The sequence below is a fragment of the Vanessa atalanta genome, chromosome 21 (genome assembly GCF_905147765.1).
Source record: "Vanessa atalanta chromosome 21, ilVanAtal1.2, whole genome shotgun sequence".
NCBI classification, from domain to species: domain Eukaryota; kingdom Metazoa; phylum Arthropoda; class Insecta; order Lepidoptera; family Nymphalidae; genus Vanessa; species Vanessa atalanta.
Window position 1 is genome coordinate 5,830,259 of NC_061891.1, and position 275,761 is coordinate 6,106,019.

The 275,761-nt window shown below is 32.2% G+C and overlaps 7 protein-coding genes and 1 non-coding gene across 10 annotated transcripts; 2 read left to right on the forward strand and 6 right to left on the reverse strand.

The window, feature by feature from the left end:
• Positions 1–2,224: 2,224 nt before the first annotated feature.
• Positions 2,225–7,465, reverse strand: LOC125072211. The gene is made up of 4 exons (XM_047682737.1): positions 7,391–7,465; positions 6,902–7,288; positions 6,754–6,808; positions 2,225–6,324 (listed from the first exon to the last, which is right to left on the reverse strand). The coding sequence occupies exons 1-4, from the start codon at positions 7,463–7,465 to the stop codon at positions 2,225–2,227; spliced, it is 4,617 nt and encodes a 1,538-aa protein (XP_047538693.1).
• A 4,868-nt stretch (positions 7,466–12,333) lies between these two features.
• Positions 12,334–21,036, forward strand: LOC125072265 (proteasome subunit alpha type-1-like). Its single transcript, XM_047682813.1, has 6 exons — positions 12,334–12,442; positions 13,120–13,370; positions 13,732–13,891; positions 14,074–14,283; positions 14,862–15,029; positions 20,203–21,036. The coding sequence occupies exons 1-6, from the start codon at positions 12,440–12,442 to the stop codon at positions 20,221–20,223; spliced, it is 813 nt and encodes a 270-aa protein (XP_047538769.1). The 5' UTR covers positions 12,334–12,439; the 3' UTR covers positions 20,224–21,036.
• On the reverse strand, positions 16,314–18,768 carry LOC125072264 (alpha-N-acetylglucosaminidase). Its single transcript, XM_047682812.1, has one exon. It carries the CDS (start codon positions 18,751–18,753, stop codon positions 16,444–16,446), a length of 2,310 nt encoding a protein of 769 aa, XP_047538768.1. The 5' UTR covers positions 18,754–18,768; the 3' UTR covers positions 16,314–16,443.
• Trnaw-cca lies at positions 19,699–19,770 on the reverse strand. Its single transcript has one exon. It is a non-coding gene; the product is annotated as a tRNA-Trp (tRNA).
• A 235-nt stretch (positions 21,037–21,271) lies between the features above and the next one.
• On the reverse strand, positions 21,272–152,907 carry LOC125072366 (ras association domain-containing protein 10). 2 transcript variants are annotated; one of them, XM_047682981.1, is made up of 7 exons: positions 152,745–152,907; positions 50,446–50,504; positions 36,803–36,837; positions 24,587–24,727; positions 23,614–23,738; positions 23,137–23,351; positions 21,272–23,021 (listed from the first exon to the last, which is right to left on the reverse strand). In XM_047682981.1, the coding sequence occupies exons 4-7, from the start codon at positions 24,720–24,722 to the stop codon at positions 22,223–22,225; spliced, it is 1,275 nt and encodes a 424-aa protein (XP_047538937.1). In that variant the 5' UTR covers positions 24,723–24,727; positions 36,803–36,837; positions 50,446–50,504; positions 152,745–152,907; the 3' UTR covers positions 21,272–22,222. The 2 variants fall into 2 exon arrangements, with proteins under 2 accessions (XP_047538937.1, XP_047538936.1); XM_047682980.1 differs by having other exon boundaries at positions 23,614–23,741.
• Positions 152,908–174,451: 21,544 nt separating this feature from the next.
• On the reverse strand, positions 174,452–237,395 carry LOC125072254 (protein kibra). 2 transcript variants are annotated; one of them, XM_047682792.1, is made up of 20 exons: positions 236,996–237,395; positions 228,550–228,659; positions 217,919–218,013; positions 186,261–186,369; positions 184,974–185,148; positions 183,645–184,490; positions 183,283–183,415; positions 183,055–183,157; positions 182,837–182,938; positions 182,534–182,635; positions 181,977–182,094; positions 181,237–181,414; positions 180,744–180,897; positions 180,414–180,502; positions 180,146–180,291; positions 178,801–178,911; positions 178,292–178,408; positions 177,857–178,006; positions 177,240–177,437; positions 174,452–177,066 (listed from the first exon to the last, which is right to left on the reverse strand). In XM_047682792.1, exons 1-20 carry the CDS (start codon positions 237,121–237,123, stop codon positions 176,727–176,729), a joined length of 3,504 nt encoding a protein of 1,167 aa, XP_047538748.1. In that variant the 5' UTR covers positions 237,124–237,395; the 3' UTR covers positions 174,452–176,726. The 2 variants fall into 2 exon arrangements, with proteins under 2 accessions (XP_047538748.1, XP_047538749.1); XM_047682793.1 differs by lacking the exon at positions 174,452–177,066 and having other exon boundaries at positions 177,857–177,866; positions 178,313–178,408.
• Positions 188,024–188,655, reverse strand: LOC125072256. Its single transcript, XM_047682794.1, has one exon. The coding sequence runs from the start codon at positions 188,653–188,655 to the stop codon at positions 188,071–188,073; it is 585 nt and encodes a 194-aa protein (XP_047538750.1). The 3' UTR covers positions 188,024–188,070.
• A 3,305-nt stretch (positions 237,396–240,700) lies between the features above and the next one.
• LOC125072282 (protein FAM114A2) lies at positions 240,701–248,084 on the forward strand. Its single transcript, XM_047682844.1, has 10 exons — positions 240,701–240,945; positions 241,223–241,393; positions 242,453–242,611; positions 242,985–243,195; positions 243,723–243,974; positions 244,408–244,533; positions 245,032–245,179; positions 246,213–246,404; positions 246,836–246,959; positions 247,909–248,084. Exons 1-10 carry the CDS (start codon positions 240,763–240,765, stop codon positions 247,981–247,983), a joined length of 1,641 nt encoding a protein of 546 aa, XP_047538800.1. The 5' UTR covers positions 240,701–240,762; the 3' UTR covers positions 247,984–248,084.
• Positions 248,085–275,761: the final 27,677 nt, after the last annotated feature.

Below are 275,761 nucleotides of genomic sequence, written 5' to 3' on the forward strand. Positions count from 1 at the left end.
TTCACACTTTCATTTTAATTGATTATATTGTTTTGAACAATATCTATTTTATACGAGAACTGGTAATTATTCTAGTGTACAAATTACTTACAAACACGTCGAAATTCGTGTTAAAATGATTGAAAACACAGTAAATGTTATTTGAGCAAACATAAACATTATTACAGTTTGCGTTAGGGAACATTAGTCCAAAGTACATCGAGAATACCGAATATTCAGAACATTTGCGAACGGGAAAATTTTCCAACTGTATGTGGTCACCACCACCCATAAATATTATCGCTCTAATAAATATAAGAAGTAATATATAATATAAGAGGTTTACAATACAATGGTTAATTCCCTACATCGCCAATGCGCCACCAACCTTAAGAACAAGGATGTGCCTTTGTGCCTGTAGTATGTATACACTGGCTCACTTATCACGGAAAAATATGTGATGAATGGATGGTACCTACTCAGACAAGCGTGCACTTTATACTCTAACGTTACTAAACTTAAATTTGTATTTTTGAGATAAAATAACGCATAAAATAATAACACAAGATTTACGAAAAAATAACTAAATTATTGTATATCCGACGGATCAGTACGTGTATAAACTTTCAAATTCATCAGACGTTCTGAATTTGGTGAAAATCACGTTGAAAATTCTTGTTATACGGACACATACAAGTTAAGATAATAAAAGCATGTTAATAAGTGTTATTCATATATTACATTTTTTGAATGAAATAAATGTAACTATTAAAAATATTTGATCTTGGAACTGTTAACTTGTTTTTTTTTAATGCGCGCAGCCTCTTTTGTAACTAAAATTTGACATACATATTTTAAAAAGTCCCGCTGAGTTTCTTTCGCCGGTTCTTCTCAGGTCAGGGTGTTTTCTTTTTCCGAACCGGTGGTAGTGTTTAATTTGACCATCAATAAGAAAGTGTAATACTTCTATATTGAATAAAGGAATTTGAGTTTGAGTTTGAGTTTGCAGAAACCCTAAAATTTTAATCGACCTTTGAAATAGTTAAATGGACTGTTCTTTCGACTGCTTTTTTGAAACGAATTTTAATAAATTGTAAATACTTAGACAACGTAAAAGCGTATTTTATAGGCGCTGTACCTTTTTTTAGCGTTAATGTTGTATAGATACGCGGCTTTACGTGACTGGAGTATTATAACGTGAATAACATCATTGCTCAGGATTCAGAGACATAATGATATTGTCGGATTACGTCACGTGTCAGTGAAGTGAATAGACAAGGATGATTCAAAGACGGAGTTAGGCCCTTTGTGATCTGAATTAGTTTCACTTGAGATATAGCTATATATTTAAACATCTCAACACTATAGAATGTTTATATGACAGATGTCAGATTTTTGCGTTAAAAAATCGTTATCTTCGTCTTGTCTGTTTGGCCACTATGTTATCTTAGTTAATAATAATATTTTTGTTTTGTTTATAGTCATACCGTGAATCGTTACATTAGTAACGTCAGTATTTATATAAATATCTGTAAGTATGATGTATTGTATAAGGATTTGTTTTAAATTTGCGCCTTGATTTTTGGCATTTTTAATATGATGACGTGCTTCGCCGCATGTTTGTTTGTTTGTGTAAGAAAGTTCTTGCCGCGTTTTCTAGGTCAAGCGAATAGGCCGCTTATCTCTTCTCCCTTTGAGGAGAAGGCTTGGAGCATATTCCACAACGCTGCTCCAATGCTGGTTGGTAAAATACACATGTGGCTGAATTTTGTTGAAATTAGACACAGGTTTCCTCACAATATTTTCCTTCACCGCCGAGCACGAGATGAATTATAAACACAAATTAAGAACATGAAAATTCAATGGGGCTTGCCTGGGTTTGAACCCGAAATCATCGGTTAAGATGTACGCGTTCTAACCACTGGGCCATCTCGGCTCTTTACTAATACTGGCTCGGTTGGTTTACTAATACTACTTAAATCTTATCGCACGGATTTTCAAACCAAACTCAACATCAAGATAACGAAGACTATCATGACTGCTAGAAAACAACAAAACCAGAGAAACATTACTCTCGTTTATGAAGAAAATTTTCAAAATTACAGCACTTGGTGCACTAGTACTTGGTGTTTCTGCTTGGGCCAAATGATGAACAACAATGGACTGTATAACTGTTTATTGGCACAACTGTGAGTTTACAAAAATGATGTACATATGTATACTACACACGGTGACTCCGGTAATGCTAATGAGCTAGCTCGTCTGTCGACCGCGGTGGGGCGCTCATCTCCCCCGTCCCGCGCTGATCCTTAACATGCCCCCCGACGTTGAAATCTTGGGTTTCAACAGCCTCATTGATTGGTAGTGGACAAATTTTATTGAATGCTCGTCTTGTCAGGCCTTTAGTGGTTTCTATGTCTGCAACACGATTAACTCCGTCAGGACCTGGGAACACTCGACGAACTCGTCCAAGGCTCCACTTCAACGGAGGCAGTGCATCATCCTTGATCACGACCATTGTCCCTTCCTTCAGATCGCCCTTAGAAGTCTTCCACTTGGTCCTTTGTTGAAGTTCAGACACGTACTCCTTCTGCCAGCGTATCCAAAAATTCTGACGTAGCTGTTCTACTAGTTCCCAACGTTGTAGTCTATTGGGATTTACGTTGATTAGGCTAGATGTAGGCAGCGCTGTTAAAGGACGTCCAACTAGAAAATGACCAGGAGTGAGAGGAGTAAGGTCGTTAGGATCTGAGGAAATTGGTGATAGAGGACGAGAATTCAATATTGATTCTATTTGAACTAAAACTGTATATAATTCTTCAAATGTTAAACGAGCGTTTCCTAATACTCTCAATAGATGGTATTTAACAGATTTAACGCCCGCCTCCCATATGCCTCCAAAATGAGGAGTATAGGCGGGTATGAACTTAAAGTCTATGCCTTCGTTTGCCATATACTGAACTAAATTTAGAGATTCTTGTTTTAAGAAATTCTGAATTTCATTTTTAGCCCCAACAAATTGTGTACCATTATCAGAAAATATAATGGAGGGCTTGGATCGCCGAGCAATGAACCTACGTAACGCAGCAATATACGTTTCCTTTGTTAAATCGGTAACCAATTCTAAATGTAATGCCTTTGTAGTGAAACAGACAAAGACAGCAATATACACCTTGATAGTTTTAGATCCACGTCCTTTCCTATCGGCAGCTTGTAAAGGACCGCAGTAATCTACGCCTGTTGTTTGAAACGGGTAACCTGGGTCGAGTCGCTGCTCCGGCAACTGACCCATGATAGGGTTAATCGTTTGAGCTTTCATTCTGAAACACTTGTAGCATTTGTGTGCGATCTGTTTAGCCATATTGCGACCACCTATAGGCCAAAATTGTTGCCTTAAAGATGATAAAAGAAGTTGTGGTGCTGCGTGAAACAATCTTAAATGTTCAAAAGTAAAAATTAGTTTTGTCAAAGGATGTTTGCATGAAATTAATACTGGATGTCTTTTATTATAGTCAAATTTTGAATTTTTTAATCTGCCACCTACCCTTAGTAGACCTGTTTCATCAAGAAACGGTGACAGGGAAATAAGATTATTTTTATTAGGTAAAGCTTGTTTATTGTACAAAAGTTTGTATTCGGGAAACGATTCAATTTGTGATTGTTTTAATAGTAAATTAAATGCGTTATCTAATTCTTGTGTATTCAATGGTCCAGATAATTTCTGGTTGAAATCATGAATTTTACAATTGTAAACAAATCTTAATGCAAAAGCCATTGTACGTTTAATTTTAGTTAATGTTGAAAATCTGTGAAAATCAATAAGCTGATTATTCTTGATTGCAATTGTTGATGCAACATGAGCTACAATTTCAGGTAAGTCATCTTTGTAATTTATGTTATTTTTAGGCCATTTACATTCCAACTCGTGCAAAAATGTTGGACCTGACCACCACAAATCCAAGGTATTTATTGATGCCAAGTTTATACCCCTTGTTAGCAGGTCAGCAGGGTTGTCATAAGTTGGAACATAACGCCATTCAAAAGTGTAAGTAAGTTCTTGTATTTCAGCAACACGATTCTTAACAAATAACTTTAATTTAGATGGAGGTGTTTTCAGCCAACCTAGAACGACAGATGAATCACTCCAAAGAATGCGTCTTTGCACAGGTAACCTAAATGCTTCTAATACTTTTTGTGTTAAACGTGCTGCTACAATCGCGCCACATAATTCCAGGCGAGGAATTGTAGTTGGTTTTAACGGTGCGACTTTACTTTTTGCGCATAGTAACCGTGTCATGATCTTGCCATCGACTGAAATACTTCTTACGAATGTACATGCTCCGTAAGCTTCCTGCGATGCATCACAAAATGTATGTAATTCAATAAGCGCCAAATCAGGACAAACAACGCAACGAGGTAAATGTAAGTCGTTTAAGAAATGGAGATCTGATTTAAATTTATTCCATTTTTGTGCAACATCTAACGGCAAAGGCTCATCCCAAGATATCTTCAAAAGCCAAAGATTTTGGAGAAGTATTTTAGCCTTGATGACAAAAACTGTAAGAAGTCCGAGAGGATCAAATATTTGTCCAATTGTGGACAAAACTGATCGCTTCGTGACCTGACTTCCTGATAAAATATTATGAGAAAAACACAATTTATCTGAGGATGATATCCAACCTAGCCCTAGCGTATTATTAGAATTTTGTCGGCCTAAATTAACATGCGTATTTGAATTTGAGCTTATATCGCGTAGATCTGGTATATTTGATTTAATTTTGCGTAAATTGAAATAACCTTTTGATAAAACTTCACATATGCTATCCCTGATCTTAATTAAATTATCTATTGACTGGGTACCTGTAACTAGGTCATCTACATAAAAGTCATTATTAATTATCTCGGAAATAAGATTATCCTCACATTCAAGTGCAAGTTGTTTTAAGCATCTAACGGCAAGAAATGGCGCAGATGCAGTCCCATAAGTAACGGTATTGAGTTGAAATATGCTAAGTTCTTTACTAGGGTCATCTCTCCAAATTATATTTTGTAAATGTCTCTGATTTTGATGAATTAGTACTTGACGGTACATTTTTTCAATGTCCGCAGTCATGACGTAAGAGTAATGCCGAAACCTAATAAGAATAGAGAATAAATCGTTTTGTATAGTGGGACCAACCATCTGAAGATCATTCAACGATACACCTGTTGTTGATGGCGCACTTGCATTGAATACAGCTCTCAATTTTGTTGTCGCGCTGTTTTCGCGTAACACTCCGTGGTGTGGTAGAAAATATAAATTATTTGTATCTAAAACAGGGTAATTTGGAACAACTGACATATGACCTAATTGCTCGTACTCAGTCATGAAATCTATATATAATTCTTTTAATTTTGGTTGTTTCTGTAATCTACGTTCTAATGATAAAAAACAATGTAAGGCTCGAGTATATGAATCTCCTAATAGAGTTTCTGGTTTTTTAAGTGGAATAGCTACCGAAAATCTACCATCAGGCATTCTTGTGAAGTTGTCTACGAAATGTTTTTCACATAACTTCTCTTCCATTGAATATGCAGGCTTAAAAGCATAGGGTGTTTCCTCAAGTGACCAAAATTTTGCTAATTGTTCTTGAATATCTGTACAATCATTTTTTATAAAGTTACATGTAATTAGACCAGTATTTTCTTTGTAAATATTATGTTTAAGTCCACTAGTGGGACCAGAAATGATGTAACCTAATTGGGTTTCTTGCAATACGGGACAGTTCTTACCTAAACGAATTTGATTTGACAATATTAAATTCCAGAATATGTCTGCTCCCAATAATAGATCTATGTCAATAGGATTATAATAATGTGGATCAGCCAATGTGTATTGTGATGAAATGCGTAAATCCTTAATGATTACTCTGTTGTTACATAAATTGGTAATATTTGGTAAAACAAATAATGATATGTTACTTTGAAATGACGAAACCTTTGAAAATATGATTGTGTCGCATCGCTTATTTACTTGCGTAATGGTACTATTTATTCCTGTTACTGATATTTGTGTTTTTTGACAATGTAGGTTCAACTTATGTAGTAATCTTTGAGTCATGAAGGATGCTTGGCTCCCTGAGTCGAGAACAGCTCTTGCTTCGTGACGTTGATTATCGCTACCTAGAATGTAAACAACTGCAGTCGAAAGCAATACTGGCTCTGTCATTTGGACTGAGAGCGCGGTGGCTTTGTCGACTGGCGGCTCAACATGTTGTGAGGAACCTATTTCTTTGTGTAATAGTGTATTGTGTTTTAGTGAGCATTTAGTACAAGAGCCCGATTTGCATTTATGAACACGATGACCTGGCCGTAAACAATTATTACATAACTTAAGCTTACGGGCAGATTCGATCCTATCACTGATAGATTGATTTAAAAAAGTCTCACAGTTGTATATCTTATGTGTGTTTTTACATAGAGGACATTTTGGTATGTATATATTTGTGTTTAATAATCCCTTAATTTGATCATTCCTATTTTTGTATTTGTTTATGTTGTTGTTTATATGTATTGTTTCAAGAAGGTCAGCTTTATTTTTTAAAAAACTCATAAAATCATTTAATGTTATTTTATTTAAAGTAGATTTACGCTCTTCCCAATCTCGAGACGTTTTAGGATCTAATTTGGAATTCATTAAATAAATAATTAATGTATCCCAATGCATTGTACTTTCACCTAATGTATGTAAGGATCTTAGATTTTTTGAAAATATATCAATAATTGAGCGTATACCTAACGCTGATTCACGCTTCAAGGGTTCAATAACAAACATAGATTGTACGTGGTTCTGAATTAGTAACCTTTCATTATTATAACGATCGCACAACAAATCCCACGCTATTTTGTAATTACAGGATGAAAACCCAATCGATCTTATTACCTGCGCAGCGCCTCCCTCCAGGGAAGCCCTCAAATAGTGAAACTTTTGTATGTCAACTATTCCTTGGTTCTCGTGTATTAGGGAAACGAATGTATCCCGAAACTCAAGCCAGTCCTCGTACCGACCGCCGAATTTAGGAAGCTGGATCGTTGGCAATTTAACATTATTTGTCTTCGTCAGTTTCACCATTTCTGAAGATCGCGAACTGCCTGAAATACACGAACGAATATCATCGTTATCATCATCCCCGGCATTTAGATTACGTGCGCTGCGATTACGTATTTGCTTTGCTTTGGCTAATATCATGTAAAACTGATCTTCAATTTCCTGCCTCTCACTGAACTGTTGAACATCATCATCGGTGTCAATTAAATATTCAATATTACTCTGGATTAAATCAAATTGATTTAAAAGCTGTTCCGTTTTTTTTATTCTAAGTTCTAGCTCAGTAACTTGCACGGCTGATAATAATTCTGGCAAAGAATTTACGTAATTAATAAACATTGTTAGCCGGCCTTTAACTGAGCCGCGTTTCTTTATAAGATCTTTAATATTTTCGGACATTATGAAGGCTATTATGGCAGGCGGTTGTTAAATTTATTTTAACTATAAGTTTTGAATTAATCAGTTACAACAATTACGATCTTGTACTTCTACAAAGAATAAATAAGTAATGTAAGTTATGAAGAGAAAATGACTATCTAAAATGGACTTTAAATGTATGACAATAAACACTAGTTGTTTACAATATTACTCTAATGAACTTCATATAGAAAAACAACGCCGCTCGGTGGCGATAGAACAAAAGATCCTTATCGCTTGGATCGTCTCAACTGCACTTAATACGCATCAATATGGGAAGATTAAATAAGTAAATAATATTACGTTGTGTATAAAATATTTTTTTTATAAGTAGTAAATTATATTTAGTTAATTTAAATCGATCTATGCGAGTTTCTGACTGAATATTAATAAATGAAATGACTTAATTTTAACTATTGAAATTACTAATGTTTGATTTATAATGCAAACTTGGATAATGGATAAAATCTAGGAATGTTAGGGATTAAAGGAATACAAAAGTTGGAACGTCCTCACAGATTCTCGCTCCTGCTGGGCTGCTCGCCGTACTGGTCAATGCTTGCTGCCATCCAGAACGCACCCAGTGTCCAGAACTCAAAGTTGGCTCGTTCCAGATCCCATCCGGCTCGTTTTGGACCAAAAATATGTTTCTGCTTGGGCCAAATGATAAACAACAATGGACTGTATAACTGTTTATTGGCACAACTGTGAGTTTACAAAAATGATGTACATATGTATACTACACACGGTGACTCCGGTAATGCTAATGAGCTAGCTCGTCTGTCGACCGCGGTGGGGCGCTCATCTCCCCCGTCCCGCGCTGATCCTTAACACTTGGTCTCAAACATAAACGTCAATCATTCACCTCTCATCAGAACCCAATCTTTTGGAAAGTTTTTGGCGACAACTGTCAAACTAATACTCCGAACAACTCTCCAAACGAATGTAACAGAAATATCTCGACGGAAGGAACTCGAATGAGAAATACTCCATACCCATAATCACCTTTCCGGTGACTGTTCATAACCTTAAGTCAACACAATGGGTCTCGCGCACTACTGGTAAGACACGACTAACAACAGGATCAACACCGACGGTCTCTTCGACATCAATCGAAGAGTTCTTCAAACGACCAAAAAGGATGAACTAGCCACGAACAACACGTCTATGGATAGATAGAAATGTAACAATAACAAAAAACCTTTAACCAAATCTATATTCTTTAAAACCTAAGCCTAATTATAAATTAACGTTATATTAACACTAAAGTGAGTAATCTCAGTAAAATAATTATACACGAACATGTATTATTATAGACTGTATTTATTTTAAGAAATCTGTTTAACGTGAATCTTCAAATTATCTTTATGTAATGTTTATTGGGCATTAAAAGGCCGGCAACGCACCTGCCAGCCCCCTGGTGTTGCAGATGTCCATGGGCGGTGGTAGTCACTTTCCATCAGGTGAGCCTCCTGCTCGTTAGCCACCTATAACATGAAAAAAAAAAATATGTCACTTAACAACAATACTGTACTGTATTTATATTACAACTGAAATAGCTTTATTAATTATTGGGATAGATTTTATTTAAACAAAAAAAAATACTTGAATATACAAGGAATATTCTGATATTTATTGTAAATTATGACAATTACTATACCATTATTATTATTACTCTGGTAAACAGTAAGTACCTATTAAAAAAATCTTTGAAATATTTACACGATATGTAGTAGAATCTGTGAGTGTGAATCACGCTTTTATTTTGTGTAAAATTAACTATGCTTCGTATCAATTAATTAAATTATATTTTATCATATTGCCTCGTATAATACTTTGGTTGATCCCGCGCCTGAACTTTTTGGACGCGTTGTCGGATTGTCCGTCTCATCGCAACACAGAATGCACATTTTGATCCGCACACAACTGTCTATTTAAATATGTATTGTTTATGTATTGTTTATTTTAGTATGTAATTTATGCGTTGGTCCATTCCACTGCGTATATTGCACACTAGGACACATCAGATTTATTACGTCATAATACCAAAGTATTTCTAGCTATGAGTCGGTTAAAAAACTAACAATAATACAACCCAAATCAATGAAATTATAGCTAATTAATCAGACTACCGAGGTTATACGTTTCGAATGTCAATGTCGAATTAAAATTTTACGGATTATAAACTTGCCTTTTCGGCTTCAATTTACTTCATTAGCTTAATGCTATCACGAAGTGTAGAATAACTCTGTGACGAAAAAATGAAATTGATAATGACTGGTCGTTTCTTCAAAAAGTATAGATGAAAGTTAATTTTTATTCACTTGATGGCAGGGCTTTGAGCAAACACTGGTGGAGTCATCATTTATTCAATCGTTGAATTAACTTTGTATTGCTATTTTGCGGAAATGTATGATCCAGTATAATTAAAGGAACGAGAGCCTTGACATGGAAACTGCACGTGATCAGCGGCACTTTGATGCTGCACGGAATTATTATTACTACTTAGTTGGTGATATTAGGTGACTTAAAAAATACTCTAATAAAGATGATTGTAGTCATGATCTTTAAGATGGTGTCAGTAAGTATTGTTCAATTTAAATGTCCAATGTATAATTGATTACATTATCCACACAAATTAATATTTTTATTGAAGATGGCTGCCTATAAAACTGATTTGATTTGAATGAGTGTAAAATCTGTGTTATCTTTATGTTAATATTTTAAACAATATCTATATAATTTTGTTGATGATGACTTCCATGCCATCGATGGTTATCGCAATTGAAGAATCACAGTTCTTCGAACATCAAAGTATCTCTTTTTTATTTTGGTGCTATTTTCGATGATATGCCGTTTAATACCCTTTTAGTAAACTGCATCTAGTTTTAGATAAAGAGGTAAACTCATCCAACTCTGGTTACATGGCGGCTCATTTCATATTAAAAAAGTCTATTTATGCGTTTTGTTCATACCATTCAGCCACTGCGCAAAAAAAATAAACTTAAATTTATCATCTATTATTTTAAGTAAAGTTTATACACTTAATGAAATATATATTTTTTTAAATAAATTATTTTATATTAAACATTATTATTAGGTAATATAGTATATATTACAAATTGATTATTATTGATTTTAAAGGTACAAGTACAACTTAGTTACAAATAAGGTACAAATAAAATCAACTGAGGGTGGAGTCGAGATTTTAATTAATCATAAGTAACATTAATAGATAATTAAATAAATATAATTTATAAATAAGTACAAATTTGTACTTAGAAACTGTTGTGTAATTTATTCAAATTATATTTATAGTAAATAATATATTTATTATATTATATAAGAAATGGTTTTTCAGTCTCATGAAGTCTCCTGGCAACACTGGGAACACTTTTTTGGCGCGCACGTGAACATTATATTTTTAATAATCCGTCGATCTTCGAAAATGCAATCTAAACTACTACGTCGTACAACGTACGTACTCCATTTTACAAAGTACATTCGAAACAACCAGATGTTTCAGCGCAGCTTGTGAATAAGGTGAAACGGTATTTTATTTTAGAACATAGCCTTTACGTATTATTCATAGCTCAGATTCGCTCGTATACAGTACAGTACGCTATCACCTACCCACATATTCAAACTTATACTTTAATATATTCGTTTATACAGTTTTGATTAATATTTATTATAACATAACTGTGATAGGTCTGCAAAATATTAGCAACAATGAAATAACGCTTGCCCATTCTAAGCTCCATATTCCTGAGTCACTCATTCATCGTCTCAAAATTGTTAATTTATCGCTACATAACAGATTATTTTACAGAGAATGTGCCCATGAATTACATTCTTGAATTCCTGTATAACCATTTTATTGTTAGACCACTGAGATGTAAATCTCAGACCACACTAGATATTCTATTCATGCATACAAAATTATTCGTTTGTGAGAGCCGCCATGCCGAATTCATAATACAGAAACATTTAGAATGTTCAGACAAAACCTAAATCAACAGTGTCATAACACAACTTAAGACATGTAGTAATTACACACTGACTTTAAGAACTAAAATATTTTCAAAAAAGTTAGATCTAATTATATTAAATTTATAATAATGAATTTTTCGAATATTAATTGAAGTTGAAAGACGTAATTAATATTGTTTTATCAAATTAATAACAAAAGAATTTAGTAATAGAATAATCTGCGAGGAAACGACCTTGGTAATGGACTAATCTTATTCTGAGTTTAATTAACTTAACAGAATCAGTATTAACTACAGGCGACTGATCTGTTTTAAAATCGGCTTACGGACTATTGCATGAAATCGGTATTACAAAATTTTATATTTTTTTTAGTTTTCTTTATTGTCAGTAGAAATGTATTTTATTTTTTAAATACTTACAACTATGATAAATACATAGATGTTGACCAATTTGATAACATATGTAATTTGTTCTTTAATTTTATGAAATAAATATATAAGACTAATCCAATAATACTTTATGGAAAAAGAATAATGAAAAATATAATATAATTGCTGTAAAAATAGTATAAGTGAATGCTTGATACAAGTTTTAAATACATAGCGCCATTTCATACTTGTGTTACCAGTGTTATTTGTATGAATTTAATCTATAATTTTATTTTGACTATAAATTAATACTCTAAATTTATTAATACAGTTGAGGTTAACTATGATTCTCTTAAGTTTAATCATAATTTGAATATAGTAATAATAACAGTAATTCCAAGTTGGAACATTGTTTTTGAACGAATGACAATGGACAATTACTGTAATATAGACTTTTGTTTTTCATAGACAAAATATGTCATTTTGACATCTTAATAGTCATCTTTTGTCGCGTCTCGTCGAATTTAAAACTAGTATTGAAAGTGCCGGATCGGTGTAAATTAAAATAAAACTTCTATTTATAAAAGATTAAAACATGGTAAGTATATCAAATATACAATAATGTTTATTACTACTAATACTAAATACTGATTAAGCATTATTTTTATAGTAAATCAAAAGTAAATATCATTCAAATATGCAATGTCATTTTCGTTACAATTCCAATAACTATTAAATTACATATCATAAATATAAATAGTAAAGCAAATCTTATCACTTTTAGTATATTAAAAGTCTATTAACTAAAAAGCAAAACGAACAAGAAGTGCTTTTTAAAGAATACGATTAACCTTAAAATTTATATACATTCAAGATTTTTGTTATAAAATCTTTATCTTTGTAGGTGTTTATTTGTATAAAAACATAGATTAAATGGTATTATAGTTATGATATTTAGATTTCGTATTTTTATTCAAAGTAAAAAGCTATTTTGAATTGTCATGTCACAGTATTGAATTCAATGTAATGCTACCACCGGTTCACATAGTGGTGACTGAGAAGAACCTGCAAGTAGTTACTATTTTCCACCATTTTATTTTCAGTGTTTTTGTCAGTAATAGTACTGTAAAGTATGTATAGATCCTACCAGGAAATCAACTAATATGAAGTCTAGGATTTTTTATCATGAATATAATCTTGTATATTTTAAGTAATATGCCTTATTTATCAATGTTTTTTTGACATGAATCTAATTAAATTAAATTTACATTACAGTTCCGTAATCAGTACGACAGTGATGTCACAGTATGGAGTCCTCAGGGCCGCCTTCATCAAGTAGAATATGCTATGGAAGCTGTGAAGTTAGGTTCGGCTACTGTCGGCCTGAAAAACAAGCAGTTTGCAGTGCTGATAGCTCTTAAGAGGGCTGTCAGTGAGTTGTCGGCTTATCAAAAAAAGATTATACCAATTGATGAGCATATTGGTATTTCCATCTCAGGATTGACAGCAGATGCTAGAATGTTAAGGTATTTCAAATTTGCAGTTTTCTTTAAATATTTAAATGGTCTAAAAAATGTGCATAGTGCATTTTTTTATATTATTTATAATTTATTTCCAATATAAAATAAAATGTTAGAGTAAACTTTATTCTGATGTTAAATGAATTTATTTATTTTTATCAAAGGACCTAAAACTTAGATTTTAACTAAATATGAATTGTTTTCAGTAATAGTAATAAATTAAAATATGTAACTACATATTTCTATCCGATACAGTTGTTACTGCAGTTAATTTTGTTATACTGATTCGTAATACATAATTACAAGCTTAAAATGATAAATGAATAAAAATGAAAGATTATTAAAATCAATTTTATATACATTACAGCCGTTTCATGCGTACCGAGTGCCTCAATTATCGCTATGCTCATGATTCTCCTATGCCAGTTGGCAGACTTATTGCTTTAGTTGGCAATAAAATGCAAATCTGCACCCAGAGATACGATAAAAGACCCCTTGGTGTTGGTCTATTGGTGGCAGGCTATGATGTAAGTGTGACTATTCAAATCTATTTAAGCATAGCAGACTATGTAAAGCTTAATAAACTAATTTAGAATATAAAAAAGTATTTCTCATATATTTTGCTTATCTCAAATTTTTTAGTATTATTTTAAATATTTTCATACTGCAGTATAACATGCTAAATATCAATATGCAATTAATTTTTCAGGATCAAGGTCCACATATCTACCAGACATGCCCTTCGGCAAACTTCTTTGACTGTAGAGCAATGGCGATTGGAGCACGATCACAGTCTGCCCGCACATATTTAGAGAAACATTACAACTCATTCCTTGATTGTGAACTCAATGATCTAGTTGCTCATGGCTTGAGGGCTTTAAGAGATACACTGCCAAATGAAGTTGATCTCAATCTTAAGGTATGTAACATATATTAGGGTGTACCTAACCCTCAAATAAATTGGGAATAAATTAAACCTGATGAATATCAGCTTGGGATTAGTAGCAGCTTACTTGGTGGTATGGCTTTGTGCAAGCCTGTCTGGGTAGGTATTGTCGACTCATTACAAATTCTAATGAACAACACCAATATTTAGAATTGTGCCAGTGATGAGTGAGTCATTGTCCTTGTTAGTGCCAGTGCCCTGGCTAGAGGAGATCAGTAACCATAAGATGGCAATGTACTTACCTATTTTTCAATGAAACAAGAATACGTCCAGTCTCATAGTGTACAAGTACCTGAATTTTTGCAAATCTGAGGTCCGTGATTAGAAAACCTTGTTTGCTTTAATGAAGTTAAACTTAAAAAATATATTTGTTAAATTCTTTCAAATTTACATCCTATCCCTTTCCAATCCAAGCATTCCGATGAAAGAGAAGTGTCAGCCTGCTGGATGGTTTTAAAAATCCCCCAAATCATGAGGAATTCATTATGGAGAGTTTAACAGGTTGGATAGTTATTTAAAACAAGTGAAGGATTGTAAATAATTATTTGCAGAACGTCTCCATTGCGATTGTTGGTCCGAAGACAGCGCTTCACGTGTGCGAAGAGAGTGAACTGACGCGCTACCTGTCGCTGGTGGAGGGCGAGGAGCGTCGCGGCGGCGGGGCGGCCACCGGCGACGCCGCGCCCCCCTCCGACGCGGGGGACGAGCCGCAACCACAGGTCACTTGCTAATTCATTTACAATATGCTACTAAAGCCGTAGCAGGAGTAAATACAAATAACCGACTTTGAAAATCAGGCACTTGAATAATTGATATTTGCTATTCACTGAGGATTCACAAAAATGCCGTTTTCAATTTTTGAAATGTCATTGGAACTTTAGTAGAATAGCATTTTATAATCAATAAATACTTCCTTATCAACAACTGTTTCTAGTGCGTTTTAAAAGCTATTATTGAATCACATGAAAAGTGTAAATCTAAGGATTGTTTATCGTTACTCCTTTTACGATTGGAATAGAAAATATACATGCAGACACTGTTATTACTAGGTGGCAGGGATTTATGCCAGCATGTCTGAGTAGGGACAACCCAATTAATGCATTCTATGGTCCAGCAACAATGCTGAGTATTGTTATGTTCCAGTGAGTGACTCAGTGTAACTACTGGCAGTAGTTACACTGAGCTTACCACAAGGGACGTTATATCTCTAGACTTCAACCATTTTTAATGTATAGGCACTTACCATCAAGTGACTTAATTCGCCTGTCCACCTATCAATACCATAAAAAAATATATCTATGTATAAATATTTAAAACTTGTAATAACAAATCTATGAAGATCTTAGACACAAATTATTCGTGTATCTGTTTTAGCTACAACAGTGATCTCTTGAAAAAAATGCACGAAATAAATTTAATTAAATACTTAAAATGATACTGCAACGTCATCATCATTATGATACTCTATAAATCATGATTATAAATAATGATTTAAAAGTTTAATATCAATTTTATTATGAATATGATGATATAATATGATTTAAAAAATAAATAAACAGTAGAGGAATAAATATTTGAGTATATTTAGTAAATAATTACGTCGAAAATAAACAAATATGAGCTATCTCATGCTAGAATATTTTATATACCTTGTGAGATATATGTGAAAGTGTTTGAATGCAATATTAATTGTAGTAAAGCTCTCTCTCGATGACTAAAACATGTTTGAATTTATTACTCACTTTACAAAAGATTAAGAAAACACGCAATGTTAGTTTCGATATTAATTTTAAATTATTTATTTCAATACTCAGAACAAAATAATTTCTTCTTGACCTTATAATATCACTGTCAGTGTAAATAGTAGGTGTATATTGAGTTTAAATTAACAACGGCAAAGAATCGTATATTGTGTGCTTTTATTTGTAAATTTTATTATGATTGTAATATTTCTATAATAGTTTAAATGACGTACAAAAAACGGAGAAAAAAAAATACAGTAATAAAATAATGAAATAATCTGTTTTTATTTTCTCTTGTAAAGTACTTGGACATACGACTTTTTTGCATTAAGTAATTTAATATATATGTTTATACAATTTCATCAAAATATAAACTTAAATTACAAGGTTATTAATCGGTCGTAGTGGACGTCCACATTGTAACTAATGGTGTGATTTCTTCGGAATCATCCTGTTGTGATATTTGCTTAATAATGTTCAAAGGTAGATCGTCCAGATCAGACACGTAAGCCCATTTCTGATACAAACTGACGGCAACTATTCTCGAATCGTTACCGGGTAATGGATCAATATTAATAGTAAGGAATTGTTCTTCAACCGAATATCTCACAACGCGCTGAGCGTTCCTTTCGTCGAACGTTTCATTTCTCAACTTTGCATCTAAAGCCATTTGCAAAAATCTCGACCATCTTGGCTTATAATAATAATGAAAAAGTTCCGCCCATTGTTTGCACGCGTAATCGGTTATTTCGCCTTTCGGTCCCCATAGCGTGATTTGATTACGTGCGTTTAATTCGTACAGATATGTCTCTTCAGTCGTTGATGCTATTTGTTTAGCAGATTCTAACCAATTGGTAATAGTAAAATCAGTATTTGTTGCTAATATGTTCTCCATGTCGTTCATCGCGTCCAGAAATCGTCCTATTGTAAAATTGAATATAAGACTGTTCGATGTTTTGTCTCTTAATAAATTCATGTATAATTGTTCAGCTCTGTATTGTAACCCTTGTCTTGTTACGTCAACGAGATCGTGTAAGAATCCAGGCGAATCACAAGCATTATTATCAACAAAAGCAAATAATTTGAATGCCTCAAATAAGTCACGACTCTTGTACCATGCCCAAGGTTTTATTGTGAAACTGGGTCTGCGTGTTATAACGTACTTCCCTCTTATTCTATTAAGACCATCAAAACTGTATACACTTTTCAGTAAGTACCTCCAAGCCGTAGCTGTTACATTGCATCCATAACGACGTTCGGCGTAATCGCCTACCCATTCATTTAAATCTTTAACGGGACCGGTACGCCAGGCGCTTTCTAACATCAAGTCATAAACTACGTAGTTTTGATTTATGCCTTCAGGAGTTATTCCTATGCCGATCATCGTGTTATTGACACGATTTCTTACTTTATAAACATCCCTGTTGATGGTTTGCATGTTACCAAACATACCTAGTGTACCCCCGAAATTATGGAGCATGCACCAAATGAAAGGCTGCCCGTAATACATTTCGTACAAATCGAATTGAGGCCATTGCTCCGATTGCAAATCGAGCAATAACATTCGTCCGTTTGGTACAGATGTCAGAAATTTCTGTACTCTTTTTAAAGGCCATAATAGAGGATTGTGAACGAACATCCAGTTTTGGAGTAGCCATACAGCGTCCTTATCTATTTCTGATATGGTGGAATATATTGATTTAGCCGTTTCTTGTACCAGCGACGTTGACCACGGTTCAATTTTAATTTCATTAAATGGATCAACTGCATAAATGTTTCCCGTGCCAGTGCTAGCTGTTATTTCCCTTAGAAACATTTTACCAATTGTTTTAAATTCCGGTTCTTTTGGATCTATAAACAAATTGCAGCAATAATCGGTATCAAATTTGTTCCACGTTCCGACGCTGTATAAAGTCAAATTTGGGTATATAGTTTGAAAAGCTCTGGGCACATGTCCGTTGAACGCAGGAAAAACTGGAACCATCCCAAGTTTGAACATTAAATCGACAATTTGGTCTTGTATCTCTTTCTGTCGATCATGCCAAGATTTAGGTAGGGGCCCGCCCCATCCATGTACGTTACCCATTCGAAGCCAAGCGAGAAAACCCGGTCCGGTGAAGTGTTCGTTAATATCATTTTCCGACATACCCAATCGTCTGTAAATTTTTGCCCAAGCAGCCTCCTGCGCAACGGGGGCCAATGCTAAGTTGATTCCATTCAAAGCCATCCACTCTATGTGGAGAGGCCACTCGGAATTTGGTTTCCACCACACGAAACTATATGATGAAGTACATACATTTTGATAGTAACGGAATCTGTCATTGGCCACAATAATCTCATCGACATCTGGCAAAGGATCTGGAATTACCACTCGCCGAGCCTGCCACGCGATCTGGCTCTTGCAGTATTTTTTTAAATAGTGGTTAAAACCCCACACGGCCGCTACTCCAGTGCTAGCCCTTATTTGAAGCTGTCCATTTATAGTTCGAAGTGCGAAAACGTCCTTATGATCATTGAACATAACAGGATTAATTTCCACTTGCACATTGCTCAAATATTTATTTATAATATTTAACGCGGCTTCTTGCTGCACTTTTGCCGATGTTTTCGTTTGTAATTTCATTGGATCTAAGTAGTCTAGATTTAAACTTATACCGCACGTTATTAAATTAAATACGAAGAAAACGCACAAGAGCTCCATCTTACGATGTGAACTCTAGACGTTCCATTTATGAATGATAGGCCGTTACTTTTATTATGACAAGTGACGCCGACCCTTGACCCTCGATAAAAGATAATTCGATGCCTGTAACGAGGAATTCATTGCGATAAACTGTCGGACAATGATGCTAGTGATTAACTTAATGTTGGTCTTTGTGCTATCTGTTTATTTAATTTGTTAAGTAAATAAGTATGTACGCTTAGATATCTTATTTCGTCTGTGGTAAACAATAAAAAAAAAGAATTTTAGTAAATATATATTTCGCACTGTATAGTTGTAACTGTATAGTTTTTACTTTAAAACACACTAGCGACCTGACCCGGCTTCGCACGGGTGAATTAATAAAGTCCTCTAAGCAAATATAAAAAAGGTATATTTATTTATTTATAATAAAACACGGCTTATATCTAATAGGGGTGGATAATTTTAAACACTGCGAATTATTTTTGGTCGCTACAAACGGACAAATTTAATCTATTTTAAATGCCCAAGGTATCTAACATATTATTTATTTTAATAAGGGTTAAAAATGTGAAAATGCCTTCGCAAATAACTTAAAATAATGATCATAAATTAAGATACTTATTAGGAGTGTTTCGTAGAAGATAGACCTACGTTTGTCTTCTACATTGTTTTGGTGTATCTCCTCAGCTGTAATCATGCAAGCGTACACAAACAGTTTTTTTTTTTTTTTTGATGAATCATTATCACTCTTCAACTATTGTGTTCAAAATATTTACAAATTATATTGTATAGCTTCCTTGCATATCGCTCCTTCCTTTTATGCTGATTTTTTATATAATTTTGTATGATAAAATGTATGTTGGCGTTTATAATATGTATTGCGTTAATAGAATATACATTTAAATAACCAACTTATAAATATTATCTGTATAGAAATAAAAATAAATCACATTTGAATCGTGACCCCGACGTGATTTGAACACGCAACCTTCTGATCTGGAGTCAGACGCGCTACCGTTGCGCCACGGAGTCGTTACAATCATATCTCTAAATAAGATAGTGTATCTGATTGTATCTATGGTATTATTAAAACATCGTTAGCTGTGTTTTGGTTTCCAAATAACGAAATAATTATATGTTTATTTTTATTTTGTAATTAGGATTAACTAAACATGAATTTGTCTTGTCTGATAGTGCCAAGTACTAATTATTTAGGTATTCATATTTACTAAAAATAAATGTCTTTGAAACGTTTAATTAATAATTTAATATTGATAATAATATTATATCGTAAAATTATAAGTGATTTTAAGAATACACTTATCGCCTCAGATACGTTCATATTTGAAATTTAATCCTAGAATTGATATTGAACTAGAAGAAATAGAATGTCACTTCGAAATGTTTTAGGTAATTAAACAAAAATGTTTCTTACTGTTTTATAAATAAGGATTATTGTTGCAGGTCGCGATGGACACAGAGTAGACACTGATCGCTTGCAGGAAAACGCAGATGGGCTTAACAGGATAATAGACGAAGAATTTACGACACAATTGTCACCAACTCTCTGTGTTTATATTCATAAGGTTTATAGTGTCGTTCTTCCTTTCCTTATTAACATGTCTAAAGATCTGCCTTGGCCAGTGTTTAAATTATCCTCTATTGCTATGTGATTAAGACTGAAATTCAATTGGCTATTATTTTATATTCAGATTCAAAATACTTCAAATAGTTATTCTTAATATTGCAAAGGAAATGTATTGTATAAAATTTATTTAATTCTTTTAGAAATAATGTAACTTTTTTAATAGTATGTGGTTCAGAAAAATATTGTACTCCTTTTAATTGTTTTCGTTGTTAAAATTGAAGATGATTTTGAGGTAATGATAAAAATTTACGAATCGTACGCCAAGCGTACTTGGGGTTCCGTGACACCCGTGGCTTTGGACATTTTATTATTGTTATTTGTCATAATATCTCTTAGAGTTAAAAAAAATCTGTGCAAATTCCAACTAGCTTATTGTAAATTTAAAGATACCCTGTGAGGTAGAGTCTCCAAATTCTTACAATCTGAATTACGGAATCCTAAAAAAGCGTATTTTGAATTTTTTTCATATAATAACAGTTCCTAGAATACTTGCTTCTACGTAGTATTCATTAAATATAATATCAGTTTTGTTCCAAGCGATAAAGTACTTTAGGCACTGGCCAAGGCGAAGAGAGAAAATAATGTTTATGGTATTAACCATCTTGTGTATTTCCTTTATTTTGTAACAAATTAAACACGTGTCTTTTTAATATTCTTTTATTTACTCTGTACATCTATAATATAAACATAAATGTTATAATTAACAATTATTTTATAGAAATGTTTTTTGGATATTTTATTAACAAAATTGCTTAAAAATAATTGATGATATGACTATAGCGTCCGATTCGTGAATGGATTAACGTTTACAAGAAAAAAATTAAAGTATTTTCATTTACTAAATTTATTTTTAATTATTCTTAAATCCAGTAGATTAATTTTTGAAAATGGAACCTTAATTAAGGAAAATATAATCGGCCAAGTTTTATAATATAGACATGATCGCTAGAATAATAATTTGTATACCATGAGATCCATGAATATTGCAATTTGTTTATTTATAAAATTCGCATTTCGAAGTTTCTACGAATTATTTGAACGTATTCCTATTTTATTCGACCATAGAAAAATAAAATGGAAATTATATTTACAATAATATTACGCTTGCATATATCGTAACAGCAGAGCTTTTCTGTAAGAACTAACATCGTAGCTCACTCGTAAAATGTGCCAACTGTAGAGGTATTCCGTAAGGAGAAACTCGAAACTCATCGCAGAACACGAACTTGAAATATCAGAATGTTATATGCGATAATTGATAATTGTAAAATTTGTCAACATATCACGAGTGAGATTACTTGAATTCAGTCAGTGAATTCTCGCAGAATTACACTGACTTACGTCAATCGCAGAATTACACTGACTTATGTTGTTTTCAATATCCTTTAATTTTTATTACTATTATAGACAACGTCGCATATCGTTTCTGAGATTTCATCAACGTGTGGGTAAGCTCACCACAAAGGTAAGTATCTATTTGTTCTTACAAAATAGTCCTATAGGTTGATTTTTTATGATGAAAGCATTTTTATATAGATCATGGAATTGACTAGTGTTTACTAATTTATACATGTTGTGATTGGTGGTTTTGTTTTATATTTTTTGGCATCGGAATCGATATATAAATATCTAAATCTATCTATACATAGTACATATAAACAAATCTATATAACATCTTAGCACCATTTTATCTTAAAGTAACTTAAATTATATAGTTAAATTTTGGGTCAATTTTATTTTGGGAAGTAATCACTCGATTGTATATTTACTGGAAGCTATTTATGGTAATTTCAAAGCATATCTTTGGGACTTTTAATCAGAAACATTAATCCTATGTCATACTAGAGTGTCCAAAACGTAATTATTACCATTGAAACTGAAATTCGGTTCGGTTGAATTTATTTGATCTAAAACTGGTATGTAGCTCTCTTGTAGAATAATCGGTTGTCGACTCGACGCCTCGTGCAACTGTCTTTCTAATATTGTATTTTGTAATTCTTCTTTTTCCAATTCTATTGTCAATTCGTCAAGAAGTTTCATTCTAAATTCAATCTCTTTGTCCGCTTTTTCTATCTCCATTGTGTTTGCTTGCATCTCTATCGTTGTTTTGGCTAAATCTTCCTCTATTTCGTTCATGAGCATCGTGACTTGGGATACGTTTTCGCAGCTATTGGCTTTGTTCTCGTCCATATATCTTTTAACTTTAGCCGTTAATCTTACAACTAATTCCTCTTCACGGTGCAATCTCTTGTTGATTATTGCGAGTTTTTCCAGTAGTTCAACCTCTTCTCGTATTCGAGATAATTCATCAGCTGATGCATCCGAATCTGTGTCGTTTGACGTTTGCATCAGTCTTTCTGAGTTAACTTGACAGATGTCGGTGAGTTCTTTTGTAAAGTAATGTTCTCTCATGAGGTGTCTTTCTCTTCTGGACTTATGTTTGGTGTGTCTTCTGGGTGGTGTTCCGCTGCCTACTCCGACACCACTATCGCTGTTTCCTGCTTGGCTATCATTCAGTTCACTGGATCTTCCTAAATCCCGAAGGTAGGATTCGAGGAGATAATTGGTTCCGTGTTTTTCCATTCGATTTTTGTGTGTCTGATCTTCTAGATGATCAATCAGTTTTTCTTGTTCTCTGTAATAAAAAAAAAATCATTTTAAAAACAATAAGGTGGTATTTTGGCTAATTCGACATTTTTTGCCCGAAGTTTGTGATTACATGATTGTTAAATGTGAAAACTGATGAATACCTTAGTTTATCCAGTTGTTGGTGTATGGTTCTACTCTGGTGTTGTATAACAGACACCAGTTTTGCTGCAGGATCTTCACTTTTTGATCTTGGCGGTGGAGTAGCAGCACGCACTCCCTTCTTCCTCCTTCTAGATCTGGCTCGACTGCCACCATCGCTATCGCGCCCTGAATCATCTTCCCCTCCGCTTGACAATCGACGAAGTGATAATCGAACCTAAGAAAGATTTAAATTAGTATTAATTATAAAAAAAATCCTTTAATTATTTTTTTATAAAAAGCGTTTTTTTTTTAAATCATACTTTTCAATGCTTTTTATTTTCAATTTTCACAGATGTAACCTACAGCCGTTGTGTTTGAAGTAATGGAAAATGTTTGAAAATTCTTTGTAATTTAAGTTAGGCTGTCCGTTGTACCGACATATCGTATCGTATTTCTTATGTGATAAGAACTTAAATCTAAACTGAACTAAATCATACCTCATGCCGAGCGTCACCCCAAGCTGCTAATACGTGTAGCACTGGTGCGTCTGGTGGTAGTGGTCGTTCTACACCTCGCCATCGCTCCGCTAACACCCACTCACCATGGTCGCTTAGACCTCCTGCTGCTGAAGGAAACGAAAAGATTTCATTATACAATGGAACTTTTTATAACTTTATACAGCAGAATTGTCTTAGGTAGCAGTAGTCCTCCAGTGCCTACAGTCAGTAAGTATCATAAGTTGTGAATATTTTTAGCTTTAGTGTGAGCAAACCTGGCGCACTGATATTAAGGCACTATATCTAGCGGTCGGAGATACTTAAATATTTTTATTATCTAACTTAATTAAACTTTTACTTCTGCAGGTTTAGTGACGTCCAACAGTTCAAATAATCACGTCCGCTTACCAATGTAAGAAAATGTAGGTATTATGTTTTAAAAATGGAATTTTAGTCGAGGATTCCAAAATAGATTAAAATCTAGCACGCTACACCATTTAGACGTATCGCGTGTTAGAAGAGATCGTCGATGCGAAAAAAGTACCTACACAGTGCTATCTGGACGCATACATTCACCCTTCGTGAATTTACAAATCACGCTCATATTTTTTTTGCATTGTGTCGCCCCTATTTACCCAATTGCATATATACCTATAACGAAAGAACGCTTTTACATGATTGTGATAATAATCGAAAAACGTCAGGTTGAGACTTTTATTTTGTTAAGTTAATTCTATAAACACAGTCAATATTTATGTTTGAATAAAGTCGTTTGGTTTATTACTCCTGCCTCCACGGTAACATTTACCTTTTGCTTTAAAGATCTATTTGATTGAAAAACTCAATCAATTTTACTGATCTGATCTAGGATTTGGAATGAAATAAGCCTTATAAACAAGCAACTAGATCCACGCTATTACATAAAAGTAAAGGCATTAGAAATATGATGATAGGACTCCTTCAAGGAATTTACCTTCAGGGGCGCCTTGCAAAGCTCGAACAATGTCAGCGCAGGTAGTATGTGAGCGAACACCTCTGACCCACAACTTCTGACCTCGAGCTAACACGCCAACCTCCTCGTCGCTGTAATCCGACGATGATGCCTCCATGACGCCTGAAATATTAAATTTTGTTTCAGTTAAACCGTGTACTGTGTTCTGTAATTAATAGATTTCCTGCTGACGGACTTTATAGTAAAATAACGAGTCCACACTCAAACGAAGATTAGGTGCGTAGTACCGTTTTTTAGTAAATATAAGTTTGCTCAATTTTATCTACATTATTGATTATTCTACTCTTAGTATCTTAAATGTTGGCAGAAAGAGATCTCCTATTGGGATATCCTTTGTATACCTTCAATTAATCAAGTTTGCATATTTAAATTTTTGTACTTACACTAAAGATTTTTGCGTAACTCAATTGAATAAATACGAGTAGGTACAAAAAACAACACATCTTCTACTCATTGGCTGGTAAAATTCGCTGATATATCTATTATTAAATAATTAAATATTACGTAGAATGAAACGTTTAAGATGCTATTAATATGCATCCATCCATTTCACTTACTCAAATTGTTCACGATGAAAAGCAGTAACATTAAAATACTTATATTTAAGTAAGTAGATAATCTTTATAATAGTTACAATGTAATTTAAACAATTGATTTCCATTATATTCTATAACTGTTATCAAATCGTTCAATTCATCATTCATTCGTTCTTGTTTTTAAGAAATACTAGACTAATTAATTGCAAGGTTGTACATCAACAACCTTGCAAGTAATTAGGTAGATTTAATTGTCTGAAAGAATGCTTTTGTGCTAATGTTACGTTATGTATTATATACATCACAAAGATCTTATTCAGATGAGAGTTGAAACGTGTATTTTCTTTAGTTTTTATGAATATTTTTATTAATATATGAATTCTATATTATTAACAAGGTTATGTATGTATACTAATATTATAAATGCACATGTTCCTCTGTTTGTCTGTCACGCCCTGTCACGGTGCAATCGAACCGAATTTGATGAAATTTCGTATGTAGCAAGCTGGAACTACACGGAAAATCATAGGCCTTTTATGCATAACGCCTGACCGACCCCTGAAACGCGTGAAGCCGCGGGCGACGACTAGTTATTATAAATATACGTTGGAAAATAATTTCCGTCTAAAATTAAATAATAAAAATAAGGGCCAAATTATTAAAATTCCTTTTGTAAAAGTATATTGTATATACTATATAATTTTAGTAGGTATATATAGAGTACATAATGCCATTGGTTTTAAACGCTAAGTAATCTTACAATGGACAAAGGAAAACGTTAATTACTGTAGAATGTATCTTGTTTCCATTAATGTTTGTGTGTCTTGGGTAAGTCGGAAAGAGGGGTGGGTCGCGCCGAGCCTTTCTATACCAATATTTGTCTTTATTTTGAAATCATTAAAGATGCATTTAATCGATAAAAAATAATAATATCATTTATTACAAGCTATACTTATAAAAGTTACATCAAAATCCTAACTATATTAATTCTAATTATAAGACTCCATCCCTTATAAATATACAAATAATCGAACGAGTAAAGAAGTAAGGATAGATGATTAATTTCAGATTACTAAAACCTAGTGGAAACTATATTAACGATTTTTATGTATTTGCTTACCCGCAATCGTTGCTATGGCAACCATGAAGCAAACACATCGCCACGTGCATTGTATAAGCGGGGTTGGACCGCGCCTGGCACAATGGGGGGTGGTGATTAACATAACGGCGTGGTGTTGCAGGAAATTGCAGAATTTCGAATGCAGATAATGCATGGACGTTTAAAATTAGAAAAGAGGTTTTTTCCGCAATGCGTTTTTAGTCTATGGTTGTTAATCTCTTTAATGGAAAGACTAACTTTTTTTTTTCAAATCTGTTATCAATTAAATACAAGCAATCGAAGTGGTCTATGCATAATATATTTTTACTTTTTCTTTTACCTAACGTGTTCATTACACTATATTGCTACAGATAAACAGAATAACAGAAAAGAACAAAAGAAAATAAGAATTCAGTGTACCAGACTAAATTTACCGTACAGTATAACAAGTCCTTATAGCGATGCGATAAGCCAAGAAAAATGTATAAATCCATGACATTCAACATAAACATGGGGGCTTTGTAATTTGAGTGCTCGATTCGTGACTAGTCACCATTAGGTGTTCCATCACCCCTTCCTCTAGCCACCCTACCCCCCATGACATTAAGGGCACGCCCAAATGTTTGTGTTAATGTAATTTCGGAACGGCGTTTTAGTTATTCTATGCAATATTCTGAAAGTTTTATTACTTATTTAATACATACAGACATTGTTCGATATATACATTTTAAACTTCATTTAATATTAAAGAAAGTAACCGATTTAGTAATAAAAATAATATATAAAAAGTAAATATATTTATTAAATACTAGTGTGAATAGTTTTTACCTTTAAATTCTGTTTTGCTAAGGGATTCAGATTTGCTACTAATAAAATGATGTGACTATTATACATATTTTCCTATGTTGGAATTCGTAGCCTTATTATTTTTTTATAAAGTTACAAATAACGGGTATCGATAAACCTTACATTGTAAATTGAACATATAATTTTTCCTGCTAGCAACATTGTTTTATCAGAACGAAAGTATCAATTTTGTAAACAGCATTTAGAGAAAATACTACCGAGGACCGTAAAGAAACGTGCAGTCTTCTAATTTGCTACATTTAACACATAAACAGTTCTGCAAAAAGTTAAACACTGCATCCTGTTCGAATACAACATTGAAACACTTTTGATTACATATTAAGTGTATTCAAGTTAAAATGTTGTACACGTAAATACCTATGTATAGTAATAATTCATCGATCTTTTCAAATGGGTAGGTTAATAGAGAAAGATTTAATTAACGTTATTTTAAATTGCATTATGTATCATGTTAAAATAGTGTTCATAGAAATGTCATTCAAATACTTATGGTGATGTATTGATATTTTTTAATTTATACTGACATTTAAAATATATAAATTCATCACCGCCCATAGGCTCAAGTACATCATTCATAATCATATGAAGCGGTATATTCGACACGCCCGAAAGTTCTGACGAAGGACTTTGTGTGAATTTTTATGTGTAAACACGATCTGAGGATTGAACCTAAGAACGTGTTGTGTGGCCTTATAAGTTAGCAACGAAGCAAAAACATAAATAATCATTCCAAAATTAAATTATATTTTCATAAAGAACTATTCAATAATATACTTTGTAAATAGTTAAATGATTTCAAGTATAATTCTGCATTTGCAACTTAAGTACTAACGATAAACGTCGGTCTACACTTACGAGAACTATTCACGGAACCATTTAACAGGTGCTTGTCACAATATTCTGACCAGATGTATGACAGAGCGGAGTAAAGACATGATGTGGGCACGGCTCAGTTTGTTCGAAGTGTTCACGAGACGCCTGCAGCCTGACCAATTCACAGTAGCTGTAGTGATGGGTTGATACGTTTATTATGTCGATAGCTATAATTTTTTTAATAAGAAAAAATTCGAAAACGAAGTTTTTACAATCTGGGCAAGGCTGTGTTTTTTCCGTTCTTACTGATGTCTATTTATTTATTTTGTAAGTGCAAATAAATAAATATTATATATATATATATATATATATATATATATATATATATATATATATATATATATATATATATATATATATATATATATATATATATATTATTATTTTGTAAGTGCATATAGTCGGGGTTTTTTGGGTTTTACTTTTAGCAAAGTTTGGCATTAAGGTCTTTAGTTGATAATTATATCTTCGACGATAAATATATATAATATAATTAACGATGTTATTTTGCCCTTGCACGAACTCTAGTAAAAAACACTTCCTTAAAATTTAACAGTGTATCGAATTGCTTAATTTTTTATAGGCGCATTAATTGTTAGATTCACGACCAAATCTAATTAATTATACCGCTATCGATATAAAATATAACATCACTAGTATCGTAACAGGCGAATTATCGGTAGCCCTTGCTCGCAGGCGTAATTATAAGCAACAGCGCCGACTACCGACACGCAAGGACGCTGAGAATTACCCGTGACTCATGGTTTTAACGAATGGCGAATATTAAATGTCGTTAAATCTAGTTTTTGAACTAGCTAAATATATTATACCACTTTTTTTACATTAGCAGCCTGTAAATTTCCCACTGCTGGGCTAAGGCCTGTTTGGAGCATATTCCACCACGCTGCTCCAATGCGGGTTGGTGCAATACACATGTGGCAGAATTTCGTTGAAATTAGACACATGCAGGTTTCCTCACGATGTTTTCCTTCACCGCCGAGCACGAGATGAATTATATACACAAATGAAGCATATGAAAATTCAGTAGTGCCTGCCTAGGTTTGAACCCGAAATCATCGGTTAAAATGCATGCGTTCATGGCCCAGCCATCTCGGCTCTCTAGACCACAAAGAAGACGATATAATTTTTTTTTCAAATTGATAAAAATAATTAGTATTTGTGACAGACAGACGCTTGTACTTACAATTGCGACGACTATGAGAAAATACAAATAATGTATACGATATATTTGTTTAGTTTAATACATTAGTTTTGTTTTTAATAGAGGTTGAATTGATTCGTTGATTATTTATTATTAGCTTAAGATGGATTTTTAAACTATTGTTGTATTATTTTAGTAGTTGTTGTAGTACGTTTTAATCGGATCGGTTTAACATTTCCCCGTAATACATATATGCAATACAACGGATCAACTAGACAAGATTTATGGAGATGATATTTTTAATTTTGATCTGTGCAAATAAAAATTATGTCTCATAAAATATACATTTACTCGGGTATGAAAAAAAAATCAATCATGAGCAAAATTATGTTGAATTAAAATCATAGCTAACCAAATATGCGCCTTGAAGGAGCGTATAGGAAATAGGTAATTCATTTTCCTTAACGAGATGTCTTTCAGTGGAACAGAACACGGTTCATATTCAAATAATAAGTATTTATTACAACATAGAATCCTTGATTTGAATATATAATTGACTCTTCGATCAGTTAGTCCGTATGTTCGAAGCAAAATAAATATGATGTCTGTAAACAAAGGCTACACAGTTTTTAATCATCGAGTTCGGTCGGTTCAGAAGCACTAGCTCGCATCCGGCCGTTGAGATGGTTAAAAAAAAAGACCACCACTAAGATAATTGAGTCTTAAAAAAGATTTATAGACTAAGATAATTTAAGATAATTTAACGAAAGAATCTTAAAGTATATAATTGAAATATTATTGTGTAATATTTGTTTTGTTGATTTTTTTCAATACGATGTCGTACACAACAATTGATTTCTCCCAATCGTAATTATCAAACACGAGAACGTAGATATAAAATGATTCAGGTCGAATGTTATATCTATTATACTTGACGTAATTCGTTTTTTTGTTATGAAAAAAAAAATGCAATAGTCACGTGATGCCTGGCGGATGTTATATATTTGTTGTTGGCGGATTTATAATTAAACGAAAAGATAATTTCGTTAATGAAATGTATTTTTTCCTTCATATTACAAATTTACAGTAGCGAAGTAGATAGGTCGCTGTTAAGGATGTTGCCTCCTTAACAGCGACCTATCTACTACAGCGACATAAGAAAGCGCTGCCTTTGTTGTTTGCCGTCGCGGCGGATTACGATTCGATCTTACCCCCAAGACGCGCCAATAGTGATATAACTCATAAAAAACGGCTGTTGGTGGAATTACTTTGCATCTAGTTAAGTCGTGCTTCGTCTGATTAAGTTGGTAGATTTTATATCTAATCATTATTGGTATTGATACTTTCTGAATCCTCTTATTTACTTGGTTATAAAATACAGAGAACTTACTGCCGTATAAATGTTACAGCATATAATACGTATTTTGTGAATTTTTTATTTCGTTTTATGTCTTACGTAATAATTGGAGCTATTTTATTATTTCGGTATAAACAATGATAAAACATTTTGGAAAAGGAAAATTAAATATTAATAATGCGGAATAAATATAGGTACCATAATAACGCTCAGATTTCAGCTTTGAACATAATAATTAATATTTTTTTTAGAGGCACGGATTTTGTTTTATACACATATAATATAAAAGTTCATCCTTGTATAGTATACTTACTTTTAGGTTCTTTGACTGTTCACTTTCCAAATTGTTTTTAAAACGACAATAATAGCTTCTTGGGAATTCATTCCCAATCATTTAAATAAAATAAAGATAAATTAACACGATCAATTTCATTATAAACATGGCTTACAAGAAGCGGTATATACTCTTTCCTAAATATACAATTAGAAGCTGATCTATCTCTTGTACTAGGTTTATATTAATTATAAATGTAACCATACTGTAGACGGACAAAATTTTAATTTTGTGTTAATCCTTATAAAATGAATATGAATAATTTAAAAATATTTAATAAAAATGACAATTAAACATTAGTAATTAAAGTTTATAATAACATAATAACTATTATTTGACATATCTACCTATTCACATCATATATATATAAAAATATGTAATAAACTTACACACACACCTTGTTAACTGAACTATATTATTGACGGTATATTCACTATATTTTTTTTATAACATAATTTTGAACCCTCAAGCACAACTACAAAATGGATTAATATCGATCGAGTTTTCTAAGAAAACGATTGGCGCGAAATAAATTATATACTCTGTGGCACGGGCCAACATTTTGCCTCTATTATCCTCTTCCAAGAACGATCGATTCCATTCGAAAGACCTAAAATTAGTAGGTTTGAATGAAACAATCAATCTTTGTAGTTAATGTTTGAAACTAACCTAACAATCATATTAGAACTCATTTTTCGAGGTATTTATTTAGCAATCTCGATTCAAATTACTATTGTATTTTTTTTTTATAATATTTAATTTATGTTTTGTTAAATACAGTTTTTAGTTAAATTTTTAATAGAAGACTGTATAAACTTATCTCAAAGGCTGAATGGATTAAGATGGTAAATAATAATGAAATGGTGTTTAACTGTCTTAATATAATATACAGTTCTATGACACCATATAATTTAAATAGCAAAGTACGTACGTCAGTTCATACGTAGTTTCTCCGTTATTCCAAACAAATGACAAACGATAATTTTTCACTTCACAATATGAGTGTGATTTCAGACTCACTTACAATGGTGTATAATATCAATGATACAAAATGTTGTAATCACGTATCTCTTGTTAAAATCAACAATTTGCCTCTCATTCTCATGAGTGTTCGTCTAGTAACACTCATAAAGAATAACAGTCGGAGGAATGCGCGAGTATTAACAAAACACAATGTCATTAACCTTTGTTTAACAATTTTTTGTCATCATTTGATGAGAGTCGAGAAACAATGATGTGACTAAACGTCATGTCTTTGGTTATTTGATATTATGACGAATTGTTTCGAATATTTCATTTTAAATGTATTTTAAGATTATTATTTAAATGAAAAAGTTTGTGTTTCGTCGTTAACTCGATCACGAACGAAACACGAGGAGACGTATTACAATGTAATTAATTTTAAATGTGAATTGCTTTGTAATAAATTTCAACATGACCGTTTTTTTTTTAAAAACACTTATAATTTTTAATTAAAAAAAAATATTCTGTCCCTCATAATTTCATTGATTGATAAAGGTATGAAGTGTTATTATATGTACAAGTAGTAAAATTACTAGTAGCTTAATCACAAGATAGTTTCCAATGCCTATATATTATAAATAGCTTAAGAATAAATTTAAATACTAACAATTTTTTACACAAAACGACACAATTCCATGTATTAAGGATATAAGTAAGTAGATAGGTATTTGACACGCAATATTTTATTCTTATACCAACATCGAAGCAATTATATTTTACGCATCAGAGAATGTACCTAACAGCGAAATAAAGCGAATTACACATAAGAATTATTAATCACATAACGAAATATTAAAAAATTGTAATTTAATTGTTTTGTTTACGTCTTTTTTGTGTCAAATTATATGCAAATTCGTTTATGAAACGTTTAAATGATTTATTTAAAAATTCTGTACAATTTATTTCGAGTAATTAAATATATTTGTGGTCACAATAGAATTAGTAACCTGTAAAAATCAAATAATAAATTTATTGATTTAATAAATCTTATCAAAATTATGATTGATTCCAAATTACCTGACGCGCATTAATTTGGAGTATCCACCACGTATATCCACTACAGGTAAACAGATACACGTGGAATTTCACGCGAGATAAGGAGGATGAAATGAAACAAATCCCAAATTAGGCACGTAGAGTCGATTCCGCAATATTTCGAATCTACGTATCCTATCCATTGGACGGTCACGGCTTTCATAAATTTAGTATAATTATTATAAACTACGAACTGTAAAATAGTAAACCCACCAGTTTCATATTATTTATTTATGGTTTAATTGTCACGTCAAATTAATAAAAAATAATTATAAACAAAAACATTGCAATGTTTTCAAGAGAATCGTCTCATAAAATACATAGAGAACAAAGGTATCAACGGTATTATGTAATCATGGTTCACTCATTACATATGGATTAAATGGGTATTGTTTCATCAGAATACTAGAGAGATAACTGTCAGCTTAAACGATAAAGCTTAAGGAACAAGCAATTAGCGTTTTTTTTAACGAGAATATCGGGTGATAGTTGGAAAATGACTTGACGGTTTTAGATTTACACGTACCTCTTAAGTAGACGCAGGCTGAAGTAATGTAGGAACAAACTGGCCGCTGAACAAAATTGTTAAATTTTAATAACTATAAAAAACTATATGTCAAATTTGCACGTACGAAAATAGCGTATCATCGTAAATATGTCAACATTTCATAAGTGAGGTACGAATTATCAGTAACAATAGCTTTAACGATGAGATAGTAATTGTTTTTGTACAAAGTTGGTACAAAATCGCTTTCCGCTTATAATTTAAAATACATATGCCAAGAATTATCCGCTTCTATGCGATGAAACAACGAAAAGGAAGCTTTTATCCATAGAGATGGCGAACGATACACACAGACGCGTTGCGTAACATTACGTTTTGTGATTTGCGAAATAGTCGATGTATCTATATTTTTTAAATACCGTCATTTTTGTAGCGGATTCGATTGTGAAATTAATTTTGAAAATGTGTAACGTTATATTATTGTATTATGTTTATATTGACATACCTTTATTTAAATACATTAATGTAATTTTAATTATTTTTCTATAGGACTTTGACGATTATGTAATTATACCTCGGTAAAAATCAACAATTTTAAATAAATGTACATGTTTTATATTTTGTATTGCATCCATGCACGCAAATACTTGGAGGTACCACCCACTGAACGGTTATTGTACCATCAAAAATCAATAACTTTTATGGCTTTGTGTCTCAAGGGATTTAGTATCGTATTACTCAAAGTTTTTGGTGCATTAATTATAAAGAATGTTTAATAATAAATCGGTAATAAATTTAAAAAAATACTATTACTAAATACTCAACTATTTTTATATAAACTTGGATTTATGAAATAAACTATCAATGTAACATTTTATATGTATCTCATAAGCAGTTATATTCACAGCTAAATAAGCAATAACTAAATACATAACCATTCCGAACATGGTCACCAATTAAATTTTATGATACTAACAACATTTGTATGAATTTTATATTTATTACTTAAATACATAATATGATTCAATTCAACATAAATATATTTATCAAGAACTTATATAATGTTATGTATCGTAACAGTAACTGAGGTTGTGAACAAAATGAAAGGATTAGTGTATTATTTTATTGCAAACGATATTGCTTCAAGGTACATAGATTACATCTAATATATGCTTTCATTTGCACATAGTTCCATATAAATAAAAAAAGGTTATGTCATTCAGGTCTCGTAAAATAAATTAATGAAAAATTAAATGAAAATTTCCGATATTATTTTAATGCAACATTTTATAATACCGTGTGTATTATTACGGAAGTCGTTCAATATAACTTGACAATGATATGACACGGGGCAAGTTCGTCACACAGGAAAGACTCAACATCGCGTTGAATTATTATTGCTATAATATCGACTTAATTATTAATAAACAGTATATATAGTACTAAACTATTTTTTGCTTTAAATATTAAACTACACATATTTAACAATAGTGACTAATGATGTCTTCTAGAACGTTTCCAGGTGAAACGGTGAAAAAAGCCCAATAACGCTTCATGTTGCTAGACCAACGAAGAATTATGTAATACGTGTATGTGTTATATAATCAGAATCCAGGACATTGGTAAAAAAAATATATTTAATAAATAAAATAAGATTTTTTTTTTATTTGTTGTAGGTACTTCTTCTAAGGTAATAATTAATTAACATTATTATTTTTTCAATTATTAATATATCAAATTAGACACTACCAAAAGTCGATGATGATTAATATTTCTAAGTCGTAGTCAAACACTTATCTTGTGTTTATTTTGTATTCCTAAATAAATTACAAACATACAAATCATTTTAACATCATTTATATAAAAATAATTTCACATTTAGCCTTCTGTGTGTGTTTTATTCTTCTTTTGTATTTCTTCTTCAGTCTTCTTCTATGTTGATCGTAACCACACTGAGCTAAGGCATCAGGAAATTCACGGGTAATTATATAACTCCTGTGAATTCTCCCAGTGCCAAGACCCAGCGCGATGAACGTTGTTGAGATTCTGCAGTATCCTCTACGCTCTTAAAAATGTTCAACAAAATATCGTACAACTTTCTAATAATCTTAATAATAGGAAGATTTAAAACAATCAGGCTTCAATTTAGAATATATTATATAAAACATTTGCTTTTAAACCGACTTCAAAAAGAAGGAGGTTATCAATTCGTCGGTATATATATTTTTTTATAATATTTCCATAGCCGAAATAGGTCAAATTTAATTTAAATCTTTTAGGTCTAATATATCATAGTTACATAAAGTTTTAAAGTAAAATTAATAAAATATTACTTAATAATAAATGAATTTTATCTTAAAACTCTATGATTACTTATTATTAATTTAACATCATATCTAATCATTGTATTAAATTTGCACGTTTTGTTACCTACGTGCCGACTGCCGCTGTCTCGCACGGGTACAATATATTCAAAGTCAAAGTCGAATCGTTATTCGATAAAGAAGCAAGACATTTACGTATTAATTGTAAAGTAAAAAAAAAATAAAACACCGTTTATTAATAAGTTTATTATAAAGATTATTGAGGTAGAAAATATTTGGTAGGTATTATATAACGTTTATTTATACGTATATTAGTGTATGTTTGTCACAGATATGAATAATATATAAATTGTTTTGAGTCATAATTTTAATGTAAAAAATAGACAAAACTTTTAGGTTCAATTTTAATTGCCATTTTTAAAACTTTACTTTACTACTGACAGTTATCCGCTCATCAAAATCGTTAAGAAGTTTAGAAGAAGTCGGAGATACAGACAGAAGCAAAAAGCGACTTCGTTTATACTATTAAAAGATAATTCAACAATATATTTCTAAAAAATGTTACAAATATAATTTGTAAAATACGACTGCTAAATTTTTTACAACTTGATTTTTTAGAAAAACTGTACTTCTTACAACCGTAATGCCGGTAAAAATTAGGTACCGGTCGGTCACACCACAAAAAACCGGTGAGAATAACGCAGCATTTAACTTTTTACCACCATCATATCAAATGGTGAACCGCAAATTTCCGTATCATCGCGATTACCGTTTTTCATATTTTATACTCTGTGACGAAGATATGTCAAGTCATGTCTCTAACAAGCGTAAAAGGTACATGTCGTTTTTTCTTTTATAATCTACCGATACCCAGATACCCAATTTAAATTAATAAAAAAATATATTTTTTGTTAATTCTTTTTGTTTTTTAATTTTCAATTAAGGCAAAGCCCTATCATTTTTATTTAGACATAATTCACGGAATCGTTAGTATAATAAATCGACTTTTATTTAAACGACTTATTAAAACTCTAATTGGGTAATAAAAAAAATATTACATACCTCATAAAGCAAACGAAGCGTTCATTTAACAAAATCTGAAACAAAATGTAAATCATTAAAAAGTTATCAAAGAAACGTATTCAATTTAGCGTCATAGTAATCACTATTGCTACGTATATTGTTACAAATTGACCTTTCAGAACTCCTTCGTGTTTGACTTCATAAAATATAAAGAATAATAACGATCCAACCTTTTCTGTCAATAATGACAGCATTATTGGCGGGAAAATAACTCCTATTATGATTTGATTTGTAAATTCACTAATAGTTATTTTATTATTATAATTTTGTATTCCCTTAAATTAACATTATTTTTATTTTAAAAATATGTAATTGATAGTGTATTAAATTAATGTAGATTTATCAGTCCTAAATATATTCAGTGTTTTAGTTAAATTGTGTAACACGTTGGTTACTTTGAAGTAATGCTTGGTATTATTTATAAGTGCTACTAAGACTTGGTAATTCCAGGAGCAAAACATTATTCTTTCAATGCCTAAAACCCGGACAAAAAAAACAAGATTTTCTAATGGCACGACATTTTCCACGCGTTTAAATAATTCCGTACATTCTTATACATGGCAAGGTTAAATAGCCTCAACAGTTATTGTAATAGCTACTCTATGTTAAAGATGTAAGGTTGATAATGCCATGTCACTGTATAGAATAGTGTTGTTACCCCCCGTTACCATGGCGACGTCTTTTTTAAAAGCGGACGTCGTTAATGTATACATGTCAAATGTGTTTGGATTGTTTTGCTTTTTTTTCGTTTTACTATACTTTTAGGCTAACGACGTCGAAAAACATTAAAACGATTACTTTTACATTTACTTGTTAAGGTTTGAGTGGGTTAGTGACTTTAGTATCATTATCGAAAAGTCTAGTGAGCTTATTGATGAAAGTAGTTTTCAACGAATAATAACTTAGGTATGTAAGAAAAAACGAAGCTGTCGATTTAAAAGGCGTCACCATTTTTGTACTTATTAACAATGTGAAGGCGTATATACATTTATAGATAAATATTAATTTGACTCCTAAAAGGGAACGATAAATTTACAAGAAAAATGTAAATACACAAACATTTTTATCAAGGTCTTCGCTATAACTGCTATAGTCCGCCATATTGCATTTTATGACGCAATAATCTCTCGTCACAATTGTTTTATATTACTTGCCTTTATATATATTGCCAGTAGATTATTTTAAAAATAAAAAAGTACAGCTTATCCAGAAATTTATCAATTATATATAATAAGAAGTAATAAGAAGCATAAGAATATATGTAATATATATGTACTGGTTAGACAATTTTATTAGAATAAATTCCAAAATTTTGAGGCTAACAGTTTACAGAAACATGTAAGATCTCTATACTGTTTTTGACAATATCACAGTCGGTTAGACATTAGATTGTATTAACGATTCGTGGTTGATTTTCGGCTTAATGGACATTCCGTAATAAAGAGTGACATTGCATTTGATGTAGTAAGCTCCATATTAGGCCCTTACCTAATGTAGGACGTCTGTCGGACAAGCTCGTTAATCTAACCGTCGCCTTATCTAGGGCATATATTTTATCTAGTTTTGTACATGTAATTATTATTTGCTTGTTTATAAATAATTTATGTGAATGCGATTTTGTAATCGTACTAAATGGTTTCATTTGGCAATTGTTGATGGTCTTACATTTATATAAATAAATGATTTTACAATGTTAAATCGGAGCGGTATTGGTTCTCGTGTATAAATAAGGGAATTCGTTGTAGAAGACGATGAGAACCTAAAAATTTATTATTAAAGTTTTCCTATTTTTAACCTGAATAAAATATTGTACAATAAAAGATAATTGTTTCGTTACTATTTCAATATCTGATGGGATATCAGTTTTAAATTAATATAGCTTTTATACTACAGTTGTTAGAAAACGTAGTTTTTTAAGTGCTTAATGGTGTTGAACATCGTGAGGAAACCTGCATGTGTCAAATGAAAGTAGCTATATGTGTTTCCTTTAACCCGCGCTGTAGCAGCGTGGTGGAATATGCTCACAAATATTTTCCTAAAAAAGTAAACAGTTACATTTTACGTTTTTAAATGATTTTTTATTTATTTATTTTTGATACTTGGTGTTAATTGCTAGATATATATAAGAAGGATCAAACCTCGGAAGAATGAATCTCAAAATTCTCACTCATTAAAAATGGCATAACTTTATAATAAGTAGCATCCTCTAACTATAGACGCTAAAGAATGTAAACCATTCCTTATATCGTAAATACCATAAGATATAATCTGTTATGTCCCTTATGCCTGTAATTAAACTAGCTTCCACCGAACCCTTCAAAATAGCAGAGTAATTCTATGTGAAAATACTTAAAACCGCCAATCACGTTCTTGAAATATCTTAAAGTGATATGCGGCATTGACTGTTATAATTCTAATTTCTTACATTTAAAGAATACAATACGTCAAAATTGCGTAACACCGTTCGTCGGTTACAACGTTTTTACAAGTAAGATACGAAGTGAGTTCTAACTGAATTGTACTGCAGAACACAACATGACAATTTTTGACAGAAGTCATGAATGTATGTGTGGTTACACACAGCCTAGCCTTTCACAATGAATAAGCTATAAACCGTACCGTTTGTATAGTACTGGAAAAATAATCAAAGTTCACAATTAAACATGTAGAAATATTAACCTTGGTTACATTTATTTTTTACTTCATTATCTGTAATTTATTGCTTATCTGTGTACAAATATCTAGTGAAATATACGTTTGCGTGTGCGCTATCTTTGTACAAGGATCTGTGCACAGACATGACAGATAATAATTAACTTAATTACATAGACTCATTACGTAACGTATCAATCAACTGCGTTTTTAAGTTCCCGAGGAATAAAATTGAGTTATCAGACATTTCCCGCCTTTAAATTTACAAGTGCGTAAAAAATAAACGCATATGAATGATCTCTTGTAATAGTTGTTAATGGTTTTTATCGTATTTAAATCTAAATGCATTCATTACTTTTATATTCAGCGCGAAAGATATTATCTGATATTAGATGGAGAGCTAAAAAAATACATTGTTACCTATAGATTTGAAACAGTATAATTATATAGGTATACAATACATGGTTGATAAACATCGACCATTAGTAAATACATATTAAAGATTCTAACAAAAATATGTTTTAAAAATTGGATGCTGTTTCTGAGTGGACATCAGAAACGTAAAAATCTGTAAAGATATTTAGATTTTGGATTAAACAATTTTTTTATAATTTTAAGAACAAATTTAGGTATATTCTCAGAATCAGTAGTGCCAATCAATTGTAAGAACAAATTCAAAACTTAGCGCAGATCGAACTCAGAAACTTACTTCGTAGCTCGTAAAATGTGAAAATTGTTGAGGTATTATAAGAAGATACTCGAAACTCACTCAGAACAAATTTAGTATATGAAAATGGCGTATCACCGTAAATCGTTCTCTATTTTTCCTGTTCGAGAACCGAAGTGAGTTCTGACAGAATAGTTAGAATACAATGGCACGCTATAAGTCAAATCCATTAATCATACAACAAAAACTCTTTCACCGTAAATCCGAACACTAAAACGCGGATTGCGTGTTAAAAATCATGAAAATAGCATAAAAGTGTCCACGTTTTCCCTCAACCCCCTATCAATAGGTTAACACCCCTCCTTGGGTGTGGTATGTGACCCATAAAGTAGGTCATTCGAACCCTATGCCCCCTCGGCTCGACCGGATGTTTTTATTTGGGTCAATCTATTTTTACTATGTTTGTGTAAGGTAATGGTATTGACTGTATTCTGTATAAAGAAAGCGTAAGGGTTTGAGGTGAATTTAATATTAACCACCAATAATATCGTCAATAGCAGTTTTGCTTACGTACGTATATTGCAATTAAAAATTAATGATCCTTCAGTTGTTTCAAAAAATACATACTAAGTACTATCTAGATTATAAAAGAAAGAGCACATGGAGGGCGCGGAATATTATAGTGAAGCAACAAAAGAAAATACAAAATCTCAGTAACGCGAAACGACGCGTTTTTCATTTATATTGACTTTAACAAATTATGTATTACTACACACGCTATCGCTATCTATTTGATTTTGATGTTGAGGGTGTCTGGCTATGTACACTATGGAATTAAAGAGGTATTCTGTAAAGAACAGAAAATCACCACAGAACTCGAACGTTTAATTTCAAAATCGACATTTTCCATAACAATTATAAGTAAGTCGGTTGTCAATATTTCGCGAGTGAGATGCGAAGGGACTGACAGAATCACACTGCTGGCTCAAAATTGCAAGATTCGACGCTATCGTCACATACATACATCACAAGTAAAGTTCCTAATATAAGGGATTCATTCGTGTTTCAATTTATATAATGGGAACAATAAAAATTAAAAAGTGACGTAGTCTTGTTTAATTACAATACATTAAAAATGTACTTACTCTAATATTACTTCTAATTGCAGCGAAATTCTCGTGTATTTTAAAATTCATGGAACTAACCGTTTTATTTTCCCAGCTCACGACTAACCCTAGTTTAATTAAATATAATGGCCGACCTTTATCGCCCCCATCTATTGCGCTGTAAAAAAAAAAAACGCAAATAATTCCGTAATAACGTTTTAAGTGACAATGAATATTGTATTTCACTATTCAAAGGAATTTAAGGTACGTAATACAATATACATGATATTTGCTAATAAGTATTGATTTTCATTATTTAGAGCATATCAACATAAATAAATATTTGATTATGTTATCATTTATAATAAAAAAAACATAACCAAAATGCAAATTAATTAATTTACGGTGATACGCCATTTTGATGTTGAGTTCCTTCATCTATATAATATAAATAAAGTCTTATAATTTACAGAATAATAACGCTGCGTTTTACCCGCTTATTTATTTACATCGATTTATTTAAATATAATCTAATGCATTTAAATATATTTTAATTAAATTCAATTTGAACTTGTTACATATATTGCTGTGAGTAATTTTATTGTTATTGTATTATCCTGTTTGATGTGATTTAAGTTTTAACCTATCTATTTATAAACATTTCAAATAGATGTCATTTAATCTAATATAATCATTATAAAAGCAAAAAATTTGAATTTATTTTACCAGAGAATATTATAAATGTTTGGCCAAAAAGAGTGTGCGATATTTCGGTACAATTTTAGTTGTTCGGAAATAAGTTAAACAAAAAAAAAAAAATACAAAATTATTGTTGGCATTTTACTTTCTGTTCGAAATTAACTTTAGCGTTATGTTACGACTTCGCTGTTTTTCAGCAATGCAGATCGCGTGTGGTTGTTTATTGATTATTTTATTTACCATGGTTAACTTTACCTATTCATGTTTTGTTTTTTATTGTGTAGGTAAGCTGGCGGGAAAATAGGCCACCTGATGGTAAGCCGCCGCCATAGATTTAAAGCTGTGAGAAATATCAAACATTGTTTTTAGTAGATTTTTGTTTTACTGATTTGAAGCAAATATAAGAGTGAGATTTTTTTTTATTAATTTAGTTCGAACAACTGTTGATATCAATTATAATATTATTATAATAAAAGTTTCATTACAATTTTATTCCGACCTCCTCCCATTCTCGCTCTTTTTTAAAGGTGGGTGTTTAAAAAAAAACTTTATTAGTGATTGCCAACATTAAAAAAACCTATGTTCCAAATTTCAACTTTATATATCCTGTAGTTTTGACTGCGTTAAAAGTCAGCCGTGGCAAACAGTTAGCGTCAAGCACGTAGATACCTTATGTTATATAAAATAAAATAAAATAAAAATAATATATGTATTTATGAAGACTACGAAATTACGCACAATATATTAAAAAGTTATAAAGATAATCTAGAAAATTTCCATTTAAAAATATTTTTTTTAAAATTCCAATCAATAAAATTAATCGTTTAAGAATTTAACTAATTTTATTGAACTACCTTATTCAGTAGCTTGAATGCACGTTTCTTAACCAAAGATTGCCGGTTAAAGACCAAACAAGTACCATTGAATTTAGAACTGGGTAAGCACCACGTGTGATTATAATGCATCTCGTTCAACACATCATAAGGAAACTGGAATGTATAGCATGAAATTCTGCGACACATGTGTCCACTAGTCGAATAGTTTGGTAAAATAAGCCACAAACATTTTTCCCAAGGCCTACCTCAGCAGTGGTTTAACAGATTGTTTTATTAAACGTAAATACAGAATTTTATTACACTTATAAATACAATTGACGATAACTGTTGGTGTAACCGCTAATAATATATTCGCAATAATAATACTTCGTCCTAACCAATTATTTATTTACGTCGGTTTATTTAAATTTAATCAATTGCATTTGAATCGTTTCCAATGTTATATATCGTATCATTTGAACCTATTTTAATCGCGATAAATCGTTTGAATATGCAATTATTTATGAAAAATCAAAGCATTTCTTATTTCCTAAAGGAAATAAGAAATGCTTTGATGAAAGAAATTTTTTGATATTAAAATATCAGGGTATTTTTGTGAGCCATAACAATCAGACGTAATTAGAGTGTTTGCAGAAATAATAAATGATGTCGAATGATTATATTTTATATACATAATGGCTGAACCTGCAATACAAGCATGATTACCTATATCACACAAACCGTCACCCCCCCTATTTTAGTCTTCTCGAAGGATGAAATAAAAGTCCATGTCCTTCCCCGGGACTCAAACTGTCTCCACACCAAATTTCATCTAAATCGGTTCAGTAGTTTAAGCGTGAAGAAGAACAGACAGGGTTTCGCATTTATAATATTAAAATGGATACAATATTTTATTGTTACCTTTGAACTGGATTAAACTGGAATGTACATTATACCTTTAAAATCAAGTCTAAGATTGTGCAAGTGACATTAACCTCCTGTAAAATGGAATATAAATAATATATAAATAACGCCTTGATTAATTATTGCTTCTGGTCAAATTATTACGGAAAGATACCATCTCGACGTTCATGAGTAATATATTTTTATCATTAATTATTGTTAACGCAATAAATGTTCTTTTATAATTCTATGTAGCTGTATTTATTTCGATAATGTATCAACGAACAATTAACCTTTGTCATAGTTTTTTTCCGCATGTCATTTCATAGATATTTTTTGCACGATAAGGCTTATTACAAACCAACTGCAATAAGAAATATTTGTTAACATGACATTGAAATCGATATTGACGTTTACATTATATATAAAATTACTAGTATCTGTAGTATTTGTAGCCTTCTCTCTGTAAGTAGTAAGTTGCTTGTTAAATACGCATCGTAAACAACTGTAACATACGTAAGTAAAACGTATCGTTAGTCAAATATGGTTACTGTGCATAAGTAAGTTCGGTTACATTAACAGCCTGTAAATTTCCTACTGCTGGGCTAAGGCCTCCTCTCCCTTTGAGGAAGAGGCATGGAACATATTCCGCCGCGCTGCTCCAATGGTGGATACACATGTGTCAGAATTTCGTTGAAATTAGACTCATGCAGGTTCCCTCACGATGCTTTTCACTATCAAGTACGAGATGAATTATAAGCAAAAATTAATCATAAGAAAATTCAGTGGTGCTTGCCTGGATTTGATCCCGCAATCGTCAATTAAGAATCACGCGTTCTAACCACTGGGCCATCTCGGCTCTTAAGTATAGTTAAACATTAAATATAGTTCCTATAAATAACAATATTGTCTAGAGTTTTTGACGCAATAAACTGGAATATCAGTTTTGTCGTCAGCGCGTAGCTAGCCTTAAATGACAGGTGCAATATTAAATTAAACTGCACATAAACGTGACATATAATTACTAGCTGACAAAGATACCAAGGAATTGTCAGAACTACTCGTCAATTGTCTAATAGTTTTTATTTCAATTATTATTATAATATTTACCTTTATATTAAATAAGAACTCGTCGTAAAAGTCGGGTTGTTCCAGTGAGCGCGAGGAGAACGTATGTGTGTCAGAGGTTTTTTTGACGTAGTTAGCTTTTCACGAGACGTTGTCTTCATCTCCGAGATTATGATGAATAACATTACTGGCACTTGAATGGCAGATTTACCATCCGGCCGTCCTATTCGCCGAAGGGATAAAGCTAGCCTTAAGACCAACCAGATAATAGAAACATTACGCAATTAGTGACTGGAAATGATTAATTGACGATTCGTAAGCGCTGCAAGTAAAATAGTAATTGAAAAACACTACAAGTGAAGTGAAGTGATTGTCAGCTCGAAAGCGAAACAAGTTATGAGAATTCAATTTGAGTAACTAGCCTTGCAATCGGGATGGCTTTTAATTGCAAACGTGTTTATTATTAACAAAAGATTTATTTTCAATTATTTAACGATAAAATTATATATTATTAATTTAGAATATATTGTTTAATTTTTTACTTGGTGTATTTAATGCAAGCCCGTCTTGGTAGGTACCACACACTCTTTGTATATTTTACCGCCAAGCAGCAATGCTTTGCATTGTTGTGTGTGAGTTTGAGGAGTGAGCCAGTGTTACTCTGTAGTAACACTGGCCTGTGCACAAGGGACATTAGATCTTAGTGCCTAAGGTCGGCAGCGCATTGACGATGGATGGATTGAAAGAGATAATTCATTACTAATATATTATTTTTTCCACCAATGTCAGTGGTCACCTCTTACCACCAGGTGGCCCATACATATTACATACATTATATTTAGACTACACTCTTATCTAAAAGCAAATAATATTAACAAAATAGTTTAATTAATTAACGAATGATGTCGTAATTTGAAAATGATTTATACAGGTCTGAATAAATTAATTCAAGTTAGTAATAAAAAGAAATCCAATCAAATCGGACGATGACCACGTTTCCTTTTTTTTAAATTATTTATTTACAAATTTACGAGCGGTCATAAATTAATTACGATCGACAACTACTCGTATAAGTGCACGCTTTACATCGTTACAGTCATTTGTCCATTACTAAATTTTGGACATTTATATTAAAATCTCCCTGTAAATGTACCATTGCATTTTAAACCTTATCATTTTATTTTTATAACGATGGAATAATTTTGTCGCTTATTACATTTTGCTGCGAAAAACCATATCTCCTGTCACCCATATTTAAACATATTTTCCATTACTAAATTTTGGACATTTATATTAAAATCTGCCTGTAAATGTACCATTGAATTTTTAACCTTATCATTTTATTTTTATAACGATGGAATAATTTTGTCGCTTACTACATTTTCTATCTGCGAAAAATCATATCTCCTGTCACCCATATTTAAACATATATGTATTTGTGTCTTGAATCACTCCGTGTCGTTGGTAAGACGAGAGGTAAACGGAATTAATTTCAATAGCTTTTTGTATTAATTAACACAGTTTTACATTCTTTATATGTCTAAATAAAAAAACAAACGAGCTAACTTTTTTTTTGGCTTTTATTTGTGCCGAGAGGGCACAGATTATTTCGCCAATGTCACGTGCGAAACGTTATTATCTTACGCGTGATGGCTACGCTTGACACTCGCTAAACCTTATACTATTTTACTAGTCTGCGTGAACTTGGTGGCTGTTGGTCACTATTTCTTAAAAGTACTATACCATATTCTTCAGAATGACTTTTATAATATGTGCAGCAAAAAATATTGCTGGTCACTGTATATAGAAAGAGATCGCGTACCGAGAAGGCCGTATAAGGACGCGCGGGTGAAATTTCGCTGTCTTTAGCGCGAACTTCAAAACAACTTAATAGATTAAAATCATTTACACAATATTGTTTTATCGAGATGACAGTCCAAAGATTTTCGAAGTTTCGATGGGTGACGCTTTCGTTTAGTTATTGCTACAATTTATTTGCCTATTGACCCGTATTTGCAATATGTTATTTTTGGTTTAGTGCCAAAAAAGAAGCTAACAAGTTGCATTAATACGGTTGGACCCGCGACCCACCTCTACTAATATTATCACTAAATGTCACTAAAATATTAGAAACGAACTATTTCTACAAGGAATTACTACACTGCAGCCATCAATGCCTTATCAACACGGCGTAATGTTCTATCATGATAAAATAAAACCAGATGTTTTCTATAAATACATTTACAGCCCAATCAATAATTTATTTATGCTATTTTATTATTTATTCTAATACTTATAAGAACGTTATTTGCAGGAAAAAATATTTTTATTGAATCATTAGAAATGTACATTGACGAGTTGTCACACCTGCTAAAGCAATGTTTATTTATAATCTGTCAAGTGATTACTTTCAAGGTTTGCGAACTGTTTCGGATAAATCGTATTCGGTTTTGTAAATATCGATTTAAAATACGATCCAAAGATTACTATATTTGGAATCGATTTTATTGAATGCCATATTATTTTTTATTAACTAAAGTATTGTTAACGGTGCATAGGAATGAAGACCAAAATGTTAAAAATGAAGCAAGTTGTTGAGCGAATATGAAATAATAATTAAACATAGCAATAACTTTGTATAAAATAATTATTTAAATATAACACAACCAATTTGAAACGTCAAAATAATCAACTTCTATAAGGACTATCTACTTATATAATACGTTCATAAGAATTATTTTAAACAAAAAAGTCGCGATTTTTTTTCAAAGGAAACGAATGATGTACCGCTTCGTAATTTGTTGGATACCAGCACAATGACGTAATTAATGGTAAATTGTACGATTATTTACTTAATTGCATTCTTTATTCATCCGTTCACCATTCATTTCATTCCTTACTTGCGTGTTTTAATAATGAATGCATATTTGAAAATTTATTCTAATATAATACCTCCCAAGAGGTAATATCATTTGACAAGACACAGCGAAAAATTTTAAACGACGTAAGAATATAACACTTGTATTAGTAAATGAGATGTAAACAGCAATATTTAGTAATTTTGTGTTCTGGTTTGAAGTGCAAATAAGGCAGTGAAATTACAGACACAAGTGATATAACATCATAGCTTCCAATGTTGGTTATTGGAGGTTGGCGTATTGGCGATGTAAGAAGTGGATAAGATTTCATAAGGCCGCGGCTGTCCATTTGCCCGTGCGCCTACATATACCAATAAAAAAAACAGTCCGTAAATTTACTACATGATATGTATTTTGAGAAAAAAAGACGTCTGTGTTTTTGATTGTTATTTCACCAAACAATAAAGTAGAGTAATGAAACAAACAAATAAGTGTAATGCGTTCTAATAAGGCGCATGTGTTCGTTGAAGGCTCTATTTAGTGTGGAAACACTTCGATGTGTGAACTCTTCATGTTATATAAAAAATACTTTGTTATTGAATTGACTAGTAACAAAAGAGCTGTGCGGCTGCTTGATAAACCTATGTCTTCGTAGCATCGATGTATGGTTTCATATTTCGGATTTCTCATTTTATAGGAATAACCAAAGGCAGCGATCGAACCTAGGAATTTCCTAACTAGGCTGATCGTGTATCGTTGAACTATTGTAACGTATGTTCATTATCAATTCTTTTTTATAATTGTTCTTTACAAAATAAATGTATTCAAAACACATTATGCAATAATGTAAACAAAAACACGAATGTTTTACATTAACATTTAAAAGAGGTCAAGCTGTAATAAGTACGTACATTAAATGTTTTTATTGCCAGCATAGCAGTAAGCTATAACGTGACAGAAGGCAGGTGACCAGCAGTTGTATTCGCATACCATCTCCCATTGAATACGTCAAGGCGGAATTGTTCGTATTATTTTGTTAAAGGTTTAATGAGCAAAGCAGTGAGCTCAATAGTATAATTAAATGCTTAGGGTACGCTCAATTCGTTGAAAATAAATTAGTAAGAGAAATCTTGGTAATGTATTTTCCTCAGCGTTTGGTTTTTTTTTTTTAAATCTACTTGATATTTATTTATAAAACAGTTTTACTTTAACCTCGCAACTTAATTTAAATATATGTGTATAAATAAACAATTTTAAATATACGTGTATCTACATAATGAATAGAATAAAATCTTCTGTTATACATGTTGCTGTAAATTTAAGGAAAACTCGGTAGTTAAACAAACATTTCACTTAACTTAACAAAAAAAATATATTAATTAAGACATGTTACACTTTACAATGGAACTCTGTAAACGGCTCTTGTAACGTAACGATCACTCAATCAATGTCACTAGTACAGGATGTTTCAAAAACAACGCAATACAAAACAAAGAGTGAAATAATTCATTCTATTTTATTATTGCATTGTAATAATTTCGTATAACACGAACAATCGTATAAGCTATCAGATATTATTTGTCTCGGTCTATTAATAATTAACAGTGAAAATACAAAGCGACCTTTGATGTTGCCAATCGGGTTAGGTTAGTGCATTCGTCAATCGTCGAAGCGATTTCGAACATCGCTTTCGCCTGAATTAATCATCTGTCAATTTGTTGAAAGAGATTGATCGCTGAAAAATAGGACTGTCGACCTCATTTCCAATCGCAAATTGTAACATAGAAATACTTTTGTCATTTCTGAAAAAGTAATCGCAGCCTTAAATAGTGCCTCGTGACAAACAGTATAAACAGTTTATGAAGTATTACTAATGATATTTTTGTCCTTTTTAACTATTGACTTTGTAGCTAACGAAACCCTGTCAATATATCGGGTTCACCTTATTTATTGATAAACCGAGCTTCATTAAGGCTCATTTCTATAACGATTTTTCATAAACATAATGGATAAAATAATACATAAATATTAAATGTAAAAAAAAACTTATTTATAAAGCCCAATTTTAAAAGCAAACCCAACTTTTACGTCAAAGTAGTAACCAAATAAGTATTGAAAAGCTCAATCCCAATGAAATGACACAATACAATAAAAAAAATATCATTATATGTTGTACAAATATAAACACCCTGTAGAATGATTGTGACGACGGAACAAGTTTTTATTTTGCCCACCCTGCCTTAACTTCGTATACGTTGACTTGACCACGGGCAATATTGAACAAAAAATTAATCATTTTCATTTTGCCTCTGTTTATTATAACACACACCTTTTTATCCACCACATGCCTTGATAAGTCAACGATAGATGCTAGCTGAGTCGTTATGAACTTGATAGGTGGCGCTGTTATCGAGTTATTAATTTTTTGTTATAATTCAAATATTTTTGTAGACAAATCGCGATATGGCGTGGAATTAAGGAATAATACCTATGATACACAACAATTTGATATGTTACAAATTTGACTCAGTAATGTATGGGCAAGTGGAACTTAACGGAAGATGATAAGTATGCATTTCGTATTCGAAAATGTACGCGAAAATTTCCTCATATTTTGTATCTATACCTAGCTTGTATTGAGGCAGCATAGTGTATATTTAAGACTTTTTTCTAAAAGCGAAGAGGATTTGACCCAGCATTGACTAATTATCAGCTTGTTCTTTATCTAAATATTATATGCTCTCTCTGATGCAGTGTTCGCAATCAGTCAGGAGAATATTATCATCAGAACATTTTTAAGAAAAAAAAATAGCCTCTTGATATAAAAGCTAATTTCGAAAATGTTACGACTTACCTCATCACGCCACTCAGGCGTAGTTATGGGATCATTTCCAAATTTAGTCCAGGAGCGATCTGTTAACAAAGAGGAATATTTTTAAATTACTGCCATGTTTCAGTTTGAATTATTTCATCAAATTAATTTCGCGAGAACCAAAATAGCATAATTTTAATTATATTTGTCAAAATACAAATAAAACAATAACTACATAAATACAACTAATTAAATTAATATTTTTCTAAAGAAGATTCCTGTTTGGTTCTCACAAAGGATCGATGATTGCTATTCGCTTGGAATCTCTATCATTTTTACCATAGAGTTAGCCACAATCACTCAATTAGTACAGTAACCTCCTTTTTACTATAACATTTAAATGTGTGGTTATATTCATACATAATAAGTATGAGCCGAATATCAGAGATACCAAACTCTACTTTATATATTTACTATAATATGTGTAAAAAAAGCGTGAAACTTTTTGTTTTTCAAAGTAGAATAGAGTCTGCCAAATACAAATACAGAGTGTCATATATTAACGGAAATTTTGTGATAAGGAAGCCTATTCCTTTCAACAATTGCTCCTTAAGTACTCTACATGGTTGGCATTAGAGTCAAGCAGGCAGCTGGTCATAAAAATCTACCTAATCACTATTTCTTGCAGTATTAGAACACATTGCGGCGACCCTGCATAAATGGGATAAGAGCAAGCGCACAGTAATGATAAATGACTGTGGAACTCTATCATTTACGTGATCTGACACTAGTTAGTTTCTTGCATCATTAAATGTTTCTAGTATAATTAATTACTAGCTAATGCGCGGCTAGAATTACAATGCGTCTTTTAATTTTTATATATCATGATCCGGTATGAATCGCTCGCTGCTTTTTGTGCATTCATAAAACTATGCCAGAAATATTCACACACGTACCAACAAAAACGTTTCTATACAATTGGATGATTAGTATTAAGATATATTTATATCTTACAATACAAAAACATCCGTATATTTAGATTATTTCCTAATACAAGAATATATATAGATTTTATAACAGTTCGTATAAATTTATCTCATACGGGACACTGATTGAATTAAATGTATTTCATTTGAAAAGAAGAATGATTACCGAATTTATTGCCGAGTCTTCTCTGTAGAATTTGTATTTTAAATTGGCGGTAGTTTTAGGCGATTCAAAAGTGCTTATAAAGGACTACCTGACAAGCGATTTTTTTTTGATACTGGAACAAAGAAAAAACAATATTTTTATGTGTATATGTTTGAATCTATATCTTTGTTAATAATTATTTTCCATTTCGTTAAAATTTAATGTATCTTAGAATTATCATAGTAACTATGTAATGAAAATGAAGTGGCATTATGCAAAAGGTAGTAAAAATTCATAATTACAGTAATTTATTTTATGAAATGTTAAAACCGACAATCGTAAAATATTAAACATCTGTATTAATTAATATTAAATGGCGTCCAGTTAGAAGGTGGGTAATAAATTTGAATGGATGTTATCCGTTAAGGTATCGTCAGTTAACGTGCTCAGTTAGGACATAACCTAGATTCTAGATCGAGACGTGCTGTACTGTTGCCAAAAATATAATAGATGTATTTTTTTTATATTAAGACTAACTTTGGTTATGAATTTTGTATAAAATTAAAAATATTCTAAATGAAAATATTTTAGAACACTCTAATTTAGAAGATATTTAAAGCAAATAACACGTTATTTAACACATAAGTTTATTTATAACCATATATGTAGTTATTATGTTTATTTTTTCAGTGTTATTAATATAAAAATATTTTTATAGTTTTTGGGATCTATTAAATAATAGTCATAAAATAAAGGTGGCACCTCTTGGACAATATAATATATAACTAAAAAATATTATAAGCCAATACCAATAATAAAAAAAAAAAAATGTAAAATCTGAAAAAGATTTATTTTCTACTATCCGTACCACAAACGTTACCTCCAGCACTCTACTAGAAATGCCAGCACTATTCGCAGGCTATTTTTTATCGTATTTAAGCTAATTAAAGTCGATTACGAAAGCTAAATCGGCCTGAATCGATGCTGGCACGCGAGCATTGCTATTTTATAATATACTTGTATCGATTTAACATCGATTGCGTAAAGAGAGTCTTGAGGACGTCCGTTTAATTTTTTTTTATATACAAAAGAAGTGTATATTCCTTGGAGTGACATATTTACGTCTCATTACTAAGATCGTCGTGTAAAGTGTGATTACGTTTGCCATAATTACGATGTTACTATAACCAATTTAAATTGATCTCTCTGAAGTAACGGTTGTAATACTACATACGTCTCATTTCTAGTTATAGAGTATCTAGTTGCACCAGAAGTTTAACGATGATATGAGATTTATTTTATGATTATTTTTTTAAATCATTGAAATATATATGAATGTAACAAATCATAATGTGGTTTTTATTTATGCTATGAATAATATTACCAAATATTTGCATTGCTCATATTTTGTCATACAAAAATGATGCTCAAATATTCTCACCAAATACAATGTTAAGAAGTTAAGCATATATAATGCGATTCGTTTTTATTATAACAATATAAGATTATGTCACTTAATATCATAAATAATAAAACTTTGTAATTAATTTTGATGTCTCATTTGACATAATATCTATGAATAATGACTTTGAATACAGCATCAGTTACAGATACTCGTTGATGTCTTTTGTACGTATCACATTATTAAGCAAATTGCCAAATTAAAATAACAAATTAAATTAAAAAAAATATATTTTTTATTTCACAAATCATATTATAACAAAAACTTTGTTTTAAAAATTCTAGAATATATATGGATGTGTATTAAGAAATGAATCAGGCAAAATATTTTTGTATTTAAAATGTCACGCTAATTGCTTCAACTTAACTCTTGTATCAAAATAATTAATAACAGCGCTAAAATACGTATAGCATTTTATTTTGTGTCACGGACACCAATCGTTAACAGTGATAGATTCAATTTGTTTATCGCTATCCATATAATCTAACTTGTCGTTGATTATAACATGTTTTTTTAACGTCGGTTAACGAGTGTTTTAATAGTCGCTGCATAATTATATTGTTGGTACATTATATAAAAGATTTGTTGTTTATAAATGTTCCAAAATAAAGAACCACCAGCAACCACTAAAGTGCCAAGGTGGCCCAGTAGTTAGAACGCATGCATCATAACTGATGCTTGCAGGTTCATGCCCAGGGAAGCAAGACAGAATTAATTTGTGTTTGTAATTCATCTCATGCTTAGCAGTGAAGGAAAACATATACGTGAGGAAACCTGCATGTGTCCAATTTCAATGAAATTCTGATACATATGTATCCATCAACCCGCATTGGACCAAGGTTCTTGGCTAAGCTCCAAAACCTTCTAATCAAAGGGAGAGGAGGCCTCGCCCCAGCAGTGGAACATTAACAGACTGTCACTTAGTATATCACGTGAAAGTTAACCGTAGATCGCTTTATCTATTCTTATGACCTTACAATTGTTGAATATCAAATTTTAAGTATGATTATAAATTTAATGTTTTAAATTATCTTTTTATTTGTGTTTGCGTATCCCATTGAAATGTAAAAATATTTTTACGAAATATTTAAAAAGCTAGTTTTATATTTGTAAGGCTAAAGAAACTGTTTCATATTATATATTGTGGATTTGTGAACATCGTTATTAAGTAAGCGTAATACGGTTGAAATGGGAAAGATGCTTGCATTTTTGACGTTTCTATGTCACAACTTAAGAAATAATTGTTTAAATATTTACCGTGTAAATAATTGGTATTTTTTTTTTTTATTGGAACCGTTTGTATTATTTTTTTAATTTAATTCAATTTAAAAGTAACAAGAGCGCTTAGAATGATTCCAGTAAACAACACTTTAAAAATTCTCACAGGTGTTTAGCCTACAACTTTAATGGCGAGAATACTTAAATAGGTTTCCATCTGATCTCCGTAACTCATCAGACGTAAATAAGAAGTACAATTAACGCATAGTATCACGCTTGTGTGGTGGTAAGCGGAACTGATACTCCGGGAACCAATAAACATTTAAAGAGACGATCTGTGTTGAAATACATCTTGTCATAATGAGATGCAAATATTTCGAAATGTACTTGAAAAAAAAAATTTTTATTTTAATGAAAACAGTTGTCCTCAATGTTTCATTTTTCAGTCGTTGAGAATAGGACTGATATATGATTGTATCTCAACACTGAGATATTATGTTATTTTAAAATACAGAACAATTTATTATATATTCCTGGTTTTATTGTCTCTACTGGTGACAAGAGACCTGGAGTTGGAAATGCTGTTGGCCTTGCCATCATTGACGGTATTAGTGTTTAATTTGACAATCAATAAATAATTATTATACTTCTATATTGAATAAAATAATTCGATTTTTCATGATTGATAATGATTAAATCATGATTTCTACAGTAGCTTGTTTTTTATAATTTTCATGTTTATTAAAGTATAGACTTTAAAGCAAATAATTCTTATCTCAGTGAAGAAAACTTTAAATTAATTATAAAAAAAAATAACTTTATACTGCATTGTGCCTTTTAAATACTGACACATTATATATAATCATCTAATCAATACTCTTAAACATTTTATATGAGATAAAATAAAAAGATTACCATAGAGTCGTTAAAACTCTACATTCACATAATCAACGATCGATTTATGGTCGAGACTCCAAGTGTACGGTACGATGACAAATGTATATGAAATGAGATATACAGATTTCGATAACTTCTTAATATGGTGCAATGAAAGATCTAAGATAAGATAACTGGAACGTAATTGGAACAATGTAATGCATTCGACAAATAAAGCGGACTTTGACATATTGAAATTGGACACGTAACATAAATAATCATTTTGTAACTATATCAAAACCATTAATTTACATATATAACAATTTTTAGACAAGGTTGTAATTAACAATTACTGTTATGTACGATGTTATGTAAACGATTGTTGTTGGGTCTTATATTTTATAAGGTTAGTGGTTAGTGCCTTAGGCTATCCGATTAGTGCTTATCACGACCGAAACAGTTTATATATGTTTATAAATACAAAATAAAAAATGCAGGTTCCGTTCGATTTTTATAAAAAAAAATTTTATTTTTTTACTAGATAATTCGCGATAAACCGTGCCATCGTATTATGAGGGTGAGGGCATAGAGAGTGGATCTGTGTTTTGGTACACACTTATGCGGTATAATATGTCCTGTGTAATTGGGTAGCCTCTCCTGAGTTTGGCCGCCGTGGCTAGTTAGGATATAATAATAAGGAAAATATTAGCCGTAGAGCCAAACACAAATATATCTCTATACGTATCACCCATCTACCAGGTAACATTTATTCAAGCTCTACGCAACAACACTTACTAAAACTACATTTTTTTTGGGTATAAGTGAGCAAGTTTAATTAAAAACACAAGAAACGCCACATAAAGCAATGGCAGGCATTAAATAGTTGCTATTGTATCTCTAAAGACTATATAATTATATTTAGTATTTAGTAAGCGTAGTCTGCAGGGGTCTCATTTGTAGCCTGTTTTGTTTCTGTACTTTGCTAATGAATCAACAAACGCATACCACAAATATCATTGCAAAATTAAATTGACAATAAAGGCGTGGCATTAAATTATTTAATAACAATACTAATAAAGATACAATGATTATTATTTATAACGACTTTATCTTGCCATTCGTGTAATGTATTGGCTATATTTGGAGTAATTTATTCGCTTATCCAATATAAACACATATTAAGGAATTTAAGTTATTCGAAACTTACACTAAGTTACATGCTTGAAATGTTTTTAGTTTAGTAGATTTATTTAGTTATATTTGATATAATTTATTTTTATAAAACCGACTGTTTGTTTGAACTATGTGGCTTTGTGTTAAATTCTTAGATGTGTCTTTTATTTTTAATTTTGATAAGTTTTAAGACGTAAATAGGAGGATAAAGTGGTACCTTATTTATAATATTTTATAGTCTATTTTCTTTCTAAATATATAAAAACAGTGAAAAATTCAAATCGAATTTCGAAAGCTTAAGTAAATGCAATATATTTTATCCAAGCATAAAATTTCGTAGTCAATTGTTTGCGGAAAAACTTATCAATGTATTGATACATAAGATGCACTCTAATGAAAGCGTGGGTAGTTCCACACAACACGAAATGAGAATTAGGATACATCGTAAATTAAATTGACCGTCAATAAACAGCACGTGTGTCGCCGCCTACGATAAAAAAAACACTAAAGGTACATTTACATAGGAAATTTAACGCAGAGTTTTATAAGTATAATATTCATAAGTAATATAAAAATTTCATAAGTAAGCTATCAGTAGTATTTTTTTCTAGAAAAAACTTCTTTATAAAATATATTCTTAGATATACATTTTATTTTTATTTAATTTTATACTTATTTTAATATTAAGGTCTAGATTAAATAAATTCGAAAAACTTATTTTTATGTAATTTAATCCATAGAAAAATATTTCTATGCAATTACAAACTATTTTATTTAAACCCATTTTAAAAAATTGTATACATTTTTAACATTATCAACGTCGATTTATAAGTATTTTAAATAAACTTTTTTTAGGTAAAAGATCCCAAAAGGAAAAAAAGAAATGGAATTTAAAAAATAATAATCCATATGACTATTTGTTTTTTAAAATTGTATCTGTATCTACTATTCGTTATAAAACGTAATCAATGCGTAAACAAAAATAAGCGTTATGTATGTAGTATGTTGTCTCACTTACAAATTTAATTTATCGTAAATTTAATTTATAAGCGAGCTAGACTATTGTCAGAAATAAATATCCTTATAAGTTATATTTTATCGTTTATTATTAGCACTAAAATCGAAATATATTATCTAATTTAATTTCGTTTGTCTGATTTTTGATTGTTAGCGAAATTTTGTATTCCATAGATGGTATTAAATTTTTTTTTTATTATATTATTGAGAAATATATTTATCTTAAGAAGATATAGTATTAAAATTTGATGACGTGATAGAAATGATAATTCTGAATATAACCATAAATTAAGCTTTAGTATAATAGTAATGTCGTTATTAAAGAAAAATAAAAAAAAGATCCGTATTTAATTCCAATTCAATCAATCAACGTAATTGGATGTTCATTTTGATGATTCTATTTTTAAACTTTCCTAACGTTATGAATGCTAGTTTACATGGAAAACTACTTCTAACATTTGTTATAACAACTCGGATAATACCATAAAGGACAGATTTATACATAAATATACTAGATTATCCTGGAACCATATAATATATATATATATATATATATATATATATATAATTGAAAAATAAACAGCCGCATAGGTCTGTGAAGAACGAAATAAATGAAAAAAAAAAGCAAAACGAACAGGTCTTTATTCATCTTTAAAGGAAAAGCCGATGAAATATTGTACAAGATTGTGCGATCAGCAGTTATCACTACAGACAACAGAAAGAACACTGGTATTGAGCGTACCGTCAATCGTTTTGTCTCTTTCTAGTTAGTAGGTATTACCTAGTCAGGGTTTGTTTCGTTTCGGCTCGGACAAATATTTTAAGGATTCTGAGTTTCTTATACAGTATTCTTAAAATCTAGTTCAAACTGGTTCGAATTTCATATTTAATATACATATTATCATACCATTACTTTTTTTTTTTAAATTAATTTATTTTGATTAGAAACGCAAGTAGCTTTACTAAACGCAGTTGAATTGAACACAGGAAACATTCCTGCCATTACGTCAGATGGTCATCTATGTTCACAGAGTAAGTGATAACGCTAAGTATACTGATATTAAACCCGAGGAAACTTCCGAAATGTATGGGAATTACGTTACTCATTTGTGTCGCGTTACAGAGGAGAAAAATATTTAGATTCAAGATTAAGGTGCAGTACCATCGTAGCTGTGAGATGTGAAAAAAAAAGTATTTATATTTATAAATTAATATTAGGTTTTTTATTTAACTTTTATTTGCTGTCTTGTAAGATATAACAACTATTATTTCATGAGATTAAAAAACTGTCCTGATACTAATATATACACGTACTATCTATTAAAATCATAAGGCCCCACTTTGCTATGCTGTAGTCGGGCAAAAAGAGTGCAGAATAACATAGTATGTCCACATATATTTATACACATATAAAAATTCAAAAGTAAGGAAATATTTGGTGTGCGTTACAATTTACGATGTATTTAAAAAGAAATATATATTTTAAATGACGAACGTTGTTATTTTAAAGCACTTTTTTCTTACTTTAACACTAGAAAACTTTACTATTTAAAATAATATGTAACTGCGCGATATTTTAGGGGCGTCGTAAATGCCATTTTAATTAATTTAATTTTGCCCTTTATGTATATCCCTGTGGGAAATAGGGCGAAAACAAAGGTAGGGCCGAGGTTAATTAAATTGCAAGTCTTGGCGACCCTTATTTATTTAACAGACTATAAAAAACGATCCCTTCGTTATATTCATGGGCTGACATTTTTTATAATATTGTGTTAGTTTTATATTTACTTGGTAGTTCTTTTTGTGATTTTTTTGTCCTATTATATTCTCAATAATTTTAGGAATATTACCCGCCTTATTTATATGCATATGCCTTATTTAGTAAATTTAAGTTATTACTACTGTAATTAAATATATATATATATTATTTTCAGTTTAATTTAGTAGTGTATTATATGCCTTTTTTATTATCGGATAAAATAAAAAATAAATTAAAAAATAAAGGTGCATAAAAACCGCGTTAATGGAACTCCCGCTTAACATAATATGGATGGAGGCATTAAACAAATAGTGTGTGTTTACGAAGCATGTTTATTTAAGTATTATGTACATAGAAATGTTAGTACACGTCAACGGTATACTTTACACTTTCCTATGTATTTATTTAAATAATTAACAGCGTGGTAACATAAAAAAAAAGCTGTACTCAAAGACTGCTTCTTACCGATCGCCACTCCGGAACCGGCGAATTCTGCGTAATATAAAAAATAATGATTAACACGACATCCAATAAAGCTGAAAAATTCAACGAATTTAATTAAATAAAATTGACCATACGAAATCTTATTATAAACCGAACGAATGCAAAAGGCGAAATCATTATAATAGAACGTATGATCAAGTAAACTATTTAAATAGTTAGGTAATATTCAAGAAAAATTCATAAACCTTATATAAATCGTGATATAAATTTAAACTTACATGGCGGATTCCAATTGCTGGTATTCCCAGCCATGACGCCCGTCGTCAGGTGTGCTACCACCTCGGCCTGCTGAGTTAGAATGGTGTGTGGTATTACAGCATGGGATCCACCATTACACGGTATCGTACCACCACCACCTGGTGGTTAACACCACGCATGCGTTGCAGGGTGGGGTTGCAAAATATTGATTATTTTCTACCCTTATTTCCATGATAGTCTGATAAGGGCCTATTCACAGCAATGGACAAATTGCTGGGGCGATTCGAAATACGTTGTATTAATTATGTACCACGCGGAATGATTGATTGAACATGTCTCGACTTTTCAAGAACAATCGTTTAGATCGATACTGTTCTATTTATTTTATATAAAGCATGGACTTAAATAATAGATTAGAACTACAGCAACGTACTCTCATAAATAACGTACGGTCAACCCGTATCTTGAAATTGATGAATTGCTTTCAAAAGAAAATTTATTTTCGAAACAAAAATCACGGAAGCTTGTTTAATGATTTAAAAACGTTAAATCATTATAATCTCAACTTTACACAAATATGATTTTATTAAAACGAAGGATGAACTATTGTAAAGATTGTTTCTGTAATTTTGTAATATGTAACTCTAATATATACTTTTAAGATAAACACGTAATAAATACATTGTAGATGTCTACTAGAATGTTCTAGAAGATTCTAGAACGTTAACTAATAGAAATAATACTTGGATTATTTTTTTATTAAGTCGCTTACAAATTATTTAATTCCACCACAGATATCTCTGTTTAATCAAAATTATTCGTTGTTTGTAATACAAAAATACAGTAGAAAATAATTATATGTTTAAGATATTTATGATAGATATTTTTTATATGTGATTATAGAGTGGAATAGTGGAATATTGTATAAAAATAAATTTCATGATAACGTTCAGCAACTTTGTCACTAGCAATTTGAAAAGTATTAAGCGCAATGCGGCACGGTCGATTTCGATTCGTATATGAAAAAATAATGTCAGTTTATATACATACTTAAAATAGTTACATACTGCTATATAAATATGTTTATATATGTTAATTTACAATACGTTATATTCGATAGACTTTGTCGTGTTTTTTAAAATTAATTTCTTTTTATTATTGAGCGTTATTTACATTTATTTTTACACATTCTTTTATTGGGGAATTACGAAATTTTTTTGACAGATTAATAAAATTGTTGCGTAATACTTTTTTTTTAAGTTTTTTTTACAAAAAATGTATTGCCACTACGGTATTAAGGTTATATATCACAAGTCTCTATATATAACAACACATCGATATTAATATGTTTTTATTATATAAACGATTTTTTTAATCTGTTTTATGTATTTTACTAACTTAGATAATTTACAAGGCATTGTTTCATAAATTTATATTAGAATAGTGTGCGTGTGAATGTAATATTGTAAATTATATAACCCGCGTTGTTTCATACTACATACATAGATATGTACTGATTATATTTTTCTTTAATACAAGCTCCTATATTACAATTTGTTTGATGAAATTCATTTAAAAAATTGAAACTTAAAATGCAATGCATGTCAGAAACAAACGTAGCTTTAAAAGCCTTTTTTACAAAGTAAACAGGTTCCATAAAAGGAAACATTTATTTACTTCATATCTAATATCAGAATTGTGTATGGAAATTACATTCAATAGAGAATTATTCGTCTTATAATTGCTAAGTTAGAAATTGTGTTTTTTTATAAAAGAAATCCAGAATACTAGATTGGATCTAGATAATAAACCATTCTATGTCATTCGCTCTAGTTTTTTAAAGTTTTTATATTTATTTAAATGCAGATAATAACTGTCATTATCATTGGTCGTTTCATTTGAGCCGTTCTATTTTCAAATAATTTTACTTTTTATAGCATTGAGGGTAATGCATATTAAAAAAATAATATTTAAATATAATTATACAAAAATATTCAACTAATTTCGATTTTTATGTAAGATTACTATGCGACTTCTATAATAATATTCCATACATAAGTATAACTATATTTATATGGCTTTTAAAAAGTAAAGGCTTATATTGATTATTATGTTTAGGATATTTAACATAGAAAATAATTTTGTTATTTTAAGCAATTACTTTAAGTTAATTAACGATGCGAACACAAGAGATTTGATTTGAGGACTGCCAATTCATTATCATTAAAAAATAACAAAGAGTCACGTCTAAATAACAAAATAATCTAATTAGTGTATTCTACTACAAAAACTTATAGAGAAATGTTATAACTTTAAAAATTATGGAGCATTAATAGAGGTCGAAATAAACAACACATTCATTTCAAGCGTTTCATTAATACTAATTGCCATTTACCCTCTCGAATATTTACCGATAATTTTGGAATTATTTATAAACGATTTAAATAAAGGCACGTGACAAAAAATATGGGGGCGTTTGCGTAGGTGGATTAACGTAGTACAGTTGTATAAATCGGATCAAACGTATTTATATATACTAATATTATAAATGTGTGTCCGTCTGTCTGTCTGTTACTCTTTTATGGCCAAGTTATTGAACCGATTGTGATGAAATTTGGTATGAAGCAACCTTGAACCTTACACCAACTCCAAAAACGAGAGCGAAGCCGAAGGCGACATCTGGTATATAATATGTCTTTAAATAACATTGTTGGAAAATTAAATATTACCCGACCCGAATTCGGAAATATATTTTTTATCCTGAGTGTATATTATGCTAGCTCTACATGGTTTAACAACGTCACGAAAGTCCAGCGAGGCCAGCCTTTAGCTTTTAACGACAGAAGTTACCCATATTCATTTAACATTAAATATCACCATCGATATCCAGTTCTACATGAATAAATGATTTCGTTAGAGAAATACAAATCAAATCGAAATGTATTTCTATTCAAGTAGGCTTTTACAAGTATTGTGAAGGCTTGGTATCTGTGAATCGGCAAAGTAAAAATTATCACAGACAATACAGGCTGTATTTATAACACAAATAAAATTAGGAAACTCCTTATACTATATATACGAACGTATTATTGTATAATTATTTTACTTAGTCGTTTTTAACCTCAATGACATAATAACTAAGGTACTAATGACCAAAACTAAAACCTTTTTAATAACCAATATACCAAAATGTATGAGGTTCAAGGCATCAGATAAAATAATTGAGATCTTTTTTGAATTACCATTAAATTGAGACCATAAAAAGCTTTTTGCATATTTAGGGTTCTGCAGTTATTTTTTAAAAGATTTCTAAATCAATTTTGAAACACGAAATAAAATAGCATTTAATGTTAAATTATATGGTTACAGTTTTTTCTATATATTTAAGAAAATAAAGTACGTGTGTCGTTTTAAAATACTGAACCAACCTTTAAAGCAATTTCTTACGTGATTGACTTTTACCTCGAATAAAAAGTACAGAATTTAAAATGATTAATATAAATATTACTCAACATTATTTATTGTGTGATTGTATTAAGTAATTCAATTAGATAACAGATGCAATATGGAATTTAATATTAATAAGGTTACTTGACTTGCTTGGTGAAATTGGTTTTTTTTTTTGTTTAATTATTTAACGTGATTTGGTTATTATCTGAGATGTATGTTTATTGGTGTTTCATATTTAAATAAAAAATCAAATATGAAGTGTTAATACATTTCTTGTTACTGTAGACGTTATTCAACAAGTAATAAATGATTGTAACACAGAGACAAGACATTATTAAATGATAACATTATTTATTATTACTATATTCCATGGATCGTTATTATTTAAATAAAAAAAATTGTCTATTTAATTAATATATTATATAATATTATTTTAATGTATTAACTCAATCAGTGTAAACATATAAGTTTATCACAAATAAATTTTATAAAAGATTAATATCACTAATTGTCATTGTATAGATTGAATATTCAATTTGAATGCACTTATATATTTAAATTTATAAACAAATTATTTTTATTCAAGTACGTAAAGATTTACGTAGCACATAATTGTGTATAATTCAAATATCGTAACTATTGACACGGGTTATTTAACAAGTGAATTGAAATGAAGTGGTACAATAATGTTAAATAAGAGTTTTTTAATCGTCTTGAAATATTATTACTTCAATTATAGTATTAAATAAATAATATATAAAATAAAATGCAATTAATGAATTTAATATATTTCATATTTACACAAAAGATGAGCCACGATGGTAAGACCCCACTACCGCCCCTAGACATTGGCGTTACAAGAAATATTAACCATTCTTTCAACCTTGGAAATAAGATGTTATGTCCCTTTTGTCTGTACTTACACTGGCTCACTCACCCTTCAAAGAACAACAAAGAACGACTTGCTCTTGTACTGCCTTTTTTTATATCGGTATGCCGACGAGCAAATGGGCCACCTGATGGTAAGTGGTCGCCACCGCCCATAGACAATGACGCTATAAGAAATATTAACCATCCCTTACATCACCAATGCGCCACCAACCTTGGGAACTAAGATGTTACGTCCCTTGTGCCTGTAGTTACACTGGCTCACTCACCCTTCAAACCGGAACACAACAATACTGAGTACTGCTATTTGGCGGTAGAATATCTGATAAGTGGGTGGTACCTACCCAGACGGGCTTGCACAAAACCCCACCACCAAGTAAGTAAGCCCTATCACCATCACAAGATTTATTATATATGTTTATACGAAATAATTATATTTTTCAAAGTAATGCCTTTTCTATAAAGCAAACCACTAAAATAACATGAAAAAAATACGAATAAGTATGTGCGGAATTCACATACCTAATGTAAATAGGAGATAAGAAATGCATTTCAAAAGTAACCTGCAAGTTAGTCTCATTCGTTGATTACAAATTATCTTATTAAGAAAACATTTAATCCAAGTAAAATCCCGTAGCCGACTTAAAAAAAGGGGGAATATTTTTAAATTGTATTGATTAATGATTAATTTACGCGGTCTCCTTTGATTATTTCATTTAAAATTCTTTATAAACGAAACGAAATGCGTTGAGTATTTTAAATGTGAATCGAGTAAGTGCCGTATCACTTTTTTAAGTAACTCATTTTGTATGTATATATATGTAATTTGCAATCATGTGACCTTCTTTAATATTTATTTCGTTATATTTTATACTTTTTTTGTAATGCTTGTGTTCGTTTTATTTGCGGATCTCGTTCCTAACACTTCTCAAATCATAGCATGAAATAAACGAAAAGGAGCGTTTAATCACAGGGAAGTTTAATAACTTTTTATTGACCTAACTAGAGATCTTCTGGCTTATAGTCTAGCTACTACACCAATGAATCAGCGATGATAACAGCCTGAGATTTTAAAGCGATCGTAATATTAGACGACCTCCGTGGTCTAGTAGTGTGTACACCGGTTTTCATGGGTACGCCACTCCGAGGTCCCGGGTTCGATTCCCAGCCGAGTCGATGTAGAAAAAGTTCATTAGTTTTCTATGTTGTTTTGGTTTTGGGTGTTTGTGGTACCGTTATTCCTGATTTTCCATAACACAAGTGCTTTAGCTACTTACATTGGGATCAGAGTAATGTATGTGATGTTGTCCAATATTTATTTATTATTCATATCGTATAGGTAGCTCGTGAGATGTTTAAGGATATTTGACACCGATAAAGTCGCGGGGAACAGCTACATTGACAGTTGGAGTGATTATGAACTGCAGAGATTAATAATAATTAAAATTATGCATGCACTTTGTTTACACAGAAATGGACACCCACAAAACGCGGGCGAATCCGCGCGTGGAAACTAATAAAATATTATAACAAATTGACGTTACCGAAGTCAACTTAATTATGTTACGTACTCAAGATAAATACAAACGTGACGTGTCTAAATTAATAAACTAAATTATATATCAAACGATAAAAGGCAAGTTTCGTTTTCAATAAGACCAAGATTTTGCATAATACCTACGTTTGTCCGTTACTTTATGTACATGAACTGGGTTAATTAATATATACGTATTGAGATAATCTTAAACGCTTTAGAAGCTGTGATCTCGACGTATTAAGACACCGGAGTGTAGTAATAGAATCAAATAGTTATGTTCAAATAAAATTAAATCGAACAAACAGAATCATAGCTTGGAATTATTCAACATTTAGATAGAAAGGTGTATTTTTTTTGTATCAATAGGCGAACGTGCTAAAGGGCTACCTGATGGTAAGTTATATAAGTTATGTTAACTATTTCATGCATCACGCTAATGCATCACCAACCTTGGGAGCTAAGATGTTATGTCTCTCATGCATGCAGTTACGCTGGCTCACTCACTGTTCAAACCCAAAAACAACAATACTTAGTATTGCTGGGTCGCGGTTTCTATCTGACGAGTGGTAAAAAATGGTTTAAAATGGTAAATTTTATACTACAGTGTACTTGTGAGTACGACAATCACATGCGAATTATTTCTTGTAAACGATACATTCCATTTTTACTTAACGCTATCGAGAAATACTTGACAATTCGATCATTAATCCTATCATCACAGAGCAGTCGCATTAAAATATTCGTCGAATAGTAAAAAAAATAATAATTATACGTTGACATAATAAATGACGATCGACATTATAAATTGAATAAATTTCATATACAAACTCAGATTTAACAATTAAATATTGTATATGTTTTTATTATAAAATCGACTAACTAATCTATTTAAAGCTAACATGACTGGTAATTACTACTGAATAATAATGTTTTAGTATAAATTCATTCGAAATCTCATCTATAATATCCGATACGATATCGTTGGCAAATTCGAATTATTTTAAAATCGTACGATAATATCGAGGACTCTTTACATAGTTACGACATTCTTCGATTTCATCATCAAACGCAAAATAGCCATGTAAGGCTCATTTTATAAGAAATGACTTATTATATATTTTTTCATATAGAGTTTTTTTTTTAATTTTGTAAGTATTGAAAACTTTGGTTTTTTTTTTGTAATACAGTTATATTAAATAAACAAGGCATTAATTAATCAAACTGAATTATTTTATAAGAGATATTATATATTAGTATTATTGTAGTACTATATAAGTTTTAATTAAATAATATATTCATGAAGTTTATAAACCTTATATTGAAGTATATTGTGCTTTGCGCCTAACATCATTAAGATCATAAAGATTGGACGCCTACTCTAAACGTCATAAGAATGAAGTCGGTCTCAAGTCTGAGATTCAATCAGCTGATCGTAGAAGCAAGCAAACTGAGATAGCTTATGAATTTCAAAATAAGATATTTAAGACGTTAATGAGATTATGAGTAGCAGATGACGAAACATAGTAGAGCTAACCTTTATAATTATTTGTCTTATATAGAATCTCCAATAAAAAATAAAACTTTTAACTAACCACATACAAATGTCATAAAATAAATACTATTTTTCAATAATAAGTGTTTTTTATTTGATTAAAAACTTTATATTACGTTATATTTAGTTATGTGGTGTTTGTTTATTTTAGGATTCTTATATTATTTTAACACCCGAAAGACTGACGCCTTTAATTGTGATTTTGCTAAAAAAATATATTTCCAAGAGTCCATTCATTTTAATTAAATATTCAGTTCCACGTATGTTTGTTATGTTAAGAACTGTTTACTTTTTCTAACTAATTTGGAATTACGTGTTCATACTCATTTATTTCCAGCAAGTTGTGTTCGCTTTTGAATAATTTGACATTATTATGTGCATGTTTTAATTTATTAAAATTAAAACATACACATAATAATGTATGTGTAATTTTATACACATGTGAGAATCGCTCGCGAACCAAATAAAGAAATAGTTAATTTGATTGGTGGATGACGTTCATCAAATATTGTTAATGTTATCTTGACTGAAGTTTAGTTGCAGCGGCTAATCTCAAAGTCTATTCCTCTGCGCAAACTAAGTTTGTGCAAAAACACAGATGCACAATCTATTTACTCACTCTCAAATGAACGTAGACAGATGAAGCCCAGAACGAAAGTGAGCGTTTCGCTGCCAAGCCTATTATTGAGAATTACTTGACAGAAACTTACTTACTTATAAATAATATAATCTTGAATAGTACCTTATATTATAATTTGCCCTAAAATATGGTCACTAGACAACGTGGCGGTTGCAAACAGTATCTAAATAACATTTACCACATTTGTAATGAGTTTGTCAGTATGACAATATTCCTTCATGAAGTGCGAAGAAAAGTCAGGAGCTATTAATAGTACTATCGGAGCAATAACTTAACGCGCTTATGACAAATTCATTAATACACGAACAGATAGCAATGAATATATTTATAATTTCACGCTAACACACAAATTATGTTGAGCAAATACGGTTCAATTTAAATATTAATTATTTAGTTTGAAATATCATTAGTAATGCTTAAACGTCAGCTTTTGTTTGTGTGAAAATAATTAATCTGTGAGGAACAAAAAGATACACTTGAAACATAGAACGATAACTTTGTTTTTTTTTCAGAATAAGTATGTATATGAAATAGGGATGGGAGGTAAGTGGACCACTTATTGGTATGCAGTCATCTCCGCCTATAAACATTGATACAACAAGAAATATTACAATTACTACATAGCCAAAGCAAAACTAACTATAGGATCTCACAGCTATGAGGTTCTATGTGCTTGTAATGACACTAACTCACCCACTGTTTAAAACTGTCTGTTGACGGTGAATCTTTACTCGAAATAGGTGAAGTGATGATAAAAACCCTTTTGATTGTTTATTGGCCTTCATCATTGGTCTTCAACCTAAATTATATAAACTTGTCAGTTACATTAATTTAATTGCCGGAAGATTATAGGAACGTAATAAACATACGACAAAAAAAAAACGAACACGAACAAGTCATAATTTTATTAGAAAAGCAAAAAGTAAGTCTATTCAATTAACTCTAAATGTCTTTTCTTTTGAGGAAAAGTTTTGGAGCGAGGATTATTCCTCCACGCTACTCCAACACGAGTTAGGATACATATGTGATAGATTAACATCCGCATACAGATTTCCTCTCGGTGTTTTTTTCCACCACAGAGGACAAGGTGATTTATAAAAACAATTTAAGCACATGACATTCAAGTCTGTTCGCCTGGGCCGTATCTCGCAAGATTCAGGAGTTCTAACCACTGGGCCATCCACAACAATGAGACTCTCTAGATTTATCTTATAAAAAGAATTTATTTTTTGCACAAAGTTGGTATTTTATATTACCAACTTAATAATAATTGGCCATACGTAAAGACTTCACAAGAGAAATATAAAGATTTATAATATACTACGGAACCTTCAGAATACACTCGAACTTGACTAGATTTTAGTTTTTGATATATTACACAGAAATGCCTATGGCGTAGATATCTAAAGCATTTTAATACACAAATTATCCTTCGATAACGCAAATACCTATCACTGTGGTATTATCTTACGATCGTGACTTGAGGGCAGCCGCCCACTAAAAGCGAGGCGATGAAGAGATTTTATATGGATATTGGGTAAAACTAACCATTACGACTTTACCTATATATGTAATATTGAAAAGCGCAACCGGATAAACTTCAAAGAAATCGCCTTAAGGCTATATTTACATTTCTACGATATTTATTTCAGTGACTTAACTCTTAAAGAAAATAAAGAATAATATTTTTGTATCAATTAATATAATGACTGGCCGCAGATCCCGTGGTCTTATGTTCAAACCCCATGTCGGGCCTACAAAAAGTTATTGGGTTTTTCTATCAATAATTTCTCAGTAAAAACTCGGACTGTGGAAGTTGGAAGTGTGTACACTCCCGTGTCTCGTAAAGGAAGTAAAGCCGTTGTTCCTGCACCCGAACTCTCACCGGTCATAACAGTTTTGCCGTCCCATCGGATTAGGAGAGTGAAGGTATCCACAATAATATGTCCTACGTAATTGACTGGTCTCCCTTGATAGTGACCGCCGTGGCTGAAATCGGTCAAGACGTCATCATCATTATCATCAATATAAATACATGTCAAAGGATTTTTTCCCAACATTACGTCACAGTATTTATTGAAACCATTAAAAAAACCACATATATATGACTGATATAGATATATGGCATTTATGTATTCATAAGTACAGTTACTTTTACCTAGTTACAATGTTGTGCAACATATCAATTATCGTGCACTATAAATTATATTATAGCTCTTTAATAGCTTATAATTACTGGCTTTAAGTGGATAGTTGCCTAAACGGATGGTTCAGTTTTTGCTCGAAAGCAATTTACACTGAACTTTATCGCTATAAATCTTTGGAAGTTGAGTGTTGCAACCGAACTAATCTATCGTTTGACGATGTATTTTAATCAAAATCTGTTTATATAACCAATTAAGCATTTCTAAATGTGACTTTTAGTAACTTGTAATGACTAACGAGATAACAGACGACATAGTTAAAATTCATGCACAATAATAGTTAATAGTAGTAACAGTCTATACCGTAAGGCGTGTGTATTTGTGTGTGTGTGCGTTCGGTATTTGTGGGAGATTGTTCAGATCTTTTTCTACTGTAGCACTGCAGAGCATACATATATGTTTATTCACATAATGATACAGAAGCAAAATGCTATATAATCCCAGATTTGTTAAGGTAGGTGCTTAGGCAAGTATTTCACGTGAGATATTTTTTAACTGTGAATGTGAATTTGAATTATTTAATCCAATCGAATACGATCCACGTATTTTATCCACCAGGACCAGACCTTTACGCCTCTTTTGTAAATGAAATAGTAACAAAACCTAATTAAGAATTAAAAAAAAAAAAAGATTCATTCATCAAAATGTAAGTATCAAATGATAAATCATTAAAACAGTTTTTTTTTTACTAGCGATCAATAAACATAAATCAAGTTCAACTCGCCCTACTTATTTAAATTAACTATTGTTATTTGTGACCGTCATATATATATTTGTAATACAAGTAACAGTTTTATATTGTAAAACATATATTATTGTGTGAAAATTAACATATATATACAAGCTGAACGTTTTATATGGTAATATATTTGTATGTCTACATTCTTGACTAATCTATTCAGAACACTTTAATTCGGTGGTACCATTTATGGAAAGCCGCCTGGATATATAACAGTCCCTAATCACATATACTTCGGCTAAACAACAATATCTTAGTATGGTTGTGTTCTGGTTTGAAAGGTAAGCATTACACAGATACAAGGGACTTGACATCTTGTTCCCAAGGTTGAAGGCGCATGAGCTTAATAAGGAATTGTTCATATTTCGAATTAATAGTTGCAAAGTATCCTCAACTGCGTCACCGGCCGGAGTATTTCTTACCAACTACTTACCACCAGATGACAATACATTTTTTAAATTAAATAGATCTATTTATATTATATTTTACATTCATACATTACACACATTAACAGCCTGTAAATTTTCCACTGCTGGACTTAGACCTCCTCTCTCTTTGAGGAGAAGGTTTGGAGCATATTCCACCACGTTGCTCCAATGCGGGTTGGTGGAATAAGCATGTGGCAGATTGTCAATGAAATTAGTCACCTCATGATGTTTTCCTACACCGCCGAGTACGAGATGAATTATAAACACAAATTAAGCACATGAAAATTCAGTGGTGCTTGCCTGGATTTGAGCCCGCAATCATCGGTTAACATGCACGCGTTCTAACCACTGGGCCATTGATATTTTTGAATTCTAAGTGTATATTTACAGATGCAATTTATATGTACAATTACATTAAATAGCTACTTATGTATATTTTGTTAGTACACTAGATGTCTTGGTTTATGAATTAAAATCCCAATATTATATATATTTAGTATGCTACTTTCACTGGTGGTCGGGATTTATGTAAGCTAGTTTAGGTTGCTACCACCCACTCAGTAATCTTACCACCAAACAGCAATACTTTATAAATTAAAAGTCATAATTTTCATTGTTTATTACAAATACTGCAACTGGTTAGTACATTAAATTAATATTTGAATAATTGAATATTTTCCAAAGAATAAATACATGTTTGTAATATTTTTGCGTAGGATTTCACTTTCTTTAGGATTTTACACTACAATCGGCGGAAACGACGTCGCCCCACTTGTCAAAACTGCGTGACAGCTTTGCGAAACTTCGAGGCACACACCGCTGCAACTATGTGCCTTACGAACTCATTTATTTCAAATAAATATATAACCGGATATATGTAAGGGTCGTTAGTTATTATATCTCATATATGTATTCGTATTATATTATATTCATATGATAAGCAATTCTTTTAAAATTGACAAACGATCCTTATATGTTTTTACGATACATATATGAATGATAAGAGAAAAGAAATACTTCGTAATTACTATATCATGCAAGTAAAACCTTTTTACTATGTGACTATTTCTGAAGTGTCAGTTTGAAATTCATAGTAACGTCGCAGTAAATTTTGCCGTTCGTGTCTCTAAATGGAGGCTAGATGATTTTTATATTATTAAGTTCACTTACAATATCATACGAAAGTATCATAATATACAAGTGTACCTACTAATATTATGTAGAGGACATTTTCGGTTGATTTTTTCTCTCCCTATATGTAACTATCAATGTATTAAGAAATAAATTATAGTTTCAGTAATATCTAAATTACTAAATAATAAATATCAAATAATATATTGCTTATTATTTGACATTCGAATTAATATGCTGTCAAGTGTGAATCGATTGGTCAATGTGTATATCTCATTGGTTAAAAATATAAAATATCTGGAATATCTATCAAGAACCTCATTATTCTATTGTTTTAATATAGTACTTCACACGCAAAACAAATAAAACATTCAATGTAATATTGATTATTATTAAAAAAATTATGAGAAATGTATGTAACGACCGTGTGTAGGACTGACCGGAGATGCGCAAAATGCATCTGAGTTCCAGCGACGTGTGACGCTGACGCAATGATAACCACGCAAATTGTGTACGTGTATGTGTACTGCGATACGATTGAAAAATATTGACCAATCTGAAGTCACGAGCTTGAATATAATTATATAAATCTGAGGCTCGTGACTCCAAATAATATACAATGTTATTGCAAAAATATTTACAACAACTCAAGTTAGATGGAAATTTTTCATTTGTACATAAAACCTACAACTCCTTTATAAATAAAACTTACTTTTTTGTAAACACGTTATAAACTTTACGTTAAAATTTACTTCTGTTTTTTTTTTAGTATTGTATAATATTTATTGTTATACTTACAAAAATCGTTAAAAGGCTTCAAATTAGAACTGAATTTAAACTTGTATCGAATTAAAGTAATTGTCTCAAAGCGTTGAAACACAAATTACATTAAAACAGAGCGCGAAGTTACAAATTACTTTAGTTAATAGACCAGTGAAGTCATCATGGTAACCAAAATATCAAACACGGTTTTTTATGCCTTTACGTTACTAATATTTCAAGTGTTTGCTAGGCTAGGAAAAGGTATTAATCATTTTTTACTTTATATAACTTGACTAACATCTCACTTGATGGAAAACCCTTATTAGTCTTAGGATGGAACAGGATTGGTTAGAAAATAGAGATCCACTCTAACCTTACCGTTTTTTTTTTTTGTTATAGGGCGCAAACGGGCAGGAGGCTCACCTGATGGAAAGTGGTTACCACCGACCATGGACATCTTCAACACCGGGGGGCTTGCAGGTGCGTTTCAGGCATTTAAGGAATGAGTACTCTCTTCCCTTGAAGCTTCCCAAGTCGTATCGGTTCGGAAAAACCGCCGGCGAAAGCTGGTTCCACAGAGTGGTTGTGCGACGCAGAAAATGACTTTACCGTAACCTTCCTTATGATTTATGAATAGTTAGGTACTTAAAGATAAAAACGATTTACATCAAAATCAAAATACGAGTATACTTGATTTAATCAGGCTTTGAATCACTCTTGAATCGTCATTTTAAATAACTGTATCAAACGTAAAGCTACCATCGGTTCAGAACGGAGATTATACCGAGAACAACCGTCAAAAAACTCAGTAGTTACTATTTTCCAACATTTAAAATACATATTTATGTCAGTTAAATACAATAAATATAATATACCTGACTGCCTGCCTGACAGTCAACAAGTATAAGCTCCATGCTTTTTTATCATCTGTGTAATCTTGTGTTGAATGCCTTGATTAATGTTTTTCTTTGGTTTCATTTATGTCCTCATCTCATTTATTCGAGGTTTTTTCTGCATTCATTTTCCACCAGCGTACGAGTATGACGTCAAGAGTTTATAGCATTTGTTTCACTAAACAAAATTAAAAAAAAAAAAACAAAAAATACTCATAAAGTACTACTATAGGATAGCAGCTCATTTCTACTTTGAAACCTGCTTATAATAAAAAAAATAAAGCAAGCTATGATAATAACGAAAATAAACAAAATAACATTTAGTAAAAAATTACAGTTTATATTTCTCTTTTTAAATTCTCTCATCAAAACTCATTCTTTTTTAAATATATTTTTAATTAATTGATAATTTTATTCATTGCATCAATCGGAATTATAATTAATTCTGAATATATTTTTGCTTTATCATAAAATAAATTAATTGATCGTACGTCAAAAAGTTTTCGTGCTAATCACGAACAAAAGAAGACCGACAAGGGTTTAGAGAACAATTAGCACAAATTCTAGAACATAAATTTTGTTATAACGCATTCGAACTGCTGGGTTTATATTATTAAAGCAAATTATCTATAAAGGTAACCATCTCTATCGATTTATTGATCTGTATAGACTCGACGTTACAATGACTACATTTGATTGAACAATGATAAAATAAAAATGCCTTCTACAAACTGTTATTCATGCTAATGGATGTATTGTTTTCTATTTTTATATCAGTAATATAACGTGTATAAAATATATTAAAGTACGTCACGAAATATAAACTTAATTTTAAACATAATTTGTAAAAATATAGGTCGGTATATGTAGATGAAAATAAATTATATAGAGTTACTTTATTATGATTTGTTGTTTCATGTAAAGTAAAAAGTATTAATTCTAAGAGTTGATTATAGTTTTATGTCGTTATGCGAGTTATAAAAGTTATTCGATGTAGTGAAACAAAAAAACAATTTGAAAAGCCTTTTTGTCAAAATATTTCCACCTATTGGTGATTCGAATACTAATGGTTGCTCAATTGAACGATTAAGCCTAAAAAATACAATAACAATACTGTCGTGAGAAACGAAATATCTTTAAAATACATTCCATAACTTGGAATAGCATGGCGAATTAATCTCCTAATATCTCTTCTCCAAAAATAAGCCCTATAACAAGATAATACTTACGCTCTCTTGACTAATTTCAACCATCGCCATTTTTAACGTAGAGCGGGAAATGTTATAGTTCTCAAGGGCATTAAGCCCTACTATAACGACACAGGCGCACTCTCTAATCCCGTACTAATAATTCGGTGAAATGAAAATCCAGTGAGACCGAGATTAGAACGAGAGAGTTCAGGCGCAGCACCAACGGCTTTACGTTCTGGCATTAGTATTTCATTGATTGAATGTTGCGGAGACCTTGTTAATAATGGTATAATGACAATACCATGACCTAAATATCAGATTACGAGTTGAGATAATCGATTTATGTGATACAAATAATCTTTGTAATTGAAAACAACTTTATTTATTACGATTTCATTAATGTCAATGTCGTATTATGTTTAACTAAATCGTTGTAGTTTTAATAGTTAAAAATCATTTACAAATTTTAATGTCAAATTTTACTTTATAACTTTCAGAGTTATAAATAACGGATATATGTATGTTGTCTCTAGACACTGACAGAAGTATAAGAAGTTTCTTACATGGGTTTGGTCAATATGCCACACACTTGCACGGTATTGCCAAACCGAAGAGTACTTAAGTTGATGGTACCCCCTGACCCAGCTAGATGTACAGGGTTCGTTTAAATTAGTAATCATTATCTGGCTTTAAATTTCATGATCATTATGTATGACTTTATGATATTTTTTGGCGCTAGATATTCTTGTAGACTTTTTTATGCTAAATGTTTAGGTTATATTTTGATTCTTCAATAGAATTCCACAGCTGACTTTTAAAAGACATTTTATGGTATTATTTAACAGTTTTTATTTTTAACTTTAGTTTAATGAATACGATATTATTTTCTTTGATTACATTCTGTTTTTTACGTTACAGTAAACATCTCAGTTGAGTTAATAAATTCTAAAAAGTACAAAACACAGCGATGTTGAATAAATTTTAGACCGGAATCTGCTCTAGTTCTCTAATCTTGAAGAATTTAAAGCGACGAGTGAGGAATTTACAACGGCATACAAACTTTTTTCTGACTACAATTTGAACCATTTCTTGGTAGGGTATGTTCACAAATGACCATATAAACTCTTTGGATTTAAAAAAACAGAATATCAGAAAGGAAAATGAAAAAATAGTTCATTCTTTGACAATATGTATAATTCTTAAGTTTACACTTCTTCCATAGCTAATCATTGATATATTTTTTTTAAATAATGAATATTTTAAAAACAAGAATAAGTCAAATTTAAGAACAAAAATAAATGTTTGCATGTGTGTGTATTAATGATGGGCTTACGACTATGTACGTAATTGATATATAATTTTCAGTGTCTTCTAAGCAGCTAACAGGTCTACATTGTATTGCTGGATGGTTCTGTTCAATCCAAACACACAAATATACCCATCTGCTTTTCTAAATTTTAATAAAGAAAATGTGGTTTTAAATAATTATAAAAAATGTTGATAATTTATTTCGTATATTTAATTTGGGTTACAACCGCGTTAGCCAGCTCGTAGCCACGACAGATGCAACTTTATCAAATGTGGAAACAAAGCAAAGGTACGTTTTAGGTTGAAACCAAAAAAACAAAAATATATAAAAAATCCTTAAAAACTTTACTGTAATAATTGTTTCCATTTATACAGTATTTATATAGTAGCGTTAAGCATTGCTAAATTTATAATAAATAAATAATAATTTTACGCTGAATACGTTCTTATTTTGATACGTATTAAAGCGATATTCCTTTGCATGCCAAAGTTGCACGTGTGTACATCCAGAATGTTAACGATGTTTGGGATTCCCGGGATATGGAAAATGCATCGAATCGATTTAATTAACAACCGTCCTTTGTCTGGTTTTGAGTTGCTTATATTTCATTTATTCAAAGTTATTTCATTTAGTAATTGAAATACAAAACATAGCATGGGAATTTAACCCTTAATTGTAACTTGATTCTTTAATTTCCACAACAAATTAGTCTGAAGATAAAATAAGATATTTAATTATTTCGGTATAAGATTTTAAATCACAGAAACATTAATTATCAATCCCAAGAAATCCTTTACGTCCATTAGCAGATTTTCATATAACTTTTGATTGAAATAAATAGTCTTAGGACGTAGGATATCATTTTCGGAAATTCAGAATCCTGGAAATCAATTAAATTTCGTTCTAAGAGAACAGGAGACTTTATTCAGTGGACATTTATCTGCGTAACCAATGGCGTAATGTTTCGTTATGTAATGCGGTCTCTAAATCAAAGTTGATTCCCTATAAAGAGGCCTGTACATGAATTTTAAATCTTTCGAAGCCTTCTCATTAATAACACTTTGAGCAATAATACGTTTACTTAAAAATCAAATATACTTCAAGTATACTAGTACAAGGTAAGCACAAATTTTTTTTTTTTGATTAAATTCAATGTCGCCTTAAAGTTTTGGAATGTAGATTTTACTAAGAAGACTCGACCAGATATTCAATAGTTACTCTATTCTAATAAATAAATGTCATAGGTACGTTAATAAATAAAATTTAATGACTTGACTTTTACATAAAGTTAGGAGGTTTTGTGCAACCCGTTTGCGTATGTTCCGTTCCACCCACTCATCAGATATTACCGTCAAACAGATTGCTGTTACCTGTTACCGAAACATAATAACTAGTATTGACTATTTATTATGTTTCGGTTCGAAGGCAGAGTGAGGTAGTGCAACTACAGGCACCAGAAACAGATCATCTTAGTTCCAAAGGTTTGTGGTGCATTGGCAATGTAAGAAATATTCAATGTTTCTCATAGCGCCTATATTAAAATGTCTGACTGCTCATTTACCCGTCCTACCTATATCATAAAAAATATACATATGAATAATGTATGAAAATCAACAAATTCTCCTACCCTTTACTAACATCTATGTGTACAACATTTTATTGTGTAAACAAAATACTTATATTAGAATGTATGTCATATATAACACGAATACAAATTAAGTAGAGGAATAAGTATAATTTATCAATTACTTCGATGTAAATGCTTCTTAGGAGACTGAATTTGGTTAACATGAGTATTTTAGCATTTTATAAGCAGCGGTATCTTTGGAGTCGTTGATTTATTACCTAATGTTGTGATATTATAAATTAAAATATGACCAACGTCCAAACATACCATTTGCTTATAAATTTATCTAATATAATATTTATAATGCTGCAATTTTAGAATTAAAACATTGGAATAACTTATATTTGACTTCATGTTATTACAAATTCTCAATTTATTTGATTTCAACTGTAAAATATATAGACTAGAATGACTGTATATTCGTACGTATTCGTGCAGCTTGGTGGTAGGGCTTTGTGCAAGTCCGTCTGGGTAAGTACCACTCAATTATCAGACATTCTGCCGCCAAGCAGCAATACTTGGTATTACATTACGGTTTGAAGGGTTACTGAGCCAGTGTAAATACAGGCACAAGGGACATAACATCTTAGTTTCCAAGGTTGGTGCATTGGCGATGTAAAGAATGGTTAATATTTCCAACAGCGCCAATGTCTATGTGAGGTGGTGACCATTTAACATCTGGTGACCCATTTGCCGGACCGTCTACCTATTTGTATTTATCTTTGTTTTAATATACTTCAAGATTGTTTGACCGATTATCATCAAAGATAGCACAAGTTTTTATACTATTCACTATTGTAACTCGCCGCTAGATGGCGCTATTGCACATCGATTTCTATTCCGTCCAACTGATCATGAATATTAGTATTAAAATATACGCAGACAGTGCGGGTTTTGTTAATATAAATATAAATGGCTGTCGTGTCTTATTATTTATTAATGCACAGTCTAAGTCTAAATAAGTAGAGGTATTTAAGATGATTTTAATTTAAATAAGAGCGCTACCCCTTCGTCATTAACTTCATTCAATAGATCCGCTTAAAATTTAATTGGTTAGCTTTTCGCACATCAAGAAAAAAATAGAATATTTTATCATACACGTTTTACAATTATATAAACCTGACACTAAAGACAAAGCCGCTAAGGATGGTATAGTGATGTTGTCCTGACCGATTTCGGTTACAGCAAAAGAAGACCAACCAAATACGCAGGACATATTATAGAACAGTCGCACCATCTATATCCTCCCTCACATAAACCAATGTGACGGCAAATCCGATACTACCGGAAAGAGTTCAGGCGCAGGACCAACGACTTTACGTATTTTACTAGGCACGGGATACTCTTACAATTTTCATAGTTCGGGCTGAGATTTTTTTTTCGATAGAGAAAGCCAGTGGTTTAATTCCAATACCTAGTATCTGCTGCCTTACATCTAGCCAGTAGATCAAGGGAATCAAGGATTGTATATTAAACATTTAAAACAGCCCTTTTACAAACACTGCATACCTTCGGGTTGCAGCCGAATGGGCCGGCACGCCCGGGGAAGTACCACTCTCTCACTTAAAATCGGCGTGAAGTGGTAGCTATGTTACCGCGTTTCGTCTGGTATGTGAGAGTCCCGGAGGCCCGATACCCCCCCCCCCCCCTAAACATGATGGTTGTGCAGAATTTGGTTACATTACCCCAGGAGGGTACCATCAGCGACTGCGGTGGAGAATCCCTCTCTGGGCATCCATGCTCAGGACATACACCACCTGAGCAGGGATGCCCAGGCTGCCCTCCGAATTCTGGGGGGGGCAATTTTGCGCTCGCCACTGTTCGGGGCAAGCGGAGCAGGCATCATAAGGCAACCCCTACCACCCTCACTGTGGACTTCTGCAACATAAGGGGACTCAACTCGAACTTGAACGCCGTCCACTTTCACCTTGAGACGGCGAAGCCGGCCTTGCTCTTTCTTACCGAGACTCAGATATCTTCTCCTGCCGATACGACTTTTCTTTCCTACCCCGGGTATAAATTGGAACATTCCTTTGTACCACGAGCTGGGGTGTGCGTTTACGTCAGAGATGATATCTGCTCTCGACGCCTCGGCAGCCTTGAAGGACAGGACCTATCAATTATCTGGCTGCGTGTAGATTGTGACGACCATCCGCGAATCTACGCTTGCCTTTATAGGTCCCATAGCGGTAATGCCGAAACCGACCGACTGGTTGAGCACGTCCAAATGGCTACAGATTCCGTACTGCAGCAGATCCCATCCGCAGAGATCGTTATTCTTGGCGATTTTAATGCCCACCATGCCGAATGGCTTGGATCGCGCACTACCGATCATGCGGGTAGATCTGTTCTCGACTTCGCTTTAGCATATGATTTGACACAACTAGTCCCCTCGCCAACGCGAATACCAGACGTGGAGGATCATACACCTTCCCTGTTGGACCTTCTGCTGACTTCCCATCCGGATGGCTACCAGGTTATCGTCGAACCCCCTCTGGGCTCGTCGGACCACTGTCTCGTCCGAAGTACAGTGCCGGTTGCGCGTTACTCACGACCTCGTTTCGTGGGCTGCCGCCGAGTGTGGCACTACAGGTCAGCAGATTGGGATGGGATGCGGTCCTTCTTTGCATCCTACCCATGGGGGCAGGTTTGTTTCTCGCCGGATGATCCGAGTGTTGTTGCTGACTCTGTTGCCGATGTGGTACTTCAGGGTATGGAACTATTCATTCCGTATTCTGCGGTCCCCATCGGTGGCAAGTCCCAGCCCTGGTTTGGTCGTTTCTGCAAAACGGCTTCACGCAGAAAATGGGAACGCTACCAAGACTGGGCTAACGCATCAGCGTCTCGTGATGTAAATACCAGCGCAATCAGAAAGGAATATAACTCTGCCTCTAGGTCCTTAAAAAACGTGATTGCTAAGGCGAAGACGGAGTACATTGGCAGAATTGGCGAGAGACTGGTGCGCCTCCCTTCAGGAACACGTGCGTTCTGGTCTCTCGCCAAGGCTGTCTTAGGGAATTTCTGTCAGCCTTCCTTACCATCTCTGCACAAGGACGGTGAGTCATTGGCCCATACAGCGAAGGAGAAGGCTGATCTTTTAGGCTCTCTCTTCGCAGCGAACTCGACTCTGGATGACCGAGGAAAGTCACCACCAACAATCCCGCGGTGTGATACCACGATGCCGGAGGTTAAATTCCGGCAAAGTGCAGTTCGTAAAGCACTTCTTTCCTTGGATATTCATAAGTCGAGTGGACCCGATGGCATCCCTCCAATCGTGCTACGGACTTGTGCTCCCGAGTTGGCGCCGGTCTTAACGCGTCTTTTCCGGCAATCCTATGCATTCGGCGTCGTCCCGAACTCCTGGAAGACTGCTTTGGTGCATCCGATCCCTAAAAAGGGCAACCGCTCAGACCCGTCCAATTATAGGCCTATAGCCATCACCTCCTTGTTCTCCAAGGTAATGGAGTCCATTATAAACTGCCAGCTCCTGCGGTACCTAGAGGAGTACCAGCTGATTAGCGACCGCCAGTACGGTTTCCGTCGGGGTCGCTCAGCCGGTGATCTTCTAGTTTACCTTACTCATAGATGGGCGGAAGCAGTTGAGAGCAAAGGGGAGGCATTAGCAGCCAGTCTGGACATAGCGAAGGCCTTCGATCGCGTGTGGCACAAAGCGCTTCTTTCGAAGCTTCCTTCCTATGGGCTTCCCGGAAAATTATGCAATTGGATTACCAGTTTTTTGGCAGATCGGAGCATCAAGGTCGTTGTCGACGGTGCATGCTCTGACTTAAAATTCGTCAATGCTGGTGTTCCACAAGGCTGCGTTCTATCACCCACTCTGTTTCTTCTGCATATCAATGACTTGTTGCAAATCAGTAACATTCATTGCTATGCAGACGACAGCACCGTAGACACCTCATACACCGGCCGTGCTAATATTTCTCGGGAAAACGTCGAAGAAAACCGGAACAAACTTGTATCTGAAATCGAGTCTTCGTTAAACAAAGTCTCGAACTGGGGTCGGCTAAACTTAGTTCACTTCAACCCCAAAAAGACGCAAGTTTGCGCGTTAACCGCTAAAAAAACACCATTTGTCGTATCTCCACGATTCGAGAACATTCCGTTAGCCGCTACAGCTAGTATCGGAATACTTGGCGTTGATGTTTCGAGTCTCGTTCAGTTCCGCGGTCAATTGGAAGGCAAAGCCAAATTGGCATCAAAAAAGCTTGGTGTGCTCAGCAAGGCAAGACAGTATTTCACGTCGGCCCATCGTCTAAGACTATACAAGGCGCAAATTCGGCCTCACATGGAATACTGCTCTCACCTCTGGGCGGGTGCTCCCCAGTACCAGCTCCTTCCATTTGACCGTATCCAACGTAGAGCGGCTCGAATTATCGACGATCAAGCCCTTTCCGATCTGCTTGATCCTTTGGCTTTGCGTAGAGATGTTGGATCGCTCTGCATCTTCTACAGAATTTATCACGGGGAATGTTCCGAGGAATTGTTCGAATTAATCCCGGCTGCTGAATTTCACCTTCGGACATCTCGTCAAAATTCCAAATATCACCCGCACCACCTAGATGTCCGAAAATCCACAACAGCGCGATTTTTAAGACATTTTCTGCCTCGCACAACCACTCTGTGGAACCAGCTTTCGCCGGCGGTTTTTCCGAACCGATACGACTTGGGAACCTTCAAGAAAAGAGCGTACTCTTTCCTGAAAGGCCGGCAACGCACCTGCAAGCCCCCCGGTGTTGCAGATGTCCATGGGCGGTGGTAGTCACTTTCCATCAGGTGAGCCTCCTGCTCGTTTGCCACCTTATGACATAAAAAAAAAAAAAAAAAAAAAACATAAGCAACATATTATATTAATTCTGTATTAAATCTCCACTATTTGTTGCTATTAAAAATAAAATTCTTTGCAAGTGTTTAAGTTATATTTTTAAAAATCAATATCGCCTTATTAATGGAAGACAACGATTCCTCAAGCGACAAACTTAAGAAATAATCAATCAAGCTTGATACAATACCACGACTGAGTTTGATTGCTTATTTATTGTTACACTGTGTGAGCGAACTCGACAATCGATTCACAAGATCGTTACACACAAACGTAATTACTATAATGCAGTTGTTTATATATAATTTTACAAACGGTAAAATCGATTTCGACTTCTGGTTTATGAGTGAGTATTTTGGTTAATCTTGTAGCGCTATTGTTATCACTGACTTGTAGTTTTTGATGTACAAATGTTATATATATCAAATATGGGCTGTGTAGGTCCAGTGGTGAGAACGCGCGAATCATATTCCATGATTATGGGTTCGAATTTGGATTAATGCCAATATTTATTTAAAATTATATTTATATCATGTTCAATTGGAAGGGAAAATACCACGAAGAAACCGAATTATATTATATGTGTCACTAACCCGCTTTGGAGCAGAATGGCGGAATAAGCTCCGAACCATCTATTCAAGGGAAAGGCCCAACAGTAAGATATTCAGCGACTGTTACTTTTTGAATTTACATAACTGAAGAATAAACTTCAAATCCTTCTGTTACAAATTACATTTTGCCGAATTCATTTACTTTTCAAGTCCGGATTTGTATTTTTTTCTTAACATTTTAGTTCAGTTTTAGCAGGTATCATGATGGCTGTCCATAAAAGTAGTTATACCACGGTGTATTAGGCATACATGGGTTATATGGACCGTAGTTTCATAGAATACTCGCGTGCGTAACAACAATCAGTAAAACTAAAACCTTGAATCTGATTACTCGAGATAGATTAAAATGAATAACTACGGGATAAAGTTTATAGATCAAGACTCAGTGATAAAACTATATCGTGGTTTAGTACATAGAGAATACTAGCATCAATAATAACGATAGTAAAATTAACAGGCTCACTGCTAATCATCTAATATGCTTAGCTTGACCACCCAGCCCGATACTTATAAAAACAAATTAGGTAAGAAAACTAGTTTTGTACGGATTCGAACCCGTAATCGTCTGGTAAGATTGATGTGTTCCAATTTCTTTCATTTTTTTTTCATGTAGTGAAAAGTACCTTAGAGAGTACCCGGGCCTCTGGGAGGGATGGGATGATGATCGCTGTGTCGATATTACTCTTAACTCTCTTCTGTTAACACTTTCTAGTACAATAAACGCCTACAGACGTCACAATAGTTACTTAGCTATTGTATATTGTGTGCTTTGCCTGAATGTGTTAATACTAGTAATATTTGTTTTCAATTCCAAGGTTCGTACTTGTCACTTTATTAACTCAAATAGAAAATCATTCTTACAGATGATTTAACTTCCCAATAGCTCAACTTATAGTAGCTGCCTTAAAATACTGGGGGCAACTAAACTTGACCACTGTAAAAAATATATATTTGATTCAATAAATAATTGCTGTTTTGAGTATATTGATGCGTAAATATTTTGTAAAAATGACTTAATTGCTGATTTCAAAACAAACAAAATTGTTGGAAGCAATGCTTTCTGTGCCGAAAAATAATTAATATCTCGTAAATAATATTTATAAATAGTATCTCGTAACTTAGTCGTTTTTATAAAACAGATGATGCTTCCTATATTGGTTTCCTCTGTGTAATTGTAATACTTTAAAAATATACATTTCCGTTAATAAATGTATTAACATTTTTATTTTAAAGATTTATATTTCAAACAACATAAGTAGTATTAATAATTTATAGAAAGTGTATACAGTACGAGTACGCCATATAAAATGACAGTTATATTTACACTGTGAGAATTTCCTTCGAAACTCTTTGCTTACTTTACTTTACAATAAAACATGAATAAGTAACACAAATTTGAGCATTATAAACTTTTACATTTTCCCGAGCCAAAACCCGTAGCCTTCTATTAATTTCCACGTATTTCATTCACTGAGCCATTACAGTTCAAATATTATGCTAAGCAGACAAAATTTTACCGTATGATTTTCCATAAAATTCTTTCAAACAATGAAATAGGAAGCCGTTTGTTAAGACGCCGAGTCTATAAGAATGAGGATTGAATATACGCACTTCGTAGGCAAAGAGCTTCATTAAAATGTTAAAGTTGTATTAAAATTATTTTAAATTTAATATGTGATCATGTCAAAATTCGAATATGTTCATAATGTTTCAATAGCAATTGGTAAAAACTCTATTTAAGTCATAATTTTTCTTATTTAATTAGTTTTTTTAATGTACATAAGAATTATTTACATTAAGGTCTTAAGTCTATAGTACAATAAAAATTGCAAGACTTGAAAAAACTTGAATAAAGGTAACTTTCGTCATAATCATTTCAAAAACTCAACTGAATTAATTATGACATATCAGTATTAGTTGTCACGTCACATTACATTAGTAAGAAATTACGTACCTATATTTATCATTATAAAAAAAATAGAATATATATTTATAAAATTACCACTACTTGATATTTTTTTTTTTTTCAAATAACTCGAATGTAGCTCTTGTACTATAATGTAGTCTACAAACGGTTAGTAGAATATTTGTCGCTTTAATTAGATACCGTGTTCACACCTCAACGTCAATGGGGCACGGCGTGGGAGCGATACTAGTCACAACTCACTGACTCAAATTTAAATACTAAGTTTATATGAATTGACTCGTGATTTTGAGTTTAACTTATGCATATATTTGGAGTACAGTGAAGTTCAGTATAAACTATCTGAGTAAAAAATTCCGTTTTATACTAAGCTCTATAAAAAAACAGGTAATATCATTCAATGGTACGTCGTTACAAGAAAATTAATTCATACCAAGTAATTCGTTAGGTCGTCAATGCGCCACTAACCACGGGATCTAAATGATAATATTCTTTGCATGGAGTGTATAGTTACCTTCGATAAGATATTATTGTACCTTGTGCCTGTAGTAACACTGGCTCACTCAACCTTTAAATCGGAACAAAACAATACTGAGTATCGCTCTTTGGCGGTTGAGGATGAATAGAGGATGCAAAGAGGATCTTGTAAATAGTCCTACCATCAAATAATACCTCAATTAATCGATATATGTTAAGTATAATTTAAAGTTTTGAATCTAACCAGCACAAGCTACTATCAAAATACTTACAATGGGTATTGAATATTCATGCAGAAGCCGGCTTGAATACGTATTGTGTTGTCTATGACAAATTGGAGACCTTATTCCCATAGTTCGTCCGTACGTACAATTGTTGTTGGTATAATTTGTACGCCATTGTATGTACGAATTGGTCGCGCAAGGTCGCATTAATCGGCGCTCGATGTTTGACAGTAATTGGTCGATGATTTTCAGTGTAAAAATGGTGTGTAGAATGAGTAAATTAGAACCACCGTTTCTCAAACGGTGGTTATCGCTAGGGAATTTGCGTTAAGTCAATGTCTAGGGTTTCTTTTTGGCTTTAACAGCTAACTTGGAAAGTTTGCTTAGGGTAATCCTCGATAAAACTTACTGAAAAAGCGATACGTTCATATATTAGACCTAACAACTATGGTTACTATGTAGCCATCAGATATACACCTCTTTGCCTTCTTTGTTATATTAAAAAGTTTTTGAGGCTGTGGTGAATACGTCACGAAAGTATCTGCGAGCGATTTGCTAATGTGACTGGGTGTTGGCTGGCATTCTAGTGTGCTTGGGTGCACTAGGCGTTCTGGAAACTGGTGAGTCCTACGTACCGTACCGTCCTCTCTTCTCGCTTAATGTGGGGGAATACGTAAGGCGTTTTCCGTCAATATAAAAATAAACAATAAAAGAAGCTGTGAAAAAAGATCGCGCGTTCAAAAATTGGTACTGCTACATAACGTGCCTCAGAAAACGCAAAAAATCTTACACAATCTGTTTCTTTAAGTAAATAATATATTTTTTCACACTTATGTATTATAACGTTCCCGTGTATGCTAGTGTTTGAGGTTTAGAACTGTGATTATTTAAATCTGGTCAGACGAATATTAATAATATTTTATTACCTATAGGCAAACTTTTTGTAATTTATTTAGCAATATTTACGGCACTATTTTCAAAATAGCATCTCAATTGCATTACATAAAATGACGGGTCAAAAATATTATTACTAAGGCAGTATTCCACTTTATATAATCGTGCATCGTAGACGATTTACATTCCAAATCTTACCATAGTAAAATTATGGAATACATCACGCGACGCCACAATGAAAATAATAGCTTTATTTTACAATGGCTATGAAGGAAAGCTATGACTAAATGATATTAAAATCTAGACTAGAATGTCTTATAATATATATTTTGATGGAAAGTATTTTCAAGCCATAATTTCTTTTGAATATCGAATTAAAACTGACTTGTCTTAATTGCAACCATTAGGAGCTGGTCACACTTGTATAATTGAACCTAATAAAAACTATAAGACAGTTTAGGTCAATATAAGAAGAATAAAAATCTTTGACATCTCTGTATAAATAAAATCGCTTCCGAGCGTCTCTACGCTTTGGTCTTTTAAACTACGCAAAGGATTCTTATATTATTCACATCAATAAACAAAATGATCCAAGCAGAAGGTTTATATGTTCACACATGCATATTAAAGTAGAGGAAAATTGAAAAAAATAAATTTTCCTAGCCTTTATGTTTGTTTTACAATGCAAAAACCGGGACGGATGACTAGTACAACAAAATTATAAGCCACTAGTTGTGGTCCGTGTTTTTGCTCGCGTCTTAGAGGTTGTCAAGTGATATGAAATAAAAAAGTAACCTAGTCAGCATAGTAGGGTCAATAAAAGAATCACCAACTTACCCAATACATTACCAATTATAAGATGGTAGGTTCACCGGTATGACTAATGTAATACCACTAAATGATAGAACGATCACCAAATTTATCAATATGCTACCAACTTATTTACCTGATGTACAGACAAAGATCACCAACATTATAAATATGCACCCAACAACATTATATAACGATCAGCAAGATGTACATATATTATCACCAACATACTTCCAACTGCGAAATCTATTCTAGTACTTCTATACATATTATCTCACTTTTCATACTCAAATTAAAGCATAAAAAATACAAGTTGGCGTCAATTTGAAAATGTGTAATCTCTGTCACAAATTTAAAGATTTTCTTTCGGCACAATAGCTTTAGTCTCGCTTCGATCTTCGCTCGCTTCCATGTGTACGATCCTTATGTGTAAATTTTCAAACCGATTTCGAAATTTCATTGTTACAGTTCAAGATGCCATGATTAAAAATAAGTAAGATTAAATTTCAACGAATTATATTTTCGCGTTTATATGAAATGAAATCGATTTACGTTTTTTTATAATTTGTTTTTTGTTCGTTCAAATCACGAAACTGTTACCGTGAATGGTTCGCATATTTTTTTTTTTTTTTTCTAAAAAGTAATAAAAACGTATAATATATCTACCGTTAGTTATTCTACAAATAATTTGATACAATTACAAGGATAACCAACATTTTTTAATAAACTACCAATGATCAAATCAAGGTAACTTGATATAATTAATAATAGCGTAATTAATAGTTAAGTAAAATTAGTCTTTAAGACACAGTAATTTGGACCATAATAAAAAAACCTAAAAAAGAAAAAAAAAAGTAACGAAGGACTTATGCCAGGTAGAGTGCACGAATTATATACGATGTTAATAAGTAATTAAATAATATAGTATCTGTTAAAATATAAAGTTTTTCAATTGAAATATCTTTTTTGGGTTAATTTCTCTTAACGTCTTTGTGCTTATAGATGTCTGAGAAATTTCAAATACCTCAACATCAGTACTATAATGTAAGAACTATTTTTACACGTGAAGTATTGACTTATGGTGAGAAGCTATTTTGATACTATAATTACTACAGTCGATGACGTATCTTTTGACATTTCATGATCGTGTTCCGTGGTGAGTTTGTTCATTCGAAATTTAAAAATTTAAAATTCGAATTTTGTCACGTATCAAAATTGTGAACATAGCAACACGTTGTGGATATCGCGGAACTTTACTGAATACTGGATTTGTTGCAGTCTCATTCACATGTCTTAAGAATCGAATGACGTGTGAATCATAAATTATTCCTAGCTTGTCAGACAAGTACATTTTAACGCTTTTCAGTATTGCAGATAATATATACTATTTAAGTATTGTACTATTAATAAAAAAAAGTTTAAATATTTTAATAACTTTTCACCTCATTTTTTTTTTTGTTTTTTTGTAATTTATTAATTTTAAATTAAATTTCTTATTGGAATTTTCCTCTAGTTTTATTAAAAATAATATAAAACAAATGTATGTCATTTAATAAAATTAAAATCGATTGTATCCATCAGTATCAAATCAACGTCTTCGTCACGGCATTTAAAGAAGGTATAAAATTATTCATTTAAAAGTCATACAAAAAACGTGGTCGCGACAGAGCGCTCAGTTTAGTATTTTTATCAATCTCTCAATATGGTCTTAGTTCCTTAAAAAAGTAGAACAATAATGATTTTACCTTAATTACAATAAACAGGATTAAACTGAACCAAGTTTTTGTTTTAAAAATTATTGACGTCTTGTTTCACATTCCTTTGTTAAGTTTAATTGCTTTTGTTAATGATTTTAATATACCATTCGTAATTATCAAGGACTCACTGTAATTATTATCAAAACATTTAAATTTCGATTTTTAAACGAAATTTAAAAATTACAGATAAAAAATCACTATTAATAAATCGTAATTTTTTTTTTAAACATACCAACTCAAGCAATATAACTTGCATAATTGGCTCAATGACAGTTTAAGAAATGGTATATACTTTTAAACTGTCAGCATCTTTAGGCGAAGGTGCTACATTTAGTGACATAAAATGACATTACCCTTTAATTGAATTTTATTCAAGAAAATTATATTTAGAAGTAGTCTCTAAATTATAAATAATTTTAATCCGTTAATAGCTCAGCCAGTATTCAAATCGTGTACAAAACGGTAGTCCAGTAATAGTTCTACAGGCTCACTGCCTTGATTTGTAATGTATAAATGTAATAATATATCGTATCTATGAGTAATCGTCTTGTGGCCAGACGACACGTGCTCCTCTTACTAATTAAACGTTGCCCGTATTATTTATGTTGTGGTTGGAAACGGAGACTATGATAACCACAAGCATTGGTTAGTTTAACGCACTATTAATCATTTTAACTTACTGTGGCTTTTCTTGTAGAGTTTGAAGAATGTATAATATCATCAATATAGATAGTCGGTTTTACGAGTATTATATATGTATATGCGTGGTTTGTAAACAATGATTGAAATTTTTTTGTAGTTTAGTTTAGTTTAGTTGAGCCGAGATAGTCCAATTGTTAGAACGCGTGCATCTTAACCGATGATTTCGGGTTAAAACCCAGGCAGGCACCACTGAATTTTCATGTGCTTAATTTGTGTTTATAATGCATCTCGTGCTCGGCGGTGAAGGAAAACGTCCTGAGGAAACCTGCATGTGTCTAATTTCAACGAAATTCTGCCACATGTGTATTCCGACAACCCGCATTGGAGCAGCGTAGTGGAATATGCTCCAAACCTTCTCCTCAAAGGGAGAGGAGGCCTTTAGCCCAGCAGTGAGAACATTTACAGGCTGCTAATGCTAATGCTTAGTTTAGTTTTGTAGTTAGCATTTATTGTGTTCAATATTTATCTTTTCCGCAGCGTTGAAGAAATAATCGTGAGGATTTGAATGTGTCGAATGAAAATCTGCCACCGGTGCCCTTGGAAGCTATGTGATTATATAGGTTAGCTTTAGGCCTTCTCCTCAAGAAAAGAGGAGGCCATAGCCCAGTAAAGGGATATTTACAAATTGTTTTTTTATCTTACTTACTTTGATATATAATTATTCTAACAGATTAAAAAGAGCCTCTGATTTTAATCAGTGGATATCATAAGAACCGGGTTAAGGGATTAGTGGTAAGTCCAAGATAAGCGTGATTACCACCGGTAAGGAATATTAACCACACCTTAAATCACCATTACGCAACCAACCATGAGAACTAAGGTGCTATCCCTTGTGCCTAAAGTTACACTAGCTAAAAATTATTTTTTTAATTTCAATAATAAGGACTAAATAGGTATTGACATTTTTATATAAAATGGGAATATATTAATAATAAATGTTTTATATGTATTTTTTAAACCTTTTTATATGCATTCTAAAATGTAATACTCGATTACAGAAATTCTATACCCAGTTTAAATACCGACTCTGCGTCGTAACTAATTTAATATTTAAAGCATAATAATAACTTTAAGTATCAAATAAATCCAAGAACAATAATAAATGTCAGTTCAGCAATAATTTAACAACCGTTATTTCCTAAAATATGTTCACAGATTAAAAATTAACAGTTCTAAAATAATCAAAACAATACATGCTTCTAATTCCCACGAAACTAGTATTCATATTAAGGGCAGACTCAAACTGGATCACAGGTTCGATTTAAAAAACTTTACTTAACGGGTATGCTTGTCCTATATGCTAAGGGCTGCTTTTTGTTCTATAATGGTACATTGTTTTTGTCTTAATGACAATTATAGGACGTACTATAGCTTCGGCAGACTTAAGACATTATTTTGATACGTTTACAGCTCAATAGTCGTGATATACGTCACATAAATTTAACTCTCTCTCTTTTATTTTTAAAATATATGCAAATCTAAAAATCTTAGAATTTATTCATCCATTGCCGAACGATATTAATCTTGCTTGTAAATGCTTGTCACTTGCATACAATTAAATATGAACTTAAACAGTGTTGGTATGACACTATTTAAGTTAATTTAAGATAATTCGATAATTTAAGACACATAGATAATATTTTACTTTTATTCTAATTGACAATGTCCATAAATTTATAAATTAAATAATATGTCGTGAATATCTTGAACAGACAAATTAAACTCGCGACAGTCGCAAGTCTGTGCGAGATCTTCTACATTGAGTTCAAGGATACGACCATCTGATTGTTTGTTGGGAGTTTTTTTCAATGTCTATTTTAATTCAGGTTTGAAATAAAAACTCATACCGTACTATCAAACATAGTACTGTTACTATTTATAAAACTAGAACTCTTTCAAATCGTCTCAAATAATTAATCAATACGATGACTGGTTTGCTATTATGTAAACTTAAAAACAGCATTAACCACGCTAGATACTGAAATCGGCTTAGTTTTCATAATTAGGCCGGCAAATTAAATTATGTTTCATTGCTACAATTAGTCTTAAAGTCTCTTATATTTATTAATACTAGTGGGTCGTAAGCGAAACATCGAATTTATTCAAAAGTTTTTTTAGGAATTTCGAAATATATTTTGTTTTATTTTTAATATCATTGTCATCCCATTTGGCGCCAAAATGATGAAACCTCATTTAAATGAAATTTATAATGTCAAATAGTATATCCTGTATATTCAGGACGATCAGTTGAAGTAGAGCGAAAAATTAATTTTGAAAACTTGCTACGGTATAAAATGACATTTTCCTACAAGTTGGAGTGATCGACACAGGGTTTAGGATCATAGGTTACATAAAGCACTATTCGGGATGACGTAAGAGAAAAAAAATTGTCAAAAAGTAAATTTTTGTAACAACAGGAATGAAAAAACGGTCACATGGTGTACATTTTCTGGAATAAAAGAAAAATTTCCATAACTTCAAAAATACATGACTTAAATTTTTTTTTTTTTAATTTTTTGATAACTGGTGCGGCATTACCTGTCAGGAAATTTCGGCTTGACGTCGACCTACGGGACATCCTGTATTAATTGAGTAAGAATTACAGTTTGTCTATAACAATTTACTTTAAATTTTTTCTTATATTGCCGTAGCACCGCTCTCTAACCGGCCAGTAACTTTTTTCCGCTCTCTTAAAATATATTCTTTATTATATTGAAACAATTTAGTAAATTGCAATCAAGAATCCTTTTTAATTTTCTGCACATCTACGGCTGAAGCTCTTCAAATTAAGAATATAATCATTTTTTTATGTGCTCTTATCGTCCTATAATCACGGGGCAAAAATCGCTTTACGCTATTAATTATTGTAAGGGCATCCGGCACATCCCTACTCATATATAGCCTTCTGTTGTTACAGAGCCAAAGACATTAATATTACCATAGACAAGATTTAATTAGACAGTTAGACATATTCCTAGCATTCTTTTTCACTCAAAGCCAACTCGAAAGCAACAAAGAGACTGATTCCACAGGACTACAACACTGTTTAGACATTTTCCTAACAAATGATATTATCATGCTGTTTGAAATAAAAACAATTCATGCAGGTACATTTAAAGTACAAGGTAAGTACATCACACATAATATATTCTGCCGCCAAGCAGCAATACTAAGGATTATTGTGTTGTGGTTTAAGAATGAGTGAGCCAGTATAACTAGAGGTACAAGGGATACATACTTCAGCTCCCAAGGTTGGTGCCGTATTAGTGATGTGAGGATACGTTAAAATTCTTTCCAGTCCCCCCACAAAATCGAAAAAGTTATAAATAATATGCGAATATAACTCCTCTTTCTACAGTAAGTCATTAATCAGTAAAATAGGAAATTACTCTATGTTCCCCACCCACTAGCATAGGGGTAATTTAAAACATGCTAGGATCAATAACACGAGTGTAAAGTAATTTATTTCCTATTCCAAAATATACTTTATCAACGAAACCGGAATCAAGATTTCGTTTTAGTGGTTACGTAACAGATAACAACACAAACAAAATATCGCATATATTATTGTAAAATAACAATTCTATAAACGATGATTAAGTTATTGTATCAATGAAATCCATCTAACATTATTTAGAACAAGTTTTTTTTTTATTTAATAATGGAAATACAAAGAGGTCTGTAAAAACTTCGTTTTGACAATAATATACCGCATTGAAAAATTTTAGTGCTTCCCGCCGTCTGTACGCTTAGATGTTCTAAACTATGCAACTGATTTTAGTGCGGTTCATATCAATAAACAGAATGATTCAAGAGGAAGGTTTGTAATTACGTATCTTATAGTAGAGAAAACCCCAAAATTTTTGAAATTTCCTAGCTTTAATCTTATCTATACTAATATTATAAATGTGAAAGTAACTCTGTCTGTCTGTCTGTCACTCTTTCACTGCCAAACCAATGAACCGAATTTTATGAAAGTTGGTATGAAGCAAACTTGAACATCAAGAAAGGACATACGCAAATTTTTTTGGCCTAACACATGACAATCAACCCCTAAAATACGAGCGAAGCCGCGGGCAACAACTAGTAGTAACATATAGACTGCGCACGTGTAAAATAAATGATAATTAAAGAAATTAAAAATAGACACTGACCTGAGAATTTATAAACCATTTAAAGATTTTTGTTATTCAATACAATAACAAATCCAAATGTACCTCATATACTATTCACTTACCTTATTCCTGTTGTGTTTGTATTATTGATGAGAAACGACTGACACACTTACCTGAAAACGAAATATTTGACAATTATTAATGGCTTGAAATATCAATACAAAATTATACACGAAGGTTTTTTTCATTTATATTTTTAGGTCAAAATAGAAGTTAGGTAGAGACTTTTAAATTAAATTAATCTTTCTTTTAATCTTAACTTTCAGTTAATTGACGTTTCTTAAGAATTCGTTGTATCTATAGTTACTTTATAAATGATATGAGTCTCCAAAATCTCTAAAATTCACTTGAAGTTTGTTGTAGTTGAAATATTCAAATTACATTTTATAGTGAGCGTCTACGTCGCGAATTTTTTTTTTTTTATGGCATTCGTTGGCGGGCGAGCATATGGGCCACCTGATGGTAAGTGGTCACCACCGCCCATAGACAAAGGCGCTGTAGGAAATATTAACTATTCCTTACATCACCTATGCGCCACCAACCTCGGGAACTAAGATGTTATGTCCCTTGTGCCTGTGATTACACTGGCTCACTCACCCTTCTAGCCGGAACACAACAATACAGAGTACTGTTATTTGGCGGTAGAATATCTGATGAGTGGGTGGTACCTACCCAGACGGGCTTGCACAAAGCCCTACCACCAAGTGTATACTTGGTAAATGAGTAAACTTCTAAAATTCAAATCAATCGGACCTATAGTTTCGGAGATCTCATGATGAGTCAGTCGGCGGTATTTTGATTATTATATACAATATAATTATTATAGTACATATAGATAATCTCACACTTGTATTATTGAGCACAATTTAGGTTGAATTCATAACTAATTGAAAAATAAAATATAACGGAATTTCTTTAACATGTGCCTAGGATTCAGAAGATTTGCTGGGTGAACCCTATTTCATATAACTGATTAAATCATATAATTGAATTATAGCTTCTCTTCCACATAACATAAGTGTGTCTAAACAAGAATTAATTAAATATCACTATGAAATTGGAACGAATAAAGTTAATAAGAATAAAAAATGTATCTCTTATATTCTTGACATAACTCTTAAGCCCAAACCAATAGTTTGATGAGAAACATTTAGTACAAGATAAAAGTAAACATTTACCTAACATATAAATACTGTTTAGCGATTTAATTAAACTAAGGTGCTCTCTTTCAGTCACCACTGATTTGTCATTCGAAAGTAAAAGACACTTGTTAAGTATTCACCCCTAAACAAGATTGATAAACAAAATCTATGTAGTATAGCTTATAGTATCCCTCAACAATAACCATTTTATATTTGAACTATGTGATACGTCGATACCTACGAAGTTGAAACAAATAGTAATTATGGTAATTAAAATTATTTTTAGACCGCCTTGAAATAGTGTTACCGGTATAGCACAGTCGCTATGGACAAAACCACATTTTTAATTAATTTGTTTTTTTCATTAATTCAATTTTATGTTGAGTCGAGATACTATAAATATAACAGATGGATTTTAATACGATACTTTAGGTTTTAATCGAATCGAATTATTTAATTTTACATTAATTTTTTTGCTAATAATTATTAGAAAAAGAAGATTAAAGATTATAATCTTGTGTTCGGTGTTGAAGGAAAACATTGTGAGGAAACCTGTATAAGTGAGATGAGTATCTATCACAATTCACCAATTTACAGTGAATTACCATTTTGTTTTCATGTATTAAATAGGCAGCCACGCAAATGGAAAAATTATGTTAAGTGGTCACCACCGCCCTTAAACATTGGTGCTATAAGAAATATTAAGCATTCCTTACATCGCCAATGCGCCACCAATCTTGGGACAATGTTATGTCCCTTGTGCCTGTAGTTCCACTGGCTCAGCCACCCTTCAAACCGGAATATAATAATGCAAAGTATTACAGATTGGCGGTAGAATATATGATGAGTGAAAAACAACAGCAGTAAACTTGAATATGCTCCAAATAAATATTCTCCTTTTGTATTGTAACTATTTACGGCTAAGGGGAATTAATTCTTAATTAAATAGTCACATGTTGCACTGGCAACATCGGCCGCGAAAGGTAGCGAGCGGGTACGACTAAAACTATAACTAGTACCGATTCAATAAAGCATACTTATGCAATAAATGAAGTTTAATTTATCCTTCAAGTAATTACAAATTATGCATTTTCGATTTATAACGCGTACTTCGAGAACCTAAAATAATATAAATAGAACTGCCTAAAATGGCTACATTTCGTAAAGTTGTAGTTGTTATTAACACAGTCAATATTGTATTATTATTGGCTTTACAATCGGTCATTGAAAAATGAATTGCACTACAATTAAGCACAATTACGTTATAGATATTAATCTAAATTAATATCAAACACAAACGAATTGATATATTACACTATTAAACGTAAAACTACCGCCGTTTCGATATGTAAATTCTACATAGAACCGGCAAGAAACTAAGTTAACTACTGAGTTTCCAGCGATTAAATTAAACACTTACTAGGTACTATTATACTAGTATTAAATAGAATCTAATTATTGTTTAATTTTTATTAAACAATAAAAATTAAACAATAATTAGATTTATATGAAAATCAACGAATACTATGTACACCCTTAAAATAGCATCAAAAAGTAACTTAGATTGTAATCGAAAATATTTGACAATTTTTTTTTTTTATTCTGCGTCAAACATGTTGTTTTTTATTCTCTATTAATATTGCGTTTGGTGACTAGTGTATTATAAAGTCGGTACCACACAAGTCAAGTGTCTAGGACCATAGTTCATGACTTGATTCGTGAGGTCGTTCAACTCTTGGTGCTAACGATTCGTGAATAGAGTACTAAGCACCATGTTAACTATAACTATTGGATTTCTAATTTATTAAGTGTATTATAAATTGCAATTATTTTTTAAAATACTAACTTTACTGGCTGATATTTTTATTTAGAATTTTACTATGATGAATTTTGCAACTTAATGTAAGTTTTGAAGATTATTTTGACATAATTATAATTTATACACTTAAAGAATTAAACTAAAATAAAATTACACAAAAACCATTTACATTACATACATAAGAATGTTTTTATTGTCCCAGAAAGTGTTAATTACCTTATGCATGTAAATTAGACGTACAAATTTTAGTGTTTTTAATTAAATTAGTTGTGATCAAATTAAAATTAGCTAAGAATATGTTTCTTATTGGTTGATACAACTGATGACGCGATAAGCGACCAATGAGCGATCAGTATTTAGCCACTAGAATTCTGACTTTGCTTATAATTCCAGAAAGTGCCTATAAATATTTCACGCTGCTTTGCTTGAATGTATACAAATAACATTTTCACGCTTAAAGAGTTACCGAATTATTTATATAGATAGTAGATTCGATACGCATGTTACTGAATTTATAATCTTAAAATTTCTGGTAGGTTCTGGGTTCCCACGCAATTAAAGTAAAATTTACTGTAGTAATATAAATGAAACGTGTGTTTGTTTGGTTGTAACGCCCAAGTAACTAAATAGATAATGTCGTGATAACTAAATCTTTATGTTTATTACGAATTTTGTTTATTTTTATTGTTTAATTAAAAAAAACATACAAGTCAACAAATCATGAACAGCCAGTTTAAGATACATATCTGAATTGATAAAATATATTAACACTTTAATTAAAACTATCACAGGTTCGAAAGAGAATATAATTAATTTATTGGATATAAAAAAAAAATGAAATAGTACATTTATAAGTCCAGTTGTATTTATTTAGTTTGAAGATTGCGTAAAACGGAATTAGCATCACTAATGCGTACCTAAACAGTAACGGTCTTACCTATAACAATACATTTCTGAGCGATTTTCGGCCACAGCGTGTAATCTCAATGATTAATCGCCTGGAAAGTAGATATTCTGCACCGTATATAAGTAGATGCACTCTATCTCTCTCTCTTTCTCTCTTAGTCTTTGGATGGTTCTCTATTCCATTCGTATAATAGTGGAATAAAAATTTAAACCTGACAAACCTTGGTAAATACTCAGTCTGTAAAATATTGTATCTATTAAAGGAAGGTAGCAGGTTTTAATAGTATTAATGTAGGTCGGCATTGTGGAATACGTTCTAATCTTTAAAAAAAGGAAACTGAAAATATAATTGAAACGTGCGCTTTCGCTCAAGAGTAGTACATTTACATTTTTTTATCCTATCAGTTACTAATCAATCAACGTGTAAAAATTAATAGTAAACGTTTGTTAATTTAAATAAAAGAATAATAATTCAAATTAGTCTGTTTACTTACTTAACACGTCTAAATTCCAAAATTAAATTTAAATATCCAGGATTTATTTATTTCATTCATTTTAAATAAAAATAATTTTGTGACTCACCGACTTGTTTGACACAAATTATAAATATAATTTAGAAGTCATAGATTACCTACTTTTTCAACTGCTGCTAATGTAAACAACAATTTCGAAAAGAACTTTTTTACTGTTTTTTATTTACGTTAATTCATATAGCTTAGTTATTTATGGCGCATTTTATGTGATTAACGTTTATTTAACATATGTGTTCCTTATTTTATTATGTACATTTCATGTTTCTTCATTCTGCTTCGTCATATTATGTATCAGACAAACGTACAATTTTGTCTATATTTTTTTCAGTGATACGCCCACTCATCAATTATTCTACGGCAAAACATCAATCATTTGTATGTCTGTGTTGCGGTTTTGAGTAAGTGGCTGGTGGTAAGCCGGTATAATTACAGGCACAGGTACCTTAGACCCATCTTACTTAGATGGTAAGGTGTGATATACCTCTTCCAGTGTCCTGGAAAAGGGCTTACCATCTGGAGGCTTATTTTCTCGAGCCTTTGAACACACATATTTTATATTAAATCAAACGTTTATTAAAATTTCATTATTTTTTAAGACTTATTAAAAATTATTTTAATCCGTTACATGATTATTGTTGTACATGATAGATATTTTTAGTTGCACCGTAGATTTTATCTTACTAAAATTATAAATCCGAAAGTTTGGATGGATGGAAGTTTGTTTGTAAGTCAATCACGAAAGAACGACTTAATGTATCTGAATGAAATTTGACACTGAAATTGATTATAGTTTGGAAATATACATTGAGTTATCCATATTATTATTTCGTATTGATCGACTTTAACTTTAATTCGGTATTATATTATATAATAATCTAAAATTATTTAGTTATATATGTAACCTTCTTTTTTGTATTCAAATTTATTTATCTTCGAGAAATTAAAAAAAATGTGAATGAATTCCTAAAAAGGTAAGTTCAATGTACAAAGCATTCAAACCCTTCGATATGCTCTATGAGCAAATCTGATTGTATTTTACAGAAATGTTTTCATAAAACGTATTTCATTATCGCCTTTATGGCATTACAATAAGGCTTACAATAACAAAAAAAAAAGAAAAAAATTACATAATTTACATATCAGACGGGTTATGGTAATATAGCCTTTATGACTTTACAATAAAGATTATTAAATCTTATCCAGTGCAGGAGGATAGTTCCCACTGTTATGGTGTGTGAACGCTTTGATTGCGAACATTATGGCTTCAGAGGCCATGAGATTTGTGGCTTACCATCTGGCATTTCCTTGTCTTTTTGTGAGCATTCCGCGAAAATTACAGGTAGTACGAAATTACAAAAATCTGAAGCGGTTTAATTCTCCGTATCGTTACCTCTACCGGGCAGTAGTTTTTTTTTTCTTAGACGATTGCAATAATGACAATTTATGTGGGAACATACATGACTGATCGTAACGCGGTCATGATTTATATAAGTCTTAAACATTATTCTTCATACATATTAATCAGTATTTAAATTATTACTCAATGCATATATATATATAATAAATATATATAGTATATATATTAGATTGTGTTATATTTGATAGATATTGTCATGGCGACCCTTGTGGTATATACGTTGATGTCCTGTAGCGCCAGATAGCGGACGATTACAACAATTACATAACATTAGATTACTTTAAATCTTCTTTGAAAAATAGACGTAGTAACCTCAAACAGATATACCCATATCCATTTTTAAATATATATATATATATATATGTATAAGATTGGTAAACAGGCGCTTAAATGGTAAATGGTCACAACACCCTTATAAATTGGCGTACCCTTATTAATAACTATTCTATACATAGTCAATGCGAGCCAACCATAGGAACTAAAATGTAAAGTCTCTTGTGCCTGTAGTTTGTTAACTGGCTCACGCACCCTTCAACCTTTAAACCAAAAATTCAAAATATTGCTGTTTTGCGACAGGGATTTGCACAAAGCCCTACTACCACGTATATTTACCACCCTACCATGACACTAAAATTTTTTTAGCTAACTTCTCTGGTGTACTAGCTCGTCTTCATCGAGGTATCAGTGACCCACTTTTAGTTCTTCCGTATTAGCAATACATCGAATATATTCAATCGTCTAACGTGAGTCAATAGAGAACCTACTTTAATACTATGTGAGGTATGACGTAATAGTTATGACGAGTATGACAGGCTTTACAAATTTTCATTGCGTTTCAAATCTACCTGTACTTTCTATTATTGGCCACTTGTATTTTATTGTATTATTTGAGAAAAATGTGAATTATTTCTGACTTTTATTTATATTACAAATATTTATGTACATAGGAAATTTTTACTTGTTTCTTTTGGTTTCTATGAAACCACTGTTATATAAGTTTTAAGCTAATGTACACAAGTATATAAATATCAAATATATATACGGTAAATTATTTCTTACTAAATAGAAATACTATATAAATATGGTTTCCATATAATGACCGCGTTCAACTGTAGCAAGTACATATGCAGAATTTTCTCGTTGAATCAGACATTGTCAGACAAAAGTAGATTGTCCCCAGTTTAGCTTGTGAGGTAAAAGCTATGAGTTAACTCATTACATGTATAAATAATTAAATTATTTCACGGCTTGTTTTGTAAACCGTTAAAAAATCATTATTTATATGCGGTAAAGGAACCCATGCAACAGGGTTTCCAAAGTGCAATTGTAAGTGCAGTGCAAAAAGTAACAAAATGCAATTTTTAGCTTAATAGCTTTTAGTTCCCATTAAAGACGGGTTATTTCGTCAATGACTTGCAGGATTCGAAGGAGATTGACAAAATCTTTAACAAAGAACTACACAAATATCAGAATATAAGAGTTATTAATAGGATAAATACTATTATATTGCTATTCGTGAAATTACAAGCACAGTCTGCGCATGTCGAGGGCATTAACTCATCAGTACTGGTTCATACAATACTATAACCAAGTCTAGAGGCATATGTTTAATACTATCCTAATGATCTATGTTTTAATAGACGAGTGAGTCAGTGTAATTAAAGGTAAAATATAACAATTTCGGCGGTACGGCTGACAGCGGTGTGAGGTGTAGAGGATACTTAATCGAATCCTGAGGGAAATATCACTAGGTGGTACTTCCTAATTAATTTAATTAAATTATAACTATAAATATAATCTTGGAAAGGGTTGTTATGTGTTGGTGAAAAATATTATTTTATTTTACGTCCCCGTAACAGAAAATATGAAAAGGGTTGCCCATTTCAATTATTAGAGTACAATTTTTACTAAAAGTCTCAACATAATTTTGACCTCTTTTTTAAATTTATTTATTTAAGTTTGTTTTACTTTTGTCTATATTTAATAGCGTGGTAAAAAAGCTGCTGCGAATGGAAGTAACCTTTCACATTTAAATTTAATGATTTCTGTAAAACAGTAAAATTGATTTTCTATGCGACTTTAATGGCCACAGTTCTTTCGCAATTTGCCGGATCGCTGAAGTGAAAACTAATTTGAATAGTCACAGAGACCATTTCAAGAACTCTATTGTACTCGACTGTATACCGGAGATGATAAAATACCAGCTTTAAGCAAATATCACCTTTATAATTGACGTTATATTCACTTTATTTCCTTTAACAGTCCATACAATGACATGATCCTCGGAACAAATACTTATACCATAATGTTCAGAATTTAGATGTCTTATTGAGGTATTAAATGTTTCAATAACTTGACTATATTTTATAAGTACTATTTATATACGATTATAATTTAATTGATGGCTTATTTTTGGCAGCTTACCAATGAGAAAATAATATGGAAATTTGTGATACTAACCAGAACTGGAGCAACGTTGCCGAAAGCGCAACGAATACTTTCTTATAGAGTGGTGGTCTTAAGCCTAGCATTGGGATATTTACGACCTGTTAATTTACTCAAATAGAAGGTTTAAAAAAAAGGAAATTTAATGATTAATAAAATTTAAAGGCATTAACGAGCTGTTTTTTTTTATTTAAAAAAAATATTATATTGGCAACTTTACTTACAATGAGTCGAAGCTTACTAGACTTACTAAAATTGTAAAATATTTCATTGGAAGTGAAAATGGTACTGGTTAAAAATCCTTACGTAAATTACAACCATGGAGCAAAATTACTAAACTATACACTAAAACCGTGCCCTTTGCTTCAACGGGTGGGTGATCTGAATGTAATTGTGACCTTTAGGTAAAATGCCAATAGAACCGATGTAAAATGGTTTATTTTGTTACAGCGAATCTTTAGTTTAATTTAATAGTATTACGAAGAGGTCATGTGGCCTTGGAACTGCTTAGAAGCTACTATTAAGATAATTATGTCATCATTGGCCTGTTGTTGTCACAGCTATTTAGGTTCAGCACAGTGCGTTTCTCCCTTCCACTTATTTCTTTATCCAACCTCAGATACTCCTTTGATTTCTTACAGAGTCCATTATTTCCTGCTTATGTCAAACTTTGTATAGTCTAGCCATTTCTCTTCAACTTTCCTCTAGATGTATGATGGATTAATGTCTTTATGGGTGGTTATCAAACATTCACCAGTTACTCTATATACAGATCCAAGGCTAGCGACGCATTTTTAATGTAAAAAATTAAATATGTTGTAGTAACACTGTCTCCATCTTAAGGTAATCGTTTATTAGGTTTCATTGTTACTAAATTTAAATGAAGCGATGTCTTAATGTCCCACGGCTAGACAAAAGTGACCTATCCTCTCTTAACAGATTTGCAGCTTATTCGATAATGTTGATTCAATATACGTTGGTAATTTGCAAATCTGTTTTCAAAAAATTGATTAAAACAAAATAATAAAATAGGTAATTTTATCCATCGATATCCAGACGAAGCATACACATCCCTATGCCACATGCTCATACTATTTTACACTTACACAAGTTACACTTAGACTTAATAAAGTATTCTAAAATAGTAATTAACTGTTTGATTATTCTGTTACAAAATAGAAGTATAATAAGTGAAAGTTCTTTTGGAAAGGCTATTATACAAATAATTATATTATCTTTTTGATATTGTAAGCCTTTATCGATGAAAGAATCTTCGAATTAAAAAGATCACTCAACAGCATTTTAATTAGTATTCAAGTAAGTGATTGTAAATTGTATAAAGTGAGATATTTTTGCTTTATTTTCGCATGAATCGAAAAATTGGTTGTTTTTACCTCTTTAGTGTAGTAGCTTATTTGGTTGCCTAAAGATTCTGAAGTACCGGGTTCGATCAATACGAAAGTTATTTAATTTTTTTGCCGAGAAGCTCTAAGTAGACTGTATAGCTAGCGATAGAGATAGATAGAGTGTACATTATAAGAATATATAAGACTTTGGCGCTTACGTCATTACTTTGTGAATTATTATTTAAAACAGTATGTGATAGATGTACTTTATAAATGATTATTGCTTGATTTCACAATCGAGTACTTAACCTCTCGAGACAGAACAGAGTTATTTCCACACAAACAAAACCACAGTAAAAGCTAGCTTATCATAAAATCGAGATAAGATCTCTTGCAATTTCTCCGTAACATAATTTACGTATTGTCCGAGTAAATCCTTAGGCAACAACGGTTCCTAACAATTAAAGACCTTAAGGCTCTAGGTCGTGAAGAGAGAGCTCGGGCTGAAATGTTTGAATACTAATGTTGTCAGGTAAGCACATTGTACGGTAATGTAAACGAGTAATGTATCGACAAAGAATCGATAGTATTGAATCGATTTGAATGCATTGTAAATAACGAATTTACTCGATATAAATTGTTACTTGAATTTTTGCGGCCATTGTAAATGTCATAATGTTTTACTTTATTTTCGTATTATGTAACTGAGATAGATACGGTATAGGTATTCCAGTTTTCATTTTAAGATGCATCTTGAGTTCCGTTTTTGTTTTAACATTTAAAATTTTATTAGTATGAATAATATTTGAGTTATTCATTACTATCCATGCACGGCTCGAATAAACATTATTTTTAGTCTAAATAGCTATGTATTATGTATATAGTACTATGCATGTTAATTTGTCGCACAAGGAACATTTACTGAGTTGTATTTACCCGTTTGGGTAGATACCACCCACTCATCATATATACTCCCGCCAAGCAGCAATACTTTGTATAGCTATGTTCCGGTTTCAAGGATGAATGAGCCAGTGTAACAGACACAAGGGATATAATAACTTAGTTCCCAAGTTTGGTAATACATTGGAGGTGCAAGGAATGGTAATAATCCCTAACGGCGTCTATGTCTATCGGCGGTATTGACCACTTACCACCAGGTGACTCATTTGCTTGTTCACCTACCTTTCTTAAAAAAAAAAACATGCTTATTTTTCCACCAATAAATGAAAGTAGCATTATTTGAAGTTTTTAGTTGTAAAATGTTTTAACAATAACCGTAAGAAGTTTCTACTCTAATGAATGAATGATTTCTAAATGCGTATGTAGCCATAGACAACGAAACACTCATTGTATGATTAGATATGATATGTGATGTTTATTTTAAGCATAAAGAATGAAATAGTGTGAAGAGATTTGCCGACATTGAGTGTCAGAGACAATTGTAAAGCCGCTGTATCGAATTGATTCAATCAGATGTTTAATGTTGGATGAATTTTATTAAAAGTTAATATAATCTCATCTAGAAAGTGTTCGAATAGGAGTAACTCTCTAACATTAAATAATAATTTATTCCACTTAATGGAATACTCCACATCTAAAATTGTTTATATTAGAAAAAAAATCTATTATAATTTGAAGCAACGAACTTTAAAAAAAAAAACAATATTTTCAATAAAGTCAGTAGTAATCACGACCTTCAGATAAAATAAATTTTACAAGAACAATAACCTCTGAAGTGTCTGTTTCGTTCACTAAGCATAGCTTCCACCCAAACTGAACCAGACGACTCATGAACTGACTCATTCATAAGTAAATACAGATTCGCAATCATACTTGTCAACGCAAATACATTAACCATCACACATCTTCAACTGCCTCATTGGTTTATTGGTTAGTTTATATGGCAAAGACCAAATCCAGGATAGGGCCAATAAAATGTCACATATTTAGATTTTACATAAAAAAATTCTCAGACACATACAAGATGTAGAATTATTTTAATTAATTATAAGAATGCAATGTTTATAATAATTATGTCTATAATTATAACTGAGAAGAATAATTTTTTGCTATACTTTAAACTTATACCAGCAGATGCATGTGTTTCGGAGGTTTTAGTATATAATATTATTATATAAATATCTACGCTTTGTAGTTTCACCGGCTTTAAATCAAGACTATTTATGTGATAACTATCAATTGAGTTGGACAAAAATCTATAGTGAAAAGTAAATTAAAATTTCGATTTTTATTTTATACCGAAAATATGAATCTACGACGCCGTTTCTCGTTTAAGGTTTGCAATAAGCAAATTAATAATTTCTCATATTTATTTAACATAATTATAAAAACAAAAATCACAGTCGCTTAACTCAGAATAGAATAAATAATAATTACCGTTTTTATCTTGAATTAGACAATAGATATTTTTTGTTTAGGAAAATTTTGTTAATTATTGCGGTGATATTGTCAAAATAGTTATTATATTAATTAAACATTCACGCTACATGTATGTTTCTAACCTTACCACAATAGCAGCTTGTGTTAATGTCCGCCGGAAGCGGGCGGGGGCGGAAGTGACGTCATGCGTCATGCGCGCGCGCCGATGCGTGAAGAGAACCTGTCCGCCATGTTTATCATTTTATCACTCCCTCGTAACGGTTTTTAGGGATTCGCAGCTGTTAAAGTAATTAGTTTTTATAAAAAAAAAATGGTAACGTTTTTAGAGATAAAAACTTAATAATTAAAGTCTTTCTTACTTAAATAATAACCTAAAGACCAAATGCACTCGACATTACACAAAATTATTTGAACCATAGATATTATTTTTCTACATATTTCGTTCTTTTAAGCCACGTCAAGTTTTTCTTTTGTTTTAATAATATTTTAATACGCATACAACTACAATCAAAAAAACTCCCGTGAGATTTAAGTAACGTTGAATATTACTAAGTAAGAACTTGTTAATAAAGTGGAACATATCAAATATATATTTATATTTACATCAGGATGTTCAGGATTAACGGTCGTTGTAAAAAGGAAATTGTTGACTTTAAAGTAGGCTCAACTTAATTTGTATATCGGATAATCTTATGATAGAGATTTGTATCGGCTATCGTAACCATGTTTTAATTATATCAATTAGTTTCTCCTATATATATATATATTAATCGTTGTATTTAAATTATACATAAGACGTGTTAACTACTGGTATATAACGACGTTTTACTTTTTGTACTCATCGTATATATAAAACGGAGACTCCGTTTTATATATACGATGAGTACATAATCCTACGTCACTACGCTCTTGTAAATAGGTAAGCGGATGACCAAATGGACCTGATGATAATTGATCACACTATATAAAAATAGGAACTACATTTGACAGAATTGATTGTATGATAAGGATTTACATCTTAAACGATCGATGTATCACGTAACCATCGAACCTCCGTTAAATTATCAATTCGATTCTATAAGGAACGAATTGTTAATATTCGACAATTACGCTTATAGCAGCCGGCGTGACCCATCGATTACGGTTACGGTAAAAATGTGCATGTTACAATGGTACGGATATAAGGCTGCCCAAAAACTGTGCGATTTTCATTTAATTAAAATTTATTTTATTGAAATGTAAGGGAGCCATAAGCGCTATTATATCATCCATTTACAATAATGTACTAAATGTCAAACTATTACCGTTTGAAATTCTGTATTTGCCTTTTCCTGCCATCGTCATTCATTAATAAACAAAACTGTTTGTGTTGTGTCCAGGTATGAACGGTAAGTGAGTCCGTGTACTTGGCATAAATAATTATTAAATGGTAAGTAAGAATTATGCCTCTTGCATTTTAAAATAATATAGAGCAGCAATCAAGTAGCCAATTTCTTGAAGCATAACTTTCGCCCAGGAATTAAATGATAAGGCTCCAATTTCAAGAAAATTGGCACAAAAACCTCTACGGCAAAAAAAAATAGTGTTTATTGTTTGTTTAAATTCATAAATATTTTATAATACATTTATTAATTATTATAAATAGTTTCTTCGATAAAATTTTCGTCCACGATATTTAATTTTTCTTATTGTTATAAACAACTTGTACCTAATTTGTATACCATAATAAACTCAGAGGGTGTTTATTATACGTTGCAAAAAGATCTTTGTCATCATTATTTTTTCATTAAAATTACGACAAAACACAAAAAGGCACCATAATACATAAACACTGCATTTTTCAAAACATTAAATACTATAAATTTATAATAGCCAAAAATCGCCCGTCAGCAGAATGCCTTATTATTTTTGGCTTCACGTTTATCAATATGCAAATGAGTATGGGCCTCCCGTCCCGTACACACGTGGCAATACTGATATATCTTCTGTTACTAACGATCTTGTTACCTTACTAAATTATAAAATCAGAATACGACAATCACTCAGACACTCAGCTTAAGAATTAAAATTGTAATGATGGTAATGTCATTCAGTTGCGCATGTCATTTTCGAGTTTGTAAGAGAGTTAGCACACATGTGCAATTGAACACATATGCACTCTGTATTATCATACTACTCGTACTGTAATCACACATACATAACATTAACAACCTGTAAAATTCCCACTGCTGGGCTAAGGCCTCCTTTCCATTTGAGGAGAAGGTTTGCAACACATTCCATCGCGCTGCTCTAATGCGTCTTGGTGGATACACAAGTGGCAGAATTTCGTGGGAATTGGACACATGCAGGTTACCTCACGGTGTTTTCCTTTACCACCGAGCACGAGATGAATTATAAACACAAATTAGGCACATGAAAATTCAGTGGTGCTTGCCTGGCTTTGAATTCGCAATCATCGGTTAAGAAGCACGCGTTCTAACCACTAGGCCATATGGTACTCCCATTGTGCCATCTCGGCTCTCGATGTAATTACACGATTGGAGAGAATTTTGATGTATCACCAACTGTTTTACTTGCTTTACGAAGCACGGGAATTTAGGCACGAGTAACTTTCAAACTTCAGGTTGCTGTTGATGGATAATATCTCAACAGAAATACTCAATACTCACTAGCATTTTATCGTCACGACCCCGGCTTAATACTGAGAGACATTATTGTCAGTCTGTAAAAAAGCGAATCAAAACTATATACCCAAAAACACTTTAACAGGAAACCTCAATTATAAACGTGCCTCCTAGAATAGTGTTCCCTAAAAGAGTCACGTAAGCCTTCTTTCTTAAAAAACCAAGAAGCGTAATAATAATAATATAACGTCTTTCAACTAAATAAAATAAGGAAAAACAGCAAAGATTACCCAACTATTATATTATTCTGTATGAAGTAACATAGCTACGTGTGGTCCCGCTAGGATAACGTGAAATGCGTTTTGGTATAAGTTTCAACATTATGCGTGTAATTTTATATTTAACTACTTCATAAATTTCAAACATTGCGATTGCTTAGAATACGAAAATATTTATACTTACATAACCATGTATTGGATTTAACAATGATGAATAATTCTGTCGTCCACATAACAGCGGCTGCTATTCTCAACGGAGACTTGTACGTTTTGTTTGTTATTTAATTTTTTCACTAAAATAGAATTTAATTAAAGTTTCTCAAGTACATTTGAATATGTGTATAAACTGATTTGTAAGCAATGTGTCGTGAAACAGATTTTTCTCATTTTGTTATAATTAAATTGCCTAACTAACCTAACTAATGACTGTCAAAACGATATTTTTAAAAATCAATTGTGTACTAATTAAATTCGTGATCATCACTGGATCGATTTTGATGAGTCATAATGTATTTTGTCTCCTGACAATGACAGGAGCCGCAGATATAACAATTAGATTGAACTAAATCATTTTAAAATATATTTTAATGAGCAATACTGAATCAATATGAGTAACTCGACTCGACTTCCTGTTGAACGCAAATTACCAACCTCAATCTAGCCATCATAATTACAAGAATTATCCCGACGAAATCTCATTAAAATTACCGTAAACATTAAATAACTTTGTAAGTGTATAAAGTGATATTTTAAATAACACGCTCGGTCTAGTAGTAAGCTTAAACGGGTACCGATTATAAAATAAAAGGTTCGAAATTCGGGTCGAATCATATTAATGACTTTGGGATTTTCTGCCATGAAATTATTTTTAATAGAGTGGAGTTTAGAGTTGTACAATATCCCTGTGCATCTGCAAGAAAGCCTCCGGTGCTTCGGTCGTGTAGCCTTACCATCGGACTCGAAGAGAAAGCGAATAAAGTGCACCTGTGTTCGTAAATACACTTGTGCACTAACAACAGCCCATGCACAGATAGTTTAAAAAATATATCGTTAAGTGTTGTTAAATATTGAAAGGATTGATTATAAATTAAAGCGTTATGTTTTATAGTTTTTTTTATAAAGAATTTCATTTATAACTTGCATTGATTGACCAATTAAAAAAAAATTGCTAATTAGTGCAAGATACAAGTTAGAACTAAGTATTTATTTCTTAGATACATACGTCTTTTTTATATGTAGGTACCCATAAGCTTAATGATTTTATTATACACTTTTACACTAAATATATAAATTTTGGTGTTTATTTTTACATAGTATAAAACAAAGTAGCTTCCCGCCGTCTGTACCTATCAATCTTTTAAACTATGTAACGGATTTCAATGAAATTTTTAATAAAAAACAGAGTGATTCAAGAGGAAAGTTTATATGTATAAAACACGCATATTATAGGGGAGAAAAATCGAGAATTTTTCATTTTATATTCTTTGCTCTTTACTCTAAAAGGTGCATATAAACTCTTACTGAATAGACAATGAATACAAGTTTAGTTTTCAATTATATTTTTTAAATAAAGAACATGTCAATGTCATTATAGGATTTGTAAATTAATTTAAATGCTATAGACCTACAGAACACATCACACAAAACCATTATTTTTAATATAACTCTGAATTTAATAACAAATACTTTTCTTTTATACATATATTATAAAATATAAAATAATTATAAAATAGTTGAAAGCCGTTTCGTGCTTTGCATTTTATATCTAAATTAATTTCCGTAATCTTAGATGGTTAGACCTCCCGAGATACAACTGTAATGCAATAACAATCGCAGTAAACGTTAATAACGAATGCGCCCGCGCATCATAGCTAACTTGTTCACTACCTAGAAAGGCTAGGTCATTTTTGGAATTCAATTTTAAATTTAAATTACTTTTTTATTCGTGTAGGTGATTGTTTTTTTTAATAAAAATACATTTCACAGATTGTTTGGAATAATTGAGCAAATGGACCGCCTGATGGGACCATTCTTTACATCGTCACCAAAACCATGGTTCACCAACCTATGATGGGAAGATCGTATGTCCCTTGCGCCCGTAGTTATACACTCCTGGGGTACCGTTCAAAATGGAACACAACAATACAAGTTTTGTTGTTTGGCGGTAGAAGAGATGAGAGTTCTAAATCAACTCAATAACTCAACGTTAAGACTTCGATCGATGTTGAAAACGCATATTCGACCGTGAACCCCTAGGCTATTATCGTTGTCACTCCTAATATTTGGGTGTTTGAATAGGAAATATTTTTTTTTTCATAAGCGCATGAAAATCCAGCGGTGCATACAGAACTTCGAATCCGAAATTTTCGGTTAGGATTCACGTGTTGTAAGCACTGGGGCCATTAAGGCGATTTATAATACTTTTTCTATATGTTTAAGATAGAAATAAACAGCATCTTGCTATTATGCATAATTGAATGTGAAACCAAACACATTTAAGGCTTATATCACATAATATTCAACTACATTTTATTACCAAGAATATTCTAAAATGACAGTAATTTTGAAAATCGAACGGTACAGTTATGTTTAATTCAGTATCGACTTTATAGTCTAACCTCAACGACTATATTTATATATTATCTATGCAAATTGTATTAGTATTTTTTTATTGATGGCAACATAGTGTCCTCTGTCTATAAACACTGTTATTAAAATCAAAATATACTTAGTTACCTTTGCCTGTCTTGACACCAGAAAAATTTATTACAAAATTATTTTTTTTGAATAATAAATATTATAAAAATATTAGCATCGGTCAAGCTATTTGTAGGTCCGAGCTATTGCATCTGACCGCACGCCGCGTTTTTATTATGCATGAATTCAAATACTTTGTCGTCTATATACTGAAACGACACATCACAAATAATATGATACTGTGAACCATTTAAAAAAAAAATTTTTAGATCTACAAATTGAACATACAACGTCCTTTTTTAATTCCATCTACGTAATATAAAGAACTATATCTCGAAAACATACTATGTAACAATTAAAAGCAAACGCCGCAGAAAGCCTTCGTCTGGATTAGGAATTATGCTGGATTCCATAAATATAACATGTATCTGTCCTGAGACTATCAATGAATAAAGTCTTAAAACAATAGATTTGTTTGCTTGCGTAAAGCAAAAACCAGTTGCGTGTAATGACCAATTACCTTATTATAATATATATATATCATTCTAGAAGGTTCCAAACACATTTCAAATCGTGAACCATTCGGGTAGTGAGATCTCTATATACATTTAAACTACTTATCTAAGTCTTCAAGACATATTGTGTAGTCACAAAAGATAATTAAACGTGTAATTCGGTACATTATCGGAAAAATTGAGTATCGATAATTTTTTAATAATTTCAAATATTATATTATTTACTAATAATATAACATTTTAAACAAACAGACATATTTCATGTATATGTAATTGGAATATCTTGTCAATTAAGCGCCTTATACACTTGCGGAAGAAACATAAAATTTTAATGTTATTATTCGTTGCAACCAAATCAGGCATAAAGTTATTATGCCATCCGTTCCCTCGTGAAAACTCATATTAAATATGTAAATCGTCAGTCCAAGATTAAACCCGTATAATTTGAAGCTCAGCGATGCCACTTCTATTAAACTCTTCGCTCTGTTTTCTCGACAACTATAATAACGGACTATTTTCTTACATGTAAAGTATTTCTGGCCATAAAACTTACAACTTCATTACAATGTTTGTTCGCGCTAAATATATTTACGTTCCATGTCAGAGTTACCAGTTTTTGTTACATCAAGAACGTCAAGGTAACCTTGTCAGAACGTCCAGTGGCATCATTAAAACTACCTGGGTAAATAAATTATCCGATATAAATAAAACTTAAAAAGATTTCGTAACAGATAATAAAATACAATTATTTTAATTGTCAAACATATATGCATATAAAACCTTTTTTTTCATTCATGTGACAGTTCGTTGTATAGTTTGTATGTTTTTATTACATTATTCTTGTTAGATTAGGGCGTTAATTTAAAAAGTCAACGACGTGACGTGTCTTGAGCGCGTTAAGCATTGGGGGTTAATGTCAATCAAACTCGCAACCGCAATAGCGTTCAATTGAAAGGGATCCTGATTTTGATAGTAACCCTCATTAATGTGTGACATTTTGATTTGTGTATCATTTTACTTGGGTAACTCACTAATTATCATCTATCTGCGAATTTATTTTTATAAAAGTAATACGTCACATTTTGATATGACATATTATTTTTATACAAAAATAAATTCAAAACAAAAATGAAATAAAATGAATGAGAATTATTTGTGAATAGTTTCCAAACTATAATTCGCTAAAGCTATTCAAATAAAACATAAAACTATACAAAGAAAACAATCGTTAAAAACGATCTGTTCTTGGAAATAAAACTGCGTTTTGTTGGTGATTTCAAAATTTGCGTAAGTTTCTTTAATGAGCTACAAGTACTGATGCAAATTTATCGCTGATATGTAAGTTTTTTCTAAATGAATCTATAAAAATCGCCCTTGACGATCATTGCATGTGGTTTTTATTGTAATTTTTTAAAATACATAAATTCAATAATAGTATCTTTGTTTCGATAAAATGTACTCTCATGCATATAGTGAATTGTTTACTTTGAGCCGAGAGCTGAGCAATGCCGTATCTTTGGATAATACCCGATGAGTAGATAGAAAATATGAGGCCATATATGAAAAAAGGGTAATATTTGGAATATACAGATCCAGTTTGAAAGATACAAGTTTAGTATGAAATTACTCAAAATACATTTTCATCGTTTCCTTATCGTTCTAGTCTATTTCCAGTAGTTGAAACTGCCAAAGACAATAATGCTTTAGACGAACATTAGCTGCACTTAATTTATTTTCTGTATTAATAATTCATAGCCGTGAGTTCGTATCCATAGCACTTAGCTTAATTTGTAGTTCATAATCTATTTCGTGGGATACAAGAAAACATCCTGCCATTTTGTATTTCCAGCCTGGCGTGGTTCAGATTCTCAACCACTTCAGCTCTTCAATTACGACTCTGTCAAAAGTAAATTAGGCTGACAAGTGACTCTAACATATATTTAAAGATCTATCTATCATCTAACGTTAAGTAGATAATGAATACTGCCTCGTCGGACTAGTGGCTGGTTATTTCCGACACTACTCATAAGCGTCTATCTTCTATTTGGATGGCAAAATTTTATGATGATGATTTTCAACAAAGGAAACCATTCCTTACGATAATAAGCTTAACCAGCACGAGATAAATAATATACTCAATTTAAGTAAATGACAACGCAGTAATGCTCACCTGGTTTAGAACCAGATATCCTCGGAAGATTCACGTCTTACGACCGCTTAATCATTTTGATGCGTTAAAATATAAATCGTTTAGTTATATTGGTAGCATAGGTAAAAATGAATATTATATTAATAAATATAATGAAATTATCGATTGTAAGCATGCAATTGTGTAAATACCATTTCGACATACGACCTTTTGCACAAACAGTAGCGATCGTTCATGACTCATAACTGATAAATAACGTAACAAAGGAAACGTACGTATAACATTGTTATCTATGTTTACTATTTTTTTTTATAATTACATATTTCTTTATGGTAGGTATAGGTGGCAAACGAGCTGGTGGCTCACCCGATGGTAAGTGATACCATTACCCATGGACACTAGGTGGCTTGCAGGTGCGTTACCGGCGTTTAAGAAATGTATACAATCTTTTCTTGAAGGTTCCCAAGTCGTATCGATTCCGAAAAACCGTCGACGATAGCTGGGTCCTATGGAACAGTAGTGTGAGGTACAAAATGCCTTAAAAACAGATTCAGACATCTGAATGCGGATGTAACTTCGAATTTTGACCCGATGTCCGAAGATTAATGACTATTCACTCTTGCCTTGAAGATACCAAAAGTAAAGCAACAGATGTTAAATGATCCCTTGCTCGGCTAAGTCCTCTTCTATCTTTGCGGAAAAAGTTTGGAGATTATTCCACCACAAGTTGATACAAGTGGAACAATTTCACTAAAATTAGACACATACAGGTTTCCGCACGATTCCTTCACTGCCGCACGAGATTAATTATAAACTATCAAATAACACATTAAAATTCAGTGGTTTAAACCCACACTCATCGGTTAAGATGCACGCGTTCTAATCACTGGACCATCTCGGCTCTCAAGTGGTAATAACAATTACATATAGGTACCAAAGTGTGTAATAATAATTACATATCAGGATGATTCTAACCGGTTCAAGCCGTACTCAATGGAGACTAGCGGACTGCCTAGGAGATAATATTGAACAAGTAGTGAAACGCACACACAGGTATTCTCTCATTACTAATTTGATGAGACGGCAATTACAACACGACTGGAGAGAGTTCAGGTGTTGGGCCAGCGGCTTTACGTCCACTGCGAACTACCACACCCTAATAACTTCCAAACTCTGACCAAAAAACCCAATATTGGGCCAATGTTGAAACAGGACGCTGGAAGCAGCCTTGTAGCCTAGCCTCTAGAAACGCAAGACAATTGAGATTTGATTACTAAAACAATACAACAAACTTTGAAAGGGATACTTTTTAATGATTTTCAGTCAAGATTAAATCCTATCGTCCATATGTATGTAACGATAGATTGTAACGATTCTAAAGTTTTACTTCCGATACGAGATTTAATATTTTTCTATAACAATAAAAGTACATTTTTCTAACATATCCCACTAAAAAAATGTCCGAGTCTTCATCAGACTAAAGAAAATTTAAAGTTTATTTTAAAATATTTAAATGCATCAGTGTATGTCTATTGTTGTCTGTCCATTAGTCACTATGAGTGAGAAACCGTTGGGTCGTGTGTTACCATAAAACGAAACTGACCATATCTAATGCTGTTTACATTTTAGTTGAGAGCCTTTTATTGTTAAAATGTTATCGTATAAACGCTTTCACGTAACTCTATAACATAATTACCGGTAAAGTTTTATTTGTATACAAATGGTTTTAAAACCTACAACGACGATACGTAAATACCCCAAGTGTTTTATCAGCGTTTCAGCGTTAGAGAGACTAGGTGTTAGGTACCTTCTGTCCTTTTCTGTACCCCTAAAACGTGAGTCGAAAATATCATGGTGATCAGTTGAGTATTGCTTTATAATATCAGTTAGTATGTGTGTGTGTGTGTGTGTATAGCCTATTAAAATATTTGTCAAGGATGCAAAGCTTGTGGCCACTAGAGCGAGTTGTAACAGTGGTTAAATATAGTGATATAATTCATTGAAAAATATATATTGGTGTTATTTTTTACAATTTAAGTAATTGGAAAATAGTAAAATTAATTAGTCTCCCATTTATCTATTATACAAATAAAAGGGAAATACAATAAAGTAATGAAAAGTTGTCCGTTAAATTGGAATATTCGAGAAAACGTACAGTACATTTTACATGGGATATCGGTATTAAGTGAACAAGTGTAATAATAATAACATGCACATAACATCTCAGATTCGTAAATATCTGTTGCCATCTGTCCATATAAAAATGTATTTATATAACGTAAAAGCCGTAAATATAACATATATAGATACCTTAAATTGAGTTACAAATCACTTTAATTAGATCGTAACTTTAATTATTTAATGGCAATCGTAGGATAGCCTTTTAATGTCATTCTTCTGGGCAAAGACTTATATTTTTTTAGCATTAGCAGCCCGTAAATGTCCCACTGCTGGGATAAAGGCCTCCTCTCCCTTTGAGGAGAAGGTTTGGAGCATATTCCACCACGCTGCTCCAATGCGGGTTGGCGGAATACACATGTGGCAGAATTTCGTTGAAATTAGACACATGCAGGATTCCTCACGATGTTTTCCTTCACCGCCGAGCACGAGATGAATTATAAACACAAATTAAGCACATGAAATTTCAGTGGTGCCTGCCTGGGTTTGAACCCGAAATCATCGGTCAAGATGCACGCGTTCTAACCACTGGGCCATCTCGGCTCTTCATCTCGGCTCGGTTCTTCAGACTTATATGTTCTTATTAAACATAAACGTATTGATATAACGACAACTTTAATTGTGTATATATTTTATTGAATAAGATTTAGTCGTTAATGGAAATCATTCTGTAGATTAACTAAACTGCTCGAAGCAAAGACAATATAGCTGACCAAAGGCTCCGAAGTAATCGAATTTTATTTTCTGTGTATGTAGTGTGTTAGTGTATATGTATGAATAAGCGTGTACATAAAGCTATAATATGTCAAATGCACATTTTCGTACGTTCCTAAACTATTCATTCGATTATAATGAAACTTTCTGCGCCTATTTTTTATTTATGTGTTTGTCTTTCAAAATAAAGGTTCAATATAAATTTAATTGTAATGTATTCACATACTATTTAATAAAAATGGTAGAAAAGTGTAACTACTGAATTTCTTGCCTTGTTCTTCTAGGTAGAATCAGCTTTCCGAACCGGCGGTAACTTATTCCAAATTTTTCATTCTAAAATTGCAGCTTTATAAATATTATATTAGATAAATTTATAAGCAAATGGTACGTTTGGACGTTGGTCATATTTTAATTTATAATATCACAACATTAGGTAATAAATCAACGACTCCAAAGATACCGCTGCTTATAAAATGCTAAAATACTCATGTTAACCAAATTCAGTCTCCTAAGAAGCATTTACATCGAAGTAATTGATAAATTATACTTATTCCTCTACTTAATTTGTATTCGTGTTATATATGACATACATTCTAATATAAGTATTTTGTTTACACGATAAAATGTTGTACATATAGATGATGCTTGGCGGTAGGGCTTAGTGCAAGCCCGTCTGGGTAGGTATCACCCACTTATCAGATATTCTACCGCAAAACAACAGTATTCTGTATTGTTGTGTTCCGGTTAGAAGGGTGAGTGAGCCAGTGTTATCACAGGCACAAGGGACATAACATCTTAGTTCCCAAGGTTGGTGGCGCATAGGTGATGTAAGGAATGGTTAATATTTCTTACAGCGCCTATGTCTATGGGCGGTGATGATCACTTACCATCAAGTGGCCCATATGTTCGTCCGCCAACCAATGGCATAAAAAAAAGAATTGAACACTACAACATAACGATTCAAAAGTGCTTTTATGAGCCTACTGTAATAAAGTATATTTTTAATTTTGATTTTGATAAAGTAACCTAATTCTCGTGCGAAGCCGGGCAACTAGTATGATATAAAATAAACGATATCACTGTACGTAATTCCATAGTAAAAACCATGACGTGACACTTTCCACGTAATTCTAACTCAAAGCAAACACGTTGTCAACTTTACGTGTGACAGTGATAGAGGAAGTATGTTTAAAATTACAAATAATAAACATAATTATGAAATATTTACTATTCTGAAGTCAACCACCATTACACTTAAACACATACCATTAGTTGTGGTTTATAAATCTTCTCTGATAACCACTTAAGTGGTACATACACTTAAACCTACTATGTCATGTCAATGGTGTCGTCATCGACGACCGATTTAGATTTTATACATGTAAGGTTAGCATCCACGTTGATATTTCGTTTATAACTTTGGAATAGTTTTATAATATTGAATGCAATTGATTAAATTTAAAAATCGATTTTCCGAGTGAAGGAAGTTGATAGATTCAATTGTTTCTTTTTAAGTTATTGTACTAGCGGACGATTTCGACTAGTGTTGTATATCGATAGTCCACTGTCGATAGACTATTGATAGACTATCGATAGATAAGGTGCTAGCGATATTATCGATAGTATTGCAAAAACTATTACTTTTAACTTACTATCGACTACTACTATCGATAGTCCAAAACTATCAATACTATCGATAGGATCAATAGTATCGCTGCTACTTATAGTATTGCTTACAGGAGCTAGCGATCGACAATTGATAGTACTATCGATATCCTGAATAGTTCTCGAGTTCTATCGATAGTCAAATTATCGATAGTTCTGCAACGCTGATTTCGACTAAGCGAAGAAAAGCATCAATACAACGGAAATTTCTACAATTTCTTTTCATACATATATATAGGAGTATCGAGTATATCATTTTATACGTATCTACAGTTCCATACATCTAAAATGATTAAATAATATGTATGTATTTTATACCCATTCTTAGTCTAGTTTTTCATCTGGCTCATTTGATGTATCGACCGTCGTTTGCAAATTATTATCTGAGTCATCCCATCTTACATGTGAGCGACATATTAAGAAATTATTTCTATTGTATGGTATTTTATTTCATTGTGACGTCAAGTGACTTTTTGGATATCACATATAGTTATCGTTGTGCGTGTATTTGTATATATGAGTAAATTTATATTCCCCAACATAATTTATTTTTCATTTGTTACTTGTAAAGGCCCTCAACAATAATCCTATTGTACAATATATAATTTTGTATGGTTCTATATATTAAATACATATATGCATTTTTATTTTCGAAGCATGTTCGCTTCTAAATTTTACTCGCATTTAGCTAGCGCCGTTAGCGATTATTTACCGAACAACTTAAAGAACTAACATAATAAAGGCTTGATTGACCACGAGGTCAAGGATTCGATCCAACTTGATCTATTCTGAGAGGCAGAGGTGTATCGAAAGCAAGGCTAATTTAATTTGTATTATATTTAGAAAAGTGTGTTTATGTAAATGACAATATCATCAATACAGTGATTCAAAATCAAAATCTGTTGAATATAGTTTTTTTTTTTTAGCATTAGCAGCCTGTAAATTTTCCCACTGCTGGGCTAAAGGCCTCCTCTCCCTTTGAGGAGAAGGTTTGGAGCATATTCCACCACGCTGCTCCAATGCGAGTTGGTGGAATACACATGTGGCAGAATTTCGTTGAAATTAGACACATGCAGGTTTCCTCACGATGTTTTCCTTCACCGCCGAGCACGAGATGAATTATAAACACAAATTAAGCACATGAATATTCAGTGGTGCCTACCTGGGTTTGAACCCGAAATCATCGGTTAAGATACACGCGTTCTAACCACTGGGCCATCTCGGCTCTATGAATATAGAACAGTAATATACTATTTAAAACGTCCTAGAGGCGATCGTCTAAATCTTAAAAAAACATATTTATACAGCAAAGAGGAGAAACTCAGGCTTTATCATCTACGAGATCTTACTACATGTTAGACCATCTTACGAGGCTGCATTGTGAGATTAATTATTCATTGCTTATAAAATTGTATGCATTTGGAAACCTTCAATTTATGGTTTTGAAAAAGCGAGTTGGATGTATTGATTCCAAATGCTTGTCAAAGAATTGGCAACGTACGATCTTTGACGGTGAAATTTAATCTAGAAAATGTTATGTGTTAGAAAGAATAAATAATCTGAGCAACTTCACCAACTTGTACTTCTTGGAAATATGTTTATATGTTATGGGTAGGCGGACGAGCAATGAGCCACCTGATAGTAAATGGTCACCACCGCCTATAGACAATGGCGCTGTATATATTAACCATTCCATCACGCCAACGCCACCAACACGAACTAAGACGTTCTGTCCCTTGTGCCTGTAATTACACTGGCTCACTCACTCTTCAAACCGGAATACAACAATCCTGAGTACTACTATTTGGCAGTAGAATAAACTAGTAGATCTTGAACTAGTACTCACATTTAAAGATTTCATTTTTATATGGAATTAATACAACGATAAAAATACACATTATTTCCGTTAAATTGACATAACAAACAGATGTCTGCTATTTTAAAGGCAAAAAACTGGAGATTTTGTTTGCTCACTCATTTAATATTCATCGGTTACACTCGTACACTACATACATACTAGTTTAAATATGAATATTATTTAATTTAATTTAACATTACATGTGTTTTCAAGTGGCTATCAAACCTCCTTTGCAGGAATATTAACACTTTTCTCATCTGTACTGTCTACAGTTTATTTATTTTTTAATCTCGTTTGGACTTCTTACATCGAGATGATGATGAGATGATTATTGAGGTTTCAAGCGGAACAAGCACCACTAAAATTGTATGTGCTCGTGCTTGGTAGAAGGATAATAAATGTCGGATGAAAATCTGCCACATTACACATTTTGGAACCACTTTTGTTGTAAATTTTCGACCATCTAGATGTTGCGGGTGAAAATAAGTGACGCTATGTCTGAAGGTGAAATTCAACTCCAAACACTCTCCTTACGAGAGGCCTTAGATTAAGAGAGACATTTACATACTATTATTTAACCTCAAACTTAAATTTTATTTCAATTATCTCATAACCAAAGCAAATATTGCAGTTAAAACCCGACATATCTAAATATCCAGCAGTAGGAAACTAAAAGATAAAACTTATGAGTAATGTTTAAACGAAAAAAAAAAAACAAAATTAAATCAAACCAAAGATATATTATCTGATACGACAATAAAAAGTAAAATTCATTATTCAATGATTTATATCATTTTTATATCTATACTATATACTTGACATTAATGTGGCAGTCGTGATTTTTAATTATCTTGTTGTAAAGTTGAACGTACAGTAAATTTATAGCGCGCGAAACAATAGTTGCTACAAACAGCTTTAAAATATATCTTCCGAACCGGTGGTAAATTTTTTGATAAGAATGATATTACACAATGATTTTGACTTTGACTTTGAGCTATATAATTAAGTACCTTATACTTTTATAGCTTTGCTTTGCTTCATAGTTTTGAGGTATGTTTATTGATTTATTCATTGCTTTAGTAATTAAAACATTATATAACATTTTTGGTGGTTTTGTAAAATCCTTTGAATAAATTATAATAAACAAAGACATTACGAAACGGTATAAAAATACACAGTGTAACGATGGTGCATTGTTTCTTTACAAAATTGTTTATTTATAATAATAATTCTAAAGATTAATTTTACCGATTTAGAAGTTTCAGTAATATATTTTCAGACCGAAAAATACTTTGTAAGTACCTCTATTTGTATTTGCAATTGATCTTTTTTTTATGGCATTGTTTGGCGGACGAGCATATGGGCCACCTGATGGTAAGTGGTCACCACCGCCCATAGACAAAGGCGCTGTAAGAAATATTAACCATTCCTTACATCACCTATGCGCCACCAACCTTGGGAACTAAGATGTTGTGTCCCTTGTGCCTGTGATTACACTGGCTCACTCACCCTTCTAACCGGAACACGACAATACAGTGTACTGTTATTTGGCGGTAGAATATCTGATGAGTGGGTGGTACCTACCCAGACGGGCTTGCACAAAGCCCTACCACCAAGTAAATCTTGGCGGGGATAAAAAATCTAACATCATATCAAAATTAAAACTTACTTTATTGAAGTAGACTCTTAAAAATACTTTTTGATCGTTGTTTTATAAGATTAAATTAAATTTATACCGCTTTGAAATGAAGATTCTATCAAAAAGACAGGAAACTCAGTACTACTTATCCTCCAGTGGTAGCAGCGCAGTAACTCAAAAGTCCAAACCTTCGTAGATTTCTATTCTAAAGTAATTTGCCTTCTTATTGAAATGGGCCACGGAATATTCCTTAGCTTTCATATACAAATAGCTAACGATAAAAAATATATGTATCGCATCTCTCGCTCAATCACGCTCTATACATTAAGTGGATACACATCCTAAACATTCGTATTTGAATTTTCAGTATATTATAAAATGTTATGGAAATTGAGTCATAAAATTATATACAATGCTCATGGGCATGTAAATAAACTGGTTATAGAAACAGAGAATACTTTCAATCATCTTGTCAGCTACATATCGTATTAACAGACACCTGACTCTATAGATACTCGTAGTAGTTGAAAAAGGTCTTAAAAACTACAAGAATCGTTTTATTTTAGCCTTTTTATTTTTAAGCAAGTTCAACAATATTTCGTCGTGCTTTCTCCTTGTGATATTTAATCGATGTATATTTTGTAATAAGAATTTCGAAACGTGACATAGAATTTCATCGTAAAATCATAGTAACAACAACGATATTTATAAGACAAAGACACGAAATAGTAGCTACATACTTTATAAGGCTGTAGATAAAGCCTTGGGATCCAATCTAGAACCTGACAAATGAAAAGTTATTATGTTCATTTGTCAAAGAAATCTTAGTATTTGATTCTTGGAAAAGATAACTTCCTAACTCTTAGGAAACAAAATACTCGTACCTGATTGGTCAATGCATGCGACGAGAGATAGGTGAGAGCAATCCACATGTAAGACAATCTGAAAAAATGATTTGTCAAATGAAGGTTACGCGCATTACTCAAAGAGCAAATGCTCTGGGAGATTATTTCGTGCCATGGAGTAAAGTAGAAGAAGTATTACATTACCACGCCTCGAGAAGCACTTAAGACCTTTGGTCATGCAATTGGCTTCTGCGCTATCATATCGGACTACCGCCTCATTGTATTATAATAGTAAATTTTAAGATTGTTGTTTTTACACGCACTCTTGGCTGTCTAGTCCATGATTGGTCGCCTATTGAAGTATCATCAGAAAGACTCCAAACGTATCAAATATATGCATAGTGTATTACGTGTCTGTTTTCAGAATTTTGCAATTTATCTTTATAAAACCTTCATTGATTTAATAATATAGACGAAGATTAACAATTGAACTCTAATATTAGTCAATAAAGTTTTTAATAAACGGTACTGGAAAACCAAATTTATTAAATAAAGCGTGCATTAAGTATTAAAGTCATTATCTTTATTGTAAGTTTTAATATCGAATAAAGTAAAATTATTATATAAAAACTGTCATAACATAGCATTTTACGATATTATGAGGAATATTAATATACTAGCTGTTTTATACAGCCGGTTCGCTGGGCGTTAAGTTAAGGCTTTAATGAGTATTAATTTTATTAATAATTAGACAAAATATTTAAATTGAGCCGAGATGGCCCAGTGGTTTGAACGCGTGCATCTTAACCGATGATTTCGGGTTCAAACCCAGGCAAGCACCACTGTATTTCATGTGCTTAATTTGTGTTTATAATTCATCTCGTGCTCGGCGGTGAGGAAACCTGCATGTGTCAAATTTCAACGAAAATCCTGCCACATGTGTATTCCACCAACCCGCATTGGAGCAGCGTGGTCGAAAATGCTCCAAACCTTCTCCTCAAAGGGAGAGGAAGCCTAATCCCAGCAGTGGGAAATTTACAGGCTGCTAATGTAATGTAATGTAGGCGAAATATACTTTTTTTTTGATGTAATGTACTTCCGTAGAAGTAGAATATCTACAGCAGTAATTTGTATGTGAGGATAAGAGAATTGACGTTTAAATTGGTAATTATAATTGTAAGAGTTACTCAATACTAATACATAATGAAATTCAGATTGGATGAAAAGTCGTCAGTTTTTGGCAACGACAGCTATTTCATATTCTGCGTAGTTCTAGTCAACTATTGTGCAGAAGGCTGTGCAAATATTGTCTATTCCGTCACTTGCATAAACCGATGCGACGTCAAGTCTGAAATGACCGAAAGAAGTTCAGGGACAGGACTTATTCCAGACACCGGGTCACTTAGCATTTTCCGACGGAAAATCCCAATATTTTTTAATTGGCTCAAACAGTAGATTGAACCGAGTTTGCGCACATACGACGCAGTCAATATTAATAGGTCTACTATTCTGAAGGAATTAATTCGAAAATCACACAGCGCGATCGTAATTTTTCGTCCGAAAGTTATACATATGTGACTTTAATTATAATATTTATAACATGTAAAGGACACTGTCACAATGATTATTAATAAAGAAAATATATTAAACTCATCAGGTATAAACACGTACTAATAACTTGGGTATTTTCTTATTCTTTAAAAAAAATCGACGTTTTAAACTGAGTTGTATTTTTTCTGTAGGTAGAGTCATAAATTATAACTAAATATGATACCACCATGCTTGCACTGTATACAATTAATTATTGAATTAGTGATATATTTAAATGTAGAAATTAATTAATTTTTATCGAAGCATTTATAAAATATTGATTCAAGTCTACCCAACTTGCAGAGAAACATCAACTAATTAAAACATTAAATTTATATAAACGATTACTAAAAAGTAATAGAACGATACATTTTATTACATATTTAAAAATAAACATAATACGTTCCTAATACATATTACACTAATTTGAATGATATAAATATTCAAATTTTAAAATATATTTACAAAAATTCACAAGCGGTAATTTTAGTCGCGCGTTGATGGTTCCGCAGTATTTTTATTATATTATCGTCGTTATTTCGTCGATCGTCAAGAAATACATAGAAAGCCATCGTAGTTTGGTGGAATACCAGAGGGATATTTGATTTCTTTAGTATATTCTGCAATATATTGAATACGGTATCTTTTGATATGAAAATTTAAAGATCGTTTATATGAAACACGGAACTTCAATCTTTGTATGACGCTGTAGAAAGTATACGATACTAATTTGATAACTGAGGCAGTGACTTAAATAGGTGTTTCATTAAAGATGAAGATGCATGGATTAATTATTTATTCAGGATTCCGTCGAATCGGTTTAAAATGCAGAACCATAAAATATGCTTTTTCTGCTTCACTTTAATTCTCTTATACATCATTTACATATAAACATTTAAATTAAAGCACATATATGATTGTATACTTACATTTCATAAAAAATAATATTTTTGTACAGTCAGTCTCAACAATTGTAAAAAATATTTTGTCAACGATTATTGACATAAGTTTAATTAATGTCGATAGTCAGCGAATGACTAGCTGCCAGATTTCTAGGCTTCTTATTTTTAGTTGGTATTCCGACATAGTTAAAGTCGATGAGTGCCCACTTCATTCGGAATGGGTAATAAATGGGTTCAAATTATAGCACATAAAATTACTAAGTCTACCCATGGAAACATTTATATCAGATAATAAATACCTCTAACCTAACTAACCTAACCTCACCAAAGTAGTTGAATATTTCAAACAGAAAAACAAACGGACGTATTTGGTACTCACACATTCAGACATAATATATAATATAGTCTACACTAACTTTAGATGTAACTCATTGATAAGATATTTATTTTATTGTTGACATAAATATTTATTATTAATTTTACGAGGTATATAAATATTGATTATTTTATGACTTGAATTTATAAATAACGATTTACATGTTTGTTTATATTATTAGTTTCCTTCGGTTTCGTCCGTAAAGGGGATGGGGGGTGGCAAATTGAATACTTAGAATTTAAAGCGTTATAAATAAATAACATATAAATTAAACTAACTCATATTAGCATTTGTAATTTAATAATTTTACTTAGGATGTATACATAAAAGGGCAGACAAACATTTTTATATATTAACATTATTTATTTAGTTACTGGTTTGCTTTTAATTATTAACCAACCGACTAATATCTAACAAATTTTGTTAAGTTTTAGACGGGTATATTACCGGGTATATTACTTACCAAAGTTATCTATATGTATTATAAAAATAAAACTATTGAAAATCCATAGTTTCTTTCGCCAATTCTTCTCAGGTGAGGCGTTTTCCCGAAAAATTGGTTACGAGGTGTAACTAAACCAACACACACATATATCTCTGGAGTTTAATGGGTCAACGAACTTTACACCTACCGTTCGGTAAAGTTACGGGTAACAACAATAAAAACTAACTATGACTTAAACATAACTGTATGTATACTACTTATACGCTTAATGGTATGATCGATTCATATGAAATTATACGCGCGTCTATCCGTTTATGTAAATATAACTCGTGACTACAAATACATTTGAAATGTCTGTGTGTACGTAAATCGATCTAGATTATATAGATTATTCCGTGTCTAGGAAACCGTTGGAATTTATACAAAAATGTATTTCTTTGTATATTATTTTCTGATTGCATTGCTGACTGTAACGTTTTTGTGCTAACGGTCGCAGATTTGATATCTATTTGTGTTCGTTTAATATGTTTAGTGTTATTTAAGCCTGAATACCAATCAATAGATATGTTGCTAGGGATGAGATAGCGGTTTGATAAACATTGGTACCTGGTTTCGTCGAAGCGAATCAATTGTAAATTTTCAATTATACGCCTCAATATATTTAAAATGTATATAAGAATATATTTACCAAATTAAATGAATATATGAATTTATTTTACAAATAAACAGTAAAAGTTTGTATTGAAATGTTTCGCGTTGGAGGGTGAACAAGTAAAATTACAGACACAAGAAATATACGTATAATATTTCAGATCACGTAGTTGACGGTGTTAGATGATTACTCTTATGGCACATGTGTCTATGGGCGAAGTTGACCACCATAATATCTCACGTCACACGTACCAGACGACGTGTTGTCCTTGACTTTCGTGTATTTTTTATTTCCCGGCAGCATGGTAATGTATTTTTTTGTGAATTTGTGGAGTGGATGTGCAAATACACGGATTTTATCCCGTGTATCAGATGTTACGTTTTGCTGACTCATTCTTCAAACCGGAATACAACGATACTAAGTATTGCTGCTCTGGGGTAGAATAATATAATGAGTGGGTGGTACCTACCCAGACAGGATTTCACAAAGCCCTACCGCTAAAGGCGATTTATCCATGGCTATTGGCCAATTTTGTATTGAGAATCATTGTTGACCATACAAGTAATAAAACTCTACGACGACTTCTTCACAGATTCCGAGTATGTGAGAAGTAGACACAAAAATCAAAAACTGTTTGACTGTATTTTTTCTTCGTTCTGGCGTAATTGAGTAAGAAACATCCATACATCTGAAATTTCTCAGTTATAATATTAGTAAGGAGAATAAATAAATCTTCCATTTCAGACACAATCTTAGTTTACTTAAAAGCAATAAAAAAAAAACAAGTGTATTTAATGGGAATTTACATTAAGCCACTCTCTAGTGCGATGCTTAACGTCCATACCAACTAAGATAACACAGTTTTATTGATTACATAAAAACCTTTTTGTTATTACCTTTGTACAAAGCAAATAAAAGATCAAATATGAGCAATTATTTTGAAAAGCCGTTAAAATCTTCGCTAATTGGGCAACTAACAATAACCAGGGTAGCAGGTAATTTCACACGTATAATAAGCCTTCATTTATATCTTCATTCGATTTTCAACCTTTTTCCAATATACATAAGGCCCATCGATCAATCAAAACTTTGATCCACATATGTATAAGACGATATTGTATAAACTAATGGGTGAACAAAATCGAACCTTATTCAATATGCAATAGGCTATATTTAAGGTTTCATTTTGAACCTTACGCCTCTAATCTTAAAAACCTCACTTACAATTTTCTATAATCGAAATGTCGTTCTAATTTAAACTCTATTTCATTACAAAAAGGTCCAAAATTTAACTTTTATAGCACGATAGAGTCCGCATTCAAGGCTGGGTTACACAATAAGCTTTATGAGTCACAGGTCACCGAATTTTTAACCCTGTACGTACTCTGTACTTACTTATGGTATATATTTCATGCGTAGGATAGATATATGTGATTCATTGATGATTGTCCACATTTGTACCAACAAATGTGGACAATGAATTGAATATGCCGAGAAATCTAGATCTCAAATAGGAATAAAAGTATGAGATAAGAAACATGGTAAATGCTTCTTTGGTTAAATAGTTTTTGAACAAATTGGTTGATACACAATTCACATCTACTTTGTTGTGGATTTCAGGTGATGTTCAACACCAAAAAGTTTAGCTTTTTCCGAATGTAGTGGTAATGTAGTAATGGTTAGTGATTCTTTTCACTGATCCATTTCACGGCTGGGCAAGTTGCCTCCTCTCCTATTGGGAAGAAGTTTGGAGCTTGTTTGGCCTCTCTCCTCCAGTGCAAAACAAATGAAGAATAATTTCATCCAGCGCGCGCAGCATTAGTCATCTAATCCCCAGGAACGATCTTTAATGTCAATGATTATTGCCCGAATATATTATCAAACAAATTATTTATTTCTTAATTTCATTAAATAAAACTATGTAATAAAAAAATATTGTAAATCTATATTTACAATATTTTTATTTCTTGTTTGTTTGAATGCGGTGATCTTAGGTTCTACCAGTCCGAACTGACAAAACATTTTAGGTTAGATGGCAAGTCTATTGAGAAAGGTTATAGTCCTACAAACAATTACAGAATTCATGGGACGAAACAATGAGGTTTGACGCGGGAGAAACCACACGGAACAGCTAGTATAAATATATTATAATAACGGCCAAACTAATAAACGTTGTATATAAACACAACGCTGTGTCTTCTTTCTTCCCGTGTCAAGTAACTGATGAGGGAAAGGGAAAAAACAGCTCAAACTGTTGACCAAATTCGAAACATATGCAAAAAAACCCTAGCAAATAGCGAAATCAAAAACCAGTAAAATTAAATTCAGGATACAGCTCATTACTGCAAATACTTTAGTCGCCGTGTAAATGTTAAATACTTGATGTAATTATAGTTTTTTTCCGAATTGTGTAAGATAAATATGTGGGCCGTTAAGATTGATCTGTCGTAATGTAAACTCATTTATGGGGACTGTTTATTACCCAACTTCGGTAGAGCTACGGAAAATAATGCGTTTATATTATTTATAGGTATGTTCCCTCGAGGTGGTTTTGAGAACTCGATATTAATTAGTATATTTTTACGACACCTAAAAAATCAGATTTACGTTTCGAGTTTTACCCTAATTCTGACATTAAACATATATTTAGAATTTCAGCAGAATACCTATTCTATAAATGATAAAAACTACTATACATACACAAGAATAATTTTGTATTTTCTTTAATTTGAAAAAAAAAACATGCAATCTATGTCAGAAATATAACTTATCAAAATACTTAATTAACTCTTAAGCTCAATTAGAAAGATATATTACCCCGTTTTTTAATTCTTAATATCATACAAAAATAAAAACTTCAAGTTTTATATTATAAGGCTATTGCATGGCTAAGTGAAATTATTCAACCCTTAAAGATTTAAGAAAACGATAGAAGAACGCGGTTCAATCGTCCCACTGACCCAGGTCAAAGAATAAAACAGTTAATTATTTACTTTTCTGCCTACTCTAAACGAACTCACTACAAGAAAATAATACATAATATTTTACCTTAATTTAATTTGGAAATTTGCGAAATTTGGTTGTTAATAAATTTATTTCACTTTTCTGTAATAGTTAGGTAGTACATGGTTAGGTACTTTCAAGTAGGCTATATAGGGTACTTTTGATAGGTCACGTTGCAGTGTTAAATTAAAAGCCACCCGACGGTTCGAAAAGTAGACTCTATCGAGACGAACCAGTAATAAACTATATCACCAGTAATAATATAAACTCAATTATAGAGTAATTCTTTATCAACGCATCAATTGCATGAAAAATCTATTCCAGCGGTTCAACTCACTTTCGATATAGAACTAAGACATAAGAGTAAGAAAATGTTATGTGAAAAAAGTACAGTGTACCATTCGCATATACATATATATGAATCTATATTCTGTGAATGGCCTACATATAGGGACCGGTGCAATATAGTTTAAATTTATTTATGGATAGATACAAAATCTTGATGTTCTTCTTAACCATTACAACTTTAGCCAAGGCCTGATCATTAATTTAACTTTCATTCGGCAGTTACCAGTTTAAACACAAAGTAACTGTCGACTTCTGTAATTACTCAAGGGCGTATTGGTTAATGATTAATTCATCGGTTTAATTATTCTCATTCTTAATTTATTGTAGAACTAATAGGTAAACTTTATAATTGTGAAATGTACTACTTTTTTTACCGTTTAATGGCGCTCCGTTCATATTAAATTTTTCTCCGACGTTTGTTTGGATACACATATGGTTAAATGTCTTCTGACACATGGAGTATTCTTCATGACACAGTGATTTTAGACACAAGTTAAGCACATGAAAACGTAGTTGCTTTTAAACAGTAATCTGATCTGATTTACATGTTCTAGTCGCTAGACCATCGTGACTGATGTTTTTTTATTGGTAATTCAAAAGAAAACCATTAAAGTCAATGGCATTTTTTTCAAGTAACATTACATTAAATCAACATACGTCGTTACAAGATGCTTCACGATTGCCCTCAAATATTACGAGCATCATCCGTGATATTTATTGTTGACACACGCATTACGGTATCTACCTCACTCGACCGATGAATATTTTAAAATATACAGAATTTAAACTGACAAGCCTAAACAGTCTGCATCCGGCCTAGCGATGCAATAGTCGCAGATTCGTTTCTAGTTCTTTGACATTTAACATCATTAAGATATTTATAAGCTTTATCTATGCTTCATGGAGTGATTCTTTTCCAAATCAATTACTAACATTTTGTTACGCACAAGCTGCACACGTGATCTGTACTTTAATTAATACAAGGTATTAGATAAGTTTATTTATTTTCGTTTAAAAAATGTGATATTTTCACAACGATATCACAAGTAAAAAAAATAATAAAAATTTAAACATTATTAGTTGAGTAGGGAAAAAAACAGTTTCTTGTCTGATTAAAGAACATAGCTCGAGGTGTCGGTGAAATTTTAAACCGCTTTAATTACGACTCGCTCGTAAATCGCTTCACATGATTCATGGAACGATGCAGTTAATCATGAATGATGTAGTCAAATGAATGCCAATCGCGTTTAAAATCTATCATAATCAGCATCCCAACCCAGGATTTATTGCCTTCTAAAAAATAAAGAAATTACAAGATCAAAAGCCGAAAAGTATGAAGATTAATATTATACCCCTATTGGGTTCATATTGAGGATGTAAATAGATCTAACGGTAAGTCGACACTAAAGCCCATAGAAATCGGACTTTTTGAAATATTAATCATTCTATACTCCACCAATGCATTGCTAGCCATGTGAACTAAAATTATTACTTTACTTATGAGTGTAATTACACTACAAGAATAAGAAACATCAATACTAATTTAATTTGCTGTTTGTCGGTGTCAAAATTAATCACCACCAATTTTATACTCTCTATTTTTTATTTTAAAGTACGGATTAAATTATTTTTTCGATTCAAAAGCATTTATTTTAAATCATAAATTTAAATGAACCCTATTAAAATCCGATGTCGTCACGTGATGTAACTTGATATATATTGTAAAACGAAATTTTTTAATTTATTATTTCTAGTGAGTTAATTTATTCTTAAATTATTCAAATAGGAAAAATAAATAAATTATATTTGACTACATACTGTTTCTGCCTTCTCGTGGGAATATATAACTTGCAAGCTATTTTACCCCCTTAGGGCGTCGAACATATCCATAAACTTGTTTCAATGTTCAATGCAAAGTTCAAGAGCACATAGATAAATACATTTATTTATTAAAACGTTTTCGCAACTTTAAAATATTATATAATTGTTTATAAAATTTAATTTATTTTCGAATAAACATTATAACATTACATGTAGCCGATTTTTGTCCCAGTGATTATGGGGCGATAGCTGCACATAAAAAATAGGTTATGGTCTCATTTTTACGAGTTCCAACCGTACATGTGCAAAAAATAAATTAAATAAAAAGGATTAGTGGTGGTAATTTACTACATTGTTACAAACTAACAAATAATTTCTTTTGAAAAAAGTTACTCGCCGGTTTTTGAGCGTCGCTATGGGCAAGACAAAAATGAAAAACGTAAACAAAATTAAAGTAAATTGTCTTCGACAAACTTAATATCAATATATAAATTAGCTAATAATTCTAACTGAATTAATGTCTACTATTTGATATTAAAAATTTCACTTAAATGAGGTTTCGTCAATTTGGTGCCAAATGAGTGACTTGCAGTTTACATTGAACGTCGACTTTAACGTAGGTTTAAACATTTCGACTATCACGTGACAATACAATTGCCAAGCGCCCGGCTTTAGCCGGTCATGTTTTGTTTTTTACGAGTGTCCGACCAAATGTTTACGTATTCGGTCAGTCTATTCTGTCCAGCTTTTTAAAGAGCTTTTTTTAGTATATTATACAGCACACAGATCGAGGAAGGAAATTTTAAATACTATAAAATTTATAACTAGCCGATTTCTATAAAAAGATGTACGAAAATTTGACAAAAGGTGTGATGCTTCTGTACGACAACGCTCCCGTCCAGACCTGGCCCCGAGTGATTTATTTACAAAAATGAAAAAAGAGCTAAGGGGTAAGAAATTTACCACCGGTTGAAAAGGAAAAAAAAATTGGTTTTTTTAATTCCCCCTATATGCCTCATTCCGCGAACATAAAAACGCTCCCTCGTATGTTGTATGTTGTTGTATGAGTGTATTTTTGATTCTAACGATTTTATGTTGTATACGATTGAGTAGACGTGTAAATGATATTATTACTATAGCAATTAAAACCATTTTTATAATACATTTTGTTTACCGACTGTAATGTAAAAATAAATCTAGTTTATGCAAATAAACTAAAAATCCGAGTGCTGATATCATTTTTATCTCATTGTGTAATTAGTATTGTCCCTACTAGTTCTTAGAGTATTACCAGACGGCGAGCCTCTTTTAGGCTCCACCTTGAAATTTGAGTCATCTCTGTCTTCAAATGACGAACGATTGTAGAGATCGAACTTCCTCTCAGGATGTGGTCGGTTGGATGCAGTCACTATCCAAGGTTGTCGTTTTCAACGACAAAACAATGTAGTAACATGCTTTTATAATATATGTCTGATGCCTGAGCCCCTTTGTCATGCAAACTTAAAGTAAATTGTATGTCCAGACTTTGATGTCAAACTTTTTTTCGAATACATACAGTCAGACAAGACTAAAGTTATCAATATGGGTAGTCCCGTAATTTATATTGTGTATAAAAAGTCATTTGAAGTTCTCTTTTTGCTACATGACAACAGCGCACCGACTTTGAAATTATAGCCTCGTTATCATATCTAATTAAAACTTTTTGGACAAAACATTTAGAATTACTTTTTAAGATTTGTGTCCCAATATTATTCTATAAAAATATAATTATTACATAACATAAATTAGTTTTATCATATATAAATCCTTTTAAATTATTTATTGAACAAGACTCATATGAAAACGCTTATCACCAACGACAGTTAGACGTACAATGTCGCCGTACTCATTTTCTCTTATAAATATTTTGTTGAAGTAGAATATCAGAAAGATACAACTACGACGATTTCTCTATAAGTAGATCAAAAACTTTGTGATGAACAAGAATATAAATACGACTAAGCTATTCATAACGAATAATTTTTTTGGACCTAAGTTAAGTTGTGTAAATAGAAAACCTTCTCTTGTATCCTATATTAAACCTATTATATGATTAATATATAAAACACTCAAAGGAAATTCATAAGTTTGTCTGCCAGCTATGTCTCGAAAAGCCGTTGGACCTGCGCTTGATTAACCTAAATCGTATCGGTATCTATGATTGCTGGTTCAAACCCAGGCAAGCAGCACCGTTGAATTTTCATGTGCTCAACTTGTGTTTATAATTCATCTCGTGCCCGCCCGTGAAGGAAAACGTCGTGAGGAAACCAGCATGTGTCTAATTTCAACGAAATTCTGCCATATATGTATCCATCAACCCGCATTGGAGCAGCGTGGTGAAATATGCTCCAAACCTTCTTTAAGTGCACACTTGTGTATGGCATCTTTTATACAATTGCCTCTTGAAGTTCAGGAGCAAATTTTATCATATATTTTCAAATTGACGAAGTTAAGCTCATTAATATTTTAAATGAGAATGGTTAGGAAATTGGTGGCTTCTAAAAAACTCAAAAAAGGTCAAGGTCATACTTTCGGAATTAATTGAGCGAATAAAGAAAGTCGATATCGAAGACGCTTAGTTACAATTTATTTTACTAGCATTATTTGCATCATACTTTTTTATAAGTACACTCAATACTATGGTTATTAAGCGAACACGTTTATTACAAGACTTTATGTTCAAAACCATAAATACTTGATGGTATAGATTTTCCAATGAACTGATTTGAAAACGACTTATATTTTTAATAAACTAGAACTAATAAATAATGTATAAATACGCAAAAACTCCACAATATGTATGGATGTAAATCGCTGTATAAGATCTTCTTGTAATGATGAATAGCATTAATTGAGAACCGAAGCAAAAAATGTATACAAGTGTTGAATAGTCTTACATTCATTAGATGCTAGCTAACTGTATTTAATATTTGGTAAACTGTCTGTCCATTTATATTTGAATTTAGTCATGGTCGGAGATAATGGATAAAATTTTAACGTCACATATAACTCAACGCATTCAACAGACCAAAGAAAGATCACAGAAGTGTATCCCAAGCGTCTTAAGACTTAAATTTTATTGTTAAATATTTCAAACTTAAAAACAAATCCATACTCAATAATAAATACATACATATTCTGATTGATAACAGCACATGATGTTAGGTAAAAATATACAAGAAACATAATTAATTTCAATGATATAACGCGTATGTTAATTAGAAGCTCAACTTGTTTTGATTCCGAGCAACGGTAGCGACTATTACCTCAATAAATACTTATTGGTACAATTTGCTATGTATAAAAATTAGCCGACATAGTATTTTAATATGTAGGGTTCCGTATTTACATTTCATTTTATATCGATACTAAAGAATGATATAATATGAACTGATAGGCTTATTCTGTAGGAATTTAAATCGTATCTCATGTGCATAATGCTGTAATTATTATAATTTATAAAACTGTTTTCCACGCGTGACATCAACCGCATGTAAGGGAGGTTAGTTGCTCAGTATTTTCCCATATAGCAAATTAACGTCATTCTCACAGTCATCCTGATGGAAATGTAAGTTATATAAATTGATTAGAATTAATTTATAAGGATTCATAATTTTACAAGGGAACCTTAAAACTTAGTAATAGTTAGTCATAAGAAATTAGTTTATCTTAATTATAGCACAATTACGATTAGTTAAAATTAATAAAATTGATATAGCCTAATGAATAGTCAGTGAAGGTCACGAGTTCAATTCCGGGTAACCACAACATTCAAGTTGTTATATGTATGTGTTTATTGATCACCTCACAGAGAAGCAACCAAGTAAATAGTATTCGCGCCACGCACACAGAAGTAAGAGAGAAGGAATAGGAGCGGCGTTGGAGAGGAGATATGACGTCATAAGATGCCATGCCCGTTGACGTTAAAGCTTATTAGACGACCTCCGTGGTCGAGTAGTGTGTACACCGGTTTTCATGAGTACGCCACTCCGAGGTCCTGGTTTCGATTCTCGGCCGCGTCGCTGAGAAAAAGTTCATTAGTTTTCCATGCTATCTTGGGTCTGGGTTTTTGTGGTACCGTCGTTACTTCTGATTTTCCATAACACAAGTGCTTTAGCTACTTACATTGGGATCAGAGTAATGTATGTGATATTGTCCAATATTTATTTTTTATAAGACGATCTTACCCCAAGATGTGCCAATTGAAATTACACAACAAAATGTTGAATCAAAACTCAACTCAAGCTATAATGTCAAATATTTATATATAGAACATTTAAGGCACGACCAAGCAAACCGTGGACTAGTAACTAGTGAAGAGTAAATTAAGATCACAATAGAACTTTCACCTTTGTGCGCATATCCACAATGACTCATTCCGCCCACAACCTTACTACGTTACAATCAATTTGTTCATAACAAATGAGGCTTGTCAAAACTTTGAGATATTTTTAAGAACTTAGCACGTTATTTCAATCGGTAATTAATAGACAATTCGATTTTTTTTTGACCCTAACATATCTTATGACAGTTTATTATCTATACTCATAAAGTATATCTTTTGAACTGTCAATTTTTTTTTTAATACTTTATGGTTTTGGCTGAATTAAGACGTGTCAAGTTTTTTTTTTTTTTTGGATGGTTCAGAAAAACATTAAAAAAAATACAAATGTAAACATCGAAGTGCTAAATCTACCTGGAACATTTTAGTAATCTCATTGAAAACTCTTTGATTCAAACATCAATTCCAAAAGCTATTTAGCTACTTTGTCTGCAACGAGGGTATTTTCAATCACAAAACGGATATTGTTGAATGAAAGTACATTTTCGTTGGATACCGTTAAGCACTGATCGACGTCTAGGCGATTTGCAAAGACATAAAATGTTAGTCAAACATACAAAGACATACTTGGAATTAAGATTAAATTGGAAATGTCATCGAAAATCCGACTTAAAGGTGACAGTTTTAACAATTCCCTATAACCATATATAATCTTCTCTTGGTGGTGCAGTCAAGCCCACAAAGACGCAATACTTAGTATGGATTTGTTCTGGTTTCAAGGATCAGTGACTCAGTGTAACAGGGCAAAACATCTTAGTTCCCGATATTGGTGGCGCAATCGCGAGGTAGGGTTGGTTGATGGTAAATATTACTTACAGCGCCAATTTCTATGGACAGTGAACAATACCATCAGGTAGCTCATTGGTGTTCTTCACTTATATATATTTATTATTATTATATATTTAGGAATAATTAAATTATATTCTCTAAAGCCGAATTTTTAGACTAAATTAGACATTGAGAAGCTCATACTTATTACTAATTTGATATACATTATAAAGTATCTCTGTCTATAATCTTGAACAAATGTGTTGTTTAAATAATTATATACTAAATTTAAAGATTTTAATATTATTTAATTTTTATGTTTAAAAATGAAAATGACATTTTCAATTAGCGAATCGGGAAGCAAGAAAAATGGTTATACTACTTTTAAGAAATCATCGGTGCTATTCATTTTGAAGATGTTAAAAATTATTGATTTTTTACATGGATACGAGATAGCGCATGTAAATAAAGATGAAGTTAGTTTAAATGACAGAACATTTCTTCATCGCAATGACGAACGAAACATTTTAAAATGGGATATTTGTTCAAGTTAAAGTCATTAATTTTAAAAGTATTTTCCAAATGCACCGAAACGTAACCGCTTTAGAACTCACCGCTTAGTGATTTGGCAGATATTATGTTCATTCTATTTATTATATTTGTCATGTTCTAACCACAACTCGCTGTTTGAAGGCTTATTACTTCTTCGTTGATATCGAAAAAAATGGAGAAATGTATGTAAAATTACAGAAAGGTGAAGTCGTAAGCTTCAACTGAAGGTCATCATTAATAAAAAACATTTACGTGATAATTTCTTGCCTTGTAATACCAAACGAAGTCGCCAGAAACGAAATGTGTTTGCGTAATTACAAGGACAATAAGAAAATAAAACATTCATTCACTTTTAAGGCAGTGGCTGACCTCTGTACGTTTGCAGCAGGTGCAATTTCTTGTGAACTAACGTCAACGATTTTTTGTCTTAATCGATGCACATGAGTAATTTTTACATTTAAATCTACATACGTTTGCATGTGAACCAAATGGCTGATTGTTATCGAGAAAACTCAGAAGTATATCTCGTCAAAGTCGCAGTACTAAGTTTATATCAAGTTGACTGCATCGCTGGCTTTTGGCTAGCTTTTAACTCTGAAGATCCCGAGGTTCTGGGTTATAATTCCGTCAATTAGGTCGATTCAACTTTTTGGGTATTTGCGGCTAAAATATTGTCCTTGGCAGTTCTGAGTAAGAAGGTTGGGTTAGGTTAGGTTAATAGTTTGCAAAATGCAGTTGATGTTATAGAAAGCTTGATAAGCTGTTGTCCTGCGAAGATAACATTTTGTATCTACAAAACATTAATAAGAGAAGGTTTAAACCAACAAACTCTGACGTATACATATTGAATCAAAGACTTTTCTGACAAAAATTCTCAGTAGCATTTAAGATGCTGAAAGTATCAGTTATGCGCGTGATCATGTTCCAGTCGGATTACCCATTGGACCATCAGAGTGATGAGACTGTATTTAATGTATGAACAAACATGTGTACGATAACATCTCCTGCGCACATAACTAGTTATCGAGATTTACCGGCACGACCAAAATTTTGGCTAGGAACACATTATTATTTCTTATTACATATACCGCAGTTAAGGGGTAAAGTGGGCAGCACGACCATGTAAACACGCACACTGTAACTGTAATTACGATACCGCAATGACCAGTAAAAATGGGCAGTATATGAAATGAAAATCATATCTACCATCTTTATCTAGGAGCCGTTTAGATTTTAGTTGTTTGATAAAAACAATAGTTTTGTAATGACTTTATATAGGATGATCTAAAGCACTGATTTGGATTTAGGCTACTTCCGAATGCTAAATCTAAACTGGTGCACTTATAATCACACGTATACGTTTTAGACTTTGTTAAGATAAATATGAATCACCATGTTTTCAATGCCGCAGAATCGACATATCCTTTCTGAGCAAGGTATCTAAGCTTACTACTAAAACTACTTCAAGTATGTATCTATTTTCACTTAGAATGTATACATTTATTTATTTCTGTTTGTTAAATTTTATTAATGGAAAAAGTTACTACTATTATTATTTCTAGTATGTCTTTATTTAATTAATAAAGAATAGTTCCAATTTTGATTATAATAATATTTGTTTTGGTACAATATTTTGGTCGTTTCCATCCGCTGTTCGGGTCACGTGTTGAATTTATTTATAATATATAATTCAGTTTTTAATACATGTCCCTTATAAACGTTAGAAACAAGCGATCTGTTTTTGTAAATCATTAAATTTCTAACTCATGTCAAAAGTTGATATGGATATAATATAACTATGTCAGGTAACATTAATATATAATCGATTTTGTGAATTCCGTGCGATGCTTGCACGAATAGACAACATTTTCACATGTCAATTATGGACAGACAAGCCTCGTTACAGACTCATTATATCTATTTATTATTTCTAAAGGTCGTATTTTTATATTTATAGATACATATATATTGTACGTATCACATGGTCATCAGTGATCACTGATTTGAAATTGAATATTAGGTGTTTATTTACTTAAAATTTAACGATAGAATACATATTCATAATGGGCATTCATTGGTCGAATTTTAAGCTTAATTCATTGCTTATATGAATTAGACTATACAACAACAACGACAAGTAAAATGTCCATCATTTTTTTAGTCAAGTATAAAATTTTATAATATCAATTTAATATAAAGCTTACACGACATAAATTTTGTAATAAAGTGTGTTGACGTGGGTTTCATTAACATACACAATGAAGTTTTATTTAATTTAATAATAATGTATCCACAATAAACATTAAAAATTTTAATAAATCTTATTACATTCAAGCTTTCTTCTCTTTCTAACCTTTGATCATGCCAAATCTCTCACTAGTGCCCAAAATCTGCCTAAAAATGTACACGAAGTTGTCAATTCACATAATATAGATAAGTCTATATTATCTTGTAACACTTCACAAATATGTTTTAAACAAATATGTCAACTATATTACAGATATACAAATATCTATTGAGTATCTGTTTCATCATAAACCAGCACGCGACATCGCTTAAAGCTTACCTCGTAAAGCACCTTAGATACAAGCGTTGAATGACAAACATTTATAATTCTGCGCACGCGCCTACTGCCGCGACTCCTACGGACGACCAGCTATGAATAACTCACGCTTGACTGATTAAACCCGCACATATAGATAAGCGAAAGCGTTTATCGAGAAAAATAGTAAATTAGATAAAATTTGACATTGTAACGAGACTAGTCTGGGATCGACTCCGTGTTTGGTTTTACTATAGAAATCTTCTTATGGAACTTAATATCAAAATCGATTCTTTTGTTTTTTTTTCTTATTAACAAACAATTGAATGCCGTTATTAAATGATAAAACAATATAACGTAACCTATTTAAATAAGAAGATTCATATAGCAATACAATATTTTTTTGGTATATCTCTCTGTTACAGTATAGTTTATGAATGATACGTGTATCAAAAATTACAGAAATGTTTAATAAATATTTATATTATCACAAAAAAAACATTGTTAAAGATTTTCATAGCGTGTGAAAAAATCGCTTCTAACGTCTCCGCGATCGCTTAAGTAATATGAACAGAACATAAACTTAGATAAGTCAAATAAACTCGCGTCTCACCGAAAAATTTTGTTTTCGTTGTATCGAATTCACGTACCTCGGCTTACATTTTCAAGTTCAACAAAAAGTTATTTTTAAGTAACGTTTTTTTTACTTGTCTTTCTACACGTGTTACTTTTGTTATGTCGAGATGTCTTTCGTATTTGTTATAGAACTTGGAAATGAGTCGAGTCAATAAGTATTTTTTAAAACTATAGCAGTACCCAGTGCCAAGTTCCTAGGTTTAATTTTTAAGGTACTTATTTTTCAGTTTCACATTAAGGTTATTAGGATTAAAAATAATATGTATATAAATACAAATTATTCTTAGTGTGTTTGTTCTCTAAGCGTTTCTAAGCCGATTGTGATAAAACTTTGGTGATTTATGCCGTCTACGTCCAAAGAGGTTCCTGACCAAAGGACTAGATTTTTCTTTACATATTATATGTATACGTTTATTTTTCAATGTAAATGTTTAACATAGACTCTTATTATTCCCATGCAACGCCAGGATAGGTAGGTAGTAGAATATATACCTATATTTCTCGACGGATTATAGTGTCCGTGCCTTTTTAGGATTCTTTTGTATAATAAATACTGATATTTTATGGCTCCTTTGCAATAAAAATTAATAATATTTATGTAATTAAAAATATATCTCTCGGCATACTATATCCATAAAATGACAGCGTCATATTAAATTTATCGATTAAAATCAATGTTAAGTACTTTCGAAAATATACATCAACAATACTCAGTATTGTTGTGTTGGTTGGAAGGGTGAGTGAGCCAGTGTAGCAGCTACAGGCACAAGGGATTTGCAAATGGTATTAAAAAATAATAAGCTACAAATGAGCAAGCCTACATTTGAGCAAGCCTCCTCTGCTCTCGAGTAGTTTCGGAGCTTATTCCACAAATATAAAAACAAATTTGAACCCAATAACTTTCGTTAAGATTAAAGTAACCACTGAGCCATTTCGGCTCTATATTGATTTTCTCTTTAGTATATTTAAAGTACCACCAAAATAAATACATATAATTTAAAACAGTAATGGTAATATTTTTATAAATTTCATAATAATTACGATTACAATACGATCAGTAAATTATAATTCATTTGAAACCAATTAGAACTAAATTCTAACTGTCAATATGCGAATAAGATAGATTTTATCTAGATGCCGAGACATCGTGTTTTAACTGGAGTGAATAAAATTAATATAAATGAGCGTGATTAAATTAAAACTGTATTTAAATACTCACCATCACGTTTAGGAATGTAAAGTAAAATTATATTAATAACTGACGACCCGGCTTCATACGGGTGCAATACTGATACTAAATATACTACAGAATGTCATTATATACAAAGTTCATAGGTTTTTGTCATTAGACAATACAAAACCGCTATGGCTATGTCCCTGCATTTTAAATCTGTAATATCTTCGAAAATATTCATTTAAATTTCATGGTGCAAAGGGCCATATTGATCAATATTAAATGAACAATGTATTTAAGGATTGGATAAGAATTGGATAAGGATTGTATTGCTTAAAACTCTTCGAAAATAATCCATTATTTCTCGTAAAAAGTAAAGGATAAAAATGGTTATTGTGGGTTATCTCTAAGACATAGACATATACAACCGCGGACTTTTTTGAAGACCTTTTTAAGGTGTACTAATCTGTGGTACATTATTTTATCATATCATATTATAGCAGTATGTTAAATTATTAAGTTATTGAATAATAATATATTTAAAACAAATTAAGTGTTTTTTTTTTTTTTTTATATACATACATCTATTTTTAAGTGTAGTAGGATATTCCACTGGTAACAGGAGGTCTGGTTAATGTTTCACCCAGATAATCGATTCAATTCCAGGAATTGCGATTCAAGGGGATAATGGTACTAGAATTCTAGTCACTGATTTACGCGGCCATGATTTGTACAGTTTTCATTTTAATTTGTAAAATGTCGTTCTCAATCGAAATATTCTTATGTAAATTATTTTTTTATTGTTGTGAAAATAATAATTATTTTACTCTTTGTTATTTTAATCTATCAATGCATTTATCGTAATAAACGTACATTAGGTAGACAGGTATCCATAATTAATCAAAAACATATCCCTCTCCGAAACATTCGTACTGTTTATGTGTTTAGTTTTAAAATAATGTCACTTAAATTCAATAATTTATTGAAATTTAAATTTAACTAAAAAAAAACTAAATACATAATAAATTATTTACCCCAACGTCGCTCTTGCAGTCGAAACTCCAAGAAAACCAATAAAGTGATAACTTTATAACACCTTACGTCTTTCAAAGTCACGATAACCAATTGCTTTTCAAATTATCCCTGTGTTTATAAAAAAGAATCGTCGTTTAATGTCAAAAGAAACGCGTAAACATACCCAAATCTCGGAACTTAAGTCATCCTAAACGTACGAAATGTCAATATCTGAAAGCTTATAAGTTATAAATAAAGCGAACGTCGTAAAGTTATTTTTTATTTAAATATTTCTACCGATTTCGATTTCGAGTCGAATATAACAGCATTCAGGTAAAGCTATTAAAGATGCATATTCATTTATCGAACCATGTGATTTGCAAAAAGTTGACAATAGTCGATGTATATTTATGCTTATTATAAATACAAGAATATATTTTCAAGGTGTGGTAGGTCAGTTGAAAACGTGTCTCTAATGTCATATCTTGGCATAGAGGATGCCTGCAACCTTGTCCGTGTGATCGCTCAGAATTCGTTACACTTTTTAGACTTTTCTGACACAGAAAGAATAATATACTTTTTTTTATGATATAAAACGAACGAACATCGAACCACCTGATGGTAAGCTCTCACTGGTACCTATAGATAATGGCGTTGTAAGAAATACTTACCATTCCTTACAAACTAGGATTTTATGTCCCTGGTGCCTGAAGTTACACTGGCTCACTCACCGAACCGAACACAACAATACTGAGTACTGCTGTTTGACGGTAGGATATCTGATTAGTGGATAGTACCTACCCAGACCGGCTTGCACAAAGACTACCACCAAGTATAAGTTGGTCCTGATTATGAATATTATATAATCATGTTATTTGTCGAGGAATTTTCGACTTATTGGAGACTAAGGCCCATCATCATGAGCGTCGATCCTTGGATGGACATATACATACAACTATATTATATTATAACATTTGTATTATTTTATTGGTATTACACGCTAAAGGTATACTAAACCATCACAATCATTTTGTGTTGAGTTGAGTTTATGTATAGATCTTTTTTTCTTTTCTTGAGTTATAACGAATATGTGTGTTTACTAATGTCACCTTTATAAATTTGTATTTTATAAGTTTATTTGCTTTTTGTTTTTTTTTTATTTTTCTATTTTTATTTTGTATTGTTTGCAGTATACACTCTTTGTTTCTTTTAGGGTTGACTGGAAGAGAATGCCCTTTGGTATATTGTCTACCTTTGTATAATTTGTGCAAATAAACAAATACATAAAATTATAATAAAATCAGTCTCATTTTTTTACACTATTTTTTAAAATAAGATCTATTGTAGATAATAATAAAAAATAATAATAAGGTATGCTTAAATTCTATAAGAAAACAATCGATTTATTTTTAATTTTGATTTTTATTTATGGTTACTGTCGGCGATTTGGGGGAATCTCTAACGACACTTTATTTAACAAAATTAGTTAAGGTCATTAAACTCTCAATGGTACCTTCAATACCGATAAATGTGAAAGTCAGTCTGTTCCTTCCGTGAGCTTTTACGTTTTGACGCTTTAACCTTTACTCGTGAAATTTGGCACTTTTCAATTTTAAATTAGTACAAATTTTATACGCACGATAACATGGATTAATGTAAGAATAATTATCAACAAATAACGAAAATCTGTCGCATAAAACATCAATTGTAAATATTTATTTATAGACTCATAAAAATAACGTTCTAGTTTAATTTAATGGTTCAGACTAACAACAAAACCGTTTGAAACATTCGAAAGGTGAAAAATCAATCAAAAATTACTTAAATTCCTTTCAAACACTTATATAAGTTTCATTACAGTATGACATTTGGTGAGGTTAATTAAAAAAAAAAATCTTATACCTTTATAAGGTATAAGATAATTTTATTCACGAAAGCACGTGGTACTACTTATCGTGTTGGATCGAACATTTGACCCAATGATTTACATACACTACGACATTACACACACATACGAAAAATCAGCACACGTCTGATTAGAGGTGATATTAAAAAGGCCAAAATACTTTTATTACTTTGTTTAAAAATGGAAAAAAGATTAGAATCGTAAATATGTAAAATTTATTCACATGCCATTGTAACTTATAAATATAATTGTTTTTCCCACTCTGTATTGTTAAAAAGTTAATTGGAACCTATTAAATGTATGATATATATATAACTCAAAGCAAATCGGTCAAGTTCATACTTGTACACAACTATACGACCCGGTTTCGCACGAATATAATGTGGCATTATTATTATAATTACAGCCAGAAGGTAACAAGTTAAAACCAATGGCTGGGAGGGCAAGTTATAGTCTTCTATATTACAATAGGCAGAATATTATTACAAATGTATCCATGCATTTTGCAAAGTGCCTCATTTGTCCAGCGACTAACATATAAGACTGTGCATCCAGGGATCCTGAGGTCAAACCCAGAGGGATCAATGAAGATTTTAGATTTGTCTTACTATATATTCTGAGTAGAAATTATTATATGCCGGATGAGAGTGTTTACATGTAGGTAGTTTCTATGTCGAAAAATCAACGGTAATGCAGCTGCGGATTACACAATATACACTATGTAACATAAAACACCATGTCGTCCACAGATATTTTTTCTTTACTTTTTTTCCACAAATTATATATACTTGGTGGTAGGGCTTTGTGCAAACCCGTCTGGGTAGGTACCACCCACTCATCAGATATACTACCGCCAAATAACAGTACACTGTATTGTTGTGTTCCGGCTAGAAGGTTTAGTGAGGCAGTGTAATCACAGGCACAAGGAACATAACATCTTAGTTCCCAAGGTTGGTGGCGCATAGGTGATGTAAGGAATGGTTAATATTCCTTACAGCGCATTTGTCTATGGGCGGTGGTGACCACTTACCATCAGGTGGCCCATATGATCGTCCGCCAAACAAAGCAATAAAAAAAAATAAATAAAAAAAAAATAATAGAATTAGATTGTTTCATTCTACTTTTTTTTTCAACAAGGAATTTAAAATTTGACTATTATGTTTGTTAAAGAAGTTAAGCTGCTTTCACGTTCCATTTGAGTCGACCAGCTGCAAAATCAATTTGATACATTGACTGAATTTTATTTAAAAATAAAAACAAGACGAATAACTTTAATTTTTTTTCTTGAACAACAAATGTTGGTCAAATGAAATCGAACCGTGTGAACCCGCAATAACATGCACAACATGATCTACAAGTTTGTTTCCGTCGTGTTTATGTTACCAACTTAATAACGCATGTATTTATTAATATATATTTTTTTATATTTCACATTTATTGTAACTTTTTACCGACACTTGATGGAATTCTAGGCGTCCAATATAAATAATATAGACATTCGTCTCGGTCTATTTCAAGACTGGTCTACATTTCTATACTTCTAACGTTATCATAGTTTTTATTCGATTTTGTAGATAACTTTTTTACATGTTATGCCGTTATATAGACAACAAAATGAAGCACCGAGACAAGAATGAGGAAATGGGAAGGTTTTAAAGTCGTTGCGATAGAGGAAGACGATATAGAGCTTTAACAATGAGATCAGATGATACCTTCCTCGTATACACATTCGCTTACCATAACAAACTCAAACTCAAACTCCTTGATTCAACATAGAAGCATTATACTTATTGATAGTCAAATTAAACACTACCACCGGTTCGGAATAGGAAACACCCTGACCTGAGAAGAACCGGCGAAAGAAACATGAATATCAAATACGTCTTCTGACCAATCAAAGCTTACCTGATATAATATTTTCTTTAGCTACAGAAACTTTTAAATCTCGCATTATACACCTAAGCTGGACTAATTATACTTTAATTATATTTTCTATCAAAGAAATGCAGCCAGGAGCTTAAAGTGTTTTCGCTCTTGGGCTTCGGAAAGCAAGTTATATCATTGGTTCAACACTTAAACTCTCTCTTGAAAGCTTATGTTTTCGTGAACACTCGTATACAACAAAAGTTATATTTGACTAATTTTAATTAAGATTGGCCACTACTGCCGGATTCGTTGGTAACACATCATTAATTCCTCTACCAGATATGTAACTGGAAAATATGAATGATTTAAAACGCTAATAAGATTAAGTATAGAATTGTGTAATGTCTGTGAAGATGGAATGAATATTGACCTTTCCATTGACAAATATATTATTCAGGCATCTAGATCGCCCGGTAAGATCTTAGAAAACTTGTTTTATAAACACTTCGGAAAGAAGGAGAGAAGTTATTAATGCCGCCTTACATTTTAAGTATGGATATTTATTTGCTTAGCCGATTATGTAAAGATTAAGAAGATTTTTATTCAAATGTGTATTAAAAAAATCCAAGTCTATAGCTTGAAAACCAGCGGATTTTATGTCTTCTTCTATTTCATTTTGATCATAATTCTGATTTTATTGAACAGATAAATAGTTGAGTTTGGTCCCATAAGAACACAATTGAAATATTTTACAAATTAACATCGAAAATTAGAGGTATCCTCTCCTGTCGTGTTTATATTACTCGATGTTATCGCCTATTGTAAATTTATTTAAATGAATAAACATAAGGAGAAAAAAGTATATCTCTAAGGCTTAAAAAAAATTGTTTCTCTATTGGTGTTCCCATTAAAGCTAGCGTAGAAGTTTAAGCTGTCGTCAAAATTTTCTTTTATTTATACAATAGGTAAATGGCCGTGCGAATAAGCCTGATTGTAAGTGGTCACCGCTGTCCATTAACATCAGAAATATTAACCATTCCTTACATCGCCAATGATGCACCACCCTTGAGAATTAATATCACTCACCTTTCAAAGAAACTCTATGGTTAATTAGGTAAATATTTAAACTCCATATCGCCTTATTATCATTAGGACAACAAATTTACCAGAAAAAAATGGTGCGTAAAAAAGTTAAATTAATCATAGACTTTCATTTCAGTTTTTTCACGGGATTGTCGTTTGAATCGAAATTACTTCATTCAAGATCCTCATTGATTTCTTAAAACTCATTGCATTTGAACTAAATATTTAAATCATTAACGAGAAACGATTTGTTTATGTTAAGGACGTATGTATAATTAAATAATTCCATTTATTTGAACAATGGAATTGCATTCACGCCGTTAATAGTTCAAGAATAGTATTTATTACCTTTTTAATAAATATTTGATTTTGTAACTAGTAACTAGCTGAACCTGCGACTTTATAAAACTCTAAATATTGCACACAATCTGTCACCCCCCATTTTACCCCCTCGATGAGTGATTTAAACAAATGCCTATATTCGTCCGCTGGACTTAAACCATCTATATGCAAAATTTCATCTAAATCGGTTCAACGATTAAAGGTGACAAGGTAACAAAGTCACTTTCGCATTTATAATATTAATATAGATTAGTCTTTTTAATTTCTACTACTTAATTTCAACGGATTATATTAACTATCGTTATTATATTGTCTCTTGTTAAAGTTTTATGCAACCTATTACTTTGATAAATTGCACGAAATATTCGACATCATATAACGCCCGAGAAGTCTCATAATAGCACTTTAAATTAAACGTAGCAACACATAGCCTGGGAAAATTTAAATGACGCCTTAATAATCATTAAAGATTATTAAAAATTAAATTAATATAACGTTACTTATTCAATAAACTAGTTCGTTTGTCGCATTGTACGTACAAGTATAGTAGGTTGTAGCGCACCCACATTACTACACAGGAAGTGCGAGTTCAAATCCAGACGATAAGTTTTTCTTAACTGATTAGCAATTTATAGTCAGGGGAACCATAATTTATGATTTTTTTACGGACAAATATTTTAATATTTTTATTTTATTTGTAGTTAATTTATATGTGAGTGGAAGCGAGAGGTATACAATCAAACCTCTTTGTTTCCTTCTAAAAGATCTCAGCCTGTCGGGAACTGCAGTAAGTTCAAAAGAAAAATTTAGTTTAACCTCTAGATATTGAATAATATTTGCCCTGACAGTGTCAAATACAGTTTCTAATTTTGTTAAATAAGTAAATCTTATACATCAAATTCTTATCTTTCCTATGAATACATATCCTTATATAATAAACGAAAATGAATAATAATAACTTAAATTTAGGTATTTTTACTTTATATCATGTGCTAAGTAGTTGCTACTTGACTTCCGGTTATCCAGCCGGTTCTGGCTTGAAAAGTTTACTCAAATAGTATATATCGATTAAAGAGTACACAAACCTTTCCAATCCGAAATCTTAAGCAAGTTCAATTAACTTTTTCAAGTATCATATATTATATTTTAATTTTCTTAATCTTTGTCCTAGTTAATAAAATAAATCATGGTATCTCTAATCATCAGTAAACCTGTCGATCAATCGGTAGTACTTATACCATACAATTTATTACATGCCATGGATATGCGACAAGATCGTCTTAAAATATAGAACAAATATTTATTATTCGTGAGAAAATAATCATAAAAAAAACATGATTTTATATGTTGTCATGATAAAACTTTAATTGTATTATGTATTAACACTCACACATGTAAATAATCTTTTTATTTTCAATATTGTGATACATAAAAATATACACGATTATGTCACCATAAAATTTTATGGGGGATTCCTCATCGGGAGCATTCTTCTGTATTGTAACAGTTCAGATTCGAGATTTACATTCATGAGTGAGAAGAACTAAGTATTTCATTGAACAACCTGTAATGAAACAATCTATACGACATTGCAAAAACATACATCCCTTCTCCGATCCATACCGAAGATAATTTTAGTCGGTACTAATCCTATATAACTCGGTTCCCTAACACCAGGGACACTTTTCTAAAGGAATCACAGCGTAAAAAAGTTGTTTATAATTCAACTAAAATCGACTTGTTATTACTAATCAATACACCATTCATAATATTTCGACAGCTTATAATCTGTCTAGATTTACTGTATTATATATTATCTGGTAACAGTCATAATACAGTTAACAGAAAATATACGTCAGACAAATTATCGTACGTCTGCGCTACTCAGCATAATTCTAAGGGATTTTATAATAGATAAATCTTAAGTTGCACAAAGTATTCTTCCGGTGGCGGGGCAATGTGCAGACCTGTCTAGGTGGTACCACGCACTCCTCAGTTACTGCCAAACATTAAAAAGAGTATCTCATATACATCATATATAATAAAAATCGTAGTATATTAAATTATACAACAATAACATTGCTTGTTTATAATACTCACTGCTAGTTTGTATTTATTTGATTTGTAGCTAGAACAGTGCACGTGGACCAGATAATCTTGATACTGATTTGCGTGCCTGATATACATTCGTATCCTAAATATTTTATTCGGTAACAATATATGTCAATAAAATTATTTATATAACTAAGTAAGTAAATGTAGATTACCTTCTTTTTGTATTTTAAACAGGGAAGACTTATTTTTATAACGCCAAAAAACACTGGCGTTTGAAGAAGCGCAAACCCATCTTTATATCGTCAGTAGCTGATATATACAACTCGTGTTTGTAATTAAACTAAATTAACCTTCAGCTAAACCATCTTTCAAATGAGATAATATAGACTCGATGCTTACATCTACTACTACTACTACTAATATTATAAATGCAAAAGTAACTCTGTCTGTCTGTCTGTTGATTCACGGCCCGAACCACTGAACCGAATTTGATAAAATTTGCGATGAAGCAAGCTTAAACTCCAAGGAGCTATAGCTCTTTATGGTAAACACCGGCTGACCAACCCCAAAAATCGAGCGAAGACGCGGGCGTCAACTAGTATTTTTTATAATTCTTTTAGTGTATATAATAAATTGCTTTAAACTATAATAACACTCTAATAAATTTATTTGTATGTAATATTTACGCTTGAAATAAAGACTTATATTTCTTTGTTTACTCCATTCCATTCTTTCATTCATATATTTTCTTAAACAAAGATACAAAAACATTATGAGTCTTCTTGTAAAACATTCATAATAGGCAAATGCAAATAACTCGAACTGGTAATCAATTGCCCTCAACGTTTCAACGTTTCAACCATTGAGTTATTATAATCATTTTCTCCTTCGCATATTTATTTTTATTGTCTCATGTAAAATCAACTGTCATATTAGCATAATGTTTTGTTTCTAACATTGTATTTTCAATTTTAAATGTAAACAAGAATAATAATAGTGTAATTATGCACACGTGAATATTTTAATTTATATAAATAACGTCGTATAAAGAGTATGTATTATAAAAACGAATACACTCAATTTTTCTATGTTACTTAAAGTCTCGTAAAAATGAAGTATTTCTTTGTTGCCAGTTATTTTTTTTTTATTATAAATTTTCCTGTATTATTTTATTGTATATTGTTTTATGTTTGTCTTGACATCTAACTCTTTCGTATGATTTTGATTAATAAACTATTTATTACATCTACGAAAATAAATTAAAAAACAAAAATGTATATGACAGTTATATACAGATTAATGAAAAAAGTAATCTAACAGTATTACCATTATAAAAAATATTTTGTATGTCGGGGATGTTCTAAAGTCTATTTAATATGTTTGGTACAGTCTTACATATAGAACATTATTACTGCTAAAAGATGTCACTAGTAAAAACGGCGCGAAAAAAAATAAACATATTTTTTTATAATATGAGTAATTATGTAGAGGCTTCAATTCAACATTGTTATGAAAAACTTTGGCCTTGAAATAAATTGAGGCAAATTTAGATATTATCATGCGCCAGGTAACGTAAAGAGCCATAATAAACGTGAACTATTATAAAAATCACTCACCGTATTATATAAACACCCTATATAACTAAAATCTCATACACTTCACAGATCCCCAGAGCACAGAACACATAAGCACAGTAATATCACTGTGTATGATCACGTACACAATTTTCCGATTTACGAAAGATTTTTTTCACACGGAACGAACGCGCGGCCGACTCCCGCGCAGGTTGGAAAGCGACTGGCGCAAGCGCACGCATCACACCTGTCATTGTAAAAAACAATAGCAAATACAAACCCATAGTAGCGGTTATAGTGTCGACAGCTTTTATATTTTAGTTAAACAATAACCGAGGTGTCGTAACATTGACAGATCTGTGACTCCATAGTAGACCAGATACGATTATGTGTGCCGGTGCAGATATTTAGACTACATTCTACTCGCCGTTACCCATAACTTCGTTCACAAGGAAAGTAAAATAAATGTCATGTATTAGGAAGTCTGCCGAGATGGTCAAGTGGTAGAACCGATAATTGTGGGTTCAAGCTATCATGTGCTTAATTTGTGTATATAATTCATCTCGTGCTCGTTATTGAAGGAAAACATCGTGAGGAAATCTTCATGTGTCCAATTTCAAAGAAATTCTGCCACATGGGTATCCACCGACCTGCATTGGAGCAGCTAGGTGGAATAAGCTCCAAACCTTCTCCTCGAAGAAAGGGGAATAGTACAGCACTGACACACTTAACCTTAACTATTGACTATTAGTCTGACAAATGAATGGTATGTGTCTTTAATTCCAGGGTTCACTTTATATCCGAAGTTTACTACCTCGTAAGACTAGTACCGCCTGTACAACTCGATGCTAAATCCAACACGACCGCAGAGATTTCAAAATCAAAGAGCAACGACTCAATGCGCTTTTTAAGGCACGTGAATGATAAAAGTTCCAAACTCTTCGAATCTTTGAGCTACTTTCCACACGTCTAAGTTACAATTTTCTTGACAGAATGGGAGTATTCTGTATTTTTTACACCTAGCCGAAGTTTCAGCCCAAGACTACGGGATTTGATTAGTAGCTCGTTTTGTAAATAGATTATGAGCTTGCTAACTTTTTAAAACTCTTCTATTGGGATAAATTCGGCTGTAATTTGACTGTTACGTGAAATAGATCAGTGTGTCCGACTGAGTATCGACTGAAATAGGTACTTATAGTTGTAATACTTCAGATGTTATATCTAAACTGTATCCACTTGGACAGTCCAGTAAACTCTAGGACTAGTCCAAAAAAATTCAAGGTCTTTCAGATTGTTATGAAGCGCGCTACGCTAGGGAGTTTGATGAGGAAAATTCCAAATTGTTGTAGAGATGAACCATAGTAACCAACATTGATAAAATAAGCAGACTGTGTTCTAAAATGAAGGATCTATGGTCGATGAAGCAGTAGAGCTCTAAAGCAAACAGAGCGTAGAGCATCGTCCAGGTACGTGCACTAATGATAAAGTTTCATAACCTGACTAGATATGAAAAAATAGCTTCAAGATACTTGCCGAAAGGCTTATCAGAAATCGACTGACATTCGTTAAATTATATTTATAATTAGAACTGCTGCAAATTATAACACAAAATCTTTACAATTTAACTAGCTGAACCGGCGGCTTTACCGGCGCGAAATTTATAAAATACAAATTTCTAACCACCGTTTTACCCCCTTAAGGGTGAAGAAGTTTTGTAAAATCCGTTCTTACCAGATGTCTACGCCACATAAGGAACCTACCTACCAAAATTCAAATTGTAAGTGTTATAGTTTCTGAGATGTCGTGAATAATCCGTGACTGGTATTTCGCTTTTATATATTCTATAGATTGTCTCACCTTTAGGGCTGTCAATTTAAATAAATTAAATCAAACTATAAAACAAAAATCATTTAATACTTTTAAAAGAAGTTACAATCGAACCATGGGAATTATGTCTAGTGTAAAACCATATGAAGAATTAGAACCGGTGTAACTTAACCTATATAAAATCTACATCAATTTCCTGTCTTAAATGTTTTTCCTTTATAGTATCATACAATGTACCGTACAAATTACATAATGGAAATACTTGAAACAAATATAGTATTTATTACTCGTATAAAAGGACTATTTTAGCTTGAAGTTGATTTTGATTTGTACCTAGATTAGCAACTCATTAAAATGAGGATGTTATACCGTTAAAGGTTTAAATTAAATGATCTAATATTTTGATTTTATTAAAAGTTTTAATAAACACCTTCTATCGATTAAAATACCTTGAGCGCCCTTAAAGTATAATCTATTTGATAAAAATAAATCAGAACAAAATTCACACAATGAATTAAAGTGTTTTTTTTTTTATAAATGGAAATAGTTAACTAAACAATTTAAATGCATAATCTACTTTTTTTGCCATCGATAGACGGACGACTTATCGGCCACATGACAGTAAGTTGTCACCACTGCCCAAAGAGATTGGCGCCGTATAAATTTTTAATAGTTCCTTACATAACTAATGCGCCACCAACCTGGGGAACTGAGATGTTATGTCCCTTGTGCCTGTAGTTACACTCGTACTATGTTAGTAATATATTAAATAAGAGGTAGAAAAAAACTAAAATCACAAAAATTGTAAAAAATTACGTTAATATAAAACTTGATAAAACAACTTCATTCTGTTGATAGAAGATGCTCTCCGACCACAGCGCCACCTACCGGGTCCAATCTAAACCACATAACATAATATATATAACACTAATCTGTTTGTCTGAATACTATCGCAAAGCTTAGGCCATAAGACAAAAGCAACAAATCTATGCTATAATGCGGGTACATGGATACGGGATGCTTCTCCGGGTTCGAACCCGCAAACTTTGTTTAAGATTCAAGTGTTTTAACCATTGAGCTCAAAAACTTTGAAACATGAAAAAAATATATAAATATTTACGTATAATATGAGCTGACTTTAAAATATTTTCAGTTAGTGAAAACTTGTTTACTAAACATTTTCTTTTATCAATAAAAGTAAATTTGCAGCATGATATCATTAAACATCGAGATATAAGCAAATGTTATATATGATACAACTAGTTTTTAATCTAAGCGATCTTTCCGCCTGTTCAGCGCTAATATATTTAACCTCATGCCTTACGTTTTTTTCTCATGATTCTATAAAATATCTGTGAAACTGTTGTTCCCAATTGCAAATTATAAACGGTAATTTTCATTTAAAAAAGACGCTTTGGTATATATTTATTTTATTACGTATATATCTATGAAATCTTTATACGTATGTGTAAGAATTCCATGCGAAACATGCAGGTTTAATCACATTGTTTTCCATCACCGCCAAGCAAGATTAATGAGGAGCAAAACTTAGGCACATGAAAATTCATTGGCGTTCGCCCGCAATTAAGGGTTAAGATTTTTTCCATGTCTTGTAAATATCGGTATTAATATAATATTTTATATTTTAATGTGTAAGTAAATATCCAAACAGACAAATCTGAACGCAATATCTTCGTTAATATCTAACGTCACACGAGTGGGAAGAATAATGCCTCGTATTGTTTGATGACTCAACCCGAGTATAGAACCGAAACAGTGCATTCACCTTAAACACATAAGACTAGACTAGTCGGTTCCCGTGACTACGCCGCTTTGAATTTACATATTATGTTAACGCAACGCTTTTTATTTGTGTAATGTTTATTCGTAATATATTCAAGATTGCATGATTTATAAATGTCTAAGTTATTCAAGCAACGTGAAATAATAATACTATGTTTAGGTACTGTTCAGATGTAAAGCATTTTAACTCTTTCTAACATTCGATGTACTTTTGAGCGAGCAAGCCAATCTTATAGTATGTTTGATTGTCTCTGAGATGTTGGCGCTAAGCCCTTTTTAAATATAGTTCTCATCGGGTCAGTCATCACGAACAAAACGTCAGCTGTTTGATTGCCCGAAATAAAAAAAAAAAAAAATATATGTATGTAATTTTTTTGAGTACATTTTGACAGTGGTATATCTAAGATATTTTTGTCTACGAATAGTAAATAAAAATTTTTAATAATGAAATATCCATTTGAAGACCACAACTTATAAACCTAATCGATAAATTGAGGAAAATTCTCAATAATTTAGTTATATATAACATTATACTCGATCAACTAACCTAAGCAATAAAATAAATTACGTCAATGTTGAGTCTCTTAAAACTGAAAAACAAAAGAAAATCAATAACAATTATTGCTTTTATAGAAATCTATTCCGTTTCACTTTAGCAATAGTTTCTTATAAAGATTAAATTTTAGTAAAAATAGATCAGAAGCAAAAACAAAACACAACAATACATTATTATTTTCCTGCAGTCAAATTGTCTTACCAAAGAGAATATTAAATAATTATTTTTTAAGTGTATTCGAAAAATAAATTCAAACAAATGTTTTGATCGTTATTTTTTTATAAATAGATGATTTCTAATATTTTAATAATAGTTCATAATGAAAACATTAAACAAACCTGACCGGTTCTAATTCAGTTTTGTAACAAAGTAATTAAATTCATAGGATAAATGTATTGATGTTAAATTAAAAAACACATGTAATTTTATTATAGTTTTTATATCGAAAGCAATAAATATCAAAATTATATTATATGCCCGATGCGTAAGACCGGATGCGATGTCTAAATTAAGAAATAAAATAGGAGCCGCAACTTGGTCTGAATTAAGATATATAATGGCCGACTGATTTACCAAACATCCTAAGTTAGGTCTAACAAGATGAAATTTAGGAGAAGAATTTCTTATGAGCACTAAGACAGGATTGTTCCAAATTCATAAATGAAGGATGAAAGTTTGTATACTTATATATTTTTTTATTTCTTATGTTAGAAATAAAGAAATAGGTATTTAGGTTTCTTTTTAGGAGTAAGTCAGCTGTTGAAGCGTTTCTGGAAAGTTACAAAACCCAAAATCTTGGTGGAAAATGTATGCATCGAAGTTTAATATATTTCAACTAGAATATAGAAATCGATGTTTATGCTTCATAGGTCGACGTTGCAGTGTAATTTACAACTTAATCTGCTATATGATAACGTTTAGCTTATTACCCTTAACGTGATTTAAATGCAACCGACGGAAAATACTCCAATGTCTGATTTAAAAAAAAAACAGACAAAGGCCATTTTAAATAATCGCGGCGGGAATCGAATCTATGATTGTTTTCGCAGCAACCAATTGCAGCCACCGCGTCAACCAGTCGCCAGTTGTATATAACACTAAATTCTGAATACAATATAATAGCCATTTTGTAAAAGCAGTCATCGTCTATTAATCAAAAACTGGTTTAATAAATTAAATAAAAAAAACACCTGTCACACAAAAAAATAGCTCACTATCAATACAATAAGGTTCAAAATTGTCAAACCATTTCGATTATAGTACATGCAAAATATATAGATGAAGATAAGATTGACTTCTGTTGGTGTCTGATGAATAAATAATAGGTTATAAATTAACCAAGCAATGACAATTAATCATTGTATTCGAATATTATGTAATTCGAAAGTAAAAATATCAACATGATGTGATGTTGAATGAAAAATGAACAAAAATTTGAGAAACATTTATTTTGTAACATAGTGATGTGAATCTCATATCGATACTTACATTAATAGCAAATGAAATTGATATATATTACGATAATGTAAAATACCATATGAGATATCACATTATATTTCGATTTCATTATAAACAGACAGAGAATATATATATATATATATATATATATATATATATATATATATATATATATATATATATATATATATATATATATAGTTTATTTACTTAATATATGTTCAAAACAAGTAATCTTGTTAGGTTAAAATATGTGAATCCCGTGCAAAACTACTGATATTTTAATGACAGATATTAATTTACATAATTTAGAAGCCTTACTAAATTTAATTAGATTCATTTTATTATTCTAATTGTTTATTTGTTAATTGTGAATTAGAAAAATATATTTAGCAATTACCAGCCTTGATATTTGTTAGCCAAGCCAGATTAGCTTTAATAATTAAATAGTTCCATAAACTGTTGCTGTAAAACTTTAAGCGGCATTTATACACGTCTGCAGAGATTTTTACCGTTAATGTATAAAAACACCACTGAGTGTTAATTTAATTATTTTTTGCTGATTCAGTTAAGGTAAACATCATATTCGGATGAAATTTTTGTTCATATATATCCACTACCATTCAACGTGGTGGAATAAGAATAAAGAAGAGAATAAGTTTAGCAGAGAAGCGGCTTAAGGTTGTTAATCAACTTTTTCACACAGTCAACTATGCGTTACTATAAATACTCTAAAATCAATATGTAGCTTAGATTTATGTCTGCGAAATTAAATATTCGATTTTAAAAAGTGAAAAATAATTTAAAATTAATTAATAATAAATGTAGTGATAAAAATATAACACGTTATTTTTATGATAAATCATATTTAGTTATTAAGTCAAACATGAAACAATAATCACAGCTATTAAGGCATTCTTTGAACCACGCGAGCCTGTTTTCTCGAAATGGCTCAACAGAACCCCACGCGATTCGATCTGGTTTAACGATAAGGGAACTTAATGGTCATTTCTACTAAAATTCACAAAATATGAATGGTGATTTATTTAAGAAACAAAATTCTTATCATCCTTATAAAAAATTGACACTTAATTTAAATTTGAACTTAATTAATTCAAAATGAGTTTTTTTTTTTTATTCAGAACTATTTTCTTTTGTATTATAAGGATTCAAATATAACCTGTGTTAATACGCTAGCATTGAAAAGCGTTATAAATACGTTTACTTAGTATTTAATACACTATATTTATAATGTAAAGGAAAAAATATGAAATTATAATCTAGTTCGTAGCCATAGCGATATATGTAATATCGAATTGGTTAATTTTTATCCAAAACACGAACCAAGCTATCAATGACACAAGAAACACAAGAACGACTTCATGACGTCGCATCGTAAAACAAATTATCTAGACAATCATAATAAATTATTTGTATAACAATATATATATTTTATAACAGAATTATCTTTTGATTAATTTCTGTTTTAAAATATTAGTATTTTTTAATTCGCTAATAATTTTAATATTATTGAATTTTTAATTTTTAATATTAATCTCATGTTTTTCATAATACTGTTAGTTCAGTAGGTAGAGTTTTGTTAATTGGTGTTTTTATTGATTTTAATACGAGCTTTCCTAATTTTCACTGTACCTCCAAAGGAGCAAGGAAAGAGAAATAAAATGAAGGGGTACATCTCTTGGTAAGAAATTTGTTTTTGGATACCATTGGATTACCGTTGGATTCCATTGTGTCATATTTTACTTCTAGCAATCGTTGAGTCAGTGTTATTAACACATAGAACTTATCTAAAATTTTAAATCCAACGTGTGACAGCGAATCGGCATTGTGGAGGATTGTTCACAATGCTTCTGAGTGAAAGAAAACACATACCAGGAGGCAACCAACTGTTTCACTACATCTGCGGCAATTACCATTCATGATCATCATTTTCAAATAAGCGCTGCACTAGATTTCGTAGCAGCATCTCTGGGCTCATTTTACTATTTTGAAATATTTTAGATATGCCCTGACTATGTATAGCTATTCTCTTTATCCTTTGATCTCAACAAGTTCCTTTCAAACAAATAAAGAAAGAGAATTAACGGAACGAAATAACTACATACGTGTCTGACTATATAAATGATGTAAATCCTATACAAATAAAATACACATTTCATAATTCTAACTAATTGTCGAAATTGTCGAACCATGAATTCCCCGCTAAAATCTTTGATGAGGAATATCTGTGCATTTTAATTTTTTGGACTCGTAGGCTTAGACTGTACGTTGCCGGTCGGAGTGCCTGACTATTAAACTATTTTCAATCGAAATTACAGTATTACTCGGTCATTTTCAACTATTGTTTTTCTACAATGACAACTAATACCAGTTTTAATAGAGAAATCTATCGCTTTCGAACAGTATCCATCATTATCAATTTGTCCCATAATCTCCACGACATATTTAATATAACATTAGCCTGTATTACTTATGGCAACACAGTGTGTCTATTAAACGAAATCAACATTAACGCCTTGTTTGCTGTTACACGGTCAAAGAGAAAAAGTTATTTTAATTTTGTTGATTTAATTATTTTATAAATTTGACCTTTTAAATTATTAAAACGATCTTGATTGTTGAAGTTTATTTTAATCGCGAGTGTATTTTTTTTTTGTATATTTCACAAAGTACTAAAGCGCTAACGTAATTTTGTATAAAATAATAATAAATACATGTATTATTTTTCTCACAAATACTTTTACAAAACAATATTACTCAAAGTTACAATTTCTTTTATGAAATTTTTTTCTCAGTATTTTCTTTAGTGACTCACTGAGTGATTTGGGTTATTTTATATATTATTAAATTATAGTATTTTCTCAAAAAATGTCAAATAACATAAATATATAAGATACTATTAATATTTATTAGTAGGTTAAGTTCCAAACATTGTCTTCAAAAAATATACCTTAACCAAGAAGTGAAGAATTTACAGGCTATTTGTTTACTTTTTTACTATTTACTTTTAATATATATTATAATTTAAATAAGAATAAGAAGTATCTACACTAAATGAATATTTAAAATATTCGTATTCTAGTCTATTTGATCTTACGATTGATTAGAAGAGAATAATTTACGCTTCTTATATCGTTAAAAAAGATCCACTCTTTCAAATTGAGATATAAACTGTTGATAGAAATCTCAGAACCTCATAGTTTCCCAACATCCGCGGCAACTGTCACGGTCCGGCACAGACAGACCGACAGACCATATAATAATCTCGTTATTATTTGTTGGCGTTACGAGTTCCTTTGAATGAGGTAAATTATTTTGAATGACATACGTGTAACAAGTACATAAGTATAAGTGAGATATAACTAAATACATTCTCACTCATGTGAATGTGTTTGTTCGTTTATATTTTGTCGGATATTAGAGCAAGAGAGAGATAGTTTGTTTATCGACAACATCTCGATAGAGACCGAACGTACCTAAGCGTAATGTAAAAGTCGCGAACAATATATTAAAGTTTGTCTCTCTCACACTTCAATAAATATGTATTATGATAATATTTTTAAAATCTTACCCTTAAAGAATAAGTGGCTACTATCAACACAAAGGGCAATTCATTTATTTAAAAAAATGCTCTAATTTTAAACTGCAAAATGCCGTGTTCTTGATTTTGAATGAAGTGCTTCAAAACATCAGAAGAAAATTACTACTGTTAAACTAGAAGAGATACTAAGAAAGACCTTTAGGATCTTTAAAAAAAGATTTTTTTAACTTGAACATACGACCTTGCCACTAGAATCATTGATCCGTTCGAGCATTCGAAATTCGATTTGGATTTTAACATTGAAGAAATTAATTTAAAAAAAAAATTCAGCTGACTGGCACACCTTATTTAGGACATATTTTAATATAAATATATAACTATAGAATGGCGTAGAATATATAACTTGTAATTTCTACTAAGCATTTTTGTCTTCTAAGAAAAAATGACTGTGTTTTTCATAATCATGAACCTTAAAATAATTGTATTTATTTTAGAAATATTAAAATAACTCACTAAAAAAGGTCAAGATACTTAATGAAATCATAATATTCACAATATTACGTATGTTTTATAAAATACGATACTATGAGAATGGGGTTTACATAAAGTTACGACTTCAACCTGACGAAGGAGGTCCATTATTATTATTTGATCCCCCTTCAAAGGATCTACGCAGGACTAGGCACGTGCCGCGACAGGTGCTGGACCAGCTGTCGCTACCGAGCCGTGACTGCACTTGTCTTGTATTATTATTGAGACGGTTTAAGGAATTGTGATGATATCAAAAAGTTTTTTTACTTATTTTAAATGTCATTTGCCACTGACGGAATATCTTAGCTACGAGTATTATTATTTCCCATTGTTCTACTATAGATTTGATTTTTATCATCTCCGTTCATTGCATCTACAAATTGATGTAACGAGATGCATAAAATAGAATCATTACTTATGAATAAAGTAGACTAAAATTAGTTTTAAATCATTATACAGTATTAAAATTCAAAATGACACAAACTTCATTAATTTTTTTTCTGTTATCTCAACTTATAAACGATATATAAAGTATTTAGATATGTCGATTGTTTATACATAATATAATATAAATTTTAAAATATATAGGAATAGTTCCAATTATAAGATGTAAGTAACTACATAAAAGTTATAGATCTATTCAATGACGAAGTACGTGAAAATAAGTGAATTTTATAAAATAAACTTAACAAATCTTATTTGTTTATTTTTTTGCTGACCTTACTCTTTGTCTTCTCACTCACACTACGAAATTTTGTAAGCACGAGCGTCACTAACTCATACTAATTCAAGAGGATTATATATTAACACAGAGTTTTCCTACTTTACTACTAATACGCTACTTCAAGGCTATCAAATCTCATAACCATAAATCATGGTGTAATTGTTGACTGTACGTACTCTTCTTTATTCTGCGCCAGACACATCCAGGTTTTCCCAGTGACTGTTTCAATACCAACGATTAATCGGGCAACTAGTCTGCTAAGGGTTATCTGTTACTTTATAACAACAAAACACCTGTCACATACGTTACTAGAGCAGCTGCAGTTATCATGATTTAAATGATCACCCCTCGCCACTAGAATCAATGATCCGTCCGAGCATTCGTTCTTTGGACTTTTGGATTTTAGTATTCCGTCTTTCAGATTTCTCAAAATAACACATTGAAGAAATTAATAAAAAAAAAAATTGGTCCAATTGACTGGCATCACACCTTATCTAGGACATATTTTAATATATATAACTTGAAATTTCTACAAAGCATTTTTTTTATTCTTTAATTAATGACTGACAATCAAAGCATAGAATTTTGTATAAAAATTTACAGCCCAAGTTTCTCGATATGTTTCATTCCTTTTTTATGACTTATTATATTCTCATTTGTAAAGTAATATCACGTATCTTTATTCTAAAGTTGTTATGAACAACTAGTACTTAAACGAATCCCCCAGTAATATATCGACCACATGTCCACAGTACGGTATAATTTTAGCAAGTCATTGCAAACGGTTCAACAGTTCAGCTGAAACCATTACTGTACCAGTCTGTTCAAAGGCCTGAATGCACGATGAACGAACGCTGAACAAATTAATCAACTTTACAAAGATATTACAATCGATTAAAGTAATGAATGGATTTTGAACTGTATAGTTTGATTAGTTTTTTTTTTTTTTTTGACTAAACAAAGGTATGATACCTTGATAAGTTTATATCTCCAAACTTTTCTAGACCACTTGCCATGTTTATTGGTTTCCGGTAGATCGTCTGTTTATCTAAAATCGTTCTAAAAATTCAAGTTGTATTGCCAGTTATGTTGCCATGGAAGGGGCAAGACTGAAATTTTATAGACTCAAGTGAGAGACTCGATTCTTTTTTCGTTAAAATGGATCTTTTACTGGTCGTCTTCGACCATTCGAGGTAGATATTGACCACTTTGGGTTTTAGATAAAATATTTAATTAAGATCTTATTTGTATTATTATGGATGAGTTGTTATTCTTCTAACTTTTTACTTCAAATATTGGAAAAGGCTAATTACTGAGTTTATTTCCAGTAAATGTTTCCTTGTTTCATTTAGTTTTACAGCGTTTTTCTTCACCGTGAAACATGAGTTAAATTATAAATGCTTACAAATCACTGGTCCGGAATTCAACTCGAAATCTTCGGTTAAGGAAAGGTAAATATATTGTGACATTGGGACATTTCGGAATAATCTATTTTAATTGATGTTTATCCATCTGATCTGATATTCTACCGCCGGCCGCAAGTTCCCAAGATCGGTGGTGCATTGACGATGTAAGGAATGATCGATATCTCGAATACCGCCAAACTCTATCAGCGGTTCACTTACTATCAGGCAGTCCGTTTACGCGTCCAACTACCTATTTAATAAAAAAAAAGATTATTATTATTAAAACTCGATGACGTACAATTACTTTCATACGTATTAGGCATTTCGAATTCACCGCACTACATTATCATGAATTCTATAATGAGCTTATATCTAAATGATTATTATTAACTGTAAGACTTAAATTCTCACAAGCAACGATGTAAAATATGCATACAATAGGAAGAAATCGTCGATAAAACGCTATCGCATGCGTTAGAGTATAATGTCTCGCATAAGAATTAGTATCGCTTGTTTCTTACTAAAATCCGCGCTATGTGTGGTCATACTGTTGGCGTGCAAGCAAAGAAAAATCGATAATTGCTTTTTATTTAACGTTATATGTGTGTACTAGCAATTACAATAGCTTTTAGTACCTACTTCTAATGCTAGTTTTATTCTACTCTGGAGGGAAATTGGCTTTGGTTAAAACCTGTCATGGTTATGGTATCAAACATTATTATTTGTATTTCCTTGTTTCGGGTATGGGACTTAAATATTTTCTCTAATCTGCCGTCAACTATTCGAAAATTTAATAATATTTGTTTTTTTTTTTATGTTTACGAAATATATTTTGGAAACATTAAATTAAATCTACAATCTGTCAAATTATAAATAATAAATCTATTACAATGTGTCATTTACATCATAGGTATGCATAAAATGTATAGAGAAACGTATTCAAACTTCGCCGTTATCCTTTTTTGACTTAATATTTCAATATATTACAATAGCCTAGTAACATTGATTTTAACATCTATTAATAATTAGTAGGATGTTGCTTTAAATTTTTATAAAAATTTAGGAATATTGTCATATATCAATTATTATTATTTGTATAATCATAAATTGTAATCTAAAAATAATGATATTAAAACAAAAATTTGTACACAAATAGCTCAATGAGCCAATAATTAATCATCCGTTCCTTTTACTACCAAAGTTTGACGTTGTGGTCCAAAATATAAATCACAAACAAATCAAACAGCGCATCGCTATAAGTATGGCTGCGCCGCGGCTGGCGTCGACGGAGGTCGGTATTCAGGGCTCGTCCGCGCATGAGTTAAATGACATACCTGACTGCCATTGTGACACTAGGGCATTGTTGTCAACTACACGGGAAAACGACGGACAAATTATGTTTTCCATAATTTTCACTTTCTTTTATTTAAATAAAAACTGATAAACTTTTAGTTCGAGGTACTCTTTATGAAAAATACAAAATTAATATATAAAAAACTCATATCGGAAGATTTAACGTGTTTCGAAGAAGGTTTTAGTATAAAATATTATTAAATAAGTAGGTAACTGTGCTTTGCAATTTCATCCGTTTTAAAATTAAACTATTGACTAGCGTTAATTTCATGTTCTTATTTATGATATCGTTTTAATAAATATGACAATACAAATATATATTTCAAAAGAACCTCTATAAAAGTATGCGCTTATAAATACGATGAAATTGACATTTAACATATCAGGTCTCCGATTCGCAATGTAAATTCTAGGAATACAAACCAACCAGTAACGCAGTTAGTCTATAATTATTATTTCAATTCCATTTACTTGGGGTCGGTTTATAGTGTGTCTGTGTGTGTAGTTGCATGAAAAAATCATTTAGCAAACTTTACCATTAAACCCTAGTAGTACTTCCTTTGCTGATTTTTATTCATTTAGTTAGAAATTTAATGGTTTATAAGCAATGCATTAATTTGTTTAAAATAAAATGTTTGTATCAATAATTAAAACCTTGCATGTCTTTACTTATTTTTTATATTTATTATTTTTTTATAAAAATAGGTTATTGGATTTTTGAAAAAAATCCCCATTAACAGCCCGGAGTTTGGGAGTTGAATGTATGTGCCTCGGAAAGCACCCAAAACCATTGGTTCTGTTCTTAAAATCTTTCTGATTATATCGGATTTTAAGATAGATTGAATACAGAGTGCACCTTGTGTTTGCTCACACACTTGTGCACTATGATATGTCTTGTAAAGATGGATGGATCGAAAACAGTCAGAACGACATCATCATGCTTCTATAAGTACTCCGTATAAATTAGAACTTTAAATATAACAAAATAAAATAATGACTAACAACAACTATGCAGAGTGTTAATTGGTAAATAAATTGAAATGATTCGTTTATTTATAAGTTTCTACATCAATTTACAACTTACAAAACTTTACTAATTTGATTACAAAATTCCAAAACCCGACATATTCTGTGTAGTTTTTTTTCGTGATACGCAACAAACCTGAACCATTCTATCAATATTAGTCTGACAATTGCTACCTACAATCTGCTGCTTCTATTAAGTATAGATATCATGTAATTACGAGTATGCCACCTCGATGTGATAAATTTTCCCGGCGCAGTGAACAATACTCTATAACAAACTCAATAAAAAAAAACATATATGTTTGAATAGTATATACCAGTAGAATTGTCATTTCAAACGATTGAATGTCATATAAGTTTTTTTTTTAAATAATATAGTTAGGCGGACGATCTTATTGGCCACGATAGTAAGTGATCACCACCGCTCAAAGACATTGGCGTAGTAAGAATGTGCTACCAATCTGGATAACTAAGATTTCATGTGTCTTGTACTAGTAGCTACATTGGCTTGCTCACAGTTCAAACCGGAACACGTCAGTACCTATTCCTGTTTTGCTGTAGATTATCTTATGAGTGACGGGTTCACCCAAAGCCGTGCCAGTAAATGACAGCAACGCCATCTGACGACGAGTTTCAACATAGCGGATAGCATGAAAACCTTATACATGAAAAAAATATTTAATATCAAATTATGTGTCGTATACTTTAAAATTATTCGCCAGTAAAATTTCATAACTTACCATAAACATAATACCATACTGTCGGTCAGTAAAGCATTTCCATAATACCAATAGTGGGTATATTGCACGTTCCCCCTCACCCCACCACCCGGACATTTCCGGGCGAAGCGGCGCGTGACGGTAGCCAGTCACGCAACTGTATGGTGTGAGTCATAAGCGATAGCGACTTTACATTAAAACTTCTTATTTTAGTGTTGATGTTACTGAAAATTCTGTGATTACAATTTATGTTATATTTATGATATTTTATACGGAATTGATTACTTTATTATTTTAACGATATATTTAAAAAAAAAAAAATGAATTGTAATTATTTAAAGTAATTTTATCATACTTTGGATATTATTTTTACAGAAATTTTAATGTCGATGTACGAATTAAAAAAAAACGTTCTATATAGCGTTTCTAAATAAACTATTATTTATTAATTTTGCCGCAATTTTGAACCAATCTAATGCTATCCTTATGCTATAATAAATAGTGTTTTAGTTCACAAAATAAACAATTTGAATTTCCGAACATTCCGAAACTGTAAAGAAAAAAGCATTTTAAAGCGTTCCTTTTATTTTTATAGTTCATAAAATATTATTGTAATGTTATGCAGTACTTTTGTAAGTTAAATTCGCTTCAAAATCTACTCTATTTAGAGCTATTATCATATTTACGTTTTATCCATATCAACTATTTTCTGTTAAATAGCATATATGTATGTATATTTAAATATACGCCGTATGAAATATACGTCATATAACGCTGCTTAACGTCACGGTAGTATTTGACACACTCATTCATCAGTAAAAAAGCAAAGTCTGTACAAACTGTGTGATTCTATAATCATAGTCACTTCGTAACTCACTCATGAAATGTTGACAATCGATTTACGTCATACCAAACACTTTTACACGTGTATGTAGTGAGTTCCGAATTTCTGCTTACAGAATAACCTTTACTGAACGATTTCCGATCGTATCGTATTGACGTCCTATCTGACTATGAAAATAATAGAACAGATATTGCACTTGTGTGACTACACACGCATACACACACACAGGCACACTGGAACACTAAATACATCTTCTGTGCAATCGGCACAGCTTCAATTTGACTGGCCGAAATTGGTCAGGAGGATATCCTCCCGATCAATTTGTAAAAATGCGAGTTTACTCCAATTCAACAAATTATAATGAGAGCCTAAAATCAGAACAAAACCTATACTTCTACATGGCTTAGGTACAATTATGAAAGTAACATTGTCGGCCCATCTCGACACTCACCGGCGTTTTACCGCCGGCTCACCGACGATATGCTCCGCAGACGTGTCAGTATCATCGCTGCGCTGCGCACAAATGCAACTACGAGCTTTTAGGTGTCAGAGCAGACCCGCTCGCCGAAGACGACCGCGGAAGAGGAAGAAGCGCTACGCGCACCTTCTCCCCTCGCCTCAATAGGCGTCGCTGGTACTAGGGGGGGTCTCATTAAACCGAGAACCCCCTCTAGTTGTTGGAGGCCCGCATAGGCGGGCTGACTGTCAGGGCGCCACGGTAGCATGCGCAAGCGATCCTGTGGCGCCCGCCAAAAGACGAAGAGGGTACCGCTGGTTTTTAGTGGGTAAACCTGGTGTACCTGGGCGCACTCGGCGTCCAGGGCTCCAGGAAGTCCCCCCCCCTACTTTCCATCACGTGGGGGAAGCGCGAAAACTTATTGATATGTTTTATTACTTTTATAAAACAGTAAAAGTGACAATCACCAATATTTCAATCATCAATTAACTTTTATCTGAACAATTCATTTTTAATTTTGAAAGTTTTCGTTTTGGCAATTTTTTATTCCTGTAATAAAAGATCATGCACATAAAAATATAAATAAAACAATTGAAAATCATTTAAGTTTTTCTGAAAAATGATGGTAGGCGAAATTGTCTATAATAATGATTATGATACTTTAATAATTGATGATTTAAGTTATAGTGTCATCATAAATCGATTCTCAAAGATTTATGAATGAGATACGAAGTGAGTTTTTAAAGAATAATACTGTAGAATACATTTGTTGCGAGCTAATTATAACACAAAACGAACGCATGAACGCATGCATATATCATTATTTATTTAATTAATTATAAATTTTAGACACAATCAAAACTAACCCGCATCATCATCTTAAATTATTATTGTTGATTTGTAAATAATCATTACTCGTTATTTTAAATATTTGCTGCGTGCCAAGGAAAGCGAGACGATTTTTATATTGGATTTTTATTTTAAGCGGAACAAGCGTTTGGGCGAAACCAGGGTTCTGACCATGCCCCAAACACAAATTATAAGAGACCTTCCGGAGCGCGTCACCGATGGCCCAAGACTTGATTATCATCAGCAAGGCACCAAACGCGTGATGTTCAGGCTATTTGCACTCCTGGATATTGGTCTGTTGGGTGTTGAAAGTTTTCATAGTAAAGTGATTTATTTGTAGCCTTCTCATAAAGTGCTGTTTAATTCAATTGATGGCGACATTGCATGTTCGTAACATATTTTACGTCTAACTATTCCCCTAATTTTAAGAGTGTTAGGACGTTAGTCCTTACTTACAAAGGTTGTTTAGTGGATGTTAAACCTTGATTTATCTCATTTTGTAATTTTAGATTTGAAATTCGAAAAACGAAGACACTATATTGTTTAAGCAATCACACACTTATAAATACCTTTATAATATATCTATGGACGGTTAAATGGGCCCCCTGGTGGTAAGAGGTCACCACCACCAATAGACTTTGGCACTTCAGGAAATAGTAACCATTCTTTACATCGCCAATGAGCCGCCAACCTTAGGAACGAAAATGATATTTCCCTTGTATCTGTAGTAATACAAATCCATTCAAACTGGATCAGGACAACACTGTTGGGCGGTAGATTATGATTTATGTGTTGGCTGGGTGGTACCTTTCCAGACGGGCTTGCACATAGACCTCCCACTGAATAATAATTGATACTTGTAATTTGATACTGCTGGTAATTTAAATGAGCTGATACTCACATTACTTTGTATAACGTAAAATAGATATATATTTTACTGTATAACTTTTTTTTCGTTCCATCCATTTTTTCGAGTATTATTGAACAAAAAACATTTAAAAACAAACTTTAGCATTTATAATATTTTATTATTAAGTTATTAACATGACATTTGTTTCAATACCTTATGAATATTTTAAACAAATTGTCTCATACAAGTCGCGTGCCATCTGCTACATACGTTAACGTTTACTAATCCAGTAATATTCACGCAAGTACTAATAAACTTTCGATTACTTCTTATGAACAAAGATATTTGGTATTTAGTGCGCATTCTAAATTACAACATCAAAGATTTTTTTTTTTTTATACAATCCCGGTAGACATATGACTCCACTCCATCGTAGGTAAGCGGTAGTAGAGTCCAAACACGAAGTCGGCCAGTATAGCCTGGGAGAATGAACTGCACTAGCCGTCCTCGCCATGCAAGATGCCTATTCACGCCTCGTTTAATACATTATAATACGATTTATATATTTATATAAATAATTCTTATGTATGTGTTTATCTCTCTAAACTCCTAAACGGCTGGAACAATGGCACTTTTGGTTATGTGTTCGAGAGGTCCTTGGATGATTTGGACCCAGAAGGTGCGTATAAATACATATAACTGTACGTATAATTACATCACTTGGTATTAAGTCTATTCGTGATTGATAAGCTTTAAGTTATCTTATGAGATATATCTATAGATCTATGTTAATTAGGCAAATTCGAAATTAACGATTTAATTTATTTCACTGCCCTTGTAATTAAATTCACCCTAATTTTAACGGGAAAGATTAACGATAGGGTCAAAAAATTTTCCCCTTTTCTTAGAAATGGTGAAATAAAAAATGTATATTAAAAAAGGTTAGAACCAAGAGTTTCAAATGTAGGTTATATTAAAACATATCCTGTGCGTGAGCGCTTAACTACCTTAACTTTATGGTTACAACTGAGTCACTAAATGTAGGAGCAACCCTCAAGTTTTACTTAAAATACTAATACTTATGTACTTTATGAAAAATATATTATTAAACATTTATTTTTTTTAATAAATAATATTTTAAATGTTAAAGGTTCATTAAAGATAATTTGTTTCGTAAAGTTCACCCATAATTTTCTTTTACGAGTTTTTGCTTAGAAATATTTTTACAGTAATATGAACTAAAACAGAATGTATCACAGACAGAGTTTTTTTGTTCACATGTCATATTTTGTATACTTTATTTAATTTATAACTAAATGTACCACCTAACTTACCCACATAACTTAAAAAAACGTGTTGATGTAATCTATACTAATACTATAATGCGAAAGTAACTTTGTTCGTCTGTCTGTCTGTCGCTCTTTCACGGCAAAACCTCTAAACGAAAATTGATGATATTTGGTGAGCGGCAAATTTAAATCCCAAGCAATAACAAATAAATTATAGAACTTTTTATCCCTAACACCTAACGACCAAACCCTAAAACGCGAACGAAACCGCGGACAACAACCAGGATCATGTAAAAGTAGCATAGATAATTTCCGAGCGCATATGACGTCACAATGTTAAAGCATCTCGTGAACGATATATGCGTCTCAAGCACTTCCTTCAGTGACAATATGACGTCACAATCATTCCTAACGCTTTTAGTTGCCATGTTTAATATTTAAATAATGTGTTTAATCTAATAAAAAATATTAACAATTTAAATATTCCAGCCAATTGGCAATTGGCATACTATAGTGCTTACTCTATAAACAATACGGATATATGCATTTCAAAATAGCTTTAGTGGATGCACCATATAACAGTAAATTCTTCGAGTTTAGTCAGTAGGAGGTGTAATCTACACGGTTGTAGATTATAAGATTGCCCCTTCGCGTGAGTGGAGTCGGCCCCGCGCCATTAGCATTGTATAACGCCTTATGTAAGAAATTTGACTGTAGGTATGCCTTAGCAAAAACGCTTATGTGCTATATTGTAGTTAGGGCACCGTGCTGTAATATTTAAGGAACACATTTGAAATTCTATCGAAGAAGTTTTATTTATAAAAAGTAGTATATGATGTAATATGATGTTTTCTATTTTGTATTAAACTATTACATTTAAACTGATAATTAAATATTTTCAAATCTCATTTAAATAATTTATTATTATTATTAATTTAATAAACATTAATATCTAATTATCAGTCAGTACCTAACGTTAAAAGACAAAGTTGTATTATATACATATATATTGTTTGTAATAAAAGAAAGAAATATTGTCTTGTTCTTGTCTTAAATTTATTTTTATATGATTTATAATTTAGTCGAAATGGTCATGGCTAAGGCTTAAATCGTAGTTTAAAATCCAAGTTAGGTTTTACTATGACTGGCCTGCGAAAAACGTCTTCAGGAAACATACCACACACATATTAACCACTTTGAGAGAAGAAGGAATAGATCGTTTATGTTTAGATTCTCTATTTTTACTAAATTAAGTTTATATTTATACGGAATCCTTAAAAACAACGAAATCACATTTGATTTATGCTTTTTACTGCTACACATAAATTAAATATTGAAAGTTTTTGCTGTACAAATGGAATTTTAATGTCTGCAATGCATTCTCGTAATATTTGAAAACTTTGTCATTTAAATTGCACTTTAAATAGTTTTAAAGTTTTTTTTTTACGCGTTAGACACGCAACGATCATGTTACATAAGCGATTCATTGTGTATCGATTATTGTTGCGTAATCTTCTTGTTTTTTTAATAACTAGAATGAAGCGTGACACGATGGAATAAACAGTGTAACGAAAACCGAGGCCTCGCGATTACCTTTAAATTTTTAATTGTTAGATTAGCATTGCTGGCTTTCTAATCTATATTTCACGGTAGCTATTGAATGAAACAGGTATGACAAGTTTCACTTGGTGGTAGGGCTTTGTGCAAGCCATGGGTAGGTACCATCCACCCATCAGATATTCTACCGCCAAACAAATAATATAATACTTAGTATAGACGTGTTCCGGTTTGAAGGCACTGGCGTAGTTATGCCAATGCAGTCGCATGTCCCCTGATCCAACGGAGTCCCGGTGGGCCACAGAAAATACTTTTAATTAAAAATACTTCGGGCCTCATAAAAGTTAAAGTTGCAAGGAAAGTGTCCAACATTTCGGCATATGCGTTTGAAACCTATCGCATTGTCGATGTAAGGAGGGTTTAATTCTTCTTTCAAAGCTAATGTTTTTGCTTTTGGGTGATTGTGACCACTTACCATCAGCTTGCCCTTCCGTCTAGCACTAAATTTATTTATAATATTTAGTAACAGAAAAAAAAATCTAAAACGGAAATGTGTGTCTGTTTTCACTGAACCGAATTTGTTGAAATTTAGTTAATGATCAAGCTGAATGATGAATCCCAAGGAAGGAGATAGGGTACATTTTATACCGAAAACCAACGAACTCCCTAACACGAGGGCGAATACTAGTATATAACGTGAGGATATAAAATCAAACGATGCAATTATTGATTTATTATTTTTATTTTCACTTTTTATTAATATCAACCTCCTATCATCGGTGTTGGCGTCTTTACAAAATATAATCCCTTTCTTTAATGGAAGAATTAAAACATTAAATTAATTTGGCAAAACAATGTTCACCTTCGTAACAATTACAAAAAAAAAAAAAAAACTATGTATAAACTTCACATAAATGTTTATATAAAATATACATTTTTTTTTACAATAATGCAACATTAATTATTACAACTATCTACGGAGCCGTTGCTTCGTTATAAAATACTTAAAATACATCTAATTAATAATTTTAAAATCAGAATGCATATTTAATCTCGAATTATTTACACGCTTTCAATTTACAAGATTTACAATAATTAATCTAACTCACATCTTTCGTACGAGGTCGAAATATTGAGATGTCTGCCATCAGTACAATTTCAGATCAAATGTTCACACGATTTCATGGAATTATAATATAAAAACTCGAATAATACACAACGCAATTCCAACAACCAACATTTGGACGAAAAGTTGGCGAATAATATCTTAACTAGGAGGTTGGAAAGGGTTGGTCCCAATGACGGTTTAAATAAACAATTCACTAGGAATGAATTATGGCAGGTAAAAATCGGCCACACCCTTTTAAATAAAATCTCTACAGTAACCAAAAGAATACATTTTAGTATAAGCTGTCTAATGTCAAAATGAAATTGACATTTTGAATCTCAAATTTAATAGAGAATAGAACAAATACTACATAATAATTGTCGTCATCTCCTCGTGTGACCCACGACACAACGAAAAGCACAACAATCGAAGCCGTATATACAAAAGCGAACTTTTTGGCCTATCAAGTCATCTTATTCGGTGGAACCTACAATTCGTTATATACAACCGATATAGCCCGGTGGGTCTTTACGTATCTATTTACACTTCCACTATTATTAAAAAAAAAAAAGTTTGGCATTTTTTTTGTGACTCTCCATACACTACTTTGTACACCGATGTTTTTTGCCCATTATGGCACACGGTTGGCCGAACGAACAAGGCACCGAAATTTAAGGCACGTTTTTTTTTTGTACAATAATATATAAAAATGTATATAATAAAACTTACAGATCTGTTCGCTCGCAAAGGAAACCCCCCCTCCCCACACACACACCCGCTAAATTATCGGTATTAAAATGAGAAAAAAATGATATTTATTTAATAAATCGTTTAACTGATATACGGTCAAACTCAAAACCTACTTTATGAAGTTATATGACCCGAACCCATATATATCTTTTAAAAATTTCAAATAATATGATTTTTTTATCACCATTGGGTCTTACTATTCCTTGTCATCATTGTTAGTTAACGTTAATTATAAATTCCGTTAAATTTTAGTATTGCTTTTCTTAAACACACTATTATTTATAATAACATATATATGTATATGTTTTAAAGAAATATATTCTCAGTATATAACGATGGCTTCCTAATAAATAAATAAAGAAAAATTGGTTAAAGTGTGCGTAACATTACTAATGTCACAAAAAAAAACCTATTATTTTTACGTTGTCCGATAATCTAGCGTAGGGGGGTGGGGGGCGTCAAGCCTTCGTGTGTGAATAGATCTATATATCCGATCGATTTTCTACTGATTTCATTATGGCACCCCATTTTCATGTGTACGTACATGATTGTGGTTTATATATAATATAATAGATACATAATTATTACATTTCAGTCTTCAATCTAGAAATCTCAAAAGGCAATTGCAATCACAGTAAATAAGTGAAATTTTATTATGGTGCCGTATATTACGATCCTTTTACTAAACCTAATTGTGATATATAAAATATTTTTTTTTTTTGTAACGGCAACACAGATGTTTTTCTTTTTATCTTATCTTATGTATGCAACAAATTAATTTTGTGAGGTCTAAAGATCAAATTAGAGCAATTAAATTTACATTTTAGTTTAAATATTGAAATGTTAAATATTTCCTTCGCATTACTAACAAACGTGGGAAAAAAACAATTTTAAAATTTGATTTTTTTTGTTGAGGAGTTCAAATTAAATTATCTGATAATAACAAATATAGTTACATTTTAGTTAAATAATAAAATATTTAATATATCACAATTCGGTATACCTTAACAAATCGAATGTCCTAAGTAACAGACCACTAAGATACCTAACGTAACCGCACGTCTGTAGCCACAGTTCATACTGATCTTTCCTCTTAACTAATCTTAAATCTAAACAAATAACAGGCATAACTAGTTGGACACAATTGAAAACAAAAACTTTACAATCATTTTAATTAACAAAAAGGTTAATTATCTTTTTTTTAGAAAAAAAAAATCTTTTGAAATAGAATTAGTAGCAGCTTTTGGAAGACAATTTCATAAACATTATCTAAAAATTTCCATTGAGACTGCTTTTTAAAGCCATTTTGGCTGATAATATTTAGTTACATTTCCTATATAGTCCAACTAGTCCACTCAAACTTGAACACCTAGGACTCTGTCAACGACAAAGTCGTACCTCACATCCTCAGTCTTGGCTTCGTTCTTTTCCTCATTGTTATCTTCATGGATAGTCAAGTTAAATGGTTCAGGTATACACGGGTTTTTGCATTCGATAACCTGGGTCACTTGGTCTCGGTTATCGGTTTGGCTGCTGGCTGGTTCCCTGCGTAGTTCGTAGGAGGTTTTGGACGATCTTCCGTCTGGGGTCCGTCTCTCTTCGAGTTCCTCCCAGTCGTCTTCAGATAAATCACCTTCCTCATCGGGTAGAACTGGTACGGTTGATTTGGCGCGCGTGAAGAATGCCATCTTTTCTCTGTAATAATATAACGAATATGTTATTTATAAGCTAATTTGCTAAAATGTTGGTATTATTTTAATCGCATGTAATATTTATTAAAGGATTTTTAGTAAATAAGAAAAAATAAAAAGTAAGTGTCTGGCTCTAGTTTTTACATTTGACTAAAGAGTTTGCATATCGATTCTTACTTGAAAGTCACCAAATCCGGTTTCCTTCCTCCCTGCCTGGACTTCCGTAGCCGATATATCTCTCTACACGTACGATGAAACAGTCTGGACACTCTGTCTCCAGATTCCAGCGGCGCTGAGATTAGCCTCCGAAGAGTTTCGTCTTCAGCCACCCACGCGGCAACAGCTGGGTCACCGTGAGCGCAAGCTTCTTCTAATCTGTTGAGAGCATTTGAGAGTTTTACATATGTACTTATATGTATATATTTTTTGGTTTTTGTAAAAAAATAATTGTTAGGAAATTACAATTCAAAAAGTAACGGCCTGTGAGTGTTCTACCGCTGGAAAAGGCTTAAAGATTATTCTACTAGGTAGGTGGAAACACATGTGGCAGAATTTAATGGAAATCAGACATTTATGCAGGTTTCCTCATGATATTTTCCTTCATCGAGATGAATTATTGACACAAATTAAGCACATGGAAATTCAGTGGTGCTCGCCTGGGTCTTAACACGCAAATATCGGTTAAGATTCAAGCGTTCTAAACACTGGGCCTCGGCTCCTGAAGAATGACGGCGCTCTTTCCCACCAATCACGCTCCTGATTCGACAGCAACTCGACGAGGGCGGCGCGCTTACCTCTTCTTGAGGTGCGTGAGGTGCGCGATCTCGTGGCGCAGGTCGGTGAGGCGCGAGTGCTGCGCGCGCAGGTCCAGCGACAGGTCGAGCGACGTGCGCGCCGAGCGGCTGCGCGCCGCCCCGCGCCGCGCCGCGCCGCCGCGGCCCCATCTGCCCCGCGGGAAACACTCGGTTATTACTGCCGCTCGCCCGTTACTCCGGACACGAAAATCATTTCGCTATAGGATACGTTGACTCGTAAGTTGTATACATACGTATACGTTTCATCGTTGATTGAATATCTCGTCATTATTACAATACAAAAAAAACCATGTCCGCGTAAAAAAATTTACAAACTTTTTGATCCGTATATTAATATATATGTATGTAGATTAGACGGCACACCGACGACAAATTCGGAAGTGATCGCATGTTTGACTGCCAAAATCTACACACCTCAAGGATCTCCTTTCTCGGACGCTCCTATCGAACGGAATGCCCACAGGTGGGGGTTGTAGCGTGCCTCTTCGCGCGTACTGCGCCATGGACGAGTCAGACTCAGATCGGTTTAATCTGCGGAGCAAACATCATTTATTCGTCAAAAAATATATTTAAATCACACATTTCAGTCCATAGTCAAAAATAGTGTCTCGTCTCAAAGACTATCAATATGAAAAAATTAATATTTTGAAAAAAATGTAGCCAAAAATTTATTTAAGACTTCTAAGCTTAAAGTCATATTTGGTGGATTGTTAGTGACAGAATTATCTTCTCTTAGAATTATCTTAAGTCAAATCAATTATAATAAAAGAGAGAAAAAATTGTTTAAATAAACACTTTTTTCTTTAAGATAAGCAGATGCTTGGTGTCTAAATGTTGTGCCCATCCATCATCCATAAGTTAATTTAATATCAAATCATATAAATATATTGAATAGGTTGTAAGTAATATAAACACGGTCTCACCTGCAAATGTACTGGCCTTTGCTGATGCTTTGAGGTTGAGGCGAGAACGTTTGAGATCGTTTTATAGTCGCGAGCGACTCTTCAGGGTTTGAGCTAACTTGTTGACTTTTGCTGTAAAATAAATTATAAAAACGATTACATTTTAATGCGAATACAACGAAAATATGTTAACGATCACGAGCTAATTCAGAAAATAAACCAATTGATCAATTGTGATTAAATAATAGGGTTAGTATTAAGATTCAATCCATCAATCCAAAAATTCAATTTGAAATGTAGAGTCATGCGTTAGATAGTGTAATAGATACTGCGTACGAATAGATACACTAACATTGTGATTCCATGCCATGCTATACGCTCTCCATGCATATTTTTAAACATCAATTATATCAGCTAAGTAATTCATTACAGATGTCCCTCTTAATATGACAAAAAACAAAATTGTTAAACATCTTGTTAACCTTAGGTGATATTTAAACATTTTAAACATTTTTTTATAATAAGTGTGCACACTCTGATCAAAGGCTTTATCAGACACAATGCAAACATACCTACGTTACAATATTTACAGATATGTATTTTTGGACGGTATATAACTATTTCTCTAAGGCCATATCCACGTGAGGCTTGCCGTCGGCTTCCCGCCTCATTAAGTATCTGAAGGAAGCAGAAATACATTTTCTAGGGACCCCATAATATGGACCCTATAATCGGTACTAGAGCTGATCAAGTATCAAAATCGATCACTTTTTGTCACACTACATATATATTTTTTGATACACTTTGCATCACACAATGTATTTTCTGTGATACATGATAAAAAACATCTAATCAATAGATAAACTTATAAAATACAAGAAAAACCTGTAGGATAAAAATATCATTTATACGGTTTTTTTCTCGAATTACACGTACAAAATATGCTCAAATTTGTATACTTCCACCAATCCACCACCATTACACACCACCTTATTAACTAACCTAAATTATATTTAACTATTATTATTTGACTATACCATAGAATATACGATCCATAATAGTATTAAAGACCCGCTGGCAACGGGATGAGAAATGTGAGAGTGAGACAGCGTCATAGTGACGCTCCACGTATCGATGTATAAATAAAAAATGCAAAAGCACAAAAATAATAAGGGAAGTAATATTGAAACGCAATATAGTAACAAATAATAACATATATCTAAAATCCATAGAATATTAATAAGACTAATTACAATGATAATGACAAAAAAATTGCAATAGTGGTATTTATCGACAAGCGGCGTACTGCGGGCAGCGAGTCTTTAATACACATATATATCATCTGAAGCGAGAGAGGAGTACGTACCGTCTATGCAGTTGTCTTGCTCCCTCCGGACAGAAATTGCACTCAGTGTTTGTCTCTTTCTCGGCGGTGGCGGGATGTAAGTACTCGTCCTCCAACGTTATGTCCTCTTCAGGAATGTAATCTTCGAACGAATCTTCTTCAACGATCTGCGCGGGAAATTACTAATTACTAATATTTATATGAATAATAGCCCCATATCAGCCTGTACGCATTGGCTTGCTTTTAAGAGGTATACTTTAAATAAGTTTCGATTATTTATTTATCTTACCTGATTTAAAGGTTCCCTTGACTCCTCGTCTTCAGAGGCAGAGTTCTCACAGTCCACATTACATTCCGCACTAGTCATACTCTCTGGTCCTGTTGCACAACCAAAAAAAAAAAACAATGAAACACAAGAACTGCGATACCTAAATGCATAGATTGAAAATGTTTATTTTAATAATTAAAATTTAGTGTCATAATTTAATACCAATAGGAAAGACAGAAAGCTATTTTTTTTATTCCCAAAAATAATGTGTTACGATCGACATTTAACAAAGGGTTATTATAAATGTATATAATATGATACAAAATCCATTTTTTTAAATCGAACTCTTACCTCTGTTCCTCGTGAGAGTAGAGGTCTGCGAACTAATGACCGTAGATTCGTCGGAGCTCTCGTCTCGTCTCATGCTTCTAAAACTCAACACATTGTACCATTTCTGGGACACGGAATCCGGGTCGAAGTCCGCTAAGCTGACTTGCGTGCAACCCTGCAAAGCGATTTAGTCTTTAATATCATTACGACGATGGAAAAATTCGTCTTAATTTATAAAAATATATCAGTTAATATATCGCTCTCGCCTCTGTATTCATCACATGGCACTCAAGGCTGATAGCCGAATACTCGAATTTGGCTAGTATCATCATTTTAAATATTTTTTTGAATTGAATTTAAATGTCACATGGCTTAAAATATATATTAAAGGTAGTAATATGATTAATATATGATTTATCTGTAAATCGTTAATATCGCTTTTGCATTATAATTTAAATTATTATTTGGAAAAAAAAAATATCAAGGACATTTATCATAGTCAATATGTACTTACCAAGCATTCAGCTCCAGCAGCTAAATTCAGCTGTAGCGTTGCAGCCCTCAATGCCCTAGGTCCCAGAGATGCTCTCTGGTTTTTCCTCCACAGCAGAGTGGCACCCCGCCAAGCTAAAGCGGTGGTACTGAAAGCGATACCACCGCCACCACCCATCACGAGTGCGCCGCGGACTGCCCTGGAAAGTTAATAGTTTTACTTAATATTGTATCACATAATCATCACGTAACATCATAGAATTTATTAAAATATATTATAATTCATTATAACCGAGTGATTGATGATTACATATTATTTTATAAGTAAGAAGTTATGCAACTTTATGAACTTAATTAATTTATTAACTCTACATAAAAGAAATAATAATGGCTCTGACATCGTACCCTTTGGAACCCCTAAATTCAATTGGGTTGCAAACCAAAATATGTACCAATTATTCCAGATTTTGAAATTATGTGACTACATGTTTGACTTCTATTTATTATTTATTTATATTTACATATTGATACAAGTACAGCAGAGTTGGTCCTACGCATGATTTATTTTCGAACGGAGTAGATTTTCCGGAAGGCACTTGCTGTATCCGTACATACATTTATAAACTAAAAATATGTCCTTTCTAAAGCTTTCGATCAGGGAATCCATTTTAACTTTTTCGAGTAATGAGAATGACTTCGAATAAGTTCGCAATATGAGTTAACAAATAATATATCAATGGTCGATATGAGAATACAACTTACACTTCAGTTTCCATATCGATATACAAAGCGTGAAGATTCCTAGCTCTCAGGATGCCGATTTCGAGCGCACTCTCGTCGGAACAGTAGCGCAATTTGATCTCAATTTGTGCACTGTTCACTGTAACAATAAAAGTTAACATTAGAATTAAATAAATTTAAGTAAGTAATTACCAAAAGAGAATTAGTTAATTAATGTATAATTAAAAAATGAGCCGAGATGGCCCAGTGGTTAGAACGCGTGCATCTTAACCGATGATTTCGGGTTCAAACCCAGGCAGGCACCACTGAAATTTCATGTGCTTAATTTGTGTTTATAATTCATCTCGTGCTCGGCGGTGAAGGATAACATCGTGAGGAAACCTGCATGTGTCTAATTTCAACGAAATTCTACCACATGTGTATTCCGCCAACCCGCACTGGAGCAGCGTGGTGGAATATGCTCCAAACCTTCTCCTCAAAGGGAGAGGAGGCCTTTATCCCAGCAGTGGGACATTTACGGGCTGCTAATGCTAAAAAAATATCTTATTCCCTATAATTTAAGGCTTAATATGACTTACCAGCATTAGCTGCGTCTCCAGCCTGCGCGGCTTCGAATACACCGGAGTCGCCAGCCACCGACTCGTCGCTTACTGCTGCCGATACTGATCTAGTGTTTGTACCTATCATAGTAATAATATACATTATTATATTTATTATTAATAATAAATTCATATAAATATTATGATATATATCTATCTAATCTCTAAATTCACGACATAAATCGTTTTTAATGAAGAGTCTGCAGCTTTGAATATAGCGCCGAAGGTGCTCATATTCTATAAAATTAAATAAGGTTTAGAAAGCTCTACAAAAGTCCTCACCACTAGATGATGGAGTTCTCGGTGAGAGCGGTGGCGGAGGTGTTTCCGAAATGGGGGATAGAGGCTCACAGGGTCGTCCAGGACCTTGGAGTTGCACAGGAACTGAAAAAAAATTATAATTTTAATAATCATAGTACAAGCAAAAAAGACGAGTGATACTACTGGGCAAATGATGAAATAATTTAGAATAAGTTATTTTTTTTTATCTCTGTACTCACTTGTAGACAGCCCAGTGACTTCGTTAAGTCCCGTGGCGACGCCTATCCTCATTTCAGCGAGTTTCTCTTCGAGTTCTCTTTGCTGTCGTCTTTGCCTCTCCACCTGTAGATACATTTTTAAGTTTATTTACTTTACTATCATAAAAAGTTATTGAAAAATAACAAATACAAAGGCGTGTACAAATTCATGTTTAAAAATGTATGAATTGTATAAAAATGAATAAATACCTGATTATAAGATGGTGGTGGCGGTGGTGGGCTTGCTGATGATAAACTGCTTCTTGGAGATAAAGAAGGTTGAGATGGTGAACTACTTGCGCCCGGCGTAGCACTGTCTGGGAAGCTCGCACCGCGAAGTAATCTAAGAAAGAATTAAGACCTTAATATTTAATTTCTTAATATTTTAAATCAACAATATAATTCAAAGTTTCAAATTTCAAGTAACATTGAATTTACAAATTATCAAAAAAACATGCATTAAAAAATATAACATGTTTATTAGATAAACAAAAAATAAGAGCAAAAAAATAAGCAAAATAATTTGCTAGAGAATATTATTAAAAATAAATTAATCAACATGACAAGCTTACCTTTCCACTCGTCTATGTAGATCCACCATATCAATAGGTTTGTCAGCTTGAAAGGTACTTGCTATCTGCGGCCCACCGTAAATGTCTGTAAAACTGATACCCGAACTCAAGGACCCCTTACTACTCGCTGTTGAAAGGGACCCTAGACTCGAACTACTTGATACGGACAATGTAGACGCTGACAAGGTTTTCAACTGTCCTTCCAAAGTCGTCATGGACGTCAATGCATCTTTAAGTTGCTGTAACAATAACTGTTTCTCTTCGTGTAGCCTTAATCTGTCCGCTATACATTTATTCGACATCTCGAATGCATTCTTCAAATCTTGTTCTAATCTCTTGCATTCTGATTGGATGTCGCTCATTTCTTGTTTCGATCTCGTCCTCGGAGTTATACTCCTCAGTTCTCGTAAGAGCTGCTCTTTCTCTTGAAAAAGTAGAAGTCGATCTTTATCAGATTCCGCTTGACCCGGTTGGACTTTGTCCTCCAGATCAGCAAGCTGTTGCTGGATTTGCTGTATCCGTTTTCTAGCTTCATCGTATTGTAGGCGAACCCGCGCCATTTCAGCTAGTCTTGTGCCAATAGGGACTAAGTCCGCACATAAATCGGTTTGGGAGGCAGTGCTCAATTTTTCCTGGGGTAAGCTCAGAGTTGAGAGATCGGGCGAAGCATCAGCTAATTGTAGCCTCGTTAAATCATCTTTCAACTTAGCCAGCGATTGCATAAGATCAGCTCGCTCTTTTTCACCTGAGGTAAGAGATTTCTGAACGTTCTTCAATTCGGTCATTATCGCTTGAGCTTCGGTTATATTATAACATCCTTGCTGAGAGCTCAATTTTTGCTCCACTCTGAAAGAAATACATTTTATAGAGAAACAGTCCGTATCTGTCTTTCGATAGCCGTACACAATGGTGAACAGAAATAAAATCGGACACCCCGACATCATCAATCATAATTGACCCATTGACCTGAGGCCACTCTAATAAATCATGCATCAACGAGTAGATATCGAAACAGCTCGTACGTGACTTGGGGTTTTCTAGAATTACCAGAATGAGGTATTAGCAAATATTTATTGACGGTGAAAGAATTCGCGTAACTACTATTATTATTATTATTTTTAAAAACCTTTAAATATTTTAATTTGTGATTACTGAAAGAGATATCTATTTGGAATTGTTTTTTTTTTAATTTAAGATTAGGGATTAGTTGGTACTACTTATGTGAAAACAGTATAAAGATTTATCAGTATTTGATTAAGTCAGTTAAATTACACTATACTTAACTAGTTCTATAAAGTCTTAGCACATAATTCCAATAAAATAACTCACTCGGCAAGCGTGTCAACCCCTCTTCTGGCACACGCCACCTCTGCCCTGGCTTGTCTTAGCTCCTTCCTCAACTGCGCGACTCTACCGCGCGCCTGAGTGACCTCAGACCGAAGTAGTTCGGGATCATGACGAGACGTCGTTGATGTAGTCGTCACGGAAGTTGTTGATGAACACACTGTATGACAAATATTAATTATAATATTAAAAGATTTTAATTAATTGTAGACTTATGAATAATTATTTATATAAATACAATATAATATTGATAACTACCTATTTTGTTTTATAAACAAGATATCGTTCATATATTATCTATAAGAGATTTAAACACACAAAAAATAGACCCTATTGAAATATTACTAGCTTATATATTTGTCGACAATCAAACAAAAATCAAAGCATTACCAACGTTTAAACATTTTAATAAATATTAAATAATACTTCATAATAATTCCATTTTCAAACCGATTGAAATTACTTAATAAAAATAGTAAAAAATAAGTTTCGATTCAAACACACTTCGAGCCTCCGTGTAACTGACCTTTTGAACATGGATAATCGCATATCCCATTGTGCGCGCTGTATTGTATAGAATTGTATAAGGAATTGAATGCAGCACCGAGCCATTGAGAATTGTGTGGGGGACCAAAAAGCTTGATTCGTAACTTTACCTAAACAATGCCTTTTATTTGGAATTTCTGTGTGCGCGGGTAAGGTAAATCTTGAGCTAGCTTCATTAAGAGTTTTATTTCATGTCGTGAAAATATATCTAGCTATAAAAATAAATTATTTTAATGTTTCTTAAAGGATTATGTTTTAAATGTAATGCTGAAATGATTAAGTGGTTGTTAATGCTTGTGATATTAATGACACTATATTTGCGTAATATTGTCCTATTTTTTTTATTAAATGTGAATGTGCCGTCGGCGTTTATTATGCCAATCAATTAAGATGTATATGTTGTTTATTTAAATAATATTCAGAATAATTGGCTTAATGAAAAAACAGTAGTCTAAGAATTCTAGAGATTCTTACTTTCTAGCAAAGAAATAGGCAAAAGTTCGTTCAGACCTGTTTTTCGTAAGTATCGTAGTCGGAACGAATGCTGCTCTACTAGGTAATGAAAGTAGAACCAAAAGATCACAGATAAATAATTGGGGTGTTTGTTTTTTGTTATACATTACTTGCTCCATGGACAATTTTTTTTCATTTTACATTCGCGATACACTGTGATAAACTACTAGTGCCTACAACTATTTGAAGACATAATGGATTGAAGATACTCACGGCTTGTTCGAGACGCGGCGAGGGTGGACAGGGCATTGTTTAGGTGCTTGTACTCATCTTGAGCTAGACACAGCCTCTGCTTTTTGACATCGTACATCTCCCGCTTTGCCTGTTGACAATAAAAAAATGAAAATAAAATATATATAGAGTACTCGAGAAAATACACCATAACCATTATCGTGAACGCATCCAATTTGAATATATTCATGAATATCGCTTAGCTCGTATCTATCGTATTTTCATCATAATTATCCTGTAATCAATTTTAATTCGAGTCGGCGCAGTCCGTTTTTGTAACTGCTTGAAATAGGATTGGTTTGACTTTTACTGCCACCTAAAAAAGTTGCCTAATCTACATTCCGAACCGATGGTAGCCATACATTCCACAGACATGTATTTACTTTGTGGTAGGGCTTTGATCTTGCCCGCCTGGGTAGATTATATATACACTCATCAGCTATGTTACTGTCAAACAGCGTTACTTAGTATTGTTATGTTCCGGATTGAAGGGTGAGTGAGCCAGTGTAACCACGGAGCTAAGATATTATATACCTTGTGGATATAACACCTTAGCACCCAAGGTTGGTTGCGCATTAAAGCATTTCCTGCCAGCAGTGTTTGTAGAAGCAGTATTTTTAGATTAATAAAGATATTTTTTTTAATTATGTGCTGTTTACCAAGTTTACCAAGTTTCTTAGTTCCACAGCAGTACCGAAAGGGAGAGTAAGTCTCTGCCCAACTCAACTAGATACTACTATATTATACACTACCAATAAACACAAGGCAACTTATCAGATCTAGAAATTAAATACTTAAGAATCTACAGCAAAATTTCATACACATGTCACAACCATTTACAAAATCCGCGCCAAAAATCGCTTGCGGCAAACATATCTCTAAATACACTGGATAAATTAATATTTAAGTCACATAAGAGTGTGTTCATTTATAATTAGAATGATTCGTTATATAATTAAGATAGATATGTAAATATATATTCGATTACAAGAAAATAAACGTTATTGAGAAACGTGTTTTTCTGTACGATTATATATCTCAAAGACTTGTAAAAAAATCTTAGAAATTACAAAATACATAAAATTATTATACTTATTTCACGTTTTCTCATTAAACTGTTAAAAATTTGCCTAATAAATATTTATTTATAACTTCCGACGCAGATGTTAAAATATACAATTGGTTGGAATTTTAATATGTTTTTTGCAAATATATTATATTTTAATTCGCTGTAATACGATCTTTAACGGCGTATAAGTAAACACAATAACCATCACAAACTCGAGCGTAAAATAAATATAAATTATACTATTATATTCGTAAAATATTCGTAAAACTATATATCGTATGTCAATACGAAATATTGGTATGTAGAAAGTGTTGATTTTTCCTAAAGACGTGTTATTTTTTGTTTCGAATCAGTTCATTTCGTTCAAGTGTGTAATATTTAGTTAAAGAAAATACTACATTCCTCGGTAATATACATTCAAATCCCTGGTCACGATACTTCACAGGTACGTACGAAATTCATCGAGTCACCACTAAAATTAACGAATCATTAGAGCAGAATTCCACCAGGTATTTTTTGCGACCGACATAAATACGGTATTATACATACTGAGCAACAACTTTTTGCTCGGAATGCGTATAAAAAGTAACCTCATCACTCGTACACATATCCGGTTTTGCCTAAAGAAATCAAAATGTTATACAGGCCCCGTCTATAGGAGTATATAAAGATTTTGTATAACGGACTGAAATCGTATTGAGAATAAAATTTTATGTCATATATTTAAATATTTGGTGCAATTATATTTACAGTGAACAGCCTCAACGATCCCGTCATCCTGCCGGCGTGTTGAAGCCGGCTCCATGTGTGCGGTGGACACTGCGGGAAGGTTCCATTTCTGCTGAGAACTTGAGTCGCCACGTAACCTTGACCTTCGTAGTATGGTACTTCCGACACCGGCACTAAACGCACTTCCGCGGAACGAATTTGACGCACTGACAAAATGTTTTCATAGATCGCCTCGTCCTCGAGGTTCTGACCTTCCGGACAGAGTCGGTATCCGTACTCGCGACTGATCTCGTCTAAGTTAGCGTACTCGGGACGCTTTCGCAGCTCATCCAAGTTTTGATACTGGGGTTCATCACGGACGCATAGACCGGCAGGGCGAGCTGAGGTAGGGTCCACGCAGACTCCATACTCTGGCGGTTCATTGCGCACCATTCTCGCTATATGTCGCGCGCCGAAACATCCTCTACACCAGGTGTGAGTATCAACGGAAGCGGCACGGGCGCGGAAGGTTGGCTCGAGCTCCGGCTCGGGAGGCGGCGGTTGGGACCACATAGTGAGCGCCCGCCGCAACGGACACATCTTAACCCCCAAAAGGGCGCGCGTCGACTGGCGCGGGCGCGCGGTGCTCGGATGGCGCGCAGTGGAATGCGCCCGCGCCGCCGAAAGAATGCAATCTCGGGCGCATTTCGGAGGTCGATCTCTCCGAAGAGCCGGCGTCCGCGCCCGCTCCCGCCTCCCGGGCCGCGGCCATCTGTCGTAATAAGTTCGACGAAACGCGAGCCCGCCGAGGCCCGGCCCGGCCGACGCCGTAACGGACCCCTGTGACCTCGTCCCGTGTCCTCCGCACGCGAATCATTCACCACCTCACGAATTCCTGAACAATTTAATTTTAAATCCCGATATTAAATCAACCGAATACCCCTCAGTTTTTGCAATGCGACTAATTACCGGTCAGTAAACAATTGTCGTAATCGCTTCTGAACGTCGGCGACAGGACAGCGGCTCGGAATGCAAAAAAGCTGACAATTTCACATATGGCGGCGCGTCGCAATGAGGCGGTTACGCGCAGTTAGCGGGCGATTTTCTCAGATTTTCCACGTAAACAATTTACATGGCTTATTGTTGGTATGCGCGAGATGCGAGCACATCTGGCGGGTGCGTCTGCAGGTAGACGCGGGCATTTTTGTTCCGGAATTCCTTTACACGCATTTGCAATCCCGTCCCGGACCATTTCTGCAGCCTACTTGTTATAACGAGCATTCAAACGGTATTTTGACGAATAAATAAAAAAAAAAATACATTTTATAGAACCATTTAAATGTTGCGACAAAGAATATATTTTAATGCCTTCCATTTCATTTAATCATCTAAGTAAGACTATAACCAGAAGGCATTCTGACAGCGAAATACTTGGAATTTTTTTCTACCTAACAAACCACATAATTCCTTAGCTATATGCACTTACAAGTACATTTTTACGAAGCTATGTAGCGCATGTCGCCTGCTAGACTATGCCAATGATTATCTTACTTTAAACGACTCCTTAAATTGTCGAATTATACAACTATACTACATATACTTGTTATTTTATAGCGTTATTTGTAATTTTAAAGCGTGGTTCGAGAACATTGGTCGCGGACGAGAACAAAATTGTAAGTCGACTTCTAAAAGTAATTTAATTCATAACATTCAACTTTAACGAGTTTGTACAAACAGACAGGTAATTTGGCCCGGTGCCACGCTATGTTCGACTAATAGCTATATATTTTTTGTTAGCCAACTCGAACAGAAATTTACCTAAAGTGAAAATAATGCCATCCAACTGCGATCGACAGCCTACGTTCATGACTTGCTTGGAATTTAAACGGCCCGTGTAATATTTACGTATAACTTTTTTATAAGAATTTATCATTTTTCTATAAACATACATATATAAAAATACATAAGTCTTACCTTTAATGATGCTTAAAGGCGTTATGTTTGACAGAAACTTTGAATTTAGCTAAATACATTCGTATTGAGGGACCGCGTTTGTTTTTTTTACAAAATTTTCTTATTGTTGGAATCTGTAATGCCTTGGGGGTTTTAAGACACATCTGCCTCCCCTGGACCGGTTACATTTCAACTCAAAGTTTTTCCCATCTCTTTCTAACATCAGATCCTATTCCAATACTTCTTTCTCTTTCGTACTCGTAGCCCCACGAAACTAATTTTAGTTTTTTTTTTTCTCCTTTGCCTATCTACTAGAAACGGGTAGAGATTTTCTCCAGTAGCTAATAGTTGTATTATTTATATAAAGACAATTTATAGGAATAATATACCGAATGCGATAATAAATTATAATTTCATACTTTTATGCCGATCATATCTTATTAATACTATAACATAATTGAAAAGCTTTAATACCTGTAAATAATATGTTATTGGAGAGGAATAAGATATATATCATTGTAAGTTTCCAAAGAGAGCCAGGTAAGGTTATGTGCACAGCCCTTTCAAGTAAACCCGGTGTCATTTCTAAAAGAATATCTAGTAAGCCATAATTATATCCAACTCCAAATTTGTAAAAGCGTAGATCTTCCGAAACACACCGTCTCCTACAATAAAAATCCTGGCTTCGTCAATGCTCACTGAGTTGAGGCTTGCTTTCCTTTTGAGAAGGATTGACGTTTTCCACTACCATACAAATGTATCATTCAATTCATAAACAAATATCAATAACGTAAAATTCTATAGTAGCGCTTGCCAAACTTGAACTCGCAATATTCGATAACGATTCACGCGTATCAACCACTGTACCATCTCAGCTAAGTACACAATAAAGTTATTTTATACGTACACATATAATAAATAACAAGACCTTGCAAGAATTTACAATGATATATCTATAAATATTTCATTATAAATTTATATTATATAATCTCATTTGTTGTCATAAATATTCCACACTATTGTTAGTGTACATTACACAATAGTATGCTAGGAATGTTATGTTGATTAATATATAAACATAACACTATTACATGTGAATGTGACATTCGCTTGCAGTTGAATATTGAACATGAAAACTACTAAGAATTGGATAAGTTCATGTAATGAATCTAAATTGTACACCCAGAAAGTATTTATTAAAAAAAATATTATTAAATACAAACTTTTGTCTTACAAATTCGACGTAAATTAATTTAAAAATGTTATTCTATATATTAAAAACGACCTAGCAGTTGTTTCATATCCAAAATGCAGGTTGCCAGTGGTTTTTTTATTGCCCTCGGCATCGGCCAGCTTGGATGCGATTAAAATTCCTCGCTGGCCTCACGCCTGCCGGCCCTTAGGCCTCTGTTACACTGTTAGCCTGTCTGCCTAAATATACTAAATTAATCAAAACTACTAAATAATTACTGATAGACAAAAACATTTTTATAATTAAACTGCTATTGTATGAAAAATAATACAAGAAGAAAGTCTAGAAAATATATTTTAAGCCTGCCTGAAATTATTATTAAAAATATATTTCTAAATAATAAACTCTAATAAGAAGGCAAACCCTAATGTACGCCGTCCAAGTATAGGTACAATAAATAAATAAAAAGATTGACCATTAAAAAATATATAATTGTAAATGAATTTCTCTTCCAAAGTAATCTAGAAGTAACGGTATACCTTCATTATAATCTTACAAGAAAACTATAAACAGATAGAAATGATAGTATACATGAGTACTGCCAACGAGTCATCAAATAGAGACGGCGTAAATGACGAGTATAGATTTAGTTTCTGTTTATAATAAAAATAATGTAACATGCATTTGGAGATTAATTTCTATCTAAGAAACAATCTACAAACAAACGCATATGTTCATATTGCATGTTCTTAGAAGACCATGACTATAATAGTACATTGTCTGTGGAACCATGCATGGGAATCGAACCCGTAAACGTCGATCACTGACGGCGTAAGTTAGACGCGCCAACAATACAACCATCTGGCGTTATCAACTTCAAACGAATTTATCGAACATATTCCGAATTCAATTTGCTACACATTCTATCCATCAATTCAACAAAAGGCAATACAAATGATTTTCATATTAATATACTCCCGAATGCAGTCTAGCGTTACACGTGATTATCCCCCGAAGCATCGAGCAATGGAAAAAAAGATAAAAAAAGAAAAAAGTAAAAAAAATATGACAGAAGGCCGGGGCGGGTGAGGCGCGGGCGCACGAAACGTTCGCTCTGACGTTTTCGTTTTTTTTTTTTTTTCGTTCATATTATTATTGAGCCAACGAGCGCTCCCGGTGTTACGGAGAAAGAATGCGCCACAGAATATACTACAGAGAGACGCGGCATATATTATTACCACGCTTGTACTTTATAGTTTGCATGACAGCTATGGTAATTGAATTCGTAATCGTATACAATGTAAAAAATAGTATCGGGTATAATATATACGTGAATTTTAATAACTTGGAGAGTTTCACAATTAAGGCACGGTGTTAAGTTTATATTGAAAACTATGTCTTGTGTCTGAACACATAAATATAATGTACGTCTAGTGAGGATTAGTTGCGGTTGTAAAACTTTTTACAATCTTATTAAAAGTATTTTATGTACGTCGAGCGTGTAATGAACTTTACTACTGGTTTTCGTAGAGACGGAGTCATATAACAAATTAACTTCAAACCTCGTACAGTTATCGAATTCCATAAATATTTTATAGCAATCAACCTATCATTTATAATATTTATCAAATTCTGAACGGCCATTACAAGATAATTGCATTTTAAACTATATGAAATGACACCATTCGTTTCTCGCAATTAGAAAATATATTCGTAAAGTCATTTATTAATGTTATCGTTTACAAATTATACAATAAATCAACTGTACTGAAAACCAAGCAATACTCAAACTCCATGGTAAATATTTAATCAAATTCCTTTGTCTATTTTGGTGTATTCGAAAAAAAAAGCGAAGCTATGTGAATGAATATTTTGCTATTATTGGAATATGTTAATTAACCAGTTGGTCAATATTAAAATTACCTTGAGATTGCGAATATATAAAATTATTCGATTAAATCAAACGTTTAAAATTCCAGAGAAATATCGACCATTTAAAAAATAGCCACTAAGCGTATTTCTTATCTCATCAGTTAAAAAATAAGAGGCAGAAAATTCCGTAGAATCTTAAATAGCATATAATTACATATAAATAGCTTTATATGATATGGCGAAGTATCGGTATGATTCCATCGTGTTACCAGCTCTACCTGCCATCTACAACTATCTCAGGAATGCGGTGAAAAAAAAGGAAAAACCCTCGTGAGAATTGAATAAAAAACTATTCTTAGATCGAGTTGGGAATCTCTGCTTCTAGGAATTCGCGTGCCAGCCTTTCCTTTGTTTAGGGTCCCATAATGGTCTATTGTATGGAATAAGGTAATGCTTAAACGATTTTTGGTTATATTTTCGATTCGGTAATATTATTTACGATTTAATAATGCATGTTATGCGTTCTAAACAAAGATTTTTTGAGATTTTGATGTTTAATTATAATACACATTTATAGTTTTGAGGGTTACAAATTTTTATGTTGCTATGATATTACTTCATAAATATATATAATTTATAAAATATAGTATTAACCGACCAAGCGTAAAAATTCCGTATTTAATTGATATCACAGTTACAAGCAATTATGACATGCGTATTTTATTTATATCTATTTATAACAAAGCTGGTTATGTTTGAACGTACTAACATGAAATATAAAATCGAATTTTATAATGAATCGAGTTTTATTTTAGGAATTTACGCCCTGTTTATAAAGGAAGTTTGACATTATTACCATAAGGAGCATAGGAGTAATGACAAATTTAAACCAGTACGGCAATGGCTGGTTTTAAGGTATTTTGATGCACTTGATTATGGATATATTAAATTGGCTTAAGAGAAATTAAGTCGAGTGAGAACCACAGGGCAGAACCAGTCTTCCTATCCTTTTTTTTTATTTATAGCAGAGGTATGCGGACTTGCAAATGGGCCACCTGAACAAGTGGTCACCACTTACCACATTGGCGCCGTAAGAAATTGTAACAATTCTTTACATCGCCAATGCGCAACCAAACTTGGTAACTGAGATGTTGTGCCTTTTGCCTGTTACACTGGCTCATGTTTGTCCTCTAAACGCTCCTAAATTGTTTATTTAATTGTGATGAAACTTTGGTGAGATATTTTGGGTATATAATGGAAGGATCAGACCAAAAAATAATCTTTTAATATTTATAATTATATATATATATATATATATATATATATATATATATATATATATATATATATAAACTCTTATTCTACCCGTGCGAAGCCGGGACGAGTAGCTTACAGTTACTTATAACGAAACATATTTAATATAAATAATTTACATCTAACATTATACACGAATCTATTTGGAACTTAGATAAAATCGCAGCGGCTACAGATACTCATTTCTATACTAACTCACTAAATAACAAGCCGTTACATTCTAACAAGGGGCGTTTGTCCATGTCCCTCGAGGCTCTAGTTTTGTTAATACATCTATGTCTACTACTTGCAGACCTTGCTGTTATAAATTGAATAAATCATTGTGAATATTATTTATTGGTAAATTAATAGTAACAGTGTTACATGATTTGGTTACAGGCGATAAAAATACAATCCCTATAAATGTGATCAATTCGATACAAATGTTTTTTGTTTCATCCTTCTTTACACATATAATATTACTCATTTAATGTATGGGGATGCAGTTGTTACATCCATATTCCGGGATAAAAAGTAACCTATGTACTACTCCAAACTATAATCTATCTCTAAACCAAATCCCATTCAGATCCATTCAGCCGTTCTGGCGTGATTCGAGTAACTAATATCCATCCAAACTTAAGAACTTAAAATATTATTAACAGCGAAATAGCGTTTACATAAAATTCTCGTCTTAAACACAAGAACCTATATCATATAATTTCCATTAAACTAATGCAACCACACACCAACAAGTCGAACAGAAAACCGTTCATAAATATATAACCAAAGTTATGTTTAAATTAATAAAATTTAAAAACATAGCTTATTTTAAAACGTCTAGAAGTTATTTTCATTAGGGCCATGACTAAATTAATTATTAGATCATTTATAACAATTAGCTACACATTTAAGTTTAGTGCGCCCACGCATAGCTTGATAAATGACGGGTGTGTCTCTTAAGGAATGCACTTAAAATATTATAACAGTTGTATCCGCGGTTTCTTTCGAATACCTTTACTAATATCGACCCCCTCGGTTTTTACGACCAATATTAGTATATAATTAAAGATTCCTTGAATAACTGCATTATAAAAACAAAATCTAAGCACAAACCTTTGTCTGTGCAAAAACAAACGTTTTTAAATAATAACTTCAGAGTCATAAACTTCTTTATGGTTTTATATCACGTAATGTCTAATTTAGGAAAACAAAAAAGAAGGATATATCAGACAATAAAGATTATCTTTTGCAGCTAACATTAGTATATATAGTTACGTCGTTACATAACAATATAATTGAAAACAAACATCAAATTAAACAAATTTAACGGAATGAAGTATACTTTAGTTAAGATTAAAATAAGCTTTAAAGCTTAGCTTGTCAAAATGTTTGAACATCTAAATCCATTTAAAAGGGACTACGCGTATTCAGTTATTGTTATGAAATCACATAATCCAAGTGCGTTTGCTTCAAGGCCCGTATCGGAGGTCGTTCGACATCGCCTGCGCACGCGCACGTCACACTGTAAAAACAATCTCGGGTTACCGTGTAGGGTTAATATGTGGAAGGGTTTTGGAAGGACTTATAAAGGATATGATCATTGCATACCTGATATAATTGTTCTATATAAAAGGTGCCAACAAAACACTACATATATCTTTATGCACAGAACTATAATTAATCCTTCATTTTAATAGATTATAATCGTAATGACTATTAGTCAAATGACTAATGACTATTGTTGCTCGGCGTATGGAGGTATTTATTAACTCTATAAGCCTAGATTACTTTGTAAAAAGTAATCTAGGCTCAATCATAAAATTTTGAATTTAATAAATCAAACTTCTAGGCTACATTATCTGTATCCTCCTTGTGTAGTGGTTATTCTTACATATTATAAGCGGTATCTACAGGATCCCTTAGATCTATATTCTAAATATCCTTATTCTATTGAAAAAAGAACTTTGATCTCGTAAAGAATTTGTTTATTGTATATTATTGTAGGGTCACTTAGGTGACTACTTATATTGTCAGCAATAACATTCTTATGTTTTCTATTGTATCTGTTATGTACAAACGAAAAAAAATCAACTGCAATAGAATCTGTAATCAGCCTTATTTCAACATTAAAATATATCTCAAACACTCTTCAAAACAAACAACATACATTTCCAATACAACATTGAAATAATTGATAATAGATTATGAGATTTACGAGTTATGGAAGTAAGTGATAAATAATATCATCGATATAGATATATTGTTGTACCGACCGGACGTTGTGAGAGATCATCAGCGTGTGAAAACTTACTATTTAATTACTTATTGGGATTATCGGTAAGTCCCATACATAATTTAATTAAATGTTTGTGTTTTTGTGTTAAAATAGAAAACAAGAATATAATATTACGTTAATCTTTTAGATTTCTTTATATCATCTCAATAATAATTTAGAGTTTTATGCATTTTATAAATCAATTTCATTTTATCAATCAATCAAAACTATTGTATAGTCTACATGGCGATTTATAAAAAGTATAAAGCCATTGTTTTCGCGTGGTGACCCTAACGTTTTTATGAGTAACGCAAGCTGAAACAATGCGCACACGCCGAGGCCGCGCGGGTCGAGGACGCGCACCCCGTCCTTCGTCCCTCCCCCTCCCCACCACTCGTCAAGCCTTCGCCACAGAAAACCATTAACGACGAAGAGCTTATAACAAATGCACAATTGGAAAACACCAGTGTCGATTCTCATTTAATCAAGATTACATTTATTTGTTTTAATTATTATTTAAATTTATTATGTACGCTAAGACTCCAACTAAGATACCGTTCGAAATTTAAAATGTACTTACGATCACGAGCACAATTTTAAAACATAACGCTTGACCTCACGAATTTCGAATCACCCAAGAATAATCCCTTAATACCCGGTTCGGGCAATCACTCAAATACGTCACCCATCTCCTACCGTACCACATCGGAGTGTTATTCGTCACGCGATTATGATATTTGCGAGTACATAATACAGATCATTTTGTTATGCGTCTTTTTTTTTTTTTGTTTCTCCCTTTTGAATTCATGAGGATAGGAATCCGAGGCATGGAATGCGACTTTCACGATCATAAATTGTTGACAACTGACATGGCCTTTGTTAAGTGACATTCTTCGAAGGTTTTTTACCTTTATCTAAAAGCGATACTTTTATTTCAAGCGTTCAGAGATGAGTGGATGTTATGTTGTGTCACTTTAAATATTAGCATTAAGATTATCGTTGATGGTTCAAATTTATATATTATATGTGTTTACGTCATTGAGTTTGACTACGATGGTGAAGAACTCAGACGTTCCAAAGAAACGTGTTTCCATGGAATAAAAACTTTAGGTCTATAATGGTAATTATGTGTGTAATTTGAATGGCTTTATTTAGATTTCTATCTTTGAAACTTAAAATAGTCGTTCATACGGCGTTGTGCTAGAGAAGCGTTAGCATAACAACTTCGCTTTACAGAAAAACGTTATATCTATATATCTCGGTCATAATTACTACCAAGTTTATATATATTTTAGTAAGGCACTTCTAGCTATGTCTTCTTATTCCAAAACGTGTTAAGAGACATATGTTTATTTTTAATTGAATAAAATTAAGCTTAATACGAATAAAAAAGTCATAGAATTAACATAAGAAATACATTCCCAATTACGGTACGACTTTTTGGAGTTAGTATCTGATGGAATTCAACAAAAAGTGTACCTTAAACCTTACAGACAGCTCCATTAATTAATCTGAATGTATGTCCATCAGCCGTGACAACACCTATCTAATCTGTGCGTAGTACAGAAGCTGTCCCATTGTCCTTGTATAGGGAAAAGCATACCAAAATTTATTGGCACTTATCACTATGAATATAAGAGCTATATTCGATAACGTTACACCTGAGACGCCCTGTAGCTTAACAAATAAACTGGCTCCCGTCCGGGTGACATTCCTTACTTATTTATAACTATGGAAGGCTCCCATAAATTGTAGACTTTAAAATTCTAGTACTGGCAAAATAAATAGTAAGAAAAATTTGATATACTTTAATGCAAGAACGATTTCCATATAAGTACAAGAAATGTATGCCATTCATGATTATATTTACTTTAATGGATATTGAATATAGCTATTATATTGTTTTTATATCGCAAAGCAATACTTCAAAGTACAGGACGGAGGTAATTCGAAATTACAATCGTATCTATATAAAATAAAAATTACCGATACCAACATGTTTACTTGACTTTTGCAATAGATTTCGGGTATCAACTAATTATAAAACAATACGAACAAAGTCACGGACGATACTTGGTCCGAACATAAAACGGTCAATGTGGTTTAAGATGAAATGTGGAATGTTTATTATTGGTGATTCCACAGTTTACGACCGAGGTAGGGTCAACACAAAACATCTAACTTATTACCCATCTCATTTAACTATAAGATGGCTCAAATTTTATTACTTTCAATGAATTATCTGTTTTTTTCCACCGTAATTGAATAGTAATCGCTTATTAAGACGAATCCGGTAATAAGACTATGGAAAGAGGTTCAACTATATCCAGCTTTATCATCTAGAGTTTATTTTAAAACATAATAAGATTCTAAATTTAAAAATATGGTGAATCAACTTTTTATTAAACAAAAGAATAATATATCGTCTCATTAGAATTAAATAGAATATATAATTATATTATATATTCTATTTAAATATACATTTACATATATAATTTAGTGAATATTATAATCATACACATATAATTTTATATGCTGTAACATTATGCTGACTGTACAAGTATATGGCAAAAAGTCGTAAAATCCGTGTAATGCGGTGTCCACATGTTCTCAAAAAAGCATCCAAGGCACGCAGGAAACTGTACCCGTTCAAATATGCGAGACGCTATATGAATAAAATTTTAATTACCTCTCGACCGATCTAATTTCTCGTCTGTAACTGGCTTTATTTTTAAATATATTTAAATGTGGATAAATTATTTTTAAATTACAATTATATGGTTAAATTTTAATGAGATTTTTTTAATCTGTGGCTTTGTAACGAGACGTGAAAACGTTCGAGAGTTAGGTACAGATAATGTAGTAAAGATATAATATATAAAATTAAATATATTTTATATATATACATAAATTATATACAAGACTATTTTAGTCGTTGATCTTCATTTTCACATCGGAATTTATTTAAGTGATCTTACATTAAAAAACTAAGTGACATCCATAAATCTAAAAGTTTATCGTTGGAACGTAAAACGAGATATCTTGATATATTTCGATCATTCGTTTGTTGATCAACGAAAGGTCATATTTTAAATACACAATATATACCAATATAGTGGCGTTTGCGACTTTCCTCTAAAATAAATATCATCTTAATAACAATTAATAACAGAAACCATATTAATCGATAAGAACGTAAAAAAAAATACAATAAATACTTTCGAAATTTAAAACATTTTAAATAATATGTTCATCTTTTAATTTAACTGAAACACGATTCTCACCGGGACCGTCAAAAACGTCAGTTAATCGGACAATTTCGTCCACATCTCGACAATCATTCATCCGTAGTGTATAATTTATCAACAGTAGCACTGTCTGTTCGTTGTAATTATTTAAAATACCCTTAATTTGAATAAGAGAATACGAAAACGGAACTCGATATATATACTTTTTGTTAATCTGTTGAAACGTGAAAATAACTGTAATATTTATATTATTTTACTCTTTAAGATTTAAATAATTGCATTTTCAAAAATCGAATGATAATGATGTGTCGATTTTCGGTTACCATGACAACAATTATTGATTGCTACCAACCCCTAATCAAGATACAAAGCCACAACCGACGTATAAACGAATACAGTTATAAACCTAAATTGAAATTTACCATAAGCCTTCTTATTCAAATTAAATGAAAACTTGATTGTACTTTTAATAATAAAAAAAAACAAACATATTAACGGTGTACCAACCAAACGGCGTTATGTAAGTTTAATTAATCTTATTACAATCTGTACTAATATTATAAATGTGAAAGTAGCTCTGTCTGTCTGTCTGTTGCTCTTTCACGACCAAAGTACTGAACTAAATTTGATGAAATTTGGTATAAAGCAAGTTTGAACTCCAAGAAATGACATAGGCTTTTTATGCTTAAACACCTAAAACGCGAAGCCGCGAGCTATAACTAGTATTTTAAACGCTTTAACAGTTAAAATATGTACAAGTCAGCGATGGGTCGCTAATTTTATTCTACTATCGTCTATCTCGCTTTACCTGTCCGTCTGTTTCTAGTTTTGATCCTATGTCGAAACGACGACTAGCGGCAAAACTACTACACTTCTAGAAATAGTAACACTAATAGTAACACAAAACTATACCATGAGAATGTACTTGAATGATTAACAAAGTATAACCGAAGCAATCATAACAGTATTGAATTTTTGAATTAATATACATATTTAAGCCACAGTAAGTTCTTGTTACTTTTAAGCGCTAAAGCCTTTCTCTTTCAAAAAAAATGTTTTGTATTTTCGTGTCAAATTAACCACAGGCTAAATAAGAGCGCTCAAAATTTCGTATTCACGAGAAACATCTATACGAATCGAAATGCAAACGAATATAACATTTAGTTTCATCGTTTCAATGCAAATACAATTAATTAGATGCTGTTTTCGTTGAACATTCCTCGTCTATTCAATGAATCTATGATGTAAACATTTTCTGTTAAATATTTCAAGCATAAATTACGAAATACAAATGTCTAATTATGATCGAATCGAAATTCATAGAACGAATGTTGCAAAAGTTGTGTAACACTAGCCATTTTACATCGATTTCCATGAATTCTTTGACTGTGAAAACTATTCAATAACGTAACTGAGATAACTAAGTTTGATAGATAGGTTGATTATTGATAACGCCTTGAATGAGCTCGTCAGGATTGATACCCACTAATCAGTACCACACCAAACAGCACCACCTGTGTTTCTGGTATCCGGTATAAAGGGTTATTAAGGCAGTAAAATTACAGGGACAAGGGACATAACATCTAAGTTCCCATGGCGTGGATTGACAGTGTAAGTAATAACTAATTTTTCTAAGTAGTGGGTGGAGGTGATCTCTCACCATCAGTTTATCCAATTGCTCGTCGTAAGTAGATTTTAACCCTTAATTATAATACAGGTTAACTCATAATTCTTGTTTAAATTCGGGCGGTATAGATATACCACAGAACAAATATATGTACATATGTGTATTGAATTAAATATAATTGTTAAAAAAGTAATCATATAAATGAAATCCAACTAAAAAAGTTGAAAGGTCAAGATGACCAAGTGAACAGAATAAATCAATTAGATGTAGGTTCGATTTTGGCTTCATTAATTTTAGTGTATATCTTATATAAAGCATTGAATAGTTTACACGCTAGTTGTCTGATACGCTAATAACCACCAGTTATATATCAGCCTCTAGTTTGTTTTAACGTACTAGAAACAGTCAAATGTTTCGCTTGAAAATACCTTTAACCTTTTTAATATATTAAAGAAAAGAGTCAAGACGGCTTAGTGGTTAAAAATCTTGATTCTTAAGAGAAGATGGCTTCAATCAAACCTGAGTATCATAAAATGTTCATGTACTTAATTTGTCTCATCTCATTCAACATAGATTGAAATCACGTGACAAAATTCGTGACGTGATTCTGCATGTATAGGATGGAAATCTACCCCATGTTTAGCCACCAATTCGTAAGGAGCAGCGTGGTGAAATAAGTTCTAAGCCTAAGACGACTCCTAAGCCTATATAGATGAAGCTATTACTTGACTTTAAATAATATATCATTATATATCCATACCAACAATATACAATTCTTAACATAAAAACTGATTTCCTGACTAACTGGAAGGGAAACATAAAACAAACTAAATATCATAAAAATAATCGTCTCAACAAAAAAAAAACACTAATTTCTTAAGGTTTAAGTGTTTTAGGCGAAAAAACACAGACGCATACATACACGGCCACATCACACATACAAGAGCGTATAAAACACAGAACAAATTCAAAAACGTTTAAAATATCCAGTCCTGATTATAAAATGAACATTTAAAACGCTACCGGGCGGAGTTTAAAACGGAATTACTGTTAAAATACTCTTAAAATTCCAATATGAACGACCATACGAAGGTACGTCTCCTGTGCCCGGGGCGATGATGTCGTGTATTTTAAACAAAGATACGATTCGTTAACTGATTGTTACATGCATTCTTTGAAAGATTACTTTTATTGAGTTTCGAATGTATGTATATTAATTTCTTTGTTCGATTTTATTTCGTTGATAAACAACTGTTATCTTTATTTGTACGATCATTCTTATGTTCTTATAAAGAATTTAAACAGAACGATCGTATTGATCTTTGGCATAGACGACCTAAGACTAGAATATAGATATAGTCATACAAATCACTGGATAATATGGGAACCACGGGAAAATATACCAAAAAGTTTTTAAGTCATACGATACAAAAAATATTTATGTTAAACAATCAACGTTAGATCAAACAACCGCAATTATAGAATACCAGAAAGGAGACCATATAGACGTCACGTAGCAGCATCAAATAAAATCCGGTATAATTCGAATACCTTGCGTATGAGTCACAAGACTCAGGAATGATATAGAGGAATTAAAAGCAAAAACTTATTCTATGGCGAGTGCATGTAATATCTATAGACATTCCGAGGGTATGAGCCATGTCACACGTGGCCTAAACAATTATAGGATGCACGCACGTGAGCGACAATTTCATATGAGTGTTCAATTGAAATATTAAAACAAACGCACGTCATTCAAAAATGTCTATAAATTTACGACAAAATATGTTGAACATTTTAAGTACTTTATTTTCAAAAGTATTTATTTCCATTAAGGGTTTCCAAGAATACTTTAATTATTCTAATATACATATATAAAATGCAACTAAAATCAAAGCGCGTACGACTCAGTAGGTATTCCTGATGGCAGAATTGAAACCAATAAGGGCTACCACAAATAATCACTTTATGGACGCGTCACGACCGTGCAACGTGGCACGTTAAGATATCGTGACGTGATTTTTACAATGGGCGACATTGCAACGTTACACGATATCACAACGTGCTTGTATGTTTGTTGTAGTCCTAAGGCGTCAAAAACGATTAGGTCAAACGCTGCACAAAAATATGACCTAGAATTTATACATATACACAAATCACCAAAAAAGTTTCAATTTTTTTTTTTTATGATATAGGTCGACGGACGAGCAAATAGGCCACTTGGTGTTAAGTAGTCACCACCGCCTATAGACAATGCCGCTATAAGAAATATTAACCATTCCTCACACCGCCAATGCGCCACCAACCTTGGGAACTAAGATGTTATGTCCCCTGTGCCTGTATTTCACTACTCGTTCACTCACCCTTTAAACCGGAACACAACAATACTAAGCACAACGGCAGTAGCTGATTGGCGGTAGAATATGTGATGAGTGGGTGGTACCTACCCAGACAAATCGATATTGGCAGCATAAAAATATATTACATTTTTGTTACCTTTTAAATAATATTTATATTTTAACACCAATAAACACACGAAAGACATAAATGAAAAGATCAATGACGAATTGCATTTAAAAATAAGTCGCGAGATTGTACAACGCCTAATCTAAAACGGTATTCAAATATGAAGGGTAATGTCTGCAGACGTGTTTATTATTATAAGGCGCATTCAACCTGATAATTCTGTTCAGAAATGGTTAAAGATTGTTCAACACAAAACTGTTTTGAAAACTAATGTACATCCGTGATAATAAAATAAAACGAAGAATTTCATTTCTTTTAAATATTAAATCAGATATTATTTCCCAAATTAATATATTGTAAAAACACATAGGGTACTTTATACGCCTGATCGCCCCTCATAGACAGTCGAAGTCGCGGGCGGAGGATATATATAATAGATTATTTTAGATAAATATTCACAAAATTCTAGCCGAGACAGTCAGTCTGGTTGGCGATACACTAAACAATCGATTTAGATGCGTATTATAATATTGAATGAATACAAATGATTCTACAATAACGTTATATAAAACAGTAAAAAACATAAAACAAATATAAATAATCATTTTAGTAGCTAATAATGTCCCATTATTTATCGATGAATACAAAGTGATTTTTAATCGATATCGATCAAAATTGTATATAGGAATTAAATAGTCGTTCACTAATAAAGGCGTTTATTAATTTAATATATGTGAAAAAAAAAATCTCGTTTACAAGATGTTAAAATTATACATTTTACGGCGTCCGTCGATAATCGGATCAGTACACAATTATTATGGACGCGAAGTTTAAATCAATTCATGGGCGGGAAAGTCAAAAGAGGCCATGAATAAAAAATACGTATTAATTTATATATATATTAAAAAAAAAAAAAACGAATTAATCAAAAAGATTATAATCAAATATTTAAATTTGCTAATATCGTTCACGAACGCATCCAGACGGGGATATATAGTCGATTCTAATGACAAATGTGCGGTCGCATGTGATTTGTATCGATTATATTATGGTAATACGTTTGATCGTCTCGTTTAAATTCATAGCTAGTTTTAGTTCGCTGCTCTGTTCCCATGAGTTTCTGATTATTGTAAAGATTATTCTCTCATAAAATCTATGGCGACATTATTCAAACGTTTCCATTATCCGCTTATACGTGAATACGATACCGAATTCGTTTAAAAAGCAATAAACGCATTACATGCAAACTAAATAATTAATAAAAAATTCTACTAAAAATAAATTTATTTTTGTATAACTCAAAACTGGTAGTGTTTTAGTTTATCTGTGATACATTTAATAGTTTTCATGAAGCTTAGTAACGAAAGTAGCCGTTCCGTGGTTTTATGGGTCTGAGTGTTCCAAATAATTTATGGTAGAGTAAGATTATCCGTTGTGTTTAGAAAAGGCATTAAATTCAAAATGTATGTTTACCTTTCACCTAATGTAATAACTATCATCGTGGTTCGGGTTCATACAACTTATCGTGACGGGGGACTCGATACACTTTTACGTGTATATTCGTTTGAATGAGTACGACGAATACAATAAATCTATTATTCCTGCATAAGTTACACATTATTACACGTGGATAGATTATTTTATAACAATGGAAAATACTTTTAATCTATTAAGTACAGAAACAATAACACATTGTTTTCTAATTATTGTTGTTTAATACAAGCCAACAAGATATTCTCGTTTAACTATAAAATAACAAATAATGACGTTAAACAGTATTAATAACTCATTACAATATGACATAAATCTTAGAGTTAGTACTTTTTCGTTGATTTTGATACAGGAGATGTAAATTAAATTATTTTTGACATTGCATATACCCAAAACAGAAATAAAATTTCGATAATCGTTGCGTAAAAGTTTAAAAAGTCCCCGAATAACCAACACCGCAACAGCATTCTTAGATGCCATTATTCTTAAACGCGCTCTGAAATTCCAGTTGAAACTTAAAGATTTGTGAGGTAAAACGCTGAACCGATACAAATTACACCGATAATGATTCAGAGAAAACAATGCCAGTGATAAATGGGCCGAGTTATTTATCGTATTGTAGATTCACATGGAATGCGGCCGCCGTACATCGCCCCGGCCGGCGTATGGGCGTTATAATGTACCAAAATTTAAGATATTCACTGATAATTTATATTACGGCTGGCACGGTTATTGTATACAGAACCGTTGATCTATTTGTACGAACAAACTCGAAATTTAACGTAGAACTCGATAGTGAAATGTCAGAAAATGATATGCTGCATCAAATATAATACATAATTTTTTATAATATTGATTATGATACGTGTAGGATACACGCATCAAAATTACTGAATAGAAGACTCAGAAGAAGTATTTAATATTTTACCAGATTCAGCATCGTGCCAAATATTATTGTTAGAAAAAAACTTAACTGAGATCTTATATATCTAAAATGATGTATTTGTTAAAACTATTAAATTATTGATATTATAAATATTAATGATATCAAAAACTGTATCCACGATGTAGTATAGGATATCTTCATTGAATTAAATTTGTGTTTTGAAAACAATATAATCTATAAAGACTACATACATATGACGATTAATAATTCTACTTTAAATAATTATATAACCCAATACAATACTACACACATAGAAAAGTATGTAATAATTTGTCTTAAAATAGCACAAATACCTCATGATAAGGAATTCACCGTGATATCTAAGTGCAATGATATTAGAGACCTTCAATTAAATCACTGTTTCTGTGGAGACATCTAAAAGTATTTTTATATATAGTATAAACATAGATCTTTCCATACGTATATCTAAATTGTGTTATTGAATACGATAGACACAAAATTTGCTACGATTATTCTTAATTTCATCACGATCACAATACCAATTTTCACTTGATTTGGTCAATTATGTAAAAATACATCTAAAAAGTTCAAATGCTAGTCAGATAGTTGATAGTTTTCTTCAGAGTTTAGGTACCTAGATTCATTTCCCGGATACAGTGAACTTGCAACAAACGGTAATAATGTTAATAATAAAAATGACCAATTACATCGGCATGAGAACAATAACTCAACCTTGACTTGGTACAAGCATCTGGTGACATTTGTACGTTTGTATATAATGACAGCAATCAAAGTTTCCGAGAAAGATTCAAGGTGTTGGCGACGAAGAAAATGTTATGAATAAGATATACCGACTTCCAACAAATGCAAACCAAATGTATTACTTTATCTGAGCAACTAATACATTTCTGATTAAAGTTATATTTTCGTTTACTAGTTTCGTTTTATAATTTGTCTTATGAATTGCCTTTTTATGTGAAAGTCTCAGGGTTCGTCCTCTTAGGCCATTTTCATACACGCCAAGACTAGACTATACTGATCTTATATAAAGGGAAAACAGAAATATTAGTAATTATTTGACAACAGACAAATACTAGTATAGTACAAACAACTAGTACGCCTTTAAAAGAAGAGAAAAAAATACAATTTATGTTTGATTATATAACCATTATTTAACATTTTAACAATGGGCATGTTAAAGATCAAAGTTTTAGAATTCAGTACGAAAAATAAATAAGAAAAATTAAGAACATTGAATTATATTCAACCGTTTATAAATGACAGAAGCTTCATTCGCTTCATCACACAGCTGGCCCCAAGGCAAAGCGATCTCAAACTCCCGACCCCAACAATTAGGATCAAGCGTACAAAAAGCAAAAAAACATAAATTGCTACCTCTTCAGCAGACCCCGAGAAGGATATCATTAAAATTGTTTTATGACCATAAAATACATTTGGAATTTAAAAACCTACATTGGTTGCCGCTTGGTTAACGCGACTTTGTCCGTGTCATACGTCTTTTGATGAATCATACATCACTATATAAAGACAAAAAAGGTTTTACTACTGTAACCAATATTTTTCTGTCATATAAAGTGTCACCTACTTTAAGTCTGGGATTTTGATGAGATACAATATCCACTCATCACTTAAATACAAGATAAGACAATTTAATATTGTTGTGTTCCTGTTTGAAGGATGAGTAAGACACAAGAAACTTGACTTCTCAGTATCCAAGGTTGGTGGCACATTAACGATGTAAGGAACAGTTATTATTTCTTACAGCGCCACTGTCTATGGCCTGTGACCATTTACCATCAGATAGCTCATTTGCCAAACCGCCCATAAACATTAGAAAAAAAAATCAATCAACGTTTTAGTATTACATATACATAAACAGAACCCATTTTGTAAATACTAAAAATAATAAATTTATTCATTTAATAATTTATCATCGCCACTGTTCATTGTATTAAATCTAAAAATATATTATATAAAAAACAAAACGAAAAGCAGACTCCCGCCCTCTCATATGTTCAGCCCGAGGATACAAAGAACACTGATCCAACACCCAATAATTAATGGATATCCAACAAAAAACACCATAAATGTAAATTACTAACATTTTGGGCTACTCCTGTACATTGGTATTTATATAAAACAGGTTTGCAATACGATATTAAAGCTACTTCAAAATTGAAATTAAATTAAATACTTCAAGCTTAAAGAGCACCTTTTTACAAAAAAGAACAATTCTTAAACAATTAAATCTTGATCAAAATAAATGCTTGGGTATTTATCGATGTTGTTAGTGCTAAAAAATTGGCTAATCTGAAGCATATCTAATGCACTTTTCTAAGAAACCCGTAACTCGAGTAAATCCACGAAGACTTTTACTAAATCAGTTAAATCGGCAAATTTAGTTCTCAATTATCCATTCGTTCATTTGAAACGATGATTATCTTACAATACGATGTATATTCAAACAGTCGTTATGCGCTCTAAATAATCAGGGTGTGCGCAATCAAATATGTATTAGCATTTCTTGAGGCGGACATTTGAATAATTGCATCTTTAAAGCAAGGACACACGAAGTTTTCAACGCCTCCTTAAGCGTGGATTTGCATCGAAATCACACGAGTTGATTTTCGCGGCGCGTCCGCCAAACAACAGTTAGCGATTTAATTCCCTTTACGTGACAACAGCTTTCGGAATAAGGTTACATCCTGTTCCTTCTCATTTATCTTTATGCTAAACAAACTTAACAGTGATTTTTTCAAATAAAAAAATGCAGAAAAATATATTTATTGATTTACTGTGGCAAAAAAGATAACGTAAATTATTATTGTTATTGTCATACTATACTTATAAAATCGTTAGTCATGACTAACTATTAGCGCACTGCCAAACCTACTGAGTTAAGAAAGCGACTATTTGAAACATAAGTTTATTTTTTAAAGACGGCATCCGCTAAGAAAGGATTTTCGTTAATTTCAACAAAAGGGAAATAGGAGCCGTAACTTTGTAGGAACTTTATTCGACGATGTCGGAACAGGCATGTTGCCTGAACATAATAAATATTGAATTACATAACATGGGAATGAAAAAAAATCAATGAAATAACTTAAGCATGACACAATATCATAATATGTAATCTAACATTTTTATTATCATGTCATTTTATCAGTGATTTACAAAATACTGTTTTTTTTTTGTTAAATGATTTGTATATCTGTCAGTAGATTACATTACTAATATTTATATTTAATAGTGACATAACACGCGAGATATTTTTTAAAGTCGCCTTATTGTTGAAATCGTAACAGTTAGGTTATCTACGTAGAAAATGTACACGTATGTTTTTGACATAAGCGACAGGTAAGGAAACCTCTTCATAAAGTACTTGATATTTATAATAATTTACAGTATTTAGAAATATTGATGGTATTGTTGCATGCACTAAAAATGAGGGTATATTTTAAAAGAAGACATTTTCAGTAACTTCCCAGAATCTTGAAGTGTGTATACTTTACTTATCCGTGTCTCAGAAAGCACGTAATAACGTCATTCGCGAAAAGTCTTTTCGTCGTGTCGAATTCGCCATCCCATCGGATTATGCCAGTGATAGAACAGAGAGTGCACCAACGTTTGCGCACAAAATCAAAATATACTTTATTCAACTAGACTTTTACATGCACTTTTGAATCGTCATTTAACAAACTATATTAAGTGAAGCTACCACCGGTTCGGAACGCAGATTTAATGTTGTAATAATTGTTAGTTGATGATACCAGTTACGTTGCTGAGATGAAGATTCACTGAAATTTTGTCAATTGGGTGGATTTCGTTCAAAATTCAGTAACAAATTTGACCTACACATACCAACATATAACATATTTATATCGTAGGTATATTTTATATTTTTGTACACGTGTATGATATTAATTAACCTCATTATAGTCCGAACCCTAGATAACCATAAACAGAAACATCTCGAATATTTTAATGACACGTCATCTGGAATGACGAGATAAAAAATAAATATAGGCTCGATTGTACGTTAGTAAAACACGAGTGACATCATAATGTCAACACTGGCCCGAAAGTTGACATGATCAAATTACAAAATGGAAGCGTAATACAAACCATGCCATATCGGATTTGAATCGTTCTTTATTAGTTCTGTAATTATGCACTAAGAATACTAATGATTTGCAATCTTTTTATTCTATGCTAAATTTATACTGATGACGTACGTGATTTATGTAATGACATTATTCAGAATTAAAATTTAAGATATCTCCATGAGCCTAGCTGAATAAAGTATATTTTGATTATTGAAAATAGTTAGTGAACTCTTTGTCAGAATTCATAACAGACCCAATACTTGGCAAAGGGCCTTTGGTGTCTTTTTTATGCCAAGGTTACACCTGTGGCATAATTCCATGCGAGACATTCAGGTTTCCTCAACAATGTTTTCCTTCATCGCCGAACTTGAGATGAATTATAAACAAAAAAATTATAATCACATGTACTCTATCATATAAGATAAAAGTTTAGCATTCCCTGAGTATGTTCACGTAGCGAAAATCAGCCACGAAAATCAGCCACGAAAAATCAATTAGTTCAAAAGCACTTGTCAAAATTGATTTATATTTAAAAAAAGAACGGAAATTTATTATTAACGTTCAAACTAGTCACGATCCAAAGCATCAGCTGGTTTGCACGGCGACGATGTTTCTTAAAACAGCATATTTTTTCATGTTTTCTGTTTAAAACTTTTACCACTCAACGATCCCTCCCCATTGGGTCGCGAACAGCAGCAATCGTAGTATGGAGTCATCGTATATAATTATATACATATATTGTTTATACATATGCATTCCAGTTCTGTTCATAAATTAAGTTGTATTTATTTGTCTTTTGTTTTTAATTTGTGAATTATTATAAACATGATTTATTTCTCCAAGTTGTGAAATTCTATCAGAATCATTCCAGTTGTTCGTAATTAAATAACCATAACAATCGAATTTATAATGTAAATAAGACATTTTATTCGTATATATCTTTTAAGTCACTGTTAGTCGATCCCAAAATAAATAACTTTTTTAAAATCCTATTAAACTTCCATAAAATCTCTGGCAGGTAAATTAAAAAATATCACGACATTAAAATTCGAAATTCGAAATGACAAATTCCGTTAGGCGGTAAATTAAAATGCCGTAATGTTATATAATATTAAAAAGCAGATTTGTACATCACGACTTTCAATACGGATAAACAGTTTTTTACATTTACCTGGAAACCATTTCTTTGTATTACGATAAAAATATAGTTTTAAAGTGTTCCTGGGGACATATATTCGACATATGTATATTAATCTAGTTGAATATTAATTATGAAGGAATTAATATTATATTTGAAACATGGCGTACATTAACATCGTAGACTTGAATGAATTTCTAGAAACTTTCTATTTTACTCTAAATTTAACGGACGTTTTTTCTACAGATTCTATTCATATGCATATAATATATGACATTTTAATAATATAATTCAATCATTAATAATTAAACTGATAATTAACAGCAATAACAAGTCTGCAATGTGCGGTAGCCGTAAGCGGATAGTAGTCAAGTCATATGATATAGATGCGCACGCGCACAGTTTCGTAGAAACGAGAGATGGTGGGACCTTCCGCGAAATGATTTGACCCAACGCCTATGAAAAGCGTTAATCTACTGTTATCAGGGCTAATACTACTTAGGGGCCCCACTTAAGACACACCTGAACATAGACTTAAATTAAATTAACTGAATGGGTTTGATGAATTGCAGGATTCGTAGAGTTGCAAACCTTACGACCTGTTTAATTTAATAAAATGATGGATTCTTTCGCATTATCGTCTATTTTTATCTTTGACTTGACTTAGCTAGAAGACACTTGAATCCACGGGGCCTTGGGCTAAAACCCAAAAAGCCATACAGTATCCGGCCCTGACTATTATATACGATTTTTTCACATTCCATTTTATTCGGTGAAAGTATGATAAAATTAAAAAAAATATATTAATCCTTAAAGTATCTTATGACTCTTTATTTTAAAAAAATAAAACATTATTATTGTAACACAATATGTATGTTGACTTATCGGCCATAATTCTTTAAATTATTTAGCTCACGAGTTACCATTGCCAAATATACTATTACAAGGACTATGTCACATCTGCCTTGCGCAAGTAGAACCTAGCACATGCATAAGAAACCATTACAACGAAACCGGACTTGAAGATCGCATATCTTACACCGTTGACATAAGGCTCTTTATTGGTTGAATTAAAATTAAGTAACGCTTGATATAAATTTGTTCTGTGTGCATAACTCCACGTAGTCTGAAGTGGCACCACCGTGCAGCTATGTACTAGACTCGGGGAAAGATAAGACGGTGATTTTTTAAATGCTCGCAGCATATTAAGTGACTTATGACAGATCTTTATGCAACCATCGTGTGATATAGTAAAAAATAAGTTTATAATAGGTAAATAGGAGGCCATTTATGATGACGTTAATTATTTAGTACATGTACCACCAACTTAGACAAGGTTTGTGTGCTTTGAAATGTATATATGTGGTGTAATAAGTATTCGAAAATCGAGAATTGATGAATTAATTATACTTTCATTTGAAATCTGATAGTAAGAATGGTTAAGTCATAATTTTTGAACCTCCAATCCAATGATAGTCGAACTGTAATCAGGCAATAGTTTGTAACTTTAGTCATATCAGATTTGATATGTGTGAACATACAAAATTATTTTTTTATTTTGATTGCCCGTTTAGTCTAGTAGCCAATATGGCTGCAAGCTCCCGGAGGCCGAGGATTCCCGGGTGGGGCAAACGAAAAGTTATTGAGTGTTTTTGTCAAGAAATTCTTAGTAGCAGGTTGGAGGTAGGAAGCGTCTGATAGTATCAGATTAACGAACTACTTGGGTTATGAGACTGAGGCAGTGCTCTCAGAAAATGCCGTGGCCAAAAAACATACTTATAACTCTGATAACTGTTCTCAACCCAAGTTGTTCAATCTGAGATATTTAAAAGCAAAAAACAAACTAGGAGTATCACTTAGCAAGTAACTAAGGCGAGAGGCCTTTGCTCCGCGGAACGGTAATAGGCCATTACTTCAATTTTATTGGCCAGGTCAGTACCCAGCGCAATCGTGATTACATAACAATAAACAAACTAAATTATTCCATTCGCATTCGTTAAATGATATCACTTAGGGTCGGGGCAAATTTAATCCTGCAGACCATATACGACAGGAGCAGAGATGACCCAGTAGTTAGAAAATGTAAATTTTAACCGAAGATTGCGTATTCAAAACCAGAACTAATTTTTCATGTTCCTAATAATTATTTATGTACTGAGTTATCTATACTATAGGTAGTTGCATATTTTGGATGAAATTCTGCCACATGCGTATCAACCATCCTGCAGTCTTTCTAACCTCCAAACGTTCTCCTCGAGAAAAGAGGTCTAAGTTTAATAATGGTCATCCCATCAAAACGACCTACTCATCCTTCTATCACGAACCCTTTACAGACAACAGCTGCTACTTCTTGTATTGTTGCATTTCGGTAATATTAACCAGTAATTATCACGAGTCTTATCATCTCATATAACATGGCTGGAAACACATTGTCCGTGTAAGGAATGATTTAAAGTTTTCACATTGTTATGTCTACGTGTAAACACATAAACATGTGTGTTTACATACCTACCGATCATCGTGTAGTCTTCAATACATGTATTCGATTAATAAAACAAAATTACATCAAGTGTATCAAATCAGAAACATGTTTGCATTAGCTGAAAGTAATCGGTACGATCTCTTATGATGATAAAATATAACATTTCCTTTGTAGATTTCGACAATTAATATATTCATTTTTTACATAGTACGTAGTCGCTTTCATTGATTTCCGATATATGTTGAGGTCTATTGTTACTAAGAGAATCATATCATTGAGCGTACTTAATATGATTACGAATCCGCACATAACTTCTTTCTTTATATAAAATAACATATATTAACAGAAATTTTATATGTCATACTTATTGAAGATTTTTAAATACGATAAGAATAACAATAAAAACGTATTTTATGTGGCAGGGGAAACGCTTTGTCAAAAAATATACCTTCAGCCACCAAACAAAAAAAAAGTCGCGGACACTGTTCGTTTAAAATAAATACGGATTAATCCGTCAAGCCTGTCTGCAGATATGCGCGCTGGCGCAGACGCGGCGTCTATTCGCGGAATCCAAACTACGGCGAACTGGAGCGGCTATCGAGTGATTGAATCGCGCAACGGAACGCAATATCCGACCAGAAGTTTACAAACTAGTTAAAATGGTCGAAGGAATTCAGTTTGCAGCCATAAAAGATAGATAAGGAAGGAGTACTATGCGTGTAGAAAGGAGAACTTAATTATAGTTGAGTGAAAATTTTAAAAGCCATGGAATTTCATAACGATCTGTAACTTACTATTAAAAGAAATCCATCATGGAAAATTCTTAGAACTATTTTTCATCTTCTATTAAATTTATTGTTCACACTAAGCGACTTACCTGCATTATTGACAGTGGAAATTGTTGTAATAACAAGATTATTTGTAAACGAGTAACAAGTTGCAGTACGACAACTTTTAAGCCTATCGAAGGTCGACTCCGTTCAGCCAATGTTTATATTAATTTTAATATCCAAACAGTCTTGCATAAGCGATGTTCATGTAAATAAAAATATATCGTCGTTTATAACCTTCTTGTCAAACACTTATGTGCCCAAATTTACATTTTCGCTGGTTAATTTAATATTATTTGACTTTCAAGGACAAACTTTCAAGGACAACATGGTCTTAATAATTAAATCATTTACTATGGAGGACATATGTATGTATACCTTTACCAATCATGCGAAGAATTTCAAATACAAATTGAATACTTAAAAAACTCAGTAAAGCTAGTCCGTGACCTTCGATTAAGATCAACATCTTCAATCCGCTGGGAAATCTCGACGCATACATTAAATACAAATACTCTTCTTCCCATACAGTACGTTGTGATTCACAGTATTGTTGAACTAACTGTAAACCAACAAAGCGGAAAAAATACGGTTGGTATGCGACGCTTTTCCGGTCGAAATCTAGCAAATTCCTATCACATCGAGTACGCACAATTTTGGTAACAATTTCATACATTTGAAAATCGTTCTTAATGTATTGGTTGTAATAGTGGTTTTGGTGTGATGATGGAAAATAATTTGCATGTGTGTGAACAAATATTTGTAGTAAACTTCAACTGTTCGGGAACACTGAGTGAAACTCCTAAATTTATATTAAAAAATAATTCGTACCTCAAATGTTTCGATTTATTTAGTTTGGTATATTACTACTTTGGATCTTGATCAGTGTCACACTTTTGACCTCTAGATACGTTAATCCTTGAGTTTCTAGTTCGACCTCTTACATTTGGTAGAGGTCAAATAATAATGCTAAAATTGTTATAACTACACACTCATTTTATTACCCATAAAAATAAAGCAATTTGTTAAATTTATGGTACTAAATATATAACAATTATATGCTAGGGGAATATAACTTCAATACATTGTAAATCTTTAAAATTTTGAAAGTCGAAAATGAGACATCCTTGGAATACATATAAGTAACATTCTTATTCAATCAACTGAATTAGATAAATCCCGATAATAATAGAAATGGGGTTGAAGGTCACATTCCAAAGTTATCTGGCAAAGTGGGGTCTAAGGTGAATTAACATCTGATTTTAAATCTTTTTGTTTACTTGCCTATCGATCATTTGACGTCTGTCAGGTTATCACTTACGTCTGCGTCAGGTCAGGTCACGTGTTAACGTCAAAATTGATATACATCATGTTCTTTTTTAAATCTTTTCATATTTGGATGCTTACGACAGATGAATATTTAATTTACATGCAAAGAAAGGTATGCTGTTGTATATATTTTCCTATGATTTTTTAAGTTGATAAGATCATGAACAAAATACATATGAAATCAAAAAATAAACATTGTATGAAAATATTTTGTATAGCTATGTTTAATTAAAGGATCATTATAACGTATGTAACGTAAATTTATATCGCAAGAATCAGCTGACACTATTCTGATTAATAATAAGCTTTATCGTGTTTGTTTTTAAAGTAACACAGATGTATGATAACAGGATACCTGGAACTGACATCAGACGTGATTTATTTAGCGAACTACACGAACATTACGATTCAAATAATCCGGATACATGACTCCATAGAAACTAGTACACATACGATCTTTATAAAATTAATGGTATCGTCCGAGTAATATCATAGCTATTTAATATTTTGATATATTAATAGATAAATTACAATCATTAATAATTAGTATAATATAATTCCCTTCTGTCTTTATAAGCGGTATTCATATATGATGTTCATATCTTCTTGCGTACTCAATTGGAAACAATATAAGTTCTATCTTATCACTCGTTATCAGAGCCATCGCATACCTCTGTTCTCCGAGAGAGCATCACCTAATGTAGTTTTGAGTACGTTTTAAAGATAGCTTGCAATTAAATTGATATTATCTCTTTTTAATTACGACATTGCGTCGGATGAATTTCGAATAATATCGAATGACAGGTCGCCTACCTAAACGAGAAAATGATGTCAGCTACGCTAAAAGTCAATTGCTTTCCAAGATTCATTGAGCAGTGGAACAGGTTTCCGACTTCCAAGATTTAGATAAGGATGGGTAGAAAAATTACGTTGACTATTAATTGAATCTTTGTCGAGTTTAGATGGAGCTATATATTTTGTTTATCGTTAACAAGTAACGGGGCATGTGTAATAAATTATAATGCACTAAAATGGAAAAATTAGAAACATAATTATATCAAGATACCGAAGCGGTATCATAAATAATATACAAAAATACACTCGCACAGCGTATAAGAAAAAAACATAAAAAAAACTGAACGTCTGCAAATTTTCCATAGATTAATCGATATTATAATATGATAATTATGTAAGTCGCAATCAGGTCATACGATACGATTATTAATGACCATAATTAATACATTCTTAATCATCAATAGCGTAATAAAGTAGTCTAATGTTTATACATATCACCGAGGGATTTTGTCATGTTTTACATGATTATTATTATTACATACATACATACACTAGCAACCTGTAAATTTCCCACTGCTGGGCAAAAGGCCTCCTTTCCTATTGAGGAGAAGGTCTGGAGCATATTCCACCACGCCGCTCCAATGCGGATTGGTGGAATACACATGTGGCAGAATTTCGTTGAAATTAGACAAATGCAGGTTTCCTCACGATGTTTTGCCTGTCTGGGTTTGAACCCGAAATCATCGGTTAAGATGCTCGCGTTCTAACCACTGGGCGAGATACGAGTCGAGACTATTACATAACGTTAATTAAATTGTTAAATTTAATAACTCACCTCGAGAGCCTCCTGAGCGGTATGGAGGTAATCTCTTAGCATCGCTTCTTGAATGCTCAGCCATTCTAGCCTGGGGTCTTCGAGCTGCGTCACCTCTGAAAAAGACAATTTTTATTTATATATTAATACTATTAGAAACCATTTCGAACGTTAGATTATTAATGGCTGTAGATTTAAGTAAGGCGATTTAGATAGTGATGTATGCGGTCACCGATTTATTTAATCTTTTGAAACGATTTTATTTCTATTCCATTCGATTTGAGATATCAATACGACATTGATCTAACTCATTCGTTTATGATTTATATCGTTATAATTTTTAAATTCAATTAAGTATATTGTTGCATTATACTACGTATAGAATAAATAATTAACTCTTTAATTCAATACGAGTATTTTTAACATTAAACAAAATTTTTGTTTCAACGTAAACTTCTAAAAGTATATATATATTTATTTTAAACATTTCATGATATTTAGTGATTGAAAACAACATAGTCATAGATATAATTATAAAAAACACAAATAAACACACCGACACATTGTAAACAAGATGTAAGCATGTTTAAAACTTACAAAATTTTTTTTTACATCCAATTGATATGAACAGTAGTAACTTGTAATCAATACATATATCATAAAGAATTAAAAGGTGTTTGTTTGTATGTAGGACGTAAGTACTTAGGAATTAATAATAAATAGAATAAAATCACTGGTAGAAGGTAGGTGGTGCTGGGCTTCATTTAAACAAAAAAAAAATTGACAATAGGTATGTTATTAACACGTCATCAGAGCGTTAATAACACGTATTATGTTCAAATAATTTCAGTATCGCGATCACATGATCGTTAAAAGTTATCGGCATGAATAAGCGTTCGAGTTTTACGCGTTTCCAACAAAACATTTCCTAATAGCACGATAAAATAACTCCTCGATAATTAATATGAATTTTAATATAATGCAATGATACACGTATCACATTTTTTTAAAGATATATTTTATTGATATATTACGTATTTTGTTTCAAAATACACAGAAATATTTGTAACAGATAAATATCAAAGCAATTAGACATTTTTATATAGTTTCTCGGTATGTGAGTTGGGTAATTATTATAATCTAACCATATTATACAAATGATAGACGTGAAACTGCTTAGATATATAGCTCTCTTTCTTTCTCTCTACGTATCATCGCATCTTTCATCTCTTTCATGCAACTAAATAAACCTAAACGTGACGCGTCTTTAAATTTTAATTGTAATCTCAGAAGTTTAAAATCAAAAACATAATATAAAACAAAAACAAAATATGGTTTGCTACTAAGTGTTTATCATTATATTATTAAATATTCCAATTTTATTAACATTATTTGAAGAGGAATACTCCATACGGTTGGGGAAGCCCACAGTTCCACCATGCAACAAAGTGATTTCGACGCATCTGGTTGATGTTGATCAGAACGCAAGCGTTCCTTAATAGATAACTTAAGTAAAATTAAAAAACAATAATAATAGAAGTACAATATACCATGATGTCTAGGACAAAAAAAACAGTAGATCTATTCTGTAAGTGTTATTGAATTCATTATATTCGAGTCACTGTAGCACGGTACACAAGTCAACAATAATGGTGATCCTGCCCCTGAACTCTTTTCGGTCGTATGAAATTGCCGTCCCATCCAATCATAAGAGTCCATACTCTTATTTCATGTTATTCCATTACTCTTCTATTTCCATAAATAGAGAGTGTTAGTAATAAGTAATTAACATTTTTCACGATTATATTACATGTGTCTTAACCAATTTGTATCTGTCATTAGTTATATTTATTGTTCACAAGATCATAAATAGTAATAAATACCAACTTTATGAAAAACAGACAGAACAGTTAACGAGATTATTGTTATTGTGCGCAAAGAGGTTGATATAAAAAAAGTTTTCAATGCTAAAACGGTTTCACGAAATTATTTAAAAAAAATATCTGTCATATATGTTGCTAGTATTTTATCATAAAATGTATAATCTTCTATGTTAAATTATAATAAATAAATTCCATTACTTATTACTATTTTATGATACGAATTGATATACGATCTTTGTATCGGTATCATCGTAAAAGTATTACCCAATCAGTACGATCGGCTACTGAACAATAACGACAGATATCACGCTTCATGGACTTGTTTTGTTAGGGTAACTTCACACTGAAACAATAATAAGAAGAATCTATACTTATATAATAAAGCTGAAAAGTTTGTTCGAATACGCTAATTTGTAGGATTATCGAACGAATTTGAAAAATATTTACTTTTGATAGGATAGCAGAGCAAGAACATTTACCGAGGAAACCATGCAGACCAATTGTATAGAATTATTAAAATTATATCACAACAAAACTCTTGGTCTATCGAAACTGGCCAGTTTCGAGTATGTTCCGAAAACGATTGTGAAATGTCAAAAATCAAAATGATATGCGATTTTGACTGTAACAATTATAACATTTAAGGGATACACGAGTCAAAATTTCGTATCGCCGTAGTCGATATACAACATTTCACTTGTGAGGTACGAGGTAAGTACAGAATAGCATTACAGTATAAATTTTATTCAAGTAGGCTCTTGCGAGTACTTTCGAATAGTCATTAAACAAGACACATGGGTTAAATCATTAAATGTAAAACTAGAAACGGTTCGGAATGAAGATTCGACCGACAAGATTCAAATATCCTGTAATTTAAATAAAGTTATTTTGATATTGTTTGATTAACAACGTCGTAAGTTTGTATTTAAATTGACACATCAAAACGTTACATGATAACAGACACAAAGAAATATTACAATTATATGAATCGGCCTGTTCTTATTCATCAAACACAATAAGTAATTATAAATATTGCATTCAAAGCAAGCTTAGTCTAGATTAAGCAGATTTTGTTGCAAAATAATTTACATAAAACATATACAGTTAATAATACTTATGGAATACAAAATCAGTGGAATTTGAAACGAAAATAAAAATAATCCGAGGTCTCGACACCCGGGCTTATACCAAAATTAAAATATAATTGAAGTAGTACTATGTCGATTGTAAACCTACTTCCGAGACAAAAATATAACACGAAATGACATTTAAAGTTTCAAAATAAAACATTAAAACGAGAAATTGGAACCAATAAAACAGCATATTTTCGGTAACGTATTCATATACTATTAATATAAGCAAAATAATAAAAACGATAATTTTACAATCGACAACATATCTCGACATGTTTGTCTACATATTTGAACACTATATGCGTAGATAAAAAAAAACAACGAAACACAACAGAACATACATAAAAGAAACGAATGGAATTCAAGTATGACAAAACAAATACAAAACAAATTTGAACAGAACTTAATTATTACGAAAAAACGAAACGATCCTTAAACGAAAAGTATTATCGAAATCAGAAAACGTATGATTGATAAAAATATACAATCAGCGTTGTATTGACACTTAAAAGAGCCAAATTAATTCACCGTCAATGATAAGAAAAAAAACGTTTAGACATACGAGATACAATGAAACGTCAACAGTAATAAAAATCACTCATGGAATAATACTTGCATTCCAATCCCATTCTCCATTAGCGTGTCATCCAAAGTGCGCGGACGATCTTTCAATTATTATGCTCAATTCTCAACACAAGGCCGGGGCTAACTGATTGCCACTCAAATCAGATAGAGACAATGGCAATTGAATATCTACCATCAAAAGCGGTCACGGAATTTATAGAAATACAATATTACCTACGTACATTCAAGACGATGAGATAACGATATATTTAAGCGCTTTAGATGATCGAATAGCTGGAAAAGGACTTGCTGTGATAAAATAGCTTGTTGATTATTCTCCAACTAAAGCGTAAATTGCTAACATCGTTATAATAAGGCCAATGAATGCCTTTTGAATTTCATAGACATAAATATTGATGTCATTAAAGTTGCCTTTAGGAATTTAGTACTGTTAATTTAAGTATTAAATATATAAAATTATCATTATTTTAAATCATTATACAACTACTGTAATTACCCATAATTACTCGGTGCTAGGGCTTATCATATATTGCAACGCCAAACAGCTATACTTGGTATGCCTGTGGTCTGGTTTGAAGGGCGAGTATGCCAGTGTATATAACTTAGTTACCAATGTTGGTTGTGCGTTGGTGATGTAAGGAATGATGAATATTTATAATCACCAACGGTTGGTCGCTATAAACGCTACTAAACGAGATAATAATAAGGAACAACAAATGAATCACCTTATTCTAATAGTAAAGAATTTAATTCGCCGAGCAAACTTCCGTTACTCGCTAATAAATGCAAGTTGACTCATCGTTGCTAATGACAAGGATGCAAATTAATTAATTGCTAAAACAAAATGTCACAAGAAGATATCTCGAGTCTACCAATAATATAAATCAACGGTTTATACAAATGTGATTTCTTAAGTGATTATCATAGATTACGACACATAAAATAAACGAAACGATATTGTTATTGAATCACTAACAACACTAAGTTTGTTAATTAGTATACAAATTGTTTCACATTGTGTAACTCTTTATTTATTTAAGGTATATATAAATTATGGAAATCAGATCAATGTTGTTACAATGTAGACTTCGAACAGTTTCTGAGATATTGCTTGCCTTTGCCTTGGTACTCAATTATTAGATGCAAATATTGATAAAATGCTTTTGTATAACCTTATACTCACTACTTGTGACTACGACAACTACATCTGAACATGTCTAGTAAATTACTTACAAACCTGCAGTCTATAAAATATTACGGTGCGTTTTTTTTTTTTTTTAAGTTAAGAAAGTTCTGCTATTAGACGAGAGTTTGTGAATTAGCAGTCATTAAATTTTAAGCACGTAAAATTGCCGGTGGTGTGTAGTGATTCAAATGCATGTAAAATTAAATAAGATCTTGTTAAAAATGGCGTTCGTCTGTCGGTGTACAAACGAATTTCATTTGTTTTAAATTTTAAATCAAATCGTGTCAATAATGCACGAACTATTAAATTATTCCAAACAAATAGTCCCAACCATAAAACAAACAATAAATTACAGTGATATCAAAGTAATACCGAACGTGAGACGCATTATATTTAACAATATCGAACAATGAGCTTTGTATTTGGTAAAGTTATTAAATACGACCACACACATAATATAGCATTAAAAAAAACGCATATATATTTCGTTTGGCAATAAAAATTCAATTTTAGTATGAGTTCTTCAATTTGGAATGATCGTTAAAATTAGGTTGACCTATTTTGTTAACGTGTAAAGTGATCAACTTGTGACCTGATTTAAATAGGTACCTATGTGTTAATTGAACGTAATGAGCAACGAGATAGATGAAATGCATTTAAAAAAAAAATGTGTTAACAGATATTTTATGAAGGTACGTTTAAGTCACGTAAAAATAAAAGCTAGGAAGATTCAACACATAAATATTGCAAGCGTATGCAGAAAATAGGTAAGGGGGTGATTGCATAGCACGATAACAAACCACGAGGCAGTAAACTATGCAAAACGGAGAAGGCATAAATAGGAATTTACGTTCACACACTTGCCACAACCGAGCACATATATTTTATAATATTGAGTTTTAAAATTTTATTGAGTCAGGTGCTAATTTACATACATATGGACTGATGAAGAAATAGATTTTAAATTTGCTATATACCAACATAAATGTCAAATACTACTCGTGTTCCATCTCTCGAGTTAATTCAGAGCGGTCGTATAAAATATTTTAATGTACGAAACGAAATTCCTGTCAATACAATTATACATTTGCATAAGAATCTTTCAAATCATTTTATTACTTTGTTTACAAATCTCTTAAACCTGATTATATTGTGTTGTGTCGATTGAAATTATGAAAATGCATACTCACTGTAAAAATACATTAAAGTTAGATATTTTAATTCAATGAAATTGCAATCCGAATAAATCTAAAAACTATGTCATCAAAAGTCATTCACCAATTTTGAAATATTAAACAAATATCATCTTTCTCAATCAGCCGATATTTATAATATTTTATAATTCAGTAATGACTCTATGGAGTTTTTACTTCAAAGTTATTATTATTTAATTATCTTTCAATACTCCAGGAGCAGACGCTAGTAACGAAGCGTTCAAAGAGGTATTATTTGTAAGAGTACTATCAAGATATAATCTGAATGCCAGGAGAATTAAGTATAAAGCTTATTACGGACAAGAATTTATGCAAAAAAATTGCTCCAGGCAAAATGGGCTAACTATAAGATAGGGTCTCATAATTACACTAACGAGCAGTTGCATTAAAGTAAGTAATGAGCCATCACTGGTTCTTAAAATAGTAAAATCTTATATAGAATCTTAATAGAATATATATTATGAATAATACTGTCTATTTATTCAATTGATTATTTAATTAAAATAAATAGTTTACATCTATAAGATGTTTTTAATAACAACTTCGCGTATGTAAATGTACATATGAATTTATACTAAATCAAAATAGGAGTAGCTATTTGGAAGATCATACTTATTTAATTAAAAAATAGAAGGAACATTTTCATTCAGCGTTCCTTTGATAGCCTTTGGGTATTTTAACTTAAATTAGCAACTTTTTTCAATATTCGAGTATCAGTTTTTTTTTTTTTTATTTGTCATTTATAAGATTAAAAACTTAAAAGGAAATTAATTAGACGTTATATCGGATATGATACAACATTAAGCAACAAGCGAACATCACCACAATGATGACGATGATGATGACTGTATTGGAACATTTCCTGCTTATATAAAAAGAAAAGCTGATCGTCTTACTTAATTTGAGGATTTGGGAGTAGCTTTTATATATTTACTCTCTTTACTCTTGCTCTCACAATCAGATGGCAAATCAGACAGGATAGAAAAGACTTCAGGCGCTGACTATACGTGCTGTGTGAGGTACGGAAGCGTAAGCTCTGCCAACTTCCAGCCTCCAAGCTTCTACTGAGAATTCTCGCGACTGATTTACTGGTCCAACTTGGGGTTCGACTCCAAGATCTAGGTCTAGGGTCTTATAAACTACTTACTACACACACAAGATAGACAGTAATTGTAATCTACTAAGTGGCTACTACGGAGGCTACCTAGGAATTGAAGTAATCGACCACTGGTTAACAAATACAATTAAACATTAAGTTATGTGATAGCAATCGATTGTTTAAAATAGAATTTATCGATACGCTTAATTATTTATTTAATTTAAAAAATACATTCTTAGTAGCGTTAACATAATAAGTAAATAAAAAAAAACAATAGTAAGTTTATCTATGGATACAGAACTAGAAAAAAATCATAAAATGTGTAACAAATATTATTTATGAAATATCAATAGCACATTTTTTAAATATAGATACAAAAGATCACGTCACGATAAAAATAAAAATAATAATAAAAAATGTAAAACATAGAAAACTAAGTAAGAATTCCATAGCGATTTAAAGGTAAGCAAAAATAGAAAAGATAGCGCCTGACCCGGACCTCTTCAAGGCAGGCGAGTCCCGTTACTCAATTGGTATTTTTGCTACTATCGTAAATCTTAGCGAAATGAAATCAACGGCGTGTACGTGTTTCCGGATCACACTTTTATTAACGATTATAGAAACATAATATAAATACCTCATGCAAATACCTAATTCAGATAACATTTATAAGTGACTTTTAAATTTAGTTTTGCTATGGTACTTAGAAGGAACTGATTATGTTTTCAAATAAACAATTCAAATCGATCCCTATGGCCAAGAATGAGACTATTCTAAATGTAATTTGGTTAGCTGTTCGTTTGCTGACTATACAACAAATCCAAATGAAATCTGCGCACACGCATGTACAAGTCTAAATTATGAGAGTAGTGCTCTCAGCGACAACACCGTAAATAAAGGCTCAATTTACGCCAACATGTTTCGATTTAAAATCTTAAGTGAAATCACCAGCTTGTTTACTAATTATATATTATATTATATATGTACGAGTATATGTATGGCTGTTGATTCTAGTTAAGCTACTAAAAACAAATAATAGCAGTTTCTTTATTTTTTTATATTCACCTATGTATGTTTAGTAGATTGTAATATATAGTTTTATCGTGACGACGAATATAATACAGTGTTGGTATTACTTGATATATTATTATTTATATACTGATTTTCTTGACAAATAAAAATTTAAAGTGAGATCCAAGTATATTTTGTTATAGAATTTTGAAAAGAAACAAAAAAATACCTTGATTTCTGTTGATTTAAGTAAACACAAACCGTAGTTAAAATAATCCAAAAAAAATTAAAAAAAGATCCTCAGATCATAAATAATACAAAAGAATTCGCGTACGTTTCGTGCGAAATGTTCTGTGAGACCGTTAACCAGTGAATAGTATATTAGAAATGGTATGAAGCTTATTAAGCAAAGAAAGTGAACCAACAATACCATAGGAACCTTATTTATTTTTGCAACATACTTTTATCCCTCTATCAGTTTATCAAGACCCAACAACTTGGGCTCTGCCGATAAATATATAAGATTTATTATATTCATTGTGATCAGTTGTTCTGAGGTGTTCAGCTCTTCACCTGCTCAGATTACGCATGCAGTAATAACAGATAATCATTGTCAAAGAACTGTACTAACAAATGTACTTTATTGACATATTCTGAAATTATAATGGTGGTTCTTCTCGGTAGAATCTACTTTACGAACCGGTGCTAGCTTTAAATTTAATTCAACACTGTAATATGACGATTCAAATGTGCTTTCATGAGCCTACTTGAATAAAGATTATTTTGATTTTTATAATTTTTGATTCACATATCACGCAATCATTTATCTCAGTTATATATATGATAATTTTTATTTAATTTCATAAATAACCAATGGATAGTTTACAATATATATTGAAAAAATGTGAATGTTATTTTGACGCTGTGCACGGATAATGTACATTGAAAGGAACATTCGAAAGTACAGTCATATTATTACATAAATCGTAACGTTATAGTACGATATATACATACATAAATATAATATATGTAATATATTACTCATACAAAACACCTGTCATTCAAGATGTGTGCAACCGAACCAGTCAGTTTTTTTTATTTTTTTATTTTGCATAATTAGAACAGATTTCACAAACAACATACGACTGTTAAGTACTCGCCTTTATTTTTATTACTATGAGTTTTATTTATATGTTATAAAAAAGTGGAAAACTTTTAATCCTATAATATCATTAGTTTTTAATTTGTTTATTTTAAGAAACTATAACTAAATGTCATTTTAGAGTATAAATAAATGGTACCCTAACTATATGAATACAGATGTAGCGTAATTTATATGAATACAACACGTTGTCAATACAATACTCATGTTCGATCATGGCAATATAATACTACGAATTGACTATTACCGTCATTCTCAAGGAAGACTGCACATGCGCACAGTAGTTATTATAGCACACAAGTGTGATCAAACACAGATGCACTCTCTACTCTTTAACTCATAATCCGATGGAACGGCAATCCAGCACGAACGTAGGTCCCAATATTTAACGTGCTTTCCAAAGCACGACAATCACTGCCAAAATCTAAGCTAGGAGCTGCTGATATGAATATTTTGACCGAAAAATCCAATTATATATTAATAATCGCCTAGTAATTTTAATCTAGGACCTCGTGATCTGTCTTATAAACTAGATATTAGGCCAACAACAATAATTGACATAATATAACAGAGCAACATATAGCATAACGCCATCTATTTTTGCAAGGCCTTTACTAAAAACAACACTTGACTTCAAGTACTGAGTACACGGTGAGGCTTCTAAAATTCTATAAGCTAGACATAAATCAAACTGTTCCATAATTCATACGGAATAACTAAAGCACCAAGGACCTTCATAAGCCCCCCGCGTCGAACATTTTTCACTCGACGTACTGAATAATCCAAAAGACATAAATAAGACTCGTTGCACCCGATAGACTTCTTGTTGTTACAGAGTTAAGAGTGTACTGTAAACAGGCGACTTACTTTTATTAAAAACGTTCACAATGTCGTATTAATCATACAAACGAAATTAATCATATCAAAAATATTCAAAAATTCTCCTTCGAAATTATACATATAATTCATTCGTTGGTGAGCTTAAGATAATTATCAAGGTTAAAGTCAGCGTCGAGTTTACAGTCACTTGTCCACTACGCGTCCAGTTTTGCGCAATCTTAATTTTCAACTCCTGACATTCTTTACTATAAACATATACATATATTTCAGAAAATATCATGTATTAGATCAAACTCAAGGTGTAACTTAGCAAAAATTATACAAAACAATCTTTTGCGTATATAACAATGAATTTTGCTTTCCCTAGTATAAATACTATATCAAATGTGTATTAAAGCAACTCTTTAACTTTCCAAACGTCCTACGCTTGGCCCGTCCCTACTTCATCGATTGGTAAATCAACCATTCAAGAAAATAAAGATTCTTAAGAAAGTAAATGAGAATATTTAAAGGGAAGTGGCAATAAAAATGATACTCACGATTGACATGATTGATGTAATATGGACCGATCTGAGGATCGTACGCCTCCTCCCATCCCAGAGGCAACTCATTGCCGATGCAGTCCGCGAATGTTTGAGGCTTTGTGTATCTGAAACAATGATTATTTCTTGTCACTACTGAGAATCATTCAATTGAAACGATACGAAGCAAACTCGTTTGTTATACGATTAACTCGGATTTTATGCAACAAAATTTCTTCCAAATGAAAATGTACAAAACAGTTTTACATAACTCCTACCATAAAAAGTTTACGTAATCAACGACCAAAACAAAACTTCGCAACGTGTTTTTCTTTTAAACAAACTTGCTACACTATTTTACGTATTTTGTCTGTACTTCGACTTGAAGGTTTCTACCGAAAAATTATATGTGTCTTAAAGAGAAAGATTTCCCATGAATCAAATTTGAAATATGATTACTTCCCACGAAATCAAGGGGCGAACCTATTAAAACTACTCCTACTACTATCATTAAAGCAAAATAAAAATAACGAGCGCCGAAATTATTTCCAGCTTAAGCCGGCTAATTTTGACTAGTTACTTAATTATATACACTAAGCGCAGTAGCGTCTGTACATGTTAGTTTTTGTACAACGTATTTGATTTCCGTATGTGTTGATCATCTTTCCAAAGTACATGTTTTTCTGAGGTAAAAAAAAGTATCCCGGTATAAATTCATTACACCATCTACATTATCGCAAATTACTTCATCTTTTATAATGTAAAACAATTTAATATCGGCATTACTTCATTATTTTAATTGCAAATTAAAGATAATTTCCGCACAACATGTGAATCTCATTTAACTTGTGAATGCATGAATAAATCATCTACATATAAACCCATTTATGGTTCTAAAACAAACAAGCAATTTCGCAGCTATAGAAAGCTGGAGGTGTATTCTTGCAACGATAAATTAAAGGGCGTTCTTGAACTACAAGTATGTGGTCTAGCTAGGTGCAGATAATAGCAAGAGCAATTAATGATAGCCGGTACTGGATGCCCGGGAGCTTGCTGGGCGTGGTGTGCAGGCGCCAGTAACTTGCTCTACTTGATACAAGTTTCAAGAATGATTCAACGGCAGGTTTAAAAAGTGAACTTCGACTACTGTATGACGAAATAAATCAACCCATTTAACGGTCTCTAAATTCGACGCGATGTTGAATTATCTAGAATCCCCCCGGTTATTTGGGATATATTTTCCTTGTCTGTTGTAATTGTTACGATCTCGTGACGATTGTGTTCCATTAATTTGATATTTTGCGAGTAACATTCTCCAGTGAAGAGATTCAATAGTAAAGTGTCGCCTTACTTTAACATTACCTATAACAATTATGTACTTTAAAAATCATGTTAAGCCTGATGAAAAAATGTTAATAATAAATTGCATTTAAAACTTAGAACTTCTTAGTATCTTTATTTACTACGAATACATAATAATATTTTAACGTTATTTCGTTATTTTTAAATATATATAATTATATATAAAGGAGAGCAACGTGTTATACGTTGGCCAACTTAATCAATACTCGGCAAATCTTCAATGGAAATTCGTAACTCCTTCCGAGCAGCTACCGAAAGCTCGGCGTCCATTACATTACAGAGCGCTCTTATCGGAGCGAGGGTATAGAGGGCGCGTGCGTATGCGCATCCATTGCATCGTGTAGAAAGAGACAGCCACATACTTTACATAAGAGTAAAAGAGATGGTAGCATCTTACAATGTTGCCGTGTCGTGGTAGAACGGCAAAACCAGTCCTGTCAGCGGGACATCAAGACGAGTCGCGTTCTTGGAAACGGTGACCCGTGTCACGGAATCCCTAATCGCACACATACAAAGCTTTTACACAGACATTCGTTTTCGTAAACGATTTTCAACCGATCGGGACAAAATTTTGACACATATTTTGAGCGAACCATATAATCTATAAATAAGTAAAAGTACTGATGTTATGCTTTTAATTATTGTGCATTCATTTTGATTTCGTATTTATGTTCAATTAAAACAATATATAAAAACGCGCTTTTTGTCTTCAAAATATTGTAATATTGATATTTTATTATATATTCCAATAAGTAAATAGTTTTGATACAGAAGATATTGTACAAATTATTATGGATCAGTTTCTTAAAGAGTCTTTTATATATACATCGATAGAAATACCCATTAACTTTTACGACTGCAAGTTGTAAAAAGCACAAACATTAAAGCTTAAATCAATAAAATATTTAACTGTTATTGCATTTAAATATATTTCCTGTTAATATAACATACAATTTCAATAAAAAAAAATAAAAGCAAAGGAAAGTAGGTTTACTTCTGTTAGTAGAAGTCTCAGTCTTTGGAATATGACGCGAAGAAGGCCAACGTACGGACACAATCCGCAAATAGAAGCGAAACTTGCTACCAACTTCGGATTATTTAACCAAGAATTTATATACATACTTACTAAAATAAAAATATTTTTGATATATAAAATAAACTTTTGAGTGAACAGTGGAAAACAAATACGTAATTATTCAGCGAGGCATAAAATCATATCAATAATATAAAGAATTCGTTAGTTTAGTGACGTTTATAGCTTGTTAATTTCCCACTGCTGGGCAAAGACCTTCCGTTCTATAAAGAAGATAAGGATTCGCATAAAACGTACTGTACTTATACATATATTTAAAACGTATAATCAGCACAAAAATATCGAAACATCTATTACCAAATCCTGGATTACGACAAAACTTGGATCCCGTCTGGTCGGAGGCGGTGCCACGCTGTCTCACACATATCGAACGACCGACAGACGGACACTCACACCTACTTATATTCTATTAATATCCGTTCGGGAAATATTTTAATCCACATAGCGTGGTTAATACAATATGCATTCGACATATGAAAAAATCACATTTTAATTTGATTATACCAGAATCTTTGTTAACTTTGGCACGGCTTAATAACGATAATTCAATCATATTATGTCATAAGCTTATTAATGGTAATGTATATTCAGCTAACATCTAAACAAAACACAGAGACAGCAATATTAGACTTTCCGTTCCGAAAAAGGAAGCGTGTTAGGGGTCAACGTGATTTCCTCTCGCATTCCAAATCGCTGACACAAACTGAACAGCGCAGTTATAATCAAATTAAACACAAGTTGCAATCAGTTCGACGAAGCATGCCAACCGGATGATCAAATACGTGGTTATAAAAATACGTATTTGAACCGAAGCGTACATTAAAGTAACCACACAGTTATAAACATTCTTAACGGCTTACGTCATGACCGATCACTGAATTTATACCCCAAATTGACACAGCACTCGCTCGAAAGCTGTATTATGCTGTGCGATGGTATGCGTGATGGCAGTTAATGTATTGTTATGACGTCATACGTTATTCGATCATTGACAAACGACATTCCAAAGTCAAGTGAGAACAAACGTGTGGCGTTGACTTGAAACACACGTCGTTTTAATTTACCAAGGTCTTAAGCTTGGCTTTGGGGCTGTTAGATTAAAATAATATAATCCTTTCAATGAATTGTATTAAAGCCAAGCGTAAGCTAGCTTTAAGTTTACTTAACATTCCAGTATTAATTGAATTAGTAATTTATAACGTTAAGAGCTATCTAAAGTGACGGACAGACGGGTAGTAGATTACATAAACATTGCATCGAATATATAAGGTTTCTGTCTGAATCACGATGCATTCCAGCCGGCTTTGTCACGGTGGCGGCGGACGCATGCGACACAATGTGCATCACGATTTTTACAAATTTTGATCGTCAATATAAAGCCTAAAAGGAAATAAAACAACTTGTTTGTTAGACTAAACCACTGTATATGGCTTTTAGAAGTAACTACATAATTTATTTCCAACCATTCAGATCGAATTCGTAACAAAATATGTATTGCATTGTTCCATCTGAACGCTGCACCTAAAATTAACAATTGCGCGCTGATATTAATATGACAAGTGAAATTAATACCACGATATGCCATTCAACACTATAGCCGCATTGAAATATTGAGCCTTTCAAAACGAGGGTCTTAAGTTCAAACACAAATGCTTCTAATAGCTGATAACAATGTTTATCCACACCATCACGACTCTACGAATGATACTTTCTCAGCAATAGAAAGTTAAACATAAGGTTTGGTATTAAGTCGTTCCATTCATGTGGCAATGTTATTAGAGCAACGGTAGGGACCGGAAAGAATAGTTAAACATAAACTAAACAACAAGATAACAGTATCCATCGAATGAATGGAACCCAATGAATGTCAATGTTTGTCGAGGAACGAAATTCTTGGTGTCCATTGTTTGGCAAATTATAATCAGTATTTAGAAAATGTTTCTCTTGTCACCTTATAATCTGTTTCGTCTTTCAATAAAATTTTAATAATAAGGCGTTGATATACTTTATTATCTTCTATAATTAAATGCTAGTATTACGAGCTTCTTTACTAATATTTAAGGCTTAAATAAAATCCAGCTTTGCCACTATCATCTTATCGTACAGGTGTTTGCATACCAATACGATTACAATCTTGGTACCTACACAATTTTAACACTACAATCTCGAATACCGAAGTACATTTATGGAACAAGGCAGACATTAGAATGTTATCCAGTTATGGTCGCATATTTCGCCCACGTTGAAATACATCGATGATTTATTCAAAACTAAGGATTAGAATAATAATTATTGACCTATTGCTTTGACTTGTGACTCCTAAATAGCAAAAATCATTTCGATTCGACAAATAACAAAAATAACAATATAATATAAGAATAACTACGTTTGATAATAAATTTATTGTTGCCTTGCCTTAATATTTATATATTATTGATATATATTTTAACTGTGCATATTTATTATCGTTAGGTAAAATCAAAAAGTTTCTTATACGTACATAGTCATCGTATCATTATACATACTTTATTCATCTTCTATATTAACCATTAGACGTTTACTAAATTAGGTACATTAATTGCTTTCCAATCAAAAGTAACGTTTCCGACACCAGTGCACAAATTAGTTTAATTTTTATTAGACCTCCTTAAGACTTAGCATTGGAAATGTAACTTTAAGACTATTTCATTAAAGACGAAAGTCAAATGAAGCATGAAGCGACGAAAATTAAAGAGGAAACGAGTATAGGCAACATTCTTCACTTGACCAAGTTTGTTCGGCCTCTACAACTCTGAGCTTATGCAAATTAAGTAAATAAGTTTTATGGTCTCTATCGCATTAAGATTTATCGTAGCTTGATGTTTTGGTGAAACCTAGTATGAAAACACGCAAAAATTCCGTCACAAAACCCAGACGTCATCAAACAGTACTTTTCTTATATTTTGATCGTGAACCATTTAATTTGTAGTTAATGAAGTATTTTTTTCGTAATTGCGTTCGTAGTCGAAGCATAAACGTAATAAATACTAATGATACAGCAGGTAAATAATAAATAGCCATGTGACGACAAACAGATAACAGAGGAATGTTTCATTTGATTATAAACGGTAGTGGTGTAGCCATTATTATCGAATAATTGCATAGATAATTCTGAAATATGAGTAATTATATAGTCATTAACATTAGACGTCACATTTTTATACAACTCTATAAAATCCACCGAATATTAAACAAATAAACTTAACGCTTATCGAACTGCACTTAAATACAAAACGTCAGACTATCGATTACGTACATAGCATTTGGTAATACATTCTTTACCAAACATAACTTTTTTATCAATTAGCATTCCAAGGCTCAATGACAATTTGTGTGCATTCACAAACATAAAAATAAATTGGCAGTCTAGTGACAAAGTTGATGTACGTCTGAGTAAAAAACCGCCAAGGACATCTTTATCTGAGAGGTATGCCTAGAGTAAATATTGCTGTACAATATACTTCGCATTCGCTTGCCGCACCCTGCGGACCAGTTATTTGCTCAACGTTCACTAGTTACCTATTCAATTACAAACTATCCATCAAAAATAATTTCAGAAACGGAACAGTGGTTCGGTATTTTAATTACTTAAATTCAGACAGATGAAACAATCGAGAAGTGAGAATTTTAAATTACATAGCGATCGGGCTCCCATTCGATTAGAGTCAAGAAACGCTGTAAAACGCCCAGCCCCTTAAGCGTTACGGTTGAAGGCGCGCGTGGTGCGTGGGAAGTACCCACAAGATGCTTTACACATACTTGGGTTACACAATCTACAAGACAGCTATATTACAATAATATAAGTAATACTTATAAAATATGAATCAATCGAGAAACGAGTTGCGAATCCAATCATAACTGTTTATGATCGGATTTTATTTCATCAATTTCAAACTCAGGTGGACTCCTGATAAATATTAAATAAGCAAATCTTATAGCTTATGAACATGTAAATTTGTATTGATACATTCCATTGCTGTAAGGACTCTGATTCCCACATGTTATAATGTACGTAGAATACGCATAGGTATTCAAAGCGAATTTCACCCGTACCATAGAATTATGCATTAAACTTGTATGCAAGTATGCGAGTCGAACAAAGTATTGAGTGAAAATGCACTCAAGTGATATAATTAAAATAATAGACGGCAAACATCACGTATACATTCCCACTGGGTTGGAAATCGACAGTATCATTGTCTTCCCAGTTTCCTAGCTGAACAATACAATGGACGGTTTTTCCTCAATTTAAATGCGTAGCAATCGTACACTAGTGTTTTTATTCCAGCTTGGAAGATCATTCTAGCATCGTTTATATTACGCACTAAAACCGCAAAATGCTATTTGCACGTAATGTTTAAAAAACTGATGTATTAAGAGTCTTTTATTCAGTGTGATTAAATTATTTAATGAGTGCGATCAGTCCAGAGACAATTTGTGGGCTTGGACTCTTTCTTAATTAGCACTTTTATGTTTAGGTTCTCTTAAATGGTTAATATCATCAAATGCACTGGAGACATGGCAGTTATTTTTAGCATTCATAAATTGGCTTAGTGACTCGGTTTATTGTGTGCGTTTTACAGTACTTGTTGCTAGTAGAACGACGTCAACGATACCTACTTAGGTCTGTATTAATTTATAGTGATAATAAAAATATGTAATATAGTAGTTTCCTCTATTCCTCTTAACTAACAATATAATATGGAAACGACTATATTCGTTACCATTTCGATATTTAGCTATCATTTGCTGACTGTGTTATTTCCCAAAAGATACTAAAACTTAGATTTTGTTTTTTATTTTGGGTCCTATTTCATTCCATAAGATTAATCAGTTGAATCTAAAATTTACACTATAATATTATTTAGTATCATTTTCATTGCTTCAAAATTTATCTTGTATGAAATATTTTTGACCTTATTGTAATTTTACGGTCGAGTCTCGATCATCCTATTTATTTAACGCATAGAAGAATAACAAGTAGACGTTTTTACCGTAATGCTTGTTAATGCTTAACCTCCTGAGAAGATGTCAGTATTATTTATAGCTGTTTTTACATTGCTATCAATTCATCAATTCATTTTAACAGTGACATGTACGCATTTTAAAGTGCAGGTGGAGTTTTAAGGTCAACTTTTTAAGACAATGCTGCAGGTGCCGGTTTAACTATGGTAAATAGATACGGCTAGACATGATCGGTATTTAATAGGGATGTGTTGTGGAGCACCTGCACTTGGATGAGGTGGTGCGATGGTAGAGCGGCAATGCGCGGGGAGCGAGGGGGGGCCGTGCGCCGCTTTAGAAAGGCGCGACCATCGCCGCAGGCCCGGGCCGCATTCTACGGCCTGTCATTCACACCGTACAACTTGCCTATGCATTGCATACCGTCTCCCACCGAGCTCTCCACGCATCGCGCTCTACGTACACACGCGCACCTTACGAAACAGTTGAGCGCACCATCAAGACAACAGGCTCACATTCAAGCCCATTACAAATGCTTCATCGAATTATTTCTGCGCCAGTTCAGCGCCTAACATTACTATGAACCAGTTCTGTGGCCTCATTACTCGCGTTCCATCGCCACTCACGAAATAATCAGACCTCTTACTAAAATGAGACAAACCAAACAACTCGCATTCCAAAGGATAACAATATGATAACCATAATTTGTGTTTAGGTCATTTGTTGTTAGTCAATTGTGGAATGTCGTGTGAAATCGAGACAGTTGCACATATTTTCCGATAGACAGCGGCAGCATCGCGGCGAGAATAGTTTGTTTTTCACGATTTATTCTATTTTAAAAATATGTTTACTTTTTGTTACGAGCTCATAATGAAGATTATAACATGCACTTTTAAACGCACAGTCCACAGTTCATAAATTCAATTAGAAAACACTATAAATCGCATTGGAATGTGAAGTTTTGACATGGGGCTCTTACGGGTTAACACTTCTCTTCGGAAAACTTACCTGTCTCGCGGGTCGATCCACGTCGTTTTTCTATTGTTGTGGTCGATGAAATACAATTTTCCATCAAAGTCCCTCGCATAATCCCATCCGTCGGGCAAGGGTATCTCACCGTTTCGTCTCCTTGGCATATTTCACTGATTAAATCCATTCAAACGAATAACGAAGCACACTCGCGAACTAGCTACACGGCCATGTTGAATACCTCATTACGAGGAGTGACGTCACGCGGGATCGGCCAATGGCGGCGAAGGGCCCCCACGATGGAATGCGGCGCGTACGCGAGCGCGAACACAGAGTTCCGCACGTCACTCGACCGACACTAACGTTATACGCGACCGCTCTACGCGAACCCGCGTCGCTGACTGAGGCGCGCGGACTCGCCGCCACGTTATCACCGTTCATGATAATATCCTCAAGCACCTACTGTCTAAATGCATTCCTTCTGACCACAATGTTTACATTACATGCGATGCCCTGGCACACACAACGATGATCTAGTACCTACTGACTAAGCTTTGTATGCCGCAATACTGCAAAATAAACATATATGTAGGCAAAAAGTAAGTAGGTACATATCCATTCAATCTATTTACGATTCCTCTGTACGTACCTACTTATAGCTGTATGGGTATGGCGCGCATTCCACAGCGTATGTAGACATACATACATTACAGATAGCTACGTATCTGACTATATTAGATCGTGATACTTTAGAACCGTCGTCGTCGAGTTTGTGAAGTCAATTTGCATTTGCATACATTCGATCTGTTGCTGTTACAGCTTGGATTAGATGACGTTGGTGTATAATGGAATACATTAAAGTTTCAGGACTTTATTATACATATTGGACAAATATAATAGTTACCTCACTATAATTCTCCATATAATATTATGTGTCTATTATATTTGAAGGGTAATAAAGGAAGCAATCAAAATTACAGTATATATTGATAGTACGCTATGTAATGGAACAAATACTAGTCGAGCGAACAGAAATTATTTGGAAAATTAGTGTTTTCATCAAGTCTAGAAAAAAATCTGGATGACCTCACAATCCAGTCCCAAAACATTTACGTCACTGCTCATGCCAATACCGCTCATGCTTTGAAGTCCGAAAAAAGGCTTGTCTGGGTAGATACCACCTAGTTATCATTCTACACCCAAACAGTAGTTAGTAGTTAACATTGTTGTCTACTGCTTTGAAGGGTGAATAATCTTAGCTCCCAAGGTTTGTGGCGTATTAGTGATTAATATTTTTTAAATTACCAATGTCTGTGAGCATTGGTGACCACTTACGATCAGGCGGCTAATTCCGCCTACCTACTTAAAAAAAAAAATATTTTTTCCTTTAATGTTTCCTTAAAAATTTTTTACACGAATAAACCGATTTTAGCTAGCTTGCCATATTAAATACATATTGATTGTACCATCCGATGTAATTTTAAAAATCGACTATCATATAGATATAATTATATCATATAGATATAATTTCTGGATAGATAAACAAAAATTTTCAATAAAAATTTTGTTATACGACATCATTACCGCCTCCGCTAAGTTTGAAGAAAGAAGCTTTTGCTAAGCTATGGGAACAGAGATCACCTCCAAATGGAGGTCTGAGTGTGTGACATTAACGTGTTGTTACTTTATTTAATTCAGTCCAGAAACTATCAAAAATAAATCATTTTCTATATAGACAAACATTCGTTTTCAACTAGACTTGCGTCATTTGCCAAATTTTTTCACTAAAATACATTAAATATAAAAATGGACTAGTATATTTTGTTAGTTGTTATTTATATTATTTTCTTATCGCGTTATGCATATTGGACAATACAAATAAATGGAATTAAGCAGACACAGATCGCGTTCTAGACCCGAATCAAAACGAGCATAATATAAATACTAAGTGTTATTATTGTTTTGCAATATAAAACAAAACTGATATATTTTATAAAGAGAAAAAAAGTTTATTTGTATGATTAGAGAATCATTTCTCGATCTTAGGTTACTTCGGCTTCTGAGAAGATACCACTAGAGCGTCACATATTTTACCACCAATCAGCAATACTTAGTACATATTATTGTGTTCCGGTTTGAAGAGTGTGTGAGGCAGTGTAAATACAGGCACCAAGGTTCCTTAGGTCTCAAATGACTACCTCGTTGGTCAAGAGTCTCAATATGAAGCCGCAGATCCTGCAAGGACTGCAGGTCGGGTAGATATATTTTTATTGGAGTTTTCTAAATTAATAGCCTTGAATTTGGAAGCTAGAAGTGTGTAGACTACCGTGCCTTAAAATGCCCCTAAGGCCACTGTATCTAGGGCCGGATCTATCATATGGCTTTTTGGGTCAAAACAAGCGAAAGACAAAAGCGAAAGAATCCATAACTTTATTTAATTAAACAGATCTTATGGTTTGCAGCCCTACGAGTCCTGTAATTAATTAAACCCATTCAATTAATTTAATTCAAGTCTACGTTCAGATATGTTTTAGATGGGTATCTAAGTAGTGTTAGCCCACGGCTCCTTAAACTTACGGTCCAATTGATACGTTGTCAACCTTGGAATTTGAACTGAAAATGAACATGACCCTTACACTAAGAACAAGTTGTGTGTGGCAATAGAATAACTAGCAAGGAGGTGGAATCTTAGAGCTTGTATAGAGCTCCACCTCCAGTAAAAACTGAGACTAACAAACATAAGTAAAATAATATACCATATAAAATTGAATACGGCAAAATGTTATTTTATGTACATACCCTTGCGTAACTCCGCATATTATGTAACTTACAAGAAACTTTTCGTAAAATCAAGCGAAAGAATTCACCTTTACACTTTAAACAAAGTAAAACTTACAAATAAATATGTACAATTAATACCATATTACGTACAAAAAAACCCGATAGCGAATCTGGAAGTCTGGGAGAAAATTAAACAAATCTTTAATATCAAAGGGGTAATTAAAAGACGAAATATTACATGAATAATTTAGTTTAAATAAAATATTGTCTCTGTTTAAATACCTATTGTAATATTTAACATTGTTAATGTACTCACCAATCATTTTATGATAATCAAATAGGATATTGATTATGTGTATCGTTTTAAGATCACAAAGCTTTAGAAGTTTAGACCCTTAGGTAACATACTTCCTCGTTTTAAATTTCTAATATTTCAACATATTTCAAATTAATTTGGTCGAAGTTAAAAACAAAACTAATGTAAATACTTTTTAAATTAATAATATCTGTTAACTCATATTATTATAAAATAAAATATTACTTAATAATTCTAAATTACTATTTTTGAAGAATTCACTGAAGTGACTGAGAAAAAGGAATCTCACGATAAACAAATAAATAAATGTTAAATACTGATTTCAAATAAGAGACCATTTTTAAATTAACATTTAACTGAAAATCTGACATCAATGATAAGCCGTCATACGTTACGTTAACTCAACGTTCCAATACACGTTAGTGTTAATAAAGAATGATGCACAAACAGTACCAAGAATAGTGGTCGTATTACCTTTATGTAATAAATTGAGGGTAACAATATATATTATTATTGAAATATTTTATATATATAATTAAGTCTGCTTAGGGTTTAATTTCATTTTATAATATGCAAATCTTTTGATTTTGACATATAATGAGCATGTCATATTAAATTTTTGGGTATTGTCAAAACTGTCAAACACGTAGACGTAGTTCAGTTAGTCTGAGGATTAAATATTTTTTACAATATTTAATATTTATCAAAAATGCCTTCCAGCGACAGCGAAGATTTTGAAAGTGCGGATGAAGGTCATAGCAGCCCTAACAAAAAAGAGCGCAAGAAGCGCTTATCCTCGTCAAATTATAGTGATAATTTGGAGTTGGACCACGAACCCCAGAAACATCAAGATCAACATTCAACAACATTAAAAGAATCAACAAAAAAACAGGTTAGTGAAAAAGTAATTACTGTGCAAAAGAAAATCAAATCAAAAATATTTCCTCATATAACATTATAATATATAATGTTAATAATTTGTAACATAAGATTTATTTATATGTTATAGTATATAATTGTTAAATTGTAATATAAATTAAATATGAATACAATCATTTTTTTAATTCTATAATATAATATTTATATCTTTTTAGTTATTTCTTTTATGGCATATTTTATTATAATATTATTGTTATCTGATATACAACTTTATTTCTAACATTTTGAAGGCTAAACCAGAAGATGGTTGGGATGATTTTGACATTGATGAAGAGGCAACTGAAACTGTTACTGAACAAAAAGAAAGTCATACTTCAAAACAAGAATCAACTGCTAAAACACAATCAGGCTGGGACGACTTTGATGAATGGGGTGACAGTAATGTCATTGAGGAATCTCAGGTATATGATTAATTTGATTTTATTTAATACCATTATTCTGCTAGCCTAGAAATTTGAGTCATTATATTTGCAGCTCAGTTAGCGCCGGAAAGAACATTGTTGATATTTATACTTTTTGTATCTCTAAGCTTACACTCAGAGATTATTAATTTTAAAAGTTGATTGTCAGAAAGCCCCTAGCTCTTATGATTTCTGTTATGCACTATTGTCATTAAATTAACTATTGTTATATTATATATATGTTTTTACGATAGACAGTATATATCAATATTTATTCTGTAGATACTATATGGATATGTATGTATATGTTCGTTTTTATGTAGTTTTATATAAGTATATGCATATATTGTTAATTAACTTTTAATAATTTTTAATTACCGCCTTCATGGTTTTTCTGTTTGACCTAAAGGTTGACTGGCAGAGAATGCCTTCAGGCATTAAGTCTGCCTTTTGGTCAATAAAGTATTTAAATAAAAAAAAAACAGAGAAACGTTATGGTATATTAAGTTTGTTATAATTATTTACATATTGAGTAATTAATTGGTTTAAATTTAATCCTGTATATTAAACTTGAAAATTATATATAGTGAAGCAGTCACTGCAAAATATTAAAATAAAGGCATTTATAGTTTTACTGTTGTTTAAATGAAGTATATTGTTTCTTTTGTAAGGAAGAGTATTTAACGGTTCCTGATTCAAAGGCAGCACTGGGCACTTGGATGCTGTATAATAAATCTGACCCATTATTGAAATTTTGAATAAAGTAAATAAAGTTCAAATATGCAATTTATAAATAAGTTAATAGTTAATCATTCATGGCAGAAAATTATCTATATATCTTTGAATTATTCCAATTCTGAAAAATAAAAAATAGCCTTTTTGATAATGGTGTTAATTATGTTTTCCCTGAAAATTTGTTGCCCTGGGCTCTATCCCGAGGACTCCTTGTGTAAATCCTGCTCTGAACTTTAAGTACCTTAATAAAACAATAGACATTTCAATATTTATAGCAAAGAATTATGGAACCACACATTAAGCCACTCTCAAATTATATTTCAGGAAACAATGAAACATCAAAAGCGAGAAGTGCCACGCCCTGTGACAGATCATCCAGCTCCTCAACCCAAGAGTGAAGGATGGGGATGGGGTTGGGGTGTTGATTCTCTCCTCAGTACAGCTACAGCTGGTATCAGCAATTTAACAACACAAGTTTCACAGGTATAAAAAAAAATTCATGACACTTTTTCAATTTTATATGCTCTATATTTTATATGCTTATTATTTAAATAAAAAAGTTAAGATGATATGATCTGTATTAATTAGTAGTAGTATAAATGCTTATAACTTCGAATATTAAATTTTTGTTATATTGATTGGAGATGGATAAAAAATCTTTCTTTGTTTTATATATCAATTTACTCTCTCTTTGCGTGATCTCTATTTTTAAAACTCAACAATTTGACAGTACTTAGGCTGCCTAGCTATGTGATATTTGCAGATATAAACTGACCCTTTGTGTTACTGTTGTCCTGATGCTTAGCTCAATATCTCTAAACATTCTTAATCTTTAATATTTTCTTTTAAATTGCAGGGAATATCAACAGTACTTGAAACAGGTATTGGTGCCCCAGATCCTGAAGAGCTGGCAAGGATATCTGTGAAAAATAACGACAGTAAACCAAAAAGTGCTGAGAGTGAAGAGATTGAGAACACAGAAGCAAAGTCAGATCAGAATGTGAACGATGGTGCTTTTCAATTTGGCAGCTTATTCTCTGGTGTCACCAAGTTTGTTGAAACTACTGGTGTGTTGATATAACATTTTTTCTTATTTTCATATAATATACTTTAGCCTATTCCAATGGCAGGAAGAGTAACACAATAAAAAACTTTGAATTGACGTCACATCTTTAGTCAAGATTTAAAATATATGGATGGTATTAAATATTGTTAGGTCTGAAAATTATATTTTGATTGACGGCGAATTTATTATCTATTCTTAAAATTACATATATTTAGTTAAGTAGAATTGTGTTGTATTATTAATAATATTAATCTTGAACTTTATATAGCAAACATATTATACAAAACACATAGGGACCTTCTTATCCTTTCCTGAACGGTCCAGATATGTCCACTACGGAGCATGAGAATGTTAAGTCTATATATAGGCTTATAACTAATATATCTTCTATGCAGTTAACAAGTTCTTGTTATAAGACATCATCATGAATATTGCAATTGCAATGAGCATTCTTTATAATTATTTCTAGCATATTACATTCTAATATTGTTTGGCCATCTGAAAAAAATAATACCGATTTTTTTTAAGGTACAAAAGTAATAGCAGGTGGACTAGATACCCTAGAAACTATAGGTAAGAAGACGATGGAAGTTCTTCAAGATGGTGATCCAGGTCTGGCCAAGAAGAGGGCTATGCTCGGTCTAGACTCTGGAGACAAACTCGTACTTTCTCAGGTGTTGAGGGAGGCAAAAGCTAAGGCTGATGAAGAGGATCTTATGAGGGAAGCCAAGAGGGAGGCTAAAGAAGTCCATTATGAAACACTGTTTGATGATTTTGAGGGTACTGTTCTTCATAAATGCTTAATAACTTGTTTATAAAAATAAGGTATAACTATACCTATATTTTTATATTACATATTATTATTATTTCTAAAATATATTAGAATACAATATTTTAATACTTTTTTTAAATAAGATCGTTAAAGTTAAACTTAAATAAAGCAAATAGGTCAACTGAATGGGTGGGAATGAGCCGCCACAATTTCCATTTCTTACATTACTTCAGCTCCAACAACCTTGGTTAGTTTTGTTAGGTTCCTTGATCCTGTAATCATACTAGTTCACTCATTCTTGCTACTGAAACAACAAAACTAAGTATTGCACAACACCCTTCCACCAAGTAGAATATACTATTATGTACTGACTTGCTTTCACCTCTTGTTCTGAGTAACAAGTAATAAGCAATATATATGTAAATATAATAAATTTTTTAGGTCTAGTGCACCTGGAAGCGCTGGAGATGCTGTCGAAGCAGGTCAGTATGCGTATCGACGAGCGACTGCGCAACGCAGCCCCCGACAAGCGACACGACATCAAAGAGACACTGCAACAGGTTGCCGGTTAGTTTTTACTCATCTTCGTACACAACATTTAATAATTTACTTTTATGTATTCTACTAAGTCTATTGTAATAAGTTTAAGGTCCTTCTTGGAAGATACAATCAAAATAAAAAAATAAATAAATACAAAAGGCAATTAAAACTTTAATTATGAAACTCAATCAACAATTGTTAACTGTCTGGATATAAAACAATGCAGGCATATCAAAATACTTAACACTATGAAAAGATACACTAAATGCACTGTATGTATGTATATATTATGTTTAAGTTATATATACCTATAATAATAAATGTCATGGTTATTATTACCCCTTACCCATTTTATTTGGAGCTCGCTCAGTTTGTGCACTGCAATTAAAAATTATTGGGTAAACGATCAATACAAAAATACCATAATCACAGGCTGCCACAATTCATATTGTGGTGGGAACCAACAATGTACTGCACTGGCCATCTAACAAATCAAAAGTTAATAGTTGTTATAAAACTTTGCAGAACTCTGTGAAATGCCTGAAGAAGAAGATGATGAAGAGGAGCAAGAAGAAATATCAGAAGACATATCCAAGCCTGATGCATTCCACGAACGGCTGCAACGGGCTACAAGAGACATTGGCTTAAAATTACAATTTCAACCTTTAATTAAGTAAGTTGCAAGATCATATGTAGTGTGGGTGCTTATTTCTAAACCGAGAGAAAGAAAATCTCTCCAATTTGAACACTCACCTTCAGTACCTTTTGTAAGTTAAAAATATTTATAAGTGGAAAGTAAGAGTTATCGAGGTACTACCATATTAGTCACAGATTAAGATAACTGCTCCACCTAAAGATTAAATATGTAGTTGGTTAACTGCTTATAGCGTTCATGATAAATAATTATTTTTTAGATTTTATTTCCTATATAATTATTGATTAATTATAAATCATATGGAAAATCAATTTTATAACAAGATACTTAATTAACTTTTAGAATGAAAATCTGTTAAATTTCATACTATTGTAAGATACAATATTATTGACTGAATAAATATTGTCTTAGCTATTGCAATTAATTCGTTAATGTCTCTTAAAATCAATAGATATTATGAATAGTGTTCTGCTCAGTTTGTTTTAAGCCCCTGAAATGTTACAAATTTAGATAGAGAATTATTTATTTTATAGAAACATATGAACAATCTATGTTCATATATTTAAACCCTACTAGAAAGATAGAGTCTATCTTTGTTTACTAAGATTGGATGTATTTACCGTCTCTTAAGCTATTAAGGTCAGGTGGCAAAGAAAAAATTACATCCATAGACCTAGAGCCTTAATAACAACTGCAGACACACAAGAGGTTCCACTTGTATGATCTCATAAGGCAGCACTGGGGGTAACAACAAAATATCTGACTTTTACCAGATACAATGATGGTCAGGACGTAGCAGAGGTTTATGTCTGATTTTGAATAAAGCGAAAAACAAACCTTTGAAGTTTTATATAATAATAACAATTTAATTTAAATTTAAATCATATATAGAAGACGGTGCATACTAAAAACTAAAAGTATAGGTACAGAGATGAGGATGAGGAGAGATAAATCATGTGTGCTTTCTTTCTACTAGCACTAATAAAAATGACATTAATCAATTCAAACTAGTTCAATCAAATATTTTTAAAATATTATTCGCTTGTTTCAGACAGTACACAGAAATTCTAACTTGGTTCGAAGAAACAGAAACAGATATAGCTGGAAAGGCAATATATAAGCGAGCAGTGAGTGGCCTCGCACAAACCACGGCATTATGCGTGGAACTGTACCATAAGACAGCTGAAATGCTGCTCGTGAAGAACAGGCGTTCCACCGCTGATGAAGCTGATGCTCTTACGCAGTAAGTAGAAGATACTGTCGACTCAATATGTTGATATCAATTGATATATTTTATTTCCGAAAGTTTTTATATCGTTTTCCCACTCACATTTGCTACTTGAAGAAGGCATTGAAATAAAATACTGAGATTTCACAATCTTAAACTACACTGTTTTTATAGTAATCTTAATAATATTACATTTAAAACCTATTCAACAAGAAATATTTAAAACTTATAATGAATTTTAAAATTACAATGAAGTTTGACATTTGACAGAGCAATGGTTGCTAGAGAAAAAAATGATGAAGAGAGAAAAATAGATATGCGCTTATGTTTACGCAAATATTTGAGTTGACTGCGTCTTCTATTTGAGAGTTGCCGGTTATATATTATAATACAATAGAAACGGCATCTATATTATATGAGGCATAATAACGTAATACTTGTTTCAGAATGACAGTAGTACTGACAAGGCATATAAGCGATCTAGCAACACAGTTCACAGAGAAACTGAGCGGTCATCCATCAGAAAGCAAGGAGCAAATAAATGGTTACATCACCAATGTATTTTTAGAGGTAAGCTGGTTTTTTATTTCTTAAGAACAATCCTCATTAATTTTAATAGTTTTTTTTTCTAGGGTTTATAACTAATATTGAATATCAAATATTACTCATACTTATATTATATATAGGTTGAATTTGTTTGTTTGTATGTAGCGGGACAACAAATGATCAAATTCTAAAAATGTATTCACTGGTAGAAAGCTACATTATTCCTGAGTGCTAAAAGGTTATACGAAAATGATATTTATATAATATTTTATCAATAAATACTCTTGCGAAACTTGGGCGGTATCGCTAGTATTATATTAAAAGAAGATAATGACAACCGAATCAATAAACTGCTTACAATTTATATTCTAAGTACTTATGGAGTTTCTTGCCGGTTCTATTATAGAATCTACATTCCTACCCAATGGTAACTTTAAATCTTAATGTATGTAGTTAAGTACAAAGACGATACAAAATGCTTGTATAAGGTATATTTGGATTGACTGTGAATTTTTTTTATTTTTTCTATCAGCTTGGCGGACGAGCATATGGGCCACCTGATAATAAGTGGTCACCAATGCGCTGGCAAACTTATGTTGCTTGTGCCTGTAGTTATACTGGCTCACTCGCCTTTCAAACCCGAATACAACAATAAGGAGCACTGCTATTTGGCGGTAGAATATATGATGAGTGGGTAGTACTTACCCAGACGGGCTAGCACAAAGCCCTACCACCAAGCACATTTTGGCAAATCTGTTTGATATCTATAGTATTACCATTTAAATTTTTTAATGAAAAGCATTTTCATACAATCCACATGGTCACTCACCGATAGATGGCGCTGAAGCACATCAACTACCGTCCGACCGATTACCATAACAATTGCTATATAAATATATACAAAGGTAAAGTGTCTGCTAGGTTTTTCTAGTCTATCCATACAAAGGTCAAAATGATATGTTTTTTTTTTCAGGCTGGTAACAGTTCAAAGTATATAGAAAACGCATTCCAGTTGACATTGCCGATAATTCAGATAGGTGCAGTATGAAGATTATATAAAAATATATTAATATAATTATTATGTAATATATGTGATAAATTTATTGTAATTAATAAAAATAAATACTTTTTATTTTATTTTAAATAGTCCGTACAAATTTTTCTTTGTCATGTTTGTTTATCCGAATCCTAATAAAAAAATATATATAGAAGAATTATATGTAATATATAAGTTTTGTAATTAATGTCTCGTAACTGTTATAATATAGTGTTCTGTATAAGTTATTCCAATCAAAGGGGGAGGAAAGATAAATGAAACAGATTTTAAATACCGTGTGATTTACTACGAGTACTAGCTCTCGTACACTACAGGCGTTTCTTGCTTAATATGTATGTATTTATGTATAATATTACACTTAAGTACTTGTGTCTTTTTTCTCCAAATCCAAATCCATAAAGAATACCATAATTATTCACGTTCTCGACCAATGACATCGCGTCAATTCAAAGACAAAGTTGTTTTTTTTATAACAGAAATATTAACCATTCCTTACATCACCTATGCGCCACCAACCTTGGGAACTAAGATGTTATGTCCCTTGTGCCTGTGATTACACTGGTTCACTCACCCTTCTAACCGGAACACAAAAGTACAGAGTACTGTTATTTGGCGGTAGAATATCTGATGAGTGGATGGTACCTACCCAGACGGGCTTGCACAAAGCCCTACCACCAGGAAAAGTGTTGTGTGAGTTTACTCCTCCTATGATTGGTACTGGCTATAGTGTATTTATTGCTCGAAGTTCAAGAAGACAATAAAAATCTTAAACAATACAATGTTTTATTTAGTATAATTTATCTGTATGTAGTTGTTTTGAGTGATGAATTTGCCCAAGTTGACCATTTGAGCGTTTCGAAAATACTAACATTACCAAATGTATGCAGTACACTAATAATAAAAAGAATTGCCAAGTATTACTGAAATAAATGTGTCTTGTATTTTAAGTGAAAGAAAAACCTTTGGCCTTGATATTTTCCTTCTGTACCACGACATCTGTCGTGCGTAGACATTCGCAGAGCAGGTTCGCTGGACCTCCCCTTACGGGGTCTCATCCGGTGCGCTTGATCGCTCTTAGAATGTACGGAGGACCGAGAGATGTCTGCTGCACATGCCACTAGGGTACTTCCACGGAATTACCCGAACAACAACCCGTACGTAGTAACGGACGGCGAACAGGACACCGCAGTAGATAGGGCATGGCCCTAGGAACTGCCGTCACCATAACCCAACAGGGGGATGCGTGAAAACCAATGCGAGACACAGACACTGTAAGAAATATTAACCATTCCTCTCATGGTTAACGTGCCACCAACATTGGAAGCTAAAATGATTGAGTCTTATTATTTAATTACGCTTATTCAGTCAACCTTAAAACTAGAATACATAACTGAATATTGCCGTTAAGGAATACATGATGAGTGGGTGGTAGCTATAAAGACGGGATTGCACAGTCTTAATACCAAGTACTTTAGGTTTCATAAGTATTACTCACTTGCCACCGAGTGAAAAACTAAAGGCTTTTTTTCATTAGTAGACATACTTAATATTCATTGTTAGCCATTAGACGTGAAGCAGTCTAATGTTTTTAATAAATAAAGATGTAGGTACTTATAATATTAATGTAATATATTTGCTTAGCGATTATTATCTTATCATAGTTTTATTAACATTTCGTTCAGCTTAAATATAACATTAATTAACTTTTCACGTATAACTATGTCTGCTAAAACGTTTTAACTTGCAAAAAACTTTATCAAGAATGAGTATTTTTTTTAGTATAAGGAAAAACTTTAGTAAATAATTTGGAATAAAAATGATTGAATCTATCATTACCTGTTATGTTATTTATATAATTATTATACTTACAAAATTTTATATACTATTTACCGCCCGCGGTGTCGTTAGCGTTTTAGGGATTGGTCGTCAGGTGCTAGGTATAAAAAAGTAGCCTGAGTCCTTCATTGTGGTTCAAGCTCGCTTTATCTTCGTTTATTGATTTGGCCGTGAAAACGTAAGACAGATAGACAGAGTTAGTTTCGCATTTATTAAATTAGAATCTATAAAATAACTGGTTGGTAAAATTGAACTTTCACGTACTTAATTTTTTTAAACTCACCTTGGACTTTGCGCCGTAGCAAACGTGAACTAACGTGCATATAGGGATTGGATGAAATTCTATCATATAAGTAAGTGCATACTTACCCGCAGCGTGGTGATATAAGCTCTAAATAGTTGTATGAAATAAAAAAAAAAATTGTAGAAAATAGTCTAGTAAAATAGTCTATGTTTAAATATCATTGTCTTTGATTAGTTATCCAGAATCCTATGCTAGTAAGTATATACCGGAGGACTCTGCACAATAATTACTATATACTTAATTAGTACCTATTTAACCAAGAGAATTACTTAACAGTGATAACAACCTTATCATTAAGAAGATATATTTGCGCAGCTTTAGTAACATATGATAGCATTATATGTTACTACTTGTTTATATAATAAGAAATATTTAGTTATAGACATATGTCATACACATACATACATACACTTCCTTAGACCAACCTAATATTTGAATAGTTTTATGACTTCTTTACGTGGAATATATTTTATTTCAGTTGAATAAATTTTATATATATGTTCTCTAATGAGATAAGTATATTATTAGAGAGACGAATAGTATGTTTTAAACATATTCTTTATAATACATATACCGTTGTTATACAATTATACAAAAAGTATTAAGATCAGTATACATACTACACTTACAAGGAAATGAAACAATGCAGATAAAATGCGAGCGCTCACCGGACCACCTGTTATCAAACTGTTGAAGACGTACATAATATGGACATACCCCAATAAATTATTTCAAATATTCTTAAATCTTTGTATTATCATAAAACTAACGCGACTACTGTTTCTGTGTATTAACAATTTCAAAACATATACCAAGATCTACATTTATACTAATATAATAAATGCAAATTAACTGATGCCTTTTCACGCTTAAACCGCTGAACCGATATAGGTGAAAATTATTATGTAGATAGTTTGAGTCCCGGGGATGGAGATAGGCTTCTTTTTTTAATACAATGTCGCGCGTGTAAAGTCCCAGGCTCAGCTAGTTGTCATATAATTGTTATCATTTAGTCGTAAATGACATTCAATTCTTGCCTAACATAAAAAATTGCTAATGACGCGATTATTATCCTGCTCAAGTAAATAACTTATCATATTCGTAATTCCAGCTTAATAACTTTAATTAGGCTGACGTTCTAACCCGGTAATTTCGCATTAGCGAAGTTAATCAAGACACAAACGAGGCATGTAGGTACTTTATTATCTTCACTAAGGGTAAAATCTTATTTCTATCAAGTACAAGTATCTACCTAATATTTTATATTAACTATATAATAGCATGTCACATGACATGGTTAGTTTTGAATTGACGGAGTAAACAGTGGTTTATACTTCTTGTAGTTCAGATGTTTAAAGCCAAATGAATTTTATACAGTGATCTATTGCTAAACTTCTAGAACAATATAGAACTCTTCCATGTTTAAAATTATATAGCTATACAAAAACATGTTCTATTATACAGACAAATAATAAAAATAAAATCTTATCTATATTAAATTAGCATCACAAGTATACGAAAAAGGCGAAAGCAAGCGGTATTCGCAGGATGGCCCACATCTGCTCAAAGGGTTGTCTCAGTTATATTACAAGAGTATTCGTTGCCATTGCAACACGCATGCATGATATGCGATGCGGTTTTTGTAAATATTTTCGGAGAAATTTTAGCCTGCGTTTATTTTTTTTCTCTTTTTTTTATTTCTTATCTTAAGGTATTTCGCCAAAAAATAGAAATAGAAATGTAGTGTTCGACTATTCCCAATATATTAAGGTATACTCAACACATTCACGTCACATCCAATTATATAGAAAAAACAGGAATAAAATTTTCTCGAAACAGTTCTTCCGATATTCTTTGAAAATTTAAACTAAATAAAGTTTTTTTTTTCAATCATGTTTATAATATGCTCGTGACCTAAATTCGTTATATCAGAGCAAAAAATATACAAAAATGTAGATCGTCCTTAATTTAGAATTATATTATTATAATACATTATATATGTACATTATAACTAAACTTAATGACGCTTGATGAGATTGAGATCATTTTCGATTAAGATCCACGTGTATTATCAGCTGACCATATTTTATTTAAACTGACTATTTCAATTTTCATATATTTTTTTATGATTTAATTGCATATATATATGTGTATACTCGTAATTAAAACTTATTTAAGCCAAAGCGAACATATTGCTAGCGAGTGCAATTTTTTTTCGTCTAAATGCCAGCTTGTGAGGCTGCAGCACTATGAGATCTTGGATCTAAATTCCGATAATTCGATATTCCGGACTCAATAAAAGTAATTTGCGTTTTTCTTTTAAGGAATTCTCAGTAACAGCCCGAAGATGGGAAGCCATGTCTTAAAATTGGTCAGTAATTTTTATTTGTTCTAAACTTTTTTTTCACTAATTACCTACACGCGTGATTCACGTGTTGACGTTGTTAGAAAATGCAAGAGACACATTAAATTCAAATTTACAAAATTTTAAAACATGTGTAAACTATTATTTTTACGTTTCATTACACTGACCTACAATTACATCGACGCGTGCGCAGTGTCATTACACGCACGTAAAATTAATATTATCGCGTGACATAATAAAATGGCGAGTTAATATTAATATCAACGTTTCCTGTTATATCAAAACTATTATTAAAGCGTACAACTATTTGTCACTCTGACTAACGTTATGCTTGAACGGACCGGGTATAAAATTTCAAAACCTAGTAACTGCCATTTTTAACTAAGATTTTAAAATATTTTATGATAATAAATTAGTGAATATAAGAATATAACAAAAATATTTTGGAAAGATCGTCGGGCTCATTGTTAGTAAAAGTTCAAAAATTTCAATAAGTCGAATTTAAGCGTATCGCTGCTACTTATAAGTAACTTAAAAATTCAATTCTTAGCTTAGTTTAATGGAAATTATGTGACAAAAGATAAATCTCTCTTTGCGTGAAAAACTTTTGATATGGAAATTATATCAAATTGTTTTTATCATAAAATATTACTCTCATGTAATATAAAGAAATATATCTTCTATCAATTTATTTTAATTAGAATTAGACTAAAAAATCTTTAGTTCAATGTCACGACACAATTACAAATTTCTTTAAAACTCAACAATCTATAATTATTGCTAGATATACAAGGTTCTGTCATTTTTTTGATTATTTTGTATATTACTATGTTTTGAAATTGTGTAGACGTGTTAAGTAATAGCCACGAGTGTCACGTGGCTTAATTTATTTACGAAATGCAATGATAAATGGTATACGACACCTGCAACGTGCAAATTGAATGAGTGTTTTAAATGTACCGTGTTATTGTTGCCAACTTAATATAACAACTTCCCAAATGGTTCTATCTTAACTCAAAAAAGTAATACTTTTGTTTTTTATTCGCCCAGAATCAACAACTTCTCAGTCATTGTATGTTATATGTTGTATTTTGTGTAATGATTATGTATAATTGTACGATAGCTTTTGATGTCAAATTACTACATAAGCAATAAAAATATATTTAATCTGAGCGCCATTTAGTGAGCACTGGTATAAAAGATTACTGGTATAAAACCTCTTTTGAGGTTAACGCTTTATTGTAACTCGGTATTGTTTATTTCGATCGGTAATTTAATAAAGATGATGGTTTGAAAATACACCTAAAGAAATGAATATAAATGGAATGATCAGTTGTTTACGTTTTTATGGATTTTAAGTTTAAGTTTTTTTTTATTGAGTAATACTAAAACAAACTCGTACCATAATTGTATTCGGTTGATTCTTAGTAATCGTTTTTTTTTATCTGTGGTATAAAAACAATAATTAGAGAACATAATTTGCATAGTCAAACTTAACTGATGAATAAAATGTAAGTAAATACAATTTTAACTAGGAATAATTAAATACTGTTTATGACAATAAATCTATGGAATATTTAATACTCAACTCACCCCTCTTTAAAATTCGAAATTTTGAATTTCGACCATTTCGATTATTTAAAAAAAACTCCGTTAAATAAATGCCTATTCCTTATATTATGGATTTGAAATTATTAACTTTTGAACATAATTAATTCGTTCCGTAGATATATTTAGAATAACTATACATATTTAACGTTTTTTTTTTAAATTAAATACCGAGTGTGCGACTTAGCTTTTTAATGTTTATTTATATAATGAAGAATTTGTAAGGTAGCACACTAATGTCATATAATAAAGAATTTGGATAATTATTTTTGAGATTGTAGTTTTTTAGTAAGATTAAAAGGTATACAAGTGCACGCCTATAAGGAACAGTAACCAATAGCGCTGATATTAAATAGATTATAAATGTATAATTAAAATTAAACTCGAATGAATGGATCGGCACAGATAGTGATAAATATAATAACAATTCCTTTATTGCAAATACGTTACCCTGGCACATCGGTTCGCAACGACTTATAGATTCACTAAACACCTTTTACCGTATTAGGACGCTGTGTCCGCTTTCAACACTTGAATGGCAATGAATCCTTTTAGGAACATAAACAGACGCCGATTTATTCAAAACACACCTTTCGCAAAGGTGTCGGGTACATCTGGGCTTAATACGTACATGACAGGGTGGACGAATTTTTGATTTATTTGGAATATTGTCATTGCACTTTAAGCAAAATTACTTTACGAAAAATATTAATTTTCAAAAGGATGATATAGAATATAATTTTACATGTTATTTTATACGGATAAATATTCTTAAAAATTTAATTAAGGCACAATTGATATGAAAAATCTGAGATTATATGGCTGACGGGATATTGAAGGCGTGAACTCTTCACGCCTTCGCTTTTGCAGCGCCTTCGACATGTCTATAGTAGCAGGGCACTAATTACTAAACAAATTGTCACTCTATCGCAATCGTTGCCGTTCAATCATTTTCCTATTTACTGATACAACAATCCAGTTGCGGTCTCAGTTAGATCGAAATAGAATCGGGATCGTATCGATATAAATGACTTGAAATGACCCTCAAAAATAGTCGAATTTGGATCGAAATAGAAAAGAAAACGTATCATAACCGTTTAAAGAATTGCTCCCCAGATATCCTTGTCTCTAACAAACTGCAATAGAAATGTATTCATAAATTATCAAAATAAAACATGGTCAATTTGGTTATGGCTTCGAAAAAAAATGTCCAAATTGATAATATAATATGGATATCCTACACTGCTTTGAAAATTAAAAAAAAAACTTTACAATCCTCAAGTATTAACAATTATAACGTTACGAATACGTACCAAAGAAATGTTTCCAGTTGTTAAACGCAATTTTACGTTTATTGGTGCTGGTATTGTTTGCCGAGAGGCACCGCCGTTATACAAGATTTACGATTTGTGCTTAGCTTTTTTTAATCAGCTTTGAATTTCGTGCTATTAATATGCTTGCTTATAACATTCAATTTCAACATCCATAATGTTCTTGACATAGCGTAATTGTAACATTAGGACTAGTTCGTTTCTCCCTTGGGTAGCTTATAAGCCGATCTTAGGACCTGAATTATAATTTAATTTAAAATTGTCGCGTAATAACCATTTTATTATTGTGGGTGTCTCAAGAAATTCCCAGTAGAACCGAAGTTTGGCAGTTGACAGTTTTAACAAATGCCTTGGACGTAAAGCCGTTGCCCCTGTGCCTGAACTCTTTCTGTTCGAGGAAAGGAGGTCGTTTTAAGCGTCAATAGCGCAATCGTTGAAGATTAAAAAGTCACAGTTGTGTTTACTATGTCCCATGAAGTGAAGGGGTGTAGTCTCTCTTGAGAATGTCCGGTGAGGCTGAAAGTCAGGAAGACATTTTATCAACATTAGCAATCTTTTGCGGCTGTTTAAAATGAGAGAATGAAACAATATATTTGAGAATCAAAAAGCTGTTAAATCTTATTTCTTTTGTTTTGTCAGGACAAAAGAAACCAAAAAGAAAAATAACTCCTAACGAAAGTGTGAACGCGTACATATTCGTAAGAATGTAGAAAACTGGAGAGGGTTCTGACGTACCATTCAAGGCTTTAATTAGAAAAAGAACTTAAATACTTCAAATTAATCATTATGAAAACATTCTTAGAACGAAAACGTAATATGTAATGTATCGTGATCGAGTTACCTGTATCCGGAACGGGACTATTGTTTAGAACCAAACAATGAGACAATGAAAACGGAATGGTTTAATTAATTACAAGAAAAGTTCTGTAAGCTGTTACGCTGTTGACGATTGAAGCTATTAAAGTGAAGCAAGGCAGCCTTAGAAAAAAAGCTTACATGTTCATTTCAATGGTTGGAGGAGTAAATATATATTAACAACTTTGACCTTGAAATTGACATGACATCATTGTTTAATGTTTACCTTATATTATTAATTATGAATTCGTGAAAAAATGGCGCTTTGAATGTCGATTAAGTCGTTGTCGGAATCGGTACTATAATAAATAAAAAAAAATAGTCAAGAAATGTTTTTATGTTTATGTTAATCTGTATATAAATATAAATCCATATAAATATGTATGTACGTTATATAAATATTTAAATATGCTAATATAAGGTTTGTTTATGTTTACTCCTTGTGCTATTGAAATGTAGTATATTTACTACGATTAATTTAGTTAGCTGTAAGTTGTTAAGATATCAGATATATCATATATGATATATATAATAATCCAATTTCACGCACGATTGAAGATACAGGAAAAGTTTTTACGTAAATAAGATAAGATAATTTTTTCGGGAACTTATGAATATAATATTTGTACTATGTAGGTCATGTATATAAAAACAATAAACGTGACGAATATTAATTTGTTAGTATGTGATATAATAATTATTAGTTAAATAAAATTTTAGTCAATTTTAATGTTGTTTATTTATTGGAACTTATTTATTTTAATTTATTTGAACTTAAAAATAGTCATTTTTTTATTGATAACACACTTAAACTGAAATACACTTAATCTTATCAAATGACATTGATACAAATTAAACTTCCAGAACTAACAAAGAATGCGTTGACATTTATATATAAGAACATAATTTAATACTTTAAATGTAAATTAATTAGGAAAGATAAGAATTCTTTTTTCATGTTGAACAAAGAATGAAAGATGAATAGGGTTCTAGCGAGACATTGAGATATTTCCTAATTAAGATGGGCTAGACACGACCGGCCTTGCTTTAGAGATGATATTTATCGAAAATACCTTAATATCGATAGTTAATGCTTTAAAATAACCGCATTTTGGTTTTGTAAGAAATGGTTATTAAACTTTTTATATTACATATTTAAAAATATATACTTAAAATCCGTGCCATACTAAGAAAAATTCCAAGTGTCTTAGAAGCGTATGGTGCAAGTAATTTCTTTCAAAAGTATTTTATTTTTATGTTTCAATATTTAAGAGTGAATTTTAACATGTTATTTGTGTGCCTCTTCTTGCTGACGTGACAAATAAGTTCTTAAATTAATAAAAAATACGACACTAAATAAAACACCTACACTGACAATAATATCAGAATATTTGTACAAAACAAAATTATTTTTTAAAACATAGATACAGGATCTATTAGCTTTCAATAGACGCCTTGCTCATAATATATTCGTTCTAATAGGAAACCGAGTGTAATAAAACTGCTTTTATAGTTGAAGACAATTTATTTCGATAATTACCTTTAATTGGATATCGATGTTATTTTATATCGCACATCTCTATCCTGGAGTGAGAACGGAACTGTGTATCCGGACATCTGTCGACTGTCCTTAGGTAGAGTCCAGACGGAAGACACTCGATATTATGAACAGACATATATTACATTATTACTTTCGCTTAAAGAGTAGCACTATAATACTTACCGTCTTATAATAACCATTACTATTGTATTGAATAAAATAGTGTGGTCATTAGGAATCTATTTTTAAAAAAACAGAATACTGGTTCTTATGGAACTGAAAAAAAAATTCTAGTCACTCAAGCTGAAACGTAACTCTTTGGAAATAATATTACAGAATCAGAAGTAACATTTGAGTTAAATGCCTTAAAATGCAACAAATGCCGTTTTGACATCACTTCGCGATATAGGTATATATATAATTATTTAACGTAAACGATAAAGGTATTATCTATATAACGTGTACACACCCTTATTACAAAAACGTAATACCGTTTTAACGAGGGGCAAAAAAGTTTCCCGTAGATGAGACATCTCCGTCTTGATTTCACATTTTAATAAAAAAATAAAATACATGACACTTTAGCTAAAAGTTAAATATTAAAAAATCGAGGTATATTGTATCTTATCTTTAAACAGGATACATCAAAGCCGCTTTCGCCTGTTGGCTTGTTCGCTTCTTTCTTCTGAACTTTTGATTTTGATAAGGCCTACATTGTCATTTAGATGTACATATTTAGGTTCCTACTAAAAATATATATCTAATAATGGCAGGGTACATTTTTTTTATATGGGTACGTGAACAAAGCTCTTACCACTAACACTACCCTATAAAAGATTAATATTTTCTGATCAGGTACTTTAATACTCTTAGGTCATTAATATTGTTTAATTATTATCTATCTATAAATGGGCCCCTGGTTTTTTTTACAAGGCCTCTTATTTTGAACTTAGAATAAAAATATAATATGATGATAATAAAGTAAAAATAAAAAAAAAATAAAAAAAATGATGTGTGGAAACGCTGCTCAAATGATTGTAATATTTTTTTATTCGACACGTGCTAAGAATCTCACGATTTTTCTACACCGCTGAGAACGAGACAATTTGAGAGATAAAATTCCGACAAACCCGCATCATAATAATTGTAACCATATATTTCTAATTATTAATCTTTTATATCTTCAAAATAGTGAAACTAACCGTTGCCGCGACTGCGTTCTCGTAAAGCTTTTTTGTCTCATAAATCCTATGCCAATGTCCTTAATCAGATCCAATATCAAAGTCAATTTCGATCAGTCAGTTTAGTGATTTAGACGTCACGAGATAGCAAACAAACAAAAAATGTTACTTTCGCATTTATAATATTGGCATGTACATAAGCTTAAAAAGAATTACCATGTACGAGTACGATATAATAATTTTGATTCAAATCTCATGTTCTTTTTTAAATCATTAGTATGTTTTTATTAAAAAATATACTATATTAACATATTCACATTTTGCAATACATTTGTACAATTTACTTTTCTAATACCTTGGTGGTAGGACTTAGTGCAAGCCCTTCTGGGTAGGTACCACCTACTCATTAGATATTCTACCGCCTAACAGCAATACTTAGTATTATTGTGCTCTGGTTTGAAAGGCAAGTGAGCCACTGTAATTACAGGCACCAGGGACATGAAAACTAAGCTCCCAAGGTGGAACATTGGTGTGATATAAGGAATGCTTACAGCGCCAATGTCTATGGGCTGTGACCACTTACCATCATGTGATACATTTGCCCATCCACCTATAAAAAATTAAAAAAAAATCTCTAAAATTTTAAAGCCACATAAAGAACGTCTTTTAACACTTTAATATTATACTTATGATTATTTTTTTATTTCATTTAATATGGAGCCGAGATGGCCCAGTGGTTAGAACGCGTGCATCTTAACCAATGATTTCAGGTTCAAACCCAGGCAGGTACCACTGAATTTTCATGTGCTTAATTTGTGTTTATTATTCATCTCGTGCTCGGCGGTGAAGGAAAACATCATGAGGAAACCTGCATGTTTCTAATTTCAACGAAGTTCTGCCACATGTGTATTCCGCCAACCCGCATTGGAGCAGCGTTTTGGAATATGCTCCAAACCTCTCCTCAAAGGGAGAGGAGGCCTTTAGCCCAGCTGTGGGACAATTTACAGGCTGCTAATGCAAAAAAAATAATGCTAATGCTTCATTTAATATTAAATGTCTAAGTGTAAGTAATAAGAATATTATAAGTTATATATTATTATAGTAATTATAATATTGTACACGATAATACGATTAATACGATTTTATATTTCATCCACATTTCTATATGTTAAAGATATACCATCAAATATATTCCATTCAAGACAATCTGACGGAAGGTGCAAAACGCACAAACTTCGCACAAAGCGGTAGGAAATAGTAATAAAAGCAAAATAACAAAAAAAAAAAATCGCATTAGTGTTCGAGTCACAAGGGCGTGAGACAATACTCGTCCACTTCCGAGAGCTGCAGGTAGAGTCGGGGAGAGACGGGCAGAAAAGTGACTAAGTAGATTAATAGTTAAAAAAATAAAAACAAACTAAATCTCTTCTTACATCTGTTAATTTTAATTAAAAACAATAATTTGCAATAGTTCTAATATATTTAAAAATATAAAATATTTATTTTCTAAAACATTTGCTGATAAAGACGCCATTATGGAAAAAAAAAACTGGCATTGTAAAATTGAATTTTTAAAACGCAGTCTCTACCAAGAACTTATCCAATATTGCAACATATTGTATGTTCTTAGTAGAGTCCATTTACTATTAATTAGTATTATTTGAGATACTTGTTATATTACCTCTTCCCGTTTAAGGTACTTGAGGTATTAATTATATCAATTAAACACATGTGTCAATGAATATTAACATAAATATTTTTATTTTTTTATGGTATTTACGTCAAACATTTGAACAAAAAACGAAAACTAAAATTTCTTGCAAGTCTTAAAATAGAAAGACAGGTGTATTCATAACACGTTCTCTTCTCGATTGTACCGGAAGCCGGCATGATGTAAGTACTTATTGTGACCGTTTCCGCCATTTTTACGGCGCAGGCGCAGATGAATGGGACTCGATGCCCTAATGCACTCCATGTTGCAAAATATTTTATTGATGAAATGTGCTCAGAACGAATCAGTTAGAACTACACTTAATTTAGATTTCAAGTTTATTGGACAATGCAATGTAATTCTGGCAGATCCAACGTCAAATCTCGCAAAAATGTTGTCCAAATTAAGTCATAGACCTGTAATTCATTATGATAGTTTTAAGTTTTATATATTTTATTTTTGTATCCTCAACCAGGGCGGCACGTTCGCTTATGCCAAAAAGCCCATTTAAAAAAAATCATGTAAATGGGTTTATTTTATATTTTGCTTTTAAGCTATTTTATATATCAATTTAACCCTTAATATAAAGTAACAACGATAGGAGCTCCTATTTAAAATTTAATGTACTTTGAAATGAGTAATTCAATAGTTTGTAAATACCCCACATACACATTTGAGTAGCCAGTAGAGCGAATAGGTACGCTCCAAGCCTTCTCCTTAAAAAGAGAGGCTTAGGATATTGACGGGCTGTTACTTTTAATAGCCACACACCTGAATTTATCACAAAACCTCTTTGTCACTGAATACATGTTTATTAAACCTAAATTTCCTCCTAATGCAAATATTTTTTTTTTTTTTTTTTTTATGTCATAAGGTGGCAAACGAGCAGGAGGCTCACCTGATGGAAAGTGACTACCACCGCCCATGGACATCTGCAACACCGGGGGGCTTGCAGGTGCGTTGCCGGCCTTTCAGGAAAGAGTACGCTCTTTTCTTGAAGGTTCCCAAGTCGTATCGGTTCGGAAAAACCGCCGGCGAAAGCTGGTTCCACAGAGTGGTTGTGCGAGGCAGAAAATGTCTTAAAAATCGCGCTGTTGTGGATTTTCGGACATCTAGGTGGTGCGGGTGATATTTGGAATTTTGACGAGATGTCCGAAGGTGAAATTCAGCAGCCGGGATTAATTCGAACAATTCCTCGGAACATTCCCCGTGATAAATTCTGTAGAAGATGCAGAGCGATCCAACATCTCTACGCAAAGCCAAAGGATCAAGCAGATCGGAAAGGGCTTGATCGTCGATAATTCGAGCCGCTCTACGTTGGATACGGTCAAATGGAAGGAGCTGGTACTGGGGAGCACCCGCCCAGAGGTGAGAGCAGTATTCCATGTGAGGCCGAATTTGCGCCTTGTATAGTCTTAGACGATGGGCCGACGTGAAATACTGTCTTGCCTTGCTGAGCACACCAAGCTTTTTTGATGCCAATTTGGCTTTGCCTTCCAATTGACCGCGGAACTGAACGAGACTCGAAACATCAACGCCAAGTATTCCGATACTAGCTGTAGCGGCTAACGGAATGTTCTCGAATCGTGGAGATACGACAAATGGTGTTTTTTTAGCGGTAAACGCGCAAACTTGCGTCTTTTTGGGGTTGAAGTGAACTAAGTTTAGCCGACCCCAGTTCGAGACTTTGTTTAACGAAGACTCGATTTCAGATACAAGTTTGTTCCGGTTTTCTTCGACGTTTTCCCGAGAAATATTAGCACGGCCGGTGTATGAGGTGTCTACGGTGCTGTCGTCTGCATAGCAATGAATGTTACTGATTTGCAACAAGTCATTGATATGCAGAAGAAACAGAGTGGGTGATAGAACGCAGCCTTGTGGAACACCAGCATTGACGAATTTTAAGTCAGAGCATGCACCGTCGACAACGACCTTGATGCTCCGATCTGCCAAAAAACTGGTAATCCAATTGCATAATTTTCCGGGAAGCCCATAGGAAGGAAGCTTCGAAAGAAGCGCTTTGTGCCACACGCGATCGAAGGCCTTCGCTATGTCCAGACTGGCTGCTAATGCCTCCCCTTTGCTCTCAACTGCTTCCGCCCATCTATGAGTAAGGTAAACTAGAAGATCACCGGCTGAGCGACCCCGACGGAAACCGTACTGGCGGTCGCTAATCAGCTGGTACTCCTCTAGGTACCGCAGGAGCTGGCAGTTTATAATGGACTCCATTACCTTGGAGAACAAGGAGGTGATGGCTATAGGCCTATAATTGGACGGGTCTGAGCGGTTGCCCTTTTTAGGGATCGGATGCACCAAAGCAGTCTTCCAGGAGTTCGGGACGACGCCGAATGCATAGGATTGCCGGAAAAGACGCGTTAAGACCGGCGCCAACTCGGGAGCACAAGTCCGTAGCACGATTGGAGGGATGCCATCGGGTCCACTCGACTTATGAATATCCAAGGAAAGAAGTGCTTTACGAACTGCACTTTGCCGGAATTTAACCTCCGGCATCGTGGTATCACACCGCGGGATTGTTGGTGGTGACTTTCCTCGGTCATCCAGAGCCGAGTTCGCTGCGAAGAGAGAGCCTAAAAGATCAGCCTTCTCCTTCGCTGTATGGGCCAATGACTCACCGTCCTTGTGCAGAGATGGTAAGGAAGGCTGACAGAAATTCCCTAAGACAGCCTTGGCGAGAGACCAGAACGCACGTGTTCCTGAAGGGAGGCGCACCAGTCTCTCGCCAATTCTGCCAATGTACTCCGTCTTCGCCTTAGCAATCACGTTTTTTAAGGACCTAGAGGCAGAGTTATATTCCTTTCTGATTGCGCTGGTATTTACATCACGAGACGCTGATGCGTTAGCCCAGTCTTGGTAGCGTTCCCATTTTCTGCGTGAAGCCGTTTTGCAGAAACGACCAAACCAGGGCTGGGACTTGCCACCGATGGGGACCGCAGAATACGGAATGAATAGTTCCATACCCTGAAGTACCACATCGGCAACAGAGTCAGCAACAACACTCGGATCATCCGGCGAGAAACAAACCTGCCCCCATGGGTAGGATGCAAAGAAGGACCGCATCCCATCCCAATCTGCTGACCTGTAGTGCCACACTCGGCGGCAGCCCACGAAACGAGGTCGTGAGTAACGCGCAACCGGCACTGTACTTCGGACGAGACAGTGGTCCGACGAGCCCAGAGGGGGTTCGACGATAACCTGGTAGCCATCCGGATGGGAAGTCAGCAGAAGGTCCAACAGGGAAGGTGTATGATCCTCCACGTCTGGTATTCGCGTTGGCGAGGGGACTAGTTGTGTCAAATCATATGCTAAAGCGAAGTCGAGAACAGATCTACCCGCATGATCGGTAGTGCGCGATCCAAGCCATTCGGCATGGTGGGCATTAAAATCGCCAAGAATAACGATCTCTGCGGATGGGATCTGCTGCAGTACGGAATCTGTAGCCATTTGGACGTGCTCAACCAGTCGGTCGGTTTCGGCATTACCGCTATGGGACCTATAAAGGCAAGCGTAGATTCGCGGATGGTCGTCACAATCTACACGCAGCCAGATAATTGATAGGTCCTGTCCTTCAAGGCTGCCGAGGCGTCGAGAGCAGATATCATCTCTGACGTAAACGCACACCCCAGCTCGTGGTACAAAGGAATGTTCCAATTTATACCCGGGGTAGGAAAGAAAAGTCGTATCGGCAGGAGAAGATATCTGAGTCTCGGTAAGAAAGAGCAAGGCCGGCTTCGCCGTCTCAAGGTGAAAGTGGACGGCGTTCAAGTTCGAGTTGAGTCCCCTTATGTTGCAGAAGTCCACAGTGAGGGTGGTAGGGGTTGCCTTATGATGCCTGCTCCGCTTGCCCCGAACAGTGGCGAGCGCAAAATTGCCCCCCCCAGAATTCGGAGGGCAGCCTGGGCATCCCTGCTCAGGTGGTGTATGTCCTGAGCATGGATGCCCAGAGAGGGATTCTCCACCGCAGTCGCTGATGGTACCCTCCTGGGGTAATGTAACCAAATTCTGCACAACCATCATGTTTAAGGGGGGGGGGGGGGGTATCGGGCCTCCGGGACTCTCACATACCAGACGAAACGCGGTAACATAGCTACCACTTCACGCCGATTTTAAGTGAGAGAGTGGTACTTCCCCGGGCGTGCCGGCCCATTCGGCTGCAACCCGAAGGTATGCAGTGTGGCACTACCACTTACAAGGTTACAATACTTCAAAGGTTTGTTTTTAAGACAGTTTGTTTTTCTTAAATCCTATTATCTAGTATTATAGATGAATTTGATAAGGAAAGGATTGTACCTGGACCGTTGGACACTACTGATCCTCTCCGGATGGATTTGCATGAATGAACATATTCGACAAACCAGTAGACCTGTTAAATTAAATCCTTTAAAACCACATATCTATAGTTATATTCACCTGTTCAACTTCCACTGAGCCTCGCCCTAATATTGCACATGCTGGAAAATAATGTTCCAACACATTTATCCCCGGCGGTATGGGTCTAATTTCAAGTGTCTGCGTTTAAATCCTTAATGTTAAGTAAATACGATTCAAAATACGTTTTCCAACGTGTTTAAAGTTAACAGTACAACAGCATAAGACCCTAATTTCACGCTAGTGAACCCAAACATTGGTTTCCATTTTTCAATTATTAATTTTAGCTTGTAATCATTTCCGATATAATTATTTTGACAGTTGAACGATTTTGTAAAATTAATAAGTAATTTACGATCCCTTATTTGAAAACGATTGCGTACATTGCTGTTTTTATTTTCGAATGTTTTACGATTTATATGCAGACGACAGCACCGTAGACACCTCATACACCGGCCGTGCTAATATTTCTCGGGAAAACGTCGAAGAAAACCGGAACAAACTTGTATCTGAAATCGAGTCTTCGTTAAACAAAGTCTCGAACTGGGGTCGGCTAAACCTAGTTTACTTCAACCCCAAAAAGACGCAAGTTTGCGCGTTAACTGCTAAAAAAACACCATTTGTCGTATCTCCACGATTCGAGAACATTCCGTTAGCCGCTACAGCTAGTATCGGAATACTTGGCGTTGATGTTTCGAGTCTCGTTCAGTTCCGCGGTCAATTGGAAGGCAAAGCCAAATTGGCATCAAAAAAGCTTGGTGTGCTCAGCAAGGCAAGACAGTATTTCACGTCGGCCCATCGTCTAAGACTATACAAGGCGCAAATTCGGCCTCACATGGAATACTGCTCTCACCTCTGGGCGGGTGCTCCCCAGTACCAGCTCCATCCATTTGACCGTATCCAACGTAGAGCGGCTCGAATTATCGACGATCAAGCCCTTTCCGATCTGCTTGATCTTTTGGCTTTGCGTAGAGATGTTGGATCGCTCTGCATCTTCCACAGAATTTATCACGGGGAATGTTCCGAGGAATTGTTCGGATTAATCCCGGCTGCTGAATTTCACCTTCGGACATCTCGTCAAAATTCCAAATATCACCCGCACCACCTAGATGTCCGAAAATCCACAACAGCGCGATTTTTAAGACATTTTCTGCCTCGCACAACCACTCTGTGGAACCAGCTTTCGCCGGCGGTTTTTCCGAACCGATACGACTTGGGAACCTTCAAGAAAAGAGCGTACTCTTTCCTCAAAGGCCGGCAACGCACCTGCAAGCCCCCTGGTGTTGCAGATGTCCATGGGCGGTGGTAGTCACTTTCCATCAGGTGAGCCTCCTGCTCGTTTTCCACCTTATGACATAAAAAAAAAAAAAAATTTTGAATTTTCTAGATAAATAGCAATTTACTCCAAGGAAACAACACCAACTACACATTCTAACTTCGGGTTAAAAACTGGGGATTTACTACATTATTAATATGATTGTGTCAATCGTAAGGAATTCAGCTACTGTTGATTGAAAATCTGACACATTTGTATCCACCTGATTGGAGCAGCGTGGTGTTATTGACACCAAGCCTACTCTGCGAGGAGAAAAGAACCTTTGCCCCACGATGGGGTATATAAAGGTTTTTGATATATAAGTATAGTAACATTTCTGTACTTATTTTTATAATCTTTATTGAAAAGACCATATTGTAAAAATCAAAATTAAAAATTATTTATATAAGCACCTTCGAATCGTGTGACAATATTTAATGTTCCGTAAACCCACACTATAATTTTCTTTTTATTATATATTTGCGTTAGAAACTTGATTTATATACAAAACGAACAGACAGATACAAATATGTTTTATTTACATAATATTCGTATCTAAACAGACAAAAAAAATATTTTACCGATATAATACATACATTTATATTATTCCTTAAAACTGCAGCAATGTAAACACAAAAAAATTAATTGCATTTTTCAAACCAATGTGCGTGCTGTGCGTTACCGGTAAAACTATTGATTGTAGGTAATTTGCCTGACGATTTCCGAAAATTAACTCGTAATAACCACCACGCGCTAAACTTATATAACAGATGTCACGTTTCGAATATATTTTTTTCAATTATAGAACTGCATATTGGTTTTTTGTTTTTATCAAAAACGTTTAGATAGAAACATATTATTGGTCATTATCAAAATAGGTTATCAAAAGGAAAATCAAAATATTCTTTATTCAGGCTCATAAAAGCACTTTTGAATTGTCATGTTACAGTGCTGAATTAAATGTAGGTAAAGCTACCACCGCTTCAGAAAGTAGATTCTACCGAGAAGAACCAGCAAGAAACTTAGTAGTTACTCTTTTCAACCAGATTAATTACATACTGTGTTGTTTAACGATTATTAATAACTTCGAATAATAATGATGATGTCACATTCAAATATATTAATTTCGTTCTCTATGAAATCACCTGAAGATGCATCAGAATATATTAAGTCCAGCCTAGCCAATGAAACGCGAGAACTCAGTACGATAGATATTAAAGAGTGTTAAAATTCAATCTCTGTACTCTCAATCTCATAATATTATAAACACAAGATATTCCATCAGTAGCCCTGAGGTATATTTGTCAAACATTATCTGTTCTAGGCAAAAAGAAATACGATAAATACAGACATAATACATTACCATTTAACTTCCACTTAAAGGTGTTCACAGACATCTTAATAAAAAAACGTGTTCATATACGAAACATTAGTTTTATTATTATTTTTAAATCTTACGTTATCTTGCGCTTACGCAAGCGTGGCTTCAAGATTCAACAAGCATGACCACGACCTGTCATCTTAGGATTAATTACCTTTTTAGATTAAAAGCTTCTATTCTATTTAATAAAATAACATAAGAAAATGAATAATATATAAAAATAACACTAACTTACTATTTACAAGTTGTTCCTCGCGGTTCCACGTGCTTTAAATATACATATAATATAACTACTTTGCCACGTGGGGTATAGCGTGATGTTGCATACAGCCTTTTTTTATGTAAATAATAGTATATAGAACTATAAAAGTAGAACCTGTGATTAACGTGTGCACACAAACATTCCGATAAGATACGATATCACGCGTATCCCGAGGAGCTTCTAGAATCGTCATCGTCCCCTGTAGAATCTATAGAAGCTATGTAAAGACAATTCCACCCAATAGAGAACAAAAGCCAAATAAACAACATTTGACATCGAATTGAGATGATATCATTGGTCGAGAGGTTCAATAATCCACGATATTAAACATGGATTTCCGAATAAAAAACATTTTGAAACTTTGGAAGCAAAATTAAACTGAATAAAAATTGGTGGATATTTCACCACAACACTATCGTGTTATATTATAAATAATGATGAATATATGATGAATAATGATCAAGAACAGACGATGCCAATGTCTTTGGGTGATGGTGACGACTTACCCTAACGTGGCCCAATTGCCCGTCCGCCGACCTATGTCAAAAAACTGATCATTTCTTGACCATGATTCCGAAGCAAAGACCTCATTATCTGCAGACGTCGGTCAAGCACAGTAGATATACATGAAACACTATATAAGCTGCTAACCGCCCTTGGTTTTAATAAGCTACATAAACATCCTTTTCAATTTATTTGTTAAAGTTAAACAGAAATGTGGGAATATATGTTTAGATGTAAATCATGTGTTCTAGTTTTGCCTGTTGTCTGTCAGACGTGGACTTAAGTCATTATTTGAGCAAACGAACTCGTAAAATACGTTATCCTATTGTTTACCTTGAGTATGATCGGGTAGAAAACGCTTATATTAAATAATAAACGAAAATTCTGTTACCAGCGGCTGCAATAAGTTGGATGAACAATTTTTTCACTATTTGTCTATATGTTATTGCCTATGTGTTTCAATTGTAAATGCCACGCATATATTATTAGCAATTAGAAATTAATGTTTACACCTAAACTCCATAGACAACAAAGACCGGGTTATTCGATGAACAGTATCCATGTAGAGCTAGCTACCTAACTACACTGTAGTTAACACCTTAAATGAATACTATAAGGTTGATATTAAAAACTACTATTTTTTATGTCTAGTGTTGGATTTAAAGGTAGTTTAAGTATTTTATAAATTTATGTTATGTGAAAAATACAAAATAACACTGAAATAAATGTCGAAGTTTAAGTGCGTATGAAAATAATATGTATTTTATATATTATTACCAATAAAGCTATAATTGTTTCAAAATAATAGCGTGCTAAACTGACAAACATATATGTATATTTATAAAACGTAGACCTTAGTATGCGATGCAAGGTGGATCCAACACAACAATTAATTTGCAAATTATATACATTTTAAAATAAATTTACGGTCCGGTCTGTGTTTGTACTGTATATTTTACAATAGACCGTTTTGAAACATTACATTTTAGGTGACATAACTATTATTATTGGAATATATCTCTTTAACTATTTATTATTCAATGAAACTTGAAAAAGTTCTATGGTTCTATCCTAAGAAAGGTTATACTTAACTACGTTTTATATTTATTTTTTAATTAATAAAAATAGCATGCCAAATAAAAAGAAATTTTATGCCATAAAAAAATTATGCCTTCGAGCACAACAGTTGAAAAAAAAAAACAAATGTAAAATTATTTTTAATCATTTAATTTACTAAACCTGTTAAGGAGAGAATCTTAAATACACAATAGTGTACTAAACACTTCTTGGGAATACTGTAACGTTTATAGTAACTTTGTATTAGCATACTGCATTCAATGAATTTCTCGGATCAACGCATATAGATGCGTTTTTCGTGCTGGGAACCTAGCTTAAAGCGATTGACACGTCGATTATTCTTGTCAGTCTTGAGAATTTTTTAATACTTAAATAAGTATCGACTTTTTTAATCTATATATTTTTTGTAATCTTAAGCATAAAATTTAAAAAAGTATATACAAAAATATTACAATAAAAAATGTATTCTTTTATTAAAATTAAAGAAATATTTCTAATATTAAAATTACAGCGTTGAAAAAAATAAATATGATACGTAAGTTTTGTGAGATATAATACATAACACACAGATAAATACATTGACTCGATACATAATAAATATGTATACGATATGAAAAAACTTTAATTTAACTTACAAAAATAAATGAAGTAATGCAAAACATTCGTGTCATAAATATTTGAGATAACTTTACTTAACGATGCATCCGCAATCTTTCCTCGTGAGCTCATTACAGAACTATGCTGCGATGGGAACTGTCGAAAATACGCTAACTATTCCCGGTTTTTAACCCTTGAAAGACCACACAAATTTTGGACGTCATCTAAATAAATTTCTTGATACATTTATTTTATTTGAAAAGATCGTCATTATTAAAGAAAACAATTACATAAAGTATACTTATTCTTCATTTTTAAATTCATTTATTATTAAAATTTTGAATGAATTGTAATTAAAAAGAAAAACTTAATGTAAGAATAATTCCCTTCACATTAATAGGTCATTTAAAATGCAAGAAATGTTTCTGCTGTCGTTTAAAATACAAAGAAAATACTGAGATTTTACATTTTAATGATTCTGACCAGAAACAATTTAAAACAATCTTTTATTCGTAAAGCATTATACTTTTGTAATATTTTTACAGTAACATAAAGACTTTTTATTACGCACGTATAAAAGGCAATGACTGACTGACTATATATTCTTATGTACTAACATATTATAATTGCCGTGAAACATTTATAAAACCAATATTTAAAAAAAAATATCAAATATATCACATGTCACAATGACTCCGTGTCAATTTGCAAAAATTCAAAGCAAAATAAATACTGGCTAATATAAAGTTTCCGTTAAAGGTATAATTAAAATTTAAAGTGAATACTAATAATCATAGCCTACTAGACAAAAAAATTGGTTAAATTATTATTATTATTAGAAAAACCTAATAAGAATTATGTACGACATTGTACACGGTCAACTTACTGCGGGTAGCACATTACGTCAGCTTTGTCTAAGCAATTAGAGACTGCCGTTGTTTTTTCACTATTTCGAACGTTAGGTACGTTTTATTTATATTAAATAATACCATATCATTATCAACCAACGTTCGGTCACTAGTAATAAGCATAGTAAGTCACTTATTTCTGATCATCCTCAGGGAAAATAGCTCTTGTATCTTTTCTTATCAAGCAATTTCCCAACGACGCGTCGTTGGGAATGCAAACGTCGCGACGTTTGTATTCACGTTTGAAAAGACAAAATAATTTATTCATATAAATTGTGGATAAAAGATCTTAAGTGTAAAGAATGATGTGACGAGCTAAACCTTTAATATGTTTTTGTATAAGTATCAATATTGTGTTCTAAGTATATAAACGTATATTATTATTATTGCTACGATTTTCACTAGATACTGTGTAATAGTATCTAGTGAAAATCCCCCGGCATATATCTAATCAAATAAAATGTCTTTTACACATACAAAAAATTACTATCATTATTCCTAAAAGGTTTTACTTTACTGTTTTTAAGAATAAAAGTATTTACATGAGTTTATGCGTTAAGTATAAGAAATTTTAATACATAAAAATCAGAAAGCACTTTCATCATTGCCTTTGCCTGATCGCAGTCATGACGTATTGAGAACCAACCAATGAGAGTAAAGGAGTGTAGAACGTATGTCTGCGCACATTTGCGTACAATAATAATTTCTCCTGCTCACTGTTGAGTCTTTCGTTAAGAATGTCTGCTGTTTAAATTGGTCAAGAGGATCCTTATTCTTATACATTTATTGGTAGTTAAAAACTTGTTTCCATATGTAACGCCCACACTACTATTGCGAAATTAAATAATCTAATAGTATATTTAATACTCATATTTCGGAATCATTAATTAATATCGGTGGATAGTCTTGTCTCCTATTTATTAAAAGTCTCGTCTGACTTTTTATTATCTTTATTACTCAGAAATATAACCTAAGAGCGATATTTAATAGATTCAATTTATCAACAAAATAATAATTTAAATATTCATAGTTTTTTTTTAATAATTGGATTGTGATTTAAATATGAGTATAGTAATTTTACGTATTTACGTAACAACTATACTACACCTATAGATGTTAAATGACATAATATATATGTTTATACGTGTCTTTTCTTGTGTGTGATTATCTAAACGATAAATAAAACCACAGGAAGTTTTCTCTGCATACATTATATAGTAAATCTAGTAAAAATTAAAGAGAAGTATATTTTTGATATTGTTATTCTGCTCTAATTTTATATAAAGTATAGTAATTGAGATACAACGGAGAAATGGTGCATATATTCTGCATAGTCTACATAATCTGTACAGTAGGTTCTAGTTATTTTTGATTTTGGTCTGTGTAAGTAAATTAAATATTCTGTTATTTATTTACATATACATATTAAGTATGTAATGGTTGTTGAGAAACAGCTTCATGCTTTCTCTGTAAACATTAGTCTGTATATTTCTACGAGCATAAAATAAATAGTTTTAGTCTTCCATATGCTATTTTATTAAGGTATTTATATTTTAACAATTCACGTTATGTTCAGGATGTATAATTTTTGCAAATTAAGTGTACTTTGTACCCGCTATTCAGTTTTCAACACAATGGGCTGTAAAATTTCGTGTCTCACTCGCTGTAGTAGGATTACCTACTTCTGTATAATTTGTAAGTTGAATATTTTACGAATGTATAATTTTATATTCTGTAGTGGAATATGTAGTTATTTGTAATACTTATTGTTTTCTGATTTTTACATTTGAAACAGTATTTATTATTCAAGTTCAAATAAAAATAAATATTGGTACTAGTTAGACAGACGAGAGATTTGTCCACCTCATACAGCAATGGTCAGTGGTCACCACTCATAATCGCCCATAGACACTGGCGCTCTGAGAAATATTAACAATTCTTTACAACTCTGCTGGTGCATAGCAACATGTGGTCACACTGATTCGCTCACAATTCCGAACAACAATACTAAGTTTTTCTGTTTTTGAGTATCTGTAAATGTTACTCGATTCATCATTGATTCATTTTTGTGACAATTGATAGGTATCTAATTATAAATCTATCAGTAGTTCACACGTAAAATTTATTAATATAAATACTCCACCACAGACCATATATACAGAGTGAAGGCACGGAAGCTGTACAAGAGGCGGCCTCATCACTAGCAACTAGTGAGCAACCAGACAATTTTACTAAGACTCATCATTTTATAAAATAATAAGAACGGGTCTATTTAGATTACAGGCCTTCTTTACCATAAGTGCACGTGGGGCACGGGTACGTGGTTTCATTCTTCCAAGGATCTTAAAAGCAGTTATAATCACATACTGTATTCTGAAATAAATAATTAAAGCATTTGCTTTTAAAAGAACAGATTACTCTACGTAACGTCAAGTTTTGTTACCTTTTTTAAAAAGGTTTCGAAGTATCAACCTTGGACATCGATACCAAATGTTCAAATGGTATCAAATGTTTACACGTCGATACCAAAAAAATATCGACCTCTAAACATCGATACTTCTCAGTATAGCGATAAGTGAAGCCTTAAAATTTACATGGTCTAACACTTAGCCATCGATTTTATTAATCTGCTGTAGAATGATGATGATAATTTTTCTGACCAATTTCACTGGCGGCAAATGGGACTAGTCTGTGAAGAAGTTATTACAGGGCACAAATTTGTGTGGAAAAGTCACAACATTTCTCATACGTAGACGGAATGGCAAACACGACACCGCTGAAGAAACTAACAGAACATCAACTTTACTTTCTTTTTGAAGCACAACAGAATGCCAAATTATAAATTCCGTTGTTGAGAGTTATTTCACAGAGAAAACTCAATACCTTTTAATTAACTCGATTAGAGTTTTAATTTAGGACCTCAGGCTCTTGGAGCCTTAAAAGCAAACCATTAGACCAATGTGACAATTTGCTTAACGCTATTATATATCGAATTATTTACAAAGATCACAATTAAAATTTGAATTATATAAATAAGAAAAAAATTTTAAAATTACAGAATAAGTACTCTCTTTAAGACGATAAAACTTGAAGTGAAAAAATAAATGAATCGACAGAAAAAATGTTTTATGTATTATTTATTTTCGATAGTATATTCCAATGGAAGGAAGAGTAAAAATACATAAACAACTTAGACCTTGAATTGTCATGACATCATTTTTAGTCATTTAAAATATAGGTACTATAAAAATATAATTTTGAATGTCGGCTTTGCTGTTATCGGAACATTAGAAGCAAAATTTAAATTTATATAAGTTGTTAAGTGATATAGTGTTGTATTGTAATTGAAGAGATTTGTTCAGCTTTAGTCCCTTTGCCATTTTAATACACGGACACTGGGGTGAATCTAATGTTGGTTAGCAATTGAAGTCAAAGTCAAAAATCTTTATTCAATACGTTATGCATGCGTTACACTTGCTTGTTGTTTATCAAAAATCTTCCACCAATTTTGGAACCAACACCTCAGACCTGAGAAAGACCAGTGAAAGAAACTCAGCAGGGTTTTTTTTATAAAATGTCGTAATATACAATTATTGTCTTCACACAATAATAAAAGATATATCTATCTTCGTTATTTGTAATTTCAAACTGAGGCTTATGGCAGGATGATACCGGTTTAGTTTATGCTAAATAAAACTTTTCTGCAATTATAGTAGCTCAAATTCTATCTGCAATTGAACGTTTAACTTTTTAATTATTTGGTTGTAAATAAAAACAGATTAACAAGGAAACTTTATTACGCTGAAACTAGGTACATATATCAAAGTATGCATAATTGTAATTTAATTCATTGCAATAAAATTTACTATTTAGCATTAGGTTTTTCTTTTGAATCGTTTAACGCAATCAATAAAAGTTAGCTACACGTCGGACTATATATTTTACTGATTTGTAAAAACAGCGGTAAAAATGAGTTATCTTCTACAATATCGACTTATCTTCGCCCGCAAAATATTGACGAGTCATAAAAGTCATAAATATATTTTACGAGATCTCATTAGGACGTGTTCGTAAATAAATTACAAACGAGAAACAAAAAGTTTTTTTTTTGTTTCTATTCCAGGAATATCTTCGTGTGAGAAAATTAAAAGTACGTACGAAGAACCTCGTCCTAATGATAATTACTGTTTATATTTCCGAAACCCTAATAATTATTTGAGTGCCACGTTTGTGTAGTTCCCGAGAAAATGGATTCAAATATTAGGTCAGGTCAGTAACATATTCTTGAGTTACTCTTGCAAGTAATTCTCAGTAGAAACCCGAAGGTATCCGAAGTCCTTGAAAGCCTAACTCGGAGTGTTATGTGCCACGAGACATAAATATTTGTCAGATAAAATTAATAAGTTTATAATTTAAAATATCGAAATACATTCTAAAATCAAATAATTCTCACTAGTTATATTCCGAAGCAAGAAGCATGAAGTTAATTAACAAATATAAGTGAAGTTGTCACATAAAAAAAAAATATAACAAAATTAAACCGACTTCAAAATTAGAAACAGCCACTTAACTAAAAATAGAAAAAAGAAATTATAGGAGTTACGGAAT

Excerpts from the sequence above, each read along its gene's own strand:
- LOC125072211 (XM_047682737.1), bottom strand. The coding sequence starts at position 7,465 with ATGTCCGAAAATATTAAAGATCTTATAAAGAAACGCGGCTCAGTTAAA. Across the intron at positions 7,289-7,390 it reads TAACAATGTTTATTAATTAC|AGTAATATTGAATATTTAAT; the intron begins GTAAATTCTTTG and ends GATTTAATCCAG. Across the intron at positions 6,325-6,753 it reads GAAGCGTGAATCAGCGTTAG|GTCATCGTGTTCATAAATGC; the intron begins GTATACGCTCAA and ends GTTTACGGCCAG.
- LOC125072366 (XM_047682980.1), bottom strand. The coding sequence starts at position 24,722 with ATGGAGGCATCATCGTCGGATTACAGCGACGAGGAGGTTGGCGTGTTA. Across the intron at positions 23,742-24,586 it reads TTTGCAAGGCGCCCCTGAAG|CAGCAGGAGGTCTAAGCGAC; the intron begins GTAAATTCCTTG and ends CGTTTCCTTCAG. Across the intron at positions 23,352-23,613 it reads GGGGTGACGCTCGGCATGAG|GTTCGATTATCACTTCGTCG; the intron begins GTATGATTTAGT and ends AATCTTTCTTAG.
- LOC125072265 (XM_047682813.1), top strand. Across the intron at positions 13,371-13,731 it reads GCAGATGCTAGAATGTTAAG|CCGTTTCATGCGTACCGAGT; the intron begins GTATTTCAAATT and ends TATACATTACAG. Across the intron at positions 15,030-20,202 it reads GGGACGAGCCGCAACCACAG|GTCGCGATGGACACAGAGTA; the intron begins GTCACTTGCTAA and ends TTATTGTTGCAG.
- LOC125072256 (XM_047682794.1), bottom strand. The coding sequence starts at position 188,655 with ATGTGTCCGTTGCGGCGGGCGCTCACTATGTGGTCCCAACCGCCGCCT.
- LOC125072254 (XM_047682792.1), bottom strand. The coding sequence starts at position 237,123 with ATGCCAAGGAGACGAAACGGTGAGATACCCTTGCCCGACGGATGGGAT. Across the intron at positions 178,409-178,800 it reads AAAGGCCAGTACATTTGCAG|ATTAAACCGATCTGAGTCTG; the intron begins GTGAGACCGTGT and ends TTTGCTCCGCAG. Across the intron at positions 178,007-178,291 it reads CGAGAAAGGAGATCCTTGAG|ATGGGGCCGCGGCGGCGCGG; the intron begins GTGTGTAGATTT and ends CCCGCGGGGCAG.
- LOC125072264 (XM_047682812.1), bottom strand. The coding sequence starts at position 18,753 with ATGGAGCTCTTGTGCGTTTTCTTCGTATTTAATTTAATAACGTGCGGT.
- LOC125072282 (XM_047682844.1), top strand. The coding sequence starts at position 240,763 with ATGCCTTCCAGCGACAGCGAAGATTTTGAAAGTGCGGATGAAGGTCAT. Across the intron at positions 241,394-242,452 it reads ATGTCATTGAGGAATCTCAG|GAAACAATGAAACATCAAAA; the intron begins GTATATGATTAA and ends ATTATATTTCAG. Across the intron at positions 246,960-247,908 it reads TCACCAATGTATTTTTAGAG|GCTGGTAACAGTTCAAAGTA; the intron begins GTAAGCTGGTTT and ends TTTTTTTTTCAG.